This window comes from Pimephales promelas, chromosome 23 (genome assembly GCF_988280905.1).
Source record: "Pimephales promelas chromosome 23, fPimPro1.hap1.1, whole genome shotgun sequence".
In the NCBI taxonomy this organism is placed as follows: domain Eukaryota; kingdom Metazoa; phylum Chordata; class Actinopteri; order Cypriniformes; family Leuciscidae; genus Pimephales; species Pimephales promelas.
Window position 1 is genome coordinate 15,466,895 of NC_142791.1, and position 263,164 is coordinate 15,730,058.

The following is a 263,164-nucleotide window of genomic DNA, read 5'->3' on the forward strand; positions in this document are numbered from 1 at the left end:
GTCAAAAGTCTTTTTGAACTCCACAAAGTAGATGTACTATGGGGACTTTAACTCCAGTGACTGGTTAATAATGACAATTATCATTATCTGGTCTGGATGTGATCTCTTGACTCTTGTGAATCCTGCTTGCTCTTCTCTCATCTTGGCATCAACAGACACCTTAATCCTGTCCAGTATCACTGTGGTGAAAACTTGTTCGGGAGGTACAGGAGCTGGATTCTTCTCCACTTCTGACAGTGACAGTTATGTGGTTATTGGGAAGCTTGATTCTGTAGCTTACCAGATTATGTCTGCTGTAGTTCCAAGGTCCGATTTCAGGGCTTCTGGTATAATGTTGTTGGTTCCAGGTGCTTTCCCACCTTTGATCTTCTGGATAGCTTTCTTTATTTCTTCTTTGGTGATGTGGCCTAGATTCACACGCAGGTACACCTTCACTTTGATCAATGATGGCCAATCAACTTGGCAGATAACTTTCATTTGTGACTTTTGAGCAATTGGCGGCACTATATAGTTTAAGTGTCAGAGCCCAATAACTATGACAAATTTCACCAAGAGTTTACTGTTTTTTTTTGTTTTTTTTTCATGTGGAGTTAAACAGGAAGTAAATAGTGTGTAAATATTTACAATACGGTAACACTTTACAATACCGGTGCACTAATAAGCATTAATTCATGCTTAATTAATGCACAGATAATACTGAATTAACGTGTAACTAATAATTATCTAAGCTATTCATTAATGATTACCACATTAGGAACTAATTAAGAGTAATGTATTAGTTCATACATTAATTGTTTTTAAATAAATATGTAATTGTGAATTAATTCCATAATAACTCATTTTTTTAACTACTACTGTTAATTAATATGTTAATTACCAGAATGAGCCAAAACCTTGTATTTCAATTTCCAGATAATATGACAGGTATGCTAATATGCATTAATACATGATTAATTACTTCATTGTTAGTGCAAATTCATGTGCAAATTACTACAATTACTAAATGACTAGTTAATAATGATGTGCCCCAACAAGTAAAGGCATAACATAATGATGCCTTTGCAAATCATTAGCTAATGATTAATTAAAGCAGACAACTGGAAGTTGAAGTGCATAGCTTTGACAAATTGTGGTAATTAACACATTAATTTACACCATTAGTTAATAAAATAAGTTATTAAGGAATTAATACACAATGACACATTGAATTAATAGTAATTCATGTATTACTTAATCTATTAATCATATTGACTCTTTATTAGTTGCTGATGCAGTAATCATCAATTAATGGTTTAGTTCTTCATTAATTATACATTAACTCATGATTATCTGTGCATTAGTTAAGCATGAATTAATGCATATTAGTGCAACCGTATTGTAAAGTGTTACCTACAATACTCTTGAATTATGTGCTTTCATTCCTGAGGCTAAATTAGTGTGTTGTTGTTTATCTAAAATACTCTGATAATTAATTTTTTTTTTTTTGTACAAATCCTTGTTCCTCAGTGCAAACATAAAACTGGAGCAATTTATTATTCATAACCATGTATGACAAACCTGATGGCCTCTTAAAATCTAAAGCCCTTTCAGCATCTCAAGAGGAACTGTTTTATTATCTTTGCATTGCAAGCTTGGAGGTCTCTGCATTAGGGAAACTGCAGTGATTTAACACTGTGCCCCCAAACAGTCTGGAAAAATGCTTTGCAAGATATGTCTTCACCACATAAGAGTGAAAACAAATGTAATTCAATTTGGAAAGAGATAACAGGTTGATTTATAATTGTTCCTAACACATGGGCCACACGGGTAATTCGCTCAGTCTTAAGAACTAAATGAAGGCTTCAAAGAGAATGAAACATCTAAAGAGCATGATTATGTTTTTAGACAATGAATAATCTTCGGATAAATTGTTCTCCGAGAAAATCCTTGGCATAACAATGTTGCCCCGCTCTCTGATTGGCCACTCTTGTCCACAGCAGCCCAGCTGAATGTTAAAAAGTTAGAAATGTGATTTTAAACACAGTGGACTGTGTTTTCCAAAGGCCAAGAGAGGCCAGTGTTATAAGCGAGCACTACAAAAAGGTGCCTCACACGACTGCCTTATCCTCAACATGCACACATTAATGTGTGTGGCTCCTCAAGGCAATTATGCATATGCGTGAATGCCCGAGGCAAAATGTAGCTTTCTTCCATGTAGAACAGCCAATGAATCCGGAGCAGATTTTCTCATATAGTGATGTTTTTATTTATTTATTTATTTATTTTTAATCTCTCTAGTGGTTGCTGAATAACAAATGAGTAATACTCACAGTGAAAAATAGTGTGGCCACTTAAAGGGATAGTTCACCCAAAAATTCTGTCAGTATTTACTCACCCTCATGTTGTTCCAACCCCGTAAGACCTTCGTTCATCTTCGGAACACAAATTAAGATATTTAAGATATTAAGATCGCTCCTGCATACAGTCCGTAGGCTTCTTGAGGGACTGGCTCTTGCTGTCCCCGAAAAGTCATTAAAGACATCGTTAAAATAGTCCAAGTGACTACAGGGGCTCAATCTTAAGTTTATCAAACGACGAGAACACTTTTGTGTGCAAACAAACAACAAAAATAACGACTTTATTTCAACTATTCGTTTATTTCTCCCTCTGCGCGAGTCAGGTTACTAGTTTAATAGCGTAAGCTTCTGTTATTGTACGTCACACGCATCACACACATGACCAGCGTCGGCCAATAGTCAGCCTACGTGTGACGTAGCTCTACGCAATCACACTACGTTAACTGACCACAGGCCCACGGAGAAGGAAGTGAATAGTTGAAATAAAGTCGTTATTTTTGTTGTTTTTTTGCGCACAAAAGTGTTCTCATCGTTTGATTGAGCCACTGTAGTCACTTGGACTATTTTAACGATGTCTTTAATGACTTTTCGGGGACAGCAAGAGCCAGTCCCTCAAGAAGCCTACGGACTAGTATGCAGGAGCGATCTTAATATCTTAAATATCTTAATTTGTGTTCCGAAGATGAACGAAGGTCTTACGGGGTTGGAACAACATGAGGGTGAGTAAATACTGACAGAATTTTCATTTTTGGGTGAACTAACCCTTTAACATTTAACATGCTGTTGTATTTGAACATGGTGGAATAGTCATCAATATGTGAAGATTTCAGAACTGTTCATACTTTAATAAATACTGTAATCACCTTCTAAGAATATTTAGTCATGTGAAAAAGAAAGAACAACATGTTGAAAAATCATTTGGTTTGTTAGCAGGTCTTAAACTTAAACGGTTAGCTTGTAATAATGTTTTTAATTCCAGTGGTACTGGTGGATTTTTTTTGCGTCATTACGTCACATCTGTACACATAAAGAAGGAGTCTCGGCTAGAAGACTGACAGCCACACACTCTGCTCAAAACACAGTATTAATCCGCGCTGTGCCATGCCAAGCGACAACCCACGTAAAGTTGATAAGTCTGCGAATAACTGCAATTGCAAGTTTCGAACAGAGATGGCGCCAAAGACGAAAAACTACGCACTGCAGCTTTAAGTAAATACAACCTCAGATTAATAAAAACACATGACATATTACACCGTTGTTATTTATTTAACACAAAATAAAGCTAAAATGGAGAAGCCATGGGTGACAAATTAAGTACACCCTACAATTCAGTTGCTTGTAGAGTCACTTTTAGCAGCAATGACTTGAAGTAATAATTTTCTATAGGACTTTCCCAGTCTCTCATATCAGTATGGAGGAGTTTTGGCTATTCTTTACAATGTTGTTTCAGTTCATTGAGGTTTGCAGGCATTTGTTTATGTACAGCTCTCTTCAGGTCCTGCCACAGCATTTCAATTGGGTTGAGGTTTGGACTTTGCAACACCTAGATTCTTGTCCTTTTCAGTCATTCTGTTGTAGATTTGCTGGTCTGCTTGTGATAATTTTCCTGTTGAATGACTCAATTTCGGGCCAAACTTCAGCTGTCGGACAGATGGCCTCAAATTTGACTCTAGAATACTTTGGGATACAAAGGAGCTCATGCTCAAGCCATTGACTGCAAATTGCCTAATTTGGCGGTGTACATTATGGCCAAACATGTCCACTTTGGTATCGTCTGTCGTTTGTTGTTTGTTCAGATGCAACTTTGCAAACCTAAGCCGTGAGGGAGTGAGTTTACAGGTGTAGAGACGAGGGGGATTCTGGGTAGTGTATTGTATACAAAGACAGACTGGTGCAGACGATGAATGTGACATTGCCACGGACCAGGTCCAGGTTCACCAAAAATTTCTTATCGCTAAGTAGTTATTGACCAACCCGATCTCACGGGAATTCGTATGAATTTTACGAGGTGGCTAATTCGTAACAATTCGTACGACCTCACTCGTACGAATTAGTACGATTTTGCTAAATCGTACATATTTTACGAATTAGCCAATTCGTATGAATTCGTACGAATGACCTACCCCTGACCCCGCCTCTAAACATAACCGTCACATGGGTTTAGACAAATCGTACGAATTCGTACGAGTGAGGTCGTATGAATTAGTACGAATTGGCCACTTTTGAATCACTCGTACGAATTCATACGAATTAGTCATGAGATAGCGTAGTATTGACCTATTCCGTAACCACTCTCTCGTAACTTCATGGCACAATTCCCAACACGTTCATTTTGCCACTGTGCCGCAGTCTTTAGAAATCAGCAAAGCGCAGTACAAGTCAAACTATGGTATATTGACATTGTTGTGTCTCAACAATGATTTAATGTTATGGACATTTTAAGACTTATAATCAAATATGTTCGCAATGGACACAGGCCTATTTATGAAGTTGACTTTATTTGGTGTCAGAACTAATATGGCGTTAATTTGCCTAGGCTATTTCGTAATGTCATTAAAGCGTTTAAATTGGCAATCACTTTTGATAATTAAAATCTGGCAAACAATTTGGCACTAAATGGCTAAGATCTATAAATGGGTAAGCATAGTGTCCATCTATGGCAGCGATCCAAGGTGTTCCTTTCAAATATTTAAAATGACTTGCACATTTATAACTTTATTACCTCTGAAGACATTATGACTGTAACAAAATATTTGTGTGACTGATGCTCATTTGGTTACGAATAGCTCGTGCAAGCGTGTGTAGGTGTGTGGTCCATGAGCGTGCACATCTCTGGTTGCAGTTTCACTTGTCGCCAAAGGGGGCATAGTTCTGCAAAAACTCAGAGACTCGCACCTTTTGTAATGCACATTTAAAGTAAATGTTACTGGAATAATTTGAGGACTGTTTAATTTGCATAGAACGTGTTGTCTTTCTTAACCTCGTAATGCATTTTCGCGTGAAGTGGAAAATCGATTTCTGAGCAATCGATGCCAACTAATTCAGCACTTTCACCTGTGACAACGAACAACGAACGCAAGCGGCAGCGTGTTAAGAAGCTTCCTAAGGGACACTTTGGGGAACACACTTAGGAACATAAACAACGTTGATAAGATATACAGTATCTTTCGAGTCTTCTTAGCGCGTTAAGAGTGAGCGTTATCGGGGAACCGGGCTCTGATTATTATTTTTATTTTTTTTTATTTTTTTGTATTATGCCCTGATATGTAAAACCATATAATTCATTAAGGTGTCCTTCCTTTTTCCACATAACTAGTTAGGGCTCTGGGATAGTTTTGTCAAAAGTACTGGTACTTTGGTACCAGTGAAATTGTCTTTCTGCAGTCTTGCTTCAGTACACCAGGTTCTGTGAAGTGGACCTCTGTCAAGTTTAACTTTCTTACAAGAGAGATGCAATTTTAGACAGAAATTACCAAGACTCAAACCCACAAACTTTTTTTCCCCCAAAGTGCCATCCAGCCTGCTGAGAAAAACAACATCTCCATTGGAGAATAAGGTTACTACTGTAAGAACTGTTTTAAGTCCAGAGGGACTAAGATGCCTTCATCCATCAGAGTATGCACAGGTGTCACACTGAAGATGGTCAGAATGTACCTTCACCTCCCACCTCCTCTGGTTCACTCTGTGCTTTTCTCACTCTGATGATGTGTTCTTCTCCGGCGTTCTGCTGTTCTTCAGCAGTGTGACATTGCAGAAAAAAGTGATAATAGCTAGATAAATGGAAACTTGGAAAGACCTTTCAACAGAGTTTTTTGTTGTTGTTGTTGTTGTTTCAAACACTGAGTGAAATGAGCTCAATTTAAAAATATTTATATATTAGGCTTATTCCAAATTTTAGAAATTCACTTTGTATTAAAGGTGCAGTGTAGGATTTTTCCTTTAGCGTCATATAGAACGCTATATGACAAAACGGCGCTATACTACGCACATGGCACCCGTTATCGTTAATATAACACACGCTGTTATGGTTAGGTTTAGGTGTGGGGTAGGGTAGGGTAGTCTGATAGTACGCTAAAGGATTTATGACACGCTGGGTTCGTTTGAATATTAACAATAAAGGGTGCCATGTGCGTAGTATAGCGCCGTTTTGTCATATAGCGTTCTATGTGAAGCTAAAGGATGTGAACGGGCTGGATTTTTAGCGACATCTAGTGGTTCGGTTGCGAGTTTGCACCAGGTTTGCACTTCAGGCTCAGCCCATTGCTCACCCCTCCCTTTCGAAGAAGCTACGGTTGCTAAAACGGGACAAACATCTCGTCGCCTGAGACAGCAGAGAATAGCCAGAGTAAGACAAGAGTGTGTAACATTGTCACTGTTTCTTTACCACAGTCCATTATAAACCACATCATGGATACAGTTTACAAAGCCATAATCAGGTGAGGATCAAGGGTTTAAATATATAATTGAATATAATAATAGTAATCAGCTGATTGTCTCACAAACGTAACCAGAAGTACATTTCTCCCCACGTAGCAAACCCATAATACTGCGAGGGAGAAGAACCACATGAGACTATGCAACTATATATTTTTTCTAACAGGGTATTAAAAGTTTAGCTGGCTAATATGAGCTGTTACTGTGGACCGTACTTAAGTGGTTAAAGCTTAAAACCTTGTTTACACTCGACACGTCCGCATGAGTCCAAAGGTCGGATTTGGACCCCATAGACACCATCCCATAGACACCATTTACAACACACAATAGGCTTTTTCTCTGATTTTGAAAACTCTTCGCGATCGACTTAGATCTCTTATAAGATCGACGGGTTAGTGATTCCTGTAACACACTGTTTAGCGGTCAATGACATGAGTACTAATCAGCTGTCTCACGAACTTAACAGCACATTTATCCCCACATAAAAACCCGTAACACAGCAAGGGAGAACTAAGTTACATGAAACAATCCCAACTACTATTTTACACCACTCACAAGGGAAAAGTCACAACTCACGGAGTTTATGGCTAGCATTTAGCTTTATGCTGCTTCTCTTTCAATGTAGTGATGAAACGCGTTCTGTAGCGCTGTTTGTTCACGTTCGGTTACGGTAGAAAAATGACGTCACAACATGGCGAACTTCATAGAAGGGGATTCCCACGCTTATGGAGATAGAAATGTCTCATTCTAAGGTAATGAAAACTTTATGGTACATTAAGTAAGTTCTTTATAGACCTCTGAAAACATAGTTATGGATGTCATATTGCATTTTTGTTAATAGATACTCAACTTTTTTACACATTGCACCTTTCAATTAAATTAAATAATAAAAGAGTAAATTACAGTGATTTTTTTCCCCCAAAGTAAGTATCTGCTTAATAAAAAAATAAGCAGATAATAGATTCTTAGAACACAAAACATTGTTACACTGTTTTTCACAAATATAATGACGGGAATTGTTTTATTGTTAACATAGTTTAACCTTGCAATAATAATTACAATAGAATCTGTATACAGCTTTAATATAGTACTAAATATCATATATCCTCACATTTAGCCACAAGTGTCACATCTTATTTTAAAATGTAGATAACTGACCAAATATATTTCAACAATTCCTGTGGTTACAGGAATAATTCAGCTCATTAAAATCATATGCACATTTAATAAGTTGCACAACTTATTAAACTCTGCCATTCTGTACTAACTCACTGTTGCCCTGTCTAGGGCACATGTTTTTTTTTTTTTTTTTTTTTTTTTTTGTTACTACAAAAATATTTATATTTGGAAGATATCACATTCAAATGCAGATGGCTGTACAATCAATCCCAGTCTGAACCATGGAGAATAATTTCAATTTAAGAATGAAAAAAATAATTCACTTTTTCAATGCAAGTGTACATTATCTTCTTAAAGTTATTGAAACAGATACAAGTTTAAAGCCAAGGGCATTGTTTGTTATGGACCCATGGAGACGGAAGATGTATGACTGCTTTCAAATTGAATCAATCTTCTTATATTTCTACATCCTCTTATCTCTTAAAGCGTTTCCCTTGAATTAAAGTGAAAATGAGTTCATGGCAGTCTTACAACAGAGTTCTTTCTAGGCCACATAATGGTGTTTAAAAAGATTTGAGGTGCCAACTGTCTGCACTTAAGCCTGAATATAGACTGAAATTTCACTTTAGCTCAATTGAACTCTTTCCCATTCTTTGTAAATAAATGGCATCCAGATGGGATGTATTTTCTTCCTTTTAAAAAAAATGGGGTTTATAAATATCTGACCTCAATATCCATTGATGTATAGGAGAAAAGCAACTCGAGTGAATGATTTTGCTTTTTGACTTTGCTTTAACAGAGCATTTTAATTAAATAATCATGCAGTTTATATGTAGCCTATTAAGATAGATTTACTCTGTCAGTCATCATGTTTCGAGGTGCCAAAACCCACAAAACTCTAAATTTCAATGAATCCCAGAGCACATACAGTAGAAGTGGCCACAGCTAAACCTGGCAAGAGACCTGCCTCACTTTCCCAGCCAAAAATGCTCATAACGGCCTCTAACCCTACACTTAGTTTAATTGAAAAATTAGAGAGCAGTCCTGTTTTTCAAATGCATTCAAGTAATGTTCTTCCTTATGAGTTCGCTTTGTACGACCACTGCTGCACACATGGTTTTACTCGTAAAACATGGCTAACAGAGACTAGCACATGACTCTTATTGAGGGTTTGGTGTGACATTTAATATGTGCATGTGTAGGATCCTGACCTCCATCCCTGCCACCCACAACCAACGCATCATTGCATTTAAGGAAGTCTGTAATATCCGGGAAATCTTCCGGGTACCAAAAGCTATCCGTTAACTTGGATTCATGTGATTGGATTCATGTGACAGATGGCAGATTTTTTTTTACTTAAAAATAAGTGTAAATCATACATTTATTCTATTGATTATTGAATATATTAATTCAATTTCAACATTTTGAAAAGTATTTTCCCCCCATGGTAAAAATAGAGATAGAACATTTTAAAACAAATAGAGACATACATTTAATTCCATTGCTATTACTCAAATGTAGAACACATTCTCAATTCAATTCTTAATAACACACAACCCTGCTTCAAAACAGCCTTGTTGCATGGAGTCAATGCTACCTAAATATTCACAGTCACAAGACAAATTCAAGTCAAAGAAGTCTGAAATTGGATTCATATGCTTTCCAAATTGTAGGAAGGAAAGTCAGTCTACTTATAATAAATGAAAGTCTTTGGTAGATCTGATCTTCAAGAGCAGTTTGTGTGCATTTATCTCTCATGCCTGTCGACCCCCTGCTTTTCAATTGAGGTTAGGATTGTGTTTTATCTCGGACCAAAATGTAAATATTTTCAGACACAATTCTCTTCCTTACCCGTCTTCTTTTCGGCAAACGCATGCCACAGAATGTGTAAAGTTCAGCAGTTGCAGACTTCCAGTTTATATATTTGTATTCCACTAACCTCTTCAAAGATAAATTCTGTCCACATCAGCTTCTGATATTTCTTCATTGTTTGCATGAAATGCATGACCCTCCAAGATCCTAGTTCATCTTAGGGAAAAGCACTGCAGCCCATTTGGTGTGTCACCTATTGAAGAACTGTTCCAGCTAAATGTATTCCTTTTATGTCAAACAGCCAAGTGTGAAGTTCTTTATCATGATGACAGAAAAAAGGTCTGCGAATTCTCCCTTTTTGGCTTCCTGAGATGAAGACATGCAATTAAAACTATGGAGAAAGCCAGTTAATGAGCAGACACCTTCCAGGGTGTGGTGACCTTCAGAATTGTACCAAGCAAGAACAATGAACTGAAATGTTCAGAGCATTGAAAAAACAAAAAAAAAAAAAAACAAACAAACAAAAACGCTAGTAACCATCTAGAAACATCCTGGTAATCACTTCTAATATTCCAGCAAACCCTTAAAAAATCTTACTAACACTCTACAAACCATAATCCCTCAGTAACCACTATCATCAACTTTGCCAACATCCTAGTAACCCCCCTAAAATCATAGCAACACCCTAACCACCATCCGAACACACAGTGACCACCTAGCACCAAGGTACCAACCCCGAAGCAACTGCCCAGGGCTGCGTTTCCTGAGAGCATTGTCAGCCAAGTTGATTGTAGAGACCATTGTTGGCAATCCAATGCAGTCCAAGAAAAATAATAGCGACTACCGAGAAAAACCATGGCAACCCCTTAGCATTATAGTATAAAAACCCTAGCCAGTACCCAACAGCAGTAAGCCCCCCAGATATGCTACCTTCCAGAAAATGCAACACCTTTGCATTCACCCAGATTACTGTTCTCTAGCCACCAGCTAGAGAACCCTAGCATTGAATAATGCATCAGTGACCCAAACAATCCTAGCAACACCAAAGCAACTATCCATGATTTTCAAATGACCCTGAATACCTTGATTAGCTGATTCAAGTGTGTTTAATCAACCCGGTCTCATCCCAAGACGTCATATAACTGATGTTTTGGGACATCTTTTGACCATACGTCAATATTCGCCTTTTTAGGGCCCCCTTAAACGTCGGTAGATGAGGTTATGGGATCCTAACTCTACCCCATACCTAAACCTAACCCTAAACCTAACCAGTCACCTAACTGACGTTAAAGGTAAAGCGTCAGTTGTATGACGGCCCGGGATCGCCATCTACCGACGTTTAAGGGGGCCCTAAAAAGGCGGATATTGACGTATGGTCAAAATATGTCCCAAAACGTCAGTTATATGACTTTTTGGGATGAGACTGTGTTAGTTTAATTGTGGTTGGGGCTTGCTGGAAGGTGTCACTCCAGAATCAGGACTGGACAACACTGGGCTAGTACCACCCTGCCAACAACCTAGCAACTACCCAGAAAATCCTAGCAACCACCCTGAACACTGTAGCAAACACCTCAATCGCTCTAGCAATACTTTAGCAACCATTTTGAAAAATTAAGCGATTACCCAGGAAATCTTTCTACACTACACCCTATCAATCATCCATTACAATCTAGCCACACATTCCCAATGGTCTATCAATTTACCCTCAGCTGGGAGTTTGATTTACAGGCGATCTGACCAATCAGAACGCCATTTTGTCCGACAAACAAACCAGACATTATTAGAATTAGTAGATTAAAGTCAGTGAACTTGAAAAGTCGAGTAGATGTTGAAACAACATACCTTCTGATGTTCATTCACGTTTATTTTGTGCAATAACTGTGATGAGTAAGAGATGATATTTTCACATGCTGCTTGAATTGAGGCTCTACAACGATTTGTCAGGACACATTAAAGAGCCACAACATGGTATTTATTGTTTGAATTTCTTAAAATAAAAGATTTTCATATCAAAAGTAACCTGCTCTGTCTTCTGTTTCAGTGCGTTGTCAGTCCTCTTTGCTCCACAATGCTGCTGCGTGAGAGTGCCATGGCTTGCTTCACTAAGGGGGGTGGTTCTTTATGAAGGATCAATTACCCAGAAATTGCCCTACTAACTGTGTAGCAATATCCCAGATTGCATTCAGTCAGAACTGATAGAAAACACAAGAATCACCTGGTTGAACACCCAGAAAACCATTGTGGCACTGGCAAGCATCACTTGCATTTTCTTCGGAAAAGGAAAAAATCTCTTTGATCAATTACAATTGCTATTCTTGGCTTTGTGACAACTCTTTGTAAAATGTCTGTGTAATTAACAAAAACCTTAAACAATACCCTGTGAAAGTCGCGGGAAAGCTACTCTTTTTACCTCGGCTAATGAATGTCAGCCTATATAGTTAATTATTTTTTCCCAATCTAATTGGAAACTTAATTGACAAAGGATTAGCCATGGGATGGAAATAATTGCCTTAGTGGACACTTACAGAAGTTAGTCTGAAAGTAATTCTGTTCAGTGTCAGCCCCCTGACAAAGATTTATTTCATATTCTGTGTTAACAAGAATTTAATCTTTTACAGCAAGGCTCACCGCTATTAAAAAATACTCGTCAAAACTTGATTATTTCCACTAAAGAAGATCCAGGGAAAGATATCACCACATTCAGACATATCACAAGCCAGAAATTCTCAAAGTTCTTAGACTGATCTATAACGTCAAAAGCGGTGTGATGTTTCATAATGTGTCTACATTCACATAAATGATTTGCAGATTATAAAACATACAGTCCATGTAGCACATATGGAAAGCAGACTGTGCAGCGCTACCATATGCGTATGTAGGCCACCCTTTGTGTCCTGTGACTGGTTTAAAATGCACTAAAAATGTCAACTATCCCTGAAAAAAGTGATTGCTAAAGAAAGTTGCATTGCTTGGTCTGGTTGCACTTCCATAAGGTTGCGCGAGCGGTTGTTTTATCTAGAGGTCCACCTGAGATGTTGCAGCTCATTTGGATGAAACTTGGGACCGTTGTGTTTGGCCAACGCATTATCATCCTTTAGCGTCATATAGAACGCTAAATGACAAAATGGCGCTATACCACGCACATGGCACCAATTATCGTTAATATAACATGCGATGTGATCGGTCGGTTTAGGTGTGGGGTAGGGTAGGGTACTCACAAATTACGCTAAAGGATTTATGACTCCTTGGGTTCGTGTGTTATATTAACGATAAAGGGTGCCATGTGCGTAATATAGCGCCGTTTTGTCATGTAGCGTTCTATGTGACGCTAATGGATGAGAACGGGCTGGTTTGGCCCACATAAAGAGTCTCTTGTCATATCATTGTGTTCTTCTATATTTTCTTCACTCATCACATGGTTTCATGTGTCTCATGTATATCTTCATTTGAATGGAACATCAAATTTAGCAATTCTTCAACCGACTTTTCACAGGTTACCTTTATTGAGCCACTTTGTAACTTCCAGGTTTAGGCTTCAAAGTCTTTATATAAACTTGAAAGTCCTGGTGCTACCGATTAATCTTTGTCCATGTTATATAATTCACTACTAGCAGAAGGAGAGTTAAATACACATTCATCTGTTTGTACTGGGATCTGATTTTTCTTATTTGTTTGGACACGGACTGAACGGACTGATCCGTATGAAACATTTCTAGTTCTGTCCTTGCAATCATAGACCTCTAGTTTGATTTCAGCCTTTTCTCACAACATTTGGTCATCTCTGATGGTCTTATATTTTTTAAAAAACCTCATCTGGGCACTTTTGAGATTCTAGCAGATTGAAATCCGCCACTAGTGACCTCCTCTTTGAATTATTTGAAATCGTCTCAGAAAATGCTGGTTTCTCTTTCATACTCTTTCATTTCTTGCTAATTTGCAGGTTTTGACTCAAAAAGATGCTCAATGGCAGTTTTTTTTTTTTGATTCGCAACTGTTTCAAGGTTGAAATCTTCATTGATTGGATCTTTGTTCAACAACTAACCAGCTAGCAGGACATCTGAAAAGCTGAATTTCAACAAAAGCTTCTCCCTTGGCACAAAAGGTCAGCCACGCCAAAACAACCTTTTTTTTTCTATATTGTATCATAGTGGCTAGACTCGATTCAATACAGCAGGTACGGTTATGTTTTCAAAAGAGACTGTTCACCAAAAGTAGTTTTTAGACATGAGTTAAGAATCTAATGATGCAAGATTCTAATGCATGACTTTGCTGAAGAGTTACTTTTAGGCAAAAAACACATTTAAGACGTTCCTCATAAATTACTTATATATGAGTTTAAATCTTTGGTAACACTTTACTTGAAGGGGTGTGCATAAGACTAACATGACACCTTCATAATCATGACATGACACATGTTATGAATGTGAAGTTTTATGCATGCTTGTGACAACTTTCATTTAGTGTCATTTGCTCAGTTATGACATTTTTAATGCAAATATGACATTGTTTGAGATGTCTTTGTTATGACACCTTGACATAAACCAATACATCATAACCTGTTAGTGTCTTTGTCATGACAACTTGACATTACTAAGACAACACAACCTATCATAAACATGACATAGCAGATTAATTATCAAACTTAAAACCACCTAGCTTTATTGGTTAACATTACATTAAACTGTCAGGTGGTTGGTTTTGACATTGTCCGTCATGAAGCCATTATAACTTTTTAATGACAAATTCACTGTAGTTGAGGTCACGAAAAATATTCATGACACAGTTATAATGGCCTCATGCCAGCCAATGTCATAAACCTAGTTTATGTCTAGACAATATTTGCAATACATCATAGGCTCTTGTATACTCTATTGCTAATATAAAAGAGCACACACACAAAGTGTGACTAAATTGAATCTAATCTCATAAATGTACAGTATCTTGACATGTTGTTAATGTTTTTATGTTGTTTTTTTTTTATTATTGATACTTTGGCTTCAAAGAATACTTTCTACTGTTTAGAGTACTTTGCTTTAAAATAGATAGATCGAAATGTTTAATGTCAACTGACTAGTAGCATATCCTGACATTTTGCTCTCCTTTGTATAAATTGTCCTTATCAGAATTGAAAGGTTAACATTCGGAGTGAAAACTGTCACGTTGTAAATGCACTTACCTGGTAGCCAGAAAGTCAATAAATTTGCTGAAGACATTTGCATACATTAATCTTTCTCTCTCATCATCCAAGGACATGGTGCATAAACATAATTTTGAGTGATTTCCACTGGGTAAAACATCATTGTCTCTGTCTGATATTGTAGGAGTGCGGTTTTGTTTTGTTATTTATTGTTTTCGTTTCTTTGCTCTCCTTGAAATGAACAAGAGCAGCATCTGTCACATACAGAGCACACGGATGCCAAGAGAAGCTTTTTGCCGTGTTTGGATGCGATATTTCTCCAATGGTTTGCCTTTTATACTAGTGCAGAATCTTAAAGATAACATAAACCAGACTTAAAGATTTGGTAGGCTAGTACTTTTCTTCGCAACTGGGCATAATGGATGATAACATGCGCAAAACATTGAGGAACTGAGCCATATGTAGGGACCAGAATATCACAGAGACCTTTTGAGACTTATGTACTCTTGGGATTGGGCCAATAAGTAGCCACCGTACCCTAGGAACAGCATAGCAATGCACTGAAATGCACTCAGATCAGCCTAGCAACTGCATAGCAATGCCATATTCATTAACATAATTTCTTCAGAAAATGTATAAGTCATATAGTCTCTTTAAAACCTTCAGGCGGCACAGATGGACATGTGGTTTATGAAGCAAATTATTATGCTCAAACTGAACAATCTTAACACAATTCGGATGGTTTTGATACACATGAAAACTATTTATATGGACCTAGCTCTGTTTAACTAGATTGGAATTTGTAATGATCACTCAATTCATGGACAGACGTTATTGAGCCATCACCAGATGGTGCAGGGAATCAAGGTGAAGTGGACGCGTGCCCAGCCATATCCAGGCAAGTCTGTTCTAGCCTTCGGGCATAATATGGCTCGTATAAAGGGGAAGCTGAATAAAGTCCTGTCCATGGATGAAACCTAATCCGTGACTAAATTATGGCCTGCCATCGGTGACTATCCATTGAACACATTTTTGCTCTGAGCTCTCGTTTAATCTTTGTCTGGGAAATAAGCCTCAAAGTAAGATGAACTACCTCATCTTGTAGATAGTGTTGTATCTAAAAGTTTTGATCTTGATCCAAGGTTACTAAAAACGTCCCTTTATTTAGATAAAGTTGTTTTTCCCTGAGAATGAATGCAGTGTTTCCCACACCAGTGCTGAGATGAGCCATCAATCATCACTACCTTAATATATGATGTATGCTTTGTTCTGTATATATGAAAGAATATCATGCTGTCAAAATTCAAGGCTTGGGAATGAGTTTTAGTGTTTTCTAGCCCGACTTTCCAATAGTTTGCACAACAACTAAACAAGAGGTCTCAAATTGACTTATAGTTTCTTGCAACCTCTCAACTATTACATTGTGTCCTTAAATCCAGCCCGCAAAGAATTATATACTTTGGTTTGATTTGGATTTTAATGAAACCAGGGTCCAGGGTTCTGCGACTCTGTTTCTTGGAAAGATTTTTTGAATGTTTCTCACCTTTAATTTGATCAAAAATACAGTAAAAACCATAAATTGTGTGATTTAAAGGATATGTTTTCTGTGTCAGTATATTGTAAAATGTAATTTATCCCTGTGATCATTACTCCAGTCTTCAGTGTCACATGATCCTTCAGAAATCATTCTAATATGATGAGTTGCTACTCAAAAAAACATTTCTGATTAATATCAATGTTGAAAACAGCTGTGCTGCTTCATATTTTTATGGAAACCACAATACGTTTATTAAAGAGGCCCTATCATAGCATTTGAAATGTTCTTATTTTTGTTTTGGGAGTTCCCAAAAACAGTTTAACGTGCATGCAAGGATAAAAAAAAAAAACATTTGTCTTATTTTTGTCTAATTTATTTGTCTTATAATATGCATTTATTTTTACCCGATTTGCTCAACGACTCCCAAATGATTTGTTCGATGATTCATTTTCCCAAACACCTCCTTTGAGTGACGCGAATCTGTGGCGATTGGTCAAATGACCCAGTCAGTTGTTATTTGTAAACCGTAGGCAGAGATTGTCGGCAACGGAATGCCCATAACCAGGATTATAGCTTGTCAAGTGTTAAAAATTGTATGTAGTGTTTGAACAAACGTGTCAGAAAAAGTGCACTTTCCACACGGTCCCTTACTCGCGTCTCCGTCAAGAGCGAGCTTTCCTGGCGAAACTCACATTGCGGTGGCTTTTGAGGGCCAGTGCTTATTATATAGAGCGAAGTCATATTTGGCTAAGTCGTTTAGGAGGTAATTGCCATTTTTCAATGAATGTCTGGTGAATATCAAAAACAAAACTAACTTTACCTCGCTTAGAAGCTGTGCGGAGTGTACACAACACACACAACACAATATAACTATATTGTGAATGCTACAGAAAACATAACAGAAAACATTATTAATAATACTTAAAGATTGTGATTCTGAGGAGGACGAACCTGATCCATATACACTGGATACTGAGCCCTCCATCGGGAACAACCGGCTTGCGGTTTAATTTGTCATTAAAATGATGAGAACACAAGGTTCGGGCTATACTGTTGTGGTATCGTTGCAAATATGAACTCTAACCACTGATTCTTCACATGCTCGTCCCTGGACAATAAAAACAAGTGGCTGAACTGTCTTTGCAATGTAGAACACAGCGTCTTCTTGACATTCAGCTGAAGTTTTTGAATGTGTTCTAGACTAGACTTACACTCCCGCCTGTGTGCACAGTTGTTGGGAGCGGCCAATGAGCTAATGTTTTGTATCTACGTCACAACAAAACAGCTAATGACTCATTTCAAAAACAATTCATTTCATAGACTCAGAGTCGACTCTCACTTTTGAAAGACAAGAACTTTATATACGGTGCACTTTCAGATATAAATCTTTGCAGGATGTTTTCATTCCCTCAGAGCTATATTCTACATGAACAGTCATTTTCAAAAATCCATGATAGGTGCTCTTTCAAATAATAGAAAATTCTAAAGAAAACAATATAAATGTATTTACACCCTTACATGGTGATTACACTGTGTCTTTGGTGTTCTTGGCCAATACATCTATTGGATGTCTCCGACGGACCCGATTTCTCCCTAAAATCGGACAGGATGAGCTCTAGGACTGACTCCTGTGTAAATTTATCAACAGGTATCAAAATACATGTGCATTTAGTTTACATTACAGCCCAACAACGCCAGTCTTGAAAGTCAAATCTGTAATAAAAAGTCAATTAGATTCCCCTTATCTATTATGTAAGGGATGTACAGTCACAAATCCATCCATCTCTTCAGTCCCAGGCTGTGTCCGAAACCCCCTATACCCTTAAATAGGGCACTATTTGAGGGAATCAGCCATTTTTTTTGGTGTCGGAAACCTTAGTGGATGTTATTGAGAGCTGAGAGCACTCATTCAATCCCATAATCACCACAATAATGAGTATACAACCGATGAATGCTCGACGGCTATAGAGAATACCCATAGTGAATCTACACAGGAGATTAGATCAAATGATAATGACAACATGGCAGATGTAGTACGTCCATATTACATTCATTCCACATACACATACTTTTTTAGTAGTCGTGAAGTAATTACTTATTCAAAAGAAGTACCCAAGTACTTAAACATAACTGAAAATAAGATCAACTTTTCTTATAGTGTTCTTCTGTGGAGCATCGTGTTTTATTTGGTAACTAGATCTAAAATAATTTCACTTCAATCGACCACTGAGACACAAGATACCGATGGTTGCGTTTTTATGAAAGTTTGTGTTGGTGGTGTGGAATAAAAGACTCGGATGACCATTTAACCAATCAGGGTTAAGTATTCCAGAGATCATTGGGAAAAAGAAACTATAACATTTCTGTCATAAAACCAGTAACTGTAACTACAGAAAAAAGCATGATAATTTGTATTTGAAATTATTTAAAATCTCCCTGGTCTTGTCTGCGTCTCCATGGTTGTTTATAATGCTGAGGATAGCTAACTGTATGAGATACCTGACCTCAACCATGGTGCTTTCCAGCAGAATATTCTGTGTAGAATTGGGTCAGATACAGATTGTGATCTCTGTCGCCTTGTTGACTCGTGCAAATGATCTGCTCTGCAATATCCTGTATCCTGCAGTTATCGAGGAATACAATCTCAGGCATCAGTACTGAACATTCAGAGCAAGATGCTGAGTTTGAGCCGTTACGGAACTCTAAAAATGGCTGTCATGCATCGATAACTGTTTACTTTCAAAATGTATGGCTGCCAAAATCCATTCGACAAAATTGAAGTGCACCCCCCATCTAATGGCCCTCAGGTTAGATCCCTGAAGTAGACAAACACTTCTCAGTGGACGTTCCCCTAACATGCCAGTCTTCAAAGTGCCTGAACTACATGGAAAAAAAAATATTGTTTTTCCTCGTTGTGAATATGTTTGATGATGCAACACTGCTGAAACACCAGCGATAGTTTTAAGGTGCACCCTATGAAAGTTGTGGATAACGGCCAAGTGTGTTTGCTGAATGATGCTCTTGTCATAACAAGCCTACTACATGAACAGAAAATGTGGTGTGATGTGCCTTGTGCGATTAAGTAAAAGTTCAAAGCGTTCGCCTTGAATTTGACACGAGGTTTGACAGACAACGGCATATTATAAAAGTGACAAAGTGTCAAAATTACGGTTTCATCAGAAAGTTTAGTTGCGGTTCTTTAGTGAAGTGTCAAAGTTCATTCAGTGTTGGCGGTGTTGGTTTAGAAGAAAGTAAATGCCAATGACAATTATGTCATAAATCACAATAATTAAAGATCACGTGACATCATTGGCAAAATCAGAATAATGGCTTCAGTGGGTCAGCTTTTTGGGAGAGGTTACCTATCCTGGAAGAGGAGTGAGACCGACACACCACCTGTGCTTCTGATTCTGGTGCCTATTCATGCAGACGCACACACTCACACTCATTATTTCGTACTACAAAATAATGATCATTGCAAATAGTGAGGTGCACGTTACTACTACAAATACTGTGTGCGATGCGCGACGAGGACTCAAATCCGGCGACGTACCCCCCGAAACAGCTTCAACACTCTGGTTCTTGAGGTGTTGAAAGATTATTGTTGAGGAGAAGGAAAGATTGGTGTTAATATTAAACCTAACTGATTGGATCAGGAATAAGCAAAGCTGGATGTTAGCATTACCACAGCAAACTACTGGGGAAGCCAATACCACACCTATTGCTGACATACAACAACAACAAAAAAGGAGAAAGTAGAAAACCAACCACGCCTATGTTTAGGCCAGATCAGACGGGCAAGCAAAATAACAAAAATAAAGAAAACAAAATGAGACAGGAGCAACAATTAGATTAAATTTACAAAGCAAAATTTACAGGCAAAGCAACTCAAAACACCGGTTACCTGCGCTACCTGCAAACCTCAACTTGTTTTCCAATAGACAAGCATAGCGTCTTGCAGCCAAGACCTTTAGATCAACAATATGCTACCTGGAAGCATCTGGTACACCGTCAAACATTTTTCAAAAACAACAGTACAGCGAACACTTACAGTATAAAGAGTACGTACCAGCCGAGGGATTACTTAGTTTTCCACCCAATGTGCTGGTTTTATACGAAGTGCCATTGACGCTAATGAATAACTAGCCACTTGCAAGCTAACTAGAGAGCATGGCTGCGGGGAAGAGGTATACGCTGAGAACAGGAGGACAACAGTTACTCTGCCGGTTATACATACGTAACCGGAGAGAAGTCTGATGCTTTCACTGGATGATACAGTTATGACATTTTGATTAGTGATCGACCGATATATCGGCCGGCCGATATATCGGGCCGATATTTGAAGTTGTTACGTGTATCGGAATCGGCCGATACACCGCTGCGCGTTCACCGATATTTTTTTTCCTCCGGCGTTATTTATAGACAGGCGGCCACGGGCAGCTTTGTGCTGCTAGAGACGCTGCAGTTCACGTGTCCCGCCCTCCCCCACTAGCAGAGTGCAACCTGCTCTTCACGAGAATGCTAACTTAAACTTTCAAAGGATCTTTTAAATGTTTGACTGCTGAAATATTGTCAAACACTTTGAAAATGGAAACACGTCGCCCTATAACTGTTATGTGCTTGCAACTAAGCAAGTTTGTGGGTCCAAATGGAAAACGCGAATGCCTCGTCTATAAAACTTAACTGCTTGCCATTGTATTAGGGAGCTGCAAATAGCTAAGGTGTAGGCTATCCGTTCAGTATGCATTAGGACTGTCTATGAATATTCTACATTCGAATATGTATTAATTTTGAAGGTGAAAATTAATATTTGAATATGGAAAAACACGCCCGCGGTTGCAGACTAATAACGTTACCACAGCTGCACAGCTCGCTCGGAGCGCTCACTGTCGGTTCTATACTGTGAAACTTCAATCACTGAATGAAGCCTGCTATATTTGGGACACGAGTCGCGACTCGCAACCTTAAATTGCTTGCACAAAACTCTTGATCAGCACTCAACATTTGTTTGTTGTTCATTTAACCGACGCGCAGAGACCGTGAGGGCAAGAGAGAGAGTGCCTGAGCGAGTCCAGGGCGAGACAGAGTGAGCTCTGCGGTCTTGGCCATTAGTTGATTTAGTTTGCTTTTTAATACGTTGCTAAATAGGTTTAAACTCAAATAAACTATCTAATACTCGTAGTTATGTCTTACGTCAACAACAAAACGCGCTACGGGATGTTCGAATATGTTTTTTAGAGGGAAAATGCAAACGCCATTTGAGTAATTTTGACAGCCCTAGTATGCATACGGGTGCTGTAACGAACACTGGTCATAGGATTAAGTAATGCCAACGTTGTTCAGTGTTTTTTTGTGGGAGATTTATTCAGCGCTCTCCTGGCTGAGGTTTGGACGCGTGTGGTGTCTCCCTCGCCATCGCAGTGATATAAAGAGACTAGACATGCTCATTTTATTTTATGTAGAAAAATTGAAACCATGCAGTATATAGTTTGTTTCTTTTAAAATGAAGTACAGTGTGCACTGTGCACTTTATTATGCTGGTTGCTACTGTGTGCAATAGTGTAATTATTTAATTTATGCTTAAATATTTATTTTCAGCACTGAACTTTTTTTGTTCTACTTTATGTTTTTAATATTTGTTAAATTGTTTATCTACTTCTTCTTGTTCTACCTCACATGTTTTTACTATTTGTTAAATATTAATTTTTGAAGTTAATTAAATGTTACTTTTATTAAATTGAGACCTGTAACATTTGTTAACATCATGCTATTTTTAAGATGTAAATTGAGGGAGCAAAATGTATCGGCTCCAAATATCGGCTCAAGAAAATCGGCAGCCCGTATCGGTCATCGGCTAAGGCTGATGGGGAAAAAATCGGTATCGGTATCGGCACTAAAAAATCCATATCGGTCGATCCCTAATTTTGATTAAACAAATTCAAGGTCAAATTAATGTCTCAATGAAATCAAATTAGATTTTTTTTTATGGATTATTGCAGTAGTCAGTGGCAGTTTTACTTTGAATTAGGGGAGAACGGGGCACAAGCATTTTGGTTTTGGCTCAATTAATTAAAAAATAATTAGGTTGGATTATTATTATTTTTTTACACAACATACACATCTCTGCTACAAATGAACACTTAAAGTTTTTTTTTTCTAGGACCTAGCATTTTCGTACAGTTGGACTGAAAGTGACAGAAGTGCAAATGTTACAACTTACCCCATATGCGGGGTTAACTGTAACAGACAGAGGGGTTAGTTGTAACACTTGTGTGTAACACACATAATTCAGGATTATTTTATTTGTATAGTTTGATATTGTTTGTGCATCTGTATAGACAGATATCCACATCCATCCCTCATCCAATCATCCTTTTGTCATGGATCATCAATATCAAGGATAGAGACGTAGAAAAGGGCTGCACAGTTTTGCAATAAATAATAATAAATAAAATTATAAATATTGTAATTGCAATTAAATTAGATTTGTGTGTGGCAGCTGCATGTACAATTATTATTATTATTAATAATAAAAACAGTAATAATAATACAAATGAGCTCAAATAAAAATGTAAAGGGTTTATTACATTAAAAACAGGCCATATTTTGAATAAATAAACAAGTTATCATTCATAGTACACTAAATTTTAAGCATTTTAAATTCCAACATTGTTTGTGAAAGTCCAACAAAGTTAAATGTCTATAAATAATACTCAAACCTGAAAAGTTGGGTGGCTCCGTTTTCATTTGATTATCATTGTACACTTGGCGGCTTAGTTGTAACACTGTGTAACAACCAACCCCGCTGTGTATTACATGTTTTAAACCTAGCTAGCAGTTGCTAGGAATTGCTGACATGTTTCAAAACGGTGCTAGGTTTGAGCCAACAAGACAGTGATTAAGGCAATATAAAGTTAGATTTGGAAGCGTATACATCCAACCCAGAAACCGAAAAAATCTATGATGAAAAAATTTACTTTCATGGTGTCAAAACACTCTTTGTCCAGTATCTTCATGAAATATAATCGAAACTTTCCGCAAATTTGCAGGAGACCGTCTTCTGGCAGCAAGAGAAAAAGAGCGGAAAGACGGCTGGTTTGATCCTGACGAACTATGTAAAAAGTGCATGTTCCATAACACAGTCTCATCCCAAAAAGTCATATAACTGACGTCTTGGGACGTCTTTTGACCATACGTCAATATCCGCCTTTTTAGGGCCCCCTAAACGTCGGTAGATGGCGATCCCGGGCCGTCATACAACTGACGCTTTGCCTTTAACGTCAGTTAGGTGACGGGTTAGGTTTAGGGTTAGGTTTAGGTCTGGGGTAGAGTTAGGATCCCATAACCTCATCTACCGACGTTTAAGGGGGCCCTAAAAAGGCGAATATTGACGTATGGTCAAAAGACGTCCCAAAACGTCAGTTATATGACTTGGGATGAGACCGGGTTGTGTTCCATTAAACCCCACGTTAGGTTGTGCCCCGCACTCCCCTACACCCAGGGCGAGACCCCCTTTGAGCGCCCCCAAAACTGTTATAGACCTAAAATATCTTTTGTAGCCCTATGTCACTCTTAAAATGTCAGAGAAAAGGACAGAATAAGAGATTATTTTAAAAAAATAGAAATTTGTACTTTGCATATTGTAGGCTACTGTAAAAACATAATTAAAGTAGATTTTAGTTGATCATTATAAAAAAAAATATTTTCATTTCATGAATATAGTGACCAAAATGATCAAATACACAGAATCTTGTTCAAAAAGCCTAATACACAATGAAATCAATTCACCAACTTAATAACATTAAAGATTTGTTTCAAAGGAGTGTCTTTTCTGTTACCTACTAAACTTAAAAAAGGTTAACACAAAAAAGGTTTTATACAAAATAAACGTCATATTTCAGCATTTAAATCATCTCTATAAAAATAATGAGTCAATAAAGATACATTCCTGACTATAATGCACAGTAGCTTATCTTTTATTATTAATAGTAAAATTCCGTCCGATTTTCCCATGGCTGTCATGCACTACGCTCTCCACAACTACAAAGAAGTTTTAGTAGCTAATGTATTTCCACCACAGAAAAAGGCTTGCTGTAGCTCTGCTAAAAGATTTGTTTACGGAGAAGAGAAAAAACACCCAAGTGTTTGGGTGCACGTGCACTCCCATATTGAAAAGTTTATGAGCACGCTTCCCGTGAGCGCATAATGAGTGCGCTTCCCGTGCGACTATTTGAAATAACGACCTCGAGCGTGCAAAAGACTTGATACATGAACTAATCAGGAGACCCCCTTGACATCGCGTCTGTGCACAGCACCTTCTCAGCAAGCAGGGACATCATTGCCAATAATTGAATTGAAATGATAAAAATGATAGTTTTTATAAATTATGCATCCTTGCACATGATTATTATTATTATTTGTTTTTAATTCATGTCCCCTCCCCACAATCATGCATATCCTCAGTTCCTCTTTTCCATGAGTTATCCGTAATATGGTCACCATCATTATAAGTTGTACCCGTTCCTTCTCACCCTGTCTGATCCCCGTTTAGTTGTGGTTGTTATTGCCTGTCTGAAGTATTGAAATTAAACTTCTGTCTGTTTGTTGCTGGCTTTCTGCTTCAAATACAACATGACAATCCACAGATTAATTGTTTACAATAAGTTCTTTAACATCCATTTAGAAAACAGATCATGTAAATTGCCATTTCAAGGCGACTTTAATTCCTTTGTGGTATCTAACCATACCACAAAACTAGTCCCAAAAAAAAACATTTCTGTTTGGATTATGAAGAGATTCAACTGCATTATATGATGAACAAATATGACTTTGGCTTTATTTACATCCAAACAGTGACTGACACACGGTAAACACTGAAGCTCAAACTGTCGCAGTCTGGTTTGTGTTCCCTGCGTTTTCACTAGAGGTCTTTTTCCCTGATCATTATATGAACTGCATTTCCCATAACCCTTTGCCTGAACTCATCACTGATCATTGCACACAGTTGTTCCCACTCACATTGTATGCATCTGTCTATTTATACCCTTTCTGTTTCTGTGTTAGTTGTCGAGTCCTTGTTTTATGTAGCTGTACGTTGGAGTTATTGTCTTGTTTGGTTTTTGTTTTTGGATTGTGTGCTATGGATTTTGACCCTTTGGCTGGCTGATGATGATTATGGATTACCCTAAATAAACACTGCATTTGGATGTTGCCTTTTGTGTGCATTTGTGCACACAAACGTGAGTGATGTCTGCTTTGCAATTACCAATGAGGTTTGTTCTAGCGTGTGACTCACTCACAAGCTTCCCTATGGTGTTTAAGGGTTAGTTCACCCAAAAAGGAAAATTCTGTCAGTATTTACTCACCCTGAAGTTGTTCCAAACCTCTATGTGTTTATTTATTCTGCTGAACACAAAGGAAGATATTTGGAAGAATGTTCTAATCAAACAGATCTCATTCCCCATTGACTACCATAGTATGTATTTTTTCCTACTATGGTAGTCAATGGGGAATGAGATCTGTTTGATTAAAACATTCTTCCAAATATCTTCCTTTGTGTTCAGCAGAACAAATAAACACATAGAGGCTTGGAACAACATGAGGGTGAGTAAATACTGACAGAATTTTTGGGTGAACTAACCCTTTATACGTGATGCACTCTGTGTGTTTATATTTTTAGGTGAAACATCCCTTTAAATTTCACTGCATTATATATAAATATCAAACCAAGTGGCATTTGCAATCAAATAATACTCGAATATTGATAACAACTAACTTTGTCAGACACTATTTCAAACCAATTAGTCTCAAGGTTATTTGTTTGTGAATTTATGAAGTCGGCCCCCCTCAAGTTCACGTTAGAATCTTTTAAAGACTAATTAGTATCTTGATCTTTATCGTCGTGCTTTGGACTTCTATGAGTGTGACGGAATATTGGACCGATCAATAAAAAATGGATTATAAATTGAAGGACTTTCGCTGCTGGCCTACACAGTACCAAATCACCCAGTGTATGTCTTTTGATGATGGGCCCATCAAAATTTGGTACTGGGTGGGAGAAAACTATTATTCGCTGCTGGACTAACCTGATCTGATTGAGGTAACATGAAGTGAGGCCATCCTCAGGTGTCTGCAGAGTGCTTACCCTGAACTGATTCCATCACTTTCAGCCACTACAGAACCAGAGCCAAGCCCACAGCTCACCATTCGCTGCATGGAACGACAATCGGCAACCACCACAGACAGCGTGCCCGAGCCTCATTAGTCTGAAATGGTGTACCGGCCACATCACCTGTAGTCAAGGAAGTGTTGGTGGAATATGAGGGGATGGAGGAGTTAGTAAGTGAAAGTAAGTGAAACCAGGTTGACTTCTATAGATGATTTTCTGGGACTTAAATACCCCTTTTCCACCAAAAAAAGAACTGGTTCGGAACTGGTGCTTTATGCATTTTGCAACACGAACTGGAGGTAAGCAACAGTAATTTGTAGATAGTTTGAACTACAGAACTTAAATATCTCCCTCTTTTCGTTTTTATTTTAATTTTAGTTTTGCTGCAGATGAAAACGTTAAACTTCTGTTTTCGCGCAGGTGCAGTGAGGGAAAAAACACTGACTTTTTAGGGCAATCGGTTCGTAGCTTTGCTTCAGCTGTGTGATATAGTCACGAGGAGCAACCTAAATTTCTGACATGCCAGAAATTCATCCAACCATCCGATTGTCGATCGTGAGAGGTTAATCGCCTCTCGTTTCTCCCTGTACACTGCACGGACACTGCACGACAAACGACGCACAACAACGCTGAAAATCGGTCCGACACGAAAAAGAGTCGCACGAGTCAGAATTCGGCTCAAAATCGGACGAAAATCGCACAGTGTATGCCCGCCTTAACATTACTTTGGGATCATCTCTAACTCGTGTGAAGGGTTTAAAAACAATTGAAATATGTAAGTCTTTTAATCTTTTCGTTTGATATGTAATCTTTTCTGATAAGTTATGTACCTCCGTCTTGTGTCTTTTTTTCTTTCCATTTATTTGTTCGATATTGTGACTGTTTTCTTCTTTGCTTATAATGTCTTCAATAAAAAAAAAATACAAAAATAGAAACGCTTGCGTTAACTTCAAGCATAACAATTACAAAGGCAGACTCCATCGTGTTTCTGCAAATGTTTCTCCTGGATTTGCGATCCTTTATTATGCTCAGAAAAGATGTTTAGAACACATCTAAACCTGCCCCAGCCCCCGACGTACAGTAAGCATGATGTGGTAAAAGAACGGTTCTAGTCCAGCAAAGAGTTGGTGCCGCTTTGGAACCAGTTCCCCTTGTCGAGGACTGGTTCTTTGGCTGTCGAAACACATAGAACTGGTTCGGGCGCAGGCAGCGGCTCCAAACCGGCTCTCAAAATGCTTTGGTGGAAAAGGGGCTAAAGAGGATGATTCTCTGTTTAATATCACCCGTCTCATTGTCATATTCACTGGTCCCGTCCAGCCTCCCTCTTCCAAGTTCAACCCAGTCTCGAATGTCTCCCGTTAGTCCCTCAGTTCATCCTCTCTGTGGCGTGGAATCACCTGGGGCCTTCCGTAAGCCATCTCCGTCTGAGTGTGGGGATCCCCTGGCTCTGCCTATGGCCGCTGATCCCGTCACTCCACCTTCAACTCCTCTGCCTTCGCTCCTCCCTCCCTTGGCTCCACCAGGGACATGGCTCCACCACAGCCATCAATCACTCTGATTTCAACTCAACCACCTCAGGGGGTAGTCGCTGTCGTTACGTCACAGACTCCGAACCCTGCGGTGTTTGCCGGTCCCAGCTGCTCTCCATCTTCGCCTAGGGCTCCATCTCCACCGTCACTCGTCCCTATGTCAGTGTTGACATCACCATGGCTCCTCTCTCTTGCAACGCTGCCATGGGGCATCATCTGGGCATCTCCTTGGCTCCTTTCACCATTAGGACCTCCATGGTTTATCCCATCACCTTCTCTGGCTCTCTGTCCACTACTCGCCATCACCAATCATCCTGAACCACCTCCCATCAGTGAACTGTCTACCTTTTTGAAAGGGGCGTACCGTATTGGAGGGTAGATCGGGGCTTCGTGGAACACTGAAACAGTTGAAGATGTGCTGTATTGTGTCGAGGCTTCGAAACAATTCAACACCGGTCTCCACGGTGACCCCTAGTGTAAATGCAACAAAACCCAAGCATAAAAACACCTTTTTATAAATCTATTGCAATTTTATTTTTCTTAAAAGTTTAATCAATTATCAAATCATAAGATTATCAAGTGTCTATATGTTCTTTTAACAATTGTCAGGTTTTGTTTTGTTTGTTCTATGAACCGCTCAGCAAAACAGGCAAATATGAACTAATATTCACTTTAATTATGCTAATGTCTAATTAATATCTACAAATGTATAAAACAGATATCAGGTAAAACAATGACCCCTCGTGATTCATTGGTTGAACCATTGAGTGTTTTGAAACAGTTATGATGTAACAAAGCCTTTTTTACTGAAATTGCGTGATTCTGGCATTTTGATATGGCGTGATTCAAACCATTGATTGAAAAAACAAACAAACAAACTTTGCAATCAATAGCGTACTGTTACAATTATGTTTAGTTTGGTTTTCTGTCCTTGTGTTCATCTCCTGTCTGCATGTCTGATGTGTTGCTATGGTTTCTGATTTAATTGTATTATCCTGTTCAGCTGAGTTCATCTCGTTAACCTTTGTATTTACGTTCCTGTGAATGGATCTTCATTTGTCCCGTGTCGTCCATGTTACGTGGTTGTACTACTTTGCCTGCCTGTCTTTATCCTAGTTTGTTTTTCAAATCTTTACTATTAAAGACTAATTAGTATATTTTATCTTTGTGCTTTAGACTTCCACGAGTATGACAATAACAACCACTGTTGATCATTATATTTACATTTTTCACTATTAACTAGTTCCTTTATTAGCATGCATATAACTAAAATCTATAACGAACCGCAATGAACCATGGCCCTCTCACCCCCTTCCCTCATCGTAAACTCAGCCTAAAATCAGCCTATCTCCGTGTACTCTTCTATAAAATTGCATGTTTGTTCAGAAATACCACAAGCATACATCAGAGCGAGCGTGAGAGTTATCACCAAAATGAAACAAAGCAATAAAACGCAAATCATCATTACCAATCACAGGGCTGAAAGTATCCTAATATGGAGAATACGGACATCTACGCAACTAACAGTCTCATCCCAAAACGTCATATAACTGACGTCGTGGGACGTCTTTTGACCATACGTCAACATTCGCCATTTTAGGGTGCCCTTTAACATCGGTTAGATGACGTTATCGGATCCTAACCCAGACCTAAACCTACGCCTAAACCTACCCTGTCACCTAACTGACATTAAAGGTAAAGCGTCAGTTGTATGACGTCCCAGGATCGTCATGTAACTGACGTTAAAGGGTACCCTAAAACGGCGGATGTTGACGTATGGTCAAAAGATATAACTGACGTCTTGGGATGAAACAGAATCGGCAGATATGAAGAGTTTATTTCCTCAAAGATTTAGCTGTTTATTGTCAAATTATAAATCCCCCAAATAACATTAGAATTGATTATTTTTCATTAAAAAAGTTTTTCCTAATAATAATTAATAACAGACTATTATTTATAAGTTTGTAAATATTATTTTACAATGGTTTAGCCCTCTCTGAGGGCCTAGAGGGTCCTGATTTGCCTGGTTTGCTTCTGTTATTGGCAGTTTAATAGACTTATAAATCACATATTAGTGCCTTATTCTACATCCCAATTCCTAAACTACTATAATAAATATAAATAGGAGTTTCTTGAGGCAAAATTTGTTGTTAATAGTTAATAGAGATAATTTGACCCTAATCTAAAGTGTGACAAGCAAGACAAAGTTTACAAACTGTAAAAAAATATTTTCAAGATTTGTTATCACAACATATTTTCTTTTGTCAAATCAACTTTATAATAATTTATTTAGTTGAGATAACTTATTATTTTGAATTTCTGATGGTTAAATTAATCTACTTCAATTTCTGATGGTTAAATTAATCTACTTCATTGTATTAACTCAATTTTTCCAGTTCAATCAACTTAAAATTTTAAGGCAACCAGGTTACTTACTTTTTTAAGTTAAACCAACAATATTTTTTTACAGTGTAGTAATCACAACATTTTTTCTTTTGTCAAATCAACTTAAATAATTTATTTAGTTCAGATAACATATAATTTTGAGTTTCTGATGGTTAAATTAATCTCCTTCATTGTACTCACTTTTAATCTCCTTCATTGTACTCACTTCACAACTCACTTTTTCCAGTTCAATGAACTTCAAATTTTAAGGCAACCAGGTTACTTACTTTTAAGTTAAACCATCATTTTTTTTTTTTTTTTTTTACAGTGCAAAGACTACTCCTCATGGTTTAATGTTTCTTATTTTGGAAACAAACTAATTTCATTTTGTAATTTTGTTTTTATTGAAAATTGTGCTTGTGCTAAATTACCACTTTAAATGCCAATTATTTTGGTGTTTTGTTAAAATTTTAATTGTATCTTAAGTGTCCGAAATTCTGTAAGCGTTGGGGCCATTGTACTATATATCCAACGCATTCTCACCCCAAGGCGTCACCTTTGACCATGCTTCAATATTTGACGTTTTAGGCGCCTTTTAGCGTCACTTACATGACGTGATCCTACAGCGTCATCTAACTGACGCTAAAGGAAAGCGTCAGTTAGAGGACGCGGTTAGGTTTAGGTGTGGGGTGGGGGTAGGGTACACGCGATCCTAGGGCGTCATCTAACTGACACTAAAGGGCGCCTAAAGCGTCAGATATTGAAGCATGTCCAAATGCTTCCCAAGGTGTCAGTTAAGTGACGCCTTGGGGGTGAGAATGGGCTGATATATCTGAGCAAAACCATATTTTTTTAGCCATGAGGATTTAACTTTGGTGGTGTTAATAAATAACTAAGGCCTATTTTAATTTTAGGTTTCCTGTTGTGTAAAACACACTCCCCATATTCGCTGGCCATACCAGGCGTCTGAAATACGCCTCAGGGAATATATCTGCCTGTGATCTTATTCCTCTCTGAAGTTCTTTCTAAGTAACAAACAGCCTCAGACAGCTTTCAGTCCACTCAGTGTCCATGAACCTGAGGCAAGTCTCTACAGGATCCCTCGCTAATATTAGCATTTTCATTTCGTAAATACAATATGCCATGATGAGACATGCATAAAAAATAGCACTAATCAAACGAGCACTCAGACATAGCGGGGAAGGTTTGAACACTCATGTCTAGTTATTTTCTGTGTTCAGTGAGCCACTGAGAGGTTTTATGAGAGTGCATTTGAAATTCTGTCTTCAAATATTACAATGGTTTCATTGCTGTCGGTTACATTTTAATGGGCAAACATTCCGTCATTGTAAGTCAATGTGAAAAGGCTGAAATTATCGACGAATCAAAGTTTGAATGGAGTTTGCATGTTAAATGATTTGGGTTGAACTAATTGCAGCAGTTTATTATTTCGGGTTAGAGGTTTAAAACAATCCCTAATCTGGATGTACAGTGTAATTGAAAGCGGTGTAATTACCTCCTGGGTCGTTCGCCAAAATCTATTAACAACTTTGCCATATCTATCCATACATCCATCAATCCATGAAATGTTACATTTTACATATCCATTCATCCATGCAATGTTACATTTTACATATATCTCCATCTATCCATCCATGAAATGTTGAATTTTCCATATCTATGCATCTATCCATACATCCACCCATCCATGAAATGTTACATTTTCCATATCCATCTATATATGAATAAATGTACTGCTGATCTGTTAAGCATCATATCATGTTCATCAATGACTTGCTGTGTCCCAAATGAAGAACTATACACGATGCACTTTGTACTCATCTGTGTAGTGTATGAATTTTTTTTATGAATTATTTTGTCACTCAACATCAGAGTCTGATGCTTCTCCCCTTACACTTCATATAAGCTGTGACAGTGCATGAAGTGTCCAATATTCCACATTTTATCATTCAGGTAATTTAAAGTGAACTGTGAACTCACCACTCACACTTTTTATACTTAAAAACATCAGAGAATAGTGCGTGCGAATTGGGACGCATTATTGACATTAAATGTAAAGTAACTGACCCCCAATTTATATCATTTTATGGTATTTCAGTGTTTGAGCTGCTGAATCCAAATCCGATTTGGCCTCTGAACCAAAATAACAGTAATTCCTGTTATCACTTAACTTATTACTGTACTTCAGCTCATCTTCTAACTTTACACTGTGACGGAATGATCCTGCAGAGCATTGTGGGTAGTCTCCCCCACTGACTGAATGGTGAACAGACTGATAGGAGGGCTAGTAGTGACTTTGCTTTTCTGTGGAGCAGCTCATGTTTAATGCACAGCCCTGCTGAGCTCCGAGTATTGATTTGTAAATGCACGCCGTGTGTTTATCCGACTAAGATTCTCACCATTGTTTCAGGAGGCACATTTGCATAGAAGCAAGAGCCCAGGAGAGAGAGAGAAAGAGAAGGGGAGCATAAACTGGTGATGAGCTGTAGTTCAAATGTGGTTAAAGGAATAAAAAAAAAACACAAAAGGGGACAAGAGAAAGACAGACAGAAGAAGGAAGTGAGGTAAAAGGTTCAGCAGCTTATAATTCATTCATTCGCTCATTGCTTTTTGTTGTATATTGTTTACTATTTGGTGTATGGGTGGTCTGTTTCGGTACACTGTTTTTTAAATTGCGTTTAGGGTTCATTGTTAGTTATATTTGGTGTTTGTTTTTAGCCATTTAGTCATTTTGTTTTAGTTTTAACATTTAAAACATTATCTTTATAAACATTTACATTTATTATACGTAGGCTATATGTATACATCATGCAATCCATCTTAAACAACCAAGACAGGAGGCATCAGTCTGAAGTATTTTGCATTTTAAAACGCCATAAACACACACACATATCGCCTAAAATGTTCCTAATGCCAAGTGGAAGGAAATATGGCTATAAGATCTCTTTTGCATCTCAATAGTTTCTCATGATGTGATTAAGGAGACATTAAATTGAGACTTTTGGTGATTTTCCTCCTGTATCAGGCAGGATCTCAACAGCTGAGCTCAGTCTCTATTTGAAGAGTTCAGATGCAAAAGCCTCTAAGTGCCGTTTGAAATTTTCATCTAAAATGATAATTTTTATCAAGCTTGTATATTTAAGTTCAGTAATTTCACTTAAATGGCAATGAAGATTACCTATGAATTGTCATTTAAGTGAAATTACTGAACTTAAATATACAAGCTTGATAAAATTGGTCATTTTAGAAGAAAATTTCAAATGGCATTTAGAGGCTTTTGCATCTGAACTCTTCATTTGTAGATAAAAAAAAAAACTTTGAAGATAAAAAGAACAATTAAATAATGCATAAACGTCACCCGAGCTTACAGAAATTCCCTTTTGGGTGGTTGCATTTGTGTTTTTGTTAATGGAGCCCTGGGTATTGCAAGCATATGTCATTGCGCGCGCGCGTGTGTGTGTGTGTGTCTCTGGCAGCGCACACTTCCTGCAACAGTGGCTAGGGGGTGCATGTGGACAGAAGAAGCCACACTAATATATGCTGTGAGCTGGTCACATGGGGAGCCAGTGCGAGTTTAAAAGTGCTTTGGTTTCCCTTCAGCCAGTGCAGTGTGAGCCTTTGCTTGAGACGCGCACACATACACACACACTACACGCCTTTGCCTACAGAGCAGCAACTTTCTGTACTGGAGCTTCTCTGATATACACACGCACACACACACTTTCACATCTGTGTGCAGCTATAGAGGACAAGACACAGACATTAAGGAGCAGAGAAAGATAAGGCTAGACGGAAGCAAACGCTTTTAAGTAAGTACCTTGATTGCATCTCTTCTTTATAAACTGTCAGTAATTTTTTTTTAATGGGAGCGTTTTGTTGCATGCGCTGCAGTGTGATTTTGTGCTTTGAAGGACAAGAAAGACATGCAAAGCAGGACAGATTGTTTTGTTTGCTATTTTGGAGCTGGCTGGGATCAGCAAATGATTGGCAAATGTCACCTAATGGATTATTTCCTGTTTGCTTGAGGTTAAACCTGATGTCACTGTGTTCTCGTAGCCCCAGCGTCCCCCGGCTCTCTGCACGTGTTAGAAGGATGCGAGCGTGTTAGACAGCCGCGCACCATACGAGAAATGTGATTCATGCAGCCTCACTCCGGGAAGAGGAGGCAAACAAAGTGCATGGACAGAGAGGGAGACGGGGGTGAGGATCGGGGTACGGAGGGAATGGGAGAGAAAGACGGGCGACCGAGTGAAAGTGGAGAGGCTTTGAAAAGCCCTGACACTAAGCAGACAATTAGCCCCGGCTTCTGTTATCTGCGCCTTTTCTGTAGCCGCTGCCCTGAAGGCGCAGGTCAAGGGAAGAGCTGACCCAGTGTCAACACTCCTGCATGGAAGCCATTATCAGGACCTGATTGATTAGTTTTAGCGGAAATCTCCTCATCTCCTCCTCCTTCGCCGGCTTGGGCTGCCGCTTTTTTGTTCTTTGGCTGGGGTTTGCATCTTGCTGGTTTCCCTGGGTTTACTTTCTTCTTCTGTGTCTTGGACTTTCGTTATGGGTAAATCTCATGGAAAATTGTGTTGGTATATATATATATATATATATATATGTACACATGTATATGTAAATATAAGCAAAGGCTCACTATATGTTATATGTTTCTTGATGACTCTACAGTCATACGGTATATATATAAAAAGTTTGTAATTCATTTTTAATCTAGAAAATAAAGTACAACAAATATCAACAAATTATGAAGAAATGTATATAAAAAATTGCATATTGGTTTAAATTGTACATTTCTTTCGCATTGTGGTAATGAGCGATTTAAAAAATAATAATACTAATTAAAATAAATCAAAAATCAAAAGATACATATCAATTCAGCAAAATCGAATGTCTTATTACTGATGCTGAAATATGACCTGGACACAATCTTGACAGGTACAATGAGATTCACCCTTATTCGGCACATCTACTGCTCGTTTTGACTTATTGGGAAGCGACATCCATTTATTGGTGGGCTAAAGCTCTTTATCTGTAACACAGGAACATGCTGCGGGGGTAAACCTCTTTCTCTTTGGTTTTAAAGACTCTGCCCTCCTCACATTAGCTCAAAGGGGGGTCAGCTTAACTCCGGCAGGGTTGACACTGCCTTAATGACGCCCTGTTCCATGCCTTATTGAAAGCGGTGACTGAATGGCTGCCGGACACCTACTTTTCTTTTTAAACGAGGGTCTCTGCTTTCTCTGTGCAGTGTTTCAGTTCGTAAAGCCTTCACTAAAGGGGCTCTTGCTGTCATCTGAGCAGCCTATAGCTTGGCACCTGGTTTTAGTTTGACTCCATCTAACACCAACACCGTAAAAGAGCAACACGTGCTGGTCCGTGGATCTTGTGTGGATGTAAAAAAAACAACAACAACAAAAAAAAAAAACGTTGCAGGCTCAATAAAAGAGCTAAAGTGAGGTGCAAGTGCTACATTAGGTTTAATTAAAGTAATACTGTTGTATTGGCATTTTAAGGTCTGGGAGAAGCAGTACATCTTCGGGTATGGAATCACGGTAGGGATTCCTCTTGCTGGGTGTGATCCGAGACCCCATGCTCGCGTTCTTCACTCTAATCTCTCCGTCTTGCCCCGGAGCAGTGTTTATGATTCAAACAGAAGAAAAGTAAAATAAAACCAGCATAATATTTCCCTTAACATACTTACCCCTTGGATAAACATCCTTAAACAGATGTCAGAAAGCAGGCTGATCACAGACAACGGGGGCTGCCGATGCTTTCCTCCCCAACATACACAAATTCTACAAATTAGAAGCTGGTGCTTGAGGAATCCTCCAAGAAAACGCTCCCCAGTTCGTGCTGCTGTTCCTGTTTTTAAAGCCAGGACCACACTGAGATGAAATAGTCTGTGATTTTTATGAACTGAATTGTTAAACTGTTGTGGTGCGTTGGTAATTCATTGCTTATTCAGTTATGATTTGATTGATTTATCAATTCCATTTGCCTGGGATTTTTAAGCTTTTGTCTTTTATGCAGTAAATAATCATTTTCAAGATGAACAGTTATGTTATTTTCTTGACTCTTCCAATTTAGCCCTTCACTGAGCGAACTAATGTCTTGTTGCCACTATTTGATAGACAGAATGTGGATGGCGATTGATGACAAACCCATGCGCTGCATTAGTATTCATTAAATGCATTTAATTGCTAGGAATCTTGTTTTTACTTCCATACGGGAGAAATTATATTCATATCACTTTATAAAGAGATTGGACTAGATTTGCATTTCCTGAAATAGATAAAGCCCAAAGTATATCTGTTTTTCACCCAAAGGCACGTGAATTGTGATTTTCTAAATGTGTGTATAAGGGCATTCAGCTCGCACATGAGCCTTGAATTTTTTGTGTTTTTGCACTAATTAGTTGGTCCACATGGTGGCGAGGCTGACTCGACCATTATTTTACATTTCAACAAGTAACAGAAAACGCGGAACAACAACAAACTACTGGAGAACGCAACAACAATAGATGTCCACGACACACCCAAATGTGTAGAAAAAATAAAGAAGAAATAAACGCAATGAGTTGTGTACATACATTTGTATCTATCATAATTTGTAGCGGGAAAAAAAAAAAGTCAAATTTGGGTGTGCACACTTGCAAGGTCTCTCGCTCTCTCCCTCTCTGCCGTGCGTGCACCGCGCACTATGTATTTAATGCGCGCAGTATGTTATATCTCGCTCTAGATTCCGGGAGATTTTAACTAATTTGAGGGCATCAGGGAGACATCAGGGAGATATATAAATATGCGGGAGACTCCCGGAACTTCCGGGAGACTTGGGATGTCTGTATATGGAATAGATGGATGCATCTGCATCTGCCTGTTGGATGGCTATGGATCATTTTCATGTTTGTAGATAGGGCTGCACGATGTTTCACTTCAACATCGATATCGCGATGTGCGCATCCACGATAGTCACAGCGCTAGGATGTGCGATATCATTTATAGGGATCGTAGTTAATCTGTGATTCGTGTTCAGTAGGCTACGTGCCAGCAGCTCCCCGGCCCATAACGCTTGTGATTCGCGGATTAAATGCAAAGTTTAACCATCATAGTGTAAGAGTTTATCAATTTGCAAGTCTTGTCAGTTTAAACATCAAGCGCAAGAACACTGGAACTTGCGCACTTACTAAAGCGCATTCCAATCTTGATGAGGAACATGCTAGTGTGGACGGAGTGTTTTGAAACATAAACGGCATTTTCAAATGTATCCAAATTAATGTAGATGTAGGTTCACTTAACCTTGGTCCTCTCCTCAATGGCTCTCTTCCCGTTCACAACACGCACAACCTTAAGGAGAAGTCCCAGCAGAAGTCCCCACCGGGTCCCACTCATCTCCCCTACAAATAGGAAAAAGAGGCTACAATTTGCAAGAGCTCACCAAAATTGGACAGTTGAAGACTGGAAAAATGTTGCCTGGTCTAATTAGTCTCGATTTCTGTTGAGACATTCAGATGGTAGAGTCAGAATTTGGCGTAAACAGAATGAGAACATGGATCCATCATGCCTTGTTACCACTGTGCAGGCTGGTGGTGGTGGTGTAATGGTGTGGGGGATGTTTTCTTCGCACACTTTAGGACCCTTAGTGCCAATTGGGCACGGCCTACCTGAGCATTGTTTCTGACCATGTCCATCCCTTTATGGCCACTATGTACCCATCCTCTGATGGCTACTTCCAGCAGAATAATGCACCATGTCACAAAGCTTGAATCATTTCAAATTGGTTTCTTGAACATGACAATGAGTTCACTGTACTAAAATGGCCCCACACAATCACCAGGGGCCGTATTCACAAAGAATTTTAAGGCTAAAAGTAGCTCCTATCTGGCGAATTTAGAAGCAACTCCTAAAAATAATGGGCCTGTCTCTCCTAACTTTAGGACTCCTATTTTTTTTTTTTTCACTAAGAGTAATTCACGAAGCATTTTAGCCCTAAAAGTAGCACCTAAGTGTGGGACAGCTTAAAAGAAGTCAAGAGGACTCCTAACTCACTAAAGGCGCTTTTCCACTGCATAGTACAGTACGGTTCGGTTCGGTACGGCACACTTGTGGTGCTTTTCCACTGCATGGTACGGTACAGTACGGTTCGCTTCAGGTCGCTTTAAATGGTACCTGGTCTGTTGAGGTTCCAAGCGTACTGTACCGGTACTAAAATGTGACGTGAAACACTGCAGATCACTGATTGGTCAGACAGAATCGTCACTACCAGCGTCACTACTAGCGTCATTGGATTTGCGACACGAGACACTTTTTTAGCAGTATTTTTGTTTTGCTGCCATCAGCCTCATTTTAAACACATTTTCCCGTCTAGCAGTTAAAAACAACCACATACCGAGAATCAGGAACACCATCCCCTCGATAGTCTCCATTGTTCCTGTGTTGTGGGTTTGAAAATGTGGCGCTTTTAAGATGATGTCACGGCAGTAGAGGCGCACGCAAATAACGATCAGTCCCACACACTTTGAAGGGGTACTACTGCAGTGGAAACGCAAAGCGAGCCGAACTGTTCCGCGCCGAGTCGAAGCGTACTGAGCCGAACCGTACCGTACTATGCAGTGGAAAAGCGCCATAAGACCTATTCACAAAGGAATGCTTTTTTGGAATGAGGCATTGATCTGCAAACAAATCCTCTTCCATGTCTCACGCTTAGTTTAGCTTGATATCCCAGTGCCGAATTTCACTTTTATTATGTCTTGTTTTCTTTTTTTTTTTTCTAGCACCAACTGGGTCAGCAGCAGTAACTGATCCTGCGTCCAGTTGGGCTTTCTTTTCCATTTTGGCGAGTTCATAATCCACCGTCATTCAACTATTACATTACTTCAATAGGAGCAACATTTCCTTGCTTTAAGTAGTCTAGTTAGTTTTTTTTTCATTATTAGGCAAGTGGTGGTTTTCCATTAGGGTATTAGGCACCATTCACATAGTGCCTAAAACGCAAGGTGCCGCATTCTCCTTTTTCCAAAGCGCTAGGGCGGTTGCGCTCCGGTTGGTTCTTGTCACGTGACCTACGGTGCACTCCAAACGGACGCGCTTGGAAAACGGGCGCGCACGCCTACATTTAAAATAACGAACTTGAGCGCGCAAAAGACGCGATATGTGAACACTGCATGCCCTTAAGCTACCTTGAATAATTTCATTCTTGACTTTTCTCTCTCTGCCTTTTTAGCATTATACTTCACTGGGGCCTGCACAAACATGTCATTATATAGATTATGCATTTCGATGACATTACTTTTTTTTTCCTTATTGTTATTTTGTGTAGGATACAGACATATTTAGATGTCGTAATTCCATGATTTGTTGCTGTGTTATGTTCCGCATGATGGCCCTGTCATCTAACAACCAATCACCGTGATCATTGAGAGGAAGCTCGTGCATGAGAATAGACGTCATCCATAGCAACTAAGACTCACTCTTAGTTTAGGAGTTGTCATTTTTCCTTACTAAGAGAAAGTCTGAAAGGCGTTGTGAATAACTTTTAAGAGAAAACTCCTAGCTAAAATATTTTAGTGTGATTTAGGAGTACTCCTAGTGGTAAGATAAAATTCTTTGTGAATACGGCCCCAGATCTCAACCCAATAGATCATCTTTGGAATGTGGTGGAACGGGAGCTTCATGCCCTGGACGTGCATCCCACAAATCTCCATGAACTGCAAGATGCTATCCAATCAATATGGGCCAACATTTCTAAAGAATGCTTCCAGCACCTTGTTGAATCAATGCCACGTAGAATCAAGGCAGTTCTGAAGGCGAAAGGGGGTCAAACACATTATTAGTATGGTGTTCCTAATAATCCTTTAGGTGATTGTACATTAGTTATTTACTGGCTGTAGGCCATAAAACCGTCTGCTTGTCTTTGAAAGGTCAATGAGTTTGCCATCACTTTTGCACCTGTAGATACAGATTTAAACCAGGCAAAATTGTCCAAGGTCAGGGCACAAGAGTAATCCGCACCTCTAGGCACAGTGAAGAATACAGGATGACCAGAAAATAAAGTAACCTAAATAACAACCATTGAATACCTCCAAGCGAAGAGCAACCCAGAAAAATGCTGGAGCTCTTCTTTGGCCACAACGCAAGCTTTTAATCTATTAACTGCTGATCCTTAAACTCTAATCAATGCAGGCTTTTATATTTCCATTAAACGAGAAAGGGAAATGAATAAATAAATCATGCCGTCAGAGTGCCCAGCCTCCTTCACTTGGAAAACCATCACAGACGGACCTCTTCTTAGCGTGTGCATTGCAAATCGTGTTAGCGCTCTGGGGCAGAGTTATTTACCCAATTTCCCTCCATCCCCTTGGCTTTTTATGGCATGTCTGCATTATTAGTGCCTCTGATTTTGATAGCAAGCACACTCATTTATTAAGGGAAGGGGTCTGCAGACTTTTTGGACAAGGGGGGAGGCGTTGTGTTGACTGGGAAACGTTAACTGCATTAGCATTCCCTTTTTGGCCTCTGATTGGAGTGGACTGGGGCAAATGCCAAGGTACATTTCTCTGTTTACGCCCCTGCGTGGGCTACTATGAATCCTGGCACTTATTCAAGGTTGAGGGCCTCTGGACACGCCACATTTGTGTCGCCTTAGACCTGAATATCCTACGCAAGCTGCTCTGTTTCTCTTGTGATTCAACAAACCTCATGCATAAACTGTTGATGGCATGGTGAACCTCATATGTGAATGACGTTTAGGCGTGAGAGAGTGATAATAAAGAAACGTGGATAAATGTGAATATACAGAGGTTGACGTCTGCTAAATTGGTCAAGAGAAGGATGACATTGTTAAAAATGAGGCAAGACATGAAGCAGAGTTTACGTTGTTTCACTTACGTTGTGCCAATTTCTTCAAATACATCTGATCATTCATTTGTATATATATAAAATGTGTACGTGTGTGTGAGTTTCTACTGCACATTACATTTAGTTTCCTCCTCAACAAGGTTGCAAATTGTGTTTTTAAAATGCAGTTCAAGTACTGCCATATGTCTTAACAATGAACAACACTATTAAGCTGTCTTAATGGCAAGAAAAGACTGTTTAATATTGCATAAGTCTACCCTTTCGCTCTGCAGCTTTTCAAACGGCAAACCTGAGCGATTAGATTTGGTGAAATCCGTTTAAAATAATCTCCTCTTCTTATTCTTAACTTAACGTGCCAAGCTAACTTGTATTGTCACCTGCAAGCATGATTAGATTTAGAGTGTTTAAAAGGCTTTTAATTGAAAACGGTGGCTTTATTAACAGTGCTGTGAAGCCCCGCAGGTGGACTCAATCTGCCCTGTAATCCTAGCAGTCTGGGTGTGATACGATTGTTTTCACTAAGCATACTGAATTAGCTGTGCTCCCCGCTGCCCACAGCTGCTAGTGCCTCCATCTAGGAGCTGTTTCCTTCAAGAGAAATACTTTTCATCTTATTAATGTGGCTTAATGCGGCTGCTATGGAAAATTGCATAGATTCCTTGAATGACCTTTTAAAGCAGTCGTATCAAAATTTCCTTGATCCACTGAGGTAAAGAAGTTCATCGTACTGTGAAAACATAATGTGACTTAAAAAAAAAAATAATAAAAATCCATTCCAAAAGACTAGTTTATTTGTAAGTTGTACAGGTTTATTGCAGTTTTTTTGTTAGATTTTTATTTTAATTAATGGTTTTATTATTATTATATAAAAATGGCCCACTGCACAAAAAAATAAAATTAAAAAAATAAAAATGCAATATTAGTTATTACGTTAATGTTCTCTCAGTTGGTAATTACTAGGTTAAATTGATTTCAGAAACCCTTGTTATTTGCGACACCGGTGGCCGTTTAGTGAACTGCACCCAGCAACTGCAGCCAGTCACCAGTGTTGCCAAGTCCGCTTATTTTAAGCGACTTTGGGCTTGTTTTTCTGTAAAGTCGCTTGCAAATATTGGTAGTCGCGGGTCGCATTTTATTTGGGCTTGTTTCTAAAGTGTAGTTGCTTATTTGGGCTTGTTCCCAGCTCGTTGCCAAGCAGATATTTTCTATGTTATTTAAACGTAGGAGTTTGTCTTGCCTGTTCCCTCTCTCCCGTTCTCCATTCATAGAGTTTTTTTTTTTTCCCATCCACATCCTGCTTCTAATTGGCTCTGACCCAGATGGCAACGAGTACTAGCCAATCAGAGGCAGAGCTGGGCAATCGTTGTTGTTTTTTTTTTTGTTTTTTTCTGGTCAGGAAAACGTCTGTGAGTTAAAATGAAAATACGTGCGAGTCTGGACCATCGCGACTGATACTGACTGGATATTATAATTTAATATAGTTTAACCCTTTAACTGTCACTCCCCTTTTTTCATGAAAAGCACTATTGAAATGGTTGTAATTCAAGAATGCTTTGGATAATAGACCTATTTGCAGCCCATTCTCACTCCCAAGGCGTCACCTTGGTCTTTTAAATAATACATTTGCCAAATTATTTTTGAAGTGAATTATTATGAAATTATGAAAGTGAAACAGAAAAAAAAGTTATTTAAGTTTGAGTTGATCAAAATGAACAATGTAAAAATATAATTATTTATATTTTATAATAAATATGTTTATTACCAAAAATATTTTTCTCTAAAACTGCAAGAAAATGCCAAAAATCTGAAGAAGTTGTGTTCCAAATTTGAGCTTTCAGTCAGATTTTATTTGGGCGCAGTACCAACACTAGATGGACAGCCAAGCTTCATTACAGAAAAAAAATAAACTGTACTTTATGCACATTTTCACAAAACTGCACAGTTTACCAATCTGTCCACGTGGATGTAAATTGACATTCACAGTTTAAAACTATCCGATCCATCCCCACAGATCGTAAAACTGAGCACACAGTTGGCTCCAAAGAAAAAGCTCTTTTACTGCCTATGAGAAAAAAGTCGCTTGTTTTGGGCTTGTTTTCAATGGCCTGGTTGCTTATTTTTCTCGCGAGATCTGGCAACACTGCCAGTTACTCGTGCAAGTAACAAGACTGTAAGAGACCGAACGTGATTCAGAGTCCCGCTATACTCACTGCAAAGTTCTTTTCCCTGAAGTAAAAAATAAGTTGGAAATACCTTTGAGCAATGTTGACGAACATCCTGACGCCATGCACACTGCTGTGAGTGACAAAGATGCAAATATGTGCCGTCCGCTTTCCTCTCAGCAACAAAATGAACAAACAACAACAACAAAAAAAAAATATCAGCGGTGAGCAGCAAAGAAATCGTAGCGATGTGGATATTGCTCCAGCTCTGCGATTCACCTGCACCATGTCGACAGATCTATGAGGTAGCTAATTAAAATCATACTGTTATGATAGTTTGACTAAGGCATATTTAAGACTATAGGACTATATCTGGTTATGTGAAACTATAGCTTGAATTAATCAATGTTCTTTATCACTGCATCATCATAAGCTTTGCAAGCATTTCATGTTTCATAGTAACGTTAAGAAAAGCTCTCGGGAGCGCTTAACCGTCACATTTTTTTTTTTTTTCGGTAAAAACGTCCCGTTTTTTTTTTTTTTGTTTTGTTTTTTTTTAGTCAAGCTGTTCACATGTTGGGATAAATAGTAATTATAGCCTACATGAAAAAACTTACATGATGTTGATGTTGTTGTTTGCATATAGTAGCCTCCATTATTATTTTGTTATAAGCTGATGAGACCTAGTTGCTCAAACATTTGCGGATAGATATTGAACTGAATTGCCCTGAAACCAATGATTTCAACTTTTCAGGCTTGGCACAAGTAAAATCAATGGCATCAAAACACAGCATATGGATGATGTACAGTACTGCCGATATGTTTGTCATGTCAGGATGTCTCTGAGAGACCCGGGTGTCCAGGTGGTTTAACTGCCTACTTAATGAGCACCAAATGACTAGATCTCATCACCAGATGGCAAATGTTATAAGGACGTCATTTACTTCGAATCTGTCTTTGCTGCGTTTTATTTTATTTATTTATTTATTTTTAGAAATAATTGGACTGTGATTACAGTGAAATATCATGCTGAGTACCCCAACATCATCAGGCTGACATCTTTTCAAAAACGAGGACCCCATGCTGTTTGCTCATTTGGGGTTTCATCTAACTAGCATGGTGCTATAGGGCGGGATTTTTTTTTAAAAAAAGACAAAAAATGTCCATATAAAATAATTGTAATCATTGATTTATTCATTCTATGATCAGTTGTTTAATATTATGTAGTAGAGTAATCATTAATTGACAGGGTGCCATGATGCACATTTTGTGCATTATTCCTAGTTGTGGGAACCAGAGAGAAGATTCTATTAGGTTGGATGATGAATCACATTAAAAGTATATGAACATACTCTGTGACTCACACCTTCATTTAGAAGTTCTGCAGTTTAAAACGACCCTTCAGTAAAACATACACATGGCCTTGGTCCCCCTAGCCATTTTTATAAAATGATATATCAATATTTTACACATTTTAGAGTAGTAGGAAAGTTAGATCTATGAAAACCAATGCAGGTATATATATATAGGAACCAAAAATGCTCAGATTATTCATAGTAAAGGCACACACAAAGAGATATAACTATAAAGATAACAATATTAATTTACACCAACAGATGGTATCATTCAGTATATTCTAAGTGCACACTGCAGTTTTGTCGTATTCCTCTTTAAATTCTCATGGTAATTGTAGATATTTAAACAAACTTTTATATCAAAAGGCATTTAAGATTGTGAGAAACTAACTCGTGTGTTCACACTTTTGACTGGTATTGTGTGTTTTTTTTTTTTTACTTTTATCAAAAGACAGAAGTTTTATAAGATTTAAACCACATTAATAAAACAATCAATTGTCAATGTAAATTTACATTAACATACATACATTAAAGACAATAAAAGAAAAATAATAGAATAGAAGGCTGTAAAAATAGAAATACAGAAGACAAATTTTAGACTTAGACATTTTAGAAGATTTTCTAAAAAGAAATAGTTTTAAATAAATAAATACCTGCTTTAAAGCTGGTTTAAAATGTGTACATACTATTTAAATATTACAATAATATTAACAAAATGATGTCAGAAAGTGTTGTCTAACATACTTTTTTTTTATGTGAATTTCCTTGTTCGTCATTCTGAAAAAAGACCCAATGAACCATTGCAAATGACAAAATCTATTTGTACCCCCCCCCCAAAAAAAAAAAAAACAACAACAAAAAAACAAAATAAAATAAATGTACAAAAATAAATGATTATTTACTGTTTCATCTAATCTTAATTATCATAATGAAGTAGGGCGGTATCATTGGAAGTAGTTAATCTGCTTGGATAAATGCTCTCCTCTACGTCTCTATAGTCATAATTATTCCTCGTTCATTCCGTAGGGAGGCAGTTTCCTTAAGACGTTCATTAATTATGACACAAACCGTAACTCTTATCTCGTAAATAGTTCCCCCACACATTCACGCTGATTTCCTGTTTCTAAAATGAGCGGGTTTTGACAAATGCTTGACACAGGTGGCGGTGCGAATCTGGGGTAAATTTATAGCCGTCTTGCAAAACCTGCACTTGTCCTTTTTATGTCTCCCAAAATAATAAGACATCCTGATTAAGTAGCGAGTGGTGAAGATAGCGAGGAACAAATGCGCTAATGGCCGCTGGAAATAAAACGGTTGACAAGGCTGCATGTAATTTAAGCGGTTTGACGGCTTAGGTGATAGTGTTGTTGGGAATATAGCAGCGTATGATTTACCTGGGACAGAGTGAAGTGAAGCCAAGATTTAAACCTTGTGTAAACAGTTAGAAGTGTCTTTCAACAAAACCCATCAGTCTTTGTCACTAGATAAAGACCTGAAGACAGTTGCAAGTTTGCAAGTCCTTCGGGGGAAGTTTCATACACAACCTTTCAAATGAACTTATTTTTGGCCAGCTTATATATATATATATATATATATATAGCTAAAAATACCTTTTTATTATCAGATTTGTCTTGATTCCAATAAACATATTTAAAGGGATGGTTGACCCAAAAATGAAAATTCTGTCATCATTTACTCAACCTCATGTTGTTCCAAACCTGTATGAGTTTCTATCTTCTTTTGAACACAAAAGAAGATATTTTGAAGAATGTTGGTACAACCATTGACAGTAGCCATTGACTTCCATAGATTTGTTTTCTCCTACTTTTGAAATCAATGACTACCGTCAACTGTATGGCTACATATTGAACATACTTCAAATATATATTATTTTGCATTCAAAAGTAGAAAGATCCCATTCATATTGTCAACATAAAGCAAAATGTGCACCAACTTAAAAAAACGTTTTCATGCATAATTACAACTTGGTTACCAGTTTGCAATGATTATTTGTGGATTTAAAGAAAGTCCTGATTAATTTCAATCTAAATAAATATGATTTGATCATGACTTGACAAGTCTGCCTGTTCAAAGCTAGTGACAAATGAACCTTGATGTGGAATAGCACACAAAATATACAAGGAATCATGCAAATGTTAAAGGAACATGTGGTTAGCATGCTACATTTGGAAAAAGCTGTAGTAGCGTAATTGTCAAGAGCTTGATTTTCCCCACTCAACGTCCCGGGCTCTCAGGTAATCAACCGCACATTCAACACAAGCGGGTTATGATGCAAAAACGAATTAGACTAATTAAGACTAACAACTGTTCTATGAAAGATTTTTTTTTTCTTCCAGTCCCTCGGCTGATTTGTTATGGTAATGCTCACATTTAGAAAGTGTTAAAAAACAAAACAAAAAAAACAGTGAGCCGCCTACATAGGCAGCATGGATCACTCCACAAATTGAATGTTTGTCCAATTTCCATTCATTCAAATGATGAGCAGCTCTGTTCTGAATCAGTTTTTGAGGTAAAACGCAGTTTAGTTTGATAAGATGCTTTAATTTATTAATTTATGACATTTTACAATAGTTTAAACTACCGTTCAAAATTTGGGGTCAGATAAGTTTTATTTATTTATTTTACTTTTATTCAGCACATTAATGACACATTAAGTGCATCAAAAGTGACAGTAAAAACATTCATAATGTTACAAAATTTTTCAATTTCAAATAAAGGTTTTTCTTTTGAACCTTCGATCCATTAAAACTGTTATTTTAAATTGTAATACTATTTTACGATTGTTCTGTTTTCACTGTATTTTTGATCAAATAAATGCAGTCATGGTGAGAAGAAGAGACTTGTTTCAAAAACATGTTTTTATATAGGCTATATATTCATTAAATAATAGTATATTAAAGGATAGCATATCAAAATATGATTTCCTTATGGAAATGGTTAATTATAATTAAATAATTCCAAAACTCCAAAAGTGTGTGTGTGTGTGTGTGTTGCTGCCTGTGTTTCATGTCAGTCCCTTATGAGGTTCAGTTGGGATGTTGCCTACAGGCAACAATCATCAAGGCTTTCTAAGTTTCTAAGATTCTTCCAACAGCTCAAATTGTGCTAAGCTGACATATTAATATGCATTTTTGGCACTTAGATTGTCTACGTGATACACCTGTTAGATGCATTACTTTAAAGCACCGAAGCTTCACTAGCAAAATCAGCTTAACTCAAAGTTTAGGGCATGTAAATGACAAGTTTGGCCTAGTTAACATTACTCGTGGCTCTTAGCATGGAGGATGAGAGACGGAGGAGGTGCAGACGTCGTACTTTGCTCTTAAACCTGCTTCACCTCCGGGCCCGGGGAACTGGAAAGACATCAATACGGTTTTGAAGATGGGAGTGAGGGATTTTGTCATCCTGTGATATATTTGTATATCAAATTTTACTGCATTTACTTTAATCACATAGATAAACTCACAGCTGTTGTAGGTTGATTTTTATTTTTTTTATTTTTTTAATATAGATGGAGTTTTTGGGTGCATGTTCATTAGTACTGCTACTTACAACTAGAGCAACCCTATCTATCTATCTATCTATCTATCTATCTATCTATCTATCTATCTATCTATCTATCTATCTATCTATCTATCTATCTATCTATCTATCTATCTATCTTTGTCTAGATGGAAAATTCTAGGTGGAAATTCTTTGCCTAGATCTTAAATAACAATTAAAGAACAAATTAAGATCTCGAAAGTCATAAGTATATGTATTTATTTCTTGCAAGAAAGGCAGTTCACACACAGACAGAGTCTGATATGAGAAGGGCAAAGGTCTTCTCATCTTACACAGTTTATATACTGAAAAGATCATCCTACAAAATGTACTTCTTATCTTCGGACTAAGGCCCCTTGCACGTAAACAGTTCTCAGTTTCCCATTCTAACACTTCTCAGCTTTGTATACCCAAACGTAAAACACATGTCATTTCAAAAACAACTAAAGGCATGTTTTGCTCTTGGTGCAAGCAAATTTATCTATTTCTGAGAAGAACAGAACATTCTGTCCTTTTGCACACCTCACATTGACCCATTTGCATAGAAGATAACGCAACTTGCAATTTCCTTAACACATCTATATTTTAAAGAACACACAAACAAATATATGTTTTAAGAGATACAATTTTGCCTGTCTGTCTGTCTGCCTCACACAAAAATTGCTGCAAAAGATCCTTTCCAACAGTTGTTTTACCATTCGTTGTAAAACTATGGACTTAAAACGCCTCACAACCGGACATTCTTCCGTTTTTTTAACCTAAAAACCTAAAAAAAAAAAATTCTCGGGAAAGCAGCATTTGTCCAAATTTCAATCTTAACCTTTCTATTTCATCAGAAATGATAAAACAGGGCTTTAAGTGCAAAATACCGAACTAACCCTTTAACTATTCTAGTGTTGCTCCTGAAACATCAATCCCCATTTTCTTCCTACTCCCGTGTCAAAGGAGGAACTTTGAACTTCAGTTGCATCCAATGCAGGAACCTTCCATTACCGACGGCAAAGCCGAACCTGTTTACCTCTTTCCACATCACATGTGAACTCTTGAAGCAAGGTGAGATGTTCTCAGCAGAGCAGGAGGCAGCACTGACAAACTATGATAAATTAGTTGTTTACTGACATTTTATGCTGGCTGAGGATGGCGCTTAGGGAGGAGATGCGTGTTAATGAGAAGAAAATAAGTCATGGAGATATGCTCACATTGATAAGAGAAAGTCAAAAGAGCACAGGAAGATGATTAGGTCACACCACAAACTACTATAATATATCCCATAATGTTTACTCATGTGATGCCGATCTTGTCCTAGATTGCATCAGATTTAATGGCTCAATCTGTAAAGTGGGAGTCATTTACAATTTTATTAGATGCTTTTTAAACTTTTTAATGTGTTTAAGTTCGAGTAACGTACAAAATAAAAGATTAATAAATGATTTCTTTTTTAATATGTATTGATCGTTCAACTTTAAGTCATTTTTATATTGCTTGTCATTTTTTTTGTGCCAGCTCCAAACCTGAGGTGCAAGACGTGTAGATTTGGACTTGACCGATTAAAACCACTTTAGGGAATGCAGTGCTAGCAGATTAAAAAGCATTTTAATGCACTTTGTAATGATCTTATATTGGGCACCTCCTCTGTCTACTTCTCATATGCCCTTAAAATCCCCTTACTGAGCAGATACTCCGCTGTCTGAGTCTTCATTTGACCATATAGTGGGTGGGGAATGCTTTGTCTGGATGAAGGACATTGCTGACATTCTCATATTTTGCTGTCCTTGTAAACACTGACCAATCGAAAAACACCAGAGCGTGACACCTTTATCAAGCCAGTAGCACAACTACAGAAAAAGACGGAAAAAAACTACCATTTATAGCAGTATATAAAGACAGCGCACATATATCACTTCAAGTATAATGACATATAGTCAAAATAGGCGTATTAAAAGAAAACCAATCAGAGTCCCTGTCACGGCGCCAATGTAATTAATGTGCCAGGGCCGGCATAGAGCTGTAACTGAAGATCAGTATTAGCTGTCTCATTAGCATTTTAAATAAGATTGAGATTAGTTACATTGGCAGAATAATGTGGCTACCAGTGCAAGTTTGGGGCCAATTTGGGCATTTTTCCCCGTCTCCATCCAATTAGATCTTTGACACTCACATTTCACCTCTATTTCACAGAGAGCAATTAAATGTTGAGTTTGAGCTTTAGAGAAGAATGGGGAAAAGAGAACGAAGCTTATTTAGCTTTCTCAAAAAAAAAAAACACAGTGGAGCTAATGAAGAAGAGAATAAGAGGCGACAGAGATGAGCAGCTAAATAGTTTGGCCTGAAAAAGGTGTCACTTGATATCACCGAACAAGCCCATTTGGTTCCCATTCCAGTTAGCTTACGCTTGGATGCAGAATTGATGGAAAATGCAAAAAAAAAAAAAAAAGTGAAAATATGACGCAAAATATCACAAGAAATGAATTTGATCCTGTGGTTGACCCTTTCGCTAAATCTTTCTGACCAATCAACATTATGTCACACTTGCTGTTGATGTATTGAACGTGGCATATTTCTTTAACTTCACAATACATAACCATCTAAATATAATGTGACCGACTAGAAAATGTAGCTCCTTTGATTACGAATTGCAACAGCTGACCAAAATACATGCAAAAATGCCAAAAATAAATGACTGTATGTCTTATCCAAAGACAGTCTCTCTTATCCAAAGTAAATCATCAAAGTAACTAATATCTGATGTTAGAGATCCTTCTGGTAACATATTAGGTATATGTTCAAAAAGCATCAAAAAAAGCTTCAAACTTAGGATCAAACACAGCGCAACTTGGCAACCATTTTACATCATCAGACTTCTTTTGGAAAGATCTAAACTTTAATCTCAAAATGTTAACATAAGGCACAGGAAAGGTCAAATGCCCCAGCATCCCTTGGTGCACAGATGTTTAGCGCAATTGCATTTTTCACCCACCGCTGCTGCATAATCTCTGCTGATCATGGACTTGGCATCTACCTGTACACATTAATTGATTCCCACCGCTTCGCCTCAACAGCCGTGACCTACCTGACATTGCATTGGCCTGTAAATGGTCCTATTAAATCAGAAGATCGCGTAAACTTGCCGAGCAGGGATGACTTGCTCAGGGCAGGTCAGCATTGGCTATCAATTATATGTCCAGATGACCTTCTGGGGCCTCACAGTGGGATGACTGCTGACCAGACAGTCACTTGCAAGTGTCTGGTTCAGAGCACTCTTTTTGTTCACAGGGCTTTCCTGTTTAGCCTTTCACAGGTCACATGTGTATACTATTATTGGTACATGGTCTTCCATTATTGATTATGTTGCCTTGAATGATGATCTATGTAATTCCCAACATGCCAGGCTAGTGTTAAGTATTAAATGTCTGCGCTACAGTCATAACTGGTACATAAAATCATGTCTTGTTGAGGGACTATTACTTTTCAGGGTGATTGGACTTACTATTCGTGTCTGGTGGACGATAAAGTCGACAAACAGTCCCATAAACTTGCAACAAGAATGAGCTAGTCAGCAAGAAACCACTCAGAACATCATAGCAACTGCATAACCATGCCCTTGTAACTTACCAACAACATCAACTAGTTACACTGCAAAAAAAAAAAAAAGAAAAAAAAATCTGGGACATAACACAATATAAACCGCATAGCAATCCCTTAGTAACCTAGCATCCACCTAGAGACGTCCTAGTAACCACCCAGAACACTCATAAATGAATGCCTAGCAACCACCTAGCTACACTTAAATCTACCTTGAACATTATAGGAGCTGTATAGCAATGACCTAGCAACCATCTCACAATACCCTAACTACTTAGCAACCAGCCAGAGCACCCATATTAATGTAAATGCCTGGAAATCACCCATTATTCTACATCAACTTCATACCATATATAGGAACACCCAGCGATTCCTAGCATTCACATTCAAAATCCTAGCAAGCATATATGTAGGAACACCTAGCAACCACTTAAAATATTATAGGTTACTGTGTACAGAGGTGTTCTGTCCAATTAATTGAAACCTCTGTTTTTTGTTTGTTTTTTTCATTAGGTGGAAAAAACATATAGAGCTGAGTACCATTAGTGTAACAGTGAAAACTATATGCATGTTTTCTAAGGATATACTGTAATGGCATGTACAGGGTGATTAGCAACGGTCCTAGTACTGAGCCTTGTGGTACCCATATTGAACTTGCGATTTATCTGATACCTCTTTGTTTACCAAATTGATAAGTCAGATAAGTATGATTTGAACCTACTCAAAACTATTTAGCAACAACCTAGAAAAAAACCTCATAACCATGGCTTTGTAACCACATACCAACCAACACTCTAACAAATGCTCAACAAGAGCACCCTGGTAACAACCTAGTTACACAGTAAGAACCACCCATGACAAAATAACAACCACATAGAATCATCTAGAAACCCACTCTAGAAACTACCCAGAACACCACAGCAATGACATAGCAACAATGCATAGTCCATTGCAGCCACCTAACAACACCCCACCAACTGCTAATAGCAACCACTTACATTAGTTATACCCCAATAACCATCCAGAACACTCTAGAAAACACCTGTCAACCACCCTGAACCATAGCAAACACATAGCAATCCCCTAGAACACCTTATCAACCACATATGAATGAACGCCTAGCAACCACCCAGCACACCTTAGCAACCTAATATAGTAAGTGAGATCCTGTGTGACATGTACCGATTCGTATCATTGAGAATGAAACGTGCCTGGAAACCACATGTAAATTTTCCAACGCATTCTCACCCCAAGGCGTCACCTTTTGACCATGCTTCAATATTCGACGCTTTAGGTGCCCTTTATCGTTAACACAGTCTCATCCCAAAAAGTCATATAACTGACGTTTTGGGACGTATTTTGACCATACGTCAATATCCGCCTTTTTAGGGCCCCCTTAAACGTCGGTAGATGGCGATCCCGGGCCGTCATACAACTGACGCTTTACCTTTAACGTCAGTTAGGTGACGGGTTAGGTTTAGGGTTAGGTTTAGGTATGGGGTAGAGTTAGGATCCCATAACCTCATCTACCGACGTTTAAGGGGGCCCTAAAAAGGCGAATATTGACGTATGGTCAAAAGACGTCCCAAAACGTCAGTTATATGACGTCTTGGGATGAGACCGGGTTGTTATCGTCAGTTACATGACGCGATCCTACGGCGTCATCTAACTGACACTAAAAGGAAAAGCGTCAGTTAGATGACCCGGGTAGGTTTAGGTCTGGGGTGGGGCTAGGGGTAGGGTTACACGCGATTCTATGGCGTCATCTAACTGACGCTAAAGGGCGCCTAAAGAGTCAGATATTGAAGCATGGTCAAAATGCTTGAAAATGGTGAAATTTGGGATGAATTTTCTCGTATTTGAGGCGTGGTTTACGAATGCCCAGAGCCGTATTATTGGGTGCTACGAATGTCTATCAAATGCGGCTCTACCCGTTCTGTGATTGGTTCCCTATTTCAGGGGAAAATTTGGTTCATGGTATGCGGCAAGGCACAATGGGGAAACCCAGGCTAACCGATTGGACCAATAAATCACTTTATTCTTTGATTGGTTCAGTGGATTATTTTCTTATTTTTTTTCCCTTTATTTCCCCCTAAATTTATTGCATACCAAGAAAACAATAAAAACTCAACTGTCTGCCAATTGAGTTGGATATTTGGCATTTACCACAGGAAAACACAGTTGTGACAGCACTGAGCTGTTTAAAGACAGCCAGTCGGTCCATCTGTCTGGATCAGGTGCGCACACTTCCATTTCTGTTCTGTTGTTGTTTGTGAAATAGTGTCTTTGTCCAAGAATAAAATAAAAAGATTTCCGAAATGTTTGCTGAAGCCCTCATGCGGGAAAGCACAGCTGGTGACACCCCGTAAGGTGAGCGTGTGGTTGCGTCTCTGCAGAGCTGAGTTTTCCAGAACGCCGGACATATCTGCACTGAGCACTTTCACCTGCTTTACAGTTATATCAGCAGCAGTGACACAGTGATATGTGCGGTCCAACATCCATTAAAATGTGTTTACTTCAATGTCAAAAAAAAAAATGTGCCCTGGAAAAAATGCGCTCTGAGCTGTTTCTGTCTCTCTCTGTTGCCAAAGATGAGCCAGCAGGGACAAATGCATTTCCTGCCCGATGCTCGGTGCATACTGAATGACTGCAGCTGATCGAATAAATAAATATAAATAAATGGTATCAGTAATCAGTAAATGTATTATGTGAACTAAATAGTGGTGTATGTTTTGGTCGTCCCACCCAACTCTGGTTGCTAGGTAAGGCACAATCTTGGATCTTGTTATGTCTTCTGAAACATAAGTATGCAAACACATTTCCAAAACATGTTCTCAAAATATGATGGCATTAACGTACAGTAAACCGAACTCTGCTGGGGTCGTTCCGTTCACGGACCACCAGACAGTGTTGATATTTGCAGCTGGTGGTGAGAGGAAGATTGTCGTTACATGGTTGTCTACAAGCCAAAATCATGTGATGTCATGCTCGCATTTGTTTGGCTGTGTTGCTATGTCTGTTGCCCTGGCGAGTGATGAAAGCACTTAAACGGAGTATTGCGTTTCCTGAAACGAGAGGAATGGCAGTGACGTCCGGCTGCTCCGAGAGCCGTTCTGTGTGGCCGCTTTGTAACCAGAGCACACCGCGTGTTGCGGACATTTAACATGTGTTTTTTTTTCTGGGATTGATAAGGCTTGGTGTCATTCGCACACATTTTTGAGATGGTTGTGTTAGTCACGTTCGTAGATTCTGATCAAATCATCTTAGACCACCCTGAAAATCGAACTTTAAATAGGTTGGAGGGTCTCCCTTAGGGGTGCATTTCTCCAAAGCATCATTAGACAACGACGGTCTCGAATGGTTATGGATTGACATTAGAGTGTAATGGATCATTTTACAAGGATTAGCTGAAAGGTCAGGTGAACTAAACCAGCTAACACCACCTTGACCCTGCTTGCAGACCAGCTAGGTCTCGCTAACCACCTTCTTAGGAGTGAGGGTAAACATAATTTGTGACAAAATTGTGTTTAAAGATTCAAATGTTGCATTGTATCATATCCATCAATGAGAAAATGGCTAGTTGTTGTTAGCTGGGAAAGTCTGAGAGTGTGTTTAAACTGGTCTCTCACGCTGGCCTGTGTGATTCATTTCTTCGACTCCATCTGGCTCTGCTGGTTTACGGTGTTCTAGCATGTAATCTACAACATCCCTGACCAGATAGGCCTTCTGTCCTGAGCTGTGATACACAGTGTAATCCATCCTCTTGCTCTTGTCTCGGTCGCTTTAGCAGAACTCAGTTTAAGCACTCTCCCCGCTGCCATGACTAATTCCCCCGAATGGCACGGCAAAGTTTGCCGGGGGTCTCTGTAGTTGGCAGTTGTGTAGGGGTGCGTGAGTATCAGAGGAAAAGGATATATATGTTGTCCAATACGCTACTTGGAGGCTACGCTTGGATAATACAAATTTGTTTGATTGTATCCTGTTTTTTTTTTTTTTTTTTTTTTTTTGCTTTACACCAGCCTGATCTTATAACATGTCCAGAAAAGCCAGACATATTTTGCCACTTTAAAAGTTTAATGTGGAATAAAATTATTATTATTATCATTATGATGGTGGGCGTTTTCTTACAGTTTTATAAATAATAAAATAAAATTTAAAGCAAAACAAAATAAAAATAGAGTGAAATTAAATAAGTAACAAAGTAAAATAAAAATAAATGTAAGATGTTTAAATGTAAAATCATTTTATATTTTAGTTATTTTGTTATTTTTTTATATTTGAAATAATGAAACTAAGTTTAAAATAAACTAAAATATTAAAAAAAAAAATAACAAAATGAAACAAACCAAGTTAAATGTTTTTTCTTATTTTATTTTTCTTACAAAGTAATAATAATGAGAATAATTATAATCCTAAGTAAACGGGCCTTCACTTTTTCAAGGCTTGGGCCCTAATAAAACTAAACAAAAATAAATAATAAATCAAAATTGAACAATAATATTGTTTATGGTGATGCTAATGGTGTTTTATTCGATATTTAATATAATTTTGTATTTATTTTTATACGATTTTATTATTGAAAATAGTCAAACAATATATAAAATGAAACAAATCAAAATAATTAATAAAGTAAAATGATAAAAATAAGAATTATATAATAATAATAATAATTATATTATTATATTATATAATTATTATAAATAATAATAATTATAATGTTAATGGTGATTTATTCCATGTTTAATTTAATAATTTATTTTATATATATATATATATATATATATATATATATATATATATATATATATATATATATATATTATAATGAAACTATTAAAACTTTATTTAAAATAAAATATAAAACGGCACAACTAATATAAATTAAATCAAAGAAAACAAATATTTAATATTTACATTTTTAATAAAATATAAAATAAAACTAAATATAAAACAAAACAAAATAAATTGAATTTAATTAAGTGATAAAATGTCCATCATTAATATACACTGTAACACAGAGTCTGAAAATATTCAGACCTGAGACAGTTTAGGAATATGCATTAAGTATTAATGAGCATATGTAATGAGAAATGTTCAGTGTGGTGTGTGTCGTCATGAATATCGAGTCACCATTACAAAGATGCTGTACTTACCACAGTCCATCACAAGTAAAGAGCTAAATATACCTCCTGGAAATAATGCAAGTACGTTTGGATTTATTTAAGCATAATCATCAGTCGTACGCGGTCATGCTGCGTTGACCGTTTGAGTTGTCTTTGGGACCATCTGCTCTGCAGTCTGCTAACAGTTGTAAGTCTGCTGTTGTACACGGCCATCCTCCAGCACTGATGATGCACTGTCTCTGTCTCGTGTTTAAAAGTGCTCACTAATCTTGCTAAGGCCATGGTCATCTCTCTGGCTCTCTTTACTGGGGTACGAATCGCTCATGCCACATCAGAGCTTGTGAGATAAGCAGGAAATGTCATTGTATGATATCTGATCTATTGAGCACTTACTGTACATGCGTCTGTCATAGGAAAAGTGCATCTGAGAAGCTTAAAAGTGTTTTAGCCTGGACAGATGAGGATGTAGAATTTTGGCTGCAAGGGTATATTTATAAAAATATATGCATTATTAATAGCAACAGAGAGTTTGGATTTTATTTTAAAATTGGATACATGATTTGTTGAATAATGTAGACATGTATTATTTTAATGGTAAAGATGTAATGAGAATATTTATGGCATATTCGGTAATGAAATTATTTGATTTATCACTTTTATTATGGTAAACAATTACATTAATTGTTTTGATTACAATTTTTAAAAGAAGATAAAAAGACAATATAATAAAATGTCTATTATATTTTAAATGTATGATTATATATCTATAATATATATATATATATATATATATATATATATATATATTATGAATGAATTTGCATTTTATTTTATATTTATGGCACATTTTTATTTTTTATATTTATTCTCACGTTTTTATTTAGATTTTTAAAAGAAGTAAAAGACAATATAAGGAGTTTAAATATATCTATATTTTGAGTATATTATTATACATTTATCTATAATAAATAAATATTTTTGATGAATTTACATTTTATTTTATTTATTTTATTTTATTTTATTGATTTTTATATACCATTGCACATGTTACACATGTTTATAGACTATTTAAGGTACATTCATTTTTTTTTATTTAGATTTTTAGAAGTTAAAAAAGACATTCTTATACATTTTATTTTTGTTTGATTATATACTTTCTTTTAATTTATATTTTATTGAAAGAACATAGTACACATAAAATATATATATTTTTTTATTTTAGTATGCATATTAGACATTCTTATACATTTTATTTTTGTTTGATTATATACTGTTTTAATTTGTATTTTATTGAAAGAACATAGTACACATAAAATATAAAAGTTATTTTTTTATTTTTATTTTATGTTATGCTTGCTAATATTAGGGTTATTAGTTAAGAATTAAGTTAGAATTAAGTCTAAGTATATACATTATATTAAGTATATACTTAATATGAGTATATATATATATATATATATATATATATATATATATATATATATATATATATATATATATATATATATGCTTTATTATACATTGCATGGTTTGTAAACTTGCATTATTATACAGTAGCAATATTATTTTGAATGTGCAGCCTGTTTTGGAAAAAAAATGCCTTGTTTACCATAATACAGCTACATTGGCCTATTTGGCATCATGTTTTAGTATCCTGAGACTTGTGCTGTTAACCCATTTTTACAAGAACAAGCCATAGTAAGTATGCTGTGTTCTGGTTATAAAAAAAATGCATTAATGCATTAATAATGCATTACTTTTCATTAATATTAGCGGTTACCTTGGCCAGGTGAGTGCTGTGATTTTTTTTCATCGCCCCTTAAACAACAGGTAACACGACCTCTATCCTTCAGGCAAAGCTGCTCATGCTCGATAAACTGAATAACCAAATGCTAGTCAGACATGCCAGTGTATTTGTGCTGACAGGCTGTTTATGATTCTGTGACCTGTATTAATACCAACCGCGGTCACATTGAGAATCATCAAGGAGAACGGTAACAATCTGAAATCTCTGATTACTAAGCTGTCAGGCGCTGGGACAGAGAACTGGAGACGGATATCAGCGCCAAGAGAATGTTAATAATAAAGTGGCGTTCAGGGGGCATTGCTAAGGGTATCAAGGAGGCGCTTTGTCTTTCTGCCCCCCCCCCCCCCCCTCTTTTCCATCTATCTGCCCAATAGTCAGAGCGATCCTGTGTTTATTTTTTTATTTTTTTGTTGATTAATATTACAGGCGTAAGGTCAGGTCTGTTTGTAAGCACGCTCCTGCTGGAGTTTGATATTGATTTTAATCAAAGCTGCACGGCTTGTCACCTCCTCACCTCAGAAACGTCCTGTGTCAGGGTTCGCATTTCACGCTTGGAAAGTTTTTTTAATTGATTGCAATTAGAACCATCGGGATGAGGCCGTTGTGTCCTGAGCCCTCGAGGTGGATGAGAAAGAGAAAGAGAGAGAGAGAGAAAGCATACTTATCCTTTTGATCCTTTATCACATCATAGAAAAGTTTATCTGTGCTTTTGAAATTGCATATTTGACACAGTTATATTTTTACAACAGTAGTCCATGCATATTGGTAGGAATATCAAGCTAGAAACATCACAAGCTAAATTGTCATGTGTAGAATTATATATATATATATATATATATATATATACACACACACATTTTAGAATAATGTTTTTAATGTTTATTTCTTAAATGCTCACCAATTGATGCCTTTATTACATTAAAAAATTATAGTAAAAAAAAACAAAAACGTGTATATTATTCAAAAGTTTGGGGTAAATAAATACACACACAAAAAAACAAATAAATAAAGTTGTATTCAGGACTGATGCATTAACTGATCAAAAGGGACAGCCAATACATTTATAATATTAAAAAACTTTTTTTTGCACTTTCTATTCATGAAAGAATCCTGAAAGAAATGTATCATGGTTTAAACAAACAAATAAACACAAACATAAATACATACATGCATTTAAATTGTAATATATCATAATATTCCTGTTTTTACTGTATTTTTTGATCAAATCAATGCAGCATTGCTGAGCAAACGGGACATGATTATTATCAATATTATAGGATTGTTAGTAATCAATTCACATGCATGAATCAATGTATTACAGTTGGTTGTTAAACATGACGAGTGCAGGAACAGCTGTGGAGTGTGTCGGAGGACGTCCACAATGGCCGATTTACATAGACATACAGCAACTAAAAGCGATTGGATTGAACTCAACCCTAAGGGTTCTTTCATTGTGTCACGCAGCGTCCTGCGATCAATGCGGCCGACGTCAGTAGGTCTGCTCCTCCGATGAGGAATCGAACCAGACACCAGATATGGAGAGAGAGAGAGAGAGAGAGAGGAGAAAAGCACTCACTACCATTATCTCAGTCTACTCCTTTACGCAGTAATTCCATTCCCTTGATAACGCATGCTGCCAATTCCCAAGGGACATCCTGGCAAGTGCAGGATCCCCAGTGCTTCACCAGAGCTCCCATAAAGCTAACAATTACAAGACTAGGCGTCTGACTGGAACCAACCTCTCTCTCTCTTCATGTCACCCAGCTGTGAGGAAACCAGTCACCAGATATGATTAATTTCTCATGAGAATAGAATAGAATAGAATAGAATAGAATTTGATGTTTTTGACAACGTTAATGACAGATACGGTTAACAAATATCAATTGAATACTATTCCCTTTTTTATTAAAACTAGCTTATCATTGTCAGTATTTAAGTCAAGCATGAAAAAACACTTAAAATTTCTCCAAGAAAAAACACTTAAAACACTTGTTAAAATTTATGTATATGTGTAGTCTTTAAGTGTCTGCCATTATTGTGATAATTGTTGCTATTTATTATAATAATTTGGTGTAGTATTAATTGAAAATCCAGAGGAGAGGTTTTACTATAAGCCCTTGGGGGTTTCATACCTCTCCTTCGTAATCCATATCCATTGTTATAATATGTGTCTGTTTTTTTTTTCTTGTGCTAAATAAATAAATAAATTAAAATTATTTATATATATATATATATATATATATATATATATATATATATACAGTATATATATATATATATATATATATATATATATATATATATATATATATTCCGATAATCGTTTTTACAAATTGCATTGTTTTTATTTTATTATTTTTATATATATTTTTTTGGTGGCAGTTATACTTTTAAATATGTTTCAAGTAAATAAATATTTACAGTAAATTGAGTAAAACATGATAAATTCATAAAAAAATAATAACAATTTTAATATTTAGCAGAAGTCAATTTTAGTGGCAGTTGAAATTATACAGTTATGTTTAAAAGTAAATACATATTCAGAGTAAATTTACTACCACTACCACTAATAATAATAATAACAGTGTTACAACATGTCCAGAGCACTGCTATCAATAACAATACACAAATGAAACACCTCAGAACTATAATTTGTAGATTAAAAAAAAAACAAAACAAAAAAAAAAAACATCTCTTGCTTGCGTCAAGTGTTGTGCTATAATGCTATCCAGTGGAGTCTCAGCAGCCGTGTGTCTTCTGACTGTTTGGGATTTGAAGTGCTTCACGTTTATTGATCAGAAACGTCCCCTCTCTCCACAAGTCTAGACTACAGTCGTTTTATTTCCCCTTTGGGGTGAAAAGTAAATATCAATTCAAGGACTGAAACTGGTTAAAAGCAACCTTAAAGTTTATTTGCACATATTACGTAATGTTCTATGTGATTTTGATGGACATGTATTGTTAGTGACTTGGAAACACAAACGCAACTTTAAAATGTATAAATAAAATAGAATTTTTTTTTTTTTAAATAATGAAATGAGAGTGCAATGAGTGATTGTAATTATCTGTTTATTTGACTCCTTTTCAAAGTACATAATTTCAAAAAGCTTAACAGAAAATGCACGTAAGTACAATACATTATATTATATTGTTTAAAAGTGTGACATTATTTTAGAAAATGGTCACACATCAATTGACGCTCTTTTTTTCTGAACATACTGCTTCCTTTGTACATTTTCTCTCTCTTCATAAGAAAAGCTCATTGTAAAGGAAATTCCAAGCGATCACCTCCTCTCTGTATTCTCCTTGGAGAACCGCTATAGCCTCTGCTCTCTCCCTTTCATCCGTCTCGGCACATCACAAACACCATGAGCAGCAGCAATGTGATCCTATGCATTATTGTTAAAAAATACATACCAGAGAGGAGAGCACACAAGGAAGTCATTTACTTTGAGCGTCTGAGCTGGACTCACTGATGTCTGCTGGACCCCTTGAGTGATTTGCTTTCTCCAATTTCTCTCCCTCTCTTTCACTCTCATTCGTTCTCTCACTCTGTCTCCATTTCGTTTGATTCTTGCCATGTGTGAGCTCTGACACCTTCCTACGTGAGAACAGCTGGAGAAAAACTGAAGCCTCGCTTTTCAGATGCTGTGATTTACCGCCACGAGCGCTGGCAAAATTGCAAAACAGCATTCGCGCAACATGTCATGTCATCTAGGGAAGACGTGATGACATTCGAATGGAGGTGCCAATGATTGTCTAGCAGGTTTAATCTTGTCATCTTTCACTGGATATGTCTTTGATATTATAGAGTCTAGCAGTTTTAGTGGTGCTCGTTGAGGCAAACATCCGTTTCTTAGAGTAGGAATTTGAACCATCCTCTTTCTAAGCATACGAAATGAAACTTCAATCCCACAATGTGTGTGTTACAGACATGATACAATACCTCAGATAACACAGCTCGTCAAAAAAGAAGTTTATGCCTTTTGCTTGGAGAACTAGCAAAATAAAGTTGCATAGACTTAGGCTGCATCACATTTCTCTGTCTTACCCCTTACTCTTACCCCTTCCCCTCGGTTTTGCGCATTCATGTGAGGGGAAGTGGTGTCCCAATTCTCATTTTGATTAAGGGCTAGGGCCAAGGCGTAGCCCTTGAAACGAAGTTTGCGGAGGACCACACTTGAAAGAGAGAGGTAACAAAAGTGCCGGCATCAAGTTTTTTATTATGTCTGAACGTCGAACTGTTAAGCAGTCGAACAAATTTAAAAATTATGACACTTGAGTTTCATGATACTTTCAATAAAATGTTGAATAAAATGTTGTTCAAGCGGTTAATTGTAATATTTTTGTTTTGAATCGGTAGTAAACCGCTAGCAGCTATGCGCTATTTGTCGAGCTGTGCTATCTGATAATCCTTATATTATTTTATGAACTTTGCACGTCTATTAAATACAATGAAACATACTTACCATTTGATCTGTAAGCAGTCGTATGCGTCTGAGAAACAATTTTCTTCGGATGACACCCAAGCGTGCAAAGAGAGAGCCCAGGCAATTAATAACGACGGCATCTTCGTTTGTTTACCGGTATGTCAACGCTAAACTTGTAAACTTGTAAAGGGAAGATGACGCAAACGGTAATCGAGTGGTCTCATTTCTTAGAGGAACGTTCTCACCCCTACCCCCTTTCACTCGGTATCGAGGGGCAAGGGGAAGACGCAGACAAGGCGGTAGGGGTAGGGGAAGGGGTAAGACAGAGAACTGAGTTTGGCCCTTAGATTGAATTCGGGACATATTTAGGGACAAATCAAACACTTGGAGGTGGATTGGCAACGTATTCTCATCCTAGGGTGTCAAATATTTGCACTTTTGAAATTTTGTCTAAATCCAACACGCATGGCACCCTTTAGCATCAATATAACACCAACAGAGTTTTGGTCGGTCATGGTAGGTTTAGTTCTGGGGTAGGTTTAGGGTTACACCACTAGGAGGCCCCTTCTGGCCCATATCTGCGTCTCATATTGACGCTAAAGGGTGCTATGTGCGTTGGATGTAGACGAAATGTCAAAAGCATCAGTATATGACGCCTTGGGATGAGAACGGGCTGGGACTGGACTCTTGACTTTGCTAGTACACAACCATCTGGCAACTACCATTGCAACATGCTGACAAATGTCTAGTGGACCGTAGCAATGTTCTGGGAACTTAGTGTTGTGGAGGTGAGTTTAGCAAGGCAAGTGTAACTGGTCATACTTGCTCTGCTCCTTGTAGGATTCAAACCAGTGGTAACCGGTTTAGAAGGCAGGCACACCAACAAGGACCGTAGGTAAGGGTATGGGGTAAGGGGAGTGAGGTTACCTGCACAGCTTTTACTTTCTGGCTTCCTGATACACTTATCCCTCCTAAGCCTCATTCCCATCCGGGTCATGGCACCAATAAAACTGCTCATACTCCACTCCAAGCAGGACTAACATTGACACTAACAAGGCACCAATGGCGTCAAGACAAAAGACAGAGTATGGCAGACTCTAAGGATGTCATCCAATCGTACTACCTCGATCTGACAGTCCCACATATTTTCATCAATTCCTGTGGAATTATGCTCAAATATCACAACAAAGCACATACACACCACCTCAAATGATCCATTGAAGAGCAGATCAGACTAAGTCTTACCTCGTGATAATCCTGATTTCATTTTATTCAAAAGGCAATCTTTCCATTTAAGGAGTAGCATCAGTTTCTTAACTTGGTCCGTAACAAGCTCCTCCAAATTTATGCACTTCACAACTTAACGTTCAACAGCCTACAGCATCAGGTCAATTAATCTGTTATCAGTCATGGTGGTCCTTAAGTAATCGTAAATTTTGTGCAGTCCTTATTGGCAATGTCACATGAATCTTGAACGATGTAATCAATTCAAAAAAGCAACAGGTAATGTGTTCAGTCTCTGAAGAGCTGTCAAAATTATCTTCTTTTAGCTCAATGTCTAGAACAAATTCAGCAGTTTTGATCTGTGTATGAAGCAATGTTTCATCACTGTGCTTGTCATATTGTTTGGCAAACTTTTCAATCTAACTTGCATTCCAAAAAATTGGGAGATGAACAATTAAATGCCTGGACAACATCACTATCAGTGAAGTATCGATTAACCTCACTGTAGAAGCGATCAAGTACTTCAAAGTACAGCCTTTTTTCATGATAATCTGGGCTGTCGGTTGTTGGCCTTTGGCCACCGCTTGACCCTACTATATAACCTGCTAATGCTCTGGACACATTCCTTATTCGAGCAGACCGTGGGGAAGGAGGTGTGTCTAAAGACTTTTGTGCCAAATCCCCCTGTCTCACTGAAAGTGTTTTGCCACTCAGCATCTGACCACAACATCTCCAGCTGATGGTTCGTACGTTTGATAAGGGTTGCAGCTGTTGTGATATAAAAGCCTACTTTTTGAAGTTGTTCAGGCAACCCATATGTCAAGTTTTTGTCTAGAACAAGCAGGCGTTCGACAAAAGAAAATATTTCATTCTTCATTCTGCTTCCACTGATCCCTCTGTATGGGTCTCCAGGGTGGCCTTCAGCACAGCTAGTACAGCATTATAGCGTAACTTTTTTTTTTTTTTCAGTGCCCTATACCAATATATTCAGTGAGTTGTACAAGTGCGCTCCAATCTCAAAACTTTTCACCCCTGAATGAAAGGCATGCGTCTGGTATTGTTGTTTGCAATAAAATTAGAAAGTGTTTGTACTTTGTACAATGCTCAGGAATTTCAGTTACAGAATTCACGAGCACAATATTGAATCTATGTGCGTAACAGTGGATGTAAACAGTGTATGACACCTCTTGACGTATAGCCTGTACTCCATGCACGTTTCCTCGCATTACCCCCGCCCAATGCACATCTGGAGGTTTAAACCTTGACTTTACAACTCTTTCATTATTAGCTTTTTGTTTCATCCACTAAAAATTGAGAAATATTGTGCTTCCTTAACTTCAATTATTATTCAGTTTTAATTATTCTACAATAACACTAATCATACTGTTCTGAGACTAAATAGTTTTCTGTACTTGTGATCTAATTTGATTGTCAGGTCTTTTCTATTTGATATCCAAAAGTTCCAGGAAATTTCCCTTTTTGTCACCACAATCTTTCTCATTAGCCACGTTTCCACTGCCGTGCCAGGGCCGAGCCGTGCTAGTGCGTCACAGGGCCAGTCGCGTTTCCACTGTCACTTCCGGGGCTTGATCGGGGCTTACTCAGGGCCAACGACCAGGATTTATGGATACCTTGGGCCAAAGCGGGCCAGCTCGAGCTAGAGGCGTGCACAAGGTAAACGGCAGAGTTTATCGGTGTTATGGAACGTTATGATCTGAAGCAAGATGCACATTTCACTTTTTTATATCGCGCAAATTAATAGCTGCTTGAAATTGAGAATCACCTGTACTGGTCTGTCGAAGATACCAAAGCTCTTCTGAGCATTTGGGCAGAAGAAAGGGTACAACGTCAATGTGACGGCATGTGAAGAAACGAGGACGTTATAAAATACATCGATGCTGAATTTTGTAAGCTAAGCATTCAGCAAGCAACGCTTCAAGTTCAGGAAAAAAAAAAAAAGTTGCGGGCGCAGTATTGTATTGTATTGTATTGGCGACTCGTGAGACAATCGGGACACTATTGCTGCCACGGCTGGTGAGTTAATATACTTGCTATCTTCCTAACTTAAAAAATAAATAAATTCATAATAGAGTGCCGAAGTGATGACGTCACTTTGTAGGACAACTCGGAAGCTAGCGGCGGATGGGTTCCCTCGGGTCGAAAAGCAATGCATTTCCCCCATAGACTTTTGGAAAATCGCAAAAAATAAGACCTGTGTTCAACAAAGAGTTGTGACCCTTACACGTTTTGTCTAGCAAGATAATCTTTACAAGTTAATCCAAAATTTATACATTTTAAAGCCTATATAAAGATTTTAAAAAACACAATCAGACACAATAAAGTTTAAATAACCACAAGCAGGTTATAACTGTGTGTTCTATGTCATAGATCAAAACGTGAAAATATTTAGAGGCTTTGTTTACCACAGACCTTATTTCAGACGATTTAGCAAAAACCCATTCAAAAATCCCATAGACTTTAGAGCGAGGGAACCTTAGTGCTAAAATGCTAACTCACTTCCGCGTTTTGGCCTACAGAGTGACGTCATAACTTCGGCACTCTATACCTGTTGAATGGGTTGGGTTGTATGTTGTTTGATCCAGAACAAAGGTGTGTTAGGAAACGCAAGCCCGGTGCTTGAGGCCCGAGACCACTGGCTCGGCTCGCTGTTAGCTCTGGCCCGGCCCAATCCCGGCAGTGGAAACGCGGCGATTGTGATTAAGTTTTGACGTATGCTCTGCTTTCTTGTACCAACAACTGTCTGTTGGCATCAATTTGACTGTCAATCGACTCCATCCACAGCACTGAACTCATTCCATGCTAATACAGCATTTCTGTTTCTTGCTGTCATTGTGCTCCAGAAGATTATTTTGCATATTTCCCCAACATTCGTAACCATGGTCGATGCAAACATTTTGTCCTTGTCTGTCCCCAGCAACAGTTGAAACCCCAGTAAAATGGCGACATTATCAAAATAAAGTGTTACCTTTTTTTTTTCGTCCACTTTAGACATTCAACTTACTATTAGTAACTTTGCCGCTACATGTCAACTAACTATCATTAGAGTATTAGTAGACTATCCGCTTAATATCTGCTAACACTTTATTTTGTTGGTCCCCCAACAGACATTCAACTGACTGTAAGTAACTTAGCAACTACAAGTCAACTTGTTCTCCTAACCTGAACCCTAACACCTAACCCTAACCTAACAGTCTACTGACAGTCTACTACAGCCTACTAATACTTTAATGACACTTAGTTGACATGTAGTTGAAAAGTTACTTATAGTTAGTAGAATGTCTAAAGTGACTATCGAAATAAAGTGTAACCAAAAAAAAAAAAAGAAAAGAAAAGAAATATTGTGTCCTGTGACACTAAATATTCCACCAAGTCATAGCTTTTATATCCACCGGCACTGATGTCAGCTCTTTGCAGGAATGCCGTGACGTCATGGGACTGGTAGTTGATTCGTGGGGCACCTGCTCCTCTAAGGTTTTGAAGCAAGTGCTGACTCTCACCTCTCCTGGCGTAAGGATTTCGGTGTCACACAAAGGATTTTGCTGCAGCTGGGGTTTATAAGCTAGCGCTGACAGTCACCTCTGAACCGGATGATGTTGAACAGCTGTCGCTTGCAGTCTTTTCATGAACTATGCATCTAGTACTACTTCTTTTCATTTTATTTATTCAATCGTTATCTATAGCTACTGCATATTCACCTCACTTCCAATCTGGCACGCAATGGTGGAGTAATAGGACTGTAATCATGCAATAAAAATATATTACTTTGCATTGACCTGACCTGGCTGCCAAGGTATGAAAGCCGCCATACCCAACTGACGCCCCTACAAGGCACCACTGCTCATGTAATGACTAGACAACTCTAACATAATCAAGCTGCTGTATAAATGTATTCAAATTTGGAATGAAAGTCTTTCTGCTCATTTGCATTTTTAATTAGTGTAAGTACAACAAATAGATAGATTCTTGTTCTGTAAATTGGATAAAGCACAGCAAATAGATAGATTCTTGTTCTGTATTAACACAAATTCTTTTGGGACTGAGGAGAACAGATATATTTGAAACTGCCTTGCTGCCCTCCTTTGTTCCCTCGGGACAGTAATTGTCTTTGTTGTCTTAAGGGACTGCATTTATCTGTGCTCTTAAAATTCAGTCTTTGTCTGATCCCGCAGTTGCACTGAAAAATGAGCTGGCATACTAAAGTGACATCGTGCCGATGGACGTTCCACTTCAATTTATCTTCAAGAGAAGGGACAGTGAGAATAGAGTCAGGTTTCAAGCACATTTCGCCAGAAGAGCATCTAGCTTAGTGTGCAATGCTAAAGCTGAAAAGGTGATATAAATCCATTACGGCCAAGTTTAGGAACAGTAAGATGCGTGGCATTACCGCTGTCAGTTTGAGGAGTTCCTTCAGTCTCATTTGAGAAGGTTTAAATACTCCAGCCATGGGTTTCACTAAAACCCTTGATACAAGTTTAGCGTTCATTATATCTGTAACTGGAACCAATTAAATGACAAAATGAAATGGATGATTCTATTTTCATCGTGGTGCTTATGTAATTTTTACAATGTTCATTTGAGCAGCCTGACCAGCCCAATGGCGCAAGATTGGCTTTAGTAAACATTTGAGGTTTAGGCTAGGCTATCTGTTTGTCTGACCAAAGGCCGATTTAGGTTAGTGTTCATGAGGCCTGTTAGGGAAAGTTAACTCAAGTTACTTTGTTTTTTGCATTTATTGACTGATGGCTCTTCTGTGCACATGTTGAGAGAAACCTTGAGAAAGTGCAGAGGTGTTGCGTGTGCTGTGTGTGAACTAGATTGTTATTGTAGTTCTAGATTAAATATGAACACTAATTTACTCTCACTTGCACAAAAACGGATTCTGTATTTCTCAAATCAATACAAACAGTGGAATTCAATCACAGAATATTATTCAGATATACAATTGTTAAACGTTATATTACACAAATACACTTTATGCATTCAATATCATTTTATTAAGCATTTTTGCCTCTGGCCAGTTCAACCATGATACATAAAAATGACTTCAGATAATTATCACAAATTTTGTGTTTCTTTTTGTTATATGGGTTTTTATTTTATGATTTTTTTTTTTATTTCATTCAGCTTGAGGCTTATTCATTTCAATTTTGGTGTGAAAGCCTTTACATTTTTAAAAGGAAAACCCAAACCCAGGTTAGAAAAAGCAAGGCAAAAATACTATCACACATTACTTTTCATAAAAAGTTAACACAGATAAATGCAATTTGTTACTTTATTACTTAAAAAAAATAAAAATAAAAAAATTTAAAAATTTAACAACTATATAATAACACATTAATAACATTAGACAATGCTTAACATTAGTAGTTAACTTATTAAATTATGAATCAATATAAATATCAGTATAAATATGATTTAAAGTATTTTGTATGTTTCCAAATATTTTTTTAATATATTTAATAAAAAGTGTTTCCAAAAAAGTAAACGATCAATTATAAATGGTAATTAAAGTGATGATTTTAGAGAATTTGCTTTATAAACATTTAATCACTGCGTAAATCACAATTGGAATGTGTATCTGCACGAAAATAAATAGATAATACAAATCTTAGCATTTTTTTTATGAGAAAAAGAGCTGGTCTCCTATTTTCTCACCTCGTCTTTTTGTCTCTCTCTCTCTCTCTCTCTCTCTCTCTTTATCTGTGTGACTGATACTGGCTCTCTCGGGAGTCTCCAAGCTGAACTTGAGCAATTTCAAACATTAATTACTTAAGTGCTGCTCCCTGAGGGCTGGAGTCTCACTCCACTATTTGTTTTTCTTTCCAATGCAGAGTCCCCCCCCCCCCCACACCCCCCACCCCCCTCTCTTTCTCTCTGTCATTCTCCTTGACTATTTCTGATGTTTGGTGCCAGCATGACCACCATGACAATCCCTTGCTTTCATTGAGATAAGCACTGCTATTAGTAATTAAAAGGATTTACTATAATTTTCTACTCAGTCTTGATTTGTTGAGGCAAATATGTTTATATGTTATCAAGAAAGGGGGAAGGGAGAAAAAGAGGAAAATTAGCAGCAAATTATCAAAACATAAAGACGAATTATTAGGCAAGTTGTAACCCAATCTACACCCCGCCCTGTCAAAAAACAGGCAGTTTAAGTGATAGTTCAGCAAACATTCTGTCATCATGACCCTCATGCCATTCCAAACCTCTATGAATTATTTCTTCTGAAGATAAATAAATTGGAATGCCATCAGAAGTACCAACTTGTATTCATGTGATCATGCTGAACATTACGAAATTAGACAAATTCTAGCAAGGACTTTAATACTATTAGGAGCCAATAAAGCCGCATTTTAAAGATAATACAAAAATATGGCATTTCCTTTGACTGAACAAAAATAGTTACGGGAAACAATCGTGCGTTTGTTGCATTAATAACCAAAAATCGGGTTATGCTGACAGGCTAGTGGGCAGGGAAAGTTGAATACTGATGGATTTGACCATTTCAGTCATGTGGTTAGGAATGATTCACATGAATCATTTAATTATTTCACTACATTCAATTTGTCTTTTCTCTATGAAAACATGTGCGCAGTATTGCAGGAAACCACATCATGATGATATCTGAGACTTCTCTGACAACAAAGGACAAATCTCTAAAGAACTTTATGGAAGTCGATTTGAGAAGACAGTTTACAATGCCATAAGCATTTTGGTTGTACACATCATATCTGTCCAAGATGTCTTCTATTTAGAGAGCTGGCATCATAGCAGAAGTAGTTGTGAATGGGTTTCTTTGAGTGTATACGAGGTCAGAAATGTGCTTGTGGAGAGAGAGGCTTTCTCTGATGTCCTTTGTCTGGAAGTCTCTGATCCTCCGGCGATGTGTCCGGACATTAGTGCCGTCCGTGACCCCCCTCATCCTCTCTCGATCCTGTTGCTACGCGTCATTAAACTTGAGAGGCTGACTGCAAACTGAACACGGGCGGAGAGCATGATGTGTAGATGGTCGTTTGGCCGACTGTTTGTGTGTGTGTGTATGTGGGTGCTATGAATTTGACTGTGTGTGTTTTCCTGTGAAGCCATAAGTAACACTATAATCATGATAATTAGACATGAGATGGAGACTTTTAAAGAATAAATGGGAGACATTGCAACATTCAAGATAGAGACTGTCGGAAACACCTTTCAAATTAAAAAAGTCAATCAACTTTACGACCTTCAGCTTTAGATTAGTATGAGCCAGCTAGACCCTGCTGGTAGATGTTATTACTACACCATTTGACAGCAATAAATATTTAAATTAATTTATGTATTTTTTACAAGCTACTTTCACTATACTGTTTAAAATTTTAGGTTTTATGGTTTTGAATGAAGTATCTTATGCTTAAAAATGGCTTTTTATACAAATACAGTAAAAATAATAATATTCTGAAACATTATTAAAATTGAAAAGAACTGTTTATGTCCGGGGGGAACGGGACCAGGACTAATGACTAGACAAGGGACACCTGTGAACAATGAAACAATGAACCAATGAAAACATGACACATCAGACAAGGGAGAACATGGCCATGACTACGACTATAACAGGGAATCACATGACAACAGGGAACATGACAAAGACATGAGACATGACCAAAACAAGTGGTGACAAATATGTAGTAAACTGTATTTATTCCTGTGATCAAAGCTGAATTTTCAGCAGTCTTCCGTGTCACATGATCCTTCAGAAATAATTACAATATGCTGATTTGATGCTCAATATATATATATATATATATATATATATATGAAGAGTTCAGATGCAAAAGCCTCTAAATGCCATTTGAAATTTTCTTCTTTAATGATGATTTTTATCAAACTCGTATATTTAAGTTCAGTAATTTCACAAATGGCACTTAGAGGCTTTTGCATCTGAACTCTTCATATATATATATATATATATATATATATATATATATATATATATATATATATATATCAATGTTGAAAAAGTGTGCTGCTTAATATTTTTGTGGTAAAACAATCTTTTTTTAAGATTATTTGCTGAATAAAAAGAACAACATTCATTTTACAATGCAAAAGTCGTTAGACACTTTTGATCCAGTCCGTTCTCATCTCAAAACGTCATCTAACTGACGCTTTTGACCATACGTCAACATCCGACGTTTTAGGGTACCCTTTTACATCGGTTAGATGACGCCATCTAATCCTAATCCTACCCCTACCCCAGACCTAAACCTATTCGCGTCATCTAACTGACGCTAAAGGTAAAGCGTCAGTTGGATTACGCCCTAGGATCGTCATATACCTGACGTTAAAGGGTACCCTAAAATATTGGATGTTGACGTATGGTCAAAAGCGTAAGTTAGATGACGTCTTGGTATGAAAATGTGTTGTTTGATCAATGTAATACTTCATTGTTAAATAAACGGTCAGTATTTTTTACAGGCTTACTTTTGAACTGAAGTATATATATATATATATATCACGCAATGCAGATATTTTAAGTTTTTTTGTTGTTGTTGTTGTTGTTTTTTCTCTCTAAAAGGCCCTTGAATATACAGTTATACAGGTCTCCTTGGAAAAAAAAAAACATGAAAAATGCATTTTATGCATAGAATATGGAAATAAAAGGTGATTAAGAACAATAACAGTAGGATTCCAAAAGTTTCATTCAGCTTTGTTAAGCCACTTATTAAATATTAAGCAGTTTTAAACTTAGAAATTGTACATATTTTGCATTACATTTCCTATAAAGAAAATTAATATATCCAATGTTGCTGAATAAGCGCTTGGTCAATGTTGCAATCTTAATAGTCCTACTGTCACTGACTAATTAAACGATAAATATCAGTGATCTTTTGCTGTATTACTACAAAAATGCAGCAAACAGCATTATAGTTTTAGCTCGGCAGTAAAATAAATAAAGAAATTGCAAGATCTTGGTGGAATCACAAACATGTCTTTGATTGATTTTTTTTTTTTTTTAAGCACACAACCCTTAAGCTATACCCATTCATCTCTCTATTCCAAATGTCTTTTCATCTATTTCTCTTTTTTGGACCACAACATGACTGCTGTCTCCCTTTGCCCCACATGTTCCAGTCATATCCACGCCTCCACCACCAGAAAACTCTGACCAGCTCCCTGGATGTATTTCTCCTCCCAAACTCTCTTACTGCTCCCCCTCTCCTCCTGAGGAGGAAAAGCCTTGCTGTCAAGTAAAACACAAAACTGACACTATCAATAATCGATTCCAAGGCACTGTAAAAACTGTCTCGCCTTGCAGACATGATAGGATCTGCAGTGTAGAAGAGTTGCTGTGGGAAAATGTGTAAGAAAGGGTGATGGTACATTGCAAGTAGTCTATGATACGAAGGATAGCCATGAGTTCTCTTTGGGGAAAATAACACATCCATCATTCTGCTAGTTGTCTTTTGACATAAAGATTTAAGTTCCAATTACTTCAATTCTAATCTTTAATAAGACATCCTAATAATATTGTCCGCATCCCGAAAGATCACAACAAACTATGCAACATAAACTTAAGTCATGCTAATGTAACGACCCTCTCAGTTTGAGCCTTGTTTTCGATTTTATGCCCACTTGATTAAGATATCCTTTCTACCGTACAGTCCGCAGACACTGGACGACTGCCTCGGCTCACCAGCATCAGCCGTTAGGACAGCTCCACGCGCCGACCAGTAAACAAGTCTGACACACACGTCTGTCAGCCAGATAGGGGACGACAGCTCCTTCAAATCGAGACCGAGCTGGCTCGTGAAAAAAAATGCTGCGCAGTTAAGCAATCCACTTTGTACATCAGCAGTTCCTTTACATCGCATTTGCATTATGGATGCCATGAATTAAAAGCGGGGAGTTGATAATAGAAAGAGGGATATACTAAGGAAGTTTATTATAGCTGGAGAAAGCCATCCATTACCATCCCATTCATCTCGATGACAGCCGCTCCGGGCACACCGGAAGTACACGACCTGCTTACTGTCATCTTTGCACATGGGCAAATCACTCACAGGTGAATTACGATGTAAAAGCAGTCGTCGGAGAAATACTCGACTTCACGCTTTAAAATCGATCACTGGCAAAACATCTAGTATAATGTGAGGAAATAGTTGTGACTTGAAGTTCTCTCGTTACCAATAGAGTTCAGGGGAACTTGTTACCATAGTTGGCCAACAATGCTTATGGGGAACAGACCCCTGAATTAGCTAGCTGTGAACACGCTCTCTTCTGAGAACCCTAAATGTGGCAAGGGTTCATAAAGAAAGATGCTTTTATCTTTAAGAATGGTGTAGTGCCTCGACCTGCAGAGGCTAATTGGCCCCTCCAAAACCCTCATCCCTTGGGTTGGGTTAAACTGGTTCCAAATGTTCTCTTAAGTGGTTAATATGCTAATTGTGCTTTGATATTCATCCAGGAAGGAGTTAGCTTGAGCATAAAGATTATGCTTTACCTATAGCTTAAATATGAAATCCCTGCATGGTAAAAAGAAAATCAAATAATCAGCCTTTGGGATTATTCTGTCACCCCTAATTATTCGCACCAAAGATGTTCCCTCATCCATACAAGGGGGATTGTCCTTGAGAGTTTGCAAAAGCTATTTTCACACCAGAACACTCCACAACCAAGAATAATCGAATAGGTTTTCTGCACTCAAGTGGAGAGGAAATGTTCAATTTCTTATAAAATTGGAAAGTAACCCTTGTCTCCACATTGATAGGGTTCAATTTGCCATGTGTTTTGACTTGGCATCACATCCAACCAGAAATGTCACGTCTCGGCGCAATTGCAATATGCAGTATATCTGCGTAAATACAAGAACTCAGTATGCGCGAAAGCGGTACCCTTTCCACCAGATGCCTGCTTTTAATGTCTCATGGCTCGCTCCAGTTCTAAAAGGTCATCAGGCTCTTCAGCTGAATTCATTTCTGGAAAAGGTCTCCGTTAGGGCCAAACATGGTGGAGGAAATCCAAGGGATAAGGTTAGCACCAAAGGCAGCCAAAAGTGGAATGACATTATCTTCTGTTGTTATTCGTCCTGTTATCCAGATGTAGATCCATATTTGGTAGGGAATATAATAGAGCTTTGCTTATGAGGACATTAACCCAACCTGTGTGAGAGATCAAGCTTAAAACATCTTAGGAATATTTGTCCTGTAAATATGTGCTACTTTCTTTTAAGCCATTTACTTCAAAAGTTATTTCTAACTCTGTAAACTTCAGATTACCATAGTAAGTGTAACATAATAATTGTGTTTAAAGGTCACAATATGTCAATTAAATAAGTGAACAAATCTAAATACAATTTGTGAATGCATGAAATATTCACATCTCCTACGCTGATTTTTAATCACAACATTTTTTTTTTCTTTTGTCAAATCAACTTTAATAATTTATGTAGTTCATATAACATGATATTTTTGAGTTTCTGATGATTAAATCAATCTCCTTCATTGTATTAACTAAATTTTTCCATTTCAATGAACTTAAAATTTTAAGGCAACCAGGTTCACTTTATTTTTTTAAGTTAAACCAACAATATTTTGTTTTACAGTGTACGGTAACAGGACTAGATTATGGACCAGACTATTGCCAGAGTATCTAAGGGCACATTTGGGTCCTTTGGTATATAAAGGCGCTTTTCCACTGCATAGTACGGTACGGTTCGGCCCAGTACGCTTCGACTCGGCGCGGAACAGTTTGGCTCGCTTTGCGTTTCCACTGCAGTAGTACCCCTTCAAAGTGTGTGGGACTGATCGTTATTTGCGCGCGTCTCTACTGCCATGACATCATCTTAAAAGCGCCACATTTTCAAACCCACAAGACAGGAACAATGGAGACTATCGAGGGGATGGTGTTCCTGATTCTCGGTATGTGGTTGTTTTTAACTGCTAGACGGAAAAATGTGTTTAAAATGAGGCTGATGGCAGCAAAACAAAAATACTGCTAAAAAAGTATCGTGTCTCGTGTCGCAAATCCAATGACGCTGGTAGTGACGATTCTGTCTGACCAATCAGTGATCTGCAGTGTTTCACGTCACATTTTAGTACCGGTACGGTACGCTTGGAACCTCAACAGACCAGGTACCATTTAAAGCGACCTGAAGCGAACCGTACTGTACCGTACCATGCAGTGGAAAAGCACCACAAGTGAGCCGTACCGAACTGAACCGTACCGTACTATGCAGTGGAAAAGCGCCATAAATTGCAGGCTGGCCTTTAGGGTCCCAGAGCTTATTCAACATTTGCTGTTCCCAGGTGCCTTCAGGTCCTGAGGCCTTGAGAGACTGATCCGTCTCTCAAGTGAGGAAATGTGAGGAAAATAATTAGACCAGGGTGCTTCAGTCTACTTTTTTTGGTGGGTCACCTACTTGCAGAGTGTATAACCTGCTCCAACACACAGCCTAGAAGTTTCTTGAGTTGCATCCAAAACTGCAAACTGTCAAAATCGATCCTAGATTTAATGAAGGACTTGTGATGGACCATTAAAAAGTTATTGAAAGTATGCATGTGTGTAGTATGAACATAATCCAGACATTCTACGCCTGTCATGTTATGACAGCTGAGCCACTTCTCTTCATTATCAGAAAAAAAAAAAAAATTGCAAAAATATTACCTTTAGGGGTATAACAGCCAGTCTCTGGGGCAGTACCCCTATTTACACCTAAAAGGTTCCTAACATGCACCTTTAGGAGTATGTAAAGTACTGATGACATGACAAGTTGTTGTACCCCTACAGGTATAATTTTTGAATATTTTGTCTGATAGTGTGGCCTTCTTACCCAATGCATTCTCACCCCAAGGCGTCACCTTTGACCATGCTTCAATATTTGACGTTTTAGGCGCCCTTTAGCGTCACTAACATGACGCGATCCTATGGCGTCATCTAACTGACGCTAAAGGAAAGCGTCAGTTAGAGGACGCGGTTAGGTTTAGGTATGGGGTGGGGGTAGGGTACACGCGATCCTAGGGCGTCATCTAACTAACGCTAAAGGGCGCCTAAAGCGTCAGATATTGAAGCATGGTCAAATGCTTCCCAAGGCGTCAGTTAGGTGACACCTTGGGGGTGAGAATAGGCTGTCTTACCTGGCCTTATGGGTCGACGTTTCTTTTGGTGGATGCACACATCAGAGTCCATTCAGGTTCTGTTCGCTTATTAATTCATGAATGCAATGATTTTGGACATACTACACAGTTCAAATATTGCTTTTCGCATACTATTTAAGAGAAGTAGACATTCGGATGTGGGGTGGTAAATCCTGAAGACATTTATTATCTGGTTCACTGTGCTTAATTCGTGTTGGAACTAATCTCTACAGGAAGATTAAACATTTGTGGGCTAGACTAAAGACAAGTTTTCAGCTTTCAGAGATACAGCTTTTATTGTTTAAGGCACTGGACATTCTATTATCTCAGTTCTGTCCAGTACCGTATCAAACTACACCGGGTTCAAGGATCAGACTTATCAGATCAAGCCTCCATGTAGAAGAAATGTTCAATATCAAACCGCAAGAAAAAAGCAAAAAGATAAGGCGAGGTGCACTGCATCACGTTCAGCTTCAATTGGGAGAGCTGATGAAATTGTTTTGTGTTAAATTAAGACTGGAAAGGGTTCTTTGGAGGCAAAAACAACATTTGGTATTGGTGTCCTTGATGGGCTTAACTCGGGATCAGAATTATTTTAAAGTCAAAGCTTATATTGTTGAAATAAGCAGTCACTAATAACACACTACACCCTTACTGTCGACAGTAGGAGGTTTTCCTCCTTTGAAGACAATGTTAAAGGTGTAGGTGAAAAGGTTTTTTTTGCAATTGGAAACAGGATTGCTACACACATCCTGTCTGTTGTTTTGTACATTGGTGTAAGTCTACTTTCAAAGCTACTGTAAAACAAGACAGCTCCATGAAACAGGATTTTATTCTGTTTTGTACACAAATGGAGTAGTTTTGTGCCATTAAGTTCAAAGGAAAGCAAGCCCACAGAAGAGAGTGCCATCAATCAGTCTAATGCATCTGGGAGAAAATGTGTATCCAGACAATGCACACGATGCTAAATTTGATATGTAACGACTTTTGCTTTCTGAGATTCGAGGGGTCTTGTGTATATCCCATTGGTCTCCCAAGTTTGTCGCAAGGGCTGTCTGCTGTAGGTTATTTTAGAGTAAATCTTCCTAGTCCTTATCCTCAGAAACCTTGCATATGTTATTCCTCCTTAATTCGTGCCAGCTGCATGCACGCGGTTGTTTATATCTGCAAATATTCTGTGCATCCCATTGCATAATTCAGGGTTAATGTGTCGATTGCCATGTCGCGCATGCCAGGTGCGCCTAGCCAATTTCCAATTCAACTCAGGCAGTTGTTGTGGTCTATTCCGCATTATCTCCGGTAACGCTTCCTTTTACAGTCCAGTTACCCATGTAAATACTATGTACTTATTTTAATAACTACAATTACTGGGTAATAACTAGTACTAACCCCGAACCTACCCCTAAACCTACCCCTGTTCCATGTACTTACCTTATATTAGCCAGTACTTTCTATGTAAGTACACTGTAAGTACCCTGTCAGTATTGTACTGTAAAAGGAAGTGTCACCATCTCCTTACTGCAAAATATCCCGATACATTTCGACAAGCAAGCAAATTATGGTGGTTAAAATATAAGCCACACATCGGAACAAACTGCCTTACATGTCATCGAAGGCGATCGCTTCACAGCGGAATAGTTTCGTCCAGATGGGTTGCTTGTGGATTCTTCTGGCATGGGGGATGCATGGACGGCTGCCTATTTCCTGCCAAGCACGGCGCTGCCATTGGTTCCATGTCTCCCCTTTCCAGAATGTTCTCTGTGACATTACTTCCTAATGAGCGTGTCAATTAGACTTAGGTGAAAGCTCCAGATGGCTGTTGTATGGTAAGGACTGTGTGTTGATACAATAGCAGTCCAGATGCATGGGCTCATGTACAGGAGATGAGAGATGCCAGGACTGCAAGTTGTTTTTATCCCAGTAGATGTATGTCTTGTGTGAAGTGTACCATCGTCACTATCATCAAAGATAGATGCATTTAGTAATTTGAAGGGTTGGGAATTGAGAATTGAGAATGAGGGTTGGGAATTGAGAATTTGAAGGGTTGGGAATTGAGAATGAGTCCTCATCCTAGACATGGTTTATGGTTCTTGAACATCTGTATTCTTCTGCCGTTAAAATAAATGCTTTAGATGAGTTGTACTTGTTGTATTGAATGTGATGAGAGAGAAAGACTGGCTGCTGTGAAATAATACAGAGTCAATACATCTCCACACATCTCTCTATTGCATTGGCCTCGCTGGTCTCATGATCATCAGGATGATTGTAGTCCGATTCACGAGCGAATGACTCAGTGAGTCAATTTGTTTTAATAAATGACTCTCAACATAATCTGTCTAAAGCATATCAGTCACTCCTAATGAATCATGCTTACGATGCTTTTGGGAAACGCAGTCTTGACTAAGTTGATCTCAGAACAATTGCCACCAATGGTCTCTTCGATCAACTTAGGCTTACAATGCTTTTGGGAAACGCGGCCCAGAACAATTAGTGAAATACCTGACTCTGTCTCAATCTTGATTTTTTGTTATTTATAAATGTAAACACACACAGATACACATCTGGTGCTTCCACAAATGTACTAAATGAATACATTAATGGTGTTGTACCAAAAATGGAAGCGCTAAACCAAAATGTTAATTTCTGTTCGACCCCTACGATTCACATCCCTACCTATTAATTAGTCATTCAGCTGATGTGTTAACCAAATAAGCACTTATTATTTATTAAAAAGGGACAGTCACTAAGGAGTGACCTGGGTTTAAGTATCTTGATCAAGGACAAAATGGTGATTCATTGATCGACCAACTGGAGTGAATCTACTATGTTACAGGTAGGGCTCCATATATTTAGCTTCTAAGCTATAATGTTAATGCAGATGGCATGCAATCATTTTTAACTGCCAAATTTTTTTTACAATGATTATGACTTTAGGGAGTGTTAATAAGTGTTATAGTCAGGTTGTCTTGGTAATTAAATGGTGGTAGATGCTATTGCACTATTGTGCTGTTAAGTTGACTAATTATCTAAGCAGAGCTCAAACAGCCATCAGTGAAATCGCATGAGCAGGTTTCATCTGGCCTGTGATTTGATTTGCCTCTCTGACAGAGCGTAAAAACTATGCTTAAGAAAAATACATTTTGCTGCTTGTCGCTTACTCTAAATTAACAAAGCTATGAGTCTTTGTTTTTTTTACTCTTCTTCAGTGATATCTCAAATGACCCCAGATTAAACTACAGAACATGGCCTCCGGTTGCCAGAAATAAAACATTAGAAGACATCTGGGCTCAGTGTGTGTGTGTGTGTTGTGGTTTCAATTCAATTTCCCATAGACTTTTAGTGAAACAGGAGAAGATAACTGAACCAAAACATACATATAAATGAAGAATATTTTAAGTTTTAAAATAAATATATATATATATTAAATATAAAATAATATATATATATGAAGAGTTCAGATGCAAAAGCCTCTAAGTGCCATTTGAAATTTTCTTCTAGAATGATCATTTTTATCAAGCTTGTATATTTAAGTTCAGTGATTTCACTTAAATGGCAATGATAATTACCTATTAATTGTTATTTAAGTGAAATTACTGAACTTAAATATACAAGTTTGATAAAAATCATCATTAAAGAAGACAATTTCAAATGGCATTTAGAGGCTTTTGCATCTGAACTCTTCATATATATTATATTAAGTGGATTTTTAATGGATAAAGAATTTTTTGCATTACTTGGAATGCTACGGTGACCTCATCTAACAAGTTTTCAGGGACACGGTAAGATAAGTATAGGATATAAGCCATAATGATGTTTTACATAAAACACTGAATTATAACGCTATTTATTTCCACAATATTCTAATATTCTTTTTTTTTTTTTTTTTAGATTATCAGTAGAAACTAAGCTCCATTTGAAAGCAAAGAATGTGTTTCGGAAGCTCAAGTGCAAATGAATTGAACATTTTAAAGCATTTTTTTCTGAAAAAGCTCAGGCAAGGCACTGCTTTTTAAGAGCATCACGTCTATTCCATGCTAGAATTGGTTGAATAGCTCAATAGAGTAATTTATTTATTTCCCCTCTTACTTTTAACTTAATTAGTTTGCTCAAACAGTTTCCTTCCGAATACCTTTTTCGCTGTTAATCCCCCGCAGTTATTGTTCCAGACTGCTAGTCCCGACTGAAGTTGCTGGGCTGTTCACGTCTTAAATTAATTCAGTTCCCCATGTCTTAAATCCACTGCTTCCCATGCTCCTTTGTTGCATACATTTATTTAACGCCTACTATTTCACTGGCGCTCTCCCCCATCACGTGCTACCTTCGTCGCTGGTCATCTTCCCTTGCCTCATTTTGCCCCAGCATTAACTTACAATGACTTGCAGAATATATGCCCTGTAAACCTGTAATTGCTTTCCTCGTCTCTGGTCCCAAGTGGTCCTTTATGCCGAAGGATCCATCTCTCTCTCCCATTTAAAGGAGGTTTCCCTTTCATCCATGCCTGGGATATGTAATGATAATATGAAACCGGATTTAGCCTCGGTCTCTCTGAGTGCTGTCTTGGCAGCGGCTGCCTCCCTTACTGTTTTTATTGATGATGCTCTCTATGTATCGCGGGTCTCATATCACCCATGGGCTGTCCTCTAATATGCCTGAGTGTAAACCAAGCCTCTTGTGAGAGTAAAGGTCATAACTCAAAGGGTTATTTAATAATGCAACAAAGGGACATGCATTTACCAAAGCACAGCTATAAGAAACTTTGCAAGGCATCATTCTGGATCTTTTTGTTTTTGATGTGAACATACACAATGTTTTTTTATGAATCCTGTTTAAATTTGGAATCTATAATTACACATTTGTAATAAAGTTGCAATTTAGTTCAATTTAGTTGCTCTACAATTAAAATTTTTGACTTATCGTGCATTTATTGGGGTGCATTGTTTGAAGGTAAATAATCTGTCTTCGTAGTATTTTATCAAAACAACTTCTAACAAACATCTCTTGCTATTAAACTTCTCTCTTCCGCCCATCTGGCTTCATTCTGGTAGCTCCTCCCAACATTTGTCTCATTTCATGCCTTGCTTTCCCCTCAGTAAAATGGGTTGCAAACAGCATGTCATGTCTCTAAACCAAAAGCCATCTTATAAACAATCAGGCTATTTCGAGGCAAGGTTCATTCATGCAAAGCTGTGTATCGTTGCAGCACATTGAACTGATTTGTACGAATTAAAAATGACTCATGTGCCAATAGCAGAAAATCATTTAGCTTTTTTTGTTTTTTGTTTTTTGACAGGCAGACATCTTCAGCTCACAGTGTCTTAATTTGGTGTACATAGTAAAGGCCATTATTGCGTCTGCTCCAATATAATCTTCCATTTAACAAAAGGTACTTTGCAAGTGGAGACCTTTCTCTGAAACTTGTCAGAATGATGAATGGTGCGCGACATGATCTGAAAAAGATCAAGGGCTTCATTTGTCTGAAAGGCAGGGATGCAAAAGGCAGGGGCTTGCTGTCTAATCCTTGAAAAGCCGCCATGAAATCTGGATCTCGATTGGCTTCGCCTGCCTTTATTCTAAATGCATGGAGGAAAGTTGACGGTTCCACCTTTATAATCCACTCACAGATCACACAAGCAAGAATTTCCCCTGTCATTCATCAAATATCATTTTTTTAAAGCAACAACTGAGAATTAAAATCAGTTTATTTGCATAATTAGACTGTACATTAGTTGTTATAAGTGGAAATTTACTTAGTTGGCTGCTTAATGAGTTGTATGCTAATCTTCCGTAGTAAATTGTGGAATTCCATCATGTAAATAGAACAGGGACACGTTAATCTCAAAATTGATTAAAATGTCATTTAAATTCCTAATTTAGGCTTAGAGATGTGTGGTTGAAACTTAATGTTGTAGATAGTTCAACCTGTGTTGAAATTGATGTCACACTTTGCTCGAAGTCCCTCAGGATGTCTGTGAAAGAGTAATTAAAGACTGAATTACCTGCAAATCCCCACTAAAGAATCTTCTTTTCCCTCTGTAATGGCTTTTTGTTTTTTGTTTGGCATGATCCATCTCTGATTTATTTTATATTTCCAGAATCCAGATATTTAAAGGGTTAGTTCACCCAAAAAAGAAAAATCTCTCATCAATTACCAACGTGATCTCACGAGAATATGTATGTATTTGTACGTAAAGTGTCGTTCTATCATACGTACATATAATTACGTTTTATATGTGCAGAAACGTATAATACTGACGTATTTACAGTACTAAAACGTAAAATATTTATGCATTGACAGCACAAAAATGTCATTTATTTACATATGAACAAATCCACCGACGTACATTTTGTATGTATCACAATTTATGCATATTAATATCGTAGCATTATGTTTTGACTCTATTGCATTCCACTGTCTTATTAATGAAGTTTTCAGTAGTAATTATTGATATAATACTAATAAATATTAACATTTTGCTCGTTTCGCCTGCATGGTTTTAAACAATACACTATAAACCTTTAAAAATACATTCTTTAACGTTACTCGTTCAACCATTTTGTAATATTTTATTTACCTTGAGACAAAGCGTTTTCTCCCATAAAACACAACAAAAATTCACAAAAGACATCAATTTTACTAGTTTGATGTAATCCAAATCTTTAGAATCCATAGTTGTTTGCAAGAAACAACTCCTAATTCAGCCTCTTATCCAGTCGTGATCTCTCCATTCTCAGCAGCGACCGTACATGTCAAACCCCGCGCTGGTGATGAATTCAAATTCCAAAATTGCGCTTGCGCCCTTGAGAAGCGATACGTCATCTTTTACGGCAGTGATATCAAACGTTCATTGGCTCTTCCCTGCTTCGTCACAGTTTGCGACATGAAGGACTGTGACGGTTGGTTAGTTTAGTTCATTTGAAATGGAGAATTGCGTGAACCGAAGCCGGATTAACATTTTCATTAGTAATTTGATTTCTGCTCTGTACTTCATACAAAACTATTACAATACTGCCAGAGAGAAGACTGCGACTGCAACGCTTCATCGTGTGAACGGCTTTTGGTATCGGTTTTGACATTTTCGCAATAAATAAATTATTGTGATTATACTTGTCTGTTAGTTATGTTTTTCTTCATAATTTTGTTACGCAGTTTTAAGGAATTTTTATGGGTAGGTTTAGGGGAAGGAGTAGGATTGGTAGCTCAAAATATATTTTAATACTATATTGTTAATAAAACTGCCCTTTCCCAACACATCTGTCCGTTACGTTTTATCATTTTTTTTATATTAAGTACAAAATGGGTATGTTTAGGTTTGGGATTATGGTTACGGGATCTTACATTTATCTATGAAATGGTGAAAAGGGAAATTATACAGATATCTTTATGATATACTGTAGAATACACATAAATAGTTTACGTTTTGTAGCTGTAAAAACTTAATAATGTTACGTTTAAATGTTGCAGATACGTCTATACGTTTCAACATCTATCCAAACGTACTAAAAAGTACGTTTTCTATCTTTGCAAAAACGTAAAATACCTACGTATTAACAATGAGATCAGGCTGCAATTACTCACCAACCGTCATGTTGTGCCAAACCCGTAAGACCTTCATACATCTTCGAAAAACAAATTAAGGTAATTTTAATAAAATTTGAGAGATTTCTGTCCCTCCATTGACAGTTTATGCAATTACAACTTTGATGATTCAAAAAGTTCATAAAGAGATTGTAAAATTAATTTGAATTGAGAATTTTCTGAAGAGACACAGTTGCTTTAAGCTTCCACGAACCAATGAGATTTGCTTTTGTGTTATGCAAAATAAATTCGGTTTGTTCTTGTGCGCCAAGTAAGTACGGTTGAGTTTCTATTTATATTCCTCCCAGACCAAACTCAATGTAAAAAATGTTAGAAGTCTCAACAGGCCGAGATATAGTGAAAGTCAGAGTGAGAGACCTGTGCTCATCTGTCTCTCTTTTTCTATTCCCTAAGCTCACACCTTTGGATCAATCCAGAATCCACATGACAGGAGCATTCCATCCATCTTAGAGTTCAACTAGCTCTCCTTACATCCCAGGCCTTGATAAAAAACACAACTTCCATCCTTAAAAAAAGAAAGCAGGCTTCCTTACTTCCTTCACACCACAGTTTTAGCCTGTACTACATCGATCAGTTTCATGCCAAAGGTGTGGAGGTGGCTATAAGGAACAAAAACGTAATTTGATATATTTTTTTCATAATATTGTATCCTGCTTTTATTAAAAAAGTAATAAACTAGATTTTCCATAGAACTTGTCTCCTGATTGCTAAGGTGGGAGTTTGCCAGGGCATCGGTAGGGTGTCTGCGGTCATTTCTAGATGCTTTAATTCTTCTCTTTTTTGCCCAATTTCTAAGACTGAATCATGTTTGGTACCTCAGTGAGCAGTTGGAATCAGGATTTGCCAAGTGAAATAAAACGAGTTTAGACTATGTCAATAACAATTAGAGGAGTAATCTCAGTTTGGTGAGAGCACTGCCTTAATACATTTTCTTTCTCAGCAAATCACTTGCTGTTTATTACAGCGTCTACTTAGAAAGAGTCGTGATTCACATAAATCACATATTGAAAACAAGTCTCAGATTTTTTTTAGGTTTAACACGTGTGCAATAGGGATTAAATTTCAGATCTGATTCAGAACAAGCAATGTATGATGATGGTGAAGTCAATGAATTATAATAGGGAAGTTTTCTCTCCATTACAAAATGTCCACAAATCTTGCTGTACTTTAATAAAACCATTAATAAACATTATTTTGGCATCCTCCACAAGTCATATTATTAACATTCTGCTCGGTAAAACTGAAAATGTGTAGTTGTTGCCTTAAAGAGATATCTTTACACTGTAAAAAATATTTTCAAGATTTGTTATCATAACATATTTTCTTTTGTCAAATCAACTTTATAATAATTTATTAAGTTGAGATAACTTATTATTTTGAGTTTCTGATGGTTAAATTAATTTACTTCATTGTATTAACTCACTTTTTCCAGTTCAATCAACTTAAAATTATAAGGCAACCAGGTTACTTACTTTTTTAAGTTAAACCAACAAAAAAAAAATTACAGTGTAGTAATCACAACATTTTTTTGTTTTGTCAAATCAACTTAAATAATTTATTTAGTTCAGATAACATAATTTTGAGTTTCTGATGGTTAAATTAATCTCCTTCATTGTATTTACTCACTTTTTCCAGTTCAATGAACTTAAAATTTTAAGGCAACCAGGTTACTTACTTTTTTAAGTTAAACCAACAAAAAAAATTACAGTGTAGCAATCACAACATTTTTTCTTTTGTCAAATCAACTTAAATAATTTATTTAGTTCAGATAACATATAATTTTGAGTTTCTGATGGCTAAATTAATCTCCTTCATTGTATTAACTCACTTTTTCCAGTTCAATGAACTTACAATTTTAAGGCAACCAGGTTACTTACTTTTTTAAGTTAAACCATCATTTTTTTTTACACTGTACCTGATCTGACCATTGTTATAACTTTCAGTAAATAAATGTAATGTTTTTTACTTGAATAAATGCATTCATTCATTCTTTGGTAATATAAAGTTGGCTGACAAAACATGATTTACAGTGTGGATATCATAAAGGCGACAACGGATAAACAGCATCAAATAAAACACTGAGTTCGCTCTGTAGCTCTGCACTCACATAAATTGCAATTCTCTTTATAAATAAATGTTTATAGTTATGCAATACAGTCAAGAGTCACCAGCTTTAAGCCAGGATGTGAAAAATGCATGCATTCCATCTTCCTCCCCCCTCTTCCGCCTTCTGTAGCTATAAACCATGTTCAGAGGGATCGATACTCTCTCCGATAGAGCAGCTAATGCACTGTGAGCTGATTTTGCTCAACATGACAGCAGCGGCTCTACTTGTGTGCAGTGTTTATTACCGACCAAACAGGAAGAACGAGGAAAAGGGTTATTCGGATATTCTTGGCTTTCTGACAGTAATGGCTGAAATGTTAGACAATCAGGGTAAACAAATATAACAGAGCTGTTCGGTTATTATAATATTTACATACCTCGTAATCAATGTCATTTCCGCATGGTTGGTAATTGCGTTTTAAAAGGCATTATTCGGAGAAATTCCGTTGTACCTTAAGCATCAGTATTTTGCTGTACCTAAAGCGATACCTAATCAATGCCTTTTGGATTTCTCTTAGAGAAGGACTAATCCCCACCTCAAACCATCAAAATGCTAATATCCTCTCTGTTTGGAATGCTAGGAGCTTTCACTCTCTCTAATTTTCCTATTCTGAAAAAGACCTTTCTGAGTAACATAAGAGAGTGAGAGATCAATAATTCACTGAAGCTCATTATTTATTATCCTACTGGCTGAAGGCAGCCAAGGAGAGGTGGTGTAAGGATTAGCTAGCATGGCTATCCCTGCCAAACATAGTCAATAGGTACACAAAAGTGGCCCCAGAAATAAACTCCATTATCCCCTCCCTATTAGCATGCTATTAGCAATTATAGATTTTGCTGAGTTGCATCCCTCTGGGCTGAATGCAAACATGACGGGCGTCTTGTCTGAGTTCAAACATAATATGCGTGGCAGAACGTGATCACAGGAGTGGCCTTAAACTCCCTAAAGTCAACAGAGCTTTGAGGCAAAAATATCACTTTTTTTAGTGTGGAGTGCAGTCATTTCAAATTTGGATTCCCCAAAATAGCCAGAGTCACGTCATGTTAGATGAAATGGTTGTTAATAAATGGGCGACTACGCAACTGGCTTGACTTTGAGAGCAATGACTAAAAGAGTCAGCGGATCAATAACCTAATTCAAAGTTTTTTAGAGAGGCCTTCTTCAATATGTGTGAAATGAAATTGTCAATTGCACTCTGGTGAGCCGGAGCTCAGCTGGAGTGGGCATATCAAGTCAAATGCCTGTCACTTGGGGAGGCCTTGTACTCAAAAGAGGAAAGTTATTATGCAGTATGACTGAGTCAAAGGGACAGGAGGACTTTGAGACATGATCCGGGTCTCTTTTTCCTCAGAGGAAGAACTGTAAGTGTCTATGGAATCAACTTTTAATATGTGCCAGTGACTGACTTTTAAAGGGTTAGTTCACCCAAAAATGAAAATTAAGTCATTAATTACTTACCCCCATGCTGTACTAACCCCGTAAGACCTTCGTTCATCTTCGGAACACAAATAAAGATATTTTTGATTGAATCTGAGAGCTAGATCAGTCCTCCATAGACTGCCTAAGTGACTGGCTCTTGACGGCCCATAAAGTCATTAAAGAAAAGGTTTAAATATTCCATGTGCCTACAGTGGCACAATTATAAGTTTATCAAGCGACGAGACTACTTTTTGTGCGAAAAAAACATAAATAACGACTTTATTCCACTATTCCATTACTTCCTTATGGGCGCATGCGCGAGAACTGAGACGAGGACGTTCTCATTCGTCTACTTCTTGTTACCGGCTACTCACCGCTTAGGAGTTTTACCGCCCCCTACCGTATAAGATGATGCGCTGATATAGCTGGAAGCGCAAAACTTTCTGTTTACAAGCAGAGGAAGATGCGCGCTGTACATACGCTTTTCAATTTGCGTATTTTCCGCACTATATGGTGCACTTAAAAGCCTTTAATCTTCTCAAAAAACGACAGTGTTCCTTATAATCCGGAGTGCCTTATATATGGATCATCATTTTATACGGTAGGTGGCGGTAAAACTCCTGAGCGGTGAGCAGCCGGTAACAAGAAGTAGACGAATGAGAACGTCCTCGTCTCAGTTCTCGCGCATGCGCACATAAGGAAGTAATGGAATAGTGGAATAAAGTTGTTATTTATGTTTTTTTCGCACAAAAAGTAGTCTTGTCGCTTGATAAACTTATAATTGAGCCGCTGTAGGCACATGGAATATTTAAACCTTTTCTTTAATGACTTTATGGGCCGTCAAGAGCCAGTCCCTTAGGCAGTCTATGTAGGACTGATCCAGCTCTCAGATTCAATCAAAAATATCTTTATTTGTGTTCCGAAGATGAACGAAGGTCTTACGGGGTTGGAACAGCATGGGGGTGAGTAATTAATGACTTAATTTTCATTTTTGGGTAAACTAACCCTTTAAGGTTTCTTTGTGCTGGAGTGTTCTTTGCATTCAGAATTTGTCTGCACTGTAGCCTCCTCTCTTCCGGAAGCAAGACTGCTCAATACATTTATATCATGTTTCTGAACCACTGGTCGTTACAGCAACAATTTCATTGAAGGCAGACGTAGTAGTTCACTCTACTGTAATGCCCAACACAGCAAAGAGGTTGCTGATGAATATCTTTGTGTGTTGAGTCAGGAGTTGCCCATCAAGGTGAAAAGACCCACAGCAGTTGCACTCAGTGATGCAAGAGAGTTGTCTGTCTCTGTCAGCACAAATCGATGGACTCTGTCAGAGCGAAAAGTGCACACATGCCGATTTCCAGGTTGGTAGTGTAATTGTGTTGAATTGGGGAGGTGTTGTTTGTGATCCCTGGACTGTGTGAAATGAAATCTGAAATGAAACTCAAAATGGCAGATATAGAAGAAGACATTGTTCAGTTGCTGTTCAAGAAGACCATACACAATGGCTTGGAAAACAATTTGTATTTATTTCACTTCCGCAAGCTTTGCCTCTCTTCCAAATGGTGACCTCGACTCTTTTGGCCCTAATTTGACTCCACACTGGAATGATGTAATGTTGCATGGTCTGTTAGGTATCACCTTGAAGTCAGCACCAGTGCTGTCTTCACAAAAGAGTGCACTGTTGGTGAATCAAATGTGTAACAGAAGCACTGGTAGTCACTCTTTTGAACCGTAAATTGTCAAAAACAAAGGCCACAAGATTGCAAATCCACATCTTTTTGCTCATGTCCTTTTTCTGAGGCATAATTTGACCACTGTTAGCTTTTCATTTGAAAACAAATTGTACTTTCTTCCAACTTATACGGCGAAACAACTTTTCAGAGTGAAGGTAAGTGACCAACCACCTTAATGGAATATTCTCTCCTTGTGTAATTTAGGAATCTGGCAAGGAAAGATGATGTGAGCATGGGCTGGCTTTAATTGATTGTATTACTAATGAGCACTGAGAGGAGAAGGAAGCTGGGAATAGAATCCTAATCACTCTGTCAGACTGGTGACGAGCTCCTCACCAGGGTCCTGCCTTGCAGCTCACACAGGGCCCCTGGGTAAATTTCCAATGGTTTCACCTAGCTGTAGGACACCAGCCTCAGGGGTGTGCACATTAAGGTGTGCAAACAGAGAGTTCATTAAAAAAAAGAGTCTGATATACTAGTACAGATTACACCAGTTTGTCTACACGGTCACCTAACATTCTAGTAACAGCCATTACTAATTTGTTTCGTGCCACAGTGGTTTTCAACTGATGTGTTGCAGACCAGGAATAGGATGAAGAGTGGATAGGGTGGCATGAAAGGTAATGTTTCCAATCAAACTCTACAATATTTTGACCAAATTTAGGAAATTGAGGGAAACTTTCAACATGAAAGTCAACATGTATCCCTTTTCCACCAAAAAAAGAACTGGTTTGGAACTGGCGCTGGTTCAAAATTGGTTCGGAGTTGGTTCAACTTGCGAATCCGTTCAGAACCTGTTTGTTTTTCCACTGACTAGAGCGCCCAGGGAACGACGTCGTTATGTCACTGTGCACGTCGCTAGAAACGCTTGCAAGTACATTGCTTTGGGATTATCTCTAACTCGTGTACCAAGAAAACTTTAAAAACAATTGAAATATGCAAGTCACTTTTCGTTTGATATGTAATCTTTTCTGATAAGTTATGTACCCCTGTCTTGTGTCTTTTTTCTTTCCATTTATTTGCTCTATATTGTGACTGTTTTCTTTCGCTTGCGTGTTTCTACAGTTTCTCCTGGCTTTGCGATGGTCAGAAAATATGTTTAGAACACATCTAAACCCGCCCCAGCCCCCAACGTAAGCATGACGTGGTTCTAAAAAACGGTTCTAGTCCAGCAAAGAGTTGGTGCCACTTTGGAACCAGTTTTCCCGGCCGCGAACCGGTTCTTTGGCTGTCGAAACACAAAGAACTGGTTCACGCGCAGGCACCGGCTCCGAACCGGCTCTCAAAATGCTTTGGTGGAAAAGGGGCTATGGAGAGGTTATGTGAAAGACCCTCATCTTCAAAAACCTTGAGCAAACCTACAAAAAGTCGAAGAAAATAAAACCCTGACTACAATTATGGGTTTACTTGCAATAAACATTGTTTGTGCTGACCCAGATGTTGGGTCACCACTTGACATCAATGTAAAATTTGGGCCCTGACACAAAACCAAACAAGAACAACTGATTTAGCAGGCACTTTATTTGAAGCTACTTTAGTACACGTATTAGGGGCTGTGCCTCTGATGTAACTTTGGGTTACATTTGTCGATAATGGATGCAATGGTAATGGAACCATGCAGGGTTGGATCTTCAACCACCCTAGTCTGTGTTGTACAATTGTATTTTTTCCATAAATTGTACCAACACTAAAAGGGTTCACTCTGTGGTGGATTCTGGCCTTTCTGATTCTCTGAAAGAAAGAAATACATTGCCCCCGAACTGAGCTTGTTGTGAGGTTTCATGGTTGACATCGGCAAGGACCAAGCCACTGTGGTATTTTAGTTTGAAGAACTCTCTGAAGCAAATAAATCCTTTGTGAATGGGCAGAAAAAAATAACCACCTGTCAGTCTCTTGATACTCTCATCTCTTTCTCCTCTTATTTCTTTCTCCTCTTCTCATTGAAGCCCAAGAGATCCTCACATTGTGACTTTTTCCACATTTCTTGCTTGGTGTGTCACGTCAGAAGAGCATAGTAAGCAGTTGGCTGCAGTTTTGGTAGTTTATCTCAGGAACAGATGTTGCTTTTGCGCAGTGGTGGCAGAGGCAAACCCTGGTAGCACCACAGGGCATTTGTGATGGCAGTTGCCAGCTGGAACCTTTGAACCCGAACTATCTGAATGGCTGACTCTGTCAAACATCTGTTTCCTTCCCAAGCACTATAATTTTTGCTTATAGACCTTGCAACATTGACAAATTAACCTTTTTCACCTGTGGCCATGGGTGATGTGGTAAGCATAAATACTATCCAATCGGAACAATGAAGTGCGATGGAAAGGTGGAGCATTAAAATGAATTCTGCTTTTCCATTGGACATTCGGTTGACTGATAATGAACTGTGATCCATGGACCTTCCAAAAGTCTTTGGAGATTGAAAGTGTTGCATTCATCTCTGATTCTGAGGGGAGAAAGACAGAAACAGAGTGTCCTTATACCATTAGCCCGGGCTCTGCATGACAAATGTCCTCTTTAGGCCAGTAAACCAATAGAAAAAGGATAATTGCATCACAAGTCAAAGATCACTGAGTCACTGTCAAGAGACCTACTAAGCTAAGGCTTTCTAAAGACCGCGACGTTTTGAGCCCGCGGACATTAGAAGGGAGGATATCTGCAGACCTTTTCCATTCTCAAAAATGGGATAGAAGTTCAAGACTTCACTTGATGATATCAAAATGATCTTCATAGCCAGTGCACTTAGTGGCCACCTTGGTACTTTCTAGTTATTTAGGTCCTACAGCTCTAAAGAGTGAGATCTTCAAAGCCCATGTTTCAGTAATATATGTCCAAATCTCAAATACACTGTCTTGCTTCTCAGATTTCCTAAGTAACTCCTTAAATTCTCTTTGAGGTAATGAGTGACAGCTTTAACAGTTGCTCTTTTGTTAACTTGTTAGTTAAATGATTAAACAACACTATCCTTATCCATAACCTCAGAACCTTACAGAGGGTAAAGCATCCTGTGTGCATTCCGTTGTAGGGTGTCTGCTTATTTAGTCTCCCTGTAATGTCCCAATTGGCTCTGTGCGGTTAGCACACAGGGTGGCCGGCGTAAGGACCAGGCCCAAAGCAGGAAGGGTCTATTCATGGGTGCTGCATTTTAAGGTCCTTGTGGGGGAAAAAAACGTAAAGAGAGTGCTTTTAACTCCCACATAGAGCTCGGATTATACTGTAGTTAGCCGAGTCTCACTTCAATAACTCATTTAGAATATGAACTGCATATTTAGTGCAGAGTGGGATTGTGGGTAAATACCAACATGCTGTTTGAAGTGGGGCTTTATGCTTGGAATTGCACAAGGGCTGATACATGTCATGCAGATGAGTAATGGCAAAGCAGAATGGTGTAAAATCAAACTAAATAATCTGTATCACAGCCTATAAACCAATTCTGTTGATGGCCTGCGTATTCACATTGGATAATATAGTCATAAAGCACTTCTTTAATGACACTGACTGATGAATATTCATTGGATAGGTCCATCTGCACTATTTTATCATAAAATTGTTAAAGGTGCCATATGCATGATAAACTCTGTGCTGCATGCGTAAAAATGCAGCTGTGCCTAACTTGGTATGAGGAACACAATGGGTTCCTAATTAGATCTAGAAAAAATCTAGTTTCAAACAAATCTGCTGAGTTTTGAGAAATGTGCTCTTTGTATTCATCTTGGTTTCGTATGAATTTGAAAAACATGCTTTTTAATGGTTTTTAAATGTATTTTTCGAGATTTTTTTTTTTCTTACAAATACCATTTATAATTTCATTACATTTTTAGGTAGTCATACCACATGACATTTTATAACCTGTCAAATTGACCTTCACACAGAGTTATGAGGTTCATGTGACGGTTTCACCACATGACTTTGATCACACTATGTATGGACATAACTTATTAACTCTTTCCCCACCAGCATTTTTTTTTTTCATCCACGGCCACCGCCAAGTTTTCATCCACCCCAAGTGTTTTTGACCATTTTCACAAAAATGTTTCACAAAAAAAAAAAAAACATTTTCACAAAAAAACCCACAATATTTTGTTGTATGAATATCTGAATATGCAAGATCAACAACGAAAACAAACGATCAAAAAAACTTTTTTGTTCTTTTCATGTATATATATATATATATATATATATATATATATATATATATATTAGTGCTTTTTTTAAAAAAAATAATTGCGATTAATCGCATCCAAAATAAAAGTCTTTGTTAACAATTTGTGTGTGCTTTATATAATTATTTTGTATATATAAATACCATCCCGATCTCACGACCAAGTCGTACGAATTCGACGAATGATTAAAAAGTGGCTAATTCGTAACAATTCATACGACCTCACTCGTACGAATTCATACGATTTTGCTAAATCGTACATATTTTACTAATTTTCCAATTCGTACGAATGACCTACCCCTTACCCCGCCCCTAAACCTAACCATTACGTGGGTTTAGACAAATCGTACGAATTAGTATGAGTGAGGTCGTACGAATTAGTACGAATTAGCCACTTTTTAATCATGCGTCAAATTCGTACGAATTGGTCGTGAGATAGTGTTGATAAATACACACACATGCATGTATAAATTTAAGAAAATGTGTTATTCATATATAAAATATTTATATTTATATAATATAGATTTTGTATATATATGTACAGAATTTAAGCGCAAATAATTCTTAAACATATACATGCATGCATATGTATTTATATATACAAAATAATTATACACAGCAAACACAAATATATTATGTAAACACAGAATTTTATTTTGGATGCGATTAATTGCAATTATTTTTTTCACAGCCCTAATATATATATATATATATATATATATATATATATATATATATATATATATAAAGCTGATAAAATCACGATTTTGTCAAAGACTACATCCAGATTCAGAAAGATGATGAAAACACAGATGAAAGTAGATCGAGTCCATCAACACCCCCCAAAGGTTCACAGTCCTGTAGCTCATCCTGGGTCGATATTTCATTCAGTAACATTAAACAGTTTTGACTTATATACTGTTTTATGTTGTTGATCTTTTTATTTTACATATGCATTTGATATGGCTTTTTTCTGCATCTTCTTCGCATGTGTTTTGATCAGGAGATTCAGTACTCTTTCACCCTGTATAACAGTGAAAACATGCAAAGCCAGAAAATTGGTGGGGATAAGTGATAGTAATAAGCATTGAGTATTTTAGCTATGAGAAATGTGTTGGTATATAATTTGTTTTTTTTTTTAATGAGGCTTTTTTTTTCATTTTCATGTAAAGACAGTTGCATCAAGCTGAAATCATTTACTTTTCGCAAAGAAAATAGGAATATAATATAGGAAATACAATAAAAATGATGATTTCTCATATACTTTTTAAATAAACTAGTAGTTTTTCCAAATATGTGCAGTCCTGAGAGATTCATATATATTTTCTCCTACCATCACCTAAACAAATTTCCTCATTTGCATTTTAAGTGAACACAGGTGCCAGCCATGCGCCATGTAGTGCTAAAGCACAGATCCAGTAATGATTATTGATCTTTTTTTGTTTTTAAATAACACCAGTACTGTGCTGCTCGAAGATCACAGCTCCACAGGCTTTGACAGGATTGACATTGTATTTGGCATGCGATTAGGGGTGATGTGACGGGTTTAAATGTCAGGCCTATTGGCTGTATATGTGTGCATGGCCGTGTGCCATGTGCACTGTTGCATGGGTGCTAATCTGAGAGGTCTGTGATACGACTGGATTGATGGAGGGAATTAGTGTCAGGGGGGGTCTTGGATGCAAGACTTTAATTACAGGATATGACCTCAGAGTTTGTGTGTGTCAGTAGGAAGACTGATCCTTTGTGGAAAATTGATTGAGATTTTATCTTTGGATGTTCAGACACATTTAGGGCTGAGCGATATATTGAATATTCATGATGTATTTGTGATCGTTTTGCCGGACATATAAAATTCAGCCTCATCATGAATATCTCAAAGATTTAAATGCAAGCTTTTTATTCGGTCATTAAGATTCGTAAAGGCTGTTTCATTAGACTAGTTTCACAATCCTTCTGGCCTTGTGACTATGATTATGACTATGAACCAAGTTGCTTTAATGGAGTATCTGATTTGAAGTAGTAAAAATGGCATTACGGTAAAATCTAAAATGTTCATGAATCATTGTGTAATATAAATTGATGCACATCTAACAATGTTTGCTTTTTCTTTCTTGCGTTTCAGTAGCAGTAAACGCAAAACATGCATTATGCAAAATATACATAATGTTGTTTTTTTTTTGTTTTGTTTTTTTTAATGTGAGGTTAAATACAGTATATCTGTTTATTTAAAATGTTTCATTTTTAAAATGTATTACACATGCCTGGTTCTGAAACTGATTTGCCAGTATACAACTTAATGTTGGTTACAAAAAAATAAAAATAAAACATAACTTTTTACATGTAATGGTGAGTTACTGCTTTATGTATCATCTTTGCAACTCTAGGGCGACTTCTAGAAAGCATTGATATGCTACTGAAGAGTTCACTGACATTGGCACTGCTATTCAACATGTAGACTAATCTCCATATCCTTTAGGCCACATTGATTCATATTGGAGAATGCTTTGGCAAGTGGAGATTTTTCTGAAGGGAATGTGAAAAAAAAAAAGAGAAGAAAACAGATAATAAAAAGTCTTTGCGATTTCCGTTCATCTGTCAGCGAAAGGTTTGGTGGGATTTTCCTGGCTGGTTCTATTTTGTGATACTTCATACCTTCTTAGCAAGTATTCAGTTCAGGCTTTCCAATTTAAATGCAAATTTTACAGGACATCACAAGGAACCTGCGATGGGTGCAAAAAAAAAAAAAAAATCATTCAGCACCAACGATAAATTATATATTTTAATTAACCAGTGAGAGAAATGCCTATATTCAGCAGCAATGGCCATAAATAAGATATGAATAAATAAATAAGACAGGAGATAAAGGCGAGCAAAATAGGTCTCATTGAGCAACATTATTATAAAATCTGCAGAGCCATGGGATGTCATTAAGAGAAGGATCCTGAGCTGTCAGATATCAAATGTATTGCTCATGAGTTTGATGGGGTAAATGCAACTTATGGGCGCCAGAAAAAGAAGGAATTCTGAAGAACTGACAGAGAGATACAATTTTAATTTCACTCCTGTCAGTCCTTCTTTTTTTCTCTCGAGTGCTGGAATAAATATGAAGTGTCAGTCAACAGACTAAAGTATTTCTCTGCTTTACTTGAGAATCTCAACGGAATAGAGGAAAGCTTTGGTTTTTAAGCAGTGGTAATTGAAAAACCAAAAAGTGCACTTTAGAAATACTGAAAGTCGTACTTTTAATTTGGGCATATGAAAGGGTCATAAACTGCATTCTGTAATGATATTACTCCATAAGTAGTGCTGGGCAGCAATTTTTGAGTAATATCTGGACATATTCTTGATTTCAAAGAGTTTATTGTCATTCAAATGTAAATTATGACCTCATACAATGTTTATGATGAATTATTGATGAACGACACACAGAGACAAACAAAGACGTTAATCAGCGAGGATATACAATATTGACTTTAGTCTAAGACATTGATCAAACAAAGAAAATAGTTTGCTCTGTTGTCTTCACACTTTTGTGTATGTGAACTTTGTGTTTAGTGAGTGATGAATGCTGGGTAAATACAGCATGTTGATAAAAGACATGCTAAGTATGCAGACTCATGAATCAGAACATAATAAGTAGCTGACAAAAGCAAAATATCCACAATTTTAAACACCCCCATCAATAAAAGCAAATATTATAGGCACATCACTCCCACTTACAACTTCGACACTAGCCAAGACGAGCACGTTCCTGCCAGCAAAAACAATCAAGAACTTTTGCTACAAGTGAGCTAGGTTCTCCGCAATTAGCGAGACCGTGTTGCGATTACAATGTTAAATATATAAATAAAGTGTGTATACATTTCCTTTAGCAAGTTAACCATCCTGATAATAGGGTGTGTTATAATTTCCTGTTTAACTTTAAGGAATAACTACTGTTGGGATCATGGGAGACAATTAAACAAGCGAGTGTACAAAAAAAAAAAAAAAAAAAAAACACTTCTGCTTGTATTCCTTCCATGGCTGTACTGTATGTGTGTATTCATCCATTTTTTTAATTTTTTATTTTTTTATTCTTGGTTATGAATATTCCCTGTCTCACTCTGATGAATGCCTCTCTTTGTGCTTTTTTTAACTGTGCGGGCTCTTTTTAATGTTTTAAATGCTGGTGTGCTTAGGGAGACAAATTGATATCCTGACCCTACAATGTGTTGTTTTTGGTCTGGATTTCACTGTGAAGTCTTCCCATCGGAAAGAAAATCACAAAAGGGGTCCTGTTAATATCTCAATTATTTCTCCTAGACAAAAATTACATTGAGATCAAATTTTGTTCTCAGATTTTCACAGTAATCTCACATATTTCTACAGTTTCAGAAGTGATCTTAGCAATGCATAAAAAAGTGATTTTCTAAGATATGAAAGTCTTTCATCGAATAGAAATCTGGAATTAAAGGAATCTGGAACGTCATTAAAGTGATTTCAGCAAACTTCCACTATTTTGCTTACTTCAACCTATTGCAACTAGCAGCCAATGTCAAAATGATTGATAGGTCTAGAGTTTTTCAGATTTAAGTTAAAGATGAGTACTGTTTTGCTGTTCGCAGGGTCTATAGTGCTTTCACAGATAAAGTTATGATTGATCAGGAGACCTGTTTCAGTGATATCTGTCAGATAGTTGGAAAATGTTATGCGATCGAATAGTTTTTTTTACCCCACTGTTGACAATAAAATTAATTGAAGGCTGTTTGTTAAAAAAAGGCAGCCAGAACAACAGTGGCTCAACCAATGGTGTGATTTTGAAACAAGACTACCCTGTTAGGTCTTGGAGTGACTAGAAATGTGCGTTCACAAATCACACAAATTCAGAAAGTGCACTGTCCTGAGTTCTGAATTATGAAATAGCAATAAGGACGAAACAGAGGAACAGAGGAAAAAAAGAGAAATAGTCTATCTGTCTATCCCACAGCCAGTTGGCCAGAGAAAATATCAGTGCCAGAGGGCATTGATTCCACTGATGAGACGCTATAAAGTAGGGAAGAGAGAGAGAGACGGAGATAGAGAGAAGTGGGGCGGGGAATCAGCAGGCAGAGACATTGGAAGAAAGAAAACAAGTGAGAGAGAAGGGGAGGGAAGGAGGAAACTGTCCTCCTCATGCTGTCTTGGCATCGGTGGCACCCAGTTTCTCTCGGGCAGGCCAGAAGCCTCACGATCTACCTCTGTGTGTGTCTCTGCAGATGGCCAACATTGTGACGTCCTTCTGCTGTGTGGTGCTTGCAGCCGTGGTGGTGGTTTATGCCCAAAGGCGCAGCCAGCAAGGTAAGTCCACATTTTGGATACTTCCTCCATCTGTTGTGGGTCTCCGGTGTGTGTGTGTGTTTGATCAGGAACAAGACCTGTTTCTTAACAAAACCAGCTACATCTTTTGTAGATTATGGATCAGTTTGTCCTTTCTGTTATCTTGACTTTCTTTTTACTTGTCATTTTCTTTGCGTCCCTCCTTCAGTCTGTCTGTTGGAGTGGAACAGTGAAGTCACATTGTGAGCAGAGGGTCAGTATCACCTGACTGTGGGGAGGGGTGTGTGTATGTGTGTGTGAATGCTGTTTAACGCATGGCCTGGCTGCCCGGAAACACAGAGGCTAGCCTGTCATTGGGTCAAAAACTAGAGCTCCAGAACAAAACAATCCTCGAAGTGTGTATGAATGTGTCTAAGTTTGGACCAGACATGTTATCTTGCTGACTGTGATGGGTTCTCTCATGCTTGGGTGAATAAGCAACTATGTCGTTTCTGCATTCCAATTCAGTGTCATTTTGTAAGACCTCTGGGTAGATGTGCTACCAAGGGCGTCCTTGTTTTGTTGGAAGCTACTATAGCTATTGTCATTCTTTTCGGTTATTATTCAAGCTGGCATATTTCCGTTTGCTAACCAGGTGCAACTCAAGTTTCCATGAACAAGTAATTTGTCTGTCCGCAGAGAAGGCCAAAATGCTTTGCAATGCCACACAAGCACAGCTAATCATCGCATATTTCATGGACCTTGCACACTAGAGAAAACTAAGGGTTTAATCGGAAAGAAATGCGTATAATACATTGAAGGGGTTTGGAAAAAGTGACAAGAGTTTGAAACGTAGAAGGGACAGCTAATTGGATGTACTACCTACACCAGTTTGCGCTGCAGCAAAAGTGTTTCTCAACTTTTGGTCACATGATATAGTATCACTTTGCGAGACTCTTTGAGTCTTTGTGCCAATACACATTACCACACGATTCGATTATCATGCCGAATCACATTCCGAGTTGACAGCCATGCTTTCCCGGGCTGCACTCTTAGCTTTCGTAGCTGGTGTATGGGGGGCGCAGGACAACGTGTAAATCGCCTTGCCCCGCCCCTGTGCCTTTCTTGCCGGATGTGCTTTAAGAACCTTAAATGCAGTACCGAAGCATATTGGTGCCAATATGGAACGCCACCGATGCCAACATTTGTGTAAAAAGTGTTTTCCTCTTTCGCTACTCTTGATGGTGAGGTGGTCAGAGGGTTCGTGGGGATTCCCTAGATGGAGTGTGCAGTTGCAGTGCCGCCGAGTGCTGCCACCTGGTGGGGTCATGCGCAAACCCATCCAGCACCTGTGAGACTACAGTAGCTCTGGCTGCTGGGGCATACAGTGCTGTTGGACAGGCCGCCTCTGCCCTGCATGCGATGGCCACCCCTTAACTCTACGTGGCCAAAGCACTTATAATGTACGAGGGTAGTTCTGAGCCGGGGTTGATGCAGGAACTGCCCACAGTGACTCAACGTGATGAAAGTCACATCGCAAGCTATGTGATTTAGTTGGCTCGTCCCCCAAATTAGTTTGCAGCGATCAACCTGAAGGATGTGCACTTTGATGTCTTGATTCTCCCCTAACACAGACTGCTCCTGCACTTTGCATTCAATGATCTGGTATATTAGTACAAAGTTCTCCCCTTCAGGCACCTCAGCCAGCTGTGGCTTCAGGTCAACTGGGAAAAGAGAAAACTCTCCCTCGTGCAGAGTATCTCTTTTCTCGGTAAAGAGCTGGACTCGGTCAGCCTGACAGCACCCCTCGGAGAGGAATTTTTTGTTTGCTCGGTGTTGAACTGCTTGAATTCACTCAAGAGCACGCTCGGATTGCTTCATATGAGGCCGCTTCAGCACTTACTTCACGGCCGAGGCCCGAGATGTGCGTGGCAACATGGCAATCACCCCGGCTGCCAAACCAGCCTGTGGTCGGACCCTGTTTTTCTACGGCCAGGAGTTCCCCTAGAACAAGTCGGGAACCCACTCTGTGTCTCGCTTGCTGCCCCATTCTCCTCCTATGGACCAGATGTGTGTGCTTATCTTGCTCCTCAGTTGAGTTCCCCAGCTGGCGAACCCTATTGAGTTCCTCCACAAACCTTGGTAGTCAGAGGGGATGGAACTTCCGACACCAGGCCTAACACTCGTAAGTTCACCCAATGGTTGACCCCTGTGCTAGGCTAGGTGCCATACTGTATGTTGTGATCCCTACAGTGATCCTAGATTTGTATTCTTCCATGGTATGCCCTGTGGGCGAGCCCATGGCTTTCCTTTGGCAGAGGCTGCTCTGCCGTCCTTGCCGGTGTTGACTTCCCCCTAACTTGGCTGGAGCTACCTCAGCGACATTCCATATGTTGCACTGCCCTATTGGCCAGTCCATGTGTAATTTCCACATGATACCTCCCTACGGGCAGGATGTGGGTCATGTAGCGTCTCTTTCCACCTGGAAAGGGCACACTTTCCCAGTGTTATCCAATAATCTCACTGAATGGGTCATGCGGAACAGCAGTGATCGACTTTCTCTGGATAAAACCCTGTACCATCTTGCGGGTTTACAATTTGTCAGATCACGTCTGACGTAACATTGAACATGACTGACTGATAGGGAACATCTCGGTTACGTTTGTACAATTCATGCAGTTACAATAACTGTACCACCGCTGAAAGACCGGGTCAGTTTTGAGCACTCCTGATGTGGAATATCAGCATCAGATTGTTCTTCGTTTGTACTTAAAGTGACTTATAATAAATGCGAAGTTGCGAAATGATTACTTTGTAAAAAAGGAATCCTGACCCTTTGCCAGTCAAAACTGCTGATTATTGCTTCAGTTAGGAACATAGTTTGAGAGTAATAAGGCATCTTTTTTGATGTCTAATGCTATTGTCATCCGTCCACACCCCTGTGGCGGCCCACGTTTTGTTGAAGGGAGTCTCTCACTAAAGCTGATTACATCGCTATAATGCCTAGTCATTGGCATGTGTTTCTTTGGCAGGCTTGTTGCACTGATACGATGATGTCATAGTGGGATGACATCACCACGTCATCCATCAGCAGTGTTGCTTATCTGTTGCCACACTTGTTCTGATTGGTCAACTGATCATGTTTAATCTAGACCGCAGTCATCACAAATCTAAGCCTTTTGCGTACATACGCACACACACACACACATTCTAAAGTGAATGTCAGCACACACCAGTTTCATTAAAATACACAAATATAGAGAGTTGTGTGTTAATTTGATAAATAACTTACTATTCACACGGTCATACAAGATTGGTATTTAATGCACCATTAGTGTAGGTATAATTGTTGAATGTCTTTCAAAATTAACCATGACAAATGCAAAGAGTTTGTGACTTGATTAAAAGGGTTCTTATTGACTAATTATAACTAAACTGGATTTGACATCTTGGGAAGTCTTTATTAGAATTCTTCCATTTAATTTAATATTCATAGATTTAATATCCCATATGTCTGTACTTGTGACAAACTGTCAAAGCATCCTAATTCAGTAGCAGGTGGATATATTCTCATGACATGGTAAATGTGAGTAATAGCATTAGAGTTTTGTAAACCTTCAAAGAGTGGTTATGCAGGGTCTGTTTTAAGCAATATGTCTTGAAGTTGAAGACCAAACAACGTTCCTAACAAAGGTCCATATAACCAGTCAATCACAAGAATAAAGATGTAAACCCTGATTTTGTGGCGGGAGGAAGTGGTTCTGCATCAACATATTTTGTTAGTCCATGAACATTCCAGGCTAACACAGATTTAACCCCATTTCCAAACAATAACTATACCTAACCTAAAAGCAGATTGAAATGATTGAGTAACTAAGGCATCTACAAAGAAGGACAAAGACGGTTTATGTTTCATAAATGAAAATATGCAGCATGAATAATATTAATGTGAGCTTCAAAGGATATAGTGCTATCAAGGACAACACCCATCCTTTTAACCTGCATGGATGGTAAAACTATGAACTGGTTAATAGTCACAGAGAAGCTATCAGATTGTGTATCTACCAGGCGAAATTCAGTTTTACCACTATTGAGTTTATGAAATTATATGAAAACACAAACCAGGTTTTAATTTCTGCTAAGCAGCTGCACAGAAAAAAGTGGAGGAAAAGCAAAAGTGCATGGAAACAGGGGTAAACCTGGGGATTGTCAACATAGCAGTGGAAATTAATATGCTACTTCCTAAAAATATGTCCAGGGCGCAGTAAATAAGTAAAAGAGGGCCCAAGACTAAGCCTTGGGGTACACCAGTAGTAACTTGTGATGGGTTAGATCGAAGTTGTACAGTGTGTCCAAAATATACAATCTAAACCAAGACAGACAGGCACTCAGATCAAGCAAAATAGGTAAAGTCAGCTGACCAGAAGTCACTGCCTTAATGCTACGTTCACACCGGACGCGAATCGTGCGTCAAATTCGCGCCTGACGCGTCTAGTTTGACGCTTGACCACTAGTGTTAATTCGCGTGTCAAGAGCGAAACTGGCGCGCGTAAAGTTTGAAGCGAAATTTACGCGCGTCAGAATCAAAATCCGTTAGCGGCCATTGTTTTTATGTCGACCGAGCATTCATCAAGAGAGTTACCGCTCTGTATTTACTCTGGAGAGCAGAACAGCGGCGTGGGGATCATCGTCGCCGTATATTTGTGTCCACCGGACCCTTCGGAGCCGAACCGTTTGGCGAGTTTCACCATTTGCTCGCTCCAGGAGCTGCGCTGGATGACGGCTGCTGTCAGCGGTACTTCCGCCTGTCACGCGCCCAGACCTGTTGTCCCGCATCTGAGCGAGGATCACCCTCGCCCTCATCCATCTAATCTAGCTGTCATTTATTTTTGTTTTGATGATAAATAGAGCCAGCCTTCAAAAGTTATTAACCTGTCCTGTGATTTTTTTCTCTCTCACACGTCCAGACACGAATTTATGCACATATGTTGATTGTCTTTACAACATAATGCTATTTCTAGATATGGAATAAATAATACAAAATGAACATGTCTCGTATATAGAAATAATGTTTTAAGTGATGAAACATTTGCTTTGTTGTGCATAATCCCACCATGCATTTAGTCATATTAACAAAATAATTTATTGAAGCATCCAGACACTTCACCACGTGAGCAAGCAGCTAGGCTCCTGATTGGTTAACGCGGCGCGAATTCACGCCAAAGTTCAGATTTTTCAACTCGGGCGGCAGACGCGAATTCGCGTCAAACGCGTGAATGCACAACGATCAATTCGCGCCAACTTGACGCGCGAATGAGGCGTATTCGCGTCTTCCGCGCCGCGCTCCACGCCTCATTCGCGCCGCAGGAATTTTTCACGCGCGTAAAGCGTCTTTGCATTGACTTAACATTGAAATCATTCGCGCCTGACGCCCTATTTGCGTCCGGTGTGAACGTAGAAGATCGTTAGTAACTTCAAGTGCGGTTCATGTGAAATGAAGTGGATTAACAAATGTTTTAATAGTGTTTATTTTTTTTATTTTTTTAGTTAACTATAATAACCTTGCAGACAACCACAGTAAACTTTTGACTTTTTGCCATTTTCTTGTACATCATGCATTCCAGACCAAAATGTATTCATTTTCAAATGGATTTGTATTATAACGTAAAATGTATGTATTTATATTTGCTTGAAATGTACATGAGCTTGTAATGTATTATTTTAAAGTATTTTGATTGGTCATTAATTCTTTCATCACTTTGTTTACATGGAGGAGGTGGGGTTTATCATGAGAGAGTAATTCACACAGGAATCAAACTGAGTTAAGAAATTGGAGCGAGAACTCACAAACAATGAATAATCATGAATATACATGAATAATCATGAATTAATACCCAAATTAACTTAACCTGAATTACGTTACACCAAACATCAGGAACATGGTTTTATTTTTTATGGAACAACAACAAAGGTGGTGTCAATAAACATTTTGTGATAACAGTGGTAAGATTGTATTGTATATAAAGGTGTGTTTATTAGAATGTGAAGTAACTGGAAATAGTTTTAATTTGAAAATGAATTATTTTGGAAAATTTTACAAAATTGGCTTGGCATGCAAATGATAAAACGAAATAGATTTTTTTTTTCTTTATCTGACACCTTTGATTTCCAATTCCTTGTAATCGGTTAATAACAGACTGTCTTCGTTAAATACACATTTTACAACATAACAGAAAAAGAAATAAAGGGTAGAAGTGTACACAGTGTGGTCGGTCTAAGGATATTTTTAAGCTAGATCTAAGAACACTACCCGTCCCCATCCTTCCATCAGAAAAAGACAGACAAAGCCTTGTTTTATGTCATCAGTCAGTGAAATTGAGTCCAGACAAGCCCATCTCTAACAATTTAATTATTCATGAGACCCTAAGTGAGAATGAGAGCAAATATATTTCAGAGCATCCATTGTCCTGGTCAGTTCTAATCTGGCTCAGCGTGGAAAGGCTGTTGAATTCAATCAATCACTTGTTTGTCTCTAGTGGCCTAAAGGGCCTCATAATACACAAGTACCCTGTTTGATGATGGCATCTTGATCAAGTATAGACATGTGGAATGAATAATGTTGATGAATGATGTGTCTCATGTGCAGACGTGCTGGATTATGATGGCAAATGGACAGCTTTCAGATATTTGCATTTCGACATGCGTGATTTCAAAACCGGGATTACGACTTTGTCTTTAGTTGGTAAGCTGTGACTGGATCAGATATCTCTCTGCTGGCGTTCTTTGGTAATAAACAAACAATTTTGAAGCTGTCTACTAGCTATCTTCACTAAATAGAAAAAAAAAAAAAAAAAAGCAGCATCCCTTTGGGGTGCAAGTGTGAATTTTATCAACAACTCAAAGTTTGGCTGTGTTAGAGGTGTGATAATATGTGCGTATTGCCTCCCTAGAGAATTTGCATGGATTTTGTGGCACAATTGCACATTAATGTTTACTTCAAGAGCGGTGACGTTAAAGTTAGAAAGTGTGAACCGTCTCTCATGCTTGAATCAGCAGGGGGTAAAGATAGAATGAAAGCGAATGCAGTGGCGATTTTCAAGCACGTCCTTGTTCTCAAAAAGAGCGTGTGAAAGAAGTCAGGTGCATGAACTTCTCACACTGTCAGCACCCTTCAAAATACATATCTCTTTTACTACCATTTTCAATGTGCTCTAGCTCTGCTTCAAGGATGCTGCTTACATTGGCTGCTAAATGATAAAGCCTTATTCAGGAAAACCAGCTTCAGCCTTACCATGTGCTTATTGAACTGTTTACCCTCAAAGATGTGCAAAAATAAACGTCTCACTACAGTGTATACATCATTCAAAGTCTCCACTGTCAATAAAGAACCTTTTCCTGCATCAATCAATTCTTAAGATGTTCTCCTTGGAAATCCCAACACTGAACGCATAAAATTGGCATGTCTACACACAGCGCTGAGGAAACAGCTGTTTTGTGTGAAGCTACAGATGTACTGTAGGTCGTGTACTTCCCTTCCGTAGTTGCACTGTTATCCTCTTTTAATTAAACTGTGGAAACGAGACAACAAAGGAGAATCTTATGAATCATGTCAAGGACATGTGTGCGGCATATTTCACCCTGATATCACAAGACAAAAACAAGATGGTGCTATGCTAAAAGAAATATGGAGAGTATGTTTGAAGCATGTTTTTAATCATTTTATTTGTTTGAATGTTTGTTAGTTTGTTTCGTTTTAGAGGTGAAATATTACAGACTGCTCTTTATATTCTGAATGAATCTCACAACAACCAGTAGCAACAATTTTTTGTGAATGTTTTTAACACCGTAATGTCATTTAAAACTTTTAGACTTTTTTTTTTTCTGTGTGGATCATAACGATGTTTTGAGAAACATAGATACACAGAGGGTATGGAAAGTATTCAGACCCCCTTAAATTGTTCACTCTTTGTTATATTGCAGCCATTTGCTGAAATCATCATTTAAGTTCGTTTTTTCCCCCTCATTATTGTACACACAGCACCCCATATTGACAGAAAAACACAGTGCTTTGTAACTTTGCAGACTTTTTGAGGCTTAAACAGCAACATTTTTTTGAAATCCCCATTCTTATTCTACACCTAATCCTCAGTGTGAGCTCATATTCATTATTGTATTCAAATAAAACGCACATTATAAACATTAAAGATATAGCACCGGCAAGGCAAAAGTAATGATTGTTAATGTCTCTGAAAAAATAGCTTATATAATAGTTTATTTATTAATAAACTAGTGTTTCTGAGTCAGTGTCGGCTGCAAAAATAAAGTTGACTGCTGACTCGCCATCTCAAGATTATAGTGGACGACCTATAGATAGAAATGTACCTTGGATGACATAATTGGAGAGTATTTCTTGGCTATTTTAATTGGTTAATTTAAATGTAAAAAATTCAAGCTTCCTATAGATATATTTCTCGTGTCAGTTTGGTACAACATTTTCATGTTTCATGTCATATGACATGAAACATGAAAATGTTGTACCTTTGTAAAATAAAGAATTATATATATATATATATATATATATATATATATATATGACATGAAACATGAAAATGAAAGCCAAATATATATATATATATATATATATATATATATATATATATATATATATATATATATATATATATATGAAGGGTTCAGATGCAAAAGCCTCTAAATGCCATTTGAAATTTTCTTCTTTAATGATGATTTTTATCAAACTTGTATATTTAAGTTCAGTAATTTCACTTAAATGGCAATGATAATTACCTATTAATTGTTATTTAAGTGAAATTACTGAACTTAAATATACAAGTTTGATAAAAATCATCATTAAAGAAGAAAATTTCAAATGGCATTTAGAGGCTTTTGCATCTGAACTCTTCATATATATATATATATATATATATATATATATATATATATATATATATATAAATAATATTTGGCTTTTGGGTCAAAATTTTGCCTCCATTTTGGAATAACCTCTGTGTCCGGAGCATGTATAAAATGCCCTAAAATGCAGTTCTGATAGGCTGCTCCCTAGGTTTTTGGAACAGAGCTTAAGTGTCCATGCCATTGGTCCTGAGCCAAATAGCATGGCCATTCTAGGATTTAGAGAGCTCGCTAATGGGGAATGTTTACTCGTGGGGGTCAGCATAGATCTTAATATGCATTCGGGCAGTGGGCTGGAAGTCTTAATGGACTCGCACAATGCATTGCAGCTTCAGTGTTCCACTGTGTGTAAACTCACATAATTGGCAAGGCAGAGTTGAACTCGGGATCAGACTGCTGGATTTGTGTTTGTTCAAGCGTGGTGTTCTTGTTCAGTACAGTGAACACTGCTTAACAAGTGAGAGTCTTAGTATTATTTCACATTAGTGAGATCAGGAGAGTTTCCAAGAGATGATGAGGTTTATTCTTGCAGTTTTCTGTAAATTATCGACCTAAAGGGAAAGTTCACTTTGAAAATAATTTTTGATATGTTTTAGCTTACCTCAAGGGCATCCAAGATGTAGGTGTCTTTGTTTCCAAAGTATTTTCAATTTTGATATTTTTAGGTCAAACCGTTGTTGTCTATCAGTCATATAATGCAGGTCTATGGGGATCTCCTAAAAGAGCATGCACAGAGAAGTCCAAATTAAACATGATTGAATGACTCGTAAATGTAAGTACGTTTCGTGATGGCCTAAGACACGAAACGAGCGGTTTGTGTGAGAAAACAAACAGTATTTATATTGTTTTTACCTCTTGTAAGCACAGCCAACAACAACAATGGTTTGACCTAAAAACATCAAAATTGAAAATACTGTGGAAACAAAGACACCTACATCTTGGATGGCCTTGAGGTAAGCTAAAGCATATCAAAAATTAATTTCAAAGTGAACTATCCCTTTAAATTAAGACTCAAAATCCGTGTTTCCCCTAGTAACTTAAACATGGTCTTCCCTGGATTTTTTTTTTTTCATTCGCATTGTGGGTATAGACTTTAAACTTTATTTAAAATTTAGACTTCCTTTGGCTACAGCCATCTAAATGCTCGGCTGGCAAAATGATCAAAGCTCTGAAATGTTAATGAACTCTATAAAGTAAAGAACACCTAATGCTGGGCTAGCAGTGGTCCTGTTTGATTCACACACCTCTTAATGGTTGTGCCTGGAGAATAAGGACTGACTTGCTTGATTAGACTATACAATGAAATGCTAAATCTTTCCAAGAGCAAAAATAATCTCCTAACTTGTGTATAGATGAAGAGTATTAACTCTATTTTCATGTTCATTATTCTCCTATACCCTCTATAAACCCTTGGCAGTTTCTGCCCATTCCTTTTGGCAAAAGTGCTTAGCTGCCATCATGTTGGATGAAGACAGTTTGTTGAGAACAGCAGTTTTGAGTCACTGCACACATGCTCAATTGGAATGAAGTCTAGGATTTCGCTGGTTTGAAGCCACACCACTGCAGCTTTTGCCCAATGTTGTGGGTCATCACCCTGTTGGAAGATGTATAAGCTTTCAATCCAAGGAGCTCCAGCAGATAGCGACACATTTTCCTTACAGGATTATTCTCATTTGTATGGGTTTTCCAGCTCCTGCCGCAGAGTAGCATCACAAAATACAAAGCTCCTACCAGCATAAATCACTGTAGAGTTTTCCCAAATGTGATGTGCTGCTATCTTTGTACCACTGAGGTCCCAAAGATCTTATTTTGGTCTCAAAGAAGAACATCTAATCTTCCTCCAAATTGTTGAGACTCTCACATTCCTTTGGAATTCCTTTTCCTGATAGCTAACCAGCCTAGATGCAATATAAATAATATAAAAACAAATCCATTTTAAAATAAAATGTGCCTGCATATTGAAAAGTGCTGTTATCAGTCTTGCAACAGCATGGCTGAGATCTTGCCGATGAAAGTTTGCTCCAAAGTAAGTTCGATTAGACGCCACACCATCCTGCTGAGATCAAATTCAATCTTTATTTAATTTTAAAGGAGTGTCTGTATAATTTTCCTATAGCAGCACATCAGAGCATCTCCCAAGGCTATTTCATGGACTGTCCAGACAGCTGTTTAAATCACACACGCTTTCACACAGATGTTTTTGTTTGTGAATAGAAACCTAATGTTGGATGAAATTCTTGTCTAGGAGCAATGAGCAATACATGTCTGTTGTGGATGAAAGGCTTTCCTCTGTTGTTTCCCTTTCGCTGGTTATCTGTGTGTGCATGCACCTTTAGTGCCAAATGAAATGCCTATCTAATGGAGAAATACAAATATGGGATCTGTATTGCTACAGTAAAAAGGTGTGTGAAGGTGCACATGCAGCGTTTCCATTTCGGTATTGGGGCAATCATTGCATACAAAATAAATAATGTTGCAGCAGTCCTTCTTGCCTTAATTTGTACGTACAAATAAAACTGTGTGTGTGTGGTCCTGGTAAACCCTACATTATGGGAGAACAAAATATACACACAAAGATGGCAATATCCAAAATCACTGTTCCTTGTGGGGAAATTGTTTTGGTCCCCAATGTTTTCTGTGATGGGTGGGTTTAGAGTCATAGACAGGGTCTTTGTAAGTTTTTGCCAGAATTATAGCATATGGGAAAAAGAGATTTGGTGTTTGAACTCTTGAGAGCGACAACGGTTTGTATTCATGTTTTTGAAGTGTTGAGCAATGTAGCCAATCACAAACATATCTGTTGATTTCTTGAAAGAAATGGCCAATCAGTTTTGTTTATGTTAGAATCCACTCAGCGCTTAAATGCTAGAGTTTTTGTCCAAGAGTTCTTTTGAATGTGTTTTTTAAGTGGAAATGCATCTCAGCCTTACCCTGGAGTTGGTTCACCCTGCGCCTATGGTTAGGGGAAAGAATATATAGTTTCTACAGCAAAAAATCATTATGTCTATGGAAAGTCCTCATAAAACAAGCTAGCTTGGCAGACTACCTGTTTGTCTGACTAATGGACCAACAGTGATTTGTCTCCACGGGTGCAGTTAAAAACTTCACCGTTGAGTATAAAGGTTTTTGTTGTTGTTGTTGTTGTCTGCCAAAAGCAGCACAAATTAATGTAGAATAGTAAAAGTAGAAATTGTTTATCAAATATTCTTACAGCCCCTTATGTCCTGTGCATTTTAACCGGTTGATAACAAAAAGTTGGAAAAAAAAGTTTGCATTCAAAAACAAAAAACACGATAACAATACCGTTCATTGTCATTATTGTGATATATCATATTACCGCATCTGTAACACTTTATTTGAAGGGGTGTGCATAAGACTGACATGACACTGTCATAAACATGGCATAACACCTGTCATGAACATGAAGGAGTCTTAATGTTTTTTGACTTTTGTAATTAAGTGTCATTCGGTAAATTATGACACTTTTAATGCAAAGTTGACATTGTTTAAAATGTCTTTGTTATGACAACTTGTCATTAACCAAGACAAAAAAATGTCTTGATTATGACAACTTGATATTAACCAAGACAGAAATGTCTTTGTTATGACAACTTGACATTAACCAAGAAATCATAACATGTCATAAATGTGTCATAACAGGTCTAATTATCAAACTTAAAGAAGTTATTTAGCTTTGCGTTAACATTACATGACCCTGTCATCTGTGGTTGGTTTTGACTTTGGCCGTCATGACACCATTATAACTGTGTCATGAGTATTTTACTAGTCCTCAAGTAAAGTGGAACACATTGTTCTAGTTATAAAGATGTCATTAAGGGTTATTACACTGTTAAATGCTTTAACAACAGTGTCATTAATATTTCCCCTTACCTCGAGTAAAGTGGAACACGTTGGACTAGTTATAAAGATGTCAGGTTGACAGGTTATGATTTTTGGTTAATGTCAAGTTGTCATAACAAAGACATTTCTGTCTTTGTTATTGTCAAGTTGTCATGACAAAGACATTTTAAACAATGTCAACTTTGCATTAAAAGTGTCATAATTTACCGAATGACACTTAATGACAAAAGTCATAAACATTCATAAAGACTCCTTCATGTTCGTGACAGGTGTTATGTCATGTTTAAGACAGTGTCATGTCAGTCTTATGCACACCCCTTCAAATAAAGTGTGACCACCGCATCATACCCTATTACTGTACCACATCTACAATTTAGGAATATACTTTTTGCTTAGTTAGTTGCCCTTGCATGTTACATTTGGAGAGGAGAAATATATTTTAAGCAATCCACCATAAGGTGCAAATCTGCCTAAACCTTTCGATCCCATATTGTTAGTGTATGCTTTACTGCATGCACACATACCCAAACAAACCTAACAAAACATCATAAGCAGGTCCCCAGATGCCAAAAAGTAGAGCATTAAAACGGATTTCAGAAATTTAATTCCTTGTGTCCTGAATAATCCACCAGGTATTTTTTCAACCCCTGGGCGTGCATTCATTTTCCATATGCGTTTTTGTAATTGCATGATTATCTTTCCTCAAACCCTGCTCGAATATGAATGTTTTTCCTGCTGTTGTACTCAAGAGCACCACTTTAAAATATGCAGATTAACTACCTGTCATATGTCAAGTGGTATTACAGAAATGAAATAGATGCAGACGAGGTCCACATTTACAGTACTATAAATCTAAACTTGCAATCCCAGTACGTTTTGTGCATGAAATGAATGAGACACGACTTGAACCCGAGCCATACACAAATAGAAATACTGCAAAGCTCTGGGAGTTCTTGCGCAAGAAACAGAGCTCTGTCGAGATTTGCTGCAATTGATTTGCTGTGATATTCTCTGTCCTCTATGTTAGCTATCAGAGTAAGAAAAACACCCTCGTGCTCTGTCTGTAACCTTTTCAGCCAAACTGGCAAAAGTGATTCAAGCCTGGAAATTGATTCAAAGGACGGTGATATTGGATTTCCAAACTACAGCACCCTGAATGGATGGATACTGCTGCCTTAAACATGCTTGTTGGGCTAAAGCGATTTCTGAGACATTCAGGCAAGACCTCTGGCAAGTAAAGCCAGTTCAGCTCAACCATTTCAACAATAAGCCATCTGCTATCAAGCACAGCTAAAGTAAAAGAGTCTTGTGTTAAACACCAAGACTTTCTTGGCCAATAAGCTTTACAAGTGATACATTGCTGGGCAACATCTGAAATGTATTTTGAACAGCATAACTGCAACAGTTTGACAGAGTTGGGGCCAATTGACACAACCGTGACTCTCCCTTGTTGGACCAGTGATGCATTGTCAGTAAATCTTACTTTTGGTGATCATTTATGCTAGTGTTCAAGTGTTTGGGGTCTCAAGATGTTTTTTGTTGAGAGATGAAATGGTTACACTTTATTTTGATAGTCCAATTTAGACATTGTACTAACTTTGCATCTACATGTCGCAAGCTTGCGCAAGCTCGGCAATTTTATATTCTGCCACTTTAAATGGTGAGCTTTTAAAGCATGGTGGATTCTGATTGGCTGTCAATGTTTTAACGTTTATCAGCTGAAATCAAATATATCATTTATTGGTGCCTTTATCATTATAGGTATGGTGTGCTATTCTTTTATATTTAGATCACATTTTAGAACTATATTTTCATTGTTATCATTATGGTTATCATCCTTGGTTGAACAGTTCTTTAGGCTTTGGGTAAGTAATGTCTAATAATTTGACATGTAGTTGCAAAGTACTTATAGACTGCATAAAGTGGACCCGTAACCAAAAAAAAAAAAAAAAAAAAAAAGAATACCAGCATTCATCAAGTTACAGGAAGGACATTTATAGTGTTATAAAATGTTTCAAATGAATGCAGTTTGTCACTTACTGCTCTGAGACACAAAGGCTGAGGATCTAAATGCAGTTTTATAATTAGGGTAATTTAATATCGTAGTCCAAATAACAGGCGGTCAAAGAAGGTCAAAACCATTGGGCAAACAAAACAATCCAGATAGCAACAGAGTTCAAGACACAGGCAAACAGGGAAATCATAGGAAACAGGAAGAAGATCATGACCATGAAACAGGAAGAAGATCATGATAGAATAGGAACAGGCTAAAGCATTCAGAAATGCAGTTTAACACTAAACAAGACTGTGCAATGAGTGAACATGAATAAACGGAGTTAACAAGGGTAATGACACATGCGTGAGAGTGATAAAATAATAATGAGTCCAGGCTATGGGTTGTGGGAAGTGTAGTTCACGATGGGAAAGCCAGGGGAAATGGGAGGAGTGGCCTTTAGTGGAAATTAAGGGAACTCCAGCTGGTGGATGAAACTTATTTTTTCTATTTATCAAATATTGTTAAATAAATACTGGAGGAATGATGCTGAAAATATGCAATACTATTTCACAGTATTGCTGTTTTTTAAAACTTTTTGTAATAAAATAAATGTAGAATATCTTGGTGAGCATCTTACCAAACCCAAACTTTTGAATGGCAATATTTGTGTTTTTATGGCTTGCAATTAGTTTTCATTTGGTTGCAAATTTTGGTTGAAAAAAGAATCTAACTAACGCTGATGATGTTTTATTCAAATTGTAAGAAAGAGTTTCGATGTTTTTATAGTTGCTTCCAAAATTGGGATGAAAATGTATTTTTTAATGTAAATACTTGTTATTAAGTAATGCTGCCATATGCCATAATTTTTCAGCAAAGTGCTTATTAATTTATGGCTACATTGGTGTTATATTAGAGCGTTATCATTTTAAACTATCATTGCATGTTTTCTTTGTAAATGAAAGAAATGTAAAACATTTCTAATCTGATCATTTTAATGCATAAATTATTTCAAACTACATACATTTAAAATGTATACCTGAAGCAGTTGAGAAAAAATGGCTTGCCAATCTGAGCAAGACCAGCACTAAACAATCACTAACCACCATAAACATGAACATTACTACTATTCCAATCTGGCATTTTCCAGAAGAATGATGTACTGTAAATGGTCAGCCTTTGTGCCCTGTTTCCTAAACCGTTGTGGAAATCTCAACCAAGTAAAGTCTAGCTTGTTCAGCAGTCATTGTGTTCAACCAAAGTCCTCTGTTTGGAATTCAGGATTGTAGTCCCAATGATGAACCTTTAGCTAATCTATACGTTTCTTTCTTCTTCTTTTTTTTTTTGTGTGTGTTTTTTTGAAGTATGAGTATCAATATAATGGTATCATTTCCCATTCACTGGGTAGTCTTGAGGTGTGGTCAGTAAATTGTTGGGTACACAGTGTTTTAGATTGCTTGTCTGCCATGATCTAATGGGACTCAGGTCTTCCCTACTGATGAAAGTTGTTCTGGTGTCTTTTGTACTGCATGATGACCTTTCCATTATCTCACAGCATACCAATGTTATTTTATACTAATTAACTAATTTATTAATGTCCCGAGGGGCTGCTTAAGTAGCTCATTCAATCAGCATACCATTCTCTCGACTTCTACCCATGGGACACCATTTACTTCTGGATCCTTCTGGCCATGTGACCATCCCCATTCCAGCTTACTTGTCCTGTCTTGGCCTGTCTTCAACTTGTCACCCATGTCCTCAAGCTCTCTGTCCATGCTTTTATAGAACGGGACCTCTTAACATCTGCACACACCTCCAGCTGTGCTACACCACATTGGTCTGTTTGGGACTGTTGCTTTTCCAAGACCTTAATGACTTGAAGGTTAACGATGTGTCCATCTTCTTGCCAGAGCAGAGACTCCTTTCCTTCAGCAGGTTCTGCTTGTGGATTCTTCCTTTCAGGGTATTTTTTTTTTTTTTTGGTTTTACCAAGGATTTTCTCATATCCCAAAACAGTTTTGCCATGTACTTGTTGCTCTTGGTTTGCTCTCAAAGGTTTAAGCTCTAGGCTTTCTGGAAAACATAGAAGTGACATTGCCAGTGTTAAAGGGATACTCCACTTTTTTTGGAAATACGCTCATTTTACAACTCCCCCAGAGTTAAACTGTTGTCGAATCCATTCAGCCGATCTCCGGTTCTGGGGGTACCACTTTTAGCATAGCTTAGCATACATCATTGAAGTGCACAAGACCATAGGGCAAATGATTAATCGTGATTAATCGCATCCAAAATAAAAGTTTTTGTTTACATGATATATGTGGGTGCACTGTGTATAATTATATATATATATATATATATATATATATATATATATATATATATATATATATATATATATATTAGGGCTGTGCAAAAAATAATTGCGATTAATCACATCCAAAGTAAAAGTCTGTGTTTAGATAATATATTTGTGTGTGGTGTATATAATTAGTTTGTAAATATAAATACAAACACATGCATGTATATATTTAAGAAAATGTGTTATTCATATATAAAATATTTATATTTATATAATATAGATTATGTATATATATATATATATATATATATATATATATATATATATATATATATACAGAATTTAAGCGCAAATAATTCTTAAATATATCCATGCATGCATAGGTATTTATATATACAAAATAATTATATACAGCACACACAAATATATTATGTAAACACAGACTTTTATTTTGGATGCGATTAATCGCAATTAATTTTTGCACAGCCCTAATATATATATATATGTGTGTGTGTGTAAATACACACACATGCTTGTATATATTTAAGAAATATTTCCATATATATATACTCTCTCTCTCTCTCTCTCTATATATATATATATATATATAATTTATATTATATATAAATATAAATATTTTATATAAATAATATTTTTTCTTAAATATACATGCATGCGTGTGTATTTATATACATACAAAATAATATATATATATATATTGCTCTTTAATAGAAAAAAGAGAGAATAAAGTAAAAAAAGACAACTGATATCAAAAAAAAAAAACTATTTTAGATTAGTGTAAATGTACAACATGAAGAAACAGCAACACAAACAAACCACACACAACAGCGATAGCACAATGCTTTAAGAGTCCTAATACGGATAAATCTTCACCTGCTGCAATGGATGAGTTCAGTGTGAAGTGCACTGTCTCCTGAAGTCCTGAGTGGATCTCATGTTCAGTGATTCAGTGTTTGATTTCAGGTGATGGGGACTTATTATCTGAAACAGTGCAGGTTCGCTGCTTATCCTCTGGGGTGTATCGATCCAGCAAGCTTTCTGGGACAGCTAGACCATTCTATTCTTACTGATGCATTTTCTCTCTCTCTCTTTCTCTCGCCCTGCACGTTCTGCCTTTGTGCTTTCTTCATTCTTGAGAGCATTACGTTACAACATTGACTGTGGAAAGCATCAGTGTGACAGCTCTTACTGTCGAGTCCTGAAGAACAATGGATGCATTTAGAGATGCACCGGCCATCAGGTTTTTTTTTTTTTTTTTTTTTTTTTTTTAGCCGATCTCTGTTCCAGACTTGCACACAAACTGCATTGCAACCATTTCCAAAAAATGTAATTTGTGTGGAAATATTACGAAAACTAAGCAAGCTCACTGTTCGCAATGCTCGAAATATTGGAAAAAATATATACATATTCAGTTGGGGGTGAGGGTTTATATGAATGCGTCTCTGAAGGGATCTGACTGTCTTCAGAAAAGTTTCGATGGCATTTTCTTTTCCTCTTACCTTTGCATATTAAACTAATTGAATTAAACTAGCGTTTTGTGCTCCTGTACCTTTAAGACTCCTCTATGTAAATGACCTTTATTATGATTGGCTGTTCAACTGGTTGTTCAACTGGTTTGGCCAGGAAGTCTTTCAGTGATGTGTTTTACTCGTGGTTATGACATCATCAATACCACGATTTCTGATGGACTTATATTTGAAACTTATAATAAAATAGTCTAAGTAGTGTTGGGTGAGAGTTTGTTTTAGAGTACTTACATTAGAACAGTGCCTATTTTAAATATAGACTATATTTATTCAGTCAGTCCTGACAATGATTTCAGCAATGAGTCAAGCTATGCATCACAGTGTGATTTCCATTTCCTGAATTTAAAGCTCTACCAGGATCAGCCCACTCATTGTATCTGTGAATTACTAGAAAATAAAGAAACAATACCTCAGTGTTACATTCAATATTCATTGAGTATTGCTAAAAAGTGACACTGTACCAGCAATATTTGTAAGCAGAATAGACTGAGGGCAATTTCACTCCACAGCTTTTGATGTGAGAGTATTGTTGAGGTAATTTTGTTGGCTATTAAATTATGCGAATTGTCTTCATGATTGTAATACACTTTTGGTTTGAATAATAGGTTTCCTGAAGATTGTCATTTGACTAATAATAATAAAAAAAAAATGTTAAGACAGATGTTTGTACAATATCTATAACATTTTAAGTTTTACAGGTTCAATTTTTTTTTACATCAATTAATGTTTTTTTAATGTGCTTAATGTTAATTTCTGCATATAGTATCCTATATTTAGTGTTATTATGTCCACTAAAGTTTGTGCGCAACATTTTATGTTTCAACTTTTATCGCATTTATCGCATCCAAAATAAAAGTCTGTGTTTACACAATATATTTGTGTGTGCTGTATATAATTATTTTGTATATATAAATACACACACATGTATATATTTAAGAAAATGTGTTATTCATATATAACATATTTATACAAAATATTTATATAATATAGATTTTGTATTTATATATATATATATATATATATATATACAGAATTTAAGCGCAAATAATTCTTAAATATATACATGCATGCATAGGTAATGTATTTATACAAAATAATTATAAACAGCACACACAAATATATTATGTAAACACAGACTTTTATTTTGGATGCGATTAATCGCAATTAATTTTTGCACAGCCCTAGTTTCAACATGTTTTAGAAATGATTAAATGTTGCTGTTTATTGTGCTCTACTATATTGGTGCATATAAATAAAAAAATGTCTCAAAATCAAATGTCTTAAATCTGTTTTGAGTCTCTTTAGTTGAAAAACCTGCAAAATATCAATACTTTTTTTTTTTAGCTTTACCAGCCATATTAACTGGCTATGGTAATGAGTCATTTACTTGTTATGCATTTCTCATCTTCTGATCGCAGAAATTGTTTTCGGTGAAAATAGTTTGAGTTTTTCACATTCCTTTTAATGCAGATTTGCAGCTGACTGATACAGTTGTGATCTGTGTGTCTGTGTGTGTCCGTAAAAGCAGATCCAATCCTCCTTATTGGGCCCTGCAAATTACTCAAGGCCACCTCCACCTCATGTCAAAGCGCGTCAGTCAAAGTTTAAAAGTTTACAACATCGATGAGATAATTAAGTGGATCTATCCTTCTGGTTCCAAAAAGAGAGACTGAGAGAAAACCACCTTGTGAGTGAATTGGGGTTACAGCGATCGGGCAGACTTGTGTTCTCTCCTCTCCAAGTTTGATGTCAGCACAGAGCAGTAAAGTTAAGTTGATGTGCATCTCTCTCTATCTGTCTGTCTAACCAGCCCGATCTCATGAAAGCGCGTATCTATACCACAAATTTAGTTTCTCGTTCACAATGATGATGCAAACATCTAAAACAATCCCACCATGTGTGAAAATACCCTGTGAGTGACTCTAACTGTTTTTCACACGTTTCCATTGTTTCCGTCTTTGCTGTTTATGAGCTCATTAAGCCGAACACATTAAACGAAGCATTGAAGCTCTGGTGATAGTTTCTATTTCTGCCCTTCATTAATCCTTCAAAAGATGTTGATGGTGACAAAAACATTCCCCAAACAACTTTGAGCTTTGCGCTCTGTTCACCAAGTATATCATCAAATTAGCTATGCGAGAAAGGCGTAATATGATGCTGAACTTGTGCTTGACTTTCATTGTCTTATAATGCACTATTGAGGGGAAAAAATGCTATTTGTGGCCCGTTGAGGATAAAAGCTGCTGACAAGTGGATTCATTGGAGAATTCAGTGTGGGTTGCAGGTTTCTGGTTGTGCATGGGGTGTAAACGTGAGCGCTCTTGCAGAGTGATCCTGAAAGCGTATGCAGGTGTGCTAACGTGTTAGTGACACTCATTGTTTTGTCTTAATTGCATTAAAAAACATCAAAAATTCTATAATGACTTGAATACACATTTTCTATTTAATTTTCGTATTGCGATTCAGCCTATAGTTGTGATATTAGTATAAAGATACTTTTTAGATCTTATCTTTTTTTTAAGATAATTATTCAAATTTGCACACGCACATATTCAAACAAATAGATTAGACTTTTACCTCACATTTTTGTAGTCATTACATTTAAAAGTTTATTTAAGTATGTATGTATGTTATAATGTGAAGTTTGATAGTTTAAGAGAGGTTTGGTGCTGGTCAGGCTAAAAGACCAGTTTGGCCAAGGCTGGAAAACTCAAAGGAAAAACATCTCAGTTTTAAGGGTTGTCGTGTAAACGTACCTTTAGTGTGAGTATATCCAAGTTACAATATCCAACTTATAGACTGCTGAGCATACTCAGTTTGATCACTAATGATGAAACATTTTGTTTTATTGGTCTAAGCATGGGGAATTATGATGACACATATTTGTTATTAGTTCACGGTTACACTTTATTTCGATAGTCACTTTAGACATTCTACTAACTATAAGTAACTTTTCAACTACATGTCAACTAAGTGTCATTAGAGTATTAGTAGGCTGTAGTAGACTATCAGTAGACTGTTAGGTTAGGGTTAGGTGTTAGGGTTCAGGTTAGGAGAACAAGTTGACTTGTAGTTGCTAAGTTACTTACAGTCAGTTGAATGTCTGTTGAGGGACCAACAAAATAAAGTGTTAGCAGATATTAAGCTGACAGTCTACTAATACTCTAATGATAGTTAGTTGACATGTAGCGGCAAAGTTACTTATAGTTAGTTGAATGTCTAAAGTGGACTATCAAAATAAAGTGTTACCTAGTTCACTTTTAAAAACGAAATTTAGTTTACTCACCCCCATGTCATCCAATATGTCCATGTCTTTCTTTCTTCAGTCGAAAAGAAATGAAGGTTTTTAATGAAAACATTACAGGATTGTTCTCCTTCTCCAAATAATGCACTCCAACAGTTTCAAGGTCCAAATTACAGTTTCAGTGCAGCTTCAAAAGGATTTAAACGAAACCAGACGATGAATAAGGGTCTTATCTAGTAAAATAAAAAAAGTTTATGTTTTATAACACCGCATTCTCACCCCAAGGCGTCACCTTTGACCATGCTTCAATATTTGACGTTTTAGGCGGCCTTTAGCGTCACTTACATGACGCGATCCTACGGCGTCATCTAACTGACGCTAAAAGAAAGCGTCAGTTAGAGGACGCGGTTAGGTTTAGGTGTGGGGTGGGGGTAGGGTACACGCGATCCTAGGGCGTCATCTAACTGACGCTAAAGGGCGCCTAAAGCGTTAGATATTGAAGCATGTCCAAATGCTTCCCAAGGCGTCAGTTAGGTGACGCCTTGGGAGTGAGAATGGGCTGTTTATAAGCACAAATTCTCGCCTTGCTCTGTTCTGTGATGCGTGTTCGTGACTCTCCTGTTCGAACTCGTTCATCAAAATGAACAAATCTTTTTTCTCATTTCGTTAATTTTGTTCATTGAATGAACGAAATGACTCGAAAAAAGATTCGTTGAACCTTGAAACTGTCCATTGAAGTCCATTATATGGAGAGAAATCCTGTAATGTGTTCGTCAAAAACCTTAATTTCTTTTCGACTGAAGAAAGAAAGACATGGACATCTTGTATGACATGGGGTTGAGTAAATTATCAGCAAAAGATTTTTAAAAGTGAACTAATCCTTTAATGGGTGCGTTTCTGTCACGTTTTCTTCAATTTCAGTGAGTAAACAACTTCTAGCAGTAACTCCACGAACCTTTTCAGTTCGCTGATATACAATTTTTGATATGTTTCAGCTTACCTCAAGGGCATCCAAGATATAGGTGTCTTTGTTTCCACAGTATTTTCAAATTTGATAATTTTCGAACCGTTGTCAAACCGTTGTTGTCTATCAGTCATATAATGGAGATTTACGGGGCCCACCTCACAGAGAAGTACAAATTAAACCTGATTTAATAACTCGTGAATGCAAGTACACATTGATGGCCTAAGACACGAAACGAGTGGTTTGTGTGAGAAAACAAACAGTATTTATATCGCTTTTACCTCTTGTAACCACAGCCACGTCCAACTGATCTGAAGGCACGTCACTCATTGCTTAAACAGATTACGGAAGTTTTACCTTTCACTGTGAAGATCTAAACATATTTAGATATACAGGAAATCGCAATGGAATATGATTTCGATGTATCTAAATATGTTTAGATCTTCACAGTGAAAGGTAAAACTTCCGAAATCTCTGTGTAAACAATGAGTGGCCCCGTAAATCTCTATTATATGACTGATAGATAACAACAGATTGACTGAAAAATATCAAAATTGAAAATACTGTGGAAACAAAGACACCTACATCTTGGATGCCCTTGAGGTAAGCGAAAACACATATCAAAAAATTAATTTCAAAGTGAACTATCCCTTTAAGAAAGTTGCACATTTTTGAGTTGATAGAAATTATTACATTATTACAACTTTAATTGCCAAGTTGATACTGGTTGCCTCAAGAATTTTGAGCTTTCTTAACTTATTTTACAGTGCACAGCTAGAGCATTCTTTCACTATTCAACTGAGTGCATCTGCTTGTTCAGCTTGAGCTGCCCCTATACCAGTCAGTAAGGCATTCAAATTGAACCCAGTGACCCAAATGATGACAACAAAAGTATGCATGCCATCTGTTTCAGACGCCATTTGATGTATCATGCCCCATTCACTACACCTACAAGCATAGAAACTCAGAGACGCTCATCAGAGTCTGTGTTGATGGTTGTATAATACACCCTCACAGTTTTTGTAACTCGCTTTTTCTCATCACTTGCAGTTTTAGGTGCGTTCTCCTCTAAAGACACTAAAGAACGGTCCCGTTCCTCAACTTTTCTGTTTTTCATTCCCATCTAGCCATGATAATTCATCAAAGTGAAGCTAGCATTGTGTTCACGTGAGGCCTAGCTTGAAAAGAGGGCATTGGCATACGCAAAACAGAGAACCCACATATGTCAAATGGCAATGTTTGGGCATTAATCTTCACGCCTCCATCTACATGTGCTTTCTAAAAAGTGTTTGGTGGAGAAATTGAGTCAGGAAATCCAAAGTTGTTAGAATTAACCTTTGTTATCAGCTTTCACTCCTCTTATAACTCACAGTCAACTAAATGCAACTAGCTTTTTTCCAGTGCTATAATACAATGCATATTCTAACAGAAAAAAACTTTAGAGGTCATTAGCCATCCTCCAGACTGATAGATGATACAGCTCTTGCTAAGTATACACAATTAGCAGTTTCCAAATGAGCTTTCGAAGGTCACATTCCACGTCAAGTGCATATTAATATATGTTATGTCATATTTATGAATGTCATCACAACTAATGAGTGTTGCTTAAATTATGCTCATCAGGAGATGCATAAAAAAAAATGTCTCTGATGTTTAAACACGCCGTCATTCTGAGCCCCTGCTCCTCGAACTGCAATTTAGTATTGAAATAAAGTACACTTGGAGATAAATTGTGCAAAGATGATTACGTTTTAATATCACCATAAATGCCACAACTGTATATGTAGTCATAATATTATTGCAATTACTGTACATGAGCTAATGTTTCTGTTTCCGTGTGTGGCAGCTTCAGTAAATCTACTGATAGATTGCCCTCTTAGATTCCGAGCTTCTGTGTGTGCTCGGGTTGTGCAAGCTTGATGAAGCAAACACTGAAGTGAAATGGTTGTTTCCAAAAACTAATGCCTCCAATAAGTTTTAATTTCCTGTCTTGGTTAGCAGCTGTCTGTTAGCCCTCAAAACAGAAGCTCAAAAACACTTCCCCAAAAGAAGAGACAAGTCAAATTAGGGGAGTGCAAACAGCCATTTTCAACTGAAAACGCAAAACTTTGTATGCATTTTGACCATTCGTTTACTCGACAACGGCGTTTCGGGTGCCTGAAAATGCAAAATTTTAAAATATCGGGTTTTAAAGTGCAAGTTGAAACCAGTCTCTGTATAACCAACGAAAACTTAAATCTGTGAAAACGATGCATGTCATGCACATGCGTATTACATGTTCAGTCCATAGTGTGTCGCTACCAAATGGCCTGGCAGCAGAATACAACATTGTTTGTTTCGCCTGAATGGGGATAATTTTGACAATGGTGTCGCCTGTATGCGGAAAACTCAAATGAAAAACTTTTAAGCATATTTAAGCACATTCAATCAAGCGTTTTAAGCATATCGTTGTTTTGTAACGTGCCCTTACTGTGCGTTCACACCAGACGCGAATAGTGCGTCAAATTCACATCTACCGCGTCTAGTTTGACACTTGACCACTTGTGTTAATTTGTGCGTCAAGAGTGAAACTGACTGATTTTATCAAGTGATAAAATATTTGCTTTGTTGTGCATTAGAACCACACCAGGCATTTAGTTATTTTACAAAACAGTTTATTGAAGCATTGAAGACCCTTCACCACGTGAGCAAGCAGCAGGCTCCTGATTGGTTAGCTAACAACACGGCATTTAGATTTTTAGTTTAGATTTAGTTTAGTTTTATCGAGTTGATTTTTAAACTCGGACGGCAGACGCGAATTCGCGTCAAAGGCGTGAATCAGAGATGTTCACTATTCATTTTTTGGAAGTCCAAGTCAAGTCTCAAGTCTTTGAGCTCGACTCCAAGTCAAGTCTCAAGTCTTTGAGGGGCAAGCTCAAGTCAAGTCTCAAGTCTTTTGCCACGAGTCCAAGTCAAGTCTCAAGTCTTAAATTATTAGGCATTATCTAATTAAATATGTGCGAGTTTGCATATATTTTTAAAATAAAATTAAATCTGAGTAGGCCTAGCCTATTAGATAAAGCCAGGTTTAAAATATTTTTTTTCATTGTGTTCACATAATAGATGGGGGGAAAATGGATATTTACATTTGTAATCAGATAGCCTTAAATAGATTTTCGCCATGTTTTTGGAAAATTTTTTATATATAAATCAAGCTAGGAATAATATATTTACAAATCCATCTGTAATAGTCTTCATAATAAAACTAGATACAAGACTGGAAAGTTTGGTGTATATAGACCTACTGAAATGGAGATTTCAGACTTGGAGTTTGAGAGAAAATCATTTTGAGATGCAGCTTATCATACGCTTCCCCAATGTATGCGCCAATAAAAGAAAATAGAAATACATTAAAATGAATTTAGATTTACAAAGCAATAATTGCATCAGGAGTCTTTTGGGTCGAGTCGCAAGTCAAGTCTGAAGTCTTTTGGGTCGAGTCACAAGTCAAGTCTGAAGTCAGCTGTTTGTGCGACTCAAGTGCGAATCGAGTCCGAGTCTCAAACTCGAGTTCCCATCTCTGGTGTGAATGCACAAATAGCACTAACTAAATCATTTGCGCGTAACGTACTTAAGGCACCAGACGCTCAATTCACGTGAACTTGACGTGCAAATAAGGCGTATTCGCGTCTACTGCGCCACGTTCTACGCCTCATTCACGTCGCAGGGATTTTTACGCGCATAACGCGTCTTTGCATTGACTTAACATTGAAATCATTCAACCATTCACGCACCATTGGACATTTCTGAAAGTGTGTGAGACAATTCTTCCCAGTTATAATGATTGTGATGCCGTATTGCGTATCTTCAAATGATACCCATGTGTTGTACTTTGTCTGGGGTGTCCAATCCTGCTCATGGAAGGCCTCTATTCTATAGAGTTTAGCTCCAGTTTTAAAAAAAAAAAACGTCTGAACAACAACCAAGGTCTTCAGGATGAGAAGAAACTTCCAGGCAGTTGTTTTAGAACAAGTTGGAGCTATATGATCCCCAGGAGCAATATTGGATCTGATAGTCTTCAAATTTTCTTGCTCATGGCGCACAGAAAAGACGAGGCGGAAATTGCAATGTCCTCTCATGCGAAAACAAATCGAGATCAGAGCTGAAGGTGAGGAACTCAAAACTTAGTCGTGCTTTACAGATGATGGGGTTGGCCTTTGCTTGCAAATGTGGCTGCAAGATCCTGCAAGGTAACATCTTTCACCTAAAAAACATTATGCCACTGGAAACATTCCCTAGTTGGAGAAAGGAGCTGAATGCTCTTTTCTTCAAACAGACCTGTTATTCCAGTGACACTCACGCACTGGTCCTCCCTTTCCGGACAGATTAGCCCTGAGTGTTATCCAAACAAGACTTGCACGTTGTTTTCCTTGCGTGTGGCAGCGTCTAGTGAGTAGCGTGCCACCTGTGGGAGCAAGGAGAAGGGCCACTAAGCAGGGCAATCACGCCGGGATTACCCTGAGGTAACGGGAGAATTTGGGAGAAGTCACGACAGCTTTTGGTTGTCTTGCTGTGAGAGGCTCCAACTCTGGGTGTGAGTTTAGGGAGCTGTTGTAGAAAGGAATTGGAGAGATGAATACAATGGAGAAAAAAAGTTGATGGAATAGGAGGTGGGATAGATAAGGGATAAGTATGAGAAAACACAAGCGCATAAGACTGTGTTATGAAAGGTTTTCTCGTGGGGAGTAATAGTGTGGAATACAAAGCAGACTTGTCACAGTAGAGTCTGTTGGGCTCCCAGAATGTGTACCCTTCGCAAACGAGAGCACCCCGTAGCAAACAGTTGCAGTTTCCTGTCTGCTGTCACTGCGCAAGCTTCAACTGCTCTCTCTAGAGAATCTGTTGTAAAGGTGTGATCTCGAAAGGTCTCGATCAAACTGGCTTTGCATCAGAGATGAGTTATCTGATGGAAAAAAAAATGAGAATTTGTCAAAAACCAGATTATATCATATCAGCCAAAACCTCAAATTAACAAGAAATTGTTATCCGATTTTAAAGACCACATACCACTTTGGATATTTTATTGTATAACCTTTATTTGTTTGCTCTCCTTTTTTGTTGTCTTAATGGAAATATGTTTTAGGGCACTTTTTGTTCACACCATGAGGAATTACAAAAAAAAAAAAAAATACTATTAAAACTAATTTTAAAAAGTAGGGATGTGTTAACATGGCTGACCAGTCATCTGTCAACCATATAGTTGATTAATGTGTTAAACTGTTTAATTTTATGTTCATATAAGTGATGAATTCTGAGATGTAGATTCTCAGAAAGGGTTTTAGAAGAGGTAAGAAAGATGTTTTGTTATATGTAATTTGCAGTGGATTCAGACATTTTTGTTTTTATATTATTAATATGTGGTTTCCAGTATAATCAATCAGTGTCTTTTCTACTTTGAATTACACCCAGGGCGAGACCCCCTTCGAGCGCCCAAAACTTTTACAACAAAGCAGTACTTTTTTCACAAATTCACCTCTTTCAACAAACAAATCTGTGAACAATGCTCTCATCATTATGCATAATCCATTTTTTTGAGGACTATGGCAGCGCAATAAAAGATTTTGGTTATATTGCCCTCAGTCCAGATGCATCTGATTGGTGCTTAATAAATGTAACCCTAAATCAGCCAAATTGTAGAGGTTGTCCTTGAGATCGACATATGAAGTAGTGGTTTACACAACCTAGTCACTAATCGACTTTGAAAAAATATTTGTTTTTTTCTTCCCTGGTGTTACCTTATTCCCTTTTATGGGAAATACACCTGGATGTTTACACAGGGATTTTTCTAATAAGAAAAATATATATATATATATGTATATTTATCTTTCTTTCCAAGACATGCCTGACATGATAAATGATCTAAGTGCTACTTTGGCTGGCACTCTGGCATCCTCTCAGAAATGCTTTGTGATCCCTTCAGCGTAGCAAGGTTTTTGAATCAGAGTACATACTTTGCAGTCATCAAATTCCAGTTGCAAGAATTTCCCCTTCTGACATTAACGCATCAGCATCTAAAAAAGACCCCAATGCGTCAGGATTGATTGGGGAAATGATAACAACGGCTGAGCAAATGGAGACAAATTACGGCAAGCGTTGTTGGTGCTCTGAGTGCCTGTCAAAACAGACGTAAAAAACGAGCGGCAGGATTCTTTCTGACCCTCGTTCCTTCCCTCTCCCTCCTACTGCCACCCTGCGTGGAGAATGGGAACGGAGAAGGAGCGGTTGTTGGTTTTAGGCCTCAGTGTACTTCCTGTAAACTATGGGAGTGCTTTGTAATGACATCCAGGTATGTTTGCTCTTCATTTTGCACGGCTCATCAGTGATCAGCGCTGGAGGACATGTGTGCCGGTGGAGATGGAGTAAGAGAGGAAGGCGTACAGCAGATTTCAATCCTTCCTGATGAAGAGGATAGGGGGCCGCAGACACAGGCCTGCCACGGGATGTTTACATTCCAGCGGCAAGGCCACGCAATTCCCTCATTCAAAGCAGAGCCGAGGTAGAGCGGCGGAATAAATGTGCAAGTAATCTGGGTATAAAGGAGTGTTTTCTCCAAGGGCCTGGGGCCAATGCAGGAGATTCATCTACTTTATTCTGAGAATGAATTAGATATTAGAAAATAATTGCAGAGTCACCAGACTGCAAAGTGCTCTTGAAACTTGCTTTTACAATCTGTTTATTTCTCCCACGATATATATTTTAAAGTCCACATCAGTCTGTGTTTACACTTATGTATAAGCTAGAGGACTTTATAACATGCCATTGGCACTACATGAATATCCTCAGTGACTTACCTGAAGAACATCATCAGTCGATTGGGAATGCTTTTTGATTTGGCTTGTAGAATATCTTTGCCCAAGGTCTTCCATCAAATATGAATGAAACGTTGGTTGGTGTATGTCTGTTTTTTTTTTACACTGTGATTTTACACTGTGCTTATTGAGTTGGACTGCATCATTTTTGGCAAGCACATCTTGAGAAAATCTTTGTTGCACTGCAATGTTTAGCCTATTTTTTTTCTTTTCTTCCAAGCCATAATCTTCACTGAATTAAATTAGAGTGCCCTGACATGAGACAACTTAAAGCAACAAGAAATGAACCACATTTCTCCAGCTACGTCTGCATCAAGCTGAATTAGTCACACGCTTGGTTTTAGTGACTCGTCAGCGCAAAATCTTATTTGGTCCAAAATCCCAACAAAGATAGCCGTGGAAGTCAGAATTCCCTTCCCTCTTGGAAAAATACAACAGAACATCTCAGACTCAGACTTCCAACTTGGAAAGTGATTAGGAAATTCACAACTCCCCACAGGTACGCGAGTATGACATCATGCAAACATGACAGCACTCACAGGTACACAGTGATCATTCACATTTTGGTACACAGAATGTATTCCTCGGCCAAAATTTTTGCAGTGACAGGCAATGTTTGCATTTATCCTCTGCAATTTGGTTACTGGGGAATCTTACACTTCTTAAGCTAACAATAGCTTTGCTATTTAGTTTCATTAAATACAACCCTTACAATATAATGGCCAATGGAACACCTTTATTGCTGGAAGTACACTCTCAGAAAAAAAGAAAGGTACAAAAGCTGTCACTGTGGCGGTACCTTTTCAAAAGGTAGACTTCTGTACCTAAAGGGTGCATATTGGTACCTTAAGTTACATATTAGCACCTAAAATGTACACATTAGCACCTAAAATGTACATATTAGCAACTAAAATGCACATATTAGTACCAAAAATGTACATATTAGCTCCTAAAATGCACATATTAGCACCTAAAATGTACACATTAGCTCCTAAAATGTACATATTAGTATCTAAAATGCACATACTGTATTAGCACCTAAAATGCACATATTAGCACCTAAAATGCACATAATAGTACCTAAAATGCACATATTAGCACCTAAAATGCACATATTAGCACCTAAATGTCCATATTACCACCTAAAATACATAATAGCCCCTAAAATGCACATATTAGCACTTAAATGTCCATATTGACACCTAAAATACATAATAGCACCTAAAATGTACATATTAACACCTAAACGTCCATATTACCACCTAAAATGGACAAAGGTTTACCTTTTGAAGAGGTACAGCCCCAGTGACAGCTTTTGTACCTTTTTTTCTGAGAGTGTAGGTGAATATAAATATCCCACATCAACTTTGTATGAAACGTAGCATTAAACATTTAGTATGTTCTGATTGGCTGTTGCATAAATACTTTCAGTGAAGACTCGATACTGAAAACACCCGGTTGATTGGGACATGGTGTAAGACTAGACTTACATACTTACTAGACATACTGTAATAGACCCTGCATACTTCGCAATCATGATAATCACAGCATAGCATCAACACCACCATAGTAGCATATGGTCCAATTGCTGCAATCGTCTTATGCTGCCATAGCCATGCTCTCCATAGGCCGTCTTTTAATACTTGCCTGATTTCTGAAATTCCCAACCTTGCACCAAATCAATGACATGATCACAGCATGCACAGCCCCATATATCTACACAGCCTGTCAGCAGCAGCTAGATTTCAGCTCCACATGTGGAATGCTAAGGATGTATGTTACTATGTATTAGCAAATGGGGGAGTGCTATTGCTGTGGAGTACATTTCTGAGATTAGGATCCAGTTCAATCAGGGTTGCCTTTGTGTATTAGGGCTTTGGGTGCGAGTGGGACGGGGTGCTTTAATCTCCTCTGGTGCCGATTTGCATTGGAGCGTTGCCTCATGCTGCTCTCCATCACAAGGGGCTGTTGAGTTGTACATCCTGTTTCATCTCCTCTGGCAGGCTGCGCATGTGTCTGGGGAAACTAAGTGAGACTGAGTTTCTGTCAAAAGTTCCATTGTGCATTGAATTGGGAAAATAATAAGCCATTATTAAAAAAAAAAAAAAAAAAAAAAAAAAAAATCAGAACGATGCAAGGCCCACATCATTACATCCTAGTATCTTTGGTAACACTTTACAATACGGGTGCACTAATGTGCATTAATTCATCCTTAACTAATGCACAGATAATCACGAGTTAATGTATAACTCATGAAGAACTAAACCATTAATTGATGATTACTGCATCAGCAACTAATAAAGAGTCAATATGATTAATAGATTAAGTAATACATGAATTGCTATTAATTCAATGTGTCATTGTGTATTAATTCCTTAACATATTTTCTTAACTAATAGTGTCAATTAATGTGTTAATTACCACAATTAGTCAAAGCTATGCACTTCAACTTCCAGTTGTCTGCTTTAATTAATCATTAGCTAATGATTTGCAAAGGTATCATTATGCTATGACTTTACTTGTTGAGGCACATCATTATTAACTAGTCATTTAGTAATTGTAGTAATTTGCACATGAATTTGCAGTAACAATGAAGTAATTAATTATGTATTAATGCATATTAGTTTACCTGTCATATTATCTGGAAGTTGAAATACAAGGCTTTGGCTCATTCTGGTAATTAACATATTAATTAATACTATTAGTTAAAAAATGAGTTATTATTGAATTAATCCACAATTACATATTTCATTAAAAACAATTCATTTATTAACTAATACATTAAACTTACAGGCTCTTAATTAGTTCCTAATGTGGTAATCATTAATGAATAGCTTAAACAATCATTAGTTACACATTAATTCAGTATTATCTGTACATTAGTTAAGCATGAAGTAATGCTTATTAGTGCAGACGTATTGTAAAGTGTTACCGTATCTTTTTTTCTTCTGACTATTATAAAATAACAATCTCTGGAGATATAGTGATGTTATAGAGATTTTAGAGTTGAAGGATATTGTTATGCATGACACTGAGCAGAATAATATGACCAATGTTAAATACTGTTCTTATAGTTTCACATTCTATCTAAACAGTATATATAGAATAGCATGACCTGAATCTTGACTTGGGACAAAACGTAAATTTGTCTCCCCCTCTTATCAGTGGCCCTGGATGTAATAATGGTTTATAATATTCATTGTGGGCTGTTTATGCTTTGTTCTCAAAAAATCCATCCATTAAAGATCAATTTCTGTATCAATCTGTTTAAAATGCAACTGGTGGGAGTAGAGCAGCAATTTTGCAATGACTTTGAGCATGGCCCCAACAGTGGATCCACCATTGGCTTTGAACATGGTTTGAGCAATAGTTCCATCTCTAAAATCTGACTGGATTATCGTTCATTTTAGTTAGTATACTTAGTATATACCCATTTAGGGGTTTTCGTAGGTCACAAGCTAAAGTGAAACTTGTGTTGGTCTTCGACTAGATATTCTTTGAAGCATGTGGTGCATCACGGGAGGTCTGGGAGGAGAGAGAGAAACAGGAACAGCGCCAGTGGCTAGGAGTAAGCAAGCATCCCCCCCCGACAAGTGTAAGAAAATAAACCAAGTAGCCAAACCCACATTCCCAATGTAGAGCGTCTAAGCCCAGTAGCCAAATGATGAAGCTCTCTGATCCATGTTGTATCAATCTGATACTTTTGTAATCCTATTGACCTTTGCAGACTATGGAGCATTTCATGACCTTTGTTTGTGTGAAAATCCATCTGTGTTACAATATAATATCAGCCAGGGAGGGAAAACTTCCATATGCCACTACTACCCAGCCCACCCGCAGCCTTGAGGCTTGAGTCCGATGAGTCCTTGTAAACTCTGGCAGCTCTGAAAGCATGCCAATGCCATGAAACCAAAGATGGAACGAAATATTCATGATTTGGAGGAATCAAATGTTAAATTTGAAGACTCTGGCAATAAAAGTCATTGACCTTTTTGAAAGCTGGTTTATTTTGGTCAGTGATGGTTCAGGTAAAGTCGGTTGATGTAGATTTGCTGGTTAAGAACCCTCTTGAGAAAACAGCATACCAGCATCCCATACTGGCCACCAGTATCCCAAACTCAACAAATGTTTTTTAATAGGGACCGTCCTGCATTAAAATGTCCTTGTACAAAACAATATTCTGAGATAGTGAGTTATAAATTGTAGTTTCCAATGTCTTGGTGAGAGTTTGAGAACAAAGAACACTCATTAACACAGACAGCTTCTGTTTGCCCAGGCAATTAACTGCTTTGTGCTTTTGCCGCATATTTCCGAAAGACAGCTGTTCCTCATCTAGCCAGGAGTTCTAGTTGTCCGTCCGGTCCTTGGCCAGTCTAGAATTCCCTCCACAAGCAACACTGCATATGTCCTGCTCATAAACCTTTAGCACTTCCATGTGGGTGTAAAGTCCCTCTCCTCTCATCTCTACATGACGCCTCCGCTAACCTCTGCAGCCAGTTTACATCTACATTATTAAGTGTCAGTTTGACAACTGCTTTAAACTCCAGCCATATTTTCCCCTTCCATTCTATTGCTATTGGGACCTTCAAACTCTTTACCCTTGAAACTGCTCGTTCACTTGCATGTATTGGAATTTGGGTTGTGTGGTTTGTTTGGAGCTTTTGACATGTTGAGCCATGATGTTTTTGTGGGTAGTGAAAGTTTAAGGGCAACTCGTGGAATCAAACTTGATGCTTTTTGGCACAAATTTGCTGTTCTAAACATAAAATCAGGTTATGGTGTTGCATTGGATTGCCAATTCTATGCCTCCATGTGGCAAAATGAAGCAAACCTAAGACCTGATAAGGCTGTAAAAGAACTATCTGCTAATTGCATAATGGGAATTAGGCATTCTGAGCTATCAAAAGGTAGCAGATATGAGGAACTGTTCTTGGGCTTTGTTGTGTCGTGCCAATATGCCACCGTTCACTCGCCCTCTCCCTGCCTTCCCGTAGCTTCAGCTGATAAGCAGGTAGGAAACAAGAAATGGATTTATTTGATGCTCCGTAATAGCACGGTCTGGAAAAAGTGGGCAGACAAGTGAGAGGCAACCCCTTAATGAGAATCCTCAAAGGGAACAAGGCAGAGGGCAAAGCAATGACTCCCATACTAAAGATATTTAGAGAGGAGATATTTCACAAGCTTGCACAATGTCTTCTGAGGGTTTCTCCAAAAAAAAACAAAGCTATAAAATTACCTTTTGAGAATTTCATCCTGAATTCAGGCATTTATCCTCCTTGCAATTTTTCTTTCTTTTTTTTTTTGATATCTAACATGTTTGAGAAAGATAATCATGTTTGTTCAATGGACACAATTAAACCTGTTCAAAGAAATTATAGTGTATGAGGGGAGTTGTATTGAATATAAAACATTATGAATGCAATGCAATACATTGCATTTTAAATTAAAAGTAAAGAGAATATAATTACCCCTTTTTTAAAGTTTAAAAAAAAAAAATCTATAGAATGGTAATCAGGATGATGAAATCAGCAGACATTCAAGTTAGTTCACAGTACAAGGTGACCGGAGATTTTTCTTTGATCTAAGACTGACGAAAGTGATGCCTAACTTATTAAAAACGTTATCCTACTCCCATTCTGTCATTTTAAAATGATAGATCACATTATAAAGTGTCCTGTTTGGATTTAAAAGTCTGTTTTTTCAAGTTTTTGGTTGCTTTGGCAGACATTAAATTAACTTATCTGCAGGGAGAGTGCCTGTAGCAACACTGGTGCTTTCAAAGATATTAATATAATATTTTTGTACAATGTTGTCATTGCTTATAAGCTTATAAGTTATTATATGTAAAGATAGAAACATGTTTTCTCTGAGCAGGACATTTGCAGTCAAATTTGTGACCGTGTGTCACGCTATCTACTGAACTAATCCTAAAGGGCACGTCTGTCTTATAACAAACAGTCACCGCTGTCACCGTCCTCCTTTCTTGAACGCAACAGCCTTTCTCTTTCCATTCTACTCAACACTGCTGCACAGGCTTTGACATCAGAGTAAATGTAAAATTCATAGATTTGGTTTGCTCAGAGCGTGTGGATTAAGCTACAGGGGTAGTTAGTCAGGTCAGTGGAAGAAAGAGAGATTGCTTTTTCCGACCCCTGTGCATTGTCGGAGTCACGACGCCGTAATGAAAGTCAAAGAGAAGCAGTGATGTTTTCACCGAGTTTTGTTTGTTTGACTGTTTGTGTATTCTGAACCATCTTTTTTTCTTATGTTTCTTTTATTGTTGCACTGTCGCATGACGGCGGACATCTATAGGGCATTACTCGTGGTTGCGACATGAAGAAATCTATTTTCTTTTGATGCCAAAGCCCATAACAACATGCCTTAGGGTGTGAAAAAGATTCTGTCGAAAAATAACCACAACTTCCTTTTCTTGTGAAAAACATGGTAATGACCGAACTGATTTAAAGTAGAAACATAAACAGACCTGCTATTTTCTCATCTCAGGCAAACCAAAAAACAATTGTGTTTGATATTCTTAGCAATAATACAATAATTCATAGATTTATTTACTTTTTCACACATAATCTCATATAATCCAATGTGACAAACATGTCCTGTCTACCAGTGGAAAACACAACGGACAAAGAATGCATCGTTTAGCGCGTGTGTAGATAGAAAAAACAATGAAAATCACCACAATTGGTCTTAAAAGTATATTGCTGGGTTCACATTTAATACTCAAATAGATATTTGCAAAGGTTAAAATGTATTTTGGAGCATGTGTGCGAATAAAAAAGTCTCTGCAGGACCTAAAAAACGGAAAAAAAAAAGAAAAAAAAGTATTGTTACACTTTACTATAAGGTTCACTAGTTAACATTAGTTAATGTATTAACTAACATAAACTAACTATGAGCAATCCATTTGTCCATTTGTATTTGTTAATCTTTGTTAACCTTAGTTAATAAAAATACGGCTGTTTATTGTTAGTTCATGTCAGTTCACATTAACGTCTTAATTATAATTTTTAAGAGGTCTTAAATTTAGGGAAAGGAAAATGGGAATCAAGATATGTCTAAGATTATTAAACTTCAAAAGGCTATGATTTTCTTTCAGTATGACAGTTCAAAGTAAAAATTCAGCACTGTTGCGCATTCTACATTTTAATTATGCCAATGTTTACTTAGATTGTGATATAAGAGTGCATATTTGATCTGTTGTAAGAGTGCATATTTGATCAGTATGAACAGTAAAGCATAGACATTTCAAAATAAGAGTCCTATTAAAAGTCCCCCATTAAGTTCCCCCCCCCCTTATTTTGATTATGCAATGAACCAATGTAAACTGAATATTGATACATTTCCCTTATAATTCTTTAAATGCACTCCTAATTTTTTCAACTTTGGAAAAAAAGTCAATTTAAAGCCATGTGTTGCAATTGTAATGACCTCTTGATGATTCTGTTTCCCCAGGTGCCAGGATCCAGTATGAAAGGATAGGAAGTGATGTCACTATGCAATGCGGCTCGCTGGACAACGACGCTTCTGTAACGTGGAAGGTGAATGGCACGGACGTGAAGGCACGCCGGCGAGAAGAAGGACCGCGGCTCATCCTGATGGAGGTGAACATGAGTAGCAACGGCTTATACAGCTGCTTCCAGAACCCCGACGGCCAGCGCCGCGACCAGATCAATCTCCGTGTAGGACGTAAGTAGCGACTGTTTATCCCAATTTCTTCTTCCTCATATTCACTACATCCTTCCCAGAACTTCCAATAACCCTGGACAGTGTTTACCCCAACACTTCATTTTGTAAACAAGCACTGTGGTCGTTTCCGCCACTTGCTACCTTGTCATCTCATAAAGGCCAATAACCTCTTGTTTGGATCTCTCCACTGTGTATTTGAAGAGTCTAATTATTAACAACAAACGTCATTGTTTGACCCTGACCGCTCCTTGGTTCTCCTCCGGCCCCTGATCCCAAACCTTGTCCTCTCCAGCAAGCAGCTGCTTCTATCTGTGTGGGAGTCACCGGGGTGCAAGGTTTACATCTTATCTATTTGTCGATGGGATTAAATTGTCGTGCTTGATCATTTTTATGAGGATATACAACATGATGTGAGAGAAGATAGTAAGCCTCGTCCAGATGTGCACAATACAACAGGGTCATTTTGTAGGACTTCTGAGCGCCCCCCGAAAACCCGTTTGGACATTCAATTACTCGAAGTTGTATATTACATAGCTGTATATTAAAGGGGTAGTTGATTATGATTTCACTTTTTAAGTTTAGTTAGTGTGTAATGTTGCTGTTTGAGGATAAACAACATCTGCAAAGTTATGATACTCAAAGTTCAAAGCAAAGGGAGATATTTTCTTTTGCAGAAATTGTTTTTTAAGGACTACAACAAACGAGTGGTAGGGACTACAATGAGCTTCTTCATGGGTTAGTGACATCTCTGACTCTAAAATGTACATAAACTCCGCCGCTGGGAGTGTGATTTATAGATTATCATGATAGAATATGCTAATCAATGACTATAAGATAAATTCATCAACTAACCATTCAGAAATGTCTTGTTGGAGTCTAAATTGTCACTTCTTCTTGAGTCTCTCCATCTTTGAACATAAAAAGCTAAAAGTTTTTGAAATGTTCAGTGCTTGTCTGTGAGGTAATCAGGGGTGCGTTTCCCGAAAGCATCGTTAGCCAACTATGGTCGCAAGTTCCGTCGTCATCTGCATAGTTTTACGAGTCGGTGTTTCCCGAAACAATCGTTCCAACGAACATTCGGAAACAGCATCGCAAAGTTGGGTGGTTTGAACGACAGCTCTCATCCTGTGGTTAGAGGCATCGTTTCTATATTGCATGACATTTGGAGGTAATAAATCCTTTTATTGAGCAAATTAAGCAAGCTGACATTCAGTTCAACCGGTGCCATTTATTTAGAATACATACAAATGTAATTTACGTCTTTTAGTTTTTCAAAAGATTTGAAGTAACATGTTTGAAGAGTGCGCATGTGCGAACGTGCATACTATGTAAGAACGAGCCAAATATTGAGTCTGGTAATAAAGCAAAACAACTGAGAACAATTAGAAATAGTACTCAGATGACATATCTGAAATTTATATAAAACAAATCTAGCGTTATTTGGATCTCAAACAGTTTCATTAAAAGTAGTTATTACTCCACCACGTGCGAAACCAATGTGGTTGAACGATACTTTGCGACAGTGGGTTTCGGGAAACAGGCGTGACTAGCTAGTTGATTTTTCCAACGATGCATCGTACTATGGTAGTGAAGCAGCGAACTACGTCGTTGTACAGGAAACGCACCCCTGAGATGCTAACACACACCCTCTCGAAGCTCCGCCTTCTGTGCTGGGAGCGGCAGCTCATTTGCATTTAAAGGAACACACAAAAACAGCACGTTTTTGCTCACCCTCAAAAAGTGACAATTTTAACATGTTACACAAAAATAACAGTGGGGTATTTTGAGCTAAAACTTCACATACATGCTCTGGGGACATCAGATACATATTTTACATCTTTTGAAAATGGCAGTATATATATATCTTTATGTCATTTAAACCTCAAATGTGTTCAGAACATTTAGAACAAAGGTGGGTGCCGTGCTAGACTTTCGTGGTATAATTGATAGATTATTTTATTAAACCCCCAGCTAAATTATTAACTGCTATGCAGTAGCAAATGTTCAAAGCACTGTAATCAATATGATGTGACGAGATGCTACCCGTAACGCCGGCTGACAGCAATTTCATTGACAAATCAAATTAGACGAATGAAAAGGGGGAAAGTGGAGATGAGTAGTCTTATGAGAACATGATGACGAATGTACTTCATCACCCGCCTATGCGCACTTCCACGGCGGCTAAAAATGACTGAAAGGAATGTAAGCGACATCACATGATTAATAAAAAAAGGAATTTAATTTTACATACATTAAAAATGCAACATTTCATTGAGCATGATTGCGTTTTTTTTTTTACTTGCCAAAGGCTATGGCAAGTTTTTACTTTATTTTCAGTTATACGTCGGTAGATGAGGTTATGGGACCCTAAACCTAACCTGTCACCTAACTGACGTTAAAGGTAAAGCGTCAGTTGTATGACGGCCCGGGATCGCCATCTACCGACGTTTAAGGGGGCCCTAAAAAGGCGGATATTGACGTATGGTCAAAATACGTCCCAAAACGTCAGTTATATGACTTTTTGGGATGAGACTGTGTTAATTTAAGACATTAATCACACATGTGTCTGCTGTTTACTTCTGGTACCGTGCTAACATCTGTTCCAGGTGATCTAAAAACAAGTGTAGCTGGAACAGATTGTCATTAACATCTTAAATATGTCTCATGTGATCAGATCTCATAACCACATACTCCACCTACTACGTCAGTGTGTTACTGCATTGTTGATAAAGCAAAAACTGTTAAAAAAAAGTCAGCACATTCTGACACACCACATTTAAACAAGCAAAGGTGTAAACAATATGTCATTGTGTGGCTTTGGTCCGCAAAAAAAAAAAAAAAAAGATTGTGAGCTTATGTCTGGTGGGCTAGTGGCTGTGTGGTCGCACTTCCTCTCTCACAGCGGCTGGGTCATGGGCAAGACGGCTCAGCTAACAAGATGCGTTCTGCAGCTAAGTGTCTGAATGAGAATGGCATGGTCCCAATCCCACAGACAGGGAGAGGCTTCCTCCGCAAGTACGTCAAACACTCTGCCTATCTGTGACAGGAACGCTTGCCAGGAATTAGAGGGGAAGAATTGGGTCTAGCCATTTACAAGGATTCCTTCAGCTCCTCTAAGCAGTCTTTAGTGGTCTGTCATAACCAAAACAGTTTGTAGGTCAACTTTCACTGAGAAACCATGATTTCCTTGATAATTTTGCTGGTTTTGTTTGTCCCCACGGATGGTTCAAGATAGCTACCGCCTCTCTTTCTTCACCATTGTTCTTGGGATCCCTGCCTACAGTTAACCCTTTCACACGTTCGATCACACCGGTGTCAGTCCCTGGAGTGTACGATCACACCGGTGTGATTAGAACGGTCAGTGCATCACGTCAATAACTGCTAAATTCAAACTTGCTCTCGCGCGTTGGCTGGCGCTAAGCCAGAGACGAATGCACTCAGTGCTGTCATATATCACAACTATTGAGTGTTTTCAACCACATAATGTTTATTTTAGGTTTCAGACATTTAAATACACATAAGTACTAGCAAAACAATGATTTTGAGTTTGTAAAATACTCACTGTCTATGGAAGCGGCAATAATAATCCTTTCAATTATAATAAGACGACACATTTTAGTCATATCAGAGATACCCATTGTTTAAGTAGCTTTACATTTGACCCTATTCTTCCCCCAGTTCATCGGCTACTTACTTTCATTTATTTTGTGAGAAGTGGATGAATTGACGTGTTGTAAATCCAACACGTCAGATTCTCTGAACTGTAAAACAAACTAAAATGGCGCCGCCCATTGTGCATACAGCTCAACAAACGCGGTCGTTATAAAGATGTTTAAACAACAAAACCCATCCACTTGCACATATTTGACAATCGGAATATCACTGTTTCATGCTATAATGAATACATTTGTGAATATTTTTAATAAGAGGAAAAATGACATGAAAGCAGATCATCATTCTTTCAGCGCTGTGTTGCGGTTGTGCTGTGTCATGTGACAAGCAATAAAGCGTCACCATGGAAACATTAAAGAGGCAAGTTCTAAATAATGGTCGCCTTGAAAAACTCACGCTGGGGGGTCAGTTAGAATATTTTAAATTTATATGTGAAAGGGTTAAATCCCCATTGTTACAATGTTTATTAAATAGTAATATATTCGTATTTTCTGTACATTCGTATTTCCGCTTTCAGTGTGGGCCATAGCTGGAAACAAGAAATTATAAAACAAATGAAAGACAAGGAGTGAAATCAGTAAACATCACAAACTTGATGCAAATCTATATCGTCCACACAAGCACCATGGCTCAATGTCTCAAATGCATTAACGTCGTTTATTATCCACGACTTTGAATAGTCTTTGTGGGCCATCTCTTCTTACCCACTAGTACCAGATCCAACACAAGTCACATTGAAAAGGAAATAGCGACATTTCTTTTTGTTTGGTATGCACCAAAATGAAAATTCTGGTTAGAAACCGAAACATCAGGATACACTTGGCCGAAAAACCAAAAACAAAAATAAATAAATGTATTATTAATCAAGTACTTAATTTAACGTATTTAATAATAAACACTCAAATAGCTGAAACTGAGTTAAATTGTGTTAAATTGCACATAAGGCCATTTTTTATATCATGTATAACAAATAAACAATTAAATGACAATACACTGTAATAACTTGTTTTCATGACCTCACTGACAGGTTAAGTAAAAATATAATGAATAGGGGACTCAGTGCTTATATTTAGCAAAATAGCTCTTCTCCATGTATATTTATGAAAAATGTTATGAAAATGATCAAAAATGCTGATGCTTACTGGCAAAGAGCACCAAAACTGCTGACCGTTTCAGAAAATGTAGTACAAGAATCTTCAAGAATTCAAGTACCTTTAACAAGATCCACAGCATTTCTTAAATGTGACCAATTTTTTTAGATGTATTTTACATGATGTGCTAGACTGTAAATTGTGTAATGACTGAGTATATGAAACCTCATGATTTTGGAATAAATAATGAGCTCATCTATCATACTTTCATAAAGCTGTCCTGAAACACTCAGTATGATTAATACAGTCCTCTGTAGCATTATTGGTTGGCAGGAAATATGATGCATAAGCATAGCAAAGTTTGCTAGTTATACTAAACTTTTGCGAGCGTAGTTTGCTACTTAAATTTGGTCTTTCATTTGCTCATGAAAGTTGTCTAACCCAAATGTTTCACAATCACCAAATGTATCCATTAATTGAAATCACTGGCAGGTCAAATCCAACAGTTTGCCATAGCACAAAAAAAAAACTAACCCAGAAATTTTCTATTAAGAAATTAAAAAAAAAAAAAAAAACTGTTGGCCAACACCGAAAGTAATGCCAGCCTGATGAGCATTTTCACAGCGCAATCTCATCCCAAGACTGGAAACATTTATATAACTGATAAAGCGTCAGTTCTATGACGGCCCGGGATCGTCATGTAACCGACGTTTAAGGGTACCCTAAAAAGGCGGATGTTGACATATGGTCAAAAGACGTCCCAAGACGTCAGTTATATGACTTCTTGGGATGAGACTGTGTTATAAAAACATATTCACCAGTAAGTTACCTCTTGTGAAGTTGAAAACTTGCACCATGCTTTTCCCTGCTGTTGATTTTCTGTTGCTTGTGTTCCGTCTCCATTTAGCTGTAAGAAACAAGAGAAAGCCATTAAAGTGGCATGTTTTGTCTGCCCTGGAAAAAAAAAGCTGCTTTCCTGCAGGATAAAGTGCTGGGTCTACAGTAAGCAACGCTGAGGGTTCAGGCAGGACCACAAAGTATGCAAGGGTAAGCGCGCTGTGCCGTTGTCAGAGACAGCATGCTCGTGTTGGGCTGCTTTGCGGTGGTTGTCAGGGAGGAGGTTGGAGAGAAGACACATGTCGAGGTCATCGCTTCTTTGCTTAAATGCTCACGATGCCGTAACTATTAAACTTTTATTATCTTACTGCAAGCAGAGACAAACAAAAGCATTAAACTAGATTCCAGTGCTTGTGTGGCGTGAAACCTGGGGAAGATAACAATGGATCATCAAAAAGTGAAAAATAAGAAGTTATTTTCTGGTATTTCAAAGATATTTTATGTTCATTCGCCCTTGTGTCATTCCAAACTTGTCTTTCTTCCATGAAACACAAACGGCGATATTTTGAAGAACATCTGATTTGATATTTCCATACAACGAAAGTATATTGTGTCTCTGAACTGAAAGCCAAAAAAACACAATTAAGGCCCATTCATGTTAAAGACAATGACTGTAATAACCACAATTATAAACTTTGATTAATTATTGAAATGTCCACACACACAGCTATAATGAAATCCCGTACAACGACGTACTTCACTGCTTCACTACCATAGTACGATGCATCGTTGGAGAAATCAAATAGTTAATCACAACTGTTTCCCGAAACCCATTGTCGCAAAGTATCGTTCAACCACGTTGGTTTCGCAAAACTACTTTTAATGAAACTATTCGAGATCCAATTAACGCTAGAGTGTTATATCCAAATGTCCAAATGTCATGCAATATAGAAACGATGTCTCTAACCAGGTCGAGAGCTGTCGTTCAATCCACCCAACTTTGTGATGCTGTTTGCGAATGTTCGTTGGAACGATGGTTTCGGGAAACACAGACTCGTTGAACTATGCTGATAACGACGGAACTTGCGACCATAGTTGGCTAACGATGCTTTCGGGAAACGCACACCAAAACGAAGTTTTTCCAGCTGAGGAACGATAAAAACTATGACAGCCAATCAGAATCCACACGACTTTAAAGAACGTGAGAATTTAAAGTGGCAGACGACAAAACTTGAAATGAACAATGTTATTGTACATTGATGTGGATGATAATATAATTACCACTATATTTAACTTTTGTGGTTCTTACATGGTTCTTATATTCTTACGATAGAATTGCATGAAAACGCAGTATTTTAATATTGTATAGAGCACATTGCGCAACTATTTCACTTTAAAAAAGTGAAAATTCAATGCCTTGCAAACCTTATATCTTCCAAATCATCAAAGTGGATCCCTACCCAGTTTGAATTTCTCACATGCTTACATGTTTGTGCTCTACTAAAATTTTGACTATTAGGCAGATTCTGTGTCATTAGCAAAACATGAAAAATTACTTTCCTTTCCCCCCTAAGGGACAGGAAAAGAAAATTGCTTTCAACTACACACCCCCATTAAAAAGTCTGAATTTCCATGTTCTGATCATTGCTTTGGCCAAAACATTTTTTATTTTTGGTCAATTTCTTTAAGAGATGGCCCCAGTTCTTGTTTGTATTTTGTTAAGGCTGAACTCCTTTTCCCTGCCAGCTTCATTGTATATGATTGATATTTTGTTTATCATTGGAACCTCTGGGATTGTGGAGAGCTGGTAAGCCAAATGTAGAATACAGTAATTACATCAGAGTGGGAGAGAAAAGCTCTGCGAGATAAACCTAGAAGAACTAGAAGAGGCAAAAATTTGCTTCTATTTTTAATTCCTAGAACTTCCTTAATAAAAAGAAAAACAACCTATTTTGAAAATAAGTTGTGTAAATTGCGCATCAATGTGACAGAAAACTTAGTAACTTTATTTTGATGGTCCCTTCTGAACTTGCTGTTGACTATAGGTAACTTTGCAACATGTCAACTAACTCTGATTAGAGTATTAGTAGACTGTCTGCTTAATATCTCATAACTCTTTATTTTGACGTTCCTCTACAGACATTATTCTTACTATAAGGCCGTGTGTCCACCAACGTGCTTTTTCACGCACCTGGCATGTGTTTTCAATTGTTTTTAATGGGAGCGCCACGTTTTTTATACGCCATGAGCGTAACGAGGCGCTGAGCGTTTTTTCACACTTGAAGTGCCGAGCGACCAGCGTTTTTTACTGTTCGCCGAGAGTTGAAAAATGTTCAACTTTGGATAAAACGCAGCGTTAATCACTGTCACTTCTTACCCAGCCGTCCAATCACAGTGGAGGAGGGACGGGACTAAACCACATTGACCAACTGTCACAACATTCTTTCTGTACAACAACATCAACCAGCAGAGCTAACCGAACAAAATGGGTGAAAAATACATTTTTGGTATGAAACAAATTATCTGCGAAATCAGTTAAGTAAACTGTGGTGTGGATATTCTGTATAATAGCAACGACACGTCTCAATGGAAAAAACGTTGCGCCGCCAAAATGCCCTCAAGCGCTCAAAGCAGAGCGTCTGGCGTTTTCAGCTGTCTAAAAACACTTTGGTGGATACACGGCCTAAGTAACTTTGCAACTATGTCTACTTATTCTAACTTTAACCCGACCAATCTACTAATACTCTACTAATACTGTAATGAGAGTTATGCCTGGTTCAGATTACATGATTTTAGCCCGATTTTGCCATGATCCGTTTGACGAAGGGTGTCGTGGGGATTCGTAAAAGACAACGGGCGTCGGGACGCAAGATTCGATCGTATCATCTCGTATAGTGTGTCATAGTGGGCGACAACCTACGTCACGCCTGCGACGCTTCACGACATCACGACAAAAAGACTAGCATGTTTAATTTTTTTAACGGTCGTCCACGACGGTTCCGTCACATGTATGAGGTTGACCAATAGGAGCACAAGCTTTTCCGTATACAACTTTCAAAAAAGACAAAACGAAAGAGAGACGATGGTGCTAATGTTAAAACTAGAAGTAAAAATATATAAGAAAACAATATTTTACCTCAAGTTCGCTTTGGAGGATTGACAGCCCATAATGTCCTCTTCGAGCAGGGTTCTCAAGGGTTCACACACAATTCAACCAGATCACACACTCACACGCCACACCGTGTATTTCTCACGCTGAAAAGGCAATGCCGAGCAATCCAGGAACTCACTCGCTACGAGTTTCGCCTTCTTGATGACATCACGCGCACAGTTAAACACAGCATGCGATGAGTGGTCAGGAAGTAACGTGTAGTCTGATATCTGTCTTGTCCACGACACGACAAGATTTTAGGAGCCAAAATCGCGTAATCTGACACACTGACTATCGTAACAGACAAAAAAATCGTGTAATCTGAACCAGGCATTAGTCGACATGCAGGTGCAATGTTACTTGTAGTCAACATAATGTGTTAATGTCAGGATACCACAAGCTCCATTCACTCTTTCCACTCATTTACTCACTCCTCCCACTCGTTCAATCACTATCACCTGCACCTCATCATTCCAAAACCCTTTATATTCAGCTCCCCTTCACATACTCATTGTCCGGTCTTGTCTATACATGACACAAAGACTCACCTCCAACTCACCAGCTTTCCTGTGAGCCACTGGACTACATTCATCACCTTGTCATCATATGCCTCCCTCAGTCTTCAGCCATCCATCTGCAACCCATCCTTGTGACTCTGCATCTGAAACAGAGACTCTAATTAACCTTCAGTTAAAGGATTAGTTCACTTTTGAAAAAACTTTTGCTGATAATTTACTCACCCCCATGTCATCCAAGATGTCCATGTCTTTCTTTCCTGAGTCGAAAAGAAATTTAGGTTTTTGATGAAAACATTCCAGGATTTTTCTCCATATAATGGACTTCAATGGGAACCGGATGGTTCAAGGTCCAAAAGACAGTTTATAACTGTTTCAGATGCAGCTTCAAATGTCTTTAAACGATATCAGACGATGAATAAGGGTCTTATCATGCGAAACGATCGGTTATTTCAAAACTTATTCCAAAAATGTAACTTTTCTAAGGACAAATGCTAGCCTTGCTCTATTCTGTGAGGCGCGTTTGCAACGTCACGTATTACGTAATTACGTTCAAAAGGTCACGGGCGACGTAGCCGAAAGTACAGAGTCAGTGTTTACAAGTTGAACGCATAGGTTGAACGTGCAAACTAGCTCAAACACCGTTTACAAAAAAAGGAATTAAAAGGAAAAACAACGATTTTGATTCTGTACTTCCGGCTACGTCGCCCGTGACCTTTTGAACGTAATTACGTATTACGTGACGTTACAAACGCGCCTCAGAGAATATAGCAAGGCTAGCATTTGTCCTTAGAAAAGTTACATTTTTGGAATAAGTTTTGAAATAACCGATCGTTTCGCATGATAAGACCCTTATTCATCGTCTGATATCGTTTAAAGACATTTGAAGCTGCATCTGAAACTGTTATTAACACTATCTTTTGGACCTTGAACCATCCGGTTCCCATTGAAGTCCAGTATGGAGAAAAATTCTGGAATGTTTTCATCAAAAACCTAAATTTCTTTTCGACTGAGGAAAGAAAGACATGGACATCTTGGATGACATGGGGGTGAGTACATTATCAGCAAAAGTTGTTTTTCCAAAAGTGAACTAATCCTTTAAGTTCTCATCTGCTTATCAACTGATTGAGTACTCACCATATCTCCGTCTGCATCTGCAAACCTGTAAATAATCTTTGTTACACTTACCACCTCACTGACTCCTGTTCCATCCGTGACAGTTAATATAAAGGACCATCAAGATAAACTGAAACCGAAAACAAATATCATAACAGTTTGAGTTGAAAAATCAAAATATATATGAATCTAAACCATTAAAGTTTCTGGATACATGGAGGGATACATGGAGCACATTTCATGATCAGAATTGCTGCTGAAATTGTCCATGCTGATCAATTATCCATGGCTTTACTTTAGTGCAGAAGTGAGAGGAAAAAGGAGAATTATAGAGATGTGACGTGCTGAAGTTCTCTGCAGCAGATTTATGCCGTTTAGCAGCTTTTCTCATCCTTTGGGAGGAAGGATTGCTGAACTTTAGCTGTAATTTACAAGCTTCTTTCTCCAGGATTTCCTCTCTAATCAAATTTCCCCCATTCTTTCCATACTGTCTGCATGTTCTCAAGAGAAAGACAGATGCAGGGAGAAAAAGGAATAAGAAAGAGAACATATTGCTAAATACTTACCCGTTCCAGACCATCTGTATATTTTAGCAAAGCTCTTCCATGCTATTCAGCGGGAATATGGTTACTGTCAAACATATTTTCAAACCTAAGATGGATGTGGGTCTGAAAAGCAAGAAAATCAATAAGTAATTTACATTTTTTTTGTGGTTCATTTCCTCAGTCATAACCTTATTCCCTAGTAACATAGCGTTGTTATTTATAGCCGAAGTAGACAATGTCAATACAGGCCGTGGCATCTGAAGATTTCTGGATCCCTTTGAATTCAGAATCTATGTTTTTAATCAGAGTTGTGATTGTACAGGGGAATTGTGGTAGTGAGGAAATTAATAGAATAATGCATTGTTGAAGATGTAGCAGAAAAGCTAGTGTAAAAATGAGACGAAAAGAAATGGACAACCATCTGCAAAACCTCCACCAAAAGCATCTGCATCCACTCAGACCATCAGAATGTTTTCAGGACAGGCTCGAAAAACAGTAGCTGAGCTTTAAACATTACATAACACACCCGTGTGCCACCAAGATGAACCATGTCAGATTAGCAACTGCTTTAAGAGGGTCTGCACATTCTTAACAGAGAAACATCGGCTCCAATGGACTTATGCCCTCTTTTTTCTTCAAACAAACAACAAGAACTCAGCCCCTCATAACCCACGCATAAGTACTCAGGCTAGAAAAGAAATCCAAGATGACAAAACACAAGAGCTTCTTTCGGATGAGCCTGTTTTATTGCAGAATAACACATCACTATTGATCTTGGCTCGATTGGAATCCTAAATGGTGGGCTCTCGCTTTTTTCCATCCACCGGCGTCAACATGGAGTGTGTCCTACATTGAGTGAGCTCATCACGCTGAAAACCTGGTGAAGCTGTTTATCTGTGAAGGCTTAACTTCAAAAGGCAGCCCACACACATGCATGCAAACACTCTCAGGTTGGGGTTCTGTGTGTGTGTGTGTGTTTATATTGTATTAAGTGGAAGGTTCAGATACCTCAGGCACCTGTCACAGCTGAACATCTAGGAAATACAAATAAACATACTACAGCACATCCAAAGCTGATGACATCATCATCATTTTATTTTTATTTTTTTATTTACAGACATTTCGAGTACAGATTTTAAATTCTTTATTTGGGATTCTTTCTTGAATCAAAACTATTTCATTTCCTAGCTGTTTTATTTGTTTTATCAAGCCAAACATGAAAACCAAGCCCAAAAACACTACCTAGCAAACATAAACTTACCAACCCATCCACAAACTCATATGTACCAACCTTTTTATCTACCTTACCAACTGTCCCACCTAGTGTGCCTACCTTGAATAAACCTAACCTTATCCCCCCACCACCTACCCTACCTGCCAACATACCTACCCTACACATAAAGGGATTTCACACTGGGTACAGTAGTTCTAGGAACTAGCTACCAGGTTGGTTCCCCGAGATCTAATGGTTCCCTTAGGAACATTTTCCTGGTTGCATTCGCACCACCAGTTGGAACACTGAAGTGATGTAAGCCATGCTTGTTGTTGTGACATTTATTTTGACGCCGCAGCAGACCTTTATTATCACCAGGCCACCAGACTCTCATACATTTCATTTGTACAGAGAGTCTGGCTTCGCTCCATTGACAAGCATTGACTTTCTTGAAGGCGGGTAACTCTGTTGAAGTTTAAAACTATTGGATCTGCCCAGAGTCACTCTGGATCTGCCATAACCAATCGCTGACGTTTGGTTGTGACGAATGACAACGCAAACCACTCAAACTACATCAACGTCATTGTTCTCAGCCACTCCCTCTGTCAACCCGGTCTCATCCCAAATCGTCATATAACTGACGTTTTGGGACGTCTTTTGACCATACGTCAATATTCGCCTTTTTAGGGCCCCCTTAAACGTCGGTAGATGAGGTTATGGGATCCTAACTCTACCCCATACCTAAACTTAACCCTAAACCTAACCCGTCACCTAACTGACGTTAAAGGTAAAGCGTCAGTTGTATGACGGCCCGGGATCGCCATCTACCGACGTTTAAGGGGGCCCTAAAAAGGCGGATATTGACGTATGGTCAAAATACGTCCCAAAACGTCAGTTATATGACGATTTGGGATGAGACTGTGTTACCTCTGTTCGCTGATTGGACCGGTAAAAAATACACCACAATCCCAGACATAGTACTGAAGGAAAATGAAAATTGAGCGGAAGTGCGTAGGAGGGCGGAGCCAGGCAGATCCAGAGTGAATACAGGCTATATATTTTTTAAAAATTATGGGTGCTGGTGTTTCGCGTGCATTCGGCCAATCAGCGTACACTAACATCACTGGTAGTTCCTATAGTGCTGGTTTAGACCCAACTCTGAAGTAGAAGCTAAATCAGTTCCCCCAAAAGTTGGACTGAAATCATCCCTAGTTCCTGTGCTGTGAACACACCAAAAACTGTACTCCTGTCAATAGTTGAAGAGTTCAGATGCAAAAGCCTCTAAATGCCATTTGAAATTTTCTTCTTTAATGATGATTTTTATCAAGCTTGTATATTTAAGTTCAGTAATTTCACTTAAATGACAATTAATAGGTAATCTTCATTGCCATTTAAGTGAAATTAGTGAACTTAAATATACAAGCTTGATAAAAATGATCATTTTAGAAGAAAATTTCAAATGGCACTTAGAGGCTTTTGCATCTGAACTCTTCAGTTCTAGAAACTATGAAAAGGTTCCTCCTGGGCGAAAACCATAATACACATACATACCCACGGACCTATTTATCTACCTACCCACTGACCTACCTACTTGCTTCACACAAACCCAACCCACTAAATAAAATACCTGCTCTACCACCTCTTACTGTCTACTCACCCTATCCACTAAACCCACATACCAACCTTACATAGCCTAACCTAATCTAATCCCCCACCCGTATACCCACGTACCCTGCCTGCCAATCTACATATGCACACACTGAACCTAATACTTCCACCCATGCACATATTTACCTACCCTGCCCACTACTCCACATAAACGCACCAACCTTCCCGTTCTGCCATCAACTGACATACCCTTTTGTACTGTATGCACCAACCGTCCAATCTAATATTCTATGAACTTTATGGCTCCACCCACCCAAATTTCTTACAAAAGGGGGAACATTATTTGTTCCACATTTGAAAAAGGCAGTTGTACAATTGCTGTTCATTCAACCACAATAAATGGGCACAGGATAACCTTTCTCACACCCAACAGAGCCTTGAGCCAAATTTAACCACTTTGCACACAAAGATGCCTGACGGCCCCGTGTTTGATAATGCTTACATTGATAGCTTGTTTACAATAGCATTTTGTCATATAATAAGGTCAACCAATGCATCGCTTAAAATATATGAGACTGCAGATTTGTCTTAGTACAAGCAGCATACAATCAATATTTTTATTTGCCTAACCTTTATTCTGTTGTGGGAACGTAATGTTTGCCAGATCGAATAATGGTGACATGAACCTTTTCCATGGGAAAGGTCCATAGTTTCCATAGTTATGTCCTGACTCTCTGTGGTCATTAAAAATCCCAGGATGTCCTTGAAAAAAAAAAAAAAAAAGATCTGTCCATCTGCATGGCCTTCTAATCATCCCCCCATATATACATATATACTGATTGGCTTCATCACTCTGTCTTCTCTCCACCAGTAAGCTGGTGTGTGTTGGGCGTTCTGGTGCAATATGGCTGCCGTCGCATCATCATCCTGGTGCATGCTGCATATTGGTGGTGCTTGAGAAGATTCCCTCCTTCCATATGTATAGCACTTTGAGTGGAGAGAAAAGCTCTATATAAAATATACAAATTATTTTTTATTAATACCAGTATTATTATTATTATTAAATATTTTTCCAAATATAAGCAGACTCTATCAAAAACTCTTTTAAAACTTCCATTGTTTACATCCTGAAATTGTAACCAAGGAAATAAACGAGGGCACAGTCCTGTTTATGTGATAGATTCTACCAAACTATTCAATGAAATTTAACTTATCAATATATTTAGTAGAGTGTCTGGAATAGAATACGAACAGCCCAGATTTCTGATGAGCACTGGCCACATAATTTTAAGAAAAGAGTGAAAGAGGACAGGCGCTTTTGGAGACGTTTTATTATGTATAGGCACATATCTGATTATGATTATGCAATATCAAATATCTAATGGGAAATTAATATGATGTCATACAACATGTAGCCTATGCAATAACATATACACCCATGTGCGGATTTGCATATTCTTAAATAAGCAATAAATTACTTACAAGCATAACTTAAACACCCTTTTATTATTCACCCACCTTTAACATGCATAACTTAAACACCCTTTTATTATTCACCCACCTTTAACATGTCTATAAGACTGTCTCTTGTCAACATGTTTGCTCTGATTAATGAACAATTTCAAAAGGATTCTGTTCGAAAGCCACCTGCTTGCATCTAAATTGACAACAGAATGTGGCTTCCCAGAGGAAACATCTCATTCTGAGCAAGATATAAGTGCCAGCGCTCATTTCCGGTTCCCTGCAGTACGGCACATGCCTTGGGTGTGCCCTCGGTTCAAATTGGGAATTAAACAGCAGTATAGTGTGTGAAGAGTAAGTTTGATTATAAGATTTTGAAGGTCTAACAACTCGCGCTGTGAAACTCTCTTGAAATTCTTTTGAAGTTCAACAAGATAAAAGCAAGCTGTGAGAACTGTTTTCTCTGCATAGCACTTTCTGTTTTTAAAAATCTTTAAAGACCCTATGAAATGGCTCAGTTGAACAATGAGAACATAAACACATTTTGTTATTGTTATAATGTAAATTCGATTACAACTACTGTATCTGAGGCGGGTCATTTAGGAGACGTGTTGGTCTTTTAAACCCAGCCTGGTAACACTTTACAATACTTGTGCACTAATAAGCATTAATTCATGCTTAACTAATGCACAGATAATACTGAATTAATGTGTAACTGATGATTATTTAAGCTATTCATTAATGATTACCACATAAGGAACTAATTAAGAGCCTGTAAGGTAAATGTATTAGTTCATACATGGATTGTTCTTAATTAAATATGTAACTGTGGATTAATTCCATAATAACTCATTTGTTTAACTTATAGTATTAATTAATATGTTAATTACCAGAATGAGCCAAAGCCTTCAACTTCCAGATAATATGAAAGGTACACTAATATACATTAATACATGATTAATTACTTTATTGTTAGTGCAAATTCATGTGCAAATTACTACAATTACTAAATGACTAGTTAATAATGATGTGCCCCATCAAGTAAAGTCATAGCATAATGATACCTTTGCAAATCATTTGCTAATGATTAATTAAAGCAGACAACTGGAAGTTGAAGTGCATAGCTTTGACTAATTGTGGTAATTAACACATTAATTTACACTATTAGTTAAGAAAATATGTTATTAAGGAATTAATACGCAATGACGCATTGAATTAATAGCAATTCATGTATTACTTAATCTATTAATCATATAGACTCTTTATTAGTTGCTGATGCAGTAATCATCAGGTTTAGCACTTCATGAGTTATACATTAACTCATGATTATCTGTGCATTAGTTAAGCATCAATTAATGCACATTAGTACACCCATATTGTAAAGTGTTACCCACAGCCTATTGGAGCTTTTGTTTTCATCATATTCATGAACCATGGTTTGCTGCTAGCTATAGTTAATTGGAGGCAAGCGGCATTAGGAGGAGCATCAATCTCATTTTTGAAGGAAATTTAATGGACATAAACTTGAATATGCCCTTGAGTATTTGTTATCTGTATACTAGCTTATACTGTATAGGACTTTAGAGCTAACAGACAGTCCAAATGTTCTCAGTAAAATAGTTCCAAAATGGATTTCCCTTTCACTGAATGTGGAGTACAGCTGGATTAAATGATGAATAATTCAATTATTCAAGCTGCCCAGCAAAAAAATAAAAAAAAATACAGGTGTATCGGCTAAGGCTCTTAGTGTTATTGCGTTTCCAAAAGGAAAAAAAAATATTTCAGAGCATTTTCACTGGGAACCTCTCTTGTCTCGCCTCCCTGCTTCATCAGAGATGAAATAATGGAACGCTGTGTCACACTCTAGCGACTCTCTATACAACACCTCATTCACACACACAAGATTAATCATGGGGTGAATACTAAACCGTTTAACAAATATAGTCTCTACAAGTCCTAAATCTGGATTTAGACCATTTCTAAGGGCCATCGTCATAACCTGAACGCCGTTTGAGCCTTGAGATTAGAGGGCGTTATTTTCATTCCAGTAAAAGGGGCCTTCATTTAGAGATGAAAAATAAACAGTGTTCATTATGATTAGGATCTCAGCCAAGTGTATAAATAATGTAGGAATAATGCTGTACGGTCTATCTCTACTCCCCCTAGAGGTCTTTCACCTCATATAATGAGGGCAGTGCTGCGCCCATACTGTGAATTATTGAAACCCAGAGCAATTACAAAAATTACACTACATGCAGTAGAAATGCTATTAACATGAGCTGTATTGACACGGGCTTCCTCTGATTGTGTTTGAAATGTGCCAAGGTTGAGCAATTTCTGCACTTTAAGTGGCTCGCCAGTTAACTTTGGATTTCTTAGCATGAATTATTCTTGTTTACTGATTTTTTTGAACTCATACACTGCATTTTGCACACTCTCGGCTCTTGTTTATCAGGTCATTGGAGGATCTCTGTCGGAGGTACTTATAGGTTTGGAACAGTGCAATGGTTTTCTTATGTCAAGACTTCCATGCTTAGCAGCTAGATTTGCACATTATGTGGTTTGACTGTTAGTGTGTTGGAGTTTCCGATGAAAATCTTGGTATAGGGTTGCAGAACGAGGAAAACATGTGTCTCTAACCTTATGCCGTTACTGTACACAAATTAGAGTTCTCTCTCTTCTGACACACAAACATACACAAGCTCACTGTATATGGTTACGGTAAGCTTTAACGCAAGACTGGCAATTTTGATGAGTTGCTTTCGACTTGATGCCCAAAATGAGGGCTCGGATTTGGTCAAGCTCTTAAAACGCAAAGTTCAAAGTACAGACACCCTCTTCAACTTTTTGAAAGAATTACCCCAACATCCCACTCTGTAGTTAAACTCCTTCAGCTTGTTATTTTTCATGCTAAACACCAGTATGCAGCTCAGAACAAGCAGTAATAAGTAGTTAGACGTTTCCTGAGTCTGTCTGGCTCCATGTGATCCAACCTCATAAACCAGCATGGAAGTCAAATCAGGTCCGGATGAAAGATGATAAACGCAGAGCCAACATGTAAGTGATCCATCTGACGGTATCCACCGTTGCGCGCACAGAAATCCACCACGTTACAAGAGCAAGACTGCTTATTTTCAGAGCAGAGCTGCTGAACTATTGTTATTTTTAAGGCATTCCATTATGTTAGATCATTTTCACAATCATAATCATTAAAACAAAGGCTGCCAATTGATCCGTTAATCAACTTAACTGCTTATCAATTAGCAGGTGATTAAAAAATCATTATTTGCGGAAGACAAAAATATTGAATAGACATTACAAAACAATCTATATACATCGTTATTTCTTCATTTAACACCAGCCTATCACTGGCCTGCAGTCCACAGCAATCCATTTCGCCACATGTAAGAAGCTCAGCATTGAAAAACGTGCTTTGAGACGTGCTTTGTCCTTGTTTCGGATTTTACAGACTTGGCTAATTATATTAAAGCTTTATCGCTTTTCTAACTAATCACACTTCATTAATTCTACCCTGTTTTACAGCCCTATTTAATTTGTCTATAACGTTCTAAAGCATCCAGGATATAAAATTCTCAAACAAACTCTTTATTTAAAAATCACTGGACTACATAAACAGAAGAGAGGGATACCGTCACACAGATTTGTAGTCATGTGACTACTACTTGTGTGCATATCATGTGATTTGCCAGAGTTATTTGAAGATGGTGTTTGGATGAAAACAGAAACGTCTTGTCGTTTTTTTTACGTAGTCCAGTGATTGGTTTGAATTGCCCTATTTAAGCAATTTATGTTGACAAAATGTGTTTGGAATGTTTAAATGAAGGAATGGTTTGCCAAACAATGAAAATAAATAGGTTCCTGATTTAACAAGAAACAAGTTAATACAATTTTATTTTGATTGTCAAGGTGATTTTCAGTGGATAGGAATTCAGCTCACATTGTTCATTCGTACATCCATCCATCCACCCATCCATCCATTCATCCATCCATTCACCCATCCATCCACCCATCCATCCATCCATCCACCCATCCATCCATTCACCCATCCATCCATCCATCCACCCATCCACCCTTCCACCCTTCCACCCATCCATCCATCCATCCACCCATCCATCCACCCATCCATCCATCCATCCATCCATCCATCCATCCACCCATCCATCCATCCACCCATCCACCCATCCATCCATCCATCCACCCACCCATCTATCCACCCATCCACCCATCCATCCATCCACCCATCCATCCATCCATCCACCCATCCATCCACCCACCCATCCATCCATTCATTCATCCATCCATCCACCCACCCATCCATCCATCCATTCATTCATTCATTCATTCATTCATTCATCCATCCATCCATCCACCCATCCATCCATCCATCTATCCATCCACCCATCCATCCAGCCACCCATCCATCCATCCATCCATTCACCCATCCATCCACCCATCCATCCATCCATCCATCCATCATATTTTGTTACAATATAGATTTTTTTAATAATTTAAGAAAGAATAATAATAAAAGATTTTTGTGCTTTGAAAGAAATAACACTTTTTTTCTAAATTTGTTGCATAAAAAAGCTTTGGAAAACTGAAAAACAAACAAACAAACACACAAACAAAAAACACTTTAAAAGGTTTTATATTCTCTTGCATGTGTCTCGTTCTATTGATTTTACACCCCCAGCACAAGCAGATTCTGCTCTGTGATATTCACAAGTGATTCAGTTGGAGATTTGATTAATTGTCGTCAATAAATCCATCAATGCATGTCTGTGCGCTAAGGTTCAGTATGCAAGTAAAGCACACACATTGACTGTGAGTGTTTGTGTGTGTGCTTTAATTACTCTAGGTTCTGGCTGTATTTTCATACAGCTAACTGTAAATTAGATCTATGGGGTTACAAGGGATACAAATTGGCTCAGTCTAAACAAACAGGGCTGGCAGGTTTGATTGGCAGCGGAGAACATAATTATGTGAAAGAGAAAAAAAAGACGGAAGAGCAATCGGCTGTCCTCCGCACACGAGCAATTCAATTAGTGGCCTTGTAACCAGAAGACAATCCTAGAGTGTGAAGCCGTGAATGAATATTCATTATGTGAAAGTTCATTATGAAGACAATTATGAGGCAAGGACCTTGAAATAGAGTATTTTGTTTACCCGAAGTATCAAAGATACTGTATTAGGGGTGTGTGATGTCATCTTAGTTTAATTAAAAGCAAGTTTTGTTTACTTATATCACAATTATACCACGTTTTAATATCGGCGGAAAGAGTAATTGGTGAGACTGGCCAGTCAATGCCATGCTGTCGCCAATTGGAGACAATTTAGAAAGTCACTCAAATCGAATTGAAGTTCACTGAGATTTTATCGCAAATTGCTTCGATTGCCCCCTGTTTGATCCTAATTTAGTTTTGCAGTTTCAAGGAGTTCTGTAACTTAGATGAAGCCTGACATCATTTTAACTAAATGACAAGTTTAGAAATAAAATATTGAAGGAGTGTTAGAGACTGTAAAGATGGAATTACAATGAACAAGACAATGAATATGACAGACTTTTCATGTTTAACAATATTATATTTGAAGTTTTGTGTTGTAATGAGTATTCTGCTGGCAAAGAAAATGACATACCGTAACTCATACCTGTGTTGGGAAACACTTCATATGAAGGGGTGTGCATAAGACTGACATGACACCTTCATAATCATGATATGACACATCATGAATATGAAGGAAACTTTCTGCATGTTTATGACAGCTGTCATTTAGAGATCTATCTATCTATCTATCTATCTATCTATCTATCTATCTATCTATCTATCTATCTATCTATCTATCTATCTATCTATCTATCTATCTATCTATCTATAAATATATGTGTGTGTATGTGTTTGTATGTGTCTGCTTAGATGGGATTTACTTTTGAAGCTTTGCACTTTTAGGTTGAATTGTCCGGCTGCAATCTTCTAAATCAGTTCTCTAGGAAGCACTGACATGTAAATTATATTATATTCAAAAACACATGGCCATTAAATAAGCAAATATTTCTCAGTTTAACCTAATTAAAAATCCTATTTATCAGACTAAAGTTTATTCAGATGTAACCCCTCACTATGCTGTATATTCTGTTTCTCATTAGGGTTTGGCAGTGACCTAGCAAGAGAGTGATGATTATGTGGTCAGATTGTTTTCTCAATAGATCCTTGATGGTACTTTAATGGAGAAATTGTTCTGTGTGCTCATAATGTCTGTGATTAGGGAAATGGCAATATACCCTTGACAATGGAGGAAGGAGGAAACCATTCAAGTATTGGTCATGTTGATGACATCATCATGCAATATACAAAGCACACACACATGCAAACATATCGGTCAGTGACCTTGGTACTTGCTATTTAGCAAATGCTGTTTGTCTGCAGTGACAGTAAAATCTATTAAGAAATGTTTCCCGGGGTTAAGTGGCTGCTCAGTGATAATAAAGCAGAACTGCAATCTCAATAATTATTCACTGTGGAATCATGTAATTGTCGATAAACCTGAAACTATTTGTTGTAAGCTAATAGGTTAGTTCGTGCTGCCATCCTCCTCTTGATCATTGGGCAGTAGCAAAAACAGGAATAACTTTGCTTTTAAATCATTTTCTTTATTGGAATTTTTTATATATCAAAACATCCTGTTGTTGTTGTTTTTTTTACTTCTTTTTATATATATATATATATATATATATATATATATATATATATATACAAATGATTGGTTTTCATGGTTAAAAATTAACTTGAATATTATTTTTTATTATACAGTTGCTGCTCTCATAATTTCATCATGAAAGAATATGTTTATTTTTATTTTTATTGTAAAACACGACAAAAATACTGATTAAGAACATGGCTAACTTTATTCTGAGTACTTTATTAGACAACTTTCCTCCGTTCTGCATGCATGTGTCTTCAAAGGCTTGACTGGGGCATGCTGTAAAATATGAACACATGTGGACAGCATACAGTGTATATGATCAGGCAAACGCACGAATGATGAATATTTCATAAGAAGCGCTTTTTTCCGTTTTCAAGATCTTATGTTACCCCACTTACAGCAATAACCTAGAATACAGAAACAGAACTTTTTTTTAGATGAAAGATACTAGTAGATAGAAACTTCTGCATTAAAAATGACTCATAGTCCCAACGGTTTGTGTTTCATCAGTGATAAATTTGAGACCTTCATTTAAGATTTAATTTAAAACTGGGATGACTTCATTAGTATAATGACAAGGGGACTAGATTACCTTAGCAACACCAATTGGCAAACAAAATGTGTTTATTGTCTTGAATACAGTTATAGGTCACATGAGGACACAACCCTGTTTAATTAAACAAGTCTATGTAAAAATGATCCCCTGCTTTTTCTGTGCTTAGAATGCAAAATAAGCCATCGGTGGTGACGATGATCACAGGAAATATGAAAAGTATGTTTTCTTTTTGTGTATTTAAGTTCTAAACCAATGCTATTATTCACTTGCTTGCTTACCATGGTTGGGAACGACATTGAGTTGAGTAAGTAATGCCATGATTACCTTTTTTTTTTCTTTTTTCTTGACCTAAACCATTTCATGTTTAAACACAAGCAGATCTCTGAAGTCTGTCGTCTTTCCAAAACGTTTGCGGTCATTGTTGCCAACTATGTGGCAAAACCTGTCCTTTCAGACTCAATGCTCGGACAAATCATGACGATTCCTGGCTGTGGAGAACATTCATGTCCTTTGATTATGCTCCACAAAGGCATGGTGATGTGCACTGAAAGGCTTCAGTCAGTTGTTGTCTTTTGGTGTCAGAAGAAAAGAAGAGCTACCAGAGGAAGCCACAGCATGGCAGAACGGCGAGTGAATAAACCCGACTCTGCAGGACAGCATTCATGACTTCATCCCAACAGAACAGTACGCTCTACGTGGAGCTTCTCTGACATGTTGGTGATCATCTCCTTCGGGTTTCGTACCTCATTTCTTTCTGTTTGTTGCTCTTAGAATATATGGCGCCATAATGTGGCTCTTTCTGTCATCTGTATGTTCCAACAGCAAAGCCTTTAAACAACGTTTGTTTCTTTTAGAGGGGTTTATTTTTTTCATTTGCCCTTTCTCTCATTGTTTCATTTCCAACCTAGGTTCATTGGAAGAAACAAAACGAAAAAAAAAAAACGTGTCTTTATCTACTTCAAAAACGTACCCATACATACAATTCACTGGAGTTTCCAGCTGAAATGAACACGAGTTATCTGAGCACAGTAAAACACCCAACACTATCTCACGACCAATTCGTACGAATTCGGCGCATGATTAAAAAGTGGCTAATTCGTACGACCTCACTCGTACTAATTTGTACGATTTGTCTAAACCCACGTGATGGTTAGGTTTAGGGGCAGGGTAAGGGGTAGGTCATTCGTACGAATTCATACGAATTGGCCAATTCGTAAAATATGTACGATTTAGCAAAATCGTATTAATTCGTACGAGTGAGGTCGTATGAATTGTTACGAATTAGCCACTTTTTAATCATTCGTCGAATTCGTACGACTTGGTCGTGAGATCGGGTTGAAAGACCAACAACTTAACATATTTTATGATTACAGGGCGGATTAATAAAGATTCATTTACTATGTTATGAGCTCAAATCACTCTTGCATTGCTTGTAAATGCAAATATCGTCTTTTGCGTTACATAACCAGCTCCATTATGGCTTTTCTACAAAAGGAATCTTGCTTCGTAGTTCAACTGGTAGAAACTTGCGATATGCTTGGATTAGAGTCCCGTGAAAGAAAAGTCGTGAGAAAAGAGCTCACAGACTTGTAGAAGTAAGTTAAAATTGCATGGTTGCTCCTTCAATTGTGTGTTTATATGACAGTGCCTAATAGTGTATAACAGTGATTTCAAGAGTTTTGCCATTCATTTGATTCTAATTTCTACCCCACCTTAATATAACGTTAGCATGACTTTATTTCTAAAAGGCAAAATGCTGCCTCTAGTGTAAAAACAGGAAAATGTTGGTGCCGTAAAAGGTCAAAAACATGACATCCAATCAAATTACCTAATCTTTTGTGGCCAAAACTGACTGCATTTACACAAGCGATTGCGTGCAGAGTCCACTGCCTTAGCGAATCATGTTACATTACTGTCATTCTCGAAACGTGGGGATTTAGAACTTACTAGCATGAAGAATATAGACCCAAACTGTGCATAGAGATCTATTTAAAGGGATACTCCACTTTTTTTTTTCTTTTTTTTTTTTTGGAAATAGGCTCATTTTACAACAGTTGAGTTTTACCGAATTACCGTTTTCGAATGCATGCAGCCGATTTTTTGATGATTAGAAGAGTATCAGTAACCAGACAGTTTCTGGTCTCTTTGACTTCCATAGTAGGAAAAAAAATATACTATGGAAGTCAATGGGACCAGAAACTGTCCGGTTACTGATATTCTTCTAAATATCATAAAATCGACTGAATGCATTCGAAAACGGTAAAACCCAAATGTTTAACTCTGGGGAAGTTGTAAAATGAGCCTGTTTCCAAAAATAAGTGCAGTATCCCTTTAAGACTCAAACTCTCTTCGATAGACGAACAACATTTTTTAATGTTGGTCATTTGGCGTCTGAGAATGACATTTTTCCCAAATATCGTACAATCACAAATGTGACATTGATATTATACACCAGTTTCAAAAAATAAAATGGGTAATATAAGGTGATGTGCATTTTAAACACAGCATTGCCACTGTAATTAGCTCTATTTTGCAACAATATAACAGTTCCAACGAAGGCCTCCGTGGAACTGTTGTGTATCTCCAAGCAACACACTGCTGTTTAGATAGCGAACGAATTGAGAGAGTCAATGATTCAATAACTCATTCATAAATACAGCAGCTGTGTCCAGAATCGCATACTCTCTTGATGATATATGCACTTATTTTGAAGTAATTACTTCGCAACTGCTAAAAAATTATGTTTTATATTGAATGAATGTAATCTGGACGTACTACATCCGCCATATTGTTATTATCAAGTGATCTACCATCGTCAGTTACAACGCTACACTGCCATTCACAAATCCTCTCCTGTGGCCCAACGTGATCTCATGAGAATACGTATGTATGTGTACGTAAAGTGTCGTTCTATCATACGTATATATAATTACGTTTTATATGCGCAGAAACGTATAATACTGACGTATTTACAGTACTAAAACGTAAAATATTTACGTATTGACAGCACAAAAACGTAATTTATTTACGTATGAACAAATCCACCGACGTACACATTGTACGTATCACAATTTATGCATATTAATATCGTAGCATTATGTTTTGACTTTTGCATCCCACTGTCTTATGAATGAAGTTTTCAGTCGCATTATTGATATAATACTCATAAATATTAACATTTTGCTCGTTTCGCCTGCATGGTGTTAAACAATACACTATAAAACCTTAAAAAATACATTCTTTAACGTTACTCGTTCAACCATTTTGTAATAGTTTATTTACCTTGAGACACATAAAGCGTTTTCTCCTATAAAACACAACAAAAATTCACAAAAGACATCAATTTTAATAGTTTGATGTAATCCAAATCTTTAGAATCCATATTGTTTGCAAGAAACAACTCCTAATTCAGCGATTTCAGCCTCTTATCCAGTCTTGATCTCCATTCTCAGCAGCGACCGTAACGTTACAAGTCAAACCCCGCGCTGGTGATGAATTCAAATTCAAATATTGCGCCCATACGTCATCTTTTACGGCAGCGATATCAAACGTTCATTGGCTCTTCCCTGCTTCGTCACAGTTTGCGACATGAAGGACTGTAGACGGTTGGTTAGTTTAGTTCATTTGAATTTTGAAATGGAGAAGCGCGAACCAACCGAAGCCGGATTAACATTTTCATTAGTAATTTAATTTCTGCTCTGTACTTCATACAAAACTATTACAATACTGCCAGAGAGAAGACTGCGACTGCAACGCTTCATCATGTGAACGGCTTTTGGTATCGGTTTTGACATTTTCGCAATAAATAAATTATTGTGATTATACTTGTCTGTTAGTTATGTTTTTCTTCATAATTGTAGTTTTTTTACGTAGTTTTAAGGAATTGTTATGGTAGGTTTAGGGGTAGGAGTAGGTGGCTCAAAATATATTTTAATGCTATATTGTTAATAAAACTGCCCTTTCCCAACACCTGTCTGTTACGTTTTATCCTTTTTTATATTAAGTATAAAATGGGTATGTTTAGGTTTGGGATTAGGGTTACGGGATCTTACATTTATCTATAAAATAGTAAAAAGGGAAATTATCCAGATATCTTTATGATATAAAATATACGTAAATAGTTTACGTTTTGTAGCTGTAAAAACGTAATAATGTTACGTTTAAATGTTGCAGATACGTCTATATTATACGTTTCAGCATCTATCCAAACGTACTAAAAAGTACGTTTTCTATCTTTGCAAAAACGTAAAATAGCTACGTATTAACAATGAGACCAGGCTGTGTGGCCTCATGGGATAGTAAAGTCTCCATCTTATCCACACCTCCGAATCTCACCGGATGAAGAATGTCATTCAAGTACTTTTTGCCAATGAGTACTGTGAATTCTGACATACTTATTTTGTCACATAATAGGGAATTGTGCGATTTTAGTTTAATATCTTAAAGTATAACTTCGTTTTTACCATCATTTCATATTTCTTTGATGATAAAAAAGATATTATACCATAACATTATTTATTCCATTGTAATTCCATTCATGCCACCTCTGAGCAGCATTAAACAGTGTGTAAATACAATCTATATGCTTGTACCACTATGCAAACATGTTTTTTGTTGTTACTGATTTCATTTGATTGAAATCGTTTTAGTGTAATGCAAATGTTGCCACAGGCACAATTCTGCATTTGACTTTCCAATTGTTTTATACATTTGTCATATTTGCAGTTATATTTAAATTGACCTGCCACCATGACAGACATTTTAAAGTTACTCGTATTATTTGTTTGGCATTGATTTAATATGTTTGCTTTTCAAAAACAAAGAAAAGATTGCGTCAGTATCGAAACGAAAAGAATGTGGGAGTGATTTTCACACTAGTGACTCGAGAAGGCGTATTTGGAGGGAAAAGACTTCTATTATCAGGTGGAATTGTGGTTTGTGTAGCTTTGCACGCAATAATTAGCATTGTCACATTCCATCCCCATCCACAGACCAGAGTGGCGTCTTTTGATTCCCCCTGCACCCTCCCTCCATTCCTTGGCCCAAATTAGAATTGTTACACGCATTGAGAAGTTGCTTTTATGTGTGTGGAAAAGTAACAGAAGAAATGTGGTGAGGTAATCCCCTTTGTGCCTCATTCATTTAAGAGATGTCCGGCTACATTTAGTGCTTTCAGACAGACTTTTTCCTCCCATTCTCTGCCTATTAGTATGCTAGTGCACAACACAATGACAAGCTGGCATTTTCATGGCTGCATTTGTAACATATTCTCCGGAGTTTAAGTTTGAGAGCTCTCTGCATTAAATAAAACTGATCAGTAATATTAGAAGTGTTTAGTTCAATGTGGCAAGCTCTGTTAATGTGGGACAACTGTGCTATTGTATTAATTTAGTAGACCTTTAACCATTGGCCTACCACATTATTATAATCTGTGTGGTTTCATCTGCACAATGTGATTTTTAGTGTCTGGAATGTACGCTAACTTATATTAACATTGAGGCCATGAAGAGTTTTGTTTAAATATTTTTGAAAGAAGTCTTTTTGCTCAACAAAACAGGAATATTGAAATATTTTTACAACTTAAATGAACTGTACAGAACATCAGAACTATTTCTTATTATCAGTGTTGAAAACAGTTTTGTTGCTTAATTCAATATATTTGTGTAAGTTGTTCAGGATTCTTTGATGAAGAAAGTTCTACAGAACAGAATTTTGGGGGGCAAATTTTAACATTGTAAAAGTCTTTACTGTCAGTTTTGATCAATTTAATGCACCCTTGCTGAATAACAGATACATTTATACAACAGCAACAACAAAAACTAAAAACAAACAAAAAAAAACATACTTTTATTTTGCACAACACAACAGTATACATTATTTTATTTATTTTTGTTTTTTGTTTTGCGCAAAAATGGTCCTAGAACTAATTTTCAATACAAGTTGTCCTAATGACAGCACATGTAAAACAATGTTGATTACCACACATAATAATTTAGTAAAATTCAACCATGAAAACAATGCAAGAAAACAAGAAACATTAAAATATATTGTTATTTAAACATTATATGTGTTAACTTGAGACTGGTGTGATAAAAATCCATTCACACACAAATTTTGGCACTAACATAACCCTTACCCAAAACCCTAACCCTAACTCTTGGTCAACTCCATGACGATGTAAAACCAAGAACTTTCACATGATTTGTGGACACCAGTGTGTAAAAATAAACTGACATGGGTTTTTTGTTGGTGTACAGGAGCTAAATACTAGTTTTGATTATGCTACCTTGTATTATTGCGTCTGTCCAATATATTTGAAGTTCACACATTTGGGAATTGCTTGTATTGTATTGATAATCATTAACTCCTGATTAGCTGATTAGCAATTGCATTAATGAAACACAAACTGGATACCAATGATCTTTTACCATTGAATTGTAATTGCTGTTCTTACATTGACTACACATGTTTGTTTTTTGTCCCAGCAATATGTCATCTCAACAATGATTTAAGGTTATGCAAACTGCAGCAATGATTTCTGCTGAATTTATCCCTAGTTTGCTGTCTGTTTACATTGAGTTTTTTTTTTTTTTTTTTTTTTTTTTTTTTTTTTGTATCTGAAGACTGGCGCCTGTTGCCCAGAATAAGACATTGCTAAAACACAGGGGCACACAGTGACTAGATCGTGCCATCAGATAAGCGTAAAGATGTGCAGGCGGTACGGCCCTGGGCGCAGTAATCTCCTAATATCATTAATTATTACATACCGTCATTATGGGGATATAATCCCCCACAAGACTCAATCCTTTCTGAGACACGACAGCGCTGAAATGGAAGCAAGCCCTTCGTTCTTCGTTTGTGATCTAGTTTGATAAGTAATATAAATCATTGTGTCTTAAAACAACTATTTTCTGAGTTATTCCCATCTTTGAAGCTGTTTCTAGTTGTATCATTAAATAATCAACATTTTAGGGCTGGAAAAAACTCTTATTTTTGCTAGTCTGACCTTTTAAGAACCCCACGACTAATAAAGATCAATGAAATAATGTACATAGCCTGAGGACAACATAACTAGAAATTGAAGCAGTTGTAGTGAGTGTTCTAAAAAATAAAGAACAGTTTCAATGGGGCATGTAACTCAATAATCTGACTCTATTAACATTTATAAGGCACTTCTATCATTTGTTTGACAGTTACTGCATTTTAAATTTGCCACAAAAACAGTAATTGTGGTTGTTGTTGTTGTATCCAAATTAAATTGCCTCACAGATGAGAAACAAAAAATGTAGGCAGAATAAATCATTAATAATAAACACTGCAACATTCGATTTGGATTTCTTGGTAACAGATTCAACAGTGCATTCATCCTCATACGTGTATGTCTTTTTATTCTGTTGAACACAAAAGATATCTCGAAAAATTTACTTACAATGAATGTGTTGTTTGGATCCAAATGTCCTTCAAAATATCTACTTTTACTGTATGTTTTGCAGAAGATCGAGATTCATTCATTCTCTCTTTATTACCTGTATAAAAAGTTCAGAGTAAGAACCCTAACGGTCCAAAAAAGTACATGAATAAAAACCTTATTGGTGAATCTATAAAACTTAAATTATGATGTTACAGATGGTTTAGTCTTCTCTCCTGAGACTCGTTAATTGTAAAACTTTATGGCCCAGTTTTATGTGGAAAGCTGTTTTTATTTACTCAAGGCAACTCTTTGAAAAGAGCTTTGTTACATGGGGAAAGGGTAATTGAAATAGCAATGCAACATTTAATAAAAGAAGCAAAATTTTGCTCAGAATAACAAGCTTGAATTTTATAGATTGTTTCCTACTGTCTCTCTTGCTTACCAGTAAACAATATTAGTTATGGGCCAGACACACAGAAGTGCAGAGGCGAATTTGGTTTGATTCCTGTAGAATCTTCAGTCTGCACAAAATTCTCTCTTGATGTTTCTTTCTTAAATTGCATTTTCCAATTTGTAAATGGACCAGATGTCTGCAAGTGAATCTGTCCGACTCTTCGGCGATGGAAGCCGACTGTCTGGAGAACCCAGGTGATTTGTTCTCATTGGGGACGTCGTTGCCATTAATTGAGACAGAGGACTCTGGGTCTGGCTAGCCCATAACTCCAGACCCTAATGAGAATTGCATATTTTGCCCAAATCGCATGCTGCCTCGCTGATCCAAACAGTACTTGGCTTTGTGCATGGTGAGGCAGACTGCAGTGCATTTGTAAGCAGCACATGTTTTAAGACAATGGGTTGTTGTTTTAAACGTTTAAAGTGATACTCCACTTTTTTTTGGAAATAGGCTCATTTTACCACTCCCCCAGAGTTAAAAAATTGACTTTTACCGTTTTCCAACGTACTCCGCCAATTTTCTGATATTTAGAAGAATATCAGTAACCAGACAGTTTCTGGTCTCATTGACTTTCATAGTATATTTTTTTCCTACTATGGAAGTCAATGAAACCAGAAACTGTCTGGTTACTGATATTCTTCTAAATATCAGAAAATCGGCTGAATGTATTCGAAAACGGTAAAACTCGACTGTTTAACTCTGGGGGAGTGGTAAAATGAGCCTATTTCCAAAAAAAGTGGAGTATCCCTTTAAGGTCAGTTGTAGTTCTTGTATACGTCTTTTTTGACTTCAGGTATTAAAGTTTCAAGTTACCTTGTTGCCAAATGTAACAGATGTACAAAAGTGTAGTGTTCACAATGAAATATAAAAATGACACAATGCTACACGAGTAACAGTGTTAAAAAAAATGTGTTTGTTGTAGATATCTTCGCGTAAAATGACATGCTGGATGCGTTGACCAACCCTTTGGACTGAAAGGGTCTCCGGCAACCTCTTGAACTCATTGGGATAGAATGCCTGTATTTGAGAGGATAACATGCTTTGAATACAGATACAAGATGCCATAATCTTATATTGGATTCTTAATAATGTTCCCTATATGTCATGTTCAGCTTATGGACGTCACTGGTGGTTTTAAGCCTTGCTCAGAAATGACTATTTTATAACCTTTCCCTTAATTTTAGTGGCTATCAGTTGTTTGCTTACTTAAACTCATTTCCATATGCATTAGTCTAAAAAATGACACTTGTCAAAATCCTTTCAAAAACAGCAACTTTGTTTTGAGAGGACTGTGGGTGCATGGAAGAGAGGATGCTTAACTCAAAAGGAAGTTTGGGTGCAAGGCGGCTGTGGTGGGGGGAACTCTCTGAAGTCCATTCATGGTCCAGTGAATCAATGGAATTCATTCTCTTTTACGCCTGGAGCGCCCAAAGCAACCCTGGTACACATTCCCAAATGGCCACTGTCTCCCGGCTAAGTGTGTGATTTGTCATTTGGGACGAACCCCAGAATTCTTTGCAATCGAGAATGTAGACTAAGCACAGGATCCTCCGATTTTTGCCCTTTGTGGGAGGGGATGTTTGCATTGGGTCTGAAGCTGGCTTGAAAACCTTTACTTAACTTCATATCCTTTTTTTACAGAAATTACAGACATCTGTTGAACTGTGACTAATTTTCACTTGGCCCAAGCGTGTTCCAAAGTTACAACAGTCCCGATATCTAATTATAAGCAGAGGGATCATTTATGCCGTCGTTGCGGTGCAGAAATTAAGTCTCCGATGTGATTCCTGCAGGGATTCTTGGCTTACCCATCAGAAATGTTAATCTGCCTGATATTTTCACAAGAACACCGCAGAGGAAAATGTCAGTAGAAACGGTAAATATTAAGGGGAACCATTCAACTTAACCTGTCATTTTCCTCTCAAAGAAAATTAGACTGAAATTAGAGAGCACTTTGTGCTCCTGCTGCCCCCATTAGAACTAGTTCCACGCATTTTTTTCTAACCCTTGTATTTTAACTATTCATCTGGCAAGTGTCTTTCTGAGGTGCACCACAACTCTGGGGTTGCCCTTGTTGTAATAGAATCTTTATCCCACAGGTCAGAAGCCCTGGAGCAGACAGACCTATTAAGATTCCGAGTGAAATCAAGGCATTGGATCTCTGGGGAGAAGTGTCCATCTAACAGACTGATAAATTAAGCTGTCAGGCATTGCTTGACAAACACAACCGTGAGGTTTGCAATCCATTTGCACGCCAACATTCGTAAGAACCGCCCATCCTTAAATGATTGCCTGTAATGACACCTTTCTGGGTTTCTTTTTTCCACAACGAGATGAACTCTGTCATGCATTTAAAGCCTTGAATCTATTTCCAAACCTAGGCTGGTATTTTGGACTAATCCCCTCACTAGGACTTCTAATCCCTGGTTTAAACTTTAAACTTTTAACAGTTACTAATTAAACACTGAATGGTAAGTCCTGAGACCAACTTTGTGCCGGGATTAAATTTGCCAGACAGGAACTAAGCTGTCTACAAATACCAATGTGTCGTTGGGCTTTTTTGGCCAAATTACTTTCCTTACGCGCATATTAGAAGCCATTACTTCACCTCACCTCACTGAAGATACATCTTAAACTCTCAGCAACCTTCTCCATTATCTAGCGGACTGATGGGCCAAAACAGGATGAAAACAATCCTGTATACCCATGGATTTCTGAAGCACCCATGTGCTGTTAAATTCCAATTGCTTTAAGGCCTGTCAGACTAGATTACCTTGGTATTTTAAGCTGATTCACTCTCATCCCTGCTCGACCCACATGGCTTTAGATTGTCTTGGTGTACCAATTTTCAGCTCAATTGCTCAGTCTGCTCGCATAATAAGGAGGCTGCAGCCACACTGTACACATCTGCAGGCGTCTAGGGTAGATCTAGGAGGCGAAAAAATCTGCTGGTTTATTGCCCTAAAGCCGGAGTGAGTCTAAGCAAAATCTCTGCTGTCATTTTCAGTGGATCAAACCCAACGGTCCGCGGTTTTCAGTCAAAGAAGGCTTTGCATGAGCAAATTCCTGACTGATCAGAAACAATGGCTAGTGATCAGCAGGGGTAGAGTGAATGTGGGCCAGTGTTTGAGCTTAGTAGTCTCAGGCAGAAACCCAACATCCTCCCCCTCGCAACACCCGTTTTCTCAGTCTTTAACCCCCAGACCACTGCCCCTCCTAACCCAAACCCTAATAGCTGGAGAAGGCTGTATGACAAAAGGAACAAACAGGCATGTAATGCCGCCCGTTCCTTGCGGATGACACGGGGGACAGGAATGTGAAGGGGCTGGAGGTAGAGGAGGGACGTCAGGAAAAAGCAAGGAGCAAAGAGCCGACTGCCAGAGCCCACTGTCAGATTAGAGGCATTAGCATGACTGTGAAATGACAGGGAGCTCCATCCACACAATGAACACCATTTATCCCCTGGCTTTCTTTGGAATATTAGACTTGCCGTCCACCATTACCCACCCTACTGTAGACTGGACCAAACTTCCCAGCTGTTCTTACACCTTCATAAAAAAGGGAAAATGAAGCACTGTTTTGAGGGATTTAGAGGGGAATATATATACATATATATTACAGCTTGATGTTTCATTGAGGTCTATCCATCCTCACCGCTAGATAATCCTTGACTAATTGGAGAGCTCCGAGACATTGGAGATGATATGGTCTGTGAGCTATAGCCGGATGCTCACCTCTATCCTTATTTTATTATATATATATATATATATATATATATATATATATATATATATATATATATATATAGTCAGCAAAACCAGTTGAACACAAATTTTACCAGGTTGGGAGTTGAGCTAGACTGGCTGACAATCAAATTGGCCTGTCTAGGAGATTACCTTTTTTTATGTTGGTATAGTATAAGCTATATTTCTTTAGTTTGTTCAATGCATATGTCATATTTTGGTGATATCCCCTTTCATGCTAATTTTAAAAAGGCTCTGTTGAAGAATGTTAGAGGTTCTCATTTGTGTTAACTTTGCTTCATATGATATGCAGTAGTATTTTTTTTTATTACTAATAGTTTTGAATAAGTGCAAACACATTGCCCAGTGCTCTCGATTAATAACACCCCTGTCAAGACCCATCTATTACAGACACTCTTGTTTCCCAGTAAGGCATGCATGATAATGATTGAACTCTACAAATCACACACACACACACATATATACAGTAAGAGATATTTAACTTCCCTTGCATTTCAGGGTATTGTTAAGATAGAACTAAGAAAAACTCCCAGGAAGAGACACTTTTCTCATGGAAGTCCACCTTGGCTCAAAGACCACCCAAACACTGCTCAGTTCAGGCTTTACTTTGTCCATGCTGTTGTCTACCAGGACAGTCCATTTACCTCTCCCACCCCTCCTTCATCCATCAGCCCGTCCTTCTTTGTTTTTCAGCCACATGTTCAGCGATCATCAGTCTTCCTCCCCACATTTCTGTCAAATTAGCCCCTCATGATGACCCACTTCAGAGGCTAATTCCCCCTTGATGACTTACGCCCCCTCCCTGTCCCCATCAGATATTTGTCTGCAGTATTGGGTTCTTTTGACTGAATGGAAGGAAGAGACAAAAAGAATTGCCTGTGGACACAAGCTTCGAGTTTCAGGACACAAAATCACCATAACGATACTTATTATCATGATCATACAATATTATTCTTGAACTTTGTGTGATGAACATGCTAAAATGTAAGTTATTTTTTCACTGTTAATCTTTCCATCCAGTGTGCTCTCAGTGAGGTGATCATGAGAACCATATCTGTCTGATTCATGAACAAATCAATCAGACTACTGAAAAATTTTGGATTAATTGATTCACTGAAAATATTTGAGTCAAAATAACAATGCTCACACAAACTCACAAAATAGAGCTATAGTGAATGCCAAGGTCCTTAGTGCATAACATCTTAAATGTCTGTCAGTTCTTGTCATAGACTATGGTTTCAGAAGACAAATCATTGCACAATGGGGTCATTTTGAAGCTTGACAGACCCAATAATACCTCAGTGGGATATTCTCAATAAATTCTCCTTTTTTGTTCCAAAGAAGAAAGTTATACAACAAACCCTTTAAGCAGAGGTGTCCAATTCTATTCATGGAGGGCCACCTTCCAGGGGAGTTGAGAGCTAATCTTAATTAAACACACCTGAACAACTAATCTAGGTCTCCAAGATCATTAGAAACTTCCAGGTAGGCATGTTAAAGACTTGCTCTCTGATCGCAGGATTGAACAGCACTACCTTTCAAGAAGGACACAGTATGATAAGTTTTCTTAATTCGTTCTGCTGAATACCAGATACAAAGGAACCTGTAAACCATGATTACAAATGTTTACTTTTAGGTCTAAAATGCTGACTGGTATAATAGAGTATTTTTTGTGCAAGACTGAGTCACATAATGAAGTCCACTTTATCAATTCCAACTTGTCCATTTTAAAATACTGCACTGGGAAGTATTCCTTAAAGGGTTAGTTCACCCAAAAATCTCATTAATGACTCACCCTCATGTCGTTCCAAGCCCGTAAGACCTCCGTTTATCTTCAGAACACAGTTTAAGATATTTTAGATTTGGTCGGAGAGTTTTCTGTCCCTCCATTGAAAATGTGTACTGTATGCTGTCCATGCCCAGAAAGGAAATACAGACATCTTCAAAGTAGTCCATGTGACATCAGTGTGTTAGTTAGAATGTTTTGAAGCATGGAAAATACATTTTGGTCCAAAAATAACAAAAAAAAAAAAATATGACGTTATAAGTGGATATAATATTAGACTGGTTGTTTTGGTCACAAAGGGCTAAAAGGGATGGCTGGTGAAAATGTAGACTCAGATTTGATTTCTGGGAATGCTTCAATTGGTCTGAGCAATTGGTCCGGAAAGGTTTGTCTTTTGGTTTCCTCAGCATCACACAGCTCAGCAGTTAACAAGAGACAATAATAGCAACCATTTTAAAAAGCTGCGGGGACTGTTACATATTGAAGGGGTGGTTTACTGCTTTTTTTCTTTGCACGATTGTGTTTATGGGGTGCAATATAACATGTCTTCGTGTTTTTTTTATTTTTTATTTTTTTTATTATAAGCCTTATTTTTCATAAAATCCACCTTTATTTGAAGCCAGTCTGTCATTTGAACAACCGGTTGACTATCAAACCACTCCATCAGAAACAGGCAATGGGTTCAGTTTGGTTAGTTGGACCGGAGTGTTGTAATTGGCTAAACTGCGTAGTGCATATTGTCCGGAAACTTCACGCCCATTACCTTTACGGGCGAAAGTTGCATTTGATCGGGTCAAATGTACATAATGGTGTCGATACTGCCGTATCAGTATGAGCCAGAATCAGACCCAGAAAGCGGCGATGAAGAGAGTAAAGAAGAAACCTCCCCAAACACGGCTCTTACAAAACGTTTCTGATTGGTAATTTTTTTAATGATTATTATTCTATTCTATTGTACTATTATTATATACGAATTTCGATGCGTTGTTACTTGAAAATGCTACTGCTGCTTGTTAGCTTTTGAGATACTGTTTTCTCCTGATTAAACATTTTATATAACTGAATAAATAACCAATAGCGTTTTTTTAAAGATATTGTTTTATCAATATAATGAACAACCGTTTATCTATTCACAAAACTTAGGTTACTTAGGTTACCATACTGTACACAGATAACAGCAGCTGAAGTTTGATGTTGCGATTACATATTTTAAAAACTTTATACACTTTTGTCTTATACACACAAACTAGCATCAAACTTACTATAAACAAACAGCGTTGGCATTGGTTTACGTTCTTGATCAAATCGAAAAAATCACGTCATAAATTGGAATACAATGGAAAATACGTTTAGAAAAGTAGCACATAATTACGAATCAACACAGTCTCATGAAAATGCGTATCTATACCACAAATGTAATTTCTCGTGGCATACGGCAAAATTGTTTTTTGCGTGCAAATGCTACGCACTAAAAAAACCCTGGGGTAGGTTTAGGGGGGAGCGGGGTGGGGAGTTTGTGCGTATTATACGCCAAAAAGTGCGTATCATATGGACGCGAATAACGCGTACCATATACACGCAAAAATTGTTTTTGAGCGTATAAATGCACGAGAAATGACATTCGTGCTATAGATACGAACTTTCATGAGATCGGGCTCTTACGAATTCAGGTCCTAAATTATTTTTTTCATGGGTTAGAAAATAGTCCAAATCTAGTGACTTGAAGCTGTTGAGAGCTGGTTTACATTACTAGACCACCCTGACCGAACACACGTTGAGTGAAAACAACAGCACCTACCCTGACAAAGCCTTTGAGACCACGCTTTTTTTAAACAAAGTATATATCATGTTGTTTTTTTTTTCAACTTTCACTGTTAGATTGTAAATCCCTCAGACTGTTAACATTCTCAAATGTACTGTCACCATACCATGGTGGATTTTGCTTGTGTGATGCTTTGAAATTAATCTGCTAAACATTGCTGACTGGCTTTTTCCTCTCCCATTTGCTCTGTCTGTCTCTACAGTGTGTCGAAACATATGGTCAAAAGGAGAAATGTTTTACAAACAAAATATAGCATGAGCAAAGTGCTGGCTTGATTTGCTCATGAAATGGGGGAGGGCAAAGACAAACCCTGCCGCTAGCCTTCAGTTGATGCAGTACATACTCATAGGAGATTGATGATTTATTGGCACTTGCGGGAGAACAATTCATTTAGCTGGTCTATAGCAGTGGTCTTCTAGGCCTCACCCTCACTCCGATTCATGCACCTCTGTCGAGGATTTATGGGGCTTTTTTTATATTGGACTTTCGATTAGGATCCGAGGCATAAGATGAATTTGCATGCATGCACAGACGGAGCAAAGCTGTTCCCTGAAAAGATGCCAGCCAGGCACTTTCCGCACAGGACGAGCACTGTGACTAATTTATGATGATGGTTTTGCCTGTTTGAAGACCTCACCCCCCCCCCCCCCCCCCCGAATCCTGATCTTCTAGACAAGATGCAAAAATAAAAGCACAATTCAGGTTAACCAAAATATAGAAAAATAATATGATTCGGAATTTGTAGATAAAAACGAGCACGTCTTTAAAATCCTACTAAAAGTGTGAAAAAAAATGAAAATAAAAATTGAAGAAAGTTGACTTTATTGAACAGCGTGGTGTAACAGGCATTTAGATTTGGTAATGACAGTTTTATAACATATTTGCAATACAGTAATAGAATCTGCAAAGAAGATTCTTAAGAATTTATATCAAAAAAATGGTAACACTTTACAATACGGGTGCACTAATATGCATTAATTCATGCTTGACTAATGCACAGATAATCATGAGTTAATGAATAACTCATGAAGAACTAAACCATTAATTAATGATTACTGCATCAGCAACTAATAAAGAGTCAATATGATTAATAGATTAAGTAAAACATGAATTGCTATTAATTCAGTGTGTTATTGTGTATTAATTCCTTAATAACATATTTTAATAACTAATAATGTAAATTAATGCGTTTTAATTTTTTGAAAAGCTATTCACTTCAACTTCCAGTTGTCTGCTTTAATTAATCATTATCTAATGATTTGCAAAGGTATCATTATGTTGTATGACTTTACTTGTTGGGGCACATCATTATTAACTAGTCATTTAGTAATTGTAGTAATTTGAACATGAATTTGCACTAACAATTAAGTAATTAATCATGTATTAATGCTTATTAGTGTACCTGTATTATCTGAAATTTGAAATACAAGGCCTTGTCTCCTTCTGGTAATTAACATATTAATTCACGCTATTAGTTAAAAAATGAGTTATTATGGAATTAATCCACAATTACATGTTTAATTAATAACAATTCATGTATGAACTAGTACATTAACCTTACAGACTCTTAATTAGTTCTTAATGTGGTAATCATTAATGCATAGCTTAGATAATCATTAGTCACACATTAATTTAGTATTATCTGTGCATTATTTAAGCATGAATTAATGCTTATTAGTACACCCGTATTGTAAAGTGTAACCAAAAATATTTAAAAAAGCTTGCACAGCCCAATTGTTGCATATGTCGTTGATGCTCCGTGTTCAAAAGCAGCTGATTTAGACAAGTAACGTCTAAACGTTCTCCTTTCCACTTTTTTTTTTACATTTTATTTTACTGTTAAGAGGCCTTTGCAACTCAAGCCCCTGCCCCCCTTCCCACACTCCTCTCGCCGCTGCTTCCAATTGCTGAGCACATAGCACACATTCCAGACATGTCATGGAGGGGGGCTCAGAGCCAGCTTTGACAGATCAGCAGTTAGTGATGATAGCGGTGGTCGCCTGGGATTCTCTCGCTCGCCTTTCATGTGGCCTGGCGATTTGACGTTTGTCAAGTGACCCCCGCAACCATGTCTTTCATTGTGCTGGCCTTTTAGTGGCCTCAGATTAGGGAGCAGACAGCCGACAATGCAGGGGGCCGATAGCACAGCCTTTCCTTTTGGGGTTTTGTATGACCAGCTGGATTTGTTGAGTGTGTGAAAGAGTTTACCTGATGCGTCTAGGGTCGTAGACTTGGGTCAGAATCGCACATGATGCTTTCAGCACGTTGAGTGACAAGTAGGATTCGGATTTAAAAGTGGGGTTAAAAGTGGGGGTCACAGGCAAATGTTTTCGTCTGTTTCGTTTAAATTGCATCAATATAGAAAAACAGGACTCCGGATTGTTTTTCACCAGTAAGTGTATTTCGTCTGACAGCTAAATTGCACCTCTTCATTGACTGCAATTATCAGGTTTTATTCCAAATAGTACTGAAGTTTCTCTTTTTTTGTACCAGGAGTTTGGAAGGTATCATTTGCTAGGCCTGTTTATGATATGACAGCACTCTTAAGGGTTATGGCTGCTTAAAGTGAGGTTTTGCTGACCAAACTGAGATCACAGAGGTTGGAAAAAAAAAAAATTGGGCTTATCCCACCCTAGTTTTTCACATTCTTGCATTCAAATGCAATCCAAATACAAAGAGGCCTGGGAAATACAAGAAAAAGAATTTCTCAGTCATGCAGATTAAATCAATCATACACATTATCAATACGGAGGTTATAGCGTTTGTGAGGCAAACAATTTTGAGGCAAGCTGTTCCAACTTTACATAAAGCATGTGCTTTGACAGTGTGGTTTTAGGAATAAATCACTTAATATTCATGGGAAATGAGACAAAATGGGTGAATCTCATATAATCATAGAGATAAATTTGAAATTGTGTTTGCATAATTATTACTATGAAATAAAATTAAGTACAATTTAAAATGAAGTGAAAATAATTTACAATTTAGTATATACACATCATACTGGTTTGTGAGTTCATTTACTCTGAAACTAAAGTATGCGAATTTTAAGTTAAAAATTATTGTCTCACTGACATTATTGGCATTAAAAACAAGACTTTTTTGTAAAAAATGACAATAGTGTCATGGTGCAAAACAACATAAGTAAATTATAAATAAATAAATACTTAATGATCCTACAAAATAGAAAGTTGTATAACTTCATATTTTTTTTCATTTATTTCAATTTTCCAGTGAAAAAAAAAAGAAAAAAACAGACCTTTTTTTGTGAGATGTTACTCAAACTCTAACATTTGAAATAACTTTCCCATTCGTTTCCTACAACGCTAGTGCAATCAAAGTGGCTTAAGTGACACTTTTGTGTAGTTTCTCTACATCTTTGGCTAATGCTGTTCCTTTGGCACTGGTAGATGAAATCACTTGTAAGGAAGAACGCTGCGATATGTCTTTGTTGTTAATTCAACAACATTCTGTCCTACAAAAAGGGGGGAATGAAAGAAAAAAGCATAAAGGCAACAATAGAAGTGTTGCTAGGTTGCAAATTCTCTCAGAAAAGCTTCTTTTGTTTTGCCGCTTTCGCCTTTTTGAGATCTTCCACTGTGCGGATGGCCATGCACTTTCTTTTGGGAAGGGTGGGGAAGTGAAAGGGGAGGGTTCCGGTGTTTTTAGTAGCCAGGGATGAGGTTCCGTGAGCTGTCAGTGTGCCCATTTGTCCCGAGGAGGAGGAAGGCCTCCTGCAGGCCGAACTCTATGGAGGAATGCACTTCCTAAGGAGAAACTGTCTAAGCACTGAGCTAGCAGCTCATGGTAGGAATGTCAGGTCAAACACATCATGCTCTGGACCCCTCCTCTCCTCTAACAAGTGTGCTACTATGTTTTCCCACACAGATCATCTCCAGCATCTTATTGTGGATATTTTAGTCCAGCATTTTCTTCATTTGTATTTCACTTGTTTATTCTAAAAAAAAAAAAAAAATGTGGTGACAATCTATAGGGTGTTCTTGGTGGTTGGTAGACTGTTGCAATGTGGTTGCTGATTGGTCCAATTAAAAAGAGCCCACCTTCAATTCTATCAATATGTTCTAGTGTCTTTATCTGGGTTCCTCGTTCAATGAGTTCACTGGACATGTTTGGACATTTTAGCATCCGCCAAGTTAATCAGCTAAAGCAGGGTTCCCCAAACTCGGTCTTGGAGGGCCACTGTCCCTGCAGAGTTTAGCTCCAACCCTTATCAAATTAACACAGTCTCATCCCAAGACGTCATATAACTGACATCTTGGGACGTCTTTTGACCATGCGTCAACATCCGCCGTTTTAGGGTACCCTTTAAAGGGATAGTTCACTTTGAAATTAATTTTTGATATGTTTTAGCTTACCTCAAGGGCATCCAAGATATAGGTGTCTTTGTTTCCACAGTATTTTCAATTTTGACATTTTTCAGTCAAACCGTTGTTGTCTATCTGGAGGCTAAGGGGGTCCACCAAAAAGCATGCGCAGAGAAGTCAAAATTAAACATGATTTAATGACTCGTAAATGTAAGTACACATTGATGGCCTAAGACACGAAACGAGCGTTTTTTTGTTAGAAAAAGAACAGTATTTATATCGTTTTTACCTCGTGTAATCACAGTGACGTCCAAGTGATCTGAATCAGTTGTGCAATGTCCAACTGAACCGAACTGAATCATTTCAATGTTACGCCGGAAGTGATCGTTTGCGTGTGACGTCACTCAATATTTACACAGAGATTTTGGAAGTTTTACCTTTTACTAAACATATTTAGATGTACCGAAATCGTCTTCTATTGAGGTTTCCCGTATATCTAAATATGTTTAGTAAAAGGTAAAACTTCCGAAATCTCTCTATAAACAAAGAGTGACGTAGGCGCGCAAGCAATCACTTCCGGCGCATGCGCAGACCGAAGCGCCCGTGCCGTCAGATAATTTTGTCATTGCTATGATTACGCGAGGTAAAAATGATATAAATACTGTTCGTTTTCTCACACAAACCGCTCGTTTCGTGTCTAAGGCCATCAATGTGTACTTAAATTTACGAGTGCTTAAATTATGTTTAATCTTGACTTCTCTGTGCATTCTTTTTGGTGGACCCCCTTAGCCTCCAGTGTATGACTGATAGACAACGGTTTGACTGAAAAATGTCAAAATTGAAAATACTGTGGAAACAAAAACACCTACATCTTGGATGCCCTTGAGCTAAGCTAAAACATATCATAAATTAATTTCAAAGTGAACTATCCCTTTAACGTCAGTTACATGACGATCCTGGGACGTCATACAACTGACGCTTTACCTTTAACGTCAGTTAGGTGACGGGGTAGGTTTAGGTCTGGGGTAGGGTTAGGATCCGATAACATCATCTAACCGACGTTAAAGGGTACCCTAAAACGGTGGATGTTGACGTATGGTCAAAAGACGTCCCAATACGTCAGTTATATGACGTCTTGGGATGAGACTGCGCTGATCAAACACACCTGAGCAAGCTAATCAAGTTCTTCAGAATCACTAGAATCTCACAGGTAGGTGTGTTTGATCAGGGTTGGAGCTAAACTCTGCAAGGACAGTGGCCCTCCAGGACAGAGTTTGGGGAACCCTGATCTAAAGTATCAGTACATTCATGTCTGTTACACAAAAAAAAGCACAAAGTTCCAAATGTAAGTTCGAGTACTTAAGCGAGCTCCGCTAATAAGATTGCACAGAAAAAGTCTTAAAGTCCCTTCCAAATGTTCTTCAGTCAGTGCCTTTTATATTAGGCCTTGAGAGCTCTGCAAGTTCCCATAAGGGCAAAGAAAACAGAAATCTCCAAGTCAGCCTCGTTACAATCACGTAAGGAACGAACCTGTGTGAGTGTACAGCTTAGCGTGATGTTTAGCGCAATGAAAACTCAAAGGGGAGCCCAGAGGTGAGCCTTCGAAGCGGTTTTGTTTCTTCTTGGCTCTAGTTTGTCAGGCCCCCAGGGGCCAATGGAGATGAGGAAGGAGAAGGCGGCGCTCGGCAGTCAGCAGAGCTTAAATCACTCTCCATTTCACATACAGGACCACATGGGAAGGGGTAATAGTATGCGTAACCCTGGCAACCGGTCCAAGTCATCAGTTTCAATTCTTGCAGTGGTAGGTACGGTCCAGTGGCGCTGTAAGAAAGGACCCTAATCTGGAAGGAGGGCATGGGCGGTTATTACATTTCCTTTCCCACTTGATGCTTGGAATGGGGGAGGTTCAAGGGGTTACACAGCCAAAAGAGCAGGGGATGTCGTAAAAGCCTCCTGGGACTTGTATTTTTGGCCACTGATGGATTTCTGAAGGTGTTGTTGCTGACAAAGTACTTACATTTCCCTCCCCTTCTGCTTTTTTTTTCACAGTTCTTCCAAAGGAACCGCAGGTGACGTGTCGGTCAAACACATACCCCAAAGGCTTCTACTGCAGTTGGCACCTTCAGCATCCGACGTTCATCCCTACGGACTTCGAAGTCAACGTCCAGTAAGATGTTTTCTTGTCTGCCTTTTCTTTTTGTGTGCAACTCCATCCGTCAAACCCTCGCTTCCCGATCAGCCCCGACTTCCTTCCGTTTGCCTCTCGCTCCGTCTGTCATGTCATGCCCTCTCGTGTTCGGCAGAGGCTTTGAGACGCATTGAGCTCATCTGAATCAGTGATCTATGCAGTCAGACCCTGTCTGCTGAGAGCTGATTAGGCCTGTCTGAGTCTGAATGCTGGAACTCAAGGCAGTATAAGTGGACTCTCAATTGAATGCCCCTGCGGATAACGCTGCACAGATTCAGTTCTCTTTCTCTCAACCCCTCTCTCTCTCTCTCTCTCTCCTTCTGTCCACATCTGGACAACCATAAGGCAGCTTTATGGGAAGCGTCTGACTCTACACTATACACTACTTACTATTTCTAATGAGATTACTAATCTTAGTTTTAAATGGCTAAATATAATAATTCAATTATTTAAGGGTGTATAATCAGTGTACTGTATACGGGACTTTTGAAACACATAAACAATTAAATTGTTCTAATATAAGAAGACATATCTCATCGGAATCATATTAACATGTTTCCATACGCCCGTTCAACCGTGTACACGTCTGATCTTGGAAGCTAAGCAAGGTTTGACTTGGTTAATGCTTGGATAGGAGACCAACTGGGAATATGTGAACCTGATTTCAGCAAGTACAACAGGTTCATCAATCAACATATTTGTTGATCAACAACATTCCATTCAACCAATCCGATTTGAGGGACAAGTTTACAGTTTATGTCAAGTTTAGGCTTACAACCAGGCCAAGACGTCATCTAACTGACGTCTTGGGACGTCTTGTGACGTTATCCGATCCTAACCTTACCCCAGACCTAAACCTACCCCTAAACCTACCCCGTCACCTAACCGACATTAAAGATAAAGCGTCAGTTGCATGACGGCCCGGGATCGTCATGTAACCGACGTTTAAAGGTGGATGTTGACGTATGGTCAAAAGACGTCTCAAGACGTCAGTTATATGACTTCTTGGGATGAGACTGTGTTACCTTTAACGTCAGTTAGATGACACTATCTAACCCTAACCCTACCCCAGACCTAAACCTACCCGCGTCATCTTACTGACGCTAAAGTTAAAGCGTCAGTTAGATGACGCCCTAGGATAGCGTCATGTAACTGATGTTAAAGGGTGCCCTAAAACGTCAGATGTTGACGTATGGTCAAAAGCGTCAGTTAGATGACATCTTTGGATGAGAATGTGTTGACCAGGCTTAGGTGTGTCTACATAAGTGTCATTCACAGATCATTTCCCTCTGATTATAGGGATAAGTTAAGGGTAGAGTTAAGTTTAAGGGTTAGGAGTACATTTTCGGTCAGGAATGTTATTCCAGAATCAAAAAAAATATGGCAAAATCACAGTGATCATGGGAATAACAGGTAATGTAAGCTTAGTCCTGCAATGGATAAAACATTAATAAAAGCATAATTCAAAATGGAAGTTAATACCCTAATTACATACTATATAATAACATTTTATTATAGTGTTTCAGATTTTTGTTAATATAGTTTAGCCAATAGTTTACATTTGTACCTGCCCTGCCAACATTTCCAATGGTCTCGCCACAAGAGAATTATTTCAGTTTTAATGGAATATATTTACATTTGTCAGCATGGAAAAAAATACACTACAGTTCAAAATTTTGGAATAACTAAGATTTTTTATTTTTTTTTGTGACACTTCAGCAAGGAATAAATTACCTTTTGAAATATTCACTGAACATACATTGGTAAAAATGTATTTTACAGTCTCCTACACGTATAGTTACTAGTAATAACTGTTAATTAATCATAATTACATCCAACTGACCTTAAACCAAACCCTATTCCTAAACCTAACCCTACTGTAAGTACTTTGCAAATTAATATTACTCAAAACTTTCATTTATAACACATGTACAAATAAATATCTTGTTGAGCTGAGAAATGAATCAAAAGAAATTAAAAAAAAAAGTTTTCAGTGGCTAATGTATCTGATTTTGATTATAAATACCCACTAATCCAAAGGAACTAAGTGGTTGACTAAAGTGGACTTTATTAAAAAGGCATTGTCCTTTTTTCACCTCTATTAATAACTACTTAATAATCCATTAAGTATCATAAAGTGTGCAGTTTAGGTCATTATACAAGAACATAATGTCAGGACTAGACATTATCTACATGACAAGTGATTTATGAATGAAAATTGGCTGCAATGTTTGCGAAGTATAACCTCAATAAACCCAGAAAATGATTTCTGCAATGCACATGCAGAGCTAATATCAGGAGGTTTAAAGGTCAGCCACAAGGCCTCTGCCCAGACGGTACCCTGGGGGCAAGCAAATGGCAGCCCCTAATTTAACATATCTGCTGTTCTCTTGTCATGCGGTATCACTGCAAAACATCAAAATTGAATAATAATGTTTGTTTCATCCGGAAATTATGGACATTTATTCCATACAACAATAACATAGTGTTGCTGTTAAAGGAATAGCTCAACCAAAAATGAAAATTCTGTCATCATTTACTCACCCACTAAACCAATGATGTTTTCATCAGTTATGACGATAACAAAATGATTTAATTGACGCACAGTTTTTTTTTTTTTTTTTTTTTTTTTTTATGACGATAACGTTTAACGACTAGGTAAAAATAGCTCTAAGGTAACTAAAATATGATGAGACGCTTTCGAGTTTTCGTTGAGGAGACGAGACGGAACGAAAATTATTATAAGTCTGCCTGTTTTGCGTGAAATATGTTTGTATTGAGCTTTGGTTGTATTGAGCTTTGTATTGAGCAGTTTGGTCTTGTTTTAAAGAAAACAATCAGCAGATTATTAATGAAGTGAAAGGACTTCAAAGAATTAAAGTATGATAAAGTTATTGAAGTTATAATTATAGTAAATCAAATATACTTTATTAATATGTATATTTTGCAAAATATTTTTTTACTATAAAATTACTATAAAATGAAAGCTATATATCTAACCAAGTTGTGTTCCAAATTTAAAGTTGATATCACAAAAATTGAAGTTCCCATGAGATTTTGTTTAGGCGTTATACCAAATATAGCCACCGGGTGCTATTGAATTTAATTGTATGCATTCTGCCATAACAAATTAATAAATTTCTATGCAAATATCACTTCTGTCACTAAATATGGAACCTTGAGACTCAGACCTTTCTGACAATATGTGTTTTGTCAAGATTAGAAAAGGCTTTGATAATAAATTATGAAAGATGATGCCCAAAAGGGGAGGGGCCTAATAAAAAAAAATTATATGGTAACTATTCAATTTCAAAACGGTTTTCACAGGATGAATTCTGAGTTCGTAAACTTTCACATGATACCTAATTTATGATAACTACTAAAATATGTGATGTGTGTATATATATATATATATATATATATATATATATATATATATATATATATATATATATATATATATAATACTTTTTAGGGGACTTCTTACCTTACTTTTTAAAATATAATTTTATCTTTTTTTATTGACAACTACTAATTATATATTATTATAAACTTTCACATGATACCTAATTTATGATAACTACTAAAATATGTGATGTGTATATTATATTATTATGAACTTTTAGCACTAAAAAACAAAGTTTCAATTATTAAAAGTGTGTGCGGCGACTTTTTGTGACAAAGGTCTGAAACTCCTGTAATGACGTCAATTTTTTGAGGCGCAATCTTGTCATAAATTCATATATTACTGTTCATTCATAACTTGTAAGAAAAAAACAGTGCTAAAATATCTATTTAGTTGTCTTAGACTTTTCCAACGATATATAATTTGTCATGACTAGATTAGGATTTAATAGTAATATAGTGAAGTAAATTTAGCTTGCCCGTATACGGGCAAGTGACAAGGGGTTAAACTATTCCTTTATTACTGTTATAATTGGTGAAAATAGCATCTAATATTCAGGGGTAAAACTATAACTTGAAATATGGGGATAAAAGGTTTCTGCCCAATGTGACGATGAAGTACATAGCAATGAAAGAACTGCATCTCCATCAACAAGAAAGTCTAGTTTATTATGCAAAGGTTTTAAGGTTTTAATGTTTTATGAATTGCAACACTTGCTAAACCTGTCAAACCTAAGCCCATTTCCAGTACTTTTTAACCAAAATTAATTTGTTAAAGACTACTTTTTTTTTCTTTTACTAAAATTGAATAAAAAATATAGTAAAATTTTAGTAAAAAAAAAAAAAAAAAAAAACCTTTTGTGTTTTCCTCGACTAAAACTATTAAGTTTATAAGTGACTAAAATGTGACTAGAACTTTAAAGCATTTTCGTCCTTAAGACTAAGACTAAAACTAAAAGGGCTGCCAAAAACAACACTGTTCTAAACTTATACTTATTGTGCAAAACAAAGAAAATATATTTTTGAAGAATGTGGGGAACCAAAACCTTTCTAGTCCCCACTGACCTCCATAATATATATTATGGAGGTCAGTGGGGACTAGAAAGGTTTTGCTGAACAGTTGCTGGTCCCCACTGATTTCCATAGTATAATATATATATATATATATATATATATATATATATATATATATATATATATATATATATATATATATGTTTTTAAACTGTGGAATTCAGTGGGGACCAGCAACTGTTTGGTTACCCATATTCTTCAAAGCATGTTTTATACCACTTGAAATTGTGGGCTTCACTTTCCCCTTTTGAGGACTAGTTTATGTAAAATATGTGGTCTTTTACACCTACATGAGGTGGTCAGGATGCAAGACTTCAATAGAAGATGACATTTTCTTTACATTTTTCAGACACAACCAGAGGCCCTTGGAGGTGACGAGGGATGAAGTTCATAAGAACAGGTGTCACGTGAAGTTTCCAGAACTTTTCTCCAGCTATCCTTACCGGGTCAACGTTACAGCAGTGAACTCGCTGGGTCGAGCTTCCACCGCAATCAGCTTTGAAGAGTCTTCAATAGGTACACTTTATATTACTATAAACAGTCAATTCTATGTGTCGTTTAACCGACAGACGCCATCTTGAAGTCATTTACAAGTCGTTTTGATGGAAACGCATTAAAATGCTTGAAAAAAAAAATCACACCCAGAGTTGTTTAGAAAATTCCTATTCGCTATTAACCTTGGTTGATTTACTGGTGATGAGCAAACAGATCTGGACAAAACATCTAGCTCAAATTTCCCAAACACTCTGGTAACCTGCAATCACCTCTTTTACTAAAATAACAACACCAATGCAGACCAACAGAGGTGAAGAAAATATATCTGATGTATTGGTTGTTTGTTGGTGGTGTTTGTTGAAGTGGCTTCTGGCAACTAAATAGAATACTTACATGCATGACTACATGTGTGCTTGATAGTAATAAAAATGCTAATGCCGTCTGGATCACTGGATTGACTCCGGAAATATTTTCCCTCTGGTTCTAGAGTATATTTTATGGAAAACGGAATGCATTTCATATGCAACAGCGATTTGATATCATTTGAAAAAGGAACTTATGATTAGCATACATTTCAGTGACAAGTAGGGAACATATTGATGGAAGTTTCAAAGAAATAAATGGCGTTACAATGGAGCAACTACAAAGTAAATGAGAACTAAATGGAATGTACAGCTACACTGTAAAAAAAATGTCTTAATCAGTATTTTTCTATTAAAAATATTAAAATGCATGATATATATGACTTTTCCTACTCCATTGCTACATTTTCCCTCACATGTTTTAAGCAAAAATATAACCAGATTTTAGTGAGGTTTGTACAAAACAAGGTAAAAAAAGAAGAATATGCTTCTAAAGTGAGTAATTTATCTTGTGTACAGGACGTTTAGATATTTCACAGGGGGAAAAGATTACTGATTAAGAAAATGAATTTTTGCAGTCTAGCCCTCCCTCCTAGCATGCCAAGACGTAAAAAAAAATAATTAGCATCCGAATAGCTGACATCTAAACAACATCAACAGTGTTTGAAAGTCGTAAAGAGTGTTTCGCTCAAGCCAGGTCAAGGCCTGAGCTGTAAATCCTGAACCCACTATGTGCCTGCTATGAATAGCAAAGGGAACGGGGCTCAGAAACATCTCTTTGTCCTTGTGTGTATGTGTTTGTGTGTGCGTGAAGCTAAAACCGCAGTGCAAACAGAATGATCCTTGGACGCCGCAGCTTGAGAAGAAGAGAAAGACCACTCTGTTGCTCTTCGCTTATTTCCCATAAACCTCAGGATCTCCTCATATTCAGGGGACGCCTTCGCTCAAAAGACATCTCGAGAAATGTCACAGTGTGGCTTCTTTAAAAGACGTGTGTGTCATGTCAAACCGATTTTCTGCTCAGAGGGATGAGCTGGGGATCATAAAGAGGAAATCTCAACACTATTCATCATTCATCTCTTTTTCCATTGTAGTGTTTTGCTAGTGGCATTCGTCATGAGTGCTTCTTTCTGTTTAGTCTTTAAAAATGTGTTCTTGTTGTACTGATCCTTGTCAAAGCTCATTTATCATTAGCATCTCAACATTTGAGGCAGTTTCACACTTCCAAACTATGTTAAATGAGTAGTTCACAACTTGCTAAACTTATATGACTTATTCAACTTGATTAACTTCTAATAAAGGCTAAATGAGAAATTTAGCACAATGTTCAAGCTTCTCTTTTCCATAATGAAGGCATAGGGGCTGTCAAGCTTAAAAAAAGACAAAGTTCCCTTTTGAAGGGAACTCAACAATACGTCGAATGACGCTATGGGGGGAACGCCTCAGAGCGTCATTCGACATATTGTCTCGTTCCCTGTTCTCAGGGAACATAGGTTACAGTCGTAACCTGAGACATTTTCGAGATACTCATAAGCAAGACATTATATAGGCACAATCTATATTCTGGAGGTTTTCAGACAGGGTTTTATTAATATCATTCACCTGGTTTTTATGTTAGTCCTAAGAACATTGTGATTTTGTTTCTTCTTTTTTTCTGGATTTTGACAAGTTTTCCTGATTAAAAAAAAACTAAAATCCCTTCTATAAAATAAATAAACACATTAAAAATTAACTAAGATGAGAAGCACTTATTTTGAACCTGGCTTTTCATATTCTTGTTCTGGAGATGTATGAAAGTTCATGCATATTTAATGAGATCATTTGCATACTTTGACAATATTTTGAAAAACAACTGTTTTAAAGTACTGTGAAATGTATTCGTTAAAATGTGTGTCCTATTCAACTGTATTACTTGCAGTAAACCATATCATTCTGTGAGAAAAAGGATAAAATACATTTTTGCATTTTCAAACTAATTCTGTTACGAGATCCCCAAAAAAACATTTGATGCCAATTGGTGTCAATTACGTCAAACCTGTCGAGACAAGTTTTTGTATGTGACTCATTGGAATATGACCATGTGTGAAAACGATTTCCACAGAAGTAAGAAATGAAATTCTGATGACAGAATTGATTTGAGGGGATTTATTCCTTCAAAATGTGATACCTTTGATAGGCCATGAGCTTACATCGACGTCTCTTTGGTCCAACAGTGAAACCTGACCCCCCTGAGAAGGTGGTGGCCAAACCCATAGCCAACAATGCACGAAGACTAGAGGTGACCTGGAACAGTCCCACTACGTGGCCCGATGTGGATACCTTCCCTCTGAAGTACTTTCTGCGCTACCGACCACTCATCCGAGACCTGTGGCAGCACGTAAGTGTGGACCAACACTGCTGTAGCTTCTTGTCCATCTTCGTTGCATCTTTAACATTTATGCTGAGCACATATGCTGTGTGAACTCTAGCTTTATAATGATAGCATTTTCATGGTATTTTGGGCAAGTCTTGCTGGATAACTAACAAGCTCCAGCTAGTTAAATTATTTCAACAAGCCAGTTGTCTGTGGCTCAGAATCCCACAAGCCAAGCTCACCTGCTATGTTAGCCTTTTCTGCAAGGTTTTGTAGACATGTTTCGTTTTATTTTTTTGCAAGAATACAGCATCCTTTGGGGTCAAAGTGGGCTGGTGTGATTGGGTTCCATTGTCAGATCTCTGCATGAGTCCAACTGTGTCCCTTGTGCTCTACAGAATGAGACCAGACATGTTCTTTAGAAAATGATTTGCTCACTAAGACGTCAATCAGAGTTTTAAAGGCAGCTGAAAGTAGGTGATTTATAACCCATAGTTTCATTTGTTGCCATACTGCTGAATGAGAGCATGTTACACCAGCCAGTCAAATACTATTTCTTAAGAAGCCCCTTGGGATTCATAAATTTATTCCTCTTACATATCAAGGCTGAAAGTAGATGTTGCGTCATGCTTATTTCCATTAAGCTCTTTAAGTAGATGAGCACATCTTACTCTATAATCTAGTTACTGCCTCGCACAAGAAAATTGAGTGTTTCAGAGCTACTTCAAAATGTTTTTTTGTCTTCAAATGTGCTTTTTTTTTTTTTTTTTTTTTTTTGGTGAGAAATATTAAGTTAAACTACCTGCTCTGGATGAATGGGATGTGCAGTTCAGAAGTATTTTGTCACGATACTGGAACTTCTGACTTCAGCTTGAAAAATGTCAATATTCAGTACAATTTTTGATAGCATGGGGAATATTTCCACAACATTAAAGGCATAAAATCTGAACAGTATCTAAGTAATAATTTTGGGCCCAGGGCTTGACATTAACACCCGCCAAATGTGGGTGGGTTCCACTTTGGCAGGTTGAATTGTACATAATATTTCTATTTTTCAATTGTAGTCTTTTAAAATGACATCTGAAAATAATAAACTGAGTGCTATGTAGTTGTCAAAAATATCGATTTCTCGCTCTGGAGTTACACACAAACCCTCCTATCCTCACTCACTCGCTTAAAGGCACACTATGTAGAATTTGTGTTTTTGTCAAACAGCGACCCCTATAGTGACTTTGGAATACTTGCACTGTCGTAAATAGCTAGCAAATATGTGGAAATTATTGGACTGGTCTAATTCTCAATAATGGATGAATGAACAGCATCGTAAAAAAAAAAATGGCATACTACAAGCAAGCGCAACAACATACAACATAGAACGCAAACAACTTTAGAAATAAGAGATTTACTTACAATTTCATCATTAAGATCGCCATGTCATCATCGCTTTTGCATCCAGTGCTGCTTTTTAGATTGCGCCAACTTGTGAAAGCCTGACCGAGTGGATCTCTTGTCCGGTTCCTCATGCGGTCATTATCTTTTCCTTTTCCTAGTCTCTTCTGACCACGTTTTCCATCATTGAGTATTATGTCTGAAATGCACGCAAGTCTTTGTGCTTCATATGTTGTTGTTGATATGTGTGACGTCGTTGCTGTAAAGCATGCCGTGATTCTCGTGAGATTTGTCGGGGGCGCTCCTCTCAAACTTGCATTGCCCCTCCAAGCTTTACTATGAGGATGATTTGACCTAATATAAGTTTGTTTACCACCGGAATGACTGTGAAACAGTTGTATTAAGGTACAATTCTTGCATAGTGTGCCTTAAATCTGCTCCGGATGAATATTGTTGGTTACAGGGTTTGAATTTTGGCTTGGGATTGCGTGTATTGCAAATCATTTTACTCATTCCCGCATATGTTATGCTCACACCCAATGTGGATGCACATAAAGCCGCCTCTCAGTACTAAATTAAGTTATTGTCCGCTGCTTATTGCACTTAAAAAGTCAAATACACACAAAATAATGTCAAAATGCCCAGTTGGCGAGTATCCACATGAACACAGTCAGTTATGTTTTAAGTGAACGTAAACAGTTGAGAAAGAAAACTTACTTGTAACAGTATAAGGGATCCATATGTCAGGTCTTAAAGTGACAGTATCCTAATATACCTGATACCAAATTATAATATTAAAAACATCTATATGGGACTTTTTCCCCATGGTATCGATGTCAAAATACCTGTTCGTGGCCATTTTTTTCAAAATGTTTTCTTATCAACTGAAACTCTGCTGAATTATTGAAATGTATTGATTTAAATAGGACTTCACATGGGAATTTTTGCTCTCCTCTTCTATCTACCTGTGCTTGCAAACACCAGCTAGTGTAACCGTAGTCATAGATGATGTCATACTTCACTACAGAACACATCTCATCCCTCGTTACACAGAACCCAACTACTAAATTTCCAAAACAACTATTACTCAGTGCCATACGAATCCTATTTGAGTTCCCTGAGACCACTACTCATCTGAAACAAACCATATCAGCCCGCACACAAGCTCATATCAGCTTGCAGCAAAGACCATATTGAGCTCCATCACGACAAGGTGGAAACCTCATCAGTCTTCTGCAGGGCCGCGTTTCAGCTGTGCCTCATATGTGTACTCACGTAGTGCATCACGACGAGAGGGCTTCAGAGAGATGAAAGAGCCTGCTCGGCACGGGGAGCGTGGTGTAGGGAAGCCATTCATTCTGCTGAGGAATGAGAGGATGGCAGCTGGAACAGTCCTCGCTGAGCGATGGGTGCCTCAAAGCTGCCTCGGATCTGACGGCAAAATATGGCATGGAAACAATCAAACGCTCGCGGCTAGCGGACGATGTTAATAAATTAACTTCCTGTTGTATTAGGTGCAGGTATACAAACATAACAATTTAATATCTCCAATTTCTTTGTTCTCAGAGTTGTCTAGAAACACATCTAAAGGCCCCCAATATCCTCACGGCAAAGTCCTTTCACGTTATTCGTTTAGGGGTAAAAAGAAGTTTGAAATACCATTGCAGTGATATAGCAAAAGTAACTGAAAGCGGTGAGAAAACAGCAGCATCTTATCATAGCGATGTGGATGTTTGCACGAGCTCTGTTATTCAGTGCTCCAGTCACATCACATTTGTTAATATAGCAGTTTATACAATAGATTTCTTCAAAGCAATAAGCTTTACATTTAAACAAGAAAAAAAAAAGTGTCTCTTTCAATTAAAACTTCATTTTCGACAATAAAGCGGCTCTCCAGTCTGTTCATGACCTCGACGGACGAAATGAAACGGAGAAGATTTACACATCAAAGAAGGCGGAGCCTCATAGCCACTCCCACTTATTACGTAATCATAATGGACCAATGGTAGTTTGAAAGTGTTTAACTGGAGTGAACTTTTATGAAAAGTTAGCTTTGGCAAGATGCTTCTCCAGAACTCTAGAAACAAACTCCTGACGAACTTTATTTTGTTTTTATTTTGTTTTTTCTTCGATTTTACTTCAAGTATAGGGGTGTTCAGGCACACTTTTTTTCTATTCTGTGTAGTGCAAGTTTTTTTTTTTCTTAACAATCTAGATTGTTAAAAGCGCTATATAAATGCAGGCGACTTGACTTGACCTTGACTTACCTGTCTACCTAAAACTGTAGATCTCAAAGTACTTTTATAGACAAAACACCAAATTTTGTGTCGCATTGATGAGCATGAGTTAATTTTAGATTCATGATATAAATAGTCTGGAAATTAGGACTAAGCATTGTCTTTTTTTCTTTTTCGTTTTTCAGAGGAAAGGACAAAAAATAGTCAGCCATCTGTTCTGAAATCACACATTATAGGAACACAGTGAAACCTCTAAATTAAGACTCATTTGGATTCACTCACAACTACTTTGGCACAGAAGAGTTTTAATTCATTTAAAGGAACAGTTCACCCTAAAATGATTCACCCTCATGTTATTTCAAACCTGTTTGACTTTCCTCAGTGGAACACAAACGAAGATATTTTGAAGAATGTTTCCAAAGTATCTGTTAACCCCATTGTCATTGGGGTTAAAAACAACTTTTGACCCCACTGAATCTTATTGTATGGATCAAACTAAATTTTGTGTTCAACAGTAGTAAGTTCAGAACGATGTAAATGTGAGTAAACGATTTAAACAATGACCCATTAAGCATATCACAGCTATAATACAAGATCAGAAAAACTATTACAAAACATCTAATCTGTACCACGAGTAATAGTTTGGTCTTGATGTAGTCGTTGAAACCTAACATTAGAAGCAATTTTCAAACCAAAATGTGTGGCCTCACATATGTAATTATATAGTAGAAATGTCAGTTTTGTTGAACGGCTCAAATAAATGACTGGACTACGAAATTCACTGGATCAATGTTTCTGCTTAGTTTTAATTGATGGAGCTGAGCTGAAGAGGCATATATGGCGCAGCCAAGCTTTAAAAAGCACTGACATTTAACGGATGACTCTAAGAGCAACGGAAGTGTGGAATAATTATAAGAGAGATATGCATACACTCACACCCACTGAGGGATGATCTTTAAAAGTTTTCATTCCCTCGAAGGTGTTTGGGAAGAGATTATGAGAGATTTACTGAAAGTGGGAATATATCGGTGACTTTCTCTTTTGAAATGATCTGTATTTTGAGAGGTGAATTTAACAATAAACAGGGCCGCTGATTTTTTGGATGTTCTCTGCCTTTTATTTTGTACAGTAATTGTATTTGTGAAAATTGACAAATTAATGAGGTTCATTTACAGTATAAGTTGGTTTGTTTAAATAATGATGCGTAATTGATTATCCCGATGGTGTAAATGCATCAGTTTGTGTGTGGATTGCATCGATGCATTCCACTTTTTTACATGTATCCCCTATGATGCTGAATCTGGCTCTCAGGCATGCTCCAAATTTTCAGGACTCGTTGATATTCTCGGCAAACCCACACTATTTGAATAAACCAGTGGTTTATTAATGGCAGAAGTTACAGTTATTATGTATTGGTAAATTATACAAAGGGTTAATGGACTAATTGGAAATTAATCTATAATGTATCTATCTAATATGTTAGATTAATCAAAAAGATCAATTATTTGATTGAAAAATAATCATTAGTTGTGGCCTTATATAAAAGCGTAAATGTGATTTTGTTTATTTATTTATTTTTAGAACCAGATGGTGTAGTTACAACATACCAGCAGGGGCTAAAAGGCTACGTTAACCTGCAAAACTGTGACTAAGTTTAACCCAAGACTTTAAATGTACAAATACGCTGCATTCATATTACTATGAATGAAATAAAATATAATCCACATTAAAGAGCCAATCACCCTTTTCACCCTTCTCTTATCCGCCATTTTGTCGGCCAAACGAACCAGACAGTAGAGTTAGTAGATTAACATTGGTGGACTTGAACTTAAAAATGGTGTGTATTGGTGTCTTTCCGCGGTTGAAACAACATATATTTAATCTTTCAGCACACGCTGATGCAAGTAATGTGTTTACATGGCTGTTTATTGAGATAAAAATAGCCATACTACATTACCTCATCACATTAGTTAAACAAAGTATTGTTCACATTAGGTAAAGTTTAATTGCAGTACAAGAATCCCATTAAAATCACATTATGAGGGAACATGTAAACTGGTTCATTGATATGTGGCCTGAGAGCGCCATGGCGGGCGGGTCTTTGCAAAGGGTTAATTGGTAAAGTCATTGCGTCACTGCAGCTGACGCTTGAAGCTCTGGTTGCTATAGAAACAGTATTCTGAGATGCATGCTTTTTTTTGTCATGACGTTTAGCAATTTTATTGGTGATTTCAAATGTGCAATTTAATTGTATGCTTGGAGAACAGCTTTGGAGAATATAATTTAGCTTCATTCAAAAGGATAGAGCTGAAGTAGCTGCCTGAGAGGTGTTTCAAAGATGGCCGCTGAAAGAAATGACTTGCCTTAAAGGGACTTTCAGTGTTGGGAAAGTTCATTTTCTACATGAACTAGTTCAAAGTTCAGTTCATACATTTTAAAATTAACTAGTTCAGTTCATAGTTCATACTTCAAAAAATTAACTAGTTCATTTATAGTTATTTTTTTACATATGTTGCGAGCTCTTTTTTTATTATTATAATTGCCATGGCCCATATAGCTACAACCACAGACAACAATTATTTTATCGACAGGCAATTTGCACAGAATTGTAAGATTTTTCCCATCCTCACCAACCTCGTCATAAAATCCGTTTAAATGTTCATATGATGCCTCCTCACGCGCTGCTTTGTCGACGGTGGCCGCGGCGCGACACTGCTGGCTGGTGTTGCCAGATTGGCTGTTTTTTCGCTATATATTCATATATACATATATACATTCATATATTTAGGCCTGTTTGCGTGTGTGGTTTCGCCTGGAAGGCTCTATCTGGCACCCTATTGTACGAAGTTAAACAGAGAGTGTGCGTTCACAGACTCCAGAATGAACACGTTCACTGTAACGTTCATCAGGCAGTAATAGTGTTCAGTTCACGTTCGCCCAAAATACAGTATGAACGTGTTCAGGCACAACACTGGACTTGGATATAGTTAACTAAAACTAAAACTGAAACCAAGGGGGCTTTTACACGATACAGTTTTCAACCAAATACAGACAACTTTTTATGCACTTTGGCCGTTCATTTACACACAAAAAAAAGGGTTTTAGGGGCCTGAAAACGCGAACTTTTCAAAAGCGGGTTTCAAAGTGCAAACTACAAAAAAGTTTTCTCAGTGTAAACTACAAAAACAAGAATTTGGGTAAACTATGACATCATATGCAGTCTTTAGGCACATAGTGTTTATTTAAAGAGACATCGCCACCTACTGGCCTGGCATGAATAAGCGTTTTTAATTGTTACTGTACACAAACACAAGTGAAAAACTCTTTCATTTTTTGTAAATCATTGTCACGTCAACACCCTAAAATAAATAAACGTTAACTGAAATTAAGTAAGATATTGTCACAAAAACTAAATATGTTTTATTGCAACTAGTTTGTCAGGGCAACATGTCCTGTTTTAATTTAGTTCAACTTGATGTATTAAAATAAAACCAAAATAAAAATGAATAATATATATATATATATATATGAATTACACTAAATACATTTAAAAAATCTCATAAAAAATGACAATTTTGTTTTATTAAAATTTAAAATTTAAAAATAAAATCATTAATTCAAAACATTAATAAAATCTATAATAGGGGTTACTGGTTATACCTGTGCGTTTAGTGCCCAGTTTTCTGGTGGTGAATGTATAAAATTGCAGGTTTTGGCATGTTGATACCTACTGTTAAGTTAATTTTCCCTTGGGTTAAAGATAAAAAAAAAAAGATGCAATGTTAAACTTGCGCATTCATTTCATTAGCACACACATCTCAGAACAGGTGAAATCCTGTTAATTGCAAGTTATTCCTGAGAGAGTTGTGAATGATAGATTGAAATAGATGCAGACGGCGAAAAGACACAAGACAGCTGTGAAATGACTGCATATGTTTCACGCTCTGTCTTTTGTCCAGGAAAGCAGCAGCATGAAGCATGAAAAAAAGAAAGGGGGCAGGGGGTGTGGAGGGGGAAAAAAATGGTGTGCTGGGCCATTTTTCTTCTTTCCCCCTTTCATTCCCAGAAATGATGTATTTAAACTGGAGCTTTAACAAGCCGCTGTGGTGCCACTCAGCCAAATGAGAAACAATCTGCTCTTGACCAGTGGGGGCTTCTGGGACTCGCACAGAATGAATGTCCTGTTTAAGAGGCCAAGCTTCATAGAGCACCATCCAGTTTCAGGTGACTGATATGTGACTGTAGATCTAATGGGGTTTGGCCTACTGTTGCTTCGGGAAATCACAATGATGGACAAGACTAAAGCTAGAGAAGGAGTGTGGAGTGCCGAAATGGAGTAGGTTTAAAATAATAAATGGTGTTTGCATGAGATTTAGATCATTATTTGACTGAAAATGGATTGTGGAGTAGCTAGCCTTTTGACTGTTGACACAAAGGTGGTCCACATTGTAGTTTATTCTAGCCGAATGTCACACACCAAGATTTTGCTGGTTAGCATAGCTTTGTTAGCTTATGCTAGTATATGCCGTAACTACAATATTGGTTTTAAAAACAACGTTTTCCATGGCGGCCATTTGCATTTTTCCTGTGTAGTGTTTATTCAGAGGGGCTTTATACTGACTCCTGCTGGCATGGATGTAGAATTACACAGAATTATTTTGGTTGCTGTTAATTGAACTGGGGGCGTTAAAGAGTCATGCTGATGGAAACCCCTTTTCCACCAGCATGAACCAGGTGCTATTTCAGAGCCAGTTCAGAGTTGGTTCAACTGACAAGCTTTCTAAGAACCAGTTTTCCACAGGCTAGAGAGCCACCACAGAGCCAGATCTGATGTCACTGTTTACATCTCATGTTGCCCAGCAACGCTAGCGTGGTAGTGCCCATAGATATATGCACTAAGATGTCGCCTTGGCTACGGCAGTCAATAGAGCCGCCATCATGGAACACGGGAGCCCCTCCTCTTTAATGCATAAGCGTCAATGTAGGCAAAGGTCTAACGGAAATAAAATCACCGTAAATCCTCATGAATGCGAATTTCTAGTTTTTTTTTTTTGTTCATTCCAATGGTCAGTCATGTATGTATCATTGAGTCCAGAGAAAATTTAAATAAAAAAAAAAATATTGTAAACATTCTTCCTAGTTCAGATTTCGTTCGTGTGAATATCCATACATAGCTCAAGTCCGAAAATCTATGAATTCGAAGTACAGACGGAGATACTAGCTTTACCTAGCTACTTTCTATGACAAGACCCCTGTTCCAAGATGGCAGCAGTTTTGACACATGCTTAGGCGACATCTAGTGTATATATCTATGGGCAGTGCCTAGGCTTGTTCGAGATGGTTCTGCTTTTCGCAAACCGATCGGCGCATGACATCGAAGCACTGTGAAAGCGATCCAAAAGCACAAGGAGTCGTACGATTTCAAAACACTTCCACAGCTCCGATCGGTAATGGAGCAACTACCGGCGGTGGTGTGAGATGGTTCTCACTGCAGAACAGGATCCAGATCCATAACTAAACCTACCCTGCTCCACCCCCTGATCCCTAAACCCACCCCTAAATCTACCCAACTCCACCCCTCAGATCTGGATCTGACTCCGCCCCCTGGATCTTGTGTACTACAATGAGGGTGGTGCGGAGGTGGAGGAAAAAAAACTCGAAACTGGTGTAAATAAACTTGACGCGCCTTACCATGTCTAATCACAAGCACAAACTGTGTTAAAAAGAATTTGACGTGCAAGTAAAAATGTAGGCTATCTGTCCGACAGCTTTTTTTCTACTTTAACAAAATACATGACAAATAAAATAGCCCTAATTAAAATTGAACCAAACGTTTGTAATCCCCTTGGAAAATGGGTGAGACATTTCATCCAGGGATGAGTCACGATTTTTGAATATCCGATTAGTTGGTTTAATCATAGAATATCGAATAGGTTATGCGAGGGTTTTTTCTCTATGCATGTACAAAGTTTGCTTTCTTGTAAACAAAACATTACAAGCTTTCACACTGCAAGATAACGTCTCCTTGAATGGAGTGAGTAACAGCAATCTCCTCTTTACATCTTCCTGTTTATGTGCAAAAGAATTGTTTCAGCTTACATTTACGAATAAATTGCTAAACGATTTTCTTTAATATCTTATTTCATGAAGAAAACTGCAAGCACAAACAACAGCGCGGCCCGATAATTGCCTTGTTCTTATTTTTCCTTTGTTGCTCTCTTTTTGTAATGGAGAGACAGGTTCAAATAACAGTGCACTTATGCTGATTTATTGACTACTAGGCCTTGTTTCATAGGACCCATTAGCCATTAGCGTGTGATGTCAGTTAGCAGTCGCTGTTATGATATCAGTCCACGGCTGGAAATGCAAACGCCAGTGAGTCACGGCTTTACTCCGGGGCAAATGAGAAGCCTGCTCGGTCGTCTCGGGTGTGCGAATGTATGTGTGCGAGCCATTATGAACTTCGAAAACACCTAGCCGAGACCTCAGGACTTGGTTAATAGCACTAAGCAGCGGTGTGATCTTATAAAAATGTGTGTGTGTGTTTGGGGATGTACAAGTCTGGTAAAAGTATGCTCAGTCACGTTGTGGTGCAGCCCAGGGGCCGGCGTTTTGTTAGTCGAGGCGACAGAAGGTGGAACGCTATCATGACCTGTCCCTTCTCACCGTCCCGTCGGCCACAGCGTCCACACCCCTTCTTATTTATAGATCTCTACAGAAGCCAGGGTTTATCATGCTGGAGGACGTCCCCTGTGACCTAGAAGACACACACTGAGGTTTACTTCATGCCAACACAAACCTTTCCTTGTATTAGCATTTCTGTCGTCTGATTTCTTGTTATTTGATTAAAACTGCCATTTTGCACATCTATCTTGAAACGGATTTTGGTATGCGGTTTGAATCAGAGTTGAATGTGTTCCAGTGAACCATTCCAACACCTTTCATGTTTGAGTTCATTGGGAATATTGCACTACTAAATTAGCTGATAACATAAACGAAATAGGAATTTCTCAGTAGAATAAAAAGAAGACAGTAACAATTGTGAGTGTGTGTGCAGGGGTAAATGTGCAGGTCACAGGCTTTTCATGCTATTTCAGGCTTTTAAGCTTTAAAAAGTATGCAAAAGCACCATAAAATGCTATAATCTTTTGTCATTTTAAATCACATATTATAAATGAACGGGTTAATCCATTCAGTGATTTATTGATGAATTAGACTGACTCAGTGATCCGATCGCAGCAAATAAAATCCCACTGGAGAGCGAGATTATCAACGAATAACAACTTCTGGATTTTTTCGACAAAAAAAGTATTTTTGCGTGACTTGAACTTTGGAATGTAGCGCGCAAGTCGGATGGACTACATTTATGACACTTTTATGTCCTTTTTGAAGCTTCATTCCCCATTCCACAGCACAGTCAGAAAGAAAGAAAGAAATTCATAGGGGTATTGAAACAACATAAGGGTGAATAAATGATGACAGAGTCTATCCCTTCAAATCAGCTCTGTGTTTTTTTTTTTTTTTTGTTTTTTGTTTTTTGTTTTTCCCACATCAGTTCCAATTCTCTTGCGGATTGTCAAATTCAATCTTACGCAGAAAGAACAGCCGTTATCGTTGTCTCGCTTACCATGTGCTTATTTCCCCACAATCCCCTTCTTTCTTTCATTCATTCACCCCTTGATTTCTCTCCCCCCTTCCCTGACACGCTGCATTCCCCGTCTCCCCTCCGGCCGGCCCGCGTTTAATGGCCTTTTGTGCATCTGCCAAGAGTCTCTCATCCTCCAGCCCGCACTTAGATTAATCAATAGCACCGGCATTGCAGTACATTAGCATGGTAAAGGATATTAGTGGGAGAAAAAGGGGGTATTCAACCATCTTTCATGAAAGTCCCGTGCTCCACCCCGGCCAGCCCCCGCCTGCAACACTCGTCCTGCTGGCGGATACACACCAATCAAACATTTATGCATCTCTTAGATGCTGTTTCTCTTTTTGTGAGACAAAACTTGAGCTCTTTTTGTTATGATATTCAAGGCTACATTCCAAGTGTGGTGAGAGGAATTCATGTATAGAGTCATTTTTAGTTCGCTGGATTGTTAATCATAGGTGTTACTTCTGCTAGATTCAGTAAAATCGTCTGAACATGCATAGAAACTAAATAAGTCACTGGCTGACCCAACCCGATCTCACGGGAATTCGTACGAATTTTACGAGGTGGCTAATTCGTAACAATTCGTACGACCTCACTCGTACGAATTAGTACGATTTTGCTAAATCGTACATATTTTACGAATTAGCCAATTCGTATGAATTCGTACGAATGACCTACCCCTGAACCCGCCCCTAAACATAACCGTCACGTGGGTTTAGACAAATCGTACTAATTCATAAGACCTCACTAATTAGCCACTTTTGAATCACTCGTACGAATTCGTACGAATTGGTCGTGAGATAGCGTAGGATGACCACAGATGGGCAACTGAATAGAAATGAGAAAGCATATTAAACACATTTACAAATATACACTCACCGGCCACTTTATTAGGTACCCCATGCTAGTAACGGGTTGGACCCCCTTTTGCCTTCAGAACTGCCTCAATTCTTCGTGGCATAGATTCAACAAGGTGCTGGAAGCATTCCTCAGGGAGTTTGGTCCATATTGACATGATGGCATCACACAGTTGCCGCAGATTTGTCGGCTGCACATCCATGATGCGAATCTCCCGTTCCACCACATCCCAAAGATGCTCTATTGGATTGAGATCTGGTGACTGTGGAGGCCATTTGAGTACAGCGAACTCATTGTCATGTTCAAGAAACCAGTCTGAGATGATTCCAGCTTTATGACATGGCGCATTATCCTGCTGAAAGTAGCCATCAGAAGTTGGGTACATTGTGGTCATAAAGGGATGGACATGGTCAGCAACAATACTCAGGTAGGCTGTGGCGTTGCAACGATGCTCAATTGGTACCAAGGGGCCCAAAGAGTGCCAAGAAAATATTCCCCACACCATGACACCACCACCACCAGCCTGAACCGTTGATACAAGGCAGGATGGATCCATGCTTTCATGTTGTAGAGGCCAAATTCTGACCCTACCATCCGAATGTCACAGCAGAAATCGAGACTCATTAGACCAGGCAACGTTTTTCCAATCTTCTATTGTCCAATTTCGATGAGCTTGTGCAAATTGTAGCCTCAGTTTCCTGTTCTTAGCTGAAAGGAGTGGCACCCGGTGTGGTCTTCTACTGCTGTAGCCCATCTGCCTCAAAGTTCGACGTACTGTGCGTTCAGAGATGCTCTTCTGCCCACCTTGGTTGTAACGGGTGGTTATTTGAGTCACTGTTGCCCTTCTATCAGCTCGAACCAGTCTGGCCATTCTCCTCTGACCTCTGGCATCAACAAGGCATTTCCGCCCACAGAACTGCCGCTCACTGGATGTTTTTTCTTTTTCGGACCATTCTCTGTAAACCCTAGAGATGGTTGTGCGTGAAAATCCCAGTAGATTAGCAGTTTCTGAAATACTCAGACCAGCCCTTCTGGCACCAACAATCATGCCACGTTCAAAGTCACTCAAATCACCTTTCTTCCCCATACTGATGCTCGGTTTGAACTGCAGGAGATTGTCTTGACCATGTCTACATGCCTAAATGCACTGAGTTGCCGCCATGTGATTGGCTGCTTAGAAATTAAGTGTTAACGAGCAGTTGGACAGGTGTACCTAATAAAGTGGCCGGTGAGTGTATATAACACAGTCTCATCCCAAAAAGTCATAACTGACGTCTTGGGACGTCTTTTGACCATACATCAATATCCGCCTTTTTAGGGCCCCCTTAAACGTCGGTAGATGGCGATCCCGGGCCGTCATACAACTGACGCTTTACCTTTAACGTCAGTTAGGTGACGGGTTAGGTTTAGGTATGGGGTAGAGTTAGGATCCCAAAACCTCATCTACCGACGTTTAAGGGGGCCCTAAAAAGGCGAATATTGACGTATGGTCAAAAGACGTCCCAAAACGTCAGTTATATGACGTCTTGGGAGGAGACCGGGTTGATATATACTGTATATCATTTGTATGTCTAGCTTCAAATCATCTGCAACAGTGCAAAATTCATAAATAAAGTATTAGTCATCAAGTATTAATTTTAAGTACTATTATTAAAAATCGTACCGACCCTAAATACTTGTTATTGAAGCTCTATATATACAGTTGTAAATTAAAATTATTCAACCCCTATTTTAAATTTTTCAATTTTTAATAATTAATATATTAATAATCAGTGTTGGGAGTAACGCATTACAAAAGTAATACATTACAGTAACATATTACTTTTTGCTGTAACGCAGTAGTGTAAGGCATTACTAATCAATTTTCAGTAATATTTTACTCGTTACATGTTCAGTGAGGCTTATATTACAGTTGTATTATAGTGTATTGTCTGCTTTTACTTCTTAAAGGCAACATATGTGAAAGTTTTAAAGCAGTCTTTTAGTGCCAGTTCAGAGCGGTCGCGTCTGTAACATTGTTTTTTCCTCATAAATGCGAACACGAAAACTAAAATAAAATGAATATTTTAAGTTCTATGGAGACTGGAGAGCCAACCCTTCCTCATCCGATTTGCGCAGTGTAATTAACAGAATTACAAAAAATGTATTTTGCCTCCTATTTTTTTTGTCACGCATGAATGTGTGTCTTTTCCCTAATATTAAAAATAAAACAGACTGATATTTGTCTAATGTCTGGAGTCCTTTAAGGAAGTAGCCTATATACGTTTCAATACATGTATTTTCTGAGAATTTTTATTTCAAGTTTTGACTGCAAATGTCATGTCCATAATGCTGGACTTCCCCAATTTTAAATAATGTATCCTCAACTAGTTTTGTGGTGTAGGTCTACGTATTTTATAATGTTAACTTCAAATAATACTAATAGCCTAATTTAAAGATAAGGCAGCATTGGATATGGACGGTAAGGAGAATAACGCTGGGAGTTGGAAGAGGTGTGTCGCGATTCTGTAGGTTCGTAGATGTGGCGAATCGCGATTTCGGTTTCATATTGCATATCGTTACAGCCCAAAAGTTAAGTTCTACTTAGTTATTTTGGTGAAAGTAACTCAAAAGTAATACATGAGTAATGTAACGCATTACAATTCTGGGACAGTAATATTGTAAGGTAATGAATTACTTTTAAATAACAGTAACAAGTAATACCTAATCTATTACAGTTTGGAATTAACTTGCACAACACTGTTAATAATTAATATCAACCCACATTACAAATCAGGTTTACTGGCAAAATGTACAGATTTACTACGGTTTGCAATGAACAAATCAAAGAAAAGTGAAAGAGCTCAACAGTAAAGTCATTAAAATTGCATTTTCAGTTGAATTTGCGGAAACCACTTAAAAGTTTTGTTGTGTTGAGAATTTGTTTTAATACTTTTGTTTGATTTAGTTAATTTCAAACAGCTGAAAGTCTGTAAATTTTGCCAGTAAACCTGATTTGTAATGTGGGTTGATATTAATTATTAATATATTAATTATTAGATACGCATTTTAAAGCAACCACAAGTAATTTACTGACTACAAATCCACTCCTGTGGGTGAAGAAGAGCAACTTTGACTGAAATAACCACTCGTTACAACCGAGGTATGCAGCAAAGCATTTGTGAAGCCACAACACGCACAACCTTGAGGCGGATGGGCTACAACAGCAGAAGACCCCACCGGGTACCACTCATCTCCAATACAAATAGGAAAAATAGGCTACAATTAGCAGGAGCTCACCAAAATTGAACAGTTAAAGACTGGGAAAATGTTCCCTGGTCTGTTAAGTCTTGATTTCTGTTGAGACATTCAGATGGTAGAGTCAAAATTTGGTGTAAACAGAATGAGAACATGGATCCATCATGCCTTGTTATCACTGTGCAGGCTGGTGGTGGTGTTGTAATGGTGTGGGGGGTGTTTTCTTGGCACACTTTAGGCCCCTTTAATATTGCCTATTGGGCATCGTTTAAATGCTATGGCTTACCTGAGGATTGTTACCTAACGTATTGATATACCTATTGATAACCGTATAGTAAGTACATGAAGTAAAGTAATATGACTATGTACCTATTTGTGTAATTACACTGTAATAACCTCACCTTAAAATAAAGTTTAACCGAATTTTTCTCTAATGTATTTAGAGCAAGTGTAGACAGCCTTGTTGATCATCCCATGTATGTTTTAGTTCCATCATGTCACTCACTCTCAGTATAGATGGACTTTGTGTCTCTCTCTCTCTCTCTCTCTCTCTCTCTCTCTCTCTCTCTCTCTATCTCTCTCTCTCTCACACACACACACACACAGACACACACACTTCCATGCATGTGTCGCTCCAGGCTCTGCCCAGAACAGGCTCATATCACTGCTGTAATTGCCCCTTCACAGCCCTGACATCAGAGATGTTGGACTTCTGATTATTTCGGAGACAAGTGATATTACGCATCATTATCTATCATCAGGATGGTGATGGCACTAGTGTGTGAATGGACACACATTCATACACACGCGGGTAAGTGCTGATGGGTCTAGCTCTCGAGCCGTTCCTCTTCAGTGCTAGGTTTAATACATTTGCACCCAAAACCATTAGTCTCTCTCCGCAAACATTCTCTGCTTGTACCTTTACCCCTCTATTAAAGAGACAACCAAGTTATCATGAAACTACTTTAACCATCTAATATGTATATATATATATATATATATATATATATATATATATATATATATATATATATATCTTTGTTGTCTTCTTATTATTATTGTTGTTATGTTTGATGCATGTCATCCATTATATACAGTCCCCCCACTTTCAATTTGTTTTCTTCAATGAAAGGTTCGATTTTTGCAGAGTTTATGAATGATCAAAACAATACACAATTCAGATTTGTTGTTACATCCATCTTTGATCATATTTACCAGGCATGCCAATAATTCTTACCACAACTATTCATACATACAAACATACAGTATATACATACACATGCATGCATACATACACACACACACACACACACACATACATGCATGCATACATCCATCTATGTACATACAATACATAAATACACAGAAATGCATGCATAAATACAGTACATACAAACACACACACACACACACACACACACACACACACACACACACACACACACATATATATATATATATATATATATATATATATATACAAGCACATGCATACACAAATACATACATACATACACACACATGCATGCATGCATACATACACAGTAAATAAATATGCATACACACATACAGGGCCTAAAATGAACACTAAAAATCAGCGTTGGCGAGTGTGTGAAACGGTGTCAGTCACCAGTTAAATTGTTTTTAATTCTAACAATGCAATGTTGTGACAACATGAACGTGAACAACGCTGTGTAAAGTTGACGGTTCAGTGCTTCAACATCACAAAAGTTTCATCCTTTCCAATGTAAATATTCAAACTGGAACACACGAAAGGGAATTTGTTACTCAAGCATTGTGTGGGAAGTTTAACATCCAGAGCGCGTGACCTGAAAGCCACAAAATTGAGCTAATAAAAACACGGCTAGTATCCTAGTGAACAGTCGATTATGTCTTAAGTGAACGCAAAGACAAAACGCATGATCCGTATACACACACATGCATACATACGTGCATAAATAAATAAAATTACATGCAGGAGAGAATCAGGACACTTCATTAATCTCAGGAGAAAAAAAAAAAATATATATATATATATATATATATATATTAAAGAGACTTAAGATTTTTCTTAGCTATTTTATTCAATGTAAGCCTTGGGTTGAGAAATCGATTTGATCATTAATAATAAAAGAAATTCCTAAATAACTCATAACAGAGATTTTACACTGTTACCTATATTACAGATTCATCAACCACTTGCACGTCAACGGTTCAAACTTAAGTGTGAGCCAAAGGTATACAGTAATTCTACCTCTTCAGTCATCCTTGCATGTCTCCCCTATTGCATTGTAGTCCATTAGACATTAAAAGTCACCTCTGACAGCTGGAACACTATGATTAAGTAGTTTGTTCAGCTCTGAGGCTATTTTTCCTTGGGCTCTGTAAGCTGTTTCTTGATACTCGGAGCGTGGAGATCGAAAAATGCACCTTGGCTCCATCTCTGCCGCCCATATTGATTCTCAGATGAGCCGGGGCATCCTTGAGATGTCGATGGATAAAGGTTTGTGTATTCACATGTCTTATTCAGTGTCACAGCCCCCTAAGGACTATTATCTTATGATCTGAGACTGAACATCTGTCTGGGGCACTGTGCGCTGTATAGTGTGTGTGATAGAAAGAGATGCTCTCAAAATACATAAATAGACTACAGAGGGTATGCGTGTGGTATCACCGCCGGCCAACAAAGACATCTCAAACAATTTCATATTTGCATTAAAAATGTCATAATTGAGGGAATGACATTTAATGACAGTTGCCATAAACATCCATAAAAACATGTGTGTCAAGTCAGTCTTACGCACACCAAAGTGTTCACAATTTATTGGTCAAAAACACCAATAAATTGTGATTAAAGAAATCTGTTTTGAATATTTAAAAATCACAGCTTCTTCAGAAAATTACGAAACTTGGTGACTTTTATGGCATTGGGTATGTGAACACACAAAAAAATTGAGGTCATGATTCGAGCATGCTAAGTGGTCCTAAAAAAAAAGAGTCACACTTTTGCTCTTCTGTCAAAAATGACGACCCATAGGAAATGAATGGGAAATTGACAAAAAAAAAATTCTCTGAATTTTTGTGTGTACAATCCACAAATCGTAATCCACAAATTGTGTGTAAAAGCCACAATTTAAAAAAAAAAAAAAAAGTACACCGCAGGAAAGGGGTGACACTCTACAACATCTAGAGTGCAAAACAGACACACCCACCAACACACACACACACAAAAAATTGAGGTCATGATCTGAGCATGCTAAGTGGTCTTAAAAAAATAGTAACACTTGTGGTCTTTGGTCAAAAATGACCCCATAGGAAATGAATAGGAAATTGTAAAAAAAAAAAAAAAAAATGAGATTGTTTCAACTATATATTCAAATCCACCAAAAAAAAAAAAAAACGTGTTCATAAATAGCTGGGGGATTCACATGCTTCTCCATAGAGAGCTGTACACGGCATCTAGTGGTTACACCATGATTCTACGCTTTTTCTCTATACTGTAACCAGATGGTGCTATTTTTTTTTTTTCTGAAGGCCTAGACTCTATATTAAACTAAAATACTGCATTAATATTTTTTTGAAAAAAAATTATATATATATAGAAAAATATTTTTTTTTTCCATGGCAAAAATAAACCATAAATATTGCATAAATATTAATAAATTCAATTAAATTGTCTCAAAATACTAAATTAAAAAGAATAAATATTATAGAACAAAAATAAATTGCATTGGTTTTACTGGGATGGAGAAAGTTTCATTTTTAGGTGTCCGGTCACTTTTGACCGGGATAACAAGTGTGACTCCGAAACGAAGAGCACCTGAGGGTTAAAACTACGGCTAGAAATTTAACTAATTAATTTAGAATAATTAATTCACCATATTATTAATATTATACAATACAAGTTAGCTACTAATCTATGTATATTAAATGAGCGATTTACACAGTACTTGAGCTCATATTTGTTTTCTTCTCCCGATGTGTTTGACGGCCGCCTCAGGTTGTGCGTTTGAGCGCGTGTATTTTTCGAAGGTGGTTTATCTCCTTTGTTGACATTGAACCCATTAAAGAAACACAGCTCATTAGAGACTGCTTTGCACGAGTTCCACTTAAATAGCATAAAACGGTTCACGCACTCCACACAGGCGCGCTGTACGTTCTCACAGCCAGTTCTTTGCGATAAGCGCTAAGGTGATTCCACTACCTTTGATATTAATTGCACCGCTGTTGGCTAGCCATCAAAAGGGGTCTAATTATCTATGAAACCTGTTGGTCAGCAGTGGTGATCCCGCAGAAGGGGGACTGAGGGAATAGCTCTCATTAGCTTGAGTGACAGAACCTGCGCTGCTCAGCCACTTTTATCCCGTCAGTAGAAAGTCAAACGTGAATTTTGGAAGTGGCACGTAATTGCTTTTTCTCTCCACAACAGTAGACACGCTCTCCAACTGGGGCTGCCTGGCGTATTTATATCCCCTGATGGGAGGGCGAGGAGGAGTATACGGCGCTATACACTCAAAGGAGAGTTTCCTTATCTACTGTAGCCTTTAGTATGCTAATGGTCCTTTGCATGCGTATGTGACTTGTGTTTGGCTAAAGAAGTGGCTCTCAAGTGGTTTTGCTTCAGGTTTTTTTTTTTTTTTTTTTCATGGAATTCAAGTGGAAACCCATAATTGTGCGCAATTATTAACATGACATTCACTGTGTATTGACCATTTTGCTTTCTGAGACCAACAAAAGGGAAGCATATTCAATGAAAACCCATTTACACAAAATAAAAAAAAATATTTCAATGGCATTTGCAACTTTATATCCAGTCTGATCTCATTCTTTATACGAGCTATTAGTGCACATTTACCGGTACAAAACGTAAGCTATATTTTTGCACCTTTGGATAGCAATGTACAATTTGGAGGTATTGACAACATTTAAAACGTGAACATTATTACATATTTACAGCTAAGGAAACGTGAAATAATTCTGAATCTTTTATATCATGTAGATGTTTGTTTAGTACATTTTCCATCCCTGCCGTAAAACGTGACTTGGCGCGTCTATTTTTTTATGCCTATCGAGAGTGGAGTTTGACAGTTTGGCGTTTTTGGTCTTTGTTGAGGATGGAGATGAAGATTGCTGAATAAAGGCTGGAATTTTGGTCTGTTCTCGTATTGATACTAAAGATTAGCAGCGGAATATTAAAATGTATTTCTTTTTTCAATTTATAATGTGTTTTATGCTTCTATCATCATCCACAGCACATAAACCGCACTTAATAAACGCAATTGAACACACATGAACACACAAAATATGATTTCAATACTTATAAGTATTTGTTCAATTTGTATGTCTGTAAAGTTGAGCATATGTAAATTTATGTTTTAGATGCTGTCAATACGTCAGTACTGTAAGTTCCAGTGTCTACACAAAAATGCTGGGTTGTTTCAACCCAAATTTGGGTCAAACATGGACAAACCCAAATGTTGGGATAACAATGCAATTAAAAGTTGAAAGTGAAAGTTAAAGTTGGGATAAAGTTTTAAATGATATTTTTGACCCAACATTTGGGTTTGTCCATATTTTACCCGAATTTGGGTTCAAACAACCCAACATTGTTTAGAGTGTATGCAAGCCCAAGTAAATGTTCATGTGGTAGAAGCACTTTATGTTAATACACATTGTGTGTTAATCCACATCTTGGATGTAACAATGTTAGAAAAAGTTTTACTTTTTTCTCACAATTGTGACTAAATCTAACAGTTTGACTTTAAACCTTGCGGTATGACTTTATATCTCTTTTACAACTTTTGATTTTGCAATGTGACTTTATATCTTGTAATGTGACTATAGTATGTCTCACAATGGGATTGTATCTGTTGCAGATAATCGTGACTGTATTTCACAATGTTAAATCTCCTAGTGTGACTTTATGTCTACAATCTAATGTGATTTTACATCTCAAAATGTTACGTACTCTCACACTGACTTTATATCTGCGACTTTGGTATTTCATGATGTGACTATTTCTCACAAGTGTGATTTTCTCACAATATTCCATTTTGCAACTTCACATCTCACAACAATAATATTTCTCACAATTGCAATTTGGTACATCACAAGTATGATATGTTGCAGTTAATTTAAATCTCGCTATGAGACTTAATATGGTTGGATTTGTCACATTATCTCTCATTATGACTCTTTCATTTAAAACTTTACACACAATTTACCTTTTCATGTTCTACACGGAGGTAAAAACAGGCTTCCATCATTTCCCCTCTTCCTTTTTCCTTTGATTTTTCATTAGCTGCCTTATATTTGTATTTTTAGCATTTAGCATTTTTTGTATTTTTAGATGAGTTGCATCCCACCCGTTTAAAACTATTGATCTCAAAGATTAAAAAAAAAAAAAACATTTGTAAAAGGTGCCTTTTTTCCCACTAGGATACTCATATTGAATTGTCCTTGGATACACAACAGCAAGTAGAAAGCCCAAGAATTTCAGGCCTCAATAAAAGAATCCACATCCCTTAAAGCCATGATTTCCATACCAAAAGCCTTAAGTCAGGACAGGGTGACAGGATTTTGAAGGGAGAAAGGGGTCACCATGCCCTCCCTTATGTAATCTCTCAAGAATGTTCAAATCTCCCATTCGTCCGGTCCTCCCCTCTGCTCACTGTATTGGCGAAGCTGTTTTCGACAGCCATCTTTGATGCTAAGATGAAAATACTGTAGATAATACACAATGAGCGGAAGATCTGAGAGCTGCTCCTTTGAGCGCCTTTTTAGAAATGGGATGAATTTATAATGTCCCCACTGATATAGCCCAACAGATGAAGAAGGTGCTATTGTGTATTTCAATGCCAGAGAAGACTTGAAAGCTGGAGCAATCACAGGCAATTGATAGATCAAGAGATGACGTTATACTTGGAGAGTTATCAAGCATGTTATATCGAGGCTTGAGGAGTAACAAAATATTGGGAACTGTTAAAACACTGTTGTTCCACAGATAAGTCAATATTAAAAATAAAGAATTTAAAATATCAATATTAACTGTTAATTTGAATTTTGTCATCATTTGCTTCAAAACCTGAGATTTTTTTTTTTTCAAAATATCTTATTTTATGTTCCACATATAAGCCAATATTAACTATGTTAATTTGAATTTTGTGCAAATAATAATTCACGTAAATTCTTCTGCAGTTAGTGATTAATACTTTCAATAAACCCTTCAATCTTTAGAAAAAATAGCAGTGGATAATTAAACCATAAAAGCAGACTTAAAATAGACATTAGAATCTATTAACAAAGTCATTGTATTTTTTTTAACACTTTACAATACGGGTGCACTAATATGCATTAATTCATGCTTAACTAATGCACAGATAATCATGAGTTAATGTATAACTCATGAAGAACTAAACCAATGATAAATGATAATTAATGATTACTGCATCAGCAATTAAAATATTAAGTAATACATGAATTGCTATTAATTCAATGTGTCATTGTGTATTAATTCCTTAATAACATATTTTATCAACTAATAGTGTACAAAATCAATGTGTTAATTACCACAATTAGTCAAAGCTATTCACTTCAACTTCCAGTTGTCTGCTTTAATTAATCATTAGCTAATAATTTGCAAAGGTCTCATTATGTTATGACTTTACTTGTTGGGGCACATCATTATTAACTAGTCTTTTAGTAATTGTAGTAATTTGCACATGAATTTGCAGTAACAATGAAGTAATTAATCATGTATTAATGCATATTAGTGTACCTGTCATATTATCTGGAAGTTGAAATACAAGGCGTTGGCTCATTATGGTAATTAACATATTAATTCACACTATTAGTTAAAAGAAATGAGTTATTATGGAATTAATCCACAATTACATATTTAATTAATAACAGTTCATGTATGAACTAATACATTAACCTTGCATACTCTTAATTAGTTCCTAATGTGGTAATGATTAATAGGTTAAATAATCATTAGTTACACATTAATTCAGTATTATCTGTGCATTAGTTAAGCATGAATTAATGCTTCCTAGTGCACCCGTAATGTAAAGTGTTACCTTTTTTTCTTGTTCTGTCCGTTCAGGGTATAATATCAATTATTTATTTATTGAGATGCTGTTCAGATCTTGTGCATATTTCATGAGTGCTCATGTTGCATGAATAGCAAAAGACACTAGGACACTGCGTTGGTACTTTGCCTGAATTTGGCGACTTGGAACTGTGCACTTCGACCCCTGAGGGAAGCTTGTGTTTACACACGGATTAAACTGAATTGGACCACATTAGCACTCCTTTTATTAAGCTAGTCTTTAACTTTTTTTTGGCAATTCGCTTGCCGTTTCCTAATTCTTTGTTTACGGATTACATTCCATATAGAACACGGCGGTATTTGCATTCGGTTAAACAAAAAAAAAAAAAAAAAACTGAATGGAATGACTTTAATCGGCTGGCAAGTTTATTCCCATCTGTTCCTCCAAAATCTGCGTGTATTCTTGGAACGGCACAAACACTTCCCTCAGTGTGCTTTCCAAACCATCATTAAAAGCAATTCAGGTTAATGCACATACTTAGCAAACCATGATTTCTAAATCAGTTACTTTGAGAATTAACACTGTTTGTTTGCACTCTCAGTGATGTGAGCCGCCGTTTGGAGAAGATGGGCGTCGTTAGCTGGAATTAGTCGTCAATGATCTGTGATGCTAAGTTTGAACGCTTCCTCTTCCTCTAGACTTCCTGTAGTGATGTCGATGGACACATCAAGAAAAAAGAGAGGTTTGTAGCTGACAAAATGAGGGAAGTTTAAGTGCTAATGAAATTAGTCCTTCAAATGTAATGCTCAAGTGTCCAGATACAGACACACATTTCCTTTTCAAGACTGGAGCCTTTGAAGATAAAAAGCTGAATTAAAGTGCTGTAATGAGTCGCTCCACACTCGGTTTTGGCTCAGGAAATAGAAGTGAAATGTTTCTTTTTTTTTTCTTTTTTTTCTTTCTTTTGTTATGGAGGGATAGCATATTTGAGAGCATATTTTTTTGAGTGAGAACTTGTTAACACTCAAATCACGCCAAAAAGGCGTGACTTTAAGATTTTAAAGAGTTAAACCTGGGCCACAGACATCCGATATTTATTGTTAAAATTATTGGTAGCTCTAAAGTTCTGTTTTTAACATTATTTAAAGGAGTAGTTCACTTAAAAAAAAAAAAAAAAAACTTTTGCTCATCAACTGTTCAAAAGGCTTTAAACGATTCCAGATAAGGGTCTTATCAAACGAAACGATCCCTCATTAAAAAATAATAATAATAAAGTTTTATAAGCTCAAATGCTCGCCTTGCTCTGCGATGCACATTCGTGACTCTCCTGTTCGAACTCGTTCATCAAAATGAACGAATCTTTTTCCGAGTCAATTCGTTCATTTCGTTCGTTGAATGAACCAAATGACTCGAAAAAAGATTTGTTCTTTTTGATGAACGAGTTCGAACAGGAGAGTCACAAACGTGCGTCACAGAACAGAGCAAGGCGAGCATTTGAGCTTAAAAAACTTAAACTTTGTTATTTATTTATTAAATGAGCAATTGTTTCACTTGATAAAACCCTTATTCATCGTCTGGAATCATTTAAAGCCGTTTGAAAAGTTTGCAGTTTGTACTGAAAGTGTCTTTTGGACCTTGAACCGTTTGGTTTTGGAGAAAAATGCTGGAATGTTTTCATCAAAAACGTTAATTTCTTTTCGAAGAAAGAATGACATGTACCAACCCGGTCTCATCCAAAATCGTCATATAACTGACGTTTTGGGACGTCTTTTGACCATACGTCAATATTCGCCTTTTTAGGGCCCCCTTAAACGTCGGTAGATGAGGTTATGGGATCCTAACTCTACCCCATACCTAAACTTAACCCTAAACCTAACCCGTCACCTAACTGACGTTAAAGGTAAAGCGTCAGTTGTATGACGGCCCGGGATCGCCATCTACCGACGTTTAAGGGGGCCCTAAAAAGGCGGATATTGACGTATGGTCAAAATACGTCCCAAAACGTCAGTTATATGACGATTTGGGATGAGACTGTGTTACATGTACATCTTGGATGACATGGGGGTGAGTAAATTATCAGCAAAAGTTTTTTTGTTTGTTTTTTTTTTTCAAAAGTGAACTCCTTTAAAGGTTTAAAATGCAAATGCTGTCAAAGTTGTTTTAAACCTGTATGAGTTTCTTTCTTCTGCTGAACACACACAAATAAATATATTTTGAAAAATAATGGGTAATCAAACAGTTGATTTACCCCATTAACTTCCATACTATTTGTTTTTCTATGGAAGTCAATGGGGTCCATCAACCATCTGGTTACCGACATTCTTCAAAATATATTTTGTGTTCAGCAGAAGAAAGAAACTCATACAGGTTTGAAACAACATGAGGGTGAGTAAATGATGACAACATTTTCATTTTAAAGTGAACTATTCCTTTAACTGCAAATGGCATACACTTCTAAAGCATATTAATGCAAATAATTTCAATATTTACATTATTAAAATCAAAAGTTTTGTTGTAATTGGATTTTATTGTAAAGCTTTAGCAAATTATTCAAATAACTTCCCGTATGCATTATTTAAGGTCCGACCATTTCCATGTCATTAAAAAGACAATCAGTTGCAGTGTACATACCAGAGCATACTAAATACTTGTGAATGCAGCTTCCAGTTTCAGTCTAAAAGGTTCTGCAAGGTCAGGGTTTCAAATTTCAACAACGGAAGAGTCGGAAATATATATCTGACGGAATCATGGCAAACAAGCGATTTTAAAAGAATGAGAGATACACAAGAAGGGCCAAGTTTCCATCCTGAACACTGTAAACAACTACTCTAAATTACTAGTGTCTGGAAGTCACTCTTGAAAGAAAACGGTCTAAAATCCTACTTTCACCTGTTTGGCCTTGTATGCTTCCACTGATATATCATCAACAGAAGCTGTTTACAGCCTTTGGTGTTTGGTCAAGCAGGCATCAGGTGTGAGCGCCGCACTCCACTACCGTCAGCTTTGAGCACAGCTGGGCTGGAGGCACGAATGAAGGGAAGTGGGCAGAATTTAGAAAATATCACAGCATGGTGGCAGTAATCAGCCAACAGTGACTGCTGGGAGTCTGGCAGATCCATTTGCTGCTCAGTTTGCCGACATGCAAGTCAGAAATCGTAGAAATCCGTTATTTGCTATATCTTAGGTGGAATTGCTTATGAGTGCTTTATACCAAAGGATGTCAGCGTAGTTGCAGTGGGGTTCAAATATGCTGAATAGTAATCATGGTGTGAGTTTTCATGCTTATTTGACTGTAGCTCATATCCCAATGTTCTAATATTTATATAATAAGTATGTATAATAGCCTTTGAATGTAAGTAATGAGGATTATTTTAAACAGTAACACTATGAAGCCTTTAAATAAAAATTTTATAAATGCTTTATTAAGCATTTATAAAGCTTTATAATCAGTTCTGAGTTCTAATATATAATTTGGTGACACTTTATAATAACTACACGCTAATAATTATTAGTTAAGCATGAGTAAACCATTAATTCATCATTCATAAAGCATTAACAGACATTAATAAGCAGTTCATAAATACAGCTATAAATGCTTTCTAAATTTTTGGAAAAAAATGTACTATGGAAGTCAATGAGACCAGAAACTGTCTGGTTACTGATATTCTTCCAAATATCAAATAATCGGCTGAATACATTTGAAAACGGTAAAACCCAACTGTTTAACTCTGGGGGAGTGGTAAAATGAGCCTACTTCCCAAAAAAGTGGAGTATCCCTTTAAAGATTCATTGATCCGAACGGCTAAAACTGTTGCTCCGTTATCAGCCCTACAATGGAAAACAAAACCGGATCATCGCGGAATGGAACGGTTTAAGCAGCAAGAACTGTTTGGCCCGATGGTGGAAAAGCGACTGTTGAGGTGAATGGGAATTTGGTAATGAAAAGCACATATTTGCAATTCAAGGCCATATTGGTCTATTTCAACTCTAAATATAGGACAATAGATGGACGAAACGCTGCATTTTGATAATAATCGAATCAAACGCTTGACAGCCCAGGTGCTCAGTGGCCACTTTGTGGGAAAGCGCAGAGAACGTGGTTTAGTCTGAAATTAAAAGGATGCAGCTTTTGTTTTGTGGGTTTTGAGGAGCACTGGGGAAATGAGCAATGCTCTCTTTTCCAATTATGAAAGATAAAGTTCAATTAAAATGTAAATGCAGAGACTAACAGCCACAGAGGCTGTGTTTGTCAGCGCACACTAGATGGAAAGACTTGCAGACGTTGCTAGTGGAAATTCAGTGAAGAAAAAAAAAAGCTCTTTTGGTCTTTGTTCTGAGCAGCTCAGGTGCACATTAGATATTCTCTGAGTCTCGACGCAAACACACTCCACTCCAAAATATGCGTTGCACTTTGCTGCAGTTGGATCTTGCTTTGTGGGCCAAGTAATTCTTCCATTCCACTGTTTCATTTCTACTAAGCATGACTGCGAGAGGTCTGTGCACCCGTCAGAATTGAACTGAGAACGAATGTTACATTTTAATTGAATTCCTGAATTTGATTTGATTTTAAATGGAGGTAGCAAAATAATTATATATGTAAGCTATAAGGTACAAGAGGCTGTGCTATATAGGGAATAAGTCATGGCTGAAGGGCACTGTTAGGCACAACGCAATTATTACATTTTTTACATTTGGCAGACGCTTTTATCCAAAAGCAAATTACATTGCAGTTTTACATTCTTATCAGTTCATGCTTTGCCTAGGAATCGAACCCATGACCTTGGCGTTGCAAGCCATTGCTCTACTGTTTGAGCTGCAAGGAAACCTGTATTGAACTATAGGAAATATTGGACTTTTTTTATATTGAAAGGACTGAACTTGTTGAGAACACAACCCAGACAGCAAACTGACATTGAATCAACGTGGAAACGACGTCTCTCATGACATCGAAACAACGTTGATTTTGCTCATCGAATTAACGTTGAACCGCAGCATTCTTCAAAGCTAAATGAAAATCAAAAATTGGTTTGCTTTCATAACGTTGAAACAACGTTGATTTCAAGTTGATTTTCCGTTAGTTTTGAAAGAATGACGCGTATGACGTTGGTTCAATGTTAATTAGATGAGCAAAACAATGTCAGATCAATGTTGTTTCGATGTCATGTTTCCACGTTGATTCAATGTCAGTTTGCTATCTGGGAGAGAACCAAGATGCAACTGACAAATGAAAATGCTGTATTTTCTGACTGTATCAACTGACAAAATGCTATATCTACTGCAAATGCTTACTTAATCTCTCACAATACTCTACTTTGAGCTTCAATGAACAATATCAATGAGAACATATGTTTACATTGCTAAGAGTGGTTGCTATGGGGGTGTGTTGTGTAGTGATACAAAAAACCATTTGTTGGAGTGTTTCGTGAATAAAACACTGCTATTAACTTATCAGAATCAAGGATTAGAGCCAACCATTTTATATTCAAACATTGTGTTATTAGTTGAGAAAATGTACGTCAGTGTACAACATTCAAAATCAAGTAGTTTTGTTTCCTTACCCAATTAAAATTGAAAGGGCCTATTTTACTATTACTATTACTATTACTTTACGATATACAATTAGTGGAGTAATATTTGATCAGGTTATCTGTACCTTTCCTCAAGTACTTGATTTGTGTACTTCGCCCACCACTAATACGACATAAATGATTTCAAAAATAGTCCTGCGCCAATTTGTTGACTCTCCAACACAGTAGGTGGCGGTATTGCACCTTAGCACTGGTTACCATCTGTCATAAAATAAACAACCCGATCTTACAGGAAAATCTAACTGTTATGTGACTATATTAAATATTCCTGTAATTCCAATTGAACATCTTGTGGGTCAAGGTCAATTTAATTCAAACTCCAACTCGTGAATTGATGGTGAATTTCCCCCACGTCCTGCTGTATGACGGATAAAGAGCGAGAAAAGCACAGATTGAGCAACTGCACATGATTTCGAGTTCCAGACTGGAGCGTCGGCAGTGCAGGACAGGCCAGTGATGGATGCGCGGGATGAGTCACAGACGCTGGGCCGTCTCTGCCATCACTCATCTCCCTCCACAGGCCTCAGCTGCAGTGCATTAGTCAAATTCCCCCGCTCCTCAAAGACATGCACGGGACTTCCCAGTCTCTTTGCGCCCCCCCTCCTCTGTTGTGGTCAAGTGACCCTCTCAACCTCATTACCCTCAGACACAAAGAGTCCACAGGTGGTCCTCAGGTGTGTGGAAGTCCACGAACAGGAAGACCCCTCTCTTTCACCACAAACACCTCAACATCGCACACATCTCGTATGTAATCATCTCAACAGCATGCATCATTCCCATCAGTTCCATATCCCTTATTGGCTCTCTTGTTATTGATTGACAGGTGGAGCTCTCCGACAGCACATCCCACACCATTACCGATGCTTACGCGGGGAAAGAGTACATCATCCAACTGGCGGCCAAGGACATGGAGATCGGCACTTGGAGCGACTGGAGCGTGGCGGTTCACGCCACCCCCTGGATGGAGGAACCCAAACCCATAACATCCACCACTGAGAGTGACGTTATCCCAGGTATGCGTGAACTGTCAACCCAATGACTACTCTCCTATTAACCGTGATGACAGTGCTGTCTGCCTCTTTGATCTCTGTTCACTCATAAAACAATAATAGCGAATGATAATGAGGAGACAGTGTATGTAGCCCTGTATCTCACAGTCACGCTGCCCTCTGCTGTCAGAGAGGTTTAACAACAAATGAATAGTTGATGCACTTTGAGGTTAATGATGTATTAACATCAGGTTATGTTAAGTTTATGAATGAAAATAATAAAGTAGGTGCCATATTTAATCAGACACCAGCAAAACCCCTTGAGGGACACATACTGTTCAGTATGAACTCAAAATCAACCGTACCTCAAAGTCCAAGTTATCCAAAAGAAAACAAAATGGGATACATCGATATTCTCTTTGTAACTTGGCCTTCAGCCTCCTTATCTCAGTCAAAAAGCTTTTAAAAACTGCTCTATAATCCACTTTAAAGGTTTGCTAGGTCTGGAGTCTGCTACGACCTGATGGATTTAATCATAACTTCCTTTTTTTTTTCTCGCTGGAAATGATGTTTTACCGTGAAATGATTATATTGGTAAATGGATTTGAAATTCCACCTCATCGTAATAGTTTTTTGTTTTTTTGTCAGTCATGTCTCCCCAGGGTTTTTTTTTTTTTTTAAATGTACAATGTATTTCACGAATTCTGCCGCTATCCCATTGTTTACATTACAGGTGTTGCAATATACCGTATTGACAATGAATGTGGTATTTAAGGAATGAAATATTGATGATATGTTAATACTACAGAGTGGTGGGCAGTTTTTACTCCATTATATTTCATAAAAGAATATTATTCTGAATATTTTTTCGTGAAAAAATTTAACACAGACACCGATAGTTTTGGTAATAAAATGAACTGTTCACTTATTTGTAGATTAATACTAATCCTCCTTATTGTAGTATGAAGTATAGCTAAACAAATAAACGGTCCATTGATCAGTACACAATTACATTCAAAATCAAGTAGTTTTGTTTTCTTACCTAATTAAAATTGAAAGGGCGTACTTTACTATTATGTATTACTTTACCATATACAATTAGTGGAGTTGTATTTTCGATCAAGTTATCTGTACCTTTCCTCAAGTACTTGATTTGTGTACTTCGCCTACCACTAATACGACATAAATGATTTCAAAAATAATCCTGCGCCAATTTGTTGACTCTCCAACACAGTAGGTGGCGGTATTGCACCTTAGCACTGGTTACCATCTGTCATAAAATAAACAACCCGATCTTACAGGAACATTTTTACATAACGAGGTGGAAATGTTGTATATCAGCATGATGTAAATCGTAAAAAAAAAAATACAATCAAAACCATACGAATTAGCAAACAATTTTTCAAAATGTAAAAAAGTCACAAATACCCATGAGAGAGTGTTGAAATAGACTAAAGACAGTATATGCAATTATGCAGTGTGTACTGTAGCTACTACTGCCGCACATGTCAAAGGAGATGACAAATGAAGGAAACACACTCTACCCAAAGTTAGTTTGACATTTCACATTAAAAAGGCAGAGTGTTAAACATCCTAGTCAGCAGGGAATCCTGACCAGCATAAAATCTTTTAGTACACTTATGGTTTCAAACTCTCTCTCTACCTCCCTACACTTGTATCATTGGCCAAAAAAGATATCGTGACAACCCTAAGTAAACAAGGAGTCTAATCGTATGGCCTGTTCATAAGTAGTGTCACTAACTGAGACCCGGTCTTAGTTTTTCCACGTTTATAGGATTTGCGGCCATTTTGGGACGGACAAAGAGAATTTTGTCTTGAAGACCCTTGTGATAGTCTTTGTACATTTAGTTTTAAAATGTAGATAGTCTATGTACATTTTGTTTTATAAATAGCACTGACAACTTTATGACTGTTATTAGAAGTAATATCTAGTGACGGCTGCCCTGCTCGGTTTGATCCAGCAGACGGCATTGGGTTTCTATAAACTATACTTGGAACGGAGGAAGGAATCAAAAAGTCAGCAGAAATGCATGCTGGTTGTGTGAGCCGTGTGTCAAAACACTCTCTCTAAAAGCTTTCTTTCTTTTCTCTTGGGTAAAAAAAGGAGAATGTCCTTGTAATAATTCATCCATTGCCTCATGTTAGTTCTGCATTTTATTTGCTTAATTTGAAATGAGAGTCATTGTGCGAGACAGGTCTTTCTACTTTATCTGAGATGTTTTCTAGGGAGTCATTTCACACATCATCACACTGCACAAATAATACAAATAAACAAGCGATATTGAAACAATAACTAATATCTACTTACACTTGTGACATTCACAATTGCACAACATGAATACGTTCAAGCGGTAGTGGAGCAGTTGTTTGGATAAATGAATATATTGTTCTAACACTATTGTTTTGTGAGTTTATTTTATTAAGTTGACTCTCTCATGTAACCAGGCTTTTAACTCTTGTTGTAAAATCTGGTCCAGTTATTGGGCCCAATTCAACAGCAGAGGCCGCCTAACTGAAATAGTAGAGCATTGGCGCTTGTAACGCCAAGGTCATGGGTTCCATTCCCTGAACTGATAAGAATGTAAATGTGTTCCTTGAAATGCAATGTAAGCCACTTTGGATAAAGGCATCTGCCAAAATGCGTAAATGTAAATGATATGTAAAGTGACCAGTCACAGTTCATTTTGTTTTTGTGTTTTTTTTCTCCAGTATGAGGGTCTGCAAGGTGTTTTTGTTGTTCACACCACACTTTTTTTTTTAAATGGAATACATAGAATTGGCATGTTTTAAATGTATTATATGTAAGTCATTGTATGTGTGAACTTCATTTTTATTGTATTTTTGAAGAAATGAATAGATAGTCATTCACCCATGTAATATATAGTACTTGAACCAAGGACATACAAACATTTCCTGTTTAAAAAGTGACCGTTTTCTTTTTCCTTGGCAGAAACCACCCCTGGTCCGCCTTCGGCCGCACCGCGAGTGGGTAAACCCACAGCGGCCTGCTCCACCCTTCTCTGGTCAACCCACCTGCTCCTGGCCTGCGTCCTGCTGTCCATCATGTGGTATGTGACATCACTGCAATGCTATTTCCAGAATGAACATCTCATTCCCTGTTCATATGTGAGAAAAGGATCACAAGCTTTTAATGAAACAATTGAACAATGCCCAATGTATTAACAATGAGCAATGTGTGAACATAATGTGCAAGCATTTATAAATCATTAGAGGCTTACAGTACCACTTTATTCATGCAGATGGTCTACACTTTTCCTAATTATGTACCATACATAATGACAATATACTTGTCACCAATGACTAACTAATATTTGAAGCCAATGCACAGTTTATTAAAGAGATATTGCAACTGAAACTCGCCTCATTGTCAAAGTTGGAGTCTTGTTTTTGTTCATCAAGGTCTTGAGACCTCTATAGACCACATAAAATAAAATAAACAACCTGGCACTAGGCCTGATCAGTCAATGTCCAAGACGAAAAATATAAAATTAATCTTAAGGTGCGCTCACAAAATGTTGGAGAAATGTTGCAAGCAATTAAAAGGTCCATTGTCAAAAGTGTAGTTATATAGTACAACATGACATCATGACTTTTGCGTAAACATACACGCCACTTTCGAGCCAGGTGGCGTGTATGTTTACGCATTTTGAGCTATCCGCGTGTATCCGCGTGTATCCGCGTGTATGCGTGTATGTCTACGCCATTAACGTCCGCATCATTCCACGTGTCTGTACACGCAGTCAAATCTCCAGTCATAAATGCCATTAACCCCAGTGACGGTTAGGTTTAGGGACGGGGTTGAGGTAAGTCATATCTTTTTTTTTTACCTAGGATGGTAAGGGAACAGTCATAAATGCCATTAACCCCAGTGACGGTTAGGTTTAGGGACGGGGTTGAGGTAAGTCATGTATTTATATAACGTTAAGTCAACGGCGTTCATAAACACGCTGAAAGGCGATTATGCGTCTTGATAGCATGCCAAAAATGGAAGTACGAATTGGCGTGGCATACACACGCTACTTCATGAGATCAATCTGTATATTAGTAGTCACTTTAAACCAAGAAGCTTTCTGTTTGTCAACATGGTGAATCCACGTGACCAACTTGAACCGCTAGCGAATTCTGTGTGGGGAAATCGTTTACGTTGTGAAATTCCCCATCGCATGGATTCCAGTTGAAATGACAAGATTTCACCCGTGAAAAATGGCTCAACAATGCTTGATCTCAAACAGTACCAGTCTATTTCCAAGGTACAAATGGTTTTACTAACTTCACCACTAGTTGGTGCTGTATCTTCACCATTATGGAGAATTCAGAAGAATGCCTGTTCGACCACTTTACTATAAGCCGCATTTTAGCGAACTGTACGGTACGGCTCACTTGTGGCGCTTTTTTTCATATAACTGACGTCTTGGGACGTCTTGTGACCATACGTCAACATTCGCCTTTTTAGGGTACCCTTAAACGTCGGTTAGATGACGTCATCTCATCCTAACCCTACCCCAGACCTAAACCTACCCCGTCACCTAACCGACGTTAAAGGTAAAACGTCAGTTGTATGACGGCCCGGGATCGTCATGTAACCGACGTTTAAGGGTACCCTAAAAAGGCGGATATTGACGTATGGTCAAAAGACGTCCCAAGACGTCAGTTATATGACTTCTTGGGATGAGACTGTGTTAGAGGAGTGGATAAACTATAACGGTCAGACTACAATCCCGCCCACTTTGAAGCGGTACTAAATGCAGTGGAAAAGCAAACTGAGCTAAAGCAAACCAAGCAGTGCCATGCTGAACCGAGTCATACCACGCAGTGGAAAAGCGAAGCGAGCCAAACCGTACTGGGCCATACCAGTAGTGGAAAAGTGCCATAAGCGCATGGTCTAAAGCACACGGCGTAAGCACACTTAGGTCGTGTCCCAATCCACTTTGCTAGTTTAACGAGGGGATTTGGCACATATAGCATTTGCTATTTAAACAATGTGGTTCTTGAAAGGTCTGGTCTTGACCTAGGTCTGGATCAGAGTGGATATGAAATAAATCTGGGTCTTGGTACAGTACGGTATTTGTCTGGGTCACAATATTGGTTTAGGGGGGTCTGGTGTTGGCCTTAAGATGGTATACGTCGTTTCCTGCATTATGTCCTGTCTCGTACGCAGCGCACAAGCCTTTTAAAGAAGACTCCTTTGACCATGAGCACTTGCACATGCGCTGTTGTACGAGGACTGTACTGATGATTAAAATGACGCCAATCAGCTGGAACGCGAAGTATACTTTCGACTTTAGTGGTTCTGGTATTGATCTGGGTCTTAGGAGGTCTGGTCTGGGCATTGGTAGTGTGGTAGTGATGTAGGTAATTAAGGGGTCTGGTTTTGTTCTAGGTCTTAAAGGGTCTGGTATTGATCTTGGTCTCATGGGTCTGGTATTGATTTAGGTCTTAGTCTAGTTTTTAAGTCTTGGAGGTAGTGGTCTTATGTCCACTCAGGCTTTAACATCGTTCACATGGACACAGTCCTTGCATAACGTGATTTTGTATCACTCTCGATAGTCATATGTACTACACTTAATGAACAGACTATTGAGTTCCACTCTCAAAACAAACACTATTGGGCCTTTTTTTAATTATGTGAAATAGGACATTCTTAGACACAATTGCAGTGTGGTCAGCCCTCTTTCATCTGGGAAAAACTAGAGATTGTTGACAGCGGGTTAGAATACAAGACAGCGACTAGAGACGATTGGCTCATTAGACCAGCACAATCAACCCAGAACCCCCTGAGAAACTGAGGGACGGACCGTTTACTGATGCTTACAGCCATATAAACCTCATCGATCCCCGGCAGGAGTCAGAAAGCAGGGGGAGATAGCTGAGTAACAAGCCGGAGATTCATTAGCGCTCGGGCCATATGTTTACAGCATGCCTGTTATCTCAAACTCAGCAACACAGTATAACAAGCCTATCTCTAATTAAAGCAAGCTCATGCATGGAGCTGGAAGGCAGGAGGAAGTGTACGATAGTGCTTCGGGGGGTAGGATGTGTTCGCCCTCCCGAGACGGCCACGTACGTGCAAATACCTTCGCCTTATACCTGCACACTGAGCCATTCTGTGCAAGATTTAATTGGTCAGTCTGTAATAAGCCAAGACAAAATTAAAGGCAACATCATGGGTGGCTGCTCACCAATTATAACTTCCCACTGGCATGAAGTGGGAGCCATTTAGATATTGCTCTCATTGGCCCCTGTTTGTTCTCATTTGCAATAGTGTGTCGGTAATTTATGCTGTAGTAGGCCGACTGCTGTATAGAAGTGCTCAGTTGGGGAATGTTTTTAAATTCGGTTAAGGAGTTCACTATATTGATTTTGGGTTATAAACATACATGCAGTCAGAATCCCAGTTTATTCGCTATAGTTTAGAAAAGTGTAATGAAATATGACAAGAGCTCAGAGTTATCAAATCAGTTGATATTTCATTGGTTTTGGCCATCTTTCTGTTTGACTGTCTCACAAATGAATTAGGTTGAATAGCTGTTAAATTTAAGGTTAACCAATTACAAAGTCAATAAGGCTACGTTCACACTGCAGACTGAAACGACCTAATTCCGATTTTTTTGCCCCTATGCGACCTGTATCTGATTTTTTCATGACAGTCTGAACGACACAGATCCGATCTTTTCATATGCGACCCAGGCCCCTTGGGTATGTGGTCTAAAACCTGGCTAAAACACATGTAAACATGCCTTAAAATGTAGCGAATAACCACCCAATCTGGCAACACCAGCCACCATTGTCGCACCGCGGCCGCCGGTGACAAAGCAAGGAGCGCCGCGGACGCGCACTATCAATTAAACGGGTTTTATGACGAGGTCGGCGAGGATCGGAAAAATCTTACATTTATGTGCAAACTGCCCGTCGATAAAATAATTGTTGTCTGTGTTTGTATATGGGCTGTGGCAATAATAATAATAAAACAAAAACTCGCAACATATGAAAAAAAAGAACTATTCCGCAAACAACAACTGACGTCGTTGACCGTTGATTACTCTTCTGCGCATGTGGGTCACTTCTGGGTCAGTTCACGTTCACACAGGAGATCAAAAAAGGTCGCATTTAATTGGAAATGTGAACGGCCTTGCAAAAAAATCGAATTTTTTCAAAAAATCGGAATTGAGCATTAAGCTCTGCAGTGTGAACGTAGCCTAAGTCTGAATCATTTTTAGTCCCAAATTTTTCTAAATTTTACTGGTAGTTCACTGTGTGAATAATTTCTGGATATAATATGTCACAGTTTTCTTTAGTTTGCTGTCCTCACTTACTTTTACCCTGTTAACTCCCCCCCCCCCCCTTTTTTTTTTGAATAGACATCTCACGGCCTATCTCACGACCAATTTGTACGAATTCGACGAATGATTAAAAAGTGTCGAATTCGTATTAATTCGTACGACCTCACTCGTACGAATTCGTACGATTTGTCTAAACCCACGTGATGGGTAGGTTTGGGGGCGGGGTAAGGGGTAGGTCATTTGTACGAATTCATACGAATTGGCAAATTCGTAAAATATGTACGATTTAGCAAAATCGTAATTCGTACGAGTGAGGTCATATGAATTCGTACGAATTAGCCCCTTTTTAATCATTCGTCGAATTCGTACGACTTGGTCGTGAGATCGGGTTGGAAATGCACATTTCACACTTTTAATATAGTAAAGTTATAGTAGTTTGAGTTTATGGAAATGTACAATGTAAAAAAAATAATTATCCATGTTTTATATAAAATATATATTTTCAAAACCTGGACTACTCCAAACCTGCAGAAAAATCAAAGCCAAAAATCTGAACAAGATGTTTAAAATTTAAGATTGATATCTCAAAAAAAAATAGCTTTCAGTAAGATTTTGTTTGGGCGCAGTACCACACTTTTTCACTAGAGCACAACCAGACTCCATTACTGCCCATCTCCATTTCCATATGTGTTTTGAGTAGGGATGGGTATCGTTAAGGTTTTATCGGTATTACTACTCTTACCGATACCGCTTATCGATCCGGTACTTTAACGGTATTCTTATCGGTTCTTTTTGGTGGTTTTTTTTTTTTTAAGAATTAAGAACATAATTAAACTTTATACTTTGAAATGTAAAATAGAAAAAGCAAAACAAAGAAAAATATATTTTTGTTATGCAGCAGTGTGCAGGCTTTTTTTGTTTATACAAAAAGGATGCATAAGAAAAAAACAAGTACAAACACAAGAATACAATTAATCAAAGATACAAATTATACACAAAGTGCTTTAATTTCATGAAGGTGTACTAACATCTTTTCAGGTAATTGTTTCTATCTGAAAAGAAACTCAAATATAAAATAGCACTGTATAGTTTATCATAGATAGAATAATGCTTATTAAATCTAAAGTTACTCATTCAAAAGCTGTGAGTGATTTTCTCTGGCTTTTGTTGTTTGATTTGCATTAATGTCTGAATCGTCAGCAGGTTTAGGCTATTAGACTGCTGCCCCTTTAAGACCGATTGCAGATCTAATGGGGACTGATGCACCATCATTTTCTCCCTATTATTTACGTCCATTTAAGACATAATTGTGTTTAAGTGAATAAACTGTGTTTAAGTTAATCTCAGAGCTGGTCATTTTGACATTTTTATGTATATTTGATAGTTAAGGACGCACGAGCCCAAGTATAGGCAGTCCCTTTCGGAGCGTGCACCGCCTTGTGAACAGCGTCTCTTGCGCAGGTTTTTGTGTTTTTAATAGCCATTTTTTGATCTTGCAACAGTAGAAGACAGCATTTTGCAACAATCGCTGATGTTGCTGATTCTGACGGTTACGTTTGGGTTTTAGGAAGAACTGACAGCGCTCCGCAGTGCTGTGAAGTAAAGGAAGTTAAGCCGGACAGATCGTCTTGTTTTTTTAACGGTTTAATCTCAAATATCTTCTTTTTATAATCTTTGGAAGCCAAAATACAAAATATATTAGAATAATATCCCAGATCTAAAGTGTAACCACGTTGAATGTTAGTTCTGTCCTCATTGTCACTCATCATTAAGCATTCACTGTCGTGTTGCGCGTGCTGTGGCTTTGCGTGAGAGATCGCTCTCTCTCTTCTCTCTCTCTCTTCTGAACTGCGAATTGCAAATTTGCATCACAGACTATGGTTTAATTAAAATATAGCTTATATATAGAAATGGCTGGCGAAACATGTTCAAGATAACTTCTTTATAGGAATAATAAATAGTAGCCCAACTTACGTGTATTTACTTAATTTCTCCAGTACCGACAGCAGAACCGATAACGTCCGAGCTTATCGATACAGCGGTCTTTCAAAATTCAGTACCGGGGCCCGTTTAATACCGGGTTTCGGTACTCATCCCTAGTTTTGAGTGATCTGAACCATTATTTCCACAATTTACATACAATTTATGAAGTAGAGATCCTATTCAGAAGTAGTATGAGAAGTTTGTCAGATTTTGATATGAATTCAACCTCTAAGAAACACATACAAAGAACACGTCTGTGCATAATAGCTCGCTACCACATCACAAATGGTGAATTTATTATTTTTTGTTTATATTTAAAACATTTTCAGACCTTTTTTTCTAACATAATTGAATGGATGCAATCTTTTGAACTCTTGGCATGAAAACAAACAGAGGTTTCTTCCTTTTTTCATGATTTTTCATGTTCATCACAATTTCAAAATAAAGGTCTGAACACGCCTTAGGAGTATGAAAATATTCTTGTTGCAAATTGATAAATTGATAAATTATGGCTCCTCTGTAATCACCAAATATGGAAACTAGAGATTAAGCTTTCAAATGAGATATAGTTTGTCAATACTACTTAAGATCTTTTCTTAGATATTATTGTTTTAAAAATATAATGGCAAGCGTCCTGTGGGACGGTGACAGTCAAGGGGTTAATTAACTATAGTGTCCTGCATGCAGTTGTAAAAAAAAATATCAACAATATCTGGTGTCTGAATAATTTTTGGTTTGACACACACACACACACACACACACACACACTCGTATCTTGGCCCTTAAGTGAATGAGATGACAAATACTTATCTAACACATATTTTCTTTTCTTTGTTTTCAGATGTGTAAGCTTCATTCCTGTGGAAAAAAATGAGGAGTCTTCTATTTCTATTTTGCACATGTTAATAGATATCGTGCATTGATAATTTAATTCAAGTTCTTTTTCTCACGAAAGAAAAAAGACCTAGAAAGATTAATAAATGCTGACCATTATAAAAGGAAGACAAAAAGAACAATAAAGCATTTCAACATCTCTGGCGATGACAGCTGATGGCAGACCAGACGCAGACACAGGACCCGAACCCCAGGGGAGCAAAAGATTTGGGGACACGAGACTCACCTGCCTGGCAGCACAAGAACAACACAAGCAAAATTAATTCACCTCATCTTTGTTTGTCTACAAGATTTTTTTTCCACCCATTTCGATCTTTCAAACTGTTCCGAGGACTGAAAAAGCTCATTTTGTGTAACATTGATTTCCACGACATACAGCTAACTCATCATGCCAAAGACTTGGACTGTTTTTCTTTTTTCCCCCATGATCCCTAGTTTCCCCAAACCTGTGTCTGTAAGGAATTGGAACTGGCAGTACAAAATCCTTCCCAAGCTTCAAAGACTGAGGAGTAACACATTCATTTTGAAGGTCATAATTTGATATCAGTTGTATTCCTTTTGTTTTCCTCTTAGTATTTTTTTTATTTTTACTTTTGGCCCGTGAACACAGAGAAGTTGAAACTGTAAATAACAAATTGGTTTGGACTGTTCTGGACCACCTTTTGTAACAGGAAGAACAATGTGTCGTGTCAGACCATCTGCAAATATGGCACCATTCGGAACCATATTTTCATTTTTTGACTCTTTGCCTTTCGCCATCTGTTTTTAGCAGACTTTTCTAGTCAGTATCACAGTTTAATACTACCTTCTTCAAGGACAATTGTTTCACTTTGTTTTTGGTTATCATTGAACAAAATATAATTTTAGAACCTTAGAATTTTTTTTGTTGTTTATTTGTTTGTGGTTTGTTTTTTTGTTTTTGTTTTTTTCAAACCATAATTGCTTAATTCTCCTTGATCATATTTTGTAAACTATGATATGTATCTTTAACATGAGAAAAAGTTTATTATTTAATAATGTATGTATTAGCTTTAGATTCTTGTAACCTGTATCTGGGTTCTTTTTATAGATGTATATAAAATGAGAAGTTGTTCATTAAATGTGACCATTTCACAATGAGCAGAACTTGTCAATCTTTTTGTTCATGTCCGTCATTGAATGTGGTGCATTTCTCAAATGGTTTTACATTGGACATCAAAAAGAGACTCAACACAATACCAAAAATTGTTTACAAAATCGTCCTTAAACTACACTGTGTAACTCTTTTAGTTTATTCTTAGCTAAAAACACTTAGTTCTTTCAAAAATATATGTGCTCATTAAAGGCACTCTATGCAAGATCTGTACCTTAATATAACAGCTTCAAAGTCGTTTTGGTGGTTAACAAAGTCATAGTAGGGCGAATCATCCTGGTAGGAAAGCTTGGGGGGGACGCCGCCGGAAAAACCAGCCATGCAAGTTTGAGAGTGGCGCCCCTGACACAGCGCGTGAGAATCACGAAATGGTTTACGGCAACGACGTCACACGCATCAACAACATCATACTGTATGAAGCTACTTTCGAAACAGGGAAAGAGAATCGGACCGTGCTAGAAACCGGACAAGAGTCCACTCGGTCGGGCTTTCACTCGTTGGCGCGAGCTTAAAAGCTGCACTGGATTGTAACTGCGATGCTGACCTGGCGATCTTGTTGATGGACTTGTAAGTAAATCTCTTATTTATAAACTTGTTTGTATTTGTATACTAGTTGTTTCTATATTGTATGTTGCTGCACTGGCTTGTGGTATGTAATTTTTTACGGTGCTGTTCATTCATCCGTTGTTGATAATAAGACCAGTTCAATAATTCTCACATGTCTATAGCTTTCGATTACCAGAGCTTTAAGCAGACTTCCTAAAAACAGTCGTTTCTCTTAGTCTTGTTGTTTTTTCCGTTATGTTTTATTGCCGAGCTTGCCACAAGAGCTAGTTTGCCAGCTGAACTCGGGTGTTGTGATGTGTATTTATCACGTATCTTTAGTCCTGTGTCTGGTTCGGATTTCTTATGACGTGTGTAAGTTACTGTTATATCAAGTTTATCTGACTAACAGTACACTTCCCGACTGTAACTTCAAATTGTGTTGATTATGAATCAATCAAATCTTGACGCTGTTGATGTTGATTCTTGCGATTACCATGAGGACATAGTCAATATCTCACATAATTATTAGGACATATAAGCCTAGAGGTTGTAAATAATTGAACACAATTTGCTATTATGATAAATTGTAATCATGTCTAAATCATAACGTCCAATGTTATGAAATAATGCGACGTACATTTAACTTGATTGATGTCATCTGACATTTTGTAATTTTAACATTACAATCAAAAAACATGAATGAAATTATACAGTAGCCTACACTATAGGCTATTTACTTCTGATTTTGCAGAAATCATGTAAAAACGCTATAAGCCAGCAAACGCGATAGGCAACTTTATTATTAAAAAGCAGTCTAGCACTTGACAGTATATGCAGTAACAGGGGAATAACGGTTATTTACGACAGTGCAAGTACACCACAGCGGCTCTAGAGGTCACTGTTTTACAAAAAAACCAGAGAGTGCATAGTGTGCCTTTAATGTATATTTACTTCGTTCAAGTAATAAAGTATTCTCGTGAGTGTATAATATGCCATTGAAAATACATACGGGTAAGGGGTTCTAATGTCGGTCGCCATGTTGCCCCTCCATCTTGAAAGTACATAAGCCAAAGAGGGGCATGCCCATTAATTCAAGCTTCGCCTTTCGTGTTTACGTTTGAGTTAACACTCATGGACGAGGTCGAACTGGAAGCCATATTAATCTTGGACTACATTGGCCACCGTAGGAGTTAAAACGAAATCGGAATTGAGAGGAACAGAAACTAATATTCACTGGATGGTCGTATACCTTTTCACCGCTAGATTGGGGTAAAAATCACACAGTGCAGCTTTAAATTCAGGATTTCACGATTTTGGCCATGTTACCTCACTTTTATCAAGTGACAAATGAATTTGAAGAAAAGCAGCTTAGCATTTAACATTATTTCGCCGTGCCGTCTACAAATCCTCTTGGAACCAATTAGATTTCATGAGAGAACACAACTATTTAAGAAGGTCCTGATTCTGATACGTGTGTGCTCATTACGATTTTAAAACAAGGTCCACCCCTAAACGTGTCAGTGAGGTTTGAGCTAATTGAATGAAATGGTATGAGTGAGAATGTGCAAATTTGTGCACAAGTTAGTTATCAGTTGACCAAAACGTAAAATATTTATGAAGTGTTTCAAGAGTTTGCTGAACAGAACTGACCTGTGACCCAATTTTGAAACCACTGATCTAATATAAGCCAGCCTCCGGATTATTACAGAGTGGGTAAATGTTTTCCTTTGACTTCAACACATGTTGAAGATGATTACAGATGATGGCATTTGAAACATTCAATTAAACCATGCTGGATCTCTGCAAAACACGTTCTACATCTATAAAATCATAAAACACACTGGAGTAATTTAAATAATTGTTACTTCTTTCTTCATGTCTTTTCCGTTATGTTCAAGTAATAGTTAATTTACCAATGACCTATGGCTAAGCCACGCCCTCAAACGCAATGAGCCAATCACAGTGTGCAGCTAACCCGATACACTCTGCATTCTCTGCTTCCACGTTCATTGAAATGCATTGCAGTTAGTCAGTTTTTATTTGTTTTTTCTTGTCATTTTAAGTTTAAAATTGTCAAACGGTGAGCACGGGGTACATGCAACTCCGACACTAGGTTTCCGAGAGCGAGAGGCTGGGCGACGGTGTGAATTTTTTTTTGCCTTTCCCAAGCCACATCTCAACCGAGATAAGTGTCTGCTCTGGATTAAGTTATGCGGTAGACCACGACACCAACTAAACGTGGATAAATTAAACAAGGATGTCTCTGTTCTAAGTTAAGGCAAAAACGTATTTGAACATTATCTTGAAAATCCCTAACGTATAACGTTAGACTAACATTAAACTAACATCAGAACGGATGTAACCTTCGTTCCCTGAGTTGGGTACGGAGACGTTCTGTTGGATGACGACGAATGGGGTTTCGCTTAAAAAGCTTACCAGCTTCGATCAATATAAAACGAGCCGATGGCAAAGAAATGCCATGGATCTGCGGAACCTCACCTCGTGAGTATAAAAAGAGGACACCGGTAGAATACAGACATGTTTCTTTGCTGAGGAGCCGAGACTGAACTAAGGCGATCCCCACGGTAAAGCGGAAAGTGGCAGGAAGACGGAGCGTCTCCGTTCCCTACTGACATTCGTTAGCTTCGTGTTTCCCTGTAAGCATAAACAATGGCTCCATCATAAACAAATTTAGTCAAAGTTGTCAATAGGCTATGAATGAACATTCAAATTCATAACAAACAGTTGGTGAAAACAAGCATTCACACAAACTGTCGCCCTACTGTGAGTTTGCATGATCATTTACAATAGAGATCAATAGCTAGCTGCTAGAAACCTACATGTTGTATTCACCAAAGTTAGCGCTGACTGCATAGTTCTAGCTTATTATATTCTTTGTGTTTGAAAGCCGAGCATGAAAGCCCATTTAGAAAAACAAAACTGGATTTATCCACCTGTCCAGAAAAAAACAGAGCCACCTGAATGTCAGATTGGAAGCCCTTCTTCCAGCGAAGTTCTCGCCACCTTTCAAAGTCTTTCCCAATGTAAATTCGGGACTTCGCGCATTCCTTCTCCTTTTCCCTCTTCTTCGCTTTTTTGCAGTCTGTTCATTGGAACATCGTCTCTTCGGTCGTATTTCTGCCATATAAAACTTATACTGTATTTCAGCCCATTCTCACCCCCAAGGCGTCACTTAACTGACGCCTTGGGAAGCATTTGGACATGCTTCAATATCTGACGCTTTAGGCGCCCTTTAGCGTCAGTTAGATGACGCCCTAGGATCACGTGTACCCTACCCCCACCCCACACCTAAACCTAACCGCGTCCTCTAACAGACGCTTTCCTTTAGCGTCAGTTAGATGACGCCGTAGGATCGCGTCATGTAAGTGACGCTAAAGGGCGCCTAAAACGTCAAATATTGAAGCATGGTCAAAGGTGACGCCTTGGGGTGAGAATGCGTTGTGTATTTACAAACTTAAAGAGTTATAATTCTACCAGAAAGACTCGGGAGAATAAATACTGTAACAATAAATACATTTATTGGTAGCCCAGCAAGCAAAGTTCTTTGGCATAGGCCCCGTCCATAGCTCGCAATCTGAGGCATTTGCAAATGCATTTCCTGCCTTAAGACGAAGGCAGGGTTGCAGCCGAACCCCTTGGAGGTATATGAAGGGACCATCCTGGTGGTGGTGGGGAGGATGGAAGGTAAGGAACCATCTTGGAGGTGGTGGGGAGGATGGAGGTCAATGAAAGCGTCAGTTTTATACTGCAAGTTTTAGACACGGCTGGATAGATGAGAAGGTAATTAGTGACGCAATGATTGAGTCTTCCTGGCAGAACGTAACGCTAAAGCTTCCATTTCTAACTTCTAGCTTCCTAAATGCATTGACCCCACCCCCAAAAGATTATTGTCAGTTATTTGCTGGAACACATTTGCTGTTTCTTTTGTTTTGTAGAGCGAAACATTTTTTTTTGTTTTTGTTTTTTACAGTGTGTTCTGGGGACAGGCAGGTAGTGGATAGAGAGGAGATGTCTGCTGTAAGTTATAAAAAATGTTTTGGTCTAAAAAACATGTGACATCGCTTAGAGCACCTTTAAGGTGAATTGGCGCCCCGTGTCATCCCCGTCAAGATGCGGCTCTGGGCGGTTGCCCATGTCGTCCATGCCCATCGTAGTGTTCTGTTTTAGGCTACAGTGCCAGTTTTGTTTTCATTTATTTCCTCTCTGTCTAGCAGTTTAGACTGCATTTGCCCTCTGCTCCTGTTCTGGCTGGCCTTCTTCTCCTAAAGGACTGGCTTCTCTCACCCTATCCCTTGCCCACCAGTGATTTCCCAGCCATGTTTTGTGTTCCTCTCGTTCTTCTGAAGGCCGCCTGGGAATTGAGCTGCCTTACGCTCTCTGCTGGGTTGGTTACTGCTTTTGACCATTTGTGTGCTAATTATCTATAACTAAACTGATTTTTTGTTGTGCCTACAACTGAATTTCATCCTGATCCTTGAAAAAGATAACCTGGATGCCATCCCGAACCCCTGGACTCGATCCATTGAGAAGTAATTATGATTGGTTCAGAAATTGTCGGGCCAATTACATTGCCAGGCTTCGATGATGATGGAAAGATGATCTGCAGTTACGTAATTATCACTTTATCAAAGAGCGCTTGTGTTGAACTGGTTTCCCTCAAAGATGACTGCAGCTGGAGAATTGAGATGTATAGATTCCGCTATCATGTCAGTTGTAAAAGAAATCGACAGAGCATTAATTTTAGCAGACGAACAGAGAACTGCAATCAAGGCATTTGTTGATCGGAAAAATGTTTGCCATCCTCCCTACAGGATTCGGCAAAAGTTTAATTTATCATCTGGCTCCGATGGCCGCTAAGAAGATGGGACGCAATGAAAACCCTGTGGTCGTTGTGGTTTCTCTTTTGGTCACACTCATGGAGGACCAAGTAAAAGAATCAACACTCATTATTTTATTACTTCTTCAGAAAAAAAAACAAAACAAACCCAGCATTTTTTTTTTCATCCACAGAGTGTGGATCGAAAACCTTCAGATGACACTCAGCTCATGACTATGGAAGTCTGTTTCTGCAACAGACTGAACAAATCAAAAAACTCATTTCGACTTCTCACAATTCCAAGTTTATCTCTCACAATTCAGGCTTTTTTTTTTTACTTCGATCTCGCACATTGAACTTCTGTTCTCAGTATTATAACATACACGTTCCAATACAGTTATTTCCCGCAATTTTGAGTTAGATCTTACAAGTTGATTACTCCCATTTATATCTAACAATTCTGACTTTCTGAATTGAGTTTACATTTCTCCATTCAGACTTGAAGAAAAAAAAGTCATAACTGCAAAATATAAATTTGGAATTGCACGAAATAAAGTTCAAATTGTAAAATAAAAACGTGTAAATTAACCTTGGCATATTCAAATTGTGGTCTCAAGTAAATTTCTGAAAATTAAAAACATGCATCAAACGCTAGATAAACAGTTGTCCATTCAAGTTCTGTTCACACAGCTGGGGTTTGCAGAAAATGGCCATATACAGGTGTGAATTTGGTTACAGAATTTGATTTGTCACTCCCATAAATAACTGAACTGTTTGTAAAGGACTAAAATACAGGACTGACAACCTTCAGTTGAGAGCTTCAGTTGGAGAAGATAATTTTTTTTTAAAATGTTCGTTTTTGTTTTCCAAAGAAAAAAAAATTGTAATACAGGTTTGGAATGGCATGAGGTTAAATGATGACATCTCGTAAATGATGGCAACACTTTAATTTTGTACCTTAAACCTTTCCTTTAAGGTACAGTAACAACACAGCACTAGTGTATATGAAGTGGAAAAAGAAAGCATATTCGTATGTTCCTTCAACTTTCTTCTAAGTTCGATCATGAACTACTGACATGCGACTAGGAGAACCATAACTCTCCTTTAAGCATCAATCTCTCTCAGTCTGTACACCCAAAGGCATACTGTTGACTTACCCTTCACTTAAAGTCTTCAAAGTCTAGACCCAAGAACCCTTATTAGCTGGCAGGAGAGATGAGAAACTTACAGGAAAATCAATGGCTCACAGGCATGCGGTCTCCAACGGCCGTCTAGCCTGGCATTACGATGACTGATTGGTCATGCCAGGCCTGTGGCGTTCAGGGGCTTGGTTAGTTTTGGAGGATAGATTTGAGTTTTCTGGCAGACAGCTACCAGGCCGAGATATTAAGGAGCTTTTTGGGCTTTTTAAAGTGTATCGGTTGTTTCACACAGAAGCACGTCTTTGACACAGCTGGTGCTCACTGTTGCCATCTTGATTGACAGATGAAATAGCACTGAATTGTTGTAAACGATTTGAATCATGATTTCTGTGAGGGGATGTGAGAAATGATTTATATTTTTCGAGAGAGGTTACAGAGGCTGTGCACAAACTTTGCAATTTTAACAATGTTTTCACTCTCCACAAATGCATTTTTATCACCATAGACCTTGTCTGTTTCATTTTTAATGTAAAATTGAGACTGAGTTTTTAGGTTTTCATACATTTTGCAGCTACTGAAGCAAATGAAGGTAACACTTTATTTTGATAGTCCACTTTAGACATTCTACTAACTGTAAGTAACTTTTAAACTATGTCAACTAACTGTCATTTGAGTATTAGTAGACTGTCCGCTTAATATCTGCTAACACTTTTTTTTTGTTGGTCCCCCAACAGACATTCAGCTGACTATAAGTAACTTGGCGACTACAAGTAAACGTATTCTCCTAACCCAAAGCCTAACACCTAACCATAACCTAACAGTCTACTATAATATACTAATACTCTAATGACAGTTACTTGACATGTAGTTGAAAAGTTACTTATAATTAGTAGACTGTCTAAAGTGACTATCAAAATAAAGTGTAACCCAAATGAATTCCAATGATTACAAGTTATTCTTACAGTTTAATACACATTGTAATTCGTTGTTTCATAATTTTTAAAACTTAACTCTTATTTATGTTACCTCATAACATGCAGCTGATGTTATATTGCATTATATTCCATTAACGTGATACTGAATTCTCAACCAAGTTGTGATTCTGGAGTGTAAAAAGCTTGAAGTTTAAGGGTTTAAATTTAAATGAGTTTTAATTTTGAATCCGTTTTTAAGTCTCACAGACAAAGCATTTGCTATGCAGTTTCTAGGGTATTCTGGGTGGTTGCTAGGTTGTTGCTATGGGTGTTGCTATGGAATTTGGGGTGGTTTTAAATAAGTAGTGCCGAATCCTGTTCCTAGAGATCTACCTACCTGCAGAGATCCAACTCTGATCCAACACATGTGTGATTATTATGTGCTCCTGGAGATCTTAATTAGCTTGTTTAGTTGCGTTTGATCAGGGTTGGAGCTGAACTTTGCAGAGAAGTTAGATCTCCAGGAACAGAAATGGGCACCATTGTTTTAAATAGTATTAAAAAATATGTTAAAAAAAAAGTATTAAAAAAAAAAACTTTTTACTTTAAAACAAGATGATTGACTGATTGATTGATTGGTCCATTTTTTTGTTTATAAAAGTATACTTTTAAGTATACAAAAGTATACTTTTGCAGCTATGCTACAAGTGAACTTACAAGTAATTTAGTGTACTAGTGTAATTAAGTTTACTGTTAGTTTTCTAATTATATCCTTCTAGCTGAAACGAAAATTCAAGGCAACTATGACCAAGACTAATCAACATGAACCAATCAAAAGACATAACTTATCAAGACTAACAAACAATGACAAGACTAGCGAAGGAAGGGAAACCAATAACCAAAAGTCAAGAACTAGACTAGATACAACACAATAAAATACATGAACCAAAACATGAAACTTATGTGTAACCTTTACTAGCTGTAGTGCTCTTGAGAGCATCCAGATGGCACTTCACCCTGGACTATTGTCACTCTCACAAACTACATTTCCCAGTACTCACTGCCCGGACTCATCACTGATTGCATTCACCTGTATTTAATTACCTTCTTAGTATCAGCCTATTTGTTCACTCATTCACTCACTGAGAAGTTTTGAATGTTGTTGCACTGCATTTCTGAGCATTTTCCCTGGTTCCATGTCTCCTGGTTTCATGTCTCCTGTTTTTTTTTTTTTTTTTTTTTTTTTTCTTGCCTGTTCGGTGGATTGGGGAGAGCGGGGCACAACCTAACGCATTTTGGTTTTGGCTCAATTAATTTTTAATTTTGAGCTATCCGCGTGTATGCGTGTATGTCTACGCCATTAACGTCCGCATCATTCCACGTGTCTGAACACGCAGTCAAATCTCCAGTCATAAATGCCATTAACCCCAGTGACGGTTAAGTTTAGGGATGGGGTTGAGGTAAGTCATATCTTTTTTTTACCTAGGATGGTAAGGGAACAGTCATAAATGCCATTAACCCCAGTGACGGTTAGGTTTAGGGACGGAGTTAAGGTAAGTCATATATTTATATAACGTTAAGTCAACGGCGTTCATAAACACGCTGAAAGGCGATTATGCGTCTTGATAGCACGCCAAAAATGAAAATATGAATTGGCGTGTCATACACACGCTACTTCATGAGATCAGTCTGTCACGTGAGACTTTTTTCATTTTCGACCCGGTTGTGATAGAGCTCAGATGAAACGTCAAATAAACGCGAGTGCTCCTGCCAAATTTTTACTCATTTTTCTTCCATTTCGATATATATTCGACATATTGGCAATGTGCGTTTGCTTATCTGTTGCCAGTGTCAAGTGCTCGCGTTGCACATGCAGTGAATTAGCACTATGCAGCACAGCTCAAGCAACGTGCAGTCATAGATAGTTAGTAAATGACAATTCATGACAATTCATAACTGAATTATTCCGGCTGTGGCTCAGCGCTATAAAGACATAGCAAACAGTCACTATTCAGTGATCTGATAAATCATAATTGTCTTTCTTCTGCTTTGTTACATTGCCCCTGGATGCACTTACTGGCTGCTGGCGCCATTCACACATAGCACCTAAAAATGAGTAGAAAACGCTAGGCAAACGCAGCAAATTTCAAACTGACGTCCGTGCTTAGGTGAATTTAGGGGGCGGCCGGGCCCCCTGTTCCAACGTCTATGCAGCACATCATCTTATACGGTAGGTGGCGGTAATACTCCTAAGCGGCGAGCAGCCGGTAACAAAAAGTAGTCGAAGGAGAACGTCCTCATCTCAGTTCTCGCGCATGCGCCCATAAGGAAGTAATAGAATAGTTGAAAAAAGTCGTTATTTATGTTTTTTTCGCACAAAAAGTAGTCTCGTCGCTTGATAAACTTATAATTGAGCCGCTGTAGGCACATGGAATATTTAAACCTTTTCTTTAATGACTTTATGGGCCGTCAAGAGCCAGTCCCTTAGGCAGTCTATGTAGGACTGATCCAGCTCTCAGATTCAATCAAAAATATCTTTATTTGTGTTCCGAAGATGAATGAAGGTCTTACGGGGTTGGAACAGCATGGGGGTGAGTAATTAATGACTTAATTTTCATTTTTGGGTGAACTAACCCTTTAAGGTCTGTTTGGGGGGGGGGGGGGGGGTGGGTGGGATAGTTCAGGTCTCCTAGTCCTAATTCATGTGAGCGTCCCCTAATGATGCTGCTGTCCCCTGACTCTCTGCTAAATTCATGGTGTTCATGAAGGGTCAGGAGACTTATTGCCAACTAATTCGCACTTATTAAGATTTCTAAGCATTTTAATTGTCTATTTCATCTCTTGTCTTATTCACAAGAGGTTGCCAGGTGTGGTTTGTTTGGGGGGAATGGTTCTGCTCTCCCAGTACTAAACTGTGGGCATTCCCCAATGCTGCTGCTGTCCTCTGACTCTCTGCTATTTCATGGTGCTCATGAAAGGTCAGAGGACTCCCTGAACAGAGCCGTACCGCCAAATTTTAATTATCAACTTTAATTGCAATTTATTCAATACAATTTCCTAATCATTTGTATTGTCTTATGTGTTTTTGACTTAATGGACCTGACAGATCTATCTTTAATTTCTCCAAGCTGATTGCTCACTATGATATGATATAAAGCGGTGATATCAAAGGGGCTGAGCAGTTTACTTAATTTTTAATTAGCCTTCCAATTCCCAAAGGTGAAACACATACAAAAACAAGAATAGGGATTTATCAAGTGAACCCATCATATCATTCATAACCTCTCTCAGCATGACAGTGATTGCGGCCATCCGAAGGAGAGATAAATCGCTCCACCCAGAAGGACACGGACAGAAAGGCATCTTTAGAAATACATCTGCTGAGTAGCTCTTTCAGAGGAATTTGCTATTTTTTCAATGAAATTACCTTTTTTAGGCCACCACTGAAGCACCCAGGGGAACTCCTTGCACTTATCTGTGTACACTGAGAGAGGCCGCTGAAATGTGCTGGTGGATCCAACAGTGTAGGGAGGTGAATGGAATATCACTTCTCTTTTACCATAACAGACATGGTGCTTCGGCTCAGGAAAACAAAGATGAATGAGTGGAGCATGCCAGCCTTGGTTTTCTGGGCTCCAAGAGTGACCCCTAGTGTCAGTCTCAACACAACATCGAAGTCATAATTTTCCTTTAAAAGCAATATAACTTTGAAATTATGAAACTCCTCTTCAAGTTACAACATTTTTTCTACCTATTCTTCCTCCGTCAAATGCTGAAAGTACTCAGGCTAAACCAGTCTGCTATTTTGACATCCTTTGTCAGGCCTAAAGTTTAAACCTCCGACAGCACGTTGGGAAAAATCAATAGACCATTGCATGCCTGTCTGCACCCCGGCCTGTCTAATGACAACCTCGACCTTTCAGAGGCGCTAACTATATGAATGACAGCTAATAACTGCAGGGCAAATTCAGTTTTGCCCCTCCCTTCCTTTCCAGTAGGTTTGGGAATCCAGATGCAATATCAATCTCCAGGAATAATCTCCTGATCTTTAATATTTACTGCTTAGCACTGCGTGGCGTATATACTCGTGGAATAGATATGATATTTACTTGAAATGTTAAATAAATCTCCATTTTAATATATTTTGGATAAGTTCAGTAGTGTGTAGCAAAAGTTGACATTTAGATGTATGAATTAGTAATAATTGAAGAGTTCAGATGCAAAAGCCTTTAAATGCCATTTGAAATGTTCTTCTTTAATGATGATTTTTATCAAACTTGTATATTTAAGTTCAGTAATTTCACTTAAATAACAATTAATTGGTAATTTGCCATTTAAGTGAAATTACTGAACTTAAATATACAAGCTTGATAAAAATGATCATTCTAGAAGAAAATTTCAAATGGCACTTAGAGGCTTTTGCAGCTGAACTCTTCAAATGTTTCAACCCACAAAACTTAAGTGATCTCCAAAATCAAAGTGGTGCCTGCCAGTGTTGTTAATTGCACTTTGGCAACTTTGAATTTAATCATTTTTTCCCTAAAACATTGAAGTAGAACTGCCAAATAAAATTGTAAATCCCATTACAAAAAAATTATTTGACTACTCTGAAATATACAGTGTAATAAATATTCTCTTTCCAATACATAACTTTAAGAAACCGTGTGCAAATTAAGAAATTGGATCATGCATTATTAATTAATTTGGTTTCACTGAAATGGAAATTAGAAACATAAGTTTTAATTCCTACCTAGAAGTCAATTTAGACAAACAGAATAACTTTACTCAGTTCACAATATTCACTTTACCCTACACAGTTTATTACTGTCATTGTTGTAACTGTTTATACATCATTAGAAATATAACTCATCCATAACTCATTAAGTGTACAAGGTACCAACATGTGGCAAATGTGGTAAACAGTATTACAAAGCAATTACTGCCATGCCGGGAAAACCACATCATACCAGTCTACACATTAGTGGGAAAATGCATTTTAAGTTTGTGGAAAGAGCAGTACGGTTTGAAATCACATAGAAATACAAAATATATATCTCCAACAGCACAATATAAGTGTTCGGACACCCAACGGACTCGTACACTTGACGAGCATGTGCAATTTAAAGGGTTAGTTCACCCAAAAATGAAAATTCTGTCAGTATTTACTCACCCTCGTGTTGTTCCAAACCTCTATGTGTTTATTTGTTCTGCTGAACACAAAGGAAGATATTTGGAAGAATGTTTTAATCAAACAGATCTCATTCCCCATTGACTATTGACTACTATTGGTAGTCAATGGGGAATGAGATCTGTTTGATTAAAACATTCTTCCAAATATCTTCCTTTGTGTTCAGCAGAACAAATAAACACATATAGGTTTGGAACAACACGAGTGTGAGTGAATACTGACAGAATTATTTTAATTTTTGGGTGAACTAACCCTTTAAGGCCACTAGAATTGTGCCATTTGGGATCCAGCCTAAGAGTGTTAAACTTTTATCTCCTGCGTCCTGTTCTTCTGCGATCTAGAACGGCAGCACAGCTGAAAGGTTAGTTTAAAGGGGTCATGAACTGGCTTTTCAAATTTTATTATATTGTTGTCTGAGGTCAACTTATGACGTTCGCTTGGTTTTTACATTCAAAGACATAAAAATGAATAAGTAATAGGCTATTTTCTACCCTAGTTTTGAGCCTAGCTCAAAAACGTTCGGTTTTTATGGGTGTCTCGCACTGAAGACTTGGAAGTAAACGCCCACTGCTGTGAGTGGATAACAGTTTTGCATATTAAAATGAGTTTCAGCTCACTCGTCGGGACACGTGGGGGAAATTGTTTTGAAAACGTCCAATGTTGTAAAATGGCAACCGGAATGATTCGCCCATACATGTTCGACCCAGAGTCTGTGTGTTGCACAATTCTGTCAGATCCAATATAGACGGCACAGCACAGTTCTTTAATCTTAATCCTTCTGCAAATCCAGTCTTGTTTACAAAACAATCCTCAGTGAAATGAAGCGAACATACGGACAATGTTTTACCCTCATCAGCTGGAACGTCATGAAAAATAAAGTTTAAAGGGGGGGTTGACTGCGATTTCACTTTTTTGATTTTAAATAGTGTGTAATGTTGCTGTTGGTGCATGAACAGTATCTGCAAAGTTGCAGCGCTGAAAGTTTAGTGTAAGCAGAGATATCATCTTTTAAAAATCAGGAAGTTTATTGCCTACAAAAATGACTCGATTGGGACTACAGCTGGGTTATGGTACGTCACTAACCCATACATTTGCATCAACCCTCCCTCCGGAATATGCAGGAAAAGACATGCGCATATTTCTGCGGCTCATCGAGTGAGTGTTCACCCAGCTGTCAGGTCCTCTGTGTTCGAGCTTCCCACGCTACTTAGTCAGCAATGGATACAATTTATGTTTGATTATATTCCTGAAAATGACGATCGTAATTTAGCTCTCTGTGCTGCGCATTTTACAGAAGACAGCTTCCAGAATCTCCACGAATTCAACACCGGATTCAACAAGAAACTGTTCCTAAAACATGAAGCATTCCAACTTCAAAACCAGAGGCAGCAGTTGTTGGGCCACAAACTGTAAGTAGGCTAAGACTTCATCATTTTAAATGTATTTGCATGTATAATTCCAGACATAGCCTTGTGTTTTATTTTCTTTTTTCAAATGCCAGCGCTAGCTTTATAGCCACTAGGCGACTAGTTATGCTAGTATTTTGTGTCTACGACAAACACTATGGACCTGAATTTTGTATAAGTTCTAATGTTGTAAATGTATTTTTCATATATGCTTTATGACGTTATTTTCGATATGATCAACAACGTAAACTTGCTAATGCCAACGCTGTTTGTGTTTAACATTAGTAGCCAGTCAGTTGCTATCGTTGCCGGTCAGATGCTATTGTGTAAAACAAACGTGTATATGGTTAAAAAAAATTGCAAATTATCATTCAGAAACGTTTAGTAAGAGTGTCTGGTGAGGTTCTGCTTGACTCGATTCATCGCAGCTTTCTCGGTTTGATTCTGCCTCACTGATACTGCAGTCTCGACATCATTATTTACGTGTACCCACCGTCTATGGTATCCACCTTTGGCATGCCCGTTTCGCCCGTAAAGATAATGGGCGTTAACCTTCCGCACAACGTTTAGCCAATCACAACACACCGGCCCAAACGAACCAATCTGAGCCCACTGACCGTTTCTGAGGGAGTGGTTTCATAGAATCAGGAAGTCAACCGCTCGTTCAGGGGACAGAGGAGAGCGCGGCTTACAATAAAGGTGAAGTTTATGAAAAATAAGACTTTTTAAAAAAGAAAAAACACAAATACATGTTATATTGCACCCCATAAACACAATCATGCAACAAAAAAAAAAGCAGTCAACCCCCCCTTTAACCATACAGTCCTATTGGAATCCAGAGGAAGCTTATGCAGCGACTGTCTTCCACAACCAGACGCTGCACAAAATTTTGTATTGCTCGGTAGCTCGATCCGGTTTGTCATCACGAGGTAGGCATCTATGTTCTTTAGCTATGCGTGTAATGCGTGAATCAGTGGGCGGGCCAAGTTGAGATAAGCGTTGTTCTTCTGCGGGGGTGGTGTTTCATCCTCTTTGACGTCATAGTTCCCCACATTGAAAAACGAGTCGTTTGCTGAGCCTGGTGTCGATAAAAGCTTTTATTGGACAAACAAGAACGATTTCAGTTATAAAACTTACAGGATGTTCTTATAATATGATGACCTCTTACATGTCAAAAGCTCAAGGAAAATTTGATTTCTCAGTTCATCACCCCTTTAAGCTACACCCTCTACTGTAATGATGTGAATTTACATTTCCTTTACTTCAGGCTCATTCATTTCAGGTTTGGGTTTAAAGTATGTGCGCAGATGTAGTGTTTCTTCAATAAAGTGACATTGCCATGTTGCCATGATGCTTTTATCACCAGCAGGGTGGATTACTGTAATGGACTCCTCACTGTCCTACCTAAAAAGACCATAAGACAATTGCAGCTCATACAGAATGCTGAGCAGAACCAGAAAATATGAACATATCACACCAGCCCTGAGGTCTTTACACTGGCTATTTAGGATTGATTTTAAATCGTATATACATCTTTATATAAATCACTCAAGGGGCTAGGACCTCATTATATTGCAGATATGCTCAGTAAATATAAACCTAACAGATCACTCAGATCATTAGGATCACATCAGGTAGACATACCAAGGGTTTTCTCTAAGCATGGAGAGTCTGCTTTTAGCTATTATACTAGAACCAGCTTCCAGAAGAGATCAGATGTGCTCCTACAGTCATTCAAATCCAGACTCAAAACACTACTGTGCCACTGTATGTCTGAATGATCACACTGCATTTTATTTTGCATCCTCCTTTTTATTCTAAACTGAACTTAAATGGCATTGAGAACTGGGAAAGAGAGATGAACCCATGTTGGCCTGGGTCTGCGGTGAGTTTGTCGTGGTAAACTCGAGGTTCTGTGGTGTGCAGACTGGATCGATTCCATTCCTAGAGCTTCCAAACAACGGGTGTTTGGGGTGCGGACTGATAGGGCAGTGAACCCGAGGTTACCCCGTGAGCCGGAGAAGTGTGCTCGCGAGCGCACTGAAAGTAGTCCATAATTTTACACCCTGCACAGGAGTTAAGCAAAGACATTGGTTAAAAAAGTGAGATTAAATACATATATTATTTGCATTTGACAGTTTTTTCTTTATTTTGAAGAATACATCATTTGTTTTTGTGTAAGTGAGATGAGTAAATGCTAACTTTTAGTCTTGTTTAGTCGACGTTTAGACATTTTAGTCTACAAAACTCGTTGTGTACTTTACAACATGGGGACAGGAGAGCTGTCAGTCAATACATGGGGAAACGGTAATATAACCGTAATTTACACGAAGACGATAACGGTATCATTCTCAAAAACTTGCACTCTGAAACCGAAGAATGAGTTTTTCTATTTTTCGAGTTTTCGAGTTCCTATTTTTTTTAGTTTTTCTATTTTTTAGTCTACAAAACTCATTGTGTACTTTACAACATGGGGACAGGAGAGCTGTCAGTCAATACATGGGGAAACGGTAATATAACCGTAATTTACACGAAGACGATAACGGTATCATTCTCAAAAACTTGCACTCTGAAACCGGAGAATGAGTTTTTCTATTTTTCGAGTTTCTATTTTTTTGAGTTTTTCTATTTTTTAGTCTACAAAACTCGTTGTGTACTTTACAACATGGGGACAGGAGAGATGTCAGTCAATACATGGGGAAACGGTAATATAACCGTAATTTACACGAAGACGATAACGGTATCATTCTCAAAAACTTGCACTCTGAAACCGGAGAATGAGTTTTTCTATTTTTCGAGTTTCTATTTTTTTGAGTTTTTCTATTTTTTAGTCTACAAAACTCGTTGTGTACTTTACAACATGGGGACAGGAGAGATGTCAGTCAATACATGGGGAAACGGTAATATAACCGTAATTTACACGAAGACGATAACGGTATCATTCTCAAAAACTTGCACTCTGAAACCGAAGAATGAGTTTTTCTATTTTTCGAGTTTTCGAGTTTCTATTTTTTTGAGTTTTTCTATTTTTTAGTCTACAAAACTCATTGTGTACTTTACAACATGGGGACAGGAGAGCTGTCAGTCAATACATGGGGAAACGGTAATATAACCGTAATTTACACGAAGACGATAACGGTATCATTCTCAAAAACTTGCACTCTGAAACCGGAGAATGAGTTTTTCTATTTTTCGAGTTTTCGAGTTTCTATTTTTTTGAGATTTTCAATTTTTTAGTCTACAAAACTCATTGTGTACTTTACAACATGGGGACAGGAGAGCTGTCAGTCAATACATGGGGAAACGGTAATATAACCGTAATTTACACAAAGACGATAACGGTATCATTCTCAAAAACTTGCACTCTGAAACCGGAGAATGAGTTTTTCTATTTTTCGAGTTTTCGAGTTTCTATTTTTTTGAGTTTTTCTATTTTTTAGTCTACAAAACTCATTGTGTACTTTACAACATGGGGACAGGAGAGCTGTCAGTCAATACATGGGGAAACGGTAATATAACCGTAATTTACACGAAGACGATAACGGTATCATTCTCAAAAACTTGCACTCTGAAACCGGAGAATGAGTTTTTCTATTTTTCGAGTTTTCGAGTTTCTATTTTTTTGAGATTTTCTATTTTTTAGTCTACAAAACTCATTGTGTACTTTACAACATGGGGACAGGAGAGCTGTCAGTCAATACATGGGGAAACGGTAATAATCGTAATTTACACGAAGACGATAACGGTATCATTTTCAAAAACTTGCACTCTGAAACCGGTTTTCAAAAGTTAGCATTTTCAGGCCCCCAAAATGCCATTGTTTTGTAAATGAACGGCCACAATGGATACAAAGTTTTGCTAAGTTATAATGGTGTCATGTAAACCGCCCCATGCGTAGTTTGCGGATCCTTGAATGCGGTAGACTTTCATCTGGCAGATGCAGGGCCAGCGGGTACACCCTATAAACTCTGCGCCCATCTGAAAGCTCATGCAGAGACGACTGTTGGATATATCTCTGTCTCTATGCTGGGTGTTTAGTGGGGGTGTAATTCTTCAATTGTACATCTTCATATTTTGTGCTTGTTTTGAATCTTTTCAAAGTTGGTAATGTATATCCAGCTGTTATAACCCAGAAGACATTAGTGGCTCTCAAGCCCTTTAATAAAATGGATTTCAACACTCTAACAAATAACTCTATGGCATTCCATAACAAAATATCAAACAAATGATAGGCTATTGAGATATTTGAGATTGTTTTTATTATATGAGATCCCAACTGGTGTTATAGTGCTTTTTTGTGGATGTTTGAAGCCAGTTCTCCTCAAGTTCACATACTATATGTGTCCACACTCCATATGAACTTCAAATCTGCTTACTAATGATTCACTTATTGTTCTGTCTGTGCATTTAAGCCATTTTGCATAAGCCAAATTTAATATATACAGTAATAAATATTCTTTATATGAACTATTCATCTGTTTAGCATTAAAAAAAGTTTGTAATGTAATGGTATTATCTATTTTCAAATAATGCCTCTTTCTCACCAGATAAACATCATACACAATAATACATAGTATTTTGATAATACTAGAAACTCATTTGCAATTAAGTGATTTTTAGCTAAGTGACCAAAAAAAAAAAAAAAACAGGAAGCCTTTTCAGCACTTTTAGCTCAAAACAAATAGCAAAGAATACAGATTACATGTGTATTTACTGCTTTATTTGTATTTTGCCATTTAGCCACAAGCTAGAACATGAATGTCAGATTGCATGTATTGAAAGATTTCTGAAAAATTATGAATGGGTCTGAACGCGAGACTAACTATCAGGACATACCAACACTACACTAAGGTTAGGGTTACGTTTAGGGGTTGATATTTGTTTCAGCTCTGTGATTGACATGCACTGATTGCATGCTTAACGGTTGCTAAATGCTATGGTAAAAAATGGTTAATGTCAAGTTTCCTTACTAAATATAAAAAATAAAAAAAATCCTGATATAAATCGGTAATACTTTACAAGGTTCATGTCTTTTAACATGAACTAAGAATGAAAGATACTTCTACTACAGCATTTATTGATCTTAATTCATATTAATTTCAGTAAATGTTGAAATTAATATGAATTAAGATCTATAAATGCTGTAAAACTATTGTGCATTCTGAGTTCATTCTTTGTTATACATTATTAAAACGAAAGGTTGTATTTGTTAACATAAGTTAATGCACTGTCAACTAAAATTAACAAACAATGAATAGCTGTATTTTAATTAACTAACATTAACAAAGATTAATACATATTCTAACAAAATGTATGGCTCATTGTTAGTTAATACATTACCTAATATTAACTAATGAACAGTATTGCAAAGTGTTACCAAAAAAAAATAATGGGATATTTAATGTAATGAAATACTGATAAAATTACAGTTTTATAAGTCATCTTATATTTTACAATAGATAATAATAATAAAAACATAAAAATATAATTCCGAGAATTGATGTTTATTTTGTTGAAATAACTGTTTCTTGTTCTCTTCTTCTTCTTTGTTCATTAGGGTTTTATGATACATCGTATGTTGATAAATGAATGTGCATTTCACATAACTAAATGAGGAATTTTTGTTTTGTGAAACAATGCCAATTCTATATCTATATCCACCATGATTCTTTGATTGACAAATCCCAAACTCAATCCTGGATTAAAGCAAATCCAGATTTTCCCACTTGTAAACGCGTAATTTTCATGTGCGCTCGTCTTGTAAACGCGATAATTCCTGTGACTTAAAAGCAGTGTGTTCTGCGTCGGTTGAGCATCCGTATAGAGCACATCTGATTCACATCAAGTGTGAATCACACTGTGTAATCAGCAGCAGAGTGAGGAGAACCCCACGACCGCCCTGCTGCCCGCCTGACAGATGATCCTGGCCCCTGCAGACGTCCCGGGACAGCTGAGAAGTGTGCTGTTCATCTTCCTCTGACTCTTGCACCTTCCAGCAGCAGAAGCGGAGCTTGATGAATTGGTTCTTTCCCAATGCGGATGAGGGCGGCCTCCTTTTATGGCCGCTATTGAGCGCCAAGTCTGGTCCGAGGAAGGAGGGGGGCGGGTTAAGGTGGGAAGGTGCTAATTAATTTCAGTCTTGGTTAGGTGACCGGCTGGATTCCTGCTTAGCCAGACACGAGCAGTGGCAAGCACTCCTGGGTCACAAGGTCAGCAGGGGAGGGAGACAGGGCCAGACGATGGACAAGAAAAGGAGAGTTTCCTCCCTTTCTTCTTACTGAGACAGATTTACAATCCACTCCATCAGCATGAACTGCATTTGGCATTTCCAGTCCTGCCAGAACGGCCCGGTGCACGGCTGTGATGTCTGTATCTGGTACCGGAGCGGAGACAGGGCTCAAGGGGCCGCGGTGAAGCCCGACACCTCACAGGCTGGGAGGGCCGTGGGGTGTCCCGTGACAGTCTTCAAAGGCTCGCCCCTGCCAGGCGCGCTATGACTGGCACTTTTATGACTTGGCAAAAAAAAGAGCCGCTGTCAAGGGAGGATATAGCACTCTTCTGTAAGGTTTAAGGTGTGCCTGATTCACGGTCACTGTCAGGGCCAAGACGCAAATACTAGTTGCCACACTCCGACCCCAAAGCCGCATGTGTTGGCATATCCAACCCAGTCAACACACCGTATCCTGTTAAAGCGACGGGTGTGTAAGCGTAATTCTGATCTTTGGAAATACTCAGGCTTTGGGAAACCTGAAGGAACTTTCTGGGATTTTAAACGAACAGTTCCAAACCCATATGCTGTTAAAGGGATAGCTCATGATTTCAAAATGTCCTGGCTCTTCCAAACTTTATAATGGCTGTTTCTGTTTTGAAGTCCATAAAAGTGCATCTATCCATTATTAAAGTGCATCTATCCATTACTAAAGTGCATCTATCCATGATTAAAGTTCATCTATCCATTATTAAAGTGCATCTTTCCATTATTAAAGTGCATCTTTCCATGATTAAAGTGCATCTATCCATGATAAAAGTACATCCATACATGATTAAAGTGTATCTATCCATGATATAAGTGCATCTATCCATGATAAAAGTGCATCCATCCATGATAAAAGTGTTTATCCATGATAAAAGTGCATCCATACATGATTAAAGGGCATCTATCCATGATAAAAAAGTGCATCTATCCATGATTAAAGTGCATCTATCCATGATAAAAGTGCATCCATCCATGATAAAAGTGCCTCTATCCATGATAAAAGTGCATCAATCCATGATTAAAGTGCATCCATCTATGATAAAAGTGCCTCTATCCATGATAAAAGTACATCTATACATGATTAAAGTGCATCTATCCATGATATAAGTGTATCTATCCATGATAAAAGTGCATCGATCCATGATAAAAGTGCATCTATCCACGATAAAAGTGCATCTATCCATGATTAAAGTGCATCCATCCATGATAAAAGTGCATCTATCCATGATTAAAGTCCATCCATCCATGATTAAAGTGCATTCATCCATGATAAAAGTGCATATATACATGATTAAAGTGCATCCATCCATGATAAAAGTGCATCCATCCATGATAAAAGTGCATCTATCCATGATAAAAGTGCATCTATCCATGATAAAAGTGCATCCATCCATAATAAAAGTCCATTTATCCATGAAAGTGCATCTATCCATGATAAAAGTGCATCCATCCATGATTAAAGCGCATCTATCCATGATAAAAGTGCTCATTTTCAAACAGCTCATTTGAGGGACAGTACTGTTTTGAGTAATTGTACATACAATAGTTTTGCCCTTCCGAATGATGCCAGTTTATGTCTGTCCAGTGCCAGAGTAGCCTGCAGAAAGTGCAGTGAAAGCCCTGTATGCCATAATCAAACGAAATGCATCAGTTTGTAAAATAAATTGGCTTGTAGAATTTTCATTTTAGGGTGAGCGATCCCTCGGAAAGTTCAATAAGCAGAGGGAGTCAAATGTTCCAACTGTCAGCAATATCAGACAATGCCTTAAAATGGATAATATGCTGTGCAATTATATGACAGACGAGGTACTATGCTTGATTAACTTTGATTGCTGGCCCATTATCCAGCAAATAACAGCTAATGTGGCCATTAGAGAACTTAGTGAAACACAGCTTTTCTCCTTTTATTTTTAGACATTTGAATCACATCTCTTAGACACCCTATAATCATTGCTCGACACATCATAACTTAAAATATAGTGGCTTATTTCGCTTTATAATTCATGTTTTATTATTATTTATAAGTTGGCAAATCGCATTCACATCATCCAGTGTTCTCAGAAAGAAGTATCCTTAGATGTAGACCCCAGTGTTTGCTAAAGTCAATATAATTTCATGGTTGGCATGATATAACTAAATAAATTCCTAATAAATTATTAATCTTTATTCATAAGGCCCTTGGTTAGATTGTTTTTGTCTATGAAGTTGGTCTTCAGATGCGGCTTGTTGCTTTTTATTAGTTGTGTTTTACTCGTCTGTGCCCATATAAAAGTGTGCCACTCACTTGAAGCAGTCACCATTAAATTTTACTGTCACTGTTACACTGTCTCCTCTATCCAAACATGTCTAAGTTAGTACCCAATAAAATCTGCTTCATAACATTCTCTAGGCGGACACTGACACCTGTTGGTCCTATACTGAAAATGCGTCCTTATCAAAAATGTAACTGACTAACACAGTCACATCCCAAGACGTAATATAACTAACGTCTTGGGACGTATTTTGACCATAAGTCAACATGCGCCGTTTTAGGATACCCTTTAACGTCAGTTACATGACGATCCTGGGACGTCATATACAATACAACTGACGCTTTACCTTCAACGTCGGTAATGTGACGGGGTAGGTTAGGGGTAGGTTTAGGATCCGATAACGTCATCTAACCGACGTTAAAGTGTACCCTAAAACGGCGGATGTTGACGTATGGTCAAAAGAAGTCCCAAGACGTCAGTTATATGACGTCTTGGGATGAGACTGCGCTTAACTGGCATATTATCTCTTATAAATTGATGGCATCAATGTCCACAGCAGATGGTTCAAAATTACGAGGTAGCATGAATTATAATTGATGTTCATGCAATTTGTATGTTTATAATTGTGTTAATATTGTTTCTTAGTTATGTTTAGTATTAAAATCACATGTCCCAAATTTGAGTAAAAATTGCCTAATAAAAATGGCAATATACCTCATGTAAAATGGAAACAATAGAAAAACAGAATGAACAAAAAAAAAAAAATCTATCTTAAAGGGGACATATCTGACATATATTAAAGGGGACACGACTGTCATGTGGTGTTGTGACGCCGCCCCACATTTGTAAGTTGATGGGCGTTACTCAAGTTTAACACTATGGGCATGGTATTGACCCAGCTTGGGAATGTTGTGTAGGCTATTTAAAACATCATTCTTCTGTTCAAAGAAATTATGTGTATGGATTTCGTTGAGCAGTCATGAATTAAAAACGGAGAAGGATCATTGTAGCTGTTCTGCTACCTCCAGAGGAAGGACCCACATCGTCACCATTGGGTTCACCCGATCCACATGGAAGTTGCCCGGCAGAAGTGAGCCGAGTACTACTGCCTTGTGATGGAGCTCCGGCTTGACAATGACTTGTTCAGAGAACTTTTCAGGCTGTCCAATTTTTTATATTCATAAAAGTTTAATTTGTTAAACAAAAGCCTCATGTTTATAGGAGATCCCCTCCTCCTGAACCTCCTGCACCCTTCGTGCCAGGCTTGTAGTTGAGTGTGCTTTTGGCATTCTGTCTTCACAGTGGAGAAAGTACAGAAGAGTCCCACTACTGCTGAGACATATGTCAGAGCAACTTGCGTTCTCCACAACTACCTGCGTGGCATGTCCCTGTGGAGAAGGAACAGGGCAGTTACCGTAGGCCTGGTGAAGGTAGTTGTCTTCCTTGAAGGAGTTTCCAGGATGTCTGCTAACAATGCCACACGGGAGGCCTTGAGAGTGAGAGGCAACTTACTGTATTTCAGCGAAGAGGGTACTGTTCCTTGGCAGGTCCAGCCGTAAACTGACCAAGCAGCTGCATAGCACAACGGCTCTTTTAAGAGTCACCCACATTGTCCTTTAAAATCACAGTTCTGATGCACACCCTACGCAAATACGCATTACCCCCAATTAAGCGTGCTCACACAGACGCTGAGCGAGGTCAGGGAAGACAAGGAGTCTTGATGGTTGCACCTTCTGGGCCCACTGGACTTGGCTTTTGGACCAAATGCTCCTTGCGACAGCCACTCCTTGGCGAGTTTCCCTGAATAATTAATGAAACATTGCCTTATTCTACAAACCAGTTTGACTTTAGTACATCTACAAAAGCTCTTAGTAAGAATTAAAAACTGTTTAGCTCTATTAATGCTGACGTTTTATTGAACATATAATATCATTTAAAGTTGTTAAAATTGTTTCCATTTGTTGAGCACTTTAATTCTCTTTCAGCCACTGTAACAGTTCACTAATCAAATGACAAATTGACAAATTCAGTGACACTTTTAATGCAATACATGCAAACTGCAAAAGTTGGTTCTTTGAAAAGTATTTCTTTGTTACTGAAATAGTCTAAAATATAGCTTGACTACTAGTGATCCAACTCTGCTATATCCTCTATCAGTGGCTATGCAATGAACACTGATCAAATGTGTTATTCCAGCCCGTTCTCATCCTTAAGCGTCACATAGAACGCTATATGACAAAACGGCGCTATACTACGCACATGGCACCCTTTATCTTTAATATTCACACGAACCCAAGGCGTCATAAATCCTTTCACGTAATATGAGACTACCCTACCCTACCCCACACCTAAACCTAACCATCACAGCGCATGTTATATTACAACGGGTGCCGTGTGCGTAGTATAGCGCCGTTTTGTCATATAGCGTTCTAAATGACGCTAAAGGATGAGAATGCGTTGGTTATTCTCTACATTTCATTTCAACTTTTTTTCTCAACACGACTTTATTCACGAAATTTAATGAATTATTCTCACGATTATTTAGACTTTTTTCTCAAAATTTAACAAGTTTTTTTTACTCTCGACACAATGACTATTCTCGAAAATTAATGAGTTCATTCTCAAGATTTTATTTCGAGTATTTTTTCTCGAAATTTTAACGAGTTTTTTTCTTGAAACACGACTTTATTCTCGATATTTAATGAGTTTATTCTCAAGATTGTATTTCGACTTTTTTCTCGAAATCTAACGAGTCTTTTTCACGAAACACGACTTTATTCTCAATATTTAATGTTTATTTTCAAGATTGTATTTCAACCTTTTTTTCTCGAAATTTAACGAGTTTAATTTTGCATTATAATGACTTTAATCTCGAGATGTTTTATTATTATTATTATTATTATTATTATTATTATTATTGCTTGGCCCTAATCCTTCTCCATACAATTAAAAAGCAGACAATATTTGAAAGAATGACTTGAAATGACCAGTATGGACACTTTGATTGTACTTAAAAATTTAAGTCAGCCTTTTAACCTAAAAATTGAACTTGAAATGGCTGAAAATATTTAACAGTGTACCAAATGGGATGAGCTCTGGGTCCCCATGACCAGGATTGAAAACCATATAGGTCTAGTGCAATCTTTACGGCATGGGATGCTAAAATGTTAGTATACTGTTTTAAAAGATCTGTCCAGAAGATGTCGCCATATACCTACTCAGACATTCCAATTCAAGGACCACCAAAAACAAAAAAAACTCTCAGATTCAAAAACACACTTCTTTAAGTAACTGACAAAAGTGTGATATACACATGCAATTACATGTTTGGAACAAATTCAAATGGTTAATGAATAAATAATTATTAATCATGACTGTAACATACTGCTATTTGTTTTGTTTTAGGATTTGCATATGGGCATAATTCAAAATGAAATGTTGTTATAGAACATTTCTGATTATTTAGACAAGTTTATGGGCAAATTGTGATATAATTTTAAGAAACTCAACTGTTATGCTCAATGAATATGAAACTGGACTAAAATGTTCAGTTAGAATGCAGCCAACAGTTTTTGTGATGTGTGCGTTTTCATTTTAGTGGTCATTGCACCATTTGAAGATTAATATATATTGGGTAACATATTTGTGGGGATGTTGATGTGGTGAGACATCTGGAGCATCTGGTCTTCTTGCTCAGATTACAGACTAGAAACTTCTAAAAATGTTATGGAGGACAAGAAGTTAAAGACTATAAAGACAAAAAATAAGCTGGATTTTGATTTGCTCTCATAAATCCAATCCATAGCCTATACTATCTAAGAAATCAACTGTGCCCCAGTGATTGTCAAGATGGAACATGTCCGTAGCGTTTAACCCTGGAAAATATCCATTGCCTTCTCCACTCTGTGATTTTAAAGATTAAAGGTTTTAGATTAGTATTATCCACCACCATCAGGTCTGCCGCTATACTATTGAAATGGAAAAACAAAAATATTTGCTTAAGGGGGAGAGGCATTCCTGGAATAAATTAGATGTGAACACTTTAATGAGAAGTGACATAAGTGCATAAGAAAGGTGAGATTATTTAGAGGAATGACGTTACAGGCAACTTGTATAATTTGTGTAATTATTCTTATTAACTATAATTATTGAAGTTAAAAAATAAGGAAACGCCCTAGTGATTTCAACAACCAGTGTGTTTATCATGATCAAAGCTTTTCACAGATGTTTTTCTCAGTTCATCTTTTCTTTTCCCTTGGTTTTCTAAAGCTGATTAAAGGATAGTCATTAGATTGTATTAGATAGATAATGCAGACCTAGATATCTCTCTCCACAAACTAACTCTATGCATGTGTTATTTTTATTTTGTACACTATTGACACTATTGTTATTGCCTCTATTGATAGATAAAACTGCTAGTTGCATTACACACTCTCAGAAAAAAAGGTACAAAAGCTGTCACTGGGGCTGTACCTTTTCAAAAGGTACACTTTTGTACCCAAAGGCTGCATATTGGTACCTTAGTGGTATACATTTAAGCACCTAAAATGTATATATTAACACCCGAAATGTACATATTAGTACCTAAAATGTACATATTAGCACCTAAAATGTACTTAGCACCTTAAATGTACATATTAGAACCTAAAATGTACATAATAGCACCTAAAATGGACAAAAGTGTAGCTTTTGATAAAGGTACAGCCCCAGTGACAGCTTTTGTACCTTTTTTTCTGAGACTGCACATGTTACCAATTCATACCAACACTCATTTCTGCTGTAAAAATATTTTGCTTATAATTTTGCTATTACTTTTATTTTGTTATAATTTGTATTGCTGTGTAATGTAACAGATACTTCTCTTTGAATATTTTTTTTTGTTTTTTGTTTGTGAAGAAATGTTTTATAAGGCACTATTATTTATTTCACTTTTGATTATTTTTAAAAAGTTGTATTATGGGTGTTTTATGTGTGCTGTGCTCTGTGTCCATTAAATTTCATCTAAGTTTATTTAAGATATTGAGTTTCTTAGTAACATTTTTTTTTAAAAAAATATTAAATATCTCTTAAAATATATAAAAATAAATAATAAAAAAAACTTAAAGGGAAATAACATAAAATACATAAAATAAAATACATCACACTAAAACAATGCCACATTATTGGAATTTATCCCAGGAAAAAAATCACGGTGGGGCCGATGTAGGTACAACATGGGCTTGAAAAGTGGGCCCTTCATTCGTTTGCGCATGGAATCCATGTCGAGCCAATCAGAATTATAGGCCCAGTATGGGTTTCTCCATGGGTTCCATGTCGAGCCTATCAGAATTAGCCCTTTATGGGTTTGTCCATGGCAGTGTTAATTTTGGCATCCATTTCTGATTTAGTCTTAGTCTTCAAACAAAAATGTTTATTAATCTTAGTCACAATTTTGTAATTTTTGTCTTTCATAGTTGTAGACAACAAAGTCATTGCATTTTTTGTCAACTTTTAGTCATTACATTACCCCCCTCTTCCACTTAGACTGCACTCGTTACAACACAGACCGACTAAATGACACTTTAATTTGAGAAAAAGTCAAGTGAACATCGCTGAACTCCAACCTACTTGTCTGTGTTTTCAGATCACCCGTGCTTCTTCAGCAATGTGGAGAGAGAGAGAGAGAGAGAGAGAGAGAGAGAGAGAGAGAGAGAGCGCATGGTTGCCATCGAAAAACCGCGTATAGTGTTAACATAAAAGCTCTGACTGGGGGGATAAATCATTGGAATCTGGCAACCATAAGCATAAACCAAAAGCATGTGTTGTCTTCTCCAAAACAAGTGGTTTTGCTCAAGTTTTTTTTTTCTCAGTCTCGCCTTTTTTCGTCAACAGTATTGCATGTGTTGATATAGTCACAGTTATGTTTGATAACGTGCGTGTCATCTCTCATCGTCTTGTTAAGTCAGGGAAAAAAAGGTTGTCAACAAACATGTTTCGTCATAGTTTTCGTTAACAAAATCAACACTGGTTCATGGCTTCCATGTCGGGCCTATCTGAATTAGCCTCATTATGTGTTTTAAATTGGTTTGTCCATGGGCTCCAAGTCGACCCTATCAGAATTAGCCCCAGTATGGGCCCTGCATATTGGTCCATGGGATCCATATTGGCCCTATCTGAATTATGGGCCCTACATGGGTTTACCCCTGGGATCTATGTTGGCCCTATCTGAATTATACATGCATGGGTTTGTGGATCCATAGACGCCTGGGACGGGCCTGTCCACAGGTTCCATGTTGGACATGTTGGCTCTATCTGAGTTAAATAACTTATGTCCCCTACATGAGTTTGTCCATGGGTTCCATGTCAGGTCTTTTATACTGGGTCTAATAAAGATAGAGCTGACCAGATTCACATTTCAAGACATAATTAACTACTGCATACACAAAAAGTGATATTCCTATGAGAAAACAAGCAATGCCTATCCTAATTAGAATCTAGACATTTGCATTTGCTATGTACAGTAGGCCAAGCAATGACACCATATAAACTCACTGCTGAGTAAATGACCCAATGAACAATCTTTATGAGCAAAGTTGCATAAAGAATAGGTTAACGCAAATGACACATAACAGGTTGTGACGAGTCTTTATAAGGTGTTTCTGGTAAATCATAAACGTGTAGATTAATCATTTGTGTTTTACACTACTGACCTGCTTCATACAACTGCATTAGATTTCTGAAAAAAAGAGAGAGATGGAGAGTGTGTGTAGAACATCGTGCCTGAGGGTTTTATAAAGAGGCTAAAAAGCATAATTTATGCATGATAATGCATAACATATACAGGTTTCATAGAAAGTGTTACTAAATATTCTGGAAACCACATCTAAAAATACAAATAGATTGTTCTTGAAAAGTTGTGAAAACATCAAATCTCAACATCAAAATAGCATATTTTCTATTTTTATTTTTGTTTATTACAAAACAATTCCAAACCAAACTCCAATGCTTGTGGAAAGTTTTATTTTGAATCTGGACATCTGAATGACACACTTCAAAAACAGTGAAAACACAAAAATATAAACAAGGTCACATTACATTTCACTGAAAAACAAACAAAGCTTACAATGGCAAATCTGTGTAAACAACAGGCAATGTATCACGACTGCCAAACATTTCACTGAAGTTCAATTATTTCAACTCTTTGAATAGAAGAGCTATTTGCTGGGCAAGTTTATGCACAGGGAGTCTGACAAGAGGTATGTTTTCTGAGGTAAGAAAAAAAGGTTATAGAAAATAAAATATGACAGTAATGTCCATAAAAGTTTACCTTGAATTAATTGAGATATCTAAAACCTTCCAGGGAAATGTACTGACAACATCATAAATGCCATTTCTGCAATGTTGTGTACAAAAACTCAGGCTTAATATGTTTATGTTTAGTATTCAGTGCATGAACCCATCATGAAGTATCGTTTCCATGGTGACAAACCACACCCAAAAATAAAATGGACAGAATTCATAAAAAAGTATAACTTTAAGTCACCATGAAATCAAAATTCTTTGACCTTATGCACCAGAGAAACGTGGGCGCCGTCATCTTTAGAATATTGTCTTTGAACTTCCGGTTTTTCTGTGGCATCACTGTGGAGGAGTATGGTGAAGTGGATTTACTCATTGTATAGACTTAACAAAAGTTATCATGAGCATTGTATGTTTATCATAAGCATTGATGTCTTAACAAATGTCGACCGGGAATTTTTTTTACGAGCAGTTCATTCATACCTATGCAAGATCGCTGTGAAAATACAGACCGGAAGTCAAAAGACAACGAGCGCATGCTGAAAAGGGGCGGGGCTACATGGTCTATAAAATATTGCAGTATCAATTTATTAAAGCACAAATTTTTTATAATTTTAATTCATGTGCCTCACAACCTTAATGAATCACTTAAGCAATCGCAAAAACCGCAATCACCAACACAGTCTCATGAAGATGCGTATACCACGAGTGTCATTTCTCGTGGCATTATAAGCCAAACGTGTTTTTTTCGTGTATATGGTACGCACTAAAAAACCCTGGGTTAGGTTTAGGGGGGAGGGGGTGGGGAGTTCGTGCGTATTATACGCAAAAAAGTGCGTATCATATGTACCCGAAAATCGCGAGCCAAATACACAGCCCATTCTCACCCCCAAGGCGTCACTTAACTGACGCCTTGGGAAGCATTTGGACATGCTTCAATATCTGACGCTTTAGGCGCCCTTTAGCGTCAGTTAGATGACGCCCTAGGATCACGTGTACCCTACCCCCACCCCACACCTAAACCTAACCGCGTCCTCTAACTGACGCTTTCCTTTAGTGTCAGTTAGATGACGCCGTAGGATCGCGTCATGTAAGTGACGCTAAAGGGCGCCTAAAACGTCAAATATTGAAGCATGGTCAAAGGTGACGCCTTGGGGTGAGAATGCGTTGAAATACACGCAAAAACTGTTTTTGGCGTATAAATGCCACGAGAAATGACATTCGTGCCATGCAGCATCTCTTTTCTTCTCTGATGATGCACTGGCGTGAGGGCGGAGCAACCTGTCACTCACATGAAATCCACCAATAGCAAACCACAACCATCCACAACAACCCAATCAATTCAAATCAAGTCCTGATCCAACATTTGTTTTTTGCCTTGCCCAAATACCCACACTTGCAAAATTGTATGTTCATAAATGCAAATTCTCCTGTAAAAAAAAAACTAATTTTGTTTTATTTAGGAAAAAAATTGAGCTTTATATTGATTCACTCCGATTTTCTATGAAGCAAAAAGCAATTAAAACATTAAAAATATGCAGATGTTATAATATTTTCTTTTATTTTTTATAGTATTATTTTTTATATTAAGTTTACAATACCCCCCTATTATAAAAGACTTTGTAATATCTATGTTGTATGTTAATTTAGCTGTATATATAAATGTCTGTAGCCTACTAAGATTGTTCTTAATAAAAAATAAATAAATAAAATAAAATAAAAAAATACCCACACTTGCGTTCTTTTCACTTGACCACTTGTCTACTTGCATGATGTATTTCCTCTATTTAGCCCAATTGTTTTATTAAGTAGGCATAAAGACTGCAAGTGTGTGTGTAAAACTTTTAATTAGCCTACTTGATGGGACACACTGACAGCCTTTACAATTGTTTTAAATGTATTAGCTATTTTCAATACTTTTGCATTTTAAAATAAACTTCTGTTTGTTCAGCAGTCGCTAACTAACAGAAGACACGTCATTTAAAATTGTTGAAGTTCTTATAAAGTGATATAAACATTGCAGATGTTCTACAAAATAGTCATACACCACCCATATTTGCACCAATAAAATGGGCAACACTTTATGTTTTTACTACACCAAATTATAGTGGAATGTTTTCTTCGACATCTCACGATTTTTCGGGGCTTATGAGCTCCCGAACATAGTGCATGATTGGATACGCTTAGCTTCGAATATAGCGGTATTGGATGTAGGGTTTAGTGTGCATTAAGGGCACTGCACTTTGTTATTTTAAGACATGGGGCATTCCTGCGTAGACTTACTTCCTGTCGCATACACACATTCTCAAGTGGCCAAGACCTCAAGTGTGGCTATTATTCGGACAAGGCAGAAAACCCACATTTAAATTTAATATAATAAATAAAAGCTCAGACACTTGCATTATTTGCACGACTATGTGTCCCATCGAGTAATCAAAATTTCTACGCACTCTCGCAGTCTTTACGCAGGCCTGAAAATAGAGGAACTTGGTCATGCGAGGAGACAAGTGCAAGTGCAAAGTTGTGGGTGTTTGGACAAGGCATCTGTCTGAGAAGCCGTCCACTGGGGTAAACGTCACAATAGAAAAGAAAAGTTGGTAACAATTTGCAGTAAGGTTGATTAGTTAACATTATTAATATATTAAACATGAACTAACAATACGTGTTACTGTATATAAATTCATCTTTGTTAATGT

The 263,164-nt window shown here is 37.6% G+C and overlaps 1 protein-coding gene and 1 long non-coding RNA gene across 2 annotated transcripts; one reads left to right on the forward strand and one right to left on the reverse strand.

Moving 5' to 3' along the window:
* The first annotated feature begins 34,030 nt into the window (after positions 1-34,030).
* cntfr (ciliary neurotrophic factor receptor) lies at positions 34,031-230,030 on the forward strand. Its single transcript, XM_039678155.2, has 9 exons — positions 34,031-34,287; positions 99,964-100,045; positions 137,161-137,394; positions 181,494-181,611; positions 186,461-186,627; positions 189,182-189,345; positions 219,153-219,342; positions 222,290-222,407; positions 229,465-230,030. Coding segments are annotated over exons 2-9 (1,074 nt in total). The 5' UTR covers positions 34,031-34,287; the 3' UTR covers positions 229,466-230,030.
* LOC148969428 (uncharacterized) lies at positions 136,236-137,215 on the reverse strand. The gene is made up of 2 exons (XR_016149414.1): positions 137,137-137,215; positions 136,236-136,499 (listed from the first exon to the last, which is right to left on the reverse strand). It is a non-coding gene; the product is annotated as an uncharacterized LOC148969428 (long non-coding RNA).
* Positions 230,031-263,164: the final 33,134 nt, after the last annotated feature.

Bases quoted from the DNA above. Each gene is read 5' to 3' on its own strand.
- cntfr (XM_039678155.2), top strand. From the start codon at position 99,964: ATGGCCAACATTGTGACGTCCTTCTGCTGTGTGGTGCTTGCAGCCGTG. The intron at 100,046-137,160 runs GTAAGTCCACAT...CTGTTTCCCCAG, and splicing joins CCAAAGGCGCAGCCAGCAAG to GTGCCAGGATCCAGTATGAA. The intron at 189,346-219,152 runs GTAAGTGTGGAC...ATTGATTGACAG, and splicing joins TCCGAGACCTGTGGCAGCAC to GTGGAGCTCTCCGACAGCAC.